The sequence below is a fragment of the Mus musculus genome, chromosome 15, assembly GCF_000001635.26.
Source record: "Mus musculus strain C57BL/6J chromosome 15, GRCm38.p6 C57BL/6J".
Taxonomy (NCBI): Eukaryota; Metazoa; Chordata; class Mammalia; order Rodentia; family Muridae; genus Mus; species Mus musculus.
In genome coordinates this window covers 83,297,571-83,518,857 of record NC_000081.6, presented here as the reverse complement: position 1 = coordinate 83,518,857, position 221,287 = coordinate 83,297,571, and the positions used below count along the sequence as shown (strand labels likewise).

General features: G+C 48.1%; 3 protein-coding genes, 3 long non-coding RNA genes, 1 other non-coding gene and 1 pseudogene across 27 annotated transcripts; 7 read left to right on the top strand and 1 right to left on the bottom strand.

Moving 5' to 3' along the window:
• The first annotated feature begins 383 nt into the window (after positions 1-383).
• On the top strand, positions 384-35,801 carry Ttll1 (tubulin tyrosine ligase-like 1). Of its 4 annotated transcripts, XM_006521078.4 has the most exons (13): positions 7,937-8,124; positions 9,062-9,205; positions 12,531-12,578; positions 13,215-13,375; positions 13,492-13,608; positions 16,569-16,777; positions 18,756-18,936; positions 20,572-20,706; positions 21,430-21,538; positions 22,443-22,586; positions 26,229-26,315; positions 29,226-29,389; positions 34,545-35,801. In XM_006521078.4, the coding sequence occupies exons 5-13, from the start codon at positions 13,496-13,498 to the stop codon at positions 34,672-34,674; spliced, it is 1,272 nt and encodes a 423-aa protein (XP_006521141.1). In that variant the 5' UTR covers positions 7,937-8,124; positions 9,062-9,205; positions 12,531-12,578; positions 13,215-13,375; positions 13,492-13,495; the 3' UTR covers positions 34,675-35,801. The 4 variants fall into 4 exon arrangements, with proteins under 4 accessions (NP_001344882.1, XP_030104466.1, XP_006521141.1 ...); NM_001357953.1 differs by lacking the exons at positions 7,937-8,124; positions 9,062-9,205 and adding an exon at positions 384-533 and having other exon boundaries at positions 34,545-35,089; NM_178869.4 differs by lacking the exon at positions 9,062-9,205 and having other exon boundaries at positions 7,951-8,124; positions 34,545-35,089.
• Positions 35,802-40,808: 5,007 nt separating this feature from the next.
• Gm52181 lies at positions 40,809-43,388 on the top strand. Its single transcript, XR_003951513.1, has 3 exons — positions 40,809-40,959; positions 42,926-43,075; positions 43,187-43,388. It is a non-coding gene; the product is annotated as a predicted gene, 52181 (long non-coding RNA).
• A 10,859-nt stretch (positions 43,389-54,247) lies between these two features.
• Positions 54,248-143,251, top strand: Pacsin2 (protein kinase C and casein kinase substrate in neurons 2). Of its 14 annotated transcripts, XM_011245633.3 has the most exons (13): positions 54,261-54,399; positions 65,893-65,991; positions 116,859-116,991; positions 126,201-126,357; positions 128,200-128,435; positions 130,188-130,343; positions 132,021-132,196; positions 133,751-133,871; positions 135,230-135,235; positions 136,975-137,096; positions 139,052-139,174; positions 139,663-139,859; positions 141,128-142,736. In XM_011245633.3, the coding sequence occupies exons 3-13, from the start codon at positions 116,932-116,934 to the stop codon at positions 141,238-141,240; spliced, it is 1,467 nt and encodes a 488-aa protein (XP_011243935.1). In that variant the 5' UTR covers positions 54,261-54,399; positions 65,893-65,991; positions 116,859-116,931; the 3' UTR covers positions 141,241-142,736. The 14 variants fall into 14 exon arrangements, with proteins under 14 accessions (XP_030104425.1, NP_001345570.1, NP_001152981.1 ...); XM_030248565.1 differs by lacking the exon at positions 135,230-135,235 and having other exon boundaries at positions 54,248-54,399; NM_001358641.1 differs by lacking the exon at positions 65,893-65,991 and having other exon boundaries at positions 54,252-54,399; positions 141,128-143,251.
• Gm5417 (predicted gene 5417) lies at positions 112,694-113,801 on the top strand (annotated as a pseudogene).
• Positions 126,356-133,179, bottom strand: Gm41368. Of its 2 annotated transcripts, XR_875509.2 has the most exons (4): positions 131,928-133,179; positions 127,784-127,880; positions 127,116-127,236; positions 126,356-126,717 (listed from the first exon to the last, which is right to left on the bottom strand). It is a non-coding gene; the product is annotated as a predicted gene, 41368 (long non-coding RNA). The 2 variants fall into 2 exon arrangements; XR_003951512.1 differs by lacking the exons at positions 126,356-126,717; positions 127,116-127,236 and having other exon boundaries at positions 127,769-127,880; positions 131,928-133,174.
• Positions 143,252-151,560: 8,309 nt separating the features above from the next.
• On the top strand, positions 151,561-165,011 carry 1700001L05Rik (RIKEN cDNA 1700001L05 gene). The gene is made up of 4 exons (NR_027980.1): positions 151,561-151,868; positions 153,348-153,829; positions 154,930-155,038; positions 159,908-165,011. It is a non-coding gene; the product is annotated as an RIKEN cDNA 1700001L05 gene (long non-coding RNA).
• Positions 165,012-168,482: 3,471 nt separating this feature from the next.
• On the top strand, positions 168,483-219,119 carry Arfgap3 (ADP-ribosylation factor GTPase activating protein 3). 4 transcript variants are annotated; one of them, XM_006521254.4, is made up of 16 exons: positions 168,483-168,777; positions 175,718-175,836; positions 182,132-182,204; positions 184,249-184,380; positions 186,089-186,172; positions 188,252-188,339; positions 191,194-191,253; positions 194,705-194,754; positions 196,145-196,284; positions 204,390-204,518; positions 205,246-205,389; positions 208,477-208,608; positions 210,682-210,805; positions 211,887-211,977; positions 215,634-215,755; positions 218,156-219,119. In XM_006521254.4, exons 1-16 carry the CDS (start codon positions 168,709-168,711, stop codon positions 218,171-218,173), a joined length of 1,575 nt encoding a protein of 524 aa, XP_006521317.2. In that variant the 5' UTR covers positions 168,483-168,708; the 3' UTR covers positions 218,174-219,119. The 4 variants fall into 4 exon arrangements, with proteins under 4 accessions (XP_006521317.2, NP_001344686.1, NP_079721.2 ...); NM_001357757.1 differs by having other exon boundaries at positions 168,611-168,777; positions 194,708-194,754; positions 218,156-219,118; NM_025445.4 differs by having other exon boundaries at positions 168,611-168,777; positions 194,708-194,754; positions 208,474-208,608; positions 218,156-219,118.
• On the top strand, positions 177,000-177,055 carry Gm51290 (predicted gene, 51290). Its single transcript, NR_162786.1, has one exon. It is a non-coding gene; the product is annotated as a predicted gene, 51290 (primary transcript).
• Positions 219,120-221,287: the final 2,168 nt, after the last annotated feature.

Below are 221,287 nucleotides of genomic sequence, written 5' to 3'. Positions count from 1 at the left end.
GATTTTACAGCGCTTTCCAGGTTGAAATGTCCTCTTGGTCCCTCAGCCCCACCTCTACAGGGTCTGTAAGCTGCTGGTGCAGAACTGGGAGGCGAAGATGAGATCTGTGTTTGCGCTCATGCCTCAAGTAGCTGGACCCTGCCAGTTTTGTTCCCAGAGACTGGTTCCCCACCTGCCAGCCTCCGGGTCAGGACCACTGTAGCATTCTGAGTCTCTCTGGCTGCCTCCGGGCAAGGGTCACTTCTGGATTCCAGCCTATCCTAGGAGAGTGTCCCCACTCGGGAATTTTCAAGTGCTTCTTTCTACACACTGTCCTGAAGCGAGCCTCCGCATCTCACCTCCGCTGTAAGTCTCATCCACGGGACAAGGCTTATTGAATACCTTCCAGGAGACAGCGGGGCAAGGCCTGGAAGTGCCATGCAGTCTTTCCTCTTCACAAGGCCTGCCCTGGGACGCAAACACAGAAGCCCCCGCCACAGAGGGACTTCTCTGGAGCCGATTATACTAAATGCTTCCACTAGGTGGTGCTAAAGGTAAATGATTGGGAATGGAAAAGGCACTGGGCCCTGGAGGCGCATGGGGGTGGGGAGTTAAGAAACCCAGGGCACCAGCCCATGCTGAAGGTCAGGGCAGAAGGTTCTGTAGCAGAAATGAGCAGACCTCAGAGCTTCAATTCCAGGCTCTTCTGTTTAGAAGAAGTACACGTTTTCACAACATCCTCTACTTTGGTTTTTTCTAAAAGATGTATTTATTTTGATTTTTATGTATATGGATTTCTTGTCTGCACGGAGATGTGTGCACTACGCCCATGCAATGCCCGAAGGGGGCATTTGATCCCCTAGAACTGAACTTACAGAGGGTTGTGAGTTGCCACGTGGGCGCTGGGAACTGAGCTCCCATCCTTTGTCTGCAAGAGCAGTAAAGACTCATAGCTGCTGAGCCGTTTCTCCTGCCCGACTTCACAGCCTTCTTATTGGTGAAAATAAAACTGTAATCGTGACTGAATACAGAATGTGGGGCATACAGAATTACAGTGAGGCAAATGGACAACCCCACCACCACCACTGCTTTCCTGAGATTAAGCCCAATACCTTGTTTGTACACACTAAGCATGTGTTGTATGATAAAGTTTTTGGGCAGATGCTATACACAAGAGGGAGCCTCTAACAGACCAAAGTATGGATACCATGAAAATCCAACTTGGTGAACCATGAGAATCACTGGGGTTACTTATAGGAACAGAAATGACTCAAAGACAGCCATGTCACCAAAGCCCACCCAGCATGGGAGACAGCTCACAAAGCTGGGAACCTGGAGACACCACACAGCCTGCAGGCAGCTCAGCAGGCTGGAGAATGTCCTTTCCAGGTGCCTCAGTTGGTTTAAATCTCTTCCAGGTGGCTCAGCTGGTTTCTGCTTCTTCTAGGCACCTGCTCTGGTCTCAGAATGTTTGCAGCTTAGCTTCCCTATTTGGAGGGGGAACTCTCAGCTTTTATTGCTTGCTTTGTTGGGGAGGGGCCTAGTGAATCCTGTCGGTTTCAGGGACTACCTAAAGCTTGTTTTGAGTTGTTTACCTTCCTGTTTAAGGAAACTGTTAACTGATAAGAGCATGTTTTCTGCTGCTGGGCTACAACGCAGTTCAAGACTGAAGTTCTTTTTACAGAAGCCTGCTGGTCAGTTTTGAATCAACTTTTTCCACAGCCTAAAACCACCTAACAGGAAAGAGTCCCATGGAAGAATCCTCTACACCAGCTTGGCCTGTGAGTTTATTAGTGGAGGTCTGTCTTAATGTTAACCTATGTAAAAAGACCTAGCCCAGGCCGGTCCTGGTGGTTCATAACATTAATTCTAGCACTCAGGAGGCAGAGACAGGCAGATCTCTGTGAATTTGACACCAGCCTAGTCTACAAAGTGAGTCCAGGGCAGCTAGAACTATGCTACATAGGGAAACCACATTTCAAACAACAACAAAAGCAAAAACAAAAAACAAACAAACAAACCAAAAAAAACCTAGCCCACTGTGGGCAGCACCATTCCCTTGGCAGGGTCCTCAGCTAGGTAAGACTGGAAACAGCTAGATAAGAGTGGAAGAGGTTAAAAACCCACTTTCCCCTCAGCTGACAGGAGATATGATATGACTTGTCTTCTGCTGTGGATTCCCTAATGAAGGACCATAACGGGGAATTAATTATAAGCTAAATAAGCTCTTTCTTGCCCTAAGCAGCCTTTGGTCAAGGTATTTTTTATCACAGCAACAGAAATGAATCTAGACCAGAAAGGAAGGGGGCTGAAAGACCAGTCAGGAGCTGATCCGATGCAATCACACCAGGATCTTTATTCGACTAGCTTGGGCTCAGCCCACCATTAACTTGCAGCACGGTTTTGGTGGAGAAGAGTTCCGGACACTTATCAGGGCAAGGATTTATAGAACGTGGCAAGTAAGGGCAATATGGCAAGCTTCTAATTGGGGGGTGGGGGTGGGGGCAGGAAGTGCTACTATGTCCTTTAACATAATTGGCTGGTGCTGGAGTCAAACCATGAACTTAACTTCTGCTTCACTCTGCAGTGGTGGCTGTTAGGCAGGGAGCAGGCTTGTTGGGGATTAACCTAGAAACACTGGATTTGTTGGGGCAGACTAACCTGGAGACGTAGCTTGTCGGGGTTAGCCTAGAAACTGGAGCTCAGGGTTTTTTTTGGGGGGGGGGAGTAACTTGGAAACTAATACTAGATACAGGCTTTGAGTTCCAAACTTAGGTCAAGATCTCTGAAATGGAGTCTGAACTTAAAAGAGTTGGTCTCTCACCTTTATCAATAAACTGACTGCAAACTATAAGAGCCAGGTCTGAGCCATGCAAAGCAGGTGACAGGCAGGCTTTGGCAGGTGGCCTGACCCTGTCTAGGGTGGTCATTAAACTCACTGCTCTTTTTGGTTTCTTTGTTTTTTGTTTTTTTTTTGTTTTTTAAAGACAGGGTTTTACTCTTTAGACCAAGCTGGCTCAGAGAGCTGCCTGCCTCTGCCTCCCAAGTGCTAGGATTAGAGGTGTGTGCCACCACCACCTAGCATCTTGTTCAATTCTTTTGCTGAGTTTCGTGCCTGTCTCAAAAGTTGTGGGTTGCAATCCCTTGGGGGAAAAAAAGGACCCTTTCACAGGGGTCGCAAAGCAGATATCCTGCATATCAGATATTTACATTGCTATTCATAACAGTAGCAACATTGCAGTTATCAAGTAGCAACACAAATAATTGTATGGTTGGAGCTCACCATGACATGAGGAACTGTATTAAAGGGTCACAGCATTAGGAAGGTTGAGAAGCACTGCCTTAAAGCACTAGATGGGCTACTAACCTCTCTGATGGCTTCTGCCGACATCAGACATGCTCATTGCTCACACCCTCAGGAGACCATTTCAGCAAGTGACTTGCCACCTACCTGCCTTCCCATGGCCCCTTCCACACTGGGGCGGGGCTAATTCCAAGGGCTTACATGGAAGCCTCACTTTTCTTTTGAGTGTTTGTATTCGCTTTTTAATTGGGACTTCCACACTCATCCGCTTTTGGATCTTCCAAGAATTTCTCAGTGTTTTTGTTTGTTGGGAACGTTGTCTGGCTTTCTAGTCGTGGGACAGACTTAAAAGCAGATGGCCACTTGGGCAGAAAGCCAAATCCAAAAGTAGATCCCTCCTGGATTAAGACTAGGTCCTTGGTTTAGACATCTTAACAGTAAGAGAGAGCCTTGTTCTTCAAAATGGCTTTAAAAGTCTGAGGAACAATTCAGATCATTTTTAAAAATCAGATAGATTTAGCCAAGTATAATGGTGCATGCCTTTAGTCCTATCAGATCTGATAAAGATGCTGCTCCTTCCTAAAGGGAGAGATTGTTTCATTCTTTAAATAACGTTTTATTATTTATTTAATTAAAATGTATATGGATAAGTGTTCCATCTTCACATCCATTTGTGTATCTCATGCATACCTGGAGCTTACAGAGGCATCAGAAGAGGGCATCAGAACCAGATGATGGTGAGATGCTGTGTGGGTGCAGGGAGTCAAACCTGGGTCCACTAGAAGAGAAGCCAGCGCTCTTCACCACTGAGTGGTCTCTCTAGCCGAGTGGTTCTTAACCTTCCTAATGCTGTGGTCCTTTAATACAGTTCCTCATGCTGTGGTGACCCCTAATCATAAAATTATTTTCATAATTGCAATTTTGCTGCTGTTATGAATCATATGTCAATACCTGTGTTTTCTGATGGTCTTAGGAGACTCCTGTGAAAGGGCCATTGGACCCTCACGGGGTTGCAACCCACAGATTGAGAACCGCTGTTCTAGCCCCTTGGTTTTTGTTTTGTTTTGTTTTGTTTTGTTTTGCTGAGGCAGGATCTCACCATGTAGGCCTGGGTGTGCTAGACCTCACTACATAAGGGCTTACAATTTTAAGAGCTCAGCCTGCATTTATTACCTGAGTGCTGGGGTTAAAAGCTTGGGCCACCATGCCCAGCAAGGAAGGAATTTTCAGATGTCTATCCGAGGGGCCAGTGAGATGGCTCAGGAGGTAGAAGAGGTTGGTACTGAGACTGACAGCCTAAGTTTGATCCCCAGGACTTCTGATCTCTATGTCTAGCTGTAGCACCATGCACTCACACACCCCACACCATAAATAAACTAATAGCTTAGCTGGTAAAGTGCTCGCTGGGCTACCAGGAGGAGTGAGTTCTACCACAGACCCTATACAGAATAGAGCATCTCCGGACGACCCTTAATACAGTCCCTCATGTTGTGGTGACCCACAACCATAAGATTATTTTGATCTGACTTCATAAATGTAACTTTGCTACTGCTTTGAATCTTAATGGACATATTTGATATGTAGAACCCCCCCCCCCAAAAAAAAAAAGCAGTCACGATACACAAGTTGAGGACATCTGCTTTCAGGAAACCTGGAAATTTTGAGAAAGGCACAGAACTCAGCAAAAGAATTGAACAAGAGCAGTGATTGCAAGCTGGGCAGTGGTGGCTCACACTTTAGTCCCAGCACTAGGGAGGCAAAGGCAAGCAGATCTCTGACTTCAAGGCCAGCCTGGTCTATAGAGTTCCAGGACAGCCAGAGCTACACCAGGAAAACCTGTGTTGAAAAACAAAAAAAGAGAAAGAAAAACAGGGCATAGTGACATGTGTTTGTAATCCCACAGTTGGGGGACAGAGAATGTCTTGGGGTTTTATTGCTGTGAAGAGACACTGTGACCAAGGCAACTCTTATAAAGGCCAACATTTAATTAGGGCTGGCTGACAGTTTCAGAGGTTCAGTCCATTATCATCATGGCGGGAAACATGGCAGCATGCAGGCAGACATGATGCTGGAGGAGCTGAGAGCTCGACATCTTGATCCAAAGGCAACCAGAAGAGACTGTTGTCCGTAGGCAGCCAGAAGACACAGGGAACAGCTTCTCAGCGGAGGCATTGCAGCTCCCACGGCAGGGTCTCCCCAGCTGAGCTCAGGAACTCAGGAGCCTCAGCCCCGATCCTTCTCTTCGCTTTTTCTCTTCTCTTCATTGCTTCTTTTCTTGGCTTCTTCTGAGGAGTCACACCAGGTAGAAAATCTCATGAGATTTATTGCAGAGTCCAGGGTGTGGAGGGAGAGAAATCCAGGGATGGCTGCCCTCTGCTTCTGGGCACAGACAGTAGGGAACCAGTGCTTATATAGGATTTCAGGGGGAGAGGGGAGGGAACGGAGCTTCTCAGGACAGATTTCTAGAGTGCGGATTGGTGGAATTTCAAGTCCTGAGCTTGAGGGAGCTCAACGATTGGTGTGTTTTCCTGCTGGGGATTAGTGGCTTTTTTTTTTCCACCCCCATTTCTCTCCCTTGGCCCATGGGTTAGGGTGGGAAGTCCTTCCTGGCTGCAACTGGCTTTTGCTGGGGTGCCATCTCTACGGGGATGCTGGGGAGGGGTGGAGGCTGGAGAAGAGGTGCTGCCACTGTGGACAGCTCCTGTGGAACAGCTTCTGCCTGCTGTGGTGTTTCAAGAAAGCTGTAGGCTGATGCAGGGAAGAAGGGGTTGCCACCGGGGACAGCTCCTCATGCTGGCAGTAGGCTGAGGCAGGAAAAGTGTATCAGTTGGATGGCACCTGAAGGGTGCAGAGAAGGCGGTTCGTCACCGTGGACAGCTCCTGCAGCTCCCCGGACAGCAGCAGGCTGAGGAGATGTTGTGGTGTCACCATTTTGATAGGAGACGTCATTTTGGACAGCTCCTGTGGGACAGTGTACAGTGGCAGCCGTGGGAGGAGCCTGTTGCTGCTTTGAAGATTTTTGTGCCTCGGAGGCTTTTGTGGTGCTCCGCTCAGGAACTACACAGCCTGTGTCTCAGGAAAGACACCTGAAATGGCCTCTGGTCCCCACACACACACACACGCACACACAGAGACACAGCAGCTCAGCACACATAAAACATACTGTCTGAGTCGGTCGTGGTGGCTCACGCCTTTAATCCCAGCACTTGGGAGGCAGAGGCAGGCGGATTTCTGAGTTCGAGGCCAGCCTGGTCTACAGAGTAAGTTCCAGGACAGCCAGGGCTACACAGAGAAACCCTGTCTCAAACAAACAAACAAAACAAAACAAAAAACAAACAAACAAAACAAAACATACCGTCTGGACAAATGCTTCAAATCCTTTGGGAGGGCCCCTTGTTGTCACTACATGCCGAATGAAATGTTCACATTACATTACAACTTCAGAAACACGAGTTAATCGTCATCTCTGATTTCTGGATGGCAAAGTGGAGTGTCAGTAGGAGACAATGGCTAACCCTGCCCCGCACCTGCTTGGCCTCCAGATGCCTAGCTCAGTCTGTCATCTTGTATCCTGTCTTTTTTTTTTTTTTTTTTGGACTTAATTTTCATTTTTAAATTTTATTCGTGTGTGTGTGTGTGTGTGTGTGTGTATGTTTAGCCTACACATATTTCAATGCACCATATGCGCAGTTAACAGAAGGTTGTGAGCCACTATGTGGGTGCTGGGTATTGCCCTTCTTTGGAAGAGAAGTCAGTGCTCTTAACTGCCAAGCCATCTCTCCAGTCCTATTTTTATGTTTTTATCATGCGTGTGTGCACGAATGTTTTTTACATGTGTGCAGGGGCCCATGGAGGCCATTGGCTTCCGGTTTCTGATCCCGAGTTGGAGTTACATGCAGGTGGTTGTGGGGAGCCTGGCATGGGTGCTGGGAACTGAACGTGGGTCCTATGCAATAACACAGCACGTTTTTTTAAACCTCTGAGCCAATTTCCAGATTCTTTTTTTTTTTGGTTTGTTGGTTTTTTTTTTTTTGGTTTGTTTTTTGTTTTTGTTTTTCGAGACAGGGTTTCTCTGTGTAGCCCTGGCTGTCCCGGAACTCACTCTGTAGACCAGGCTGGCTTCGAACTCAGAAATCCGCCTGCTTCTGCCTCCCAAGTGCTGGGATTAAAGGCATGCGCCACCACTACCCGGCTTCACTAATTTCTTAATAACATTTATTGTGTGTGGGCGTGGGGAGGGGGTGCGTTCAACATGGCACACGAGTGGAGATCAAAAGACTACTTGTAGGTATCTGTTCTCTCCATCCATCACATATGTAGGTCCCGGGAGTCGAACTGAGCTGATAAGGCTTGGCTGCAAGCACCTTTATCCGCTGGCCCTGGCCCTTACAACTCTCATTTCTGGCCCTGAAGGGTGCGCGGATAGGATACCTTGCGCTTTCTAGCCTCTAAGCGGTGGATAGATAACTCGCAGAAAAATACCGAGGCAGGAAAGAAGGTGTCACAACCATGGACAGAAAAAATAATCAGGAAGCAGTAGCGCCAGCGGTTTTCGCGTTCTCGGTTGCTAGGACACCTCTCCGGAAGTGGAGTGAGCAAGGCGGACTGGTTGCAGTAGAGAGGACGGGCGGGCGGGGTCTTGTGCGCCGTGGGCGTGGCCGCGCGTGGAGATTGCGCACGCGCAGGCGGGCTTGCCCGTGAAGGATCCGGGCGGTTTAGCTTCTGCTACCCAGTCCGTGTCTCCGCTGCTCAACGTCGTTTTCTCTGTTGATATCCTGGGACTTGCCTTGTGCCTTCAACTGCTGTAATTGCATCATTATCTTTCTTACCGGCTATTCTAGGTAGGCTTTCAGTGCATCCACAGCCTGTATTGTTTGAGGTGGCATCTGTTGGGGGAGGTTGGGGGGCGCCGCACCTGTACGGGGAGCTCAAGGCTGCTCTACTTGCTCCTCTGCAAGACTGCACCGACCCGAGATGTTGCCCTCTTTGTTAGGAGGGGGATCTGGGAGTTGTGGTCCTCTGTGGAGCCCGGGCGGGGTGGGGTGGGGGGGGGGTGTTGCAGGGACTGCGTCCTCAACTGGACGCAGGAAGTATAGCCTTGCAAACCAAGTTGGTCTTGGTAAAACAGGCTTTGTTTGGGAAACACTTAATGAGCATAAAACAGTGATGTCATATGGCGGCACAAAAAGAGAAGCCCTGCTGTGCTGTCAATGAATGGGAGATACTAGTAGACAGCCACTTTAGGTCATGGCACTGTCTACCTACAGTGGTGTGGAGAGGAGTGGAGGTCATGGATGTGCAGTATTATATACTATTTTCTTTATTTAAATAGTCTTCATTATTTAATTTTTAATTATGTGTATATGTTTGTGTCTCAGTGCGCGGGGGTGGGGGTGGGGGTGCACGTGAGTGTAAGTGCTGGTGGAAGCCAGAAGAGGGCGTATGGGAGCTCCTTGGAGCTGGAATTATATACAGAAGGTTGTGTGCTGAGTGCTGAGGACCAAACTTATGTCCTCCGCAAGAGCAGGACTGGGTCTTACAGCTGAGCCATCTCTCCAGCCATTTAGGTCTTATTTTCTTAGAGATAGCTTCCCCCCGCCCCTTTCATTGAAAGCTTGTTGGAAAAGAATATAGATACTGGGAATCCTGGTGTCGTCGTGACGTCACTGACCCTGATTTGTAAAAATGTCAAAGTGTGGGAAGCAGGGACCTTGCTTTCTGAGGCTGGACACAGAAGGGTGATGAGACTCTGGTGAGTTCTCATCTTGCTGTTCCTAGGAAGGCTGCCTTGACTCCTGTCTGCGGCTGTGATCACAGCAGAGGTTGAAGCTCTTTGGAGTACTCCAACAAGCAAGTGTTCTGAGCTGCCCATCTTCCCCCGAGTCGCATTCTGCATGTTCCTAGGAAGCCAGGTCTTTATAGGTGATTGTTGCTGGTTTCTCCACCATGGAGGGCTGGGCTTCCTCTCATTCACTGACTGGCTTGAGTAGCACTTATCTGCTCCTCCACAGAGGGAATTTATTTGGGGGTTTCATGTAGCTCCGGGCTGGCCTGGAATTCCCTATGTAGCTGAGGATGACCTTAGATTTTTGATCCCCTTGCCTCTGTTTCCCAAGCACTGGGATTGCAAGCCAGTGCCACCATGCAGGACTCCACTTATTTTTTATCATTATGTATATGTGGACACACTTGTACTACGTATGGCCCATGGATGTCAGACGATAACGTTGTAGATTTGGTTCCCACCTTTATGTGCCTTCCAGGAATCAAACTCTGGGCACCAAACTTGCAAGACAACCCCTTTTACCTGCTTAACCATCTTGCCAACCTATTTTATTTTAATTTTTTTTTAGTTGTTGTTGTTTTTAAGATAGGGTCTCTCTGTGGAGTCCTAGAGCTCACTAGGTAGACCATGCTGTCCTGGAACTCATGGAGATCTGCCTGCCTCTGCCTCCCCAGTGCTGGGAGTAGAGACCTGGTGCCACCAGGCCTGGCACAATTCATCAGGTACTTACTAAGTACCTGCTGCTGCCAGACACTGTTTGGGGGCTGGGGATTCAGCAGGAGGTATGGTATGGGGATAGTCCTGTGCTGACGTGTCTGAGTTGAGACATACATGAAGTGGACAAATGGATTTCAACGCTGAGCGTGTGTAAGCATCATCTGACAGCTCCCTGGGTCCTCCAAAGCATCTGAGTTAGAACATCACTGGTGGGGGAAGGCAAGACCCAATCTTACTTCCGCCTCTGTCTCCCCTCTTCCTCCCTGGCTTCCCCTTTCCCTTTCCTCTTCCTGTGCTGGGGATGAATCCCCTGGCCTCCTGTAAGTCAGGCAAGTGGTCTACCAATCAGCCACACCCCACTCTCAAAAGGCCATTTTTCTAACCAGTTCCATGAGATGCTATGATGCTGGTAATGGCCCATGGGCCAGCCACACCATGAGTAAGAGCCAAACTAAGCCAACACACAATATGTGTGCCAGAGAGAGTAACTCCCCATATCCATGGTTTCACCTTCCATGATTTCAGTTCAGAAGATTCTAGAAATAAACAGTTCATTCTTTTAAAAATAATGGGTGTTTTTGCTTACACATGGCTTGTATGGCAGGTGCTGGCAGTGCATGTGGAGGCCAGAACAGGTCAGATTCTCTGATACAGAGTTACAGTTTTAAGCTGCAGTGTGGGCACAAGAGTTTCCAGTGCTCTTAACCACTGAGCCATCTCTCCAGCCCCAAGAAATTAATGGCTACTGTGTTGTAAGTGGTCCATCCTTGTGATTACTTTTCGGAAGTATTAACCTCCAGCTGCCTTGTCCTGCCTGAAACAGTAATTCTTCTTCCTCTTGAATTCTCAGGGTGCTTTTTACCCACAGTGGGCCCCAAAGTGTAGGACTGACAATCCTGGCTGTTTGGAAAGAGCTTTCCTTAAGTGGAGATGTACAAGCTTGTCACAGGCGCAAGGATGGGAAGAAATGCAGTTTATGTAGACTTTCAGGCATCAAGCAAGGTCTTGGAGTGCTTCCTCTGTGGACAGCAGGGGACTGCTGTAAAGCATGGCACTGTCTGGAGAATTGAAGATGGGCTGTCAGGAAAAGCTACTGTTGGGAGTGGCCAGATCTGCGGAAAGAACACAGGCTCTAGACATTCAGTTTGGTAGATAGGGGATGGAAGAAAGTAGGAGCTGGAGAGAGGCAGAAGTAAGGGCTGTTGGGAGACATGGGCTCCGAGGTGATGGCGCAAATAGGAGGTGGTGGCACAGGTAGGGCCGGGCTGGCCTTGCAGGTCCTGAACAGACTACTGGTTTTACCATTGGTACTGTGACCCAGGAGCTGGTAGCTTCACCTGATGCAGATGTCCAAGAACCAGCTGGGTCACACTGGGACGGCCATCAGGCCGGTGTGTTTGTCTAGCAGAGCTATATCGAACCCTGTATGGACATAGGGGATTTTCTGGGACACAGCTGATAACCTGATTTGTCTCCTTCAGGATCACACCTAAGCTTTGTCACAGTGTTGTATTTATTATTGTTTATTTTAAAATTTATTTATGCATTTTTTAAATGTGTGGGTAGTCTGTCTGCATGTATAAGAAGAGAGCTTCTTTGTAGATGCTAGGATTTGAACTCAGGACCTCTGGAAGAACAGCCAGTGCTCTTAACTGCTGAGCCATCTCACTGTCATTGTGTTGTTAAGGCAGCTTGTCCTATGTGTCTGTCATGGTATCTGGGGCTGGATTGTTGCAGTCAGCTCTCTGCTGTGCCAAGTGACTGTCATTGCTGAACAGGTAGTTTAAAAGCTAGGCTGTGAATGGCTACTGGAAATCTTGTTTTCCCTCTTGTGAAGGCTGTACCCAGTCAACTGGGGTAGGTGGGTGGCATATTGTCTTCTATAAATGTTCAGTAGAGTGACTGAGCATTGGTCACCTCAGATGGCTAAGTTTTAAGAATTTATTTTTATTACTTGTGCATATGTGTGTGCCTCTGTGAGTGTATGGATATATGTGTGTACAGTGACCATAGAGGTTCTTTCTTTTTTGTTTTTGTTTTTGTTTTGTTTTGAGATAGGATTTTATGTATAGCCCTGGCTGTCCTGGAATTCACTATGTAGACCAGGCCAGTCTCAAACTCATTGTGCCCTATTTGCCTCTGCTTCTCTCCTCTCCTCTCCTCTCCTCTCCTCTCCTCTCCTCTCCTCTCCTCTCCTCTCCTCTCCTCTCAATTTCTCTCTCTCTTTCTTTCTTTCTTTCTTTCTTTCTTTCTTTCTTTCTTTCTTTCTTTCTTTCTTTCTTTCTTTCTTTTTTGGTTTTTTGAGACATGGTTTCTCTGTAAACCCTGGCTGTCCTGGAACTCACTCTGTAGACCAGGCTGGCCTTGAACTCAGAAATCTGCCTGCCTCTGCCTCCCAAGTGCTGGGATTAAAGGTGTGCGCTACCACTGCCTGGCCTGCCTCTGCTTCTTAAATACTGGGGTTGAAGGCACCTGAATGTATTTTCTCTATAGCCCTGACTAGCCTGGACCTGACAGAGACCAGGCTAACCTCAAACTTAAAGGGACTTCCTGCCTCTGCCTGCTATGTGTTAGGAGGACATGTGACCTGCCTTGACTGGCTACTCCAAAAACCTTATGGTTTAGGAGCCTGTTCTGTGTACATTTGTTAACCAAGACGCCATCCCTGGGCATCTATTTAGCTGGTCAAGATTTGCTCCAAAATTGTGTCACTTGTCAGTTCTGTGTTGCTTGTGTTTTTGTCAGTGACGCCAAGAGACTCTGAGCGCTCCAGGAGCTGCGGAAGGACCTATGGTAAGTGCTAGCACTCCCATGGCGGGCGGGGACAGAGAATGTGTGGCTATGAGGAGGAGGCATGAGTGGCCAGCCTAGGCTCAGGCTCCTTCTCAGCAGGATGAGGACGGGCGCGTATGCCACACCAACAGGCATTCTGTGAGTGGTCATGCCCATACGTATAAAGTAAAAATAAGTAAAATCTTACGGTGTTTTTTTTAAGCACGATTAGAACGAGATAGGTAGCTGGGCAGTGGTGGCGCACGCCTTTAATCCCAGCACTTGGGAGACAGAGGCAGGCAGATCTCTATGAGTTCAAGACCAGCCTGGTCTACAGATTGAGTTCTAGGACAGCCAAGGCTACACAGAGAGACCCTGTCCTAAAGGAAAAAACAAACAAACAAATCAAACCGGCAGAAAGAATGAGAGAGGTAAAGAAAGATAAGCAGACAGGCAATGATTGACAGGGATGAAGATGCCCAGACTAGGATGTGCAAGCGATTGCAACGTTATCAGAGATCAGTCCAGGGTCCAACCTTCCCCACCTGCTTCCCTTCTGTTCTTTTAGCCCTCGTGCCTCTTCTGTGGTTCCTGATACAGGCGCCACTGGATGCTCGTGGTGACTGTTATTAACCCATTTATCATTGGTTGACATAGGGACTGGGCATTTATGGAATGCTGGAGGCCTGTCTGCACGTGGAGTGTTGACCAGTGTCCCTGATCCTCCGCCATACTAGATGCCTGAAGTGTCTCTTCTTTCCCCATACATGGTGACCTCCTGACGTCTCTAGACATTACCAGCAATTGTGGGGTAGAGGGTGAGTGTATGATGTTTACTTTGCATGGTGATTAGGGGATGCCTTTGGTTTGGGGGAGGTGTGTGGCGTTGGCCGATGGTGACGTTCCCGAGTGTAAGGACAGGGGTCTCTTCCAGGATCATGGCGGGAAGGGTGAAGTGGGTCACTGACATTGAGAAGTCGGTACTAATCAACAACTTCGAGAAGAGAGGGTGGATCCAAGTGACAGAAAATGAAGACTGGAATTTTTACTGGTAAGAGGACAAAGTTGTGCTTTGTGTTTTCCAAATAGATCGTCAGTTTGAGCCTGTTGAGGCATCTCCACCTTTTATGCCTCTGTGTAAATAACCTGAGCTCAGGGCTGGAGGGATGGCTCAGTGGTTAAGAGCACTGGCTGCTCTTGCAGAGGTCCTGAGTTCAATTCCCAGCAACCACATGGTGGCTCACAACCATCTGTAATGGGATCTGATGCCCTCTTCTGGTGTGTCTGAAGACGGTGACAGTGTATTCACCTATATAAAATAGGTTTAAAAAATTGTTTTTAAAAAAGAATAAGCTGAGCTCAGTGCTTGGAACCAGTTAACTAAGGAGCCTCCAAAGTGTTGGCGGGGCCAGGGACCAGTGACAGGTCGGTCTCTAAGAGCCAGGGTGATGGAAGAGGCTTGTGGCTGGGAGCTCCTTCACAGTTCGTCACCTGAAGCTTCGTTCATCAGGACCAGGTTATCAGGCTTGGCCTAAACTTCATTTAGGCTTTCCCCTGAGATGTGTTTGCAGATCTTCTTTTCTCTTGGTCAACTGTCTAGTGTCTTTGTTTCTTGCTCTTTGGCTGGCATTGCAAAAGCCGGAGTCGAGTTAGCTCGCTCTTGCCATCTCCGTCTCTCTTTGTCTCTGCTTATGAGTCAGATGCGATCTCTCTCAGCTACTGCTCCAGCACCATTTCCTGCCTGCCTGCCTGCCTGCCTGCCTGCCTGCCTGCCTCCCAGCATGCCTGCCTGCCTGCCTGCCTGCCTCCCAGCATGCCTGCCTGCCTGCCTGCCTGCCTGCCTGCCTGCCTGCCTGCCTGCCTGCCTCCCAGCATGCCTGCCTGCCTGCCTGCCTCCCAGCATGCCTGCCTGCCTGCCTGCCTGCCTGCCTGCCTGCCTGCCTGCCTGCCTCCCAGCATGCCTGCCTGCCTGCCTGCCTGCCTCCCAGCATGCCTGCCTGCCTGCCTGCCTGCCTGCCTGCCTGCCTGCCTCCCAGCATGCCTGCCTGCCTGCCTGCCTGCCTGCCTGCCTGCCTGCCTGCCTGCCTGCCTGCCTCCCAGCATGCCTGCCTGCCTGCCTGCCTGCCTCCCAGCATGCCTGCCTGCCTGCCTGCCTGCCTGCCTGCCTGCCTGCCTGCCTGCAGCACTGCTGTCTGCCACGATGGCTCTACACTCTAACCCTCTGGGACCCTGAGCCCCTCAAATGCTTCGTTTTATAAATCGCCATGGTCACCATGTTTTGTTACAGAGATAGAAAAGTGAGGCACCTCTTCCCACTGAGCTCTGAAAGGGAGGGCTGGCCTGGGCAGTGACTTGAGGTGGGGCTGGCAGGTGACAGGTCATTCATTAGACCCACAGTACCAATGGAGGGCACCAAGTGCCTGCCTTGTTCAGGTAAGGAGTGTTTTGGAGCTCTTTTTATCTTACCTTTTGGGGAGAAGGCATTAGGGATCATACTATTTTTGCCCAGCCTTACATTCAACTTCTGGGTTCATCCAGTTCTGTTGTAGCCTCCAGGTAGCCAAGACTGCCGTGTGCACTATCACAAAGGGCTTTAGAGGTTTTTTTTTTTTTTTTTTTTTTTTTTTTTGAAAGACAGGGTCTCACTACGCAGCTGCTGGAATTAAAGGCATACACCATGTTACCTGGTGTGTGTGTGTGTTCATGTGTATCTGTGTTCGGGTTTCCATATGTCTGTGTGAGTGCATGTGGCAGCCATAAATTAATATGCGGGGTCTTTCTCTATCGCTCTCTACCTTGGCTTTTGAGGCAGAGTCTCTCACTGAAGCTGGAGTTCACGGATTCAGACTATCTGAACTATTGCGCACACTGCAGGGACCCGCCTCTCTCTGCCGCCTCGGTGCTAGCTCACAGATGTGTGCTGCCACACCTGGCTCTTATCTGGATGCTGAGGACCCAGGCTCTCGTGATTTTCACATGAGTGCCCATATATCTCCATATGCACAAACATACAAATACACTTAAGGGTTTTTAAAATTAAATAAAGAGGAGCCCTTAACTGCTAGAAAATGTTAAATGTTGATATTTTGGGCAAAGGGGAACCCTGTCTGGAAATTTCTTACAAAGAAGCCCAAACTGTGGGGAGAGAGATGGGGTCAGGTCCCATGTTGTCATCTAGGGAAGCCGAGCCCTGAGATTCAATGGTTCTGTGTGGCTGACCTGTCCCATGATAGGACATTTCAAAAGGCCCTCCGTTTGGGTCATCGTGGAGTAGGTAGCCTGGACAGTTATTTAAGCTTGCTCTGTGGGGTGGGGGCAGCTTTGAGGAGGACAGAGGGAGGCCTGTGGCAGGCTGCCTTGTTTTGCTATTCAGAAGTTCCTTCATCAGTTCCAGCCACCCTTCCTTCCTTCCTTTGTATATCTGCCCTGTCCCTCAGTGATGATGGACAACACTGCGGTTGATGGGGACAGTGGCTTCACTATAGAATCAGAAGGCACCCATCTTATGTGGGGCATAGGCACATCCACGTTTAGATGCTTTTTCTGAATCTGGGTACGTTGTTAGCTTCTGAGAGGGACTGCCCAGCCTTACCTATCAGCTGTGTTAACAGTCATCCTGACGGGATTGCAACAATGGCCCAGCCATTAAGAGCTCTTCCAGAGAACCTGGGTTGGAGTCCCAGCACCCAGATGGCTGCTCACAACTACCTGAAACCCCAGTTCCAGGGGGTCCAGTGCTCCTTCATACCTCAGTGCACGCAGCACGGGCATCCAGGAGCCTGGCATCAGCCAGTGAGCAGTGAATGGGCTCTACCTGGGACCTGACACAAGTGTCAAGGCACAGGGTCAAAGCTACCCTGTCCTTCAGCCTGGCCCGTCATCACCGAGTGCACATAACATGCTGCTGCCATGGAGTACACTGGTAACCAATAAGGGCTCCAGGGAGACTGGCAAGACCGAGTACCGGAGCGCGCTCAGACACAGCTTCTGTCCCTTCTGTGCCTGATTCAGGATGAGCGTGCAAACCATTCGCAACGTGTTCAGCGTAGAAACTGGGTACCGGCTGTCAGACGACCAGATCGTCAACCATTTCCCCAACCACTACGAGCTGACCCGCAAGGACCTGATGGTGAAGAACATTAAGAGATACAGGAAGGAGCTGGAGAAGGAAGGAAGTCCCTTGGCGGAGAAAGACGAGAATGGAAAATACCTCTATCTGGGTTGGTGCCTTCCCGCCCCCTTCTGCGCCCTAGCGCCCCCACCCGGCCCCAGGTCCTAAGCATCCTAGGGAAGAAACTGTATTTCAGCTTACAATTCTTGGGTCACAGGCCATCATTGAGGGATGTCAGGGCGGGAACTCAAGGTAGGAGCTGAAGCAGAGGCCATGGAGGAGCGCCGCTTACTGGCTCATTATCTGTCGATTCCTCAACCTGCTTTCTCTCTCTCTCTCTCTCTCTCTCTCTCTCTCTCTCTTCAAGAAAGGTTTTTTTTTGTGTGACCCTGGCTATCCTAGGACTTCGAACTCATAGAGATCTGCCCGCCTCTGCCTCTCAAATGCTGAGATTAAAGACAGGCACCACCAGGTCAGGCTTCAACCTGCTTTCTTTCAGTACCACCTGCAGAGAAATGGCCCCGCCCACTGTGGGCGGGGCCTTCTCATGTCAATCATTATTCAATACGTCCCCCTGGCCAATCTGATAGAGGCATTTTCTCCTTTCTTTCTTTCTTTCTTTCTTTCTTTCTTTCTTTCTTTCTTTCTTTCTTTCTTTCTTTCTTTCTTTCTTTCTTTCTTTCTTTCTTTCTTCCTTCCTTCCTTCCTTCCTTCCTTCCTTCCTTTCTTTCTTTCTTTCTTTTTGGTTTTTCGAGACAGGGTTTCTCTGTGTAGCCTTAGCTGCCCTGGAACTCACTCTGTAGACCAGGCTGGCCTCGAACTCAGAAATTCGCTTGCCTCTGCCTCCCGAGTGCTGGGATTAAAGGCATGTGCCACCACTGCTTTTTCTTTGAGGCATTTTCTCTTTTTTTCTTTTCTTTTTCTTTTTCTTTTTTAAAGGAATTTTTTATTAATTTTATTATATGAGTACACTGTAGCTGTCTTCATGAATACCAGAAGAGGACATCGGATCCCATTACAGATGGTTGTGAGCCACCATGTGGATGCTGGGAATTGAACTCGTGACTTCTGTAAGGGCAGTCGGTACTCTTAACCGCTGAGCCATCTCTCCAGCCCCAGGCATTTTCTTAAGATTTGTTCTTCCCAGACACGTCTAGGTTTGTGTTGAGTTGATAAAAGCCAACCAGCACGTTGAGTTATCATTTCAGGAGCTCGGAGGGATTGGTGGCTGGCTTTGCCGGGTGAGTGGGTTGGAGCAGGTTCTGTGGCCGTCTGCTTTGCCTGTGATGTCTCCAGGTGGGCAGGCAGGACTGAGCTTGGTTCAGACTCTGAGTCTCTGTTCCTATGGGGTTGTTTAGAGAGAAACGTAGAATGGACAAAGGTGTGCCCAGTGCTACCACTCTCTTGAGCCATACCCAGGGATGGTGAGTGTCCCTGGTATACCTAGAGATCAAAACAATGTGCTTGGCGGTTCAGGATCCCAAACAAGATCAGAACGAAAAAATGGTTTGGTTTTGTTTTGTTTTTTGAGATTTTATTTTTATTTTATGTGTATAGCTGTTTTGTCTGATTGTTAACATCTGTGTACCACCTGTATGCAGTACCCAGGTAGACCAGAAGAGGGAGGCATTGGGCCGACCTGGAACTGGAGTCAGATAGTTGTGAGCTGCTGCAGTGTGGGTGCTGGGACTAGAAACTGGGTCCCAAGCAAGAGAAGCCAAGAGTTCTTAATTACTGAGCCATCTTTCCAAGTCCTGGGCAGAATTTTATCACCAACTTCTCTGGTCTCAGTTTCCCAACCTGCTAAGTGGGACTGATAGCTGCCTAGCAGGCAGCTTACTCGGGGTTTAGGTGATGTATGTCTGCAGAGTTCTGTGCACACAGCTCAACAGGGTCCCTTCTTAGTACACACAGGGATAGGACAGCAGGAGCCCCGTGGTGTAGGTTCAGGGTTGAGAGGACAGTGTGCTGATGAGCCCTGGACCATGGTGATGTTTTCCTGCCCCTGGGCCCCAGGTGGGCAGCCACTTATGGCAATGGGTGTCTTTACTTCAGACTTCTTATGGCAATGGGTGTCTTTACTTCAGACTTTGTCCCCGTCACCTACATGCTCCCCGCCGACTACAACCTGTTTGTGGAAGAGTTCCGGAAGAGCCCGTCCAGCACCTGGATCATGAAGCCATGTGGCAAAGCACAGGGAAAAGGCATCTTCCTCATCAATAAGCTTTCGCAGATCAAAAAGTGGTCCCGGGACAGCAAGACGTCCTCGTGAGTTGAGAACACCCCACCCCCACTCCCCTTGAACTGCGGCCTCGGTCATGGGCTGGCCAGCCCCTGCCCGCTTTTCCAGCCATGTACTCGTTCTGTGGCACCCTGGCAGGGCTCGTGTGGTTGAAGACATATAATTAAGCACAGATTTCCCCTCTGTAAGCCATGGGGCATGTGGTACAGGTCATGAGCCGTGGCTTAGTAGGCCATTGGGTTCCCAAACTGCTTGAGGCAGGCACAGGTGTGGCAGTGAGGCACTTGCTTCTGAGCTGGGGGGGGGGGGGGCTCTCATTTCTGTGGCTGAGGGATCTGAGATCACCGGCAGCACCCGATAGAACTGGTCACCAGGGTGAAGCTTGGGGAGAGTAGCAGTGGCCTGAGGGGGGTGGGGGTCGGGGAGGCACCTGAGCGGACCACAGGTTGGTTGCAGGTGGTGTCGAGTTCTTCCTGTGTTAGCAGCTCCCTTCGGCCTCTGAAGAGTCAGTCCTTAGCCATTTGGCAGCACCTGGAGCAGGGCCTTGGCGTGATCCTTTCACAGAAGTGATGACTCACCCTCAGGAGTGCCCAGAGTATAGAGCTTCCTCTTGTATTAGAGCGTGTCAGCTGTGTATGGATGTCTGACTTCAGTGGCTGTCTTAGTTTGATTTCTGTTGCTGTGATAAAACAACTCCTAAAAGAAGGGGTTGATTTTTAAATCTCAGTTCCGGGTTACATTCCACCACAGGAAAGTGAAGGAGGCAGGAACCTGAAACATTCATCTCCACAGTCAAGAGCAGAGAGGATTAATATGCACATGCCCTACGGCTTACTTGTGCTCAATAGCTTTCTTCAGGATCCCTGGCGTAGGGAATGGTACTGCTCACAGTAGGCTGTCTTTTCACATAATTGAGATTGTCCCCCATAGCGGGCTGGAGAGGTGACTCCGTGGTTAAGAGCACTTGCCATTCTTGCAGAGGACCTGGATTCAGTTCCCAGAACCAATACGGCTAATAACTGTACGGAAATAACTAGTTCCGGGACATCCAATACCTCTTCTGACCTGTGCTGCCTGCACACAGTGTACAGACAGACAAAAAGACATTCCCCACAGCTATGCCCACAGGTCAACCCAGTGTAGAGAGTGCCTCAGTGAGACTTGTCCCAGATGACTCTAGGTTTTGTGAATCTAATGATTAAAGCTAACAGGCGACTGGAGAGATGGCTCAACAGTTAAGAGCAATTGACTGTTCTTCCAGAGGCCCTGGGTTCAAATTCCAGCACCTGCGTGGCAGTTCACAACTGTCTGTAACTCCCAAGATCTGACACCCTCACAGACATACATGCAGGCAGAACACCAATGCACGTAAAATAAAAACAAATAAATTTTAAAGGGAGGAACACTGGCTGCTTTTCTAGAGGACCAGGTTTGATTCTCAGCCACAAGATAAGTTACAACTGTCCAGTCCCTCTAGGGGCACTACCTGTGTGTGTGGTGACAGGACATACATCCAGACAAAACACCTATACAATTAATAATTTAAGGAGGAAACTAGCCATCACAGCGGCCAGCAAGCTGTCACCTCTTTCCTTCCCAAGCTGTTCCTTTAATCCCGTGATCTTTTACAATCTAATTGTGACTTTCTCTGATGTCCGTAGGTTTGTGTCGCAGTCCACAAAAGAAGCGTACGTGATCTCAGTCTATATCAATAATCCGTTGCTCATCGGTGGAAGGAAGTTTGACCTTCGTCTGTATGTCCTGGTGTCCACGTACCGCCCGCTGCGCTGCTACATGTAAGGATCACACTCTGCTTCCGTGGGGCTCACATCATAATGGTGTCATGAATGACTCAGTGACATGGGGGACTCACAGCACCTGGCTCAGGGAGGGTATCAGACGGGTGGCTTCTGTGTAAAAGCAGTTGGCCTAGACACTACCGGACATCTTACAAATAAGAGGACCACTCTTCTGGGCATTTGAAGCAAGTGGGGTGTGGTGTGCACACCTGTAATCCCAACACTCGGGAAGTAAAGATGAGATGGTTGAGCGTTCAAGGTTAACCTGAGCTACGTAGTGAAACCCAAAGCATTGGAAGCTAACATCCACTCTTCTGTTGAGTGGACTGAGACGCCCCAGAAGAGGGCATCCCATCTCATTGCAGATGGTTGTGAGCCACCATGTGGTTGCTGGGATTTGAACTCATGACCTCTGGAAGAGCAGTCAATGCTCTTAACCGCTAAGCCATCTCTCTAGCCCGACTGGTGCATTTTCAGTTTTTCTTTTTCTTTTTTTTTATTTAGTTTTGTTTTTGTTTTGAGACAAGGTTTCTCTGTGTAGTCCTGGCTCTCCTAGAACTTGCTCTTTAGACTAGGCTGGCCTCACACCCAAAGATCTGCCTGCCTCTGCCCTACCTCCCACATCTCGGTGCTGGGATTAAAGATGTGCGCCCCCTGCTGCCTGGCAGCAGGTAGATTTGCTTTGCCCTCTCCAGTGACTCAGTGTGCCTTCTCTTCAAGGTACAAGCTTGGGTTCTGCCGCTTCTGCACAGTGAAGTACACCCCTAGTACCAGTGAGCTCGACAACATGTTTGTCCACCTTACCAACGTGGCCATCCAGAAGCATGGGGTGAGTGTCCCCTCTCTGTGCGTCAGGAGGTCGCCTGGCCTCATGGGATTCTCTCTCATGTTTATTTGCAAGAGGGGAGCAGGCGAGTTCTGGGAGAGCCATCCCACGACCCAGTGGCCCGAGGTCCAGAAGCAACTCAGAGTAGCAGAGGTGGCTGTCCCAGGCGCATTACCTAAATTACTTACTTAGGGTAGAGAAACATTGTTTGCATTGAACTCAGGACCTCTGGAAGAGCAGTCAGTGCTCTTAACCAATGAGCCATCTCTCCAGCACCCCTCCCCCTTTTATTTATTTATTTATTTATTTATTTATTTATTTATTGAAGTGGGTGGTTTATTTTGTTTTCCTTGATTTTTAGATAAAGTCTTGCCTTGGCTGTCGTGGAACTTGCTGTGTGTGTAGACCAGGCTGGCCTGCAACTCACAGAGATCTGCCTGCCTCTGCCTCCAGAGTGCTGGGATTAAAGGAGTTGCTACAATGCCCCGCTGTCTTTTTTTATTTGTTTGTTTATTATTTATTTATTTATTTATTTATTTATTTTTGAGATTGAATCTTGCCAAGTAGACCAGGCTATCCTCCTGTCTCAGCCTCTCAAGTGCTAGAAATATTAGCATACACATTTCTCTTAGTTAGGGTTACCACTGCTGTGATAACACCGGGACAAAAGCATTTGCCTAGAGCAGCTTCTGGGGAGGGGAGAAGCGAGCGCCCCGGTAGCACTTTGCAGTGTGGGCTGAGTGTACACAGTCCCTTATGAGACCAGTGGAAGTGTGTAACAATGTGGTGGATGGCACAGACGCCCCTGGGCAGGGATCCCTTCTGTTCATACCCAGGAGGCATTTAAGGGCAAGTGGCTGGGTTCCTCCAGGCAGAGTCCTGAAAGCCATGTACCCTCCCTCACCAGGAGGACTACAACCACATCCACGGTGGCAAGTGGACTGTCAACAACCTGCGTCTCTACCTGGAGAGCACCCGAGGCCGAGAGGTGACCAGCAAGCTGTTTGATGAAATCCACTGGATCATCGTGCAGTCTCTCAAGGCCGTGGCGGTGAGTGACAAAGGGGCGGGGCGGGGCAGGCGGGCCCTGGAAACCCAATGGGAAGCCCTGGGCTAACCAGCAGCTCTCCAAAAGTGCTCCACAGCTCAGAGTGCTTCTGGTCTCATCCTTGCCCATGCGTCAGCCAGGGGCTGAGACAGTTTTAGGAAGGGATTGGGGCCGGTTTCGGGGCAGCGCTGCCCAGGTGGGCGTGGTCAGCCTCTGATAGGGCCACGGACCTTGACGCCTCTGCAGGAGTATAGCGTCTTATTGACGTCATCTCCCTCTTTTTTTTTTTTTTTAATTCTCTCCATCCTGGCTTCCCTTTCCCCTTCCAAGCTCCTCCAAGCACCCGCCCCATCTCCCCTAGATCGGCTGCTCCTCTGTTTCCCTTCAGAAAAGAACAGGCCTCCTAGGGATATCTACATAACAAGATACAGTAAGATTAAGCACAAACCCTCATATCGGGGCTAGACGAGACAACCCAGGAGGAAAAGGGTCCCAAGAGCATGTGAGAATCAGAGACACCCCCACTCCTGCTGTTAGAAGGCCCACAAAAAACACCAAGATAACAGCCATGCCTTAATCACAGAGGACCTAGTGCTAGTGTGATTGCTGCTTCAATCTCTGAAGCCCCTGTAAGCCCTGCTTAGTTAATTCTGTGGGGACATCATCTCTTTTTCTTTCCTTTCTTCCTTACTTTGAGACATGGTCTCACTGGGTAGCCGTGGTTGCCCTGGAGCTTGTTATATTAGACCAGGCTGGCCAGGAGTGCTCTATGTAGACCAGGATGGCCTGGAGTATGTTGTGTAGACCAGGGTGGTCTGGAGCTCACAGATAATCTGCCTGCCTCTGCCTCTCCACCATCAATCAGCCTTCCTTGGTGGTTATTTTGGCATGAGCATCAGCCAACCCTGGTGGGGGAGGAGAGTTTCAGCAGCGTTCATTTCAGGCAGCTTAATATTGCTGTGTCATGGTTGAGAATAGCCTCCTCCTTTGTTCCTAACCTGGTCTTTAATTTGTTCACTGGTTTGTAGTTTCTAGGCAGGTGTACTGCTAATTTTGAGCGAAAGGTAGGAATAGATATTGCTGTGCTGGTCCCTCCCTGTTTTCAGGACTTGGCAGATGGTGTCTCTGTGGTGTCTTTGTTTCTCCATATAACTCACAAGAAAATGGGGGATTTTGACCCCAGAGGAAAAGTCTCCTGACCCATAGCCAGTCTCCTTGTCTCCCATCCCCCCTACCATCAGGAACAGGAAGTCATCCACAGCTGAGGTCACTTGCAGGACCCAGAGTTCCTCAGTTCTCCCTCTGAATGTAGAGGGATTTTAATCCAGCAATCTGGCTGCTCTGGCAAGGGGTCACATCCAGAGCCCTAGGCCTGTGTGATCCGGCTGGAATGCAGAGAAGCCTTTCAGTATATACCTTTAAGGTAAAATTAGTTTGTAAAAGGAAGCAGCTGTGTTTGAAACTGCTGTCTAACTGAGGGGCAGACAAAGTGACGAATCAGAGAAGTATTTTGACAGAATGACTCAGGGATGGGGTACACCTGTTTCATGTCATTTTAAAAAACACACTCCCGCCTCTTCAGGGAGCTGCCACGCTGCCAGCCCCTCCCAGCTCCCTTTCGTTCCACCCAGCTTTGCTCCTGTCGGATGCAACTAGCTCTCACCAGGCTTCTTTGTCTACCTGCCTTTGCTCCAGGAGGGGTAACGTTCGTTACCAGCCCACTCAAGAGACCCTTGAATCCTCCGATAAAAGACACACAGACAGTTTTATGACTTTAGAACTTGCCTGCTAGGCACAATTGCTGAGCACAGATAACTCCCACCTGGTAAGGCCTGTTCTTGCCAATTTATTATCTCCATTTCTCCTCCTGCACTAATCTTAGGGGCTTGTTCCACCTAGTCCTTGCCAAACATCTTTGGCGACCTGCCCTTAGTGGAGGCCCCAGGCCCTAGCTCTCCTTGAGGCCGTACATGATTGCAGCATCCTTCCTCCTCCAAAGCATGGCAGAAACACCTCCTCTCTCCTTTCCTTGTCTCCTTTTCCTCTTGGAACCCCCCAGAAAGTCCCACCTATACCTTCAGCCCAGCAATTGGCTCCTGACCTTCTTTATTGACAAATCAAGACCCAATTAGGGAACTAGACCTTATGTATCAGAACCTCTCCTTGTATACACCCAAGAGTGACACAGGAAAGAGAAGCTGTGTAAGAGCAGTGCCATGAGTGAGTCAGCCAGGAGTCAGTGCCTTGAGTGCAGCCGAGCCAAGCTGAGTTTGTTCATTTGTGATCCAGTTCAGTTCAGAGGAGTTCAGATCAGATCAGATCAGATCAGATCAGTGCAGTTCAGTTGAACGCTCAGTCAGGAGCAGAGCAGTTGAGTCAGAGCTGTTCAGTTCCTAGAGTTCAGAGGCAGTCTTTCCAAGCAGAGCAGAACCGGAGAGAAGCCAGTCTGAATCAACTCGGGAGAGCTGTTTGAGCCAGAACAGCTGAGTTGAACCAGCCAGCCAGAGTTCAGAAAGAGCTAGAAAGAGTGAGTTTATTCAGCAGTCAGCCTCTGAGATGACAGTTACATCTGGTAAATAAAAACTACATTTACATCTGAGGGCAGCGTGGTCTAAACAGCTACTGAGCTGGCTGGTCCTTGACAGACCTACCCACTTATGTGGGACCTGAGGACACAAGGCCTGGGGACGTGGGATAGTGCTGTGAGAGATGGAAAATTCCCAGGCTACCCATCTTCCTCCTTGAGAAGAGCCACCTTGTGCACAGTTGCCTCACAGAAGGGCTTTTCTCCTGGCCCCCTGCAGTCTGGCACCCACTCTTAGGTTCTTTGGGTGGTGACTCCCAAGCTTTTGAAGAAGGTGTTTTTGTTTAGTTTTAACTATGCGTAGGTGTATGTGTCTGCCTGTGGTCGTGCACATGAGTGCAGGTGCCCACAGAGGCTGGAAGCATTGGGGCCCTGATGCTGGAGATGGTTGTGAGGTATCTGACATGGGTTCCAAGAGCTGAACTAGGGTCCTCTGGAAGAGCAGGAAATGCTCTTAACAGCTAAGCCATCTCTCCAGCTCCCAACACCTGTCCCTTGTTCAGTACGCAGGGAAAGGTTATTGAAGGTGTATTTAGGTGAATTGAAATTACAAGGGAAATCCAGAAATAGAAAGGAAATAGGCTTACTCTTCTTATTTGGTTTATAATCTGGTTTGAACCTGGTTGCACAGGGCTGGGAGGCATAGGGGGTAGCCTGCTGGTGTGTGTGCACATGTGTATGTATATATGTATGTGTGTGCAAATGAGTGTATATGCACGCACTTGTGTGTATGTGTGTGCACATGTGTATGTGTGCAAATTTGTGTACATGCACACACTTGTGTGTGTGCACATATGTGTGTGTGCAAATGTGTGTATGTGCACACACGTGTTTGTATGTGTGTGTGTTTGTGTGTGTGCATGCATATGTGTGTATATGTGTGTGCATATGTGTGTGTTCGAGTGTGTGCATGCATATGTGTGCATGGATGTATATGTGTGTGTGCAAGTGTGTGTGTGTATGTGCATGCACGCTCAAGTGTGTAACAGGAAGCCCACAGTGTGGGAGGGTCCCTCTGGTCTCTAAGGATGTGGTTTTATAACCTATTGGTCACTCCGCAGCCAGTGATGAACAACGACAAACACTGCTTTGAATGCTACGGCTACGACATCATCATCGATGACAAGCTGAAGCCCTGGCTGATCGAGGTAACGCACAGCCCTGACACCTTGGCCAGCAGTGCCACAGGAAAAGAGGACATTCTCATTGCTCTCCCGCATGTGTTAAGGCATGATTTGGAAGTGAGTCCGTCTGCCCTTTGAAGCAGAGAGGGTGTAGTGGTGGCTGACCTAGAAATGAGAAGATATACACCATACAGCAGGGCTTTTCCCTGGCCGCAGCCACAGCGTCATTTCTCAGAACTGATCAAATACCTGACCTTCCCCAAAACAAAACAAACAAACAAACAAACAAACAAAAACAACTCCAGGGAGGAAGGCTTTATTTGGTTTGAGGCTACAATTCTTCATGGTGGGGAAAGCCTTGGGTATGGGTGAGGCAGCTGAGCACATCTGTCAGAGCTGAAGCCGAGCAAGGCGGATACTGATCCTCAACAGGCTTCTTTCTTCCTTCAGCTCAGTGCCCCAGCCTGTGGGATGATGTCACTCACGATCAGGGTGTGTCTTCCCTCCTAAGTTAGACTTCTCTGGAAACACTCCCAGAGTTACCCTGAGATACCGCTGGACTGTCTCCGATCCCACTAGCAGTTTAAATAATGACACAACTACTCCTAATGTAGTTTAAAGATTAGGCCTTTTGTGGGGGAGGGTGTGGGAGACTTTTGGGATAGCATTGGAAATGTAATTGAGGAAAATACGTAATAAAAAAAAAAGATTAGGCCTTTTGGTATGGCTGCATCCCAGCTGCAAAAAAAAAAAATTGATTTATTTATTTTGTGTATGTGAATACACTGTAGCTGTCTTCAGGCACACCAAAAGAGGGGGTCAGATTCCGTTACAGATGGTTTGTGAGCCACCATGTGGTTGCTGGGAATTGAACTCAGGACCTCTGGAAGAGCAGTCAGTGCTCTTAACCACTGAGCCATCTCTCCAGCCCTCCCAGCTACCGTCTGAACTTAACTGACTATTCCTACCTGTGACCCGCCACCTGTTCTTTACCTACTAGTAAAAACTAGTACTAGTACTAGTTCTTTACCTGCCTGTCCTGCTCCAATTGGGTCTGTTCCCTTCCCTTCTGCTATCAGCTTTTCTCCCCTGCATCACTCTCTGCCAGGAAGTTCCACCCTCTCACTTCCTGCCCCAGCCGATTACAACCAATCATTCAGATCGCCTTTAGGTAGGTGAAGAAGGAAAACATTTACAAAGTAGAAAGCCTGGTGGATGGGCCTAGAAGTGACAGAACCATAATCCTGCCAGCACTCAGCTCTCTGCGGTACAGAATCCACAACTGAAAATACAGAGGCACGCCTTCAAACGGATCGAGGAAGGTCACCCCAGCCCTGAGGAGGCTCCTAGGTCTCCGCAAATCCCATCAGGTTGATGAAGATTAACTGTCGTGGCCTTTTCAGAGAGGTGGGCATCGGTGCCCTTGTCTGAGGCCGTGGACAAGGAACCTCTGGTCCCTCAACAAACCAAGGATGGGAGATGACCTGAGCGTGCCCGAACCTCCATCCTGGGTGTCTGTCACTCTGGTCACCTGCCCTCTCAACAGTCCATTTGGAGGTACACAGCTCGGGCCCTTCAGTCACACAAGCCAGGAAGCCTAGGATTCTTGTAAGAGCCCAGGGTGGAACATGGCCCCCGCAGGGAAAGTCAGAGGAGCCTCCGTATGGAGTTTGTGGTCATCAACTTATCAAGAGCAAGCATCTCCATAATGGAAGCCTGCTGACGCTGCTGGAGTCGGGGCGTGGAGGGAGATGTAATATTTCCCTCCCTCCACCCTTCCTCTCTTCCTTTCTTTCTTTTGAGAACTGGTCTTGAACTCATGATCCTCCTGCACTGGCCTCCCAGGGCGCCAGAGTTAGAGGTGGTGGCTTCCTGCATCTTAAACACAGTGACTTTAGTGGCAGCCACACTTTCCTTGATGAACTAAGATCCTAATTTTAGCTATTCTCTCTCTCTCTCTCTGTTCTTGCTCCACTCTCTCTCTCCTCTCTCTCTCTCTCTCTCTCTCTCTCTCTCTCTCACACACACACACACACACACACACATACACACACACATATACTCTCACACTCACACACATATAACTCTGGAGAGAAAAGGATTTGATTGGCATACAGGTCTGTCATCCAGAGAAGCCAAGGCAGGAACTGGAGCAGAGACCATGGAAAAACGCTGCTGGTTGGTTTGCCCAACACTTTTTCTTGTACAGCCTAGGCCCACCTCCCAGGGATTACACCACCCGCCATGTGCTGGGCTCGTCTATATAAATAAGCCATGAAGACTTCACAGGGCCAACAAGATGGCTCAGTGGTATGAAGGCACTTGCTGCCAAGCCTGACAGCCCAAGTTTGATCTCTAGGATCCACGTGGTGGAAGTGCAGCATGGGCTCCCACAGGTCATCCACTGACCTCCGCATGTGCGCTGTAACACGTGTGTGCTCACACACATGCACACGAATCACACACAAAAATAAACAAATGCATAGGGGGCTGGAGAGACAACTCAGAGGTTAAGAGCGCTAACTGTTCTTCCAGAGGTCCTGAGTTCAATTCCCAGCAACCACATGGTGGCTCACAACCATCTGTAATGAGATCTGATGCCCTCTTCTGGTGTGTCTGAAGACAGCAACAGTGTACTCATATACGTATAATAAATAAATATTTAATAAATAAATAAAAGAATATAAAGAATACGCCTCACAGACATGCCCACAGGCCAGTCTGATCTAAGCAGTTTCTCTACTAGGCAACTCTAGGGTTACATCAGGTTGACAGCTAACTGTGACCTTGTACATGAGGTGCTTGGCAGGTGTGAGGTGTCTGTGTTAACTGACGACAAGCGCCTTGACGCGTGCGACCCACGCTGGCTCCCCGTGCCTCTCATTCCACAGAAGGAAGCGCCACAGCGAAGGGCATGTGTTTTTCTTCTTGTAGGTCAACGCGTCCCCGTCTCTCACATCCAGCACCGCCAACGATCGAATCCTTAAGTACAACCTGATTAACGACACCCTCAACATTGCGGTCCCCAACGGCGAGATTCCCGACTGCAAGTGGAACAAGTCTCCCCCCAAGGAAGTACTTGGCAACTATGAGATCCTGTAAGTCTGCGTGTGGGTTCCGCAGAGGCCCTGCGTTCTAGACTGAGGCATGGTGAGGTACCCTCAGGATATCGGGGGTGGGGGGGTGGGGGGCTCACTTAGGCAGCGTATCTGTTTGTTGATGCTGAGAGGGATAGCTGTTGAGGAGACAGAAAAGTGGTTTGGGTCTGTTCCATGTAGTCAATACTTCCTTGCCGAGTGCTGGACGGGGAGTGGCCCTCACTGCTTGTCACCTGTGCAGGCTGCTGAGGTGCTAGGAGCAGGGTGCACACAGTGTGGGGCTCACACCCTAAATCTACCTCTGTAGCTCTGTGGGCCACAGTCTGAACAGCTCAGGAAGCCCGTAAAGAAAGAGTGATTCCCAGGGCTCACCTCTCATCTGTGCCTGGGGCTCACCTCTCATCTGTGGCTGGTACTGTAGACACTCCAGCCCATTTCTTTACCCTGTACCTCGTGAGCTAAGTACTGGCTTGGCTCTGTCTTACAGACTGGAAACAAATGGACCTGTTGGGAGTGCCAGTGCTTGTGTATACGGGGTTGGGGAGGGGGCGGAGTGTAAATAAAGTAACAGTGATCAGGACTGACTGAAGCATAGTCATCCATACCTTGTGAAGCTAGGTGGCCATTAAGATTGGCCTAAAGCCAGGCAGTGGTGGCGCACGCCTTTAATCCCAGCACTCTGAAGACAGAGGCAGACGGATTTCTGAGTTTGAGGCAAGCCTGGTCTACAGAGTGAGTTCAGGACAGCCAGGGCTACACAGAGAAACCCTGTCTCAAAAAAAAAAAAACAAAAAAACAAAAAACCAAAAAACAAAAAACGCAACCTCCACTGCCTCTGCATGCACATGAACACTTTTTGTTTGTTTGGGTTTGGTTTTAGAGACTTACTAAAGAGTCTTACTAGAGAGTCTTACTATGTAGATCAGGCTGTCCTTGAACCCCCAGAAATCCACCTGCCCCTGCCTCTGCCTCTCAAGTGCTGGGATTAAAGGTGTGCACCACATCTCCTGGTCCTACACGTAAGCATTTAATTTAAAAAGTTTAAAGGCGAGGGGACGTGTAGTGAACTGCACTCTTGCACACAGGTCCGGGTGCACCACTGGTGGGAGGATCTGAGCACAGGCCTGCACTGTGGAGCTCCTGCGTAGCCACCTCCCCACCTCTCTGTGTACAGTTGCAGAAGCTGGGGTGGAGGGGCACAGGGAAGGCTCAGACATGACATGGGTGGAACTCCCAGAGAGCTCGGGGCCTTAGAGGGTGGTAGTTGTGAGCCCCAAAAGTAACCAGTCAGTGACTGATTATCCTCTGGAGGTCGGCAGCCTGGGGTGGGGACAATAGTGGCATTATTATTGGAAGGAAGTAGAGGTGGGAGCTATTTTCACTTTGTTTTCAAGCCGAACAGAGTCACACAGGGGTGTGTGTGTGTGTGTGTGTGTGTGTGTGTGTGTTCCTCCTCCGCATTCATCCAGATCCTGCCCCTCCCCACTTTGAGCTGGTACCAGGACAACCCTGAGGCTGACAGGCAGGGTGACTCCACCCTCAGTCTGTGCTGCAGACACAGTATAAGCCAGAGTATGATAGCATACGGATGGCCCATGGAGCCAAAGTTGCCCCATAGGAGAAGCTTTAGTCCTTGAGGGAGCTCTGCACAGCTTTATTGTATTGGAGGGACTGGCTACAAATACACCTCCATGCTGAGGCATGTCTATGTGGTGACACAGTTGTGACAGTCCATGCCAGTGCTGAGCACAGCCTCAGCCGAGAGGAGAGCTGTCAGCACTTAAACCCTGGCACTCCCTGTGCGTCAGGCCGTAGGCACCATTCAGAGAATGTTCCCCCACTAGAGGAGGCCCTAACGCAGACCCCACACCACCCACAGAGTCTGGCTCTGGACTAGAAGCAAGAGACATTCAGCTCCCGCAGCAGAGTAAAGCATTCTGGTACTTGTTTGCTTAGTGCAAATGTCTGCATATAACTCAGGCAACACAGCGGCAAACGATTACCTAAGGATCTCTAGCTGTCCTGGAACTTGTTCTGTAAACCAGGCTGGCCTTTAACATAGAGCTCCACCTGCCTCTGCCTCCCAAGTGCTGGGATTAAAGGTGTGTGCCACTGTGCCCGGCTAGAAAACACTTTAAGATGACCAGAAAGAAGCCAGGCATAATGGTGAATACCTTTAATCCCACCACTCTGGAGATAGAGGCTGGCAGATCTCTAATGAGTTCAAGGCCAACCTGGTCTACCCAGCAAGTTACATGGCAGGCAGGGCTACCAGAAGAAGGGCTGGCAAGATGGCTCAGCAGGTAAAGGGACTTGCTGCCAATTTTGACAATGTAAGTTTGATCCCTGGGGCCTACATGGTAGACTTCCTCAGCCTGCCTTCTGACCTTCTGACCTATACCTTGGCACATGTGTGCCTTCAATCAACCAATGGGTCAGTGCAATTAAAAAAAAATTAGGGGTCAGTGCTGGGGGCCAGCTCCGACAGGGTCAGGCACTAAGGTGGGACATAGCATCAGATGATGGCCAAAGGTTGATGACCTCTGGCCTTTATCTTTCTCTGACTGTTCTGGGGTCCAGAAGCTGATGACTTCTAGCATTTCACAGAGAAGGGAAAATGAAAGAAGGAAGGAAGGAAGTCAGGCCCCCCCCACAAACACACACACACACACACACACACACTGGCCAGTTCCAACTACCTGATTCATCAATATCACAAGTGTACATGAATACTTATATCCATACACGTATACCTACATATGTATGTATGTACATACATATAGACAGACAGACACATATACATCTGGTGAATGGAGCCCCAACAGCCACACATTTTTTTCTCTCAGCCTTTGTATAGCTTCTTAGGCAAAAGTTCTTATAAAATTACCTCACAGATAAAATGTTACAGAGAAATGTTACACAGGGAGTTACAGAAGGATGTTGATAGTAAGTTCAAAGCAGCGCTTCACTCTGTAAGCTCATTATGAGTTCAAAGCAACAGTTTCACATGACCTGGCTTTATCATAGTGCACACTTGTGGCCTCATCCTGACCTAGAATGAATGCTTTTCCTTGATCACATTTCTTGTCTTAGTGCACTTTATAAAGCTCATTGTATTCCCTATTATGCAGGGAATTTACTTAATATTCTATGAGAAGGGGGCACATTTCTATCCTTGATTCTAACTTTAATCTTTCTAGCAAAGCAACTAAAACCATCTCCTAAAACTTTCTTCCTAAAATTATTTGAATCACATCAGGTGCTATGTTTTATAAAAAGAAAGATACAGGAAGGAATATGTTTGGTGTAGGAGTGATATGATGTGGGGAAGGGGTTGCCTCTGTGGGCCCATGCTGAGGCATCCCTTCCCCATGAGGGACTAGTCACATGAACGGTATAGTATCGAATAGAGTTTATTCAGGGCATGGGGAGGGAGTTAAGAGCTTAGAGAGAGGTTTTGGAGGCTGGCCATGAGCATGTGGAGGGGGGTGGGGAGCAGAATGGGGAGGGGGGGTGAGGAGTGGGAGCAAGAGCCAGAGAATGAGGAAGGCACACTTGGCTGTTCCCCTAGACTAAATGCCAACATCAGGAATTCTATAAAGTCATTAATTCATGAAAGTTCATCTTCATGTTGATCTGAAGTTTGCCCAAGAGGGTGGGCTAATCACCCAGGAAGTAATCACATCGGGCTCTAGGCCGTGAGGGTCTCCCGGTGTCCACTCACACGAGGCCACATAAACGGGGACTATGGCAGTGACTAACATGAGAAAGCACATCAACAGCAAGAAGCAACCCTGAGACAGTCTCTGGGGCCGTGCTTCAGCAGAGCACACCCATTGCAGCCAAGCAAGATGGCAGGGGCCGTCTCCTGGGAGCGCACTTGCCCACTGCTGCTCTTCCTGCATGGCGTCTGCCAGGCCAGCATGTGGGCTCAGCAAGTAAAGGTGACTCCCACCAAACCTGGTGGCCTAAGCTCTGTCCCCAGGACCCACATGGTAGAAGGAGAAAGCTGACCCCTGCAAGTTGTTCTTTGACTTCCATATAACGAACAAACCTCGCCCCAGTAAAAAAATACGCTGAGGTTCAAAACATACTTAAGTGCCCAGAAATGCACTTCTCACAGCTCAGTGACTTGGCTTAGGAATCAGGAGGCCTGATGTTAACCCCGTCTCTGCATACCTGAGCTTGGGGCAGAGTGGAAGGAAGCCGTGGAGAGGAGAGGCAGTTCCCTTTGCAGGATCTATTCCTGGTAGCAAGAGCTGCAGGACACAGGACTATATCTGGTTCTTCAGACGTGAGGTCCAAGGTGTTCCTCAGCACCGCCTCAGGCTGAGTACAGCCATCAGGCCCTTTTCTGCCATCCACTAACACTGGGTTCCCTGTCTGAAATGGGGTTAGCCCTACCCCACAGGGTGTGTGAAGTGTTTGCAGGCAAGAGCTGTCTCCCTGACCACCCTCCTGGGCTGGCTGACTAGTTTCTCCTTTTTTTTTTTTTTAGGATTTATCATATATAATATATCATATATATTTTTTATTTTTTATTTTTTATTTTTTATATATATTTTTTATTATCATATATAATATACATATAATATCATATATAATATATCATATATAATATACATATTATATATGATTATTATCATATATAATATACATATTATATATGATAATAAAAAATAAATCCTAAAAAAAAAATATGAACGTCTGTAGCTGACTTCAGACGTTCCAGAAGAGAGCATTAGATCTCATTACGGGTGGTTGTGAGCCACCATGTGGTTGCTGAGATTTGAACTCAGGACCTTTGGAAGAGCAGTCAGTGCTCTTACCCACTGAGCCATCTCCCCAGCCCCCAGGCTGACTAGTTTCTCATTCACTACTCTCCCAAGACCAGTGCCAAATCCTGCCCGGAGCCCGTTAAAATGGCGTCTGTCTAGGATGGGCGGACTGTCTACAGTGACCGTTTAGCTGGGTTTCTCTCGAAGGCTCCGTGGTCTCATGTGACATGTGGGCTGGAGAGGGAAGCGGGATGCCAGAATCTGGAGCTAGGTGGCTCCTTCTAGTGACGTGTTTGTTCTGCAGCAGCCCAGTGGCCACTGTGTCACTGCCGCCCCTGAACAAGGCCTCCCAGTGATTCTCCAGTGATCTGTTTCAGGTATGACGAGGAGCTGGCCCAGGGTGACGGGGCTGAACGAGAGCTTAGAAACCGCCCAGGCCAGCCAGTGGGGCCCAGAGCAGGCCGCTCGAGAGACTCAGGAAGAAGTGTCCTCACAACCTGGAAGTGACCAGCAGCGAGAAGAAGGACCCCAGCTTGGACCTTCCCACAGTCGCTCCACCCAGTCCCTGCTAAACACCCGTTTTGGAATTTCAGTTTTCCAGAGTGCTTTCCTGAGCAGGCCTTGTAAATAAAGACTCAATGCAAGGTGGAGGAGTCCACATCACTGGGGCTCAAGCACTTGCAAGTGCACACATGCACACACACACACACACACGCACGCACGCACGCACGCACACATGCACACACAAAAACAACAGCTTCGGTATGTGATGGAACTTCCTTTTTTAAAGATTTATTATTTTTGAGATAGGTACCTCTGGATGGCCTGGAACTTGCCATGTAGACCAGGCTGGCCTAGAACTCACAGAGATCTACCTGCCTCTGCCTCCCAAGTGCTGGGATTAAAGGTGTGTGCCACCACATCTGACTTTATCTTATTATTTGTGTGTGTGTCCCATGTGTGTGACCCAAGGAAACCAGGAGGGGGCACCAGATTACCCAGAGCTGGGGTTACAGGCTCGTCAAAGTAGGGTTGGGAACTAAAACCTCTGTCTGCGAGAGCAGTGTCTGTAAATGTGAGTCATCTCTCCAGCCCCTGATGAAGCTGCTGCTGCAGCTTCTATTCCTCCTCCCTCCTCCTCCTCCCCTCCCCTCCTCCTCCCCCTCCCTTTCCCTCCTCCTTTTCCTCTCCTCTTCTTCCTCCTCCCCTCCCTTCCTCTTCCCCCTTCCTCCTCTTCCTCCTCCTCATTCTTCTTCCTTCTCCTCTTCTTCTGTTTCTCTCTGTGTCTGTCTCTCTCTCTCTCTCTCTCTCTCTCTCTCTCTCTGTCTTTCTGTCTGTCTGTCTATCTATCTACCTACCTATCTATCTATCTATCTATTTTGGTTTTTCAAGACAGGGTTTCTCTGTATAGCCCTGGCTGAACTGGAACTCACTCTGTAGACCAGGCTGGCCTTGAACTCAAAGATCCACCTGCCTCTGCCTCCCGAGTGCTGGGATGAAAGGCGTGCGCCCCCACTGCCTAGCCATGATGCAACTCCTTAAAATGTGTTCATATTCATTCAACGTTGCATTTTTAAAAGGGTTAAACAACCATGATGTGTTTCAAAAAGATGAAATGTCATGTGTTTCCTGGAGTCACTTTGTTTCGTTCCCTCTGGCGTTGTCAGAGCAGACAGGCGTTTATCTTTACAAGGCCCCTGCTGCTGTGCTCCTGGGGACCAGTGTCTGTCACTTTGGTTTGGAGATGAGGCTGGTCCAGTGAAGCAGGTACAGATCCCAAGGGGAGGTTGCTGTGACTCAGGCTTTGTAGGCACTGCTGGCTGGCAGCCTGCAGCAGTTCACAAGGAACTCCCTGGACACCAGGGGCTCAGAAAAGTATGTGGGGACCAGCTGCCACCTACATAAGCCCTGCTTGAAAATGGGGAAGTGTTTGTTTTGTTTTTTAAGTCTTTCGAGACAGGGTTTCTCTATGTAGCCATGGCTATCCTGGAACTTGCTGTGTAGACCAAGCTGATCTGCTGGGATTAAAGGTATGCACCACCACCACCCAGCACAAGTGGGATTCTCTGACAGTCACACCTGACACCACCCTAGCCCTAGCCCCATCCCCAGCCGCCCTAGCTCTAGCCCCAGCCGCCCTAGCTCTAGCCCCAGCCCCAGCCTCCCTAGCCCTAGCCCCAGCCCCAGCCCCAGCTGCCCTAGCCCCAGCCCTGTCCCCTGTGTCTAGCTGTGCAGGACAAGAGTAGATTTCACCTTATGTGAATCCTTGTCTCCATACCCAATATGCATGCTTTTATCATGTCGCTGCTAGTAAAGGAAAGGTCCTCCTGGTGTGCCTGGTGCCGTGTCAGAGGAGAGGCACAGTCATGCAGCGGGTTCAATCAGGATCTGCAAAGGCTGCAGTTGGGGCAGGCAATTTTCCTGTGTGACTTTCCAGTTAGGCAGGACACTGTACCGTGGGCCACTTAGGTGCTGTGTGTTGGTGACTGGACACAGACCTGTGCTTATTAGCTGTGATCTGGGTGGTCCCATTGGCTCACAGGACTTTGGTTTCTTACAGTATAAAATTAGAGATTCTGGTGTGGTGACTGTTGGGTCCCAAAGAAACTCAGGACAAATGACTAACTGTGGTTCCTGTTAGCACACCAAAGCACACACACCGGGTGGTCAGGCTCACTTAATACCTGTGGCTCCTCTCAGCTCTTCTCACCCAACCCCTACCCTAAACCTCTCCAACCCAGGGGCTTCACTCCACCCCCACCCCCTCCCCCACTCCCTCCCAGCTTCTCTTTCCTATATAACCCTGCCATTAAGCCAAACACTGTCCTTGTCCTCTTGGTCCCCCGCCCCCAACAAACACACGCATCTCTCCTCTTCCTCTCTCAGTTGTCCCCCGCCCCTCGTGGCCCCGTTCAGTCTACCGGCCAAGTTCAGTCCACTACTTTCTCTCCTTGCTCTGGACTCTCTCTCCCTCTGGCTGTGCTCACCCCTTCTCATCAACCACATCTCGGAATGGCCATGTCCTCATTTGCATTCGGTGACATGTGGCTGGAATTCCACGGTTAGGAGGTTAGGGCAGGATAATTGGCATGTGTTCAAAGTCAGCCTGAGCTACACAAGGTCAAGGCCAACCTGAGCTACATGGCTAGACCCCGTCTCAGACTCCCAACTGCAGAATGGGGGTTAGCTGTATTTTCCTCAGAAGGAACAAGGGGCACACGCAGGCTATAACTGGTTCATGTCACTCATTCCTGTGGTTTGGCTCCAATGTGCCCTGCTCCTGAGACAGTGAGTTGCATGGCTCATGGCCCCACCTCTGCCCTACCCGTGAATGGGTAGATGACGCCCACTAAGCTTTGGCAGTTCTAGACCTATGTGGTCCTTACAGTCTGGAGGTCTGGAAGAGGGGGAGGTCCCGGGTCATGCAGGCTGACCCGTGGAAGGATGGAGGATGCTCCACCATTTTGAATAAGCAATAGGTGATTTGTTGGTGACTCGGTGGCTAGTGTGTGTGAGACCGTGCTGAATAGATATGTGTAAGAGGCAAACTGTTGTGGTGATATATTCTCCGGCAGATGTTTCCTCTGCAAACTTCCAGAACACACGCCAGGAGGAAGCCCATGGTGTCAGAACAGGTCATGAGGAACCATTAGCTGGGAAACAGTACTGCTTACTGTCCAGCCCAGGGCTCAAGTGCTCACCCTCTTTGGGACTGTCCCGGATGACAGTCTGTTACTTTCCCCTTATAATGGGTGGGTCCCAAGATCTGGATGAGTGTCTGATTATTTGCATGACTTCTGACATTTGTGAACTATTCCAGGATTAATCTACTGTCTACCTGCTTCCCCATCAGCAAGGTGCTTGAGCTGTGGCCCCTAGACCCTGAGATAGCCCCCTCACTCTGCCTCCCTCCTCTGGTACCTGAGTCTCTGTAACCATTTGTCTTGGGACTACACGGGTCTAACAGGCTTTTTCTACAACGTGACTCTGCCACAGTCCTGTTCTTGGGCCAGTCCTTGGCTTGGCGCTCTGGTCTAGGCTCCTGCCTGGCTGGTTCCCTGCACGGTGTCGGCAACCTCAGACTCACCCACCTCTTCTGTGCCTGGGCTGTGGGCCGTCCTTCCCCCAATAAACCAGCACGCTGTCTCTGGACGATACATTTGCCTCCGTGTCAGGCCATGGGGTGGGGGTGGGGCATTAAGCTGGTCTTCTGCAGAGCAGGAATGTCCTGCCATAGGGACCCTGGCCCAGCACCTAGGTGTTCCTTGTGGTACTTAACATGAGCTGTGTCAACCAAGTGCTCTGGGACCTCTCAGGATCTGCTGTGAGGTGACAGAGCCCCAGTTTTCCCATTTCTCTCTTGGGAACCTTTCCCTGTGGGAAAAATACTTTTTTGTTTTGTTTTGTTTTTTGTATGAGTCTTCCTAGCCTCAAATGTATCTACAATGCTTTGAAGTTAAAAACAGCATTCGCCCAGGTCACATTCTATTTTATGGAATAAAGTGTTTTCTAACTTCGGTGGTTTGAATATGCTTGGCCCATGAGATGTGGCACTATTAGGAGGTGTGGCCTTGCTGGAATAGGTGTGGTCTCCTAGGAAGAATTGTCTCACTATGTAGCTGGGCTGAGAGTTCCTAGTGCTCAAGTCCTGCCCTGTGCAGAAGAGTCAGTCTCCTGGATGCCTTCAGGTCGAAATGTGCAACTCTCAGCTCCTCCTCCATCACCATGTCTGCCTGGATGCGGCCACGCCTCCTACCATGATGATAATGGACTGAACCTCTGAGCCTGTAAACCAGCCTCAGTTAAAGGTTGTCCTTTATAAGAGTTGCCTTGGTCATGGTGTCTCTTCATAGCAATGAAACCCTAACTAAGACCTGAACCCTAGATGTAAAATAAAACCAATTTAAGATCTTACAAGAAGCCGGGCAGTGGTGGCCCACGCCTTTAATGCCAGCACTTGGGAGGCAGAGGCAGGTGGATTTCTGAGTTTGAGGCCAGCCTGGTCTACAGAGTGGTTTTTCGAGACAGGGCTTCTCTGTAAAGCCCTGGCTGTCCTGGAACTCACTTTGTAGACTAGGCTAGACTTGAACTGAGAGTCACCTGCTTCTGCCTCTGCCTCTGCCTCTGCCTCTGCCTCTGCCTTTCCAGTGCTGGAATTAAAGGCATATGCCACCATCCCTAGCTTGCAAACACTTTAAATATCTTTAACCTGGGCCAGAGTCTGGTTCTTCAACACACTCATTTCTTAACAACAACAACAACAACAACAACAACCCCTCTTGTCCTCAACATGGGGCCTTGGAAGGAGGGTCTTTGCAGACATAATTAGCTTAAAACCTACTGACAGATTAGAAGAAGATACCACACGTGAAGAAGGCCATGCAGAGTCAGGCAGAACCTGAAGCGATGCTGCCATAGGCCAAAGGATGCTGGAGTTTCTGTTGCCCTGGAAATAAAGACAGGTTTAGAGGGGATGGTGTCCTGTAGACATCAGGTTTTGGGTCCCAAGTCTCCTCCTGAACCATCAAAATATATTCCTGGGTTTTTAGCCCCTGTGTTTATAGTCATCGGTTCCGGCAGAAGGCAAAGAGAGGGCTCCGGAGACTATGTCCCTGACTTAGTAGCTGCTTAATGACAGTGGGCGTGGCTGTTCTAGTTTGTCCATGTGCCCTCAGGCTTAATCCCCTCCCCTCTCCCCCCTCCCATCATGGACACACACACACACCCCTCTGAATTCCAGGTGCTATGTTTTCTTAATTTTTATCACACTAATGCTGTCCCTTCAATTACCCTGTCCCCAGACTTCTATCTCCATGCCCCATCTCTCCCCATCCCCCCAGCCCTACCCTTTCCCTTCTGAGCAGCACACCAGAGGCAGGGCAGGCCCCTCCTCCTGGGACACCTGGTGGCAGGCACTCTTGCAGTTTGTCAGCAGAAGCTGGGGACACTGATCTCTTCAGGGGGACAGAGGGGTCATGGCAGAGATAGCAGGCTCCTTCTTCCCTGAGGGACCGCTCTTGCTGTGATCATGAACTTGAGGCTGAAAACAAGCTGTTAGCTGACCCATCTCACCCAGAACTTCAAAGCCCGTTCCCAATGTGGTGAGTCACATTGCTGGGCTGTCTAGCCCGCTGGGCATCTTGTTCCAGGGGTGCCCCACAGAATCTCAACATCTGTCTGACTCTCTCATACACATATACATATCGAGGAACTAAGTTTTCTTGATTTTTTTCCTACCTTAAAACTGTCCCTTCTCTCACCCTGTCCTGTCCTGTCCTGTCCTGTCCTGTCCTGTCCTGTCCTATAGCTGTACTGTTCAAGCTTTGTTCTAGACCTCAGACCCTAGCAGCCTGGAACTGCCACAAACAACGTCAGGTGATGGAGTGAGGGGAAAGTACAAGGGTTCATGGGACACCATGGGCTACTCCAGACAGAGCAAGCACGGGTGGGAGGCTCCTGGCCTCTGATATTGTTCTCCCTGGGACTTTGGTTACCACAGGAAGAACACCCCTCCACTATCCTTTGATTCTTTGTTGTTGTTGTTTTTTAAGCTGTATTTTTATGTGTATGGGTGTTTTACATGCATGTATGTGTACCAGGTTCATGCATTACCTGCATAGGCCAGAAGAGGGGCATTGGATTCCCTGGGACCAGAATTATAGCCAGTTGTGAGCCACCATATTGATGCTGGAATCTGGACCTGCGAACTGTCCTGGGTCCTCTGGAAGTGTCTCCAGTGCTCTTAACAGCTGAGCCAAGCCTTCAGCTCCTAATCCAATAATTCTAAAGCAGGTAACTGTGTGGCCATCATCCAACCCTTGGCTTGCCCACTGTTCTAGTCTAGCAGACTTACTAGTCAGGTCGCCAGCCTCTTTCCTGGGCTCCCACACTGCAGGCAAGGTTGCAACAGCCCATCTGAGCCACCTGCCGCCGCCACCTGCTTTCTCGGAGCTTTCCGGTGGCTACCCAAGCCCACAGTGGGTCCCTCCTTGTACTGAGACATCCTGGTTCCAATCTGCGAGTTCTTACTGCTGTCAGCCATGAACCCACTGCCCAGCAATCTCCTTAGGAAGAACAGGAGAAAACAAGACCCTTTAATGGTCCAACCTGGGAAGGTGGGGTTTGGACGCTGCTGGGTTTTAGGAGAGGTTGAATCCCTCCCCAGGTTGGCAGAAGCCTTGCCTGATCTCAGCTTACAGGTAGGCAGATTTCTCCAGTCTGCACTTCAGGGACTGGGAGGGGTGCACGAACATCGAGGAAGCCAGCCCTGGGCACTGTGCCACCCTCCATAGAGAGGCAGGGTCCCACAGATGCCAGTGTCAGTGGAAAGGGCTGTGGTACAGTTAATGGCTTTGCAAATGGCACTTCTCAAGGCTTTAAGGGCACGGAGTTAAAAATACAGCCATCTTGAGAGACACATCAGGTGCGTGGCCTGGGAGGCCAGATTCATTCTTTACCGGACAGAGGGGACAGGCCCAGAGGATGATGGGGACTTCTGGCAGGTCACAAAGCTCCTGGAGGGCAGAAGCTGCTGTGGAAGTTTACCATGTGACTTTCTGATCGGCTCTAGGCATTAGGATGCTTCCATGTAGGAAAAACAGAGATGGAGGCCAGAGTGTGACAGAAAGGAAACACCTGGTCACAGCTATGGGACAATAGCCAGGGGGTGAGCATGGAGACTGGAAAAGCTGATGACTCTCCAGATATGTGCGAGCCTGGGGACACAAAGACTCATGGGAAGATTTTAGTGCTAACTGCTCAGTGGCAGGACCAGGCATCTAGGGCCCTGGACCCTTCCCTTACTGTGTGACTGCGAACTAGTTACTAAACCTCTCTGAGCTTTAGCCTCCTTGTCTGCCAGGAAGTTCAACTGTGCCCTCTTATCTCCCGTGGCTGAGGAAAGGAAGATACTGGTTAAAAATTCTAGAACAGCGTTTGTGAACATTGCTGCGGTGGCGTATGTGTGTGTGTGCACACTGTGTGTGTGTTGTTTGAATTCACTTTATTTTTGGTGTGTACATGTGGACGTGCTCACGCCAAGTGGCTTGTGTGGAGGTTGGAGGACTACCCTTGGGAGGGAGTCCGTTCTCTCCTTTCACTGGTGGGTTCCAGGAACTGAACTCAGCGTGTCAGGCTTGGCCATGAGATTTTCCTGCTGAGCAATCTCAGCAGTCCCTGCTTGGTTTTATTTTTTGAGAGAGGGTCTCTCACTGGGACCTGGAGCTCAATACTTAGGCTAGACTGGCCAGCACCCCCCTGCCCTGACCCTACCCCTGGATCTGCCTGTCTTCACCTTCCCAGGACTGCGATTATAAGCATATGTCACCATGCCCAGCTTTTATTCATTTATTCTTTTTTTTTCCATGTGAGTTTAGTGGTTCAAACCCAGGCCGTATGCTTACTTGGCGAGTACTACACTGATCTCGCTAAGTCCTCAGACCCTGCTATTTTATTTTATTTTTCTGTGCCTTTCAAGACCCTGGTGCGCATCCTCCTAGACTTCCCCGGACATCTTTGGACAAGACAGTCAGACCATAGCCAGAGCAGCAGGGATGAGGGTGCTCCATCCGTTTGGATACAGGCTGTCTGGGGTGGCTTCTGGATGGAGCTGGTTTCCAGACTGTGCTCCGCATAACAGTGAATGGACAGAAACAGTGCAGGAGGGTGGAGAATAACTTGGGGGTCACTTCACAAAGGCGATGAGGGGCAGGTGATGAAAGATGCCTGGTTGAAGAATTCAGACCCTTTTTTTTTGTAGGCACTAGGCAGCCATTGGATGTTTTTGAGGAGTGAGAGCTGGTTCTTCGGTCCTGATGATGCTCCTCAGGGAAGGTAGCCAGGAGCTGAAGGTTTGAGAAGGGAGTTCCACCCAGGGACTGACTTGTACGGAGAGGTCATTTGCTCACAGGTATAACATAAAACTGTTTCAAGGTAACAACCTAATGACTGGGGGGGGGGGGCGGGGGGGGCGGGGGGGGGAAGTTAACCAGCTGTTCCAGTTTCTGTATCTTCTACTAAGGAGAAGTCAGAAACGGTCAGTGACTAGAATGGAGGTCTACACTGAGTGTGGCAGATGGTGCCTGCTTGTGATCCCGCCACCCCACAAGTGAGAACAGGAAGTTCAAGGTCACTCGTCCTTCTCTCCATCGAATGTTTGAACAAAACAGTCCATAGGAATCTGGGCTTATAGGACTTCTCCAGTGAGCAGAAGGGCAGGGCTTGGAGGGTTTTTTTTTTTTTTTGGGGGGGGGTTATTTTGTTTGTTTGTTTGTTGTTGTTCTTTGGGGGTTTTGTTGTTGTTTTTGCTTCCATTTTTCCAACTAGGACACAAGGCTCATTCACTGCTCAGCCTGGCTATGGACAAGCAGCCAGGTCTTTGCTTTCAAGACTCTGGGGTCAGCTGGGCCATGGTGGCGCTCGCCTTTAATCCCAGCACTTGGGAGGCAGAGGCAGGCGGATTTCTGAGTTCGAGGCCAGCCTGGTTTACAAAGTGAGTTCCAGGACAGCCAGGGCTACACAGAGAAAAAAAAAAAAAAGACTCTGGGGTCAAGTGGACAGGTGAGAAAGGAACAGCTCAGAGGAAAGAGGGTAGGGAGGTGCTGGTGCCTGCTGCTGAGGGCTCAAGGGAGTGACACTGTGTGGGGTGGTCTAGAAGGGCTGGCTGGTGGGTGCAGGTGACTCCTCCCGGACTGGAAAGGGCACGTGCTCCAAAGGGTCAGAATGCCTCGGGGATCTCCCAGGCTGAGCTGCTAGAGTCTGGCCCACTTCCATAGGAAGGCTGCAGAGCTGTGGCTGGGGCCCTAGCTGCCCAGTACCTCCCGTGGTCCTCATACGGACCATCAGCGTCTCCTTGTGTTTCTCCATTCCCATGGATGCCAGATAAGTTTCTTTCATCTTGCAGGCTGGCATATCATTGACATCATTCAGGGACGTCAAACCAGTAACTCAAACGGGAAACTGGAGGCAGGAGCTGATGCAGAGGTCGTCAGTGAGTGCTGTGTAGTAGACTGGCTTGTTCATGATGCCTTGCTCACCCTGCTTGCTTATAAAACCCAGAGCTACCAGCCCAGCGGTGGCCCCGCCCACAATGGGCTGGGCCTTCCCCCATTGCCAGCACATTTGATAAATGTGACTTTCTGGAGGAATCTCTGCCACCTTTATGCTTTTCATGCCAACCTGGATTCTCTGAGCCTGTTTCCTTGGGGAGGGTCTGTGACATGAGAGTGACAGTTATTCCAGCCTGCCATTTGGGTAGGAGCAGTGGCTGAACCTGAACACTTGGACCTGGGCCCAGAGTTTGTTGCCTCGGAGCTATTCTTAGCAGAGAATATGACACACCTGTTGGTAGGAGCTGCTCTTTCCCTTCCCAGTGTCCCCTGGGCAGACCCTGCCCAAGGCCCTTAGCTAATAAAGAACAGCCGGTGTGGTGGAGCCAAGGGAGGGTGTGTCCTGTGCTGGGAGAGCCCTGGGCTGGGTGATGGCTGAGTCATAGCCATAAAGCTGGGGGTGTGTCCCGTCCCAGTGACACCAGACACCCACATCCGGCCAGGAGGTGGTTGTGTCTCCTGCCTCACCTCCAAAGGAGCTCAAACAGAAAGGCTTTGAGAGCCACAAGAAGCCGGGAGGCAAGTGGAAATTTTTGCCCAGCAGCAGCCGGGCTTAGAAGCATCAACCCACAGCCCACACCGTAGCCTGGCTGGTCACTTGGACTGGAGTGGCGTTCCCAGTTGCAGATAGACTTGTAGCAACCCTCTACCATGTTCCAGTCACTCCTTGATCCCCTGCCTCAAGGCCGCAGCCCACCCACATCACCTTCCTGGAGTGTTCGTCTCTTCCCCTTCAGAATCCTCCTCTGCCCTGAGACCCAATTAAAACACACCTTGCTGCTGAGGCTGAGGCCTGTCACTGTCAAGATACCATTGCCATAGTCCCTATCCATCCTGGCCATTTCAATCACACCAGTACCCAAGCCAGACTTGTCTTTCTGTCACGTTGCCCTCTTGCCACATAAACCATCAGTCTCCCCCTACTCAAGCTGAGGACTGTCACTGTATTATTATTTTTTATTGTTGTATGTGTGTGTGTGTGTGTGTGTGTGTGAGAGAGAGAGAGAGAGAGAGAGAGAAAGAGAGAGAGAGACCATGTACACTAGACTGTGTGTGGTCAGAGGACAACTTTCAATGTTAGTTCTTTGGCTTCCTGAGACCAAATTCAGGTTGCCAAAGCTTGCACAATGTCTTAAGGGTTCTATTGCTGCGATGAAACACCATGACCAAAAGGAAGTTACAGAGGAAAGGATGTGGAGGAAAGGAATATGGCTCATACTTCCACCTCACTGGTCATCACTGAAGGAAGTCAGGACAGAACTCAAACAGGCCAGGAACCTGGAGGTACAAGATGAGGCAGGGACCATGGAGGGGTGCTGCTTACTGGCTTGCTCAGCCTGCTTTCTTTTTTTTCTCTTTTCTTTCTTTCTTTCTTTCTTTCTTTCTTTCTTTCTTTCTTTCTTTCTTTCTTTCTTTCTTTTTTTTTTCCTGAGACAGGGTTTCTCTGTATAGCCCTGGCTGTCCTGGAACTCACTTTGTAGACCAGGCTGGCCTCGAACTCAGAAATCTGCCTGCCTCTGCCTCCCAAGTGCTGGGATTAAAGGCATGCACCACCACCGCCCAGCTCAGCCTGCTTTCTTAAGGCACCCAGGACCCACCATCCTGAGGATGGCCCCACCTACTATGGGCTGGGCCCTCCCCCATCGATCACTAATTAAGAAAATGCCTTACAACTGGATCTTATGGAGGCCTTTTTTCAATGGAGGTTCCCTCCCCTCATATGACTTTAGCATGTGTCAGATTGATATAAAACTAGGTAGCACACACAGTAGCCTTTACCCACTGGGCCGTCTTGCTGGTCCACCTTAGGATTTTTGGTTTTGGTTGGTTGGTTTTTGGGGATTTTGTTTGTTTGGTTTTGGCTTTGAGACAGGCTCTTACATAGTTCAAAGTAGTTTTGAACTTACTATGTGGCTAAGGGTGACTTTGGACTCCTATTGTGCCTGCTTTTATCTCCTAAGTGTTAGGACTGATTAGAGGAATGCACTGCCTCATGCCTGTGTTTTAATTCTCAATTTTACTTTAAAAACTGTTTCTGAAAAAAAAAAAAAAGTTCTTCCTATGTAGCCCAGGCTTTGCTGAGACCCATGATCCTCCTGCCTCTGCCTCCCCAGTGCTGGGATTATAGTTGTGAACACAGAGTGAAGATTTTTAGGGTAGTTGCAGGACTCTGTAGGATAAGGGTAGGCCCAGGAATTGGTCAAACCCCATGGAAAACAACACAGAGCATAACCCCTACTGTGTGCTGTGAACTTCAGTTAGTAGCGATATACTAGTGTTGATCAGTCATTTGTAACAACTGTGCCCACACTGACTTACGATCTAAGTGAGAGATGGTGGCGAGAGGGGCAGAGGGGAGGAGTGAGTGCAGACATGAGGAAAATCACCTCTGTGCCCACCGACCTGAGATCTCAGTGATGGATGCTGGTGATGGAGATCAGAGGAGAGGAGTGCAGGCCTTCTTCCCTCCCCAAAGGCCTCAGCCATCGCAGGTATGCAAGAGCTTTAGTTGAATCCCCATCATGGAATTCTTAGGGGCTATGCAACCCGGTCACAAGCAACATGAACAGACAGTTCCCAAAGGATCATTTGGATGGCTGTGCTGGGGCAGGAGACTTTGGTCATGCTTAGCAATGGGATAGGAGGCTCTTAGAGAGTAGGGCAGAGCTGGCTAAGTTCAGCCTCCCTTTTGTGGGGCTTGGATAAGGAATGTCAGTTGCGTTGTGGGAATTTCTGACTGTGGGGGCTGTCGTGTTAGTGCCTGGTTCCCAGGCGGTCCTTGGCAGGGTCTGGCACTGGGTAGTTAGCTGTCTGGGCACACTGCTGGAATGCTCTGACCTGTGATTAGCCAGGCCAGGCTTGGCTCTCTCTGCTGCCCACATGATACTCCCATCAGCCTTAATGAGTGCACGTGCTGCAATCTGAAACTGGAGCCAGGGCTGGAACCAGTTGCACAGAAAATAGAAGTGTCACAACAGGAAGGGTGCGTCCAGTCTGCCAAGGGACAGCTGGGTTCGGGGATGGGGGTGGGGGGGAGTTGGCCTGCTCCTCTGTCCACCCCAACCCCCGGCCACCTGGGAGCTTCTGAGATCCATATGCCTAGAGGAAGAAGGCTGAGATCACCTTGCTGGATTTGGGCCCTTCTGGCCTCCCTAGCCTTGGCCTTACCCTGGAAGGATGATCTTGTGTTACCACTCCAACCACACACATTCCCATTACTGACTGACCTTCAGGCACCTTCCCAATTCTGCTTATCTCTGAGGACCTACTCTGGGGTCTCTCAGGACCTGATGTGCCCTGCTCAGGTGTCTCTTTCCCGCCCGGCTCCTATCTTCTTTCCTGCTGCCCCATCTAGCAGGGGATGTTGGGAGGTGAGGTTGTGTAGCAAGGAACCTACCTACCCTGTGTCTGTTGAATTTAGTTCCAAGGGGAGAGGGGAAAGAACATTGGAGAAATTGAGAGGTGGAGGCAAGTTTGAAAGGGGTCCCTGACTACTGGCTGGAGGACCTGGCGCAGCTCTCCTGACTTCCCCAGGCCTGACTGCCTCAGCTTGGTAGGACCATAGGTCCCCTCTGTCACCTTTGCACTTTGTGGCTCTGGATTCCAAATGTTCAACATATCATCCTCTGGCCACTCTCTGTCCCTGACTGCCCAATAGTGGCATTTGGGGCATGAAATCTTATTCTGTGCTTTGTTTTCTTTTTTTCTAATAAATTTATTTTTATGCGTGTGTTTTGCTCACCCCACCGGTGTGCAGGTGCATCGAGTAAGATGCCTGATGCCTTTGGAGGTCGGAAGAGGATGTTGGATTCCCGTGAACTGAGTTACGAATGGTTATAAGCCACTGTGTGGATGCTGGGAAGCCAGCCCAGGACTCCTACAAAAGCACCAGGTGCTCTTAACCACTGAGTGACATTCACTGCACACAGGCCTCGGGAGGAAGAGAGAAACCCACCATCATGTGATTATGAGCATACTGGGTGGGACACAGCTCTAGGTCACGTGATTGAAACCCATGGGTATCTCCCATCCTCCTTGGGCCCGCTATCCTTGTTGGCAGCATCTTCTCCTTGTTCTCTTCTTTCCCCTTTCTTTCCTCCCCCTCCCCACCCCCTGCTTTGAGGTAGGTTTCATGTACCCCAGGCTGGCCTTACCTTAAACTTGGTATTTATCCAAGGATACTCTTGAACTTGTGATCCTCCTGCTTCTGCCTTCTAAATGCTGGGGTTACAGGAGTGGGGGACCACGCCTGGCGTCTGTGGTTCTGAGGACTGAACTTGGGCTTTGTGTGTACTAGGCAAACAGTCTACTGACTGAGCCACACCCTCAGCCCCCATTAAAAAGAATCTTTCTGTGTTGTGTGTATGTGGGATATGTGTGTGCATGTATGTGTGAGTATGTCTGTGGTATGTGTATGTATATGTATCTGTGATGTGTGTGTGTGTGTGTGTGTGTGTGTGTGTGTGTAGTGTGTTTCCCAGGCTAGCTGGCCTGAGCACCTCTAGGCACTCTCTTGTGTCTGCCTCCCATGTCCCTCTAGGAGCACTGGGATTGCAGATGCTCTTCTATGTCCAGCTTGTTCTGGGAAACCAAACTGAGGTCTGCAGGTGGATGGGGCAACACACTTTACTCCTGAGCCATCTCCCTGACCCAGGTCCATTATCTCCGGCAGATCCCGAGGGAAACAGAAGTGGGTGCCACAGTCAAGCATTCATGAATGCAGAGTTGCCTAAACTTGGACTGGAGTTGGCCTCACCTGCTTGCTGCCCCCACAGGGCTGTCTGAGATAGAATGTGGGTGCTAAGTAGTCCCAGCTAGGGTGGAGGCTCCCCCAAGGGAGATGACGTGAGGGTCAGAAGGGAACCTGGGCGGGTCATCTGAGAATGTGGATGACAGGGCAGGACAGGCACGCTGGAGGAAGAGGACATGGATGGCATCTGTCTGTGGTGACAGACAGCAGCAGACAGGTGGTGCTGGCTGAGCCAGGCCAGTTCTGTCCACTCTTAGGAAGAAAGGGAGGCGGGGACCTCAGCTGCTTGTTTCTCCCCACCCCTTCCATTCTATTCAGGCCAGGAGGCAGCTCTGAGGCATAGATGCATCCTGGCATGGGCTGGCACCCAGCGCTGGTGGAGCAAGCCTTCACTGCCTGGTGCTCATGACACTAAACACTTCCCATATAGGCAGAACTGCTTTCTACAGCCATTCCGAGGGAGGGCCAGCTATCCTCATTCTCCAATCAGACAAGCCTGCAGAGGCTGAGGAGTGACAGGCAGGCTTGCCCAGTCTTCTGACTTAGAGAAATGATGGGGGAGGCTTTGAAATTCACCTTTGTCCCAGAATGTCCGCTAAACTCTTGGGCCATGGGCTTACTGGGCATTTTTCTCTTACTCTCTTCTTCCCCGTTCCTGCCTTCCTTCTCTAGGGTATCTCTAAGGTACCATCTCTAAGGTATCGTTATAAAATATATGGGAGATGGAAGAGTAGATAGGAGAGTGCACACCTGGCCTTCCTCCAGTTGCTATTGCCATGGCAACAGTTACTTGGAGGTGCCTGACAAAGGACCACAGCCTCCACCTGGGGGGTTGAAAACAATGATGCTTAAAATCAGAGCTCTGGCAGGGGTGGTTGATAAGGAGCTACACAGGAGAAGGAGGGTGTCCTGCCAACACAGATTCCTTTCTGAATCCCAAGTGTCATTTTACAACTTGCAGGCTCCATAGCCCATGGTCCAAAGAGCATCTTTGATTGCAGTGAAAGAATGTGAGAATGTTCCAAACTTTTATAAGTGTGTGTGTGTGTGTGTGTGTGTGTGTGTGTGTGTGTGTGCCCTTAGAGGCCAGAAGATAGAGCAGGATAGTTGCAGTGCAAGCCTTTAATTCCAGGACTCAGGAGGCAGAGGCAGGCAGATCTCTGTGAGTTTGAAGCCAGCCTGATCTACAGATAGAGTTCCTGGACAACCAAGGCTACACAGGGAAGCTCTGTCTGAAAGCCAAACAAAGCAGAACATTTTAAGATAGGGTCATGTGAGCCGGGCATGGTGGCTCACGCCTTTAATCCCAGCACTTGGGAGGCAGAGGCAGGCAGATTTCTGAGTTTGAGGCCAGCCTGGTCTACAGAGTGAGTTCCAGGACAGCCAGGGCTAGACAGAGAAACCCTGTCTTGAAAAAAAAAAAAAAAGATAGGGTCATGTGTAGATCAAGTGGCTTTCTTCATCCTCCTGCCTCTGCCTCCCAAATACAGGAAATTAGGCTTGCACTACCGCATATGACTGCTGTTGTGTGGAGTTAGAGTCTGGCTGAGTTCAGGGTGGTTTTGAACTCTTGTTCCTCCTGCCTCTACCTGAGTGGTTGGTCAGGTTAAGGTGCGCACCACCATGGCCAGCTCCACGGGGAACTTATTTTTGTAACTTTCATCAAATCAAGTCTGGGCCTTATTGGGTCTTCATTCAAATTTCACTTGGTCCAACTTGGCACAAATGGTAGTCCTGTGCTACAGACCTTCCACATGGGTTTTCCACTTAGTAGAAGTTAGAGTTTCCACCAGGATCTATGCCCTGAAGTAGTGGGAGGCAGGAGAAACAGTAGAAATGTAGGACAGACACACCTGTAAGACTTTTTGCAATCCCAGCTCCTGGGAGATTGAGGCAGGAGAATCAGGAGTTCAAGGTCACCCTTGGCTATCTGGTGAGTCCTGGCCAGTTCAGGCAGCTACGGACAGTTTGCCTTAGTTGTCTGTCAGAAGGCAGTGAGATGTCTCAGCAAATAAAAGTGCTTACTCTCTAGTCTGATGACCTGAGTTTGATCCCTGGGCCCTACAAGGTGGAAGGAGTGGACTTTCTCCAGTGGGTTGGCCTCTGACCTTTCTCACATGTCCTGTGCAGTGAATACACACAAACAGATAATTGGTTTAAAAAAAAAAACAACAACCAATTGAGGATTGTATGTAAGTGGACTGACATGGCTTCATCAAGTGCTGGCCACACCCTCTTAGGGATACTCCATTCATAGGTTGTGCAGTGTCCCTCCATCTTAGGGTCCATGAGGGTGAATGCAGGCAGCACGTGAGAGTGGAGTGCTGTACCTGCCTGTCTTTATCTATGAGTCTATGTGCACAGGCCAAAGAATAAAGCATTTAAGCAGGCAAGGGCGGGGTGGCAGCTTCCTAATCGGTGACACATTCATTCCACGCATTTGGCAGCAGTTCGCTTCATTCCTAGGTAGATCCAGGAATGTGTTCTTCTGGCCCCAACAGTTAACGTTTTTTGGTGTCTCCAAACTTAATGACTCGTTTGGATGGTGCCGGAAATGGATCCCAGGGTCTTGTGAAGTGAGCCATACCCTCCAATTGTGTGTGTGTGTGTGTGTGTGTGTGTGTGTGTGTGTGTGTGTGTGTGTTTAGTGCATGTACAGAGGCCATGAGATTAACTTTGGGTATCTTCCTCTATGACTGTCCCAAGTTATTTATTTATTTATTTATTTATTTATTTATTTATTTGAGACAGAGTCTTTCAATGAACCTGGAACTTTTCCTGTCAGTTAGGCTGCCTGGCTAGAAACTCCCCCCAGCATTTGCATTATACATGCATGCTACTCTAGCTTTTTACCCGGTTTCTGGGAATCGGAACTCGGGTCTTCATGTTGGTGCCATAAGTACTTTACCCACAGAACCGTCTCTCCTGCATGCTAATCCCAACTGAGAAATGAAAGCTTAGTGGAGCTTGGTAGTGCAAGCCTTTCACTTCCAGCACATAGGAGGTAGGTCTCTTGTGAGTTTGAAGCCAGCCTGGTCTGTAGTGAGACCCTGCCTCAAACAAAATAAATAAGGAAAATAAATACAAGTGGAAGCAGTTTCATCGACGAGAGAGACCCTGAGACAAGGTCAGCAGCCACTGGCCACCCTGAGAGCCCGGCAGGCTCACTAGTCCTGGTCTTTCCTGGACTTCTGTTTTAAAGTGGAGAAAATCAAGCCCCAAAGAAGGGAAGGAACTTGCAGGGTGGAGTGGCCATTTGCTGCCAAGCAACCCTCCCTACCATATCTCCTCGATTCTTGCATGCCTGAAGTGCTCCAGTGGAGAGGAACCCCTTTCTTTCTCCCTGTAGAGCTCATTGCTTTCTGGGAGGTCTTTGCTCTCTGTCATATTCTATCCACCTTGGGACAGTAAAAATGTCACTGTGTTTGATATTGTTGCCCCTTGTCTTTGCTAGGTTCACCGAACACTTGCCAGCTGCTCCCCCCCACCTTGTATTCTTTTGTTTTGTTTTGTTGAGACAGAGTCTGGATATGTAGCCTTGGCTGTCCTGAATCTCACTATGCAAACCAGGCTGGACTTGAACTCACAGAGCTCTGCCAGCCTCTGCCTCCTGAGAGCTGGGATTAAAGGCATGTACCACCATGCCTGGCTATCTCTACTTCTAGACATTGGAATTACTGAGATGATTTTTTTTTTCTTGAAGGAGTCACAGACATCATTGTTAAAAGGGTATTTTACAGGCAATACAGCTAGCCTCTGGGTAATTAAATAAATACATAAATAAATACATATTGAAAATGTTGGTCACTGTAAGGATATGAGTGGGGGAGGTTATTTTATATTTTCTGGGTGGGGGAGGGGCAAGGTCTCATATAGCTTAGGCTGACCTGAACTCTCTATGCAGTTGAGGATGACTGTGAATTCCTGATCTTTCTGCCTCTACCTCCTAAATGCTGAGATTACAGGCAGGTACCACTATGTCCAGCCTGAAAACTGGACTTCCTGTGTAGCTGGGGATGACCTTGAACTCCTGACCCTCCTGTTCTACCTTCCAAGTGCTACCTACTACATCTGCCTTTTCTGTTTTGTTTTGTTTGCAGGGAGGTTGAGGCAGGGTCTTACTATATATTCCAGGCTGACCTTACCTTTTTTTCTTTCTTTCTTCCAATTACTCGGTTGCGTAGGCTGCCTGGAGCTCTCAGCCATTCTCCTGTATCCGCCTCTTGAGTACTGGGATTACAGACACTAGCCACTGTCTGCCACCATTTACTCTTTACTCCATACAGTTCCCAGAAAGTTACCTGCTGTCAGTTTCTCAGACCCTCACCCACGCATCGCTTACTGTCCTCCTGGCCGGGACTGTGTGAGGTAGTGCTCAGCGAGGTATTAGCCGTTTTGGCTCATTATTTCTCTTTGCTCATAGGGCCAACCTCCTATCTGGCAGCGCTATGTGAGAAGCAGAAAGTCTGTATATTGTCTGGTGCTCTGATGGCCATATCGGCATCCTCTGGAGGGAAGTCTCTCCACCCCACTTCCTCTTCTTTTTTGTGTTTTTGGTTAGCCTGTAACACACTATGTAGACCACAGTGGCCATGAACGCAGAGATCCACCTGCCTCTGCCTCCTGAGTGCTGGGATTAAACGCGTGCGCCACCATCCCTGGCTTGGAGGAAACTTTCTTTAAAAAAAAAAAAAAATTGTGTGTATGAGTGTTAGCATGTCTGTACCTCGTGCGTGCCTGGTACCAACAAAGGCCAGAAGAGGGCGTCAGACAGATAACCCTCCAACTGGAATTTCAGATCAGGGTAAGCCTCTACGTACTAGGTACTTGGAATGGAATCCGGGTCCTCTAGAAAAGTAGCAATTTCTCCAGATCCGAGGAAACTTTCTCAAAGTCCACCTTATCTGAATTATAGATCAGGGACCGCAGTTGTTCTGGGTGCTAGGGAAACCACAAAACTCTGGCCCACTTTAAAAAAAAGTCCTTTAGTCCCGGTCCTTTGGGCGTCTCCCAGGGAGTGACCCGTGTTGGCCTCTCAGCGGCTTAAGTAGTAGCTCCTCGTTTGACTGACAGGAAAGGCCGCTAATGCTAGCCCAAGGTAGTTCCTTTAGCTTCTGGGGGGGCGTGCCGCCTCCGCTTTAGACTATCCAATCTGGAGCGCCGCTGGGCCGAAGGGCGGGGTCTGGATGCAGGCAACCAATAGGGCGAGCACAGCGGGCGCGGCGGGGGCGGCGCGGTCGCGGCTGGCGGCAGAAGCGGCTGCGGCGGGTCTGGGCAGGGCCGGGGAGCTCGGTTGGAGCGGAACGGGAAGGGGTCGGAGTCGCAGCCCGGCCGGGGCGGCGTGCTCAGTGGGACCCGAGGCGAACGGCGGCCGAGGTGAGGGGTGCGCCGCGACGGTTGGGACACGGGTCGGTGGCCGCGCCTACCCCTGTCAGGCCGCGCTGGGGCCGAGCGCGCGGGGCCGCGCCGCTCGAAACTTCTAGTCCGCGCGCGGGGGGCCACGCGCCGGCGGGCGGAGCCCGGGAGGCCCGAAGGGCGGCCGGAGCGGACGAGTCCCACGCGGACGCACTCATGGGGCGCTTTGCAGACTCTTGCCTTCCATTTCCGTCCTCCCCACACTCTGTGACCGCCGTGGTGAGAGCCAAGCCTGACCGGTGAACACGAACTAGGGGTGTGAGGCGAGACAGGAAAGGCTGCATGCTGTCCTTTTTGACTTTCATAGTTTTCGAGACTCAGTGGATCCGAATCGTCAATTCCCTCCTACCTCCCGTGGGGGCTCTAGAGCCGCGTTCTCTTCTCTTCCCAAAGACCCCAGGCTTGCGGACCCCCTCTGAGAAGGTCCACTTTTCTTTTTTTCCAGGAGTGGATCCAGAGGAGCTGGCTAGGGATCTCAAGGCCTTAGAGGTTAGACCTGGAAGTAGACACGCCCCAGGGGTGCTGCGTTCTTGTTGGCCCCTTGAGGGAAGATAGTTTTGGTCCGGGCTGTGTGCACCATCCCTGGCCCTTGTCGGCTTCCCTTGACCGCAGCTGTCCTTAGGTTTAGTGATGAAGGGGGAGTAGGTTGCTGACAGTCTCCAGGGCTACTCATTAGCGGTTTAGCAAAAACACTTCTGCACTGTCCTGATGTAAATCTATTTAATCCCGAGTTGTGGACGTGAGCTCACACCTTCCTACCCCCTGCAGGTTTTCCACTTTGCTTAAGTTCTGGTCTTGCACCTCTGGGATTGTCAGCTTGGAGCCCCTGGTGAAGGGATCAGCCAGGTGAACTGGGTTCTGTGTTAGCCTCCCTCTTCCGTCCCTGGGCGCTCAGATTCACTTTTCCACAGAAGTCCGGATTTGAGAGTTAGCGTAGTTGGGGGTTCTCCTGACTTTCCTGGAACACTCTAGTCTGTGCATTTACACTGAACTGTAGAGTTTGGCAGTCTCCTTGGTGAAGCTATGCTACTTTAGCCGTGAGGCCACTACATGAAAAACTTGTGTGATGTGTGCAGTTTAGAGGCTTTAAAGAAACTGATCATTGGGCTGATGGATATTTATTACTTGGGAAAGTAGCTGAGCACAGAGGAGTAGCTGACTGATTAGATCTGCTCTCTCTGTGCAGGATTTTTAAAGACTCATTGGACTAGAAATGGTATTTTAGTTCATGCTGTTTGGGGAGCTAGGGTTTGTTATTTCCAACCATAATAATTAGTGTAAAAGTGTGTGTATGTAAGAAACACATCTAAGTTTCCATGTTGTCTGGTAGAGAGAGGTGCCATTGGCTTTTCCGTAGTCCTCAGTGCCAGTACAGGTTTCTAATGGCCAGGCATTTCTAGGGGGAAGATAGGGGGTTGCCCTTAGTTTTAAGGGGTTTGTTTTGGACGCAGGGTCTCACTGAGTAGGCCAGGTTGGCTTGGACTTTTCAGAGATCTGCCTGCCCCTGCCTCTTGAGGGCTGAGATTGAAGGTGTATTACACCGTACCTGGCCACCCTTAATCTTTTTATTCTTTTCTTTTACCTGAAAGTCCATGCTGATGGGTTAAGGCCTGATTCTTAGGCTTCCTGGTTCTGAAAGGGGGGGGGTCATCACTCGGTTGTTACGGATGTTATGGACTATCAAATAACAGTAATAAAATTGCTAACTGTTGTGGCATCGTGTGAAGCATACGTGAGTGCTCTATGGCCAGCTTCACCTGAAACCAACCGCTCAGCTGACTCTGGCCTGCCTTATCTACCATCCCATTGTACCTGGCTTCCTGGAAGCCACCCTTTAGATTATGTAGGTAATAATCATGTTCACATGGGCCGAAGTGCCTGCTCAGTTTTTTTCCAGTTGGGAGCTACAGCTGCATACCTGAAGGCAGCAGAGGGAGGCAGGGCTGAGGTATGCAGTCGATTTGTATACTAGGGGCAGAGTCCTTTAAGGCCTCTGCACACCCTCCTCACACCTGAAAGTAGACCCGATGTCTAAATGGGCCTGAACTTGTCCCCGATGGATCTCAACGGTGGCTGGTGGTCTTTGGAATGGCTCTTTGGGGATTTATTTCCTCCCCCTGCCCCCGAATTTTAATATCCAGATGGCTGTGCTGTCTGCTGACTAGAGGCCATCTTAACAAGGACAGGTCTCCCGGGGCTGGGAGATGCTCAGTCAGTGAAGCACCTGATGTGCAAACCTAAGGACCTGCGCTTGAACCCCCAGCAAAAAATAAGGTGAGGACGGGGCATGGCTCAGTGGCTAAGAGCTGTAAGATCCTTACAGAGGATCTGGGTTTGAGTCACAGCACCCACGTGGTACCACAACCACCTGTAACTGCAGTCTCAGGGGATCCTGTGTCCTCTGCTAACCTCTGAGGCACCAGGCATGTTTGTACACGGTGCACTTACATACATACATACAGGCAAATGGCCATGGCATAAAATTAAGAACTCTAATGCAAAATAAAGTGGACAGTCATCAAACTCTGTCCTGCACTTGCACACAGGTGCACACACAGAGTAGTTCTCCCACTGTGCACTTGCCTGTAATTCTACCCTTTGGGAGGCTGAGACAGGGAAATCTCTGGTCTGAGGCCAGTTTGGACTGCCCAAAACACTCAAATCCTATAAATGTTCTCCTCTGAAAAAGGTTACAGAAAAAAACAAAAGGGAACTAGAGGTGGCTCACCAGTTAAGAGCACTAGTTAGACCTGAGTTCAATCCCAGCACCTACATGGTAGCTCACAGCTGCCCATTATACCAGATCCTGGGGATCCCATACACACATGGTGTACAGACACACGTGTAGGCAGAATACCCATTCACATAAAATAAAAAATAAAGGTTAAAAAACACCTAAACAAACAAACAAGGTCTTCATACTCAGGACAGAAGGGTGTTTAGGGATTCAAATTCCAGAGGACAAACAGTCCTTGTGTGGACAAACACTTCTAGAAGGACATTCCAGGATAGTTACGATGCCAACAACGCATCCACCACCAAGGAAGCAGAACCGAATGGAAAAAAACCCATGCTGGCATCCAGAAGCCCAAGTGCTGGACCCAGGATGGATGGACATCTGAGGTCATGGACTCTCACAAAGTAATGGTCAGGCCTGACACCACTTTCTTTGTCACAGCCCTGTCAATGTTTGAGTGCAAAATGAGATAAAAATCCTTCAAAATGTGTGTCTTCCGTGTACATAAGTCAGCATTATTAATAGCTCCAGGATGACAAGGAAAATAGGATTACAGATTCTCTGAGGTGAGAGGCAGCTTAGGAAGGCTGTGCTCACCATGCCACCACCAGGTCAGGAGGGGCTGCTTAGGGCTGGAGTGTCACACTTCTCACCTGGGATGCTGGCCCCAGCCCGTTCACATGTTCACATGTGTGCTTCCTTTCCTGGGGTAGGGGTATCTCACGGCTGTTCTCAGAATTTCAAAGGTTAGAAGTGTCTAAGCCTCTCTTACAAATATGAAATTGGAGATCCTGAGATCTGTGTATCCTAGCCTCTTAGTGGTGGGAAAGCTACAAAGAGCCCTAGACCCCATCCATCTCCCCTCAGGTATTCCAGGGAGTGAAATTACATTAAAGCCAAATGTAATGGCTCAAGCCTGTAATGTCAGCACTTGAAGGGCTGAGGCAGGAGGATTGCCTTGATTCTGAGGTCCAGGACAGGCCACACAGTTGCAGGTAAAGTCCTGCCTCAGTGTTCCAGCAAGGCTGTTTTGTCCTCAGTGGCTGAGGTCTCTGTCCGCTGAGTTAGCACTATGACCGCTGCTCTATTTCCTTGGCTAATCGAGTTCAGTGCTTAGATTAAAAAAAATGTCTATTTTTAAGCTTGAAATTTTTAAAATGAGCTTAGTAGTAGACTGCTTGCCTAGTGTGCAGCACATGAAGGGGAGGGAAGCTGGGGAGAAGCAGGTAAAGAGAAAAAGCAGGGGTTGGCAGAATGACTCAGAAGGTAAAGGTGCCTGCCATCAAGCCTGACAGCCTGAGGTCAATCCCCAGAACCCACAGAGAGAAGGAGAAAACTGATGACAGCTGACTCTTCCAGTGGTCCTCTGACTGCCACATGCACTAAGTAAATGTAGTAAAATATAGTCTCTTTATTAAAAGTACAAGTTCTTATTTTTTAAGTGAAAATTAAAAATCTGGACAACAGGTGGTGATGGTACACACCTTCAATCCCAAAACTCAGGAGGCAGAGGCAGGTGGATCACTGAGTTCGAGGCCAGCCTGGTCTATAGAGTGAGTTCCAGGACAGCCAGGGCTACACAGAGAAACCCTGTGTGGTAGGGGGAGAAGAATATCTGGACAGAGAGAAATGACTCAACAGGTAAAGGCACTTGCTGCCAAGCCTGACAGTCTGAGTTCCATCCCTGTTAGCCCCATGGTGGGAAGGAAAGAAAGAGCTCTGGTAAGTTGTCCTCTAATGCTCTAATGTATACATGCACACCACAGCATGCATGCACACACACACACACACACACACACACACACACACACACAGCATGCATGCACACACACACACACACACAAAATCTAAATGAAGTTTCCTTTAAAAAATATAGTCCCTGTGTTCTGGGTTTGGTAGTTATCTTTCAGGTACCTACCTAGTAACAACAGAGATGCTAAAAAGAAAAGAGTGTCTGGTTGTGCAGAATAGTTAGAGAACTATCCTTTGTTAAGACAGGACTCATAGCTCAAAGCCGGCCTCAGACCAGAGATTTCCCTGTCTCAGCCTCCCAAAGGGTAGAATTACAGGCAAGTGCACAGTGGGAGAACTACTCTGTGTGTGCACCTGTGTGCAAGTGCAGGACAGAGTTTGATGACTGTCCACTTTATTTTGCATTAGAGTTCTTAATTTTATGCCATGGCCATTTGCCTGTATGTATGTATGTAAGTGCACCATGTACAAACATGCCTGGTGCCTCAGAGGTTAGCAGAGGACACAGGATCCCCTGAGACTGCAGTTACAGGTGGTTGTGGTACCACGTGGGTGCTGTGACTCAAACCCAGATCCTCTGTAAGGATCTTACAGCTCTTAGCCACTGAGCCATGCCCCGTCCTCACCTTATTTTTTGCTGGGGGTTCAAGCGCAGGTCCTTAGGTTTGCACATCAGGTGCTTCACTGACTGAGCATCTCCCAGCCCCGGGAGACCTGTCCTTGTTAAGATGGCCTCTAGTCAGCAGACAGCACAGCCATCTGGATATTAAAATTCGGGGGCAGGGGGAGGGAAATAAATCCCCAAAGAGCCATCCCAAAGACCACCAGCCACCGTTGAGATCCATCGGGGACAAGTTCAGGCCCATTTAGACATCGGGTCTACTTTCAGGTGTGAGGAGGGTGTGCAGAGGCCTTAAAGGACTCTGCCCCTAGTATACAAATCGACTGCATACCTCAGCCCTGCCTCCCTCTGCCTTTGATTTCCAGGCCTTGTAGTGATTAATGGTTGTAAGTCATGCCTAGCATGAGTGCTGGGAACTGAATGTGAGCCACGTGGAAAGGCAGTGTTAAAGTATCTCTTTGCTGTTTGTTTTTTAATTTTTGGTCTTTTGAGAGAGGGTCTCTATGTAGCCCTGGATGTCTTGGAAGTCAGTGTGTTGAGTACTGGGATTAAAGGTGTGTGTTACCATGTCCACGTTCAGCTATTTCTTTTTGGTGTGTGTGTGTGTGTGTGTGTGTGTGTGTAATTTCCTGCAGGTGTGCATTTGTCGGGGGTCTGAGAACTCTTTTTTTTTTTTTTTTTTTGGTTTTTCGAAACAGGGTTTCTCTGTATAGCCCTGGCTGTCTTGGAACTCACTCTGTAGACCTGGAACTCAGAAATCTGCCTGCCTCTGCCTCCCAAGTGCTGGGAGTAAAGGCATGCACCACCACTGCCCGGCTCTGAGAACAACTCTTAAGAACCTGTATTTTTCTGCGACTTAATGGGATTCAGGGATCAAATTAGATAGTCAGGCCTGCATTGAGTACTTTTATGCTGAGCCATCTTAATAGTTTTGTTTGTTTTAAAAAATATTTTATGTGTGAGCGTTTTGCCTGAATGTATATGTGCACCATATGTTTGACTATTGGCCAAGGAGGTCAGAATTGCAGACAGTTGTGAACTGCTTGGTGGGTGAAGTTGTGGGTGCTGGGAATTGAACCTGGGTCCTCTGAAAGAGTCGTAGGGTCTCTTAACCATTGAACCTCTCAGTCCTTCCTGTTTTAGAAAGAATGTAGCTGTCAGGCTTTGAACTCATCTTTCTGCCTTAATGTTTTTGGAGTTTAGATTTTAGGGGTTTTACTTGGCATCTCTCCTTTGGCTGAGAACATTTGGAATATATCTTAATTGTCTGGGACATCTGTGGGCAAAGGGGAAAATGCGTTGAAACGGGGAGCACTCTGGCTACTGTTTATGGAGATTCTAGTGCCTGCTTCGCTCACAGCTCTATTACAAGGTTAAAGTCTTGTGTTCTATAGAAGCAGCTGGGGCAGAATGGATCTAGAAGCTACTGTCTCACAGTGGCAGTACTAGGTAGATCTGGGTCCAGGTGCAGAGACACAGAGGAGGGCTGGTTTGGCTGCTCTTAGCATGCTGCAGAACTTAACTCCAGGGAGGTGGCCTTTGCTACATGTGAGCTTTGGAGTCATCAAGAATGTGGTGATAGCTGGGTGGTGTTGGCATACACATTTAATCCTAGCACTTGGGAGATAGAAGCCAAAGGAGTTTTCTAAGTTCAAGGTCTACAGAGTGAGTTCCAGGACAGCTAGGGCTACACAGAGAAACCCTGTCTCGAAAAAAAAAAAAAAGGAGGGTGCAGGTGGTGTGTGTAGCAAGTGGGGGCTATGGAGGAGAGGGAAGGGGAGATTGGTGGGCACCTTCAGAATATGATGAGCTTCAAGGTTGGGGTCTAGACTTTCCTCTGGAGAATGAATTCAGTGGGGGACATTCCAAGGTATGAGCAGGACAATTTTGGCAGGAGTAGGATGTGGATGGGAGAGGTGTGATCTGGTTGCTCCTTTTCACAGAAGTCATCAGTGTCCTCCAAGGCTTGAAGATTGCCGTGGCCTGTTCCTAGCAGTAGCTTAATTTTGCAAGACAGGGGGCTTCCAGGGAAGGCTGGCCTCAGTCATTGATTCAGCTCCATGGTCTAGAAGTTCACTTATGCTGGGGTGTGGGGGTATTGTCATATAGCCTGTGTCCTGTTTTTGTTTTATTTGGCTTATTCTCACAAGTCTGTATGGCTAGTAGGCTAGGTCTGCAGATGAGAAAGGCAATACTGCAACAACAGACCAGAGGTCAGAGGTGTGGGTTTGGAGCCAGACCGCCCTGGGTTTAGGTCCCGGGTGTATCACCAGGTGATTGCATATCCACGCCTGGTCCCATGGGTTAGCATTTCTAACACTAGATGTTATTCATTTATTTTTATTTTATGTACATTGGTGTTTTGCCTTCATGTATGTCTGTGTGAGGATGTTAGATCCATTGGAACTAGAGTTACAAACAATTGTGAGCTGCTGTGTGGGTGCTGGGAACTGAATCAGGATCCTTTGGAAGAGCAGCCAGTGTTCTTAACCACTGAGCCATCTCTCCAGCCAAAGACTAGACATCTTATTTTGAACTGCTGTAACCATGCTCTAGGCATCTGCTTATAAAGAACAGAAATCTTATTTCTCAAAAGTTCTGGAGTCTGGAAGCCATAGGTAAGGCTGCAGTAGTGTTGGGCTCTCTTCTGGGTTACAGATCCAACTGATTATATTCTTACACAGCTGAACGAGGGTAAGATAGCTCTCTGAGTTCCTTCTTAAGAAAGGGCACTAATCTCATTCTTTGGGGGCTTCAAACCCATGACTTAGCTTCCTGAGGCTCCACCTCCTAATATGATATTAATGCTAGTATTTGAGGATGGGAATTTGGAGTGGGTCCCTTTGTCTGGATTGAGCTCAGTCCATAGGACTTAGTCATTTTGTTTCACACAGCATAATAATTAGGTGAACTTGTAAATTTAGCAAAACCCTAAAACACTCATCCTGGTTTTTATTTTATCCATTTCTTTCAAAAGTCACAAATGTATTCTTTCCTTAGGCACAGTACTTATTAGGCTCCACTGTGGTGATTCAGGGTCACGGGGATGCTATTAGGGGTCACCAGTTTGGGTGAGGCTTCAAGCCCTTTGTGGAATCTTATGACCCTGGTAAGACAGATGTCCTCTTTATTTTATGTACATTGGCCTGCATGTATGTCTGTGTGAGGATGTTAGATCCACTGGAACTAGAGTTACAAACAGTTGTGAGCTGCCATGTGGGTGCTGGGAACTGAAGGCTTTATTTACCTCTCTTTCCTTTGTGGGGATGAGACTAAGAATCTGTGCATCCTCACTGTGGGTGGAGGGAGGCACATACCTTTGATCCCAGCACTTGGGAGGCAGAGGCAGCCTGGTCTACAGAGGGAGTTTCAGGGTAGCCAGAGCTACACACAGAAACAATGTCTTGAAACAATAAACATACAAAAGAATGGTTGCATCCTGCCTGTGTGTAAAGGAAGCCACGCCCTGCCTCCTGTTCTTGAGCTTAATGTGATGCCCATGCCTGTCTCTGTGGTTGAGGAAAGGTTGCTGTGCCAGCATCTAGTGCTCAGAGCGGGACCGGAGGATGTGATGGAGGACTGCTGCATTGGTGATGGCAGAGGATTTGAGAAGATAAAGGATCGAGCTGTGTGCATAGGGATCCAGGGGAAATAGGGTTAAACTTACACCGAGCAGTGGTAGCTCAAACTATAGAGTTAGGGGGTTGGATCTACGCCCTTACCCTTACAGAGGTTTGTTTGTTCATTTTTTTGAGACAAGAGTTTCTCTATATAGTCCTGGCTGTCCTGGAACTCACTCTGTAGACCAGGCTGGCCTCGAACTCAGAAATCCGCCTGCCTCTGCCTCCCAAGTGCTGGGATTAAAGGCGTGCACCACCCACCACTGCCCTGCTCAGAGTTATTTATTTTTTTAAAGTTTATTTTATGTATATGAGTACACTGTGGCTGTCTTCAGACACACCAGAACAGGGCATCAGATCCCATTACAGATGGTTGTGAGCCACCACGTGGTTGCTGGAAATTGAACTTAGGACCTCTGGAAGAGCAGTCCTGAGCCACCTTTCCAGCCCCAGAGTTAATTTTTAAGTTCTAGTTGGTGTTATAATTAAGGCACGTGTGTATTGCTGTAACTTGGCTGTGCAGGTATTTGCAGTTGACCATGGTCTTTCCTGTAGCTTTCATTTCGTTTTCAGAGCAGCTGTGTTGTTTTCCTTTGTTCATGGTTCAGAAGAAAGAGAAAAAGATGTAGAATTGGAAGTGTCAGAGGCTTTCCAGAGGCCACTGATGGAGACCTCACGTGAGGGGTAGGCAGGCACAAGGCCTGCAGCATAGTCTATGGTATCTAGAATCAGCTGTGACTAGTTTTCTAAGTTGTCTCTTGAATGAAATCAAATTTTATTATTTTAAAATGATGCTCAAATTGTAGTTTGTGAACACTTTCATACTTCAAACTATGTGTTTCATTATATCAAATTATGCTGTCTCTAACTGAGTGTACCAAGATCGTGAATTGTGGTCAGGCTCTCTTCCCACGCAGACCTTCAAGCCCGCTATTAGTGGATTTTATAGCTCGACGATTTGTTGAAGCTGGCTTGCCTGGGCACCAGTTAGCTTGAATGTGATGATGTTTTTAATTAAGTACTCGTGACCTCAGTACCAGCAAATATGTTATCAGATAAGGAGGCTGGTCATGTGCCATGGGAAGATTGGCATGGATGGTGGTGGAACCAGTGGTCATGGGGTGCACTGTGTTCTGGATTTTCTGAGGGATCATGGGCATTTACATTTCTGCTCATTGAGTTCTTATAACCAGTTGGTGTTAACTCCACTTTGTCCAGGAGTAATCAAGGTCACAGAAATGACCTTCAGAGGGTTGCTGTCCGAGTTGACCCTGAAGCCCACACCAGTGGCCCTTTATCTTGCCATCTTGAGAAAGTAGATTCTGAGTCACTTGCTCTTAATTTTAAAAAAAGATCTTTAAAATTCCCTTTCCTTTTCTGTTTCTGAGGAACACATAAATGGGCAAGTTATGTGTCTCTTGTTTAAGGTAGAAGCCGCGTTCACAACTAACCCAATTATGAGAATTGAACATTTGCAGTTTATAGAGCAGGGAGTTTATAAGTGTTGGAAGGGAGCTGGCAAAAGCTGCCAGGCTGGAGTGTGGTCAGACGGACTAGGTCACCCTCATGCTTCTCTTCCAGTTGATGAGGTCAGAGGGTGGAGGAACAGGGCTCTCAGTTCCAGAGGCCTGGTGGGTGCTGTTGCTCCCATCCTCCAGTGTCCTTGAAGAGGCAGCTGAGGGAGACTCACTTTGTTGCCTTGTGGCAGTTAGTGAGGATTGTTAGGGTAGGTCCCTGAGAGCAGCTGCTCTGATTGCTTTGTTCTGTAGACACAGGGTTTCACTGAGTAGCTCTGGGTAGCCTCAGATCCTGCTGCTTAGCCCCCAAACGCTGGGTTGGCCGGCCGTGCCGTCACCCCTTGCTCAGATAGATGGGTTTTAAGCTTGTGCTAATGACCAGTTTTGTGCCATATGATTTAATATTAAAAAATTATATTTCCCACCTCAATGTGTTTATGGTGCGTGCGTGTGTGTCATGTGGAGATCAGAGGGCAACTTGCAAAAAACAGTTTTTGTTTATTTGTTTATTACATGTTGGTCCTAGGTCTCAAATTTCTGTTTTCAGGCTTGAGAACAAGTGACCTTACCTGCTAATCCTCTTAGAATCTTGGGAACAAGCGCCCTTTCCTGCTGTACCATCTAGAATGTAGAATTTAAATGGCCCATGTCTTTGTGTGTGTGTGTGGTGGGGGGGATTTTTTCCTATGTCACCATGTCTGACCTAAATGTCCTCATTCTGTATTTCTGTTGAAGTTCCTTCTTCCTTTTCAGGCGTTGATCAGCCCTAGGGTCTGCCAAGCTACATACACCCCCAGCCCCTTAAATGATGTCCAGGGTTACCTTGGTGACTGTCTGAGATTGAAACATTTCTTGGTGCTGGGCATGTTAGGTTATTTCCACTGTTTTTCTAATTAGATAAATTTGTACTTGAGTTTTCTCTTCTCCTTCCCCTCCTCCCTCCCTTCCCCTCCCTCCCCTTCCCATCCCTCTCTGAGGAGAAATTCCCACAAATGGCTTTAAAGCTTGAACACACTTTAGAGGGTTTTGAAACTTGTTTGAATTCTTGTTAAGTCTGATTTCTAGTATTTTAGATAAAAGAAAACTCTGGGGAATTCTTCCTAAACTGTCTCTTGGTCTTTGGAAGTTATCAGTATCCGAGAGAGACTCTCATGAGGCTTTCTTGAGTCCCATTCCCTTCCTAACCTGAGTGGATGCTCCTTGCAGGGATGCTATTCCTTCATGAGGAAGAACAAGTCCTTACCTCACTCCGGATACAGCTCCTGCAGAGCAAGCTCAGGCCTTGGGTTCAGTTTCCAGCACCTGGTAGGGCGGGGAGAGTGTGGAGGGAGGGAGGGAGGGAGGGAGGGAGGGAGGGAGCGATCAATCAAGCAAGCAAGCAAGTGTGAAAAAGAGTACTTGAGCCATCCTGCTGCCCCTTCTACTTGTTACTAGAGACTTGAGTAAATGGTCCTCTTCCCCAAGGCTGTATGTAAGTTGTCAGGCTGCTCAGAACCACAGTAGCTGACAGGGTTTGTCCTGGTTTGCTTTCCACGTTTGCAGTGTGTAAATTAGGAAGGACTGTGCAAGGCTGTTGGCATTGGGATCGTTCAAAGATCATGGTAGCCTGAGGTCAAGTGAGCCTTTGGACTTTGCCTCAGTGGGTTGGGGTTGCAGTTCTCATAGAATCTTCGGCTTCTCTTCACTGCTGTTATAGACAGGCACTCTACTATTGTTATATAACTCATTCTGTCCCTTCCCATTGGCTGCCTGACCTTCTCACCTTTTACTGCCCTATAGAAGACTGAGCAGAGTCCTGTTTTCTTGGTTGCTCATTTCTCAGGGTTTGCAAAGGACAAGGTGTGTGTTTGCGCACGTGCACGTGCAGACTCATGAATGGATAGGATGGTGTCTGGTGGTACCGGGGTCATGGCCAGGCTAGCCCACCTCTGCTCTTACCTTGCACACTTGCTGTGTCTCCCACATCTATCCCTCCCCTAGAAGCTCTTTCCCCTTCACTTATCTTGCCTCACCATGGGCAAAGCTCGGATTCTTAGTTCCTCTTCTACGAAAAGCTGGTTCACAGCTGAACCAAAGCAGAAGACTTTACTCCACATGGAGGTAGAAATAAGAGGAAACCATCTCAGACAGCACAGGAGCATAAGAGGCATTTTGTTCCCTGACACAAGCTGGGTTTAGTGCCAGCACTCTGGGATTAGCCTGACGGTTGGCTCTGCTAGGCACTAGGAGCTTCCTGCTTCCCTTCCCCACCCCTGTTTATTCTGTCAATAAGACCAAATTTTAGAGTAATGGTTGGCTGTGTACTTGGCAGCCTGTGTTTTTATCACAAGTGTGGAAATTGTACTTTGGCTTCGTTTCTGCAGATGCCTAAACATGTCTGAGTCATTGTTGCCTTAGCAACTGGCTGAACTTTGCTTGTGTGTGGCAAAGGCTCCTGCAGGAGCTGGGTGGGAGATTTTCAGCCAGACTGGATGGCCAGTGCCAAGCCCCGATGGCGGGCGCTCCCTGTGGCTCTCTGCACAGTTCATTTTATTTCCTTGAGAAATCCCTGCTCAGATGTCCCAGCTCATCAGGATAGCATGGCATGGGACAGGCCTGACCCAGTCCTACATTAGCTCCTGTCCCGGGCTTTGCTCTGCACTGGGGCCCAGCTTCTGCTGTTCCATCAAGTTGCTTATGTTTCTTACACCTGGGCCTAAAGGCTGGCTCTGCAAAGGAACAGGGCCAGAAGGTGCACCTGACTATGTAATAGGGACATGAATGTGATGAGGTCGCAGGAATCTACCGTTTGTAGTCGCTGTGGAATTACCGTTTATTATCTTGTCTTTAAAGTCTTTTTGTTATTGTTTTGTTTTTGGCATTTACTTATTTGTGCATGTGTGTGGGTAGAGGTGTGCCATGACTCACATGTGGACATCACAGGGCAGCCTGCAGGAGTTGGTCCTTGCTTGGGTCTTAAGTCATCAGGGTTGGCAGCAAGAGCCTTTACCTGCCGAGCACCTTTGATAGCCCTTTGAAGATCTTCTTGCTTTTGTAAGTGTAGATCTGAAGTTGCTTGGTGGAAGCAGGAGCTGAGAGCTATTTATCACCTCTCTCTGGCTCACCTAGCCCACCTTCCCTGAAGAACTTCTTGTGTTCATTTCCAGAATCACTGGTTTGGACCTGAGCGGCTCTGTCTTCTACTTCTGCTGGGAACATCCAGGTTCATGACATTTAGAAATAATTTAAAATAGCATGTGTTCTATCTTATGAGTGTGGAGGAACTTCTCATAACCCTGCCTTCCAAAAGCTTCATAGTTGCTGTGTGACTGGCTGCAGAGAGTATAAACTTAGCCTACTAGGGACTGTAGGGATTCCCTTTTAGGAATGGAGTTTGCAGATTGCCAGTCCTGACAGGATCTGCAGAGGCCGCAGACCTTACTCTCCACCTGCTCAGTCTGCTGCTGGAGGCCGAGTTTTCAAGGCGCTAACAGCTGGCTCTGCGTTTGGATCTTGCTATAGAGGGTGCTTTGGGTGTAGGCGTGTGTGGCACCTCCTGAGGATGCTCGGCTCTTAGATTGCTCTGACTTTGCCTTGGCTCTGCTGTTTGTTCTGGGATCGACTTTTTACTTGTATATTGTGTTCGTGTGTGTGTGTGTGTGTGTGTGTGTGTGTGTGTGTGTGTACGCGCGCACGCGCGCCTGTGTGAGTTTATATGCATGGCATTTGTGCAAGTGCCCAAGGAGGCCAGAAGAGGGCTGTGGGCCTCCTGGAACTGGAGTAAGAGGCAGTTGTGAGCTGCCTGATTGTGGATACTGCAAACCAAACCCAGATCCTCTTCAAGAACAGTCAGCTCTCTTAACTGCTAAGTCACCTCTCCCCATTTCACCTTTAAAAGTGGGCAACTGTTGCATGATCGGGTAAACGGCTGTTGTACCACATTTCATGCACCACTGCCTGTGTGTGATTCCACAGTGGAGCACACAGGGGGAGGGAGGTTCTGACTCTGTATTGTAATGGCTCCCAGTGGCCAAGTGACTACCAAGACTTTGGCCCCTCAGGACTGTGCCCAACAGTTACAGGTTGTATCAGCTGTGTCCAGCCCTTGGCTGTGGGCTGTATGTGGCATGTGGGTGAGGATAACTGAATAATATAGCCCAACACATAAAATTATATATTTAAAGCATTATGAATTTAAATAAATAAACATGGCAGCTTCCATAGTAGTTTCTGCCCTTCAGAGGCTGTGTTACCTGCAAAAGAAGTTCCTGTTATTCTCTGGGCCTGTCCGCTCTGTCCAGTGTAGGATGAATCTGTGAGGGTTGACGTGATAAGCTACTTCTACACAACTCAAACCAAATTCAAGTATATATAGGCAAGCTTATTGGGAAGTCGCTCTTAGGCAGTGTGGTAGTTTGAATATGCTTGGCTGATGGGAAGTGGCACTGTTAGGAAGTGTGGTCTTGTTGAAGGAAGTGTGCACTGTGTTGGTGGGCTTTAAGGTTTCCTATGTTCAAGCTCCACCAGTGCAGAAGAAAGAGTGTCCCCTCTTGGTTGCCTCCGGATCAAGATGTAGAACTCTCAGCTCCTTCTCCAGCACCATGTCTGCCTGGATACTTTCATGCTTCCCACTATGATGATAACTAAACCTCTGAGACTGTAAGGCCACCCCAGTTAAATGTTTGCCTTTATAAGAGTTTCGTGGGTGTGGTGGTGCACGCCTTTAATCCCAGCACTCGGGAGGCAGAGGCAGGCGGATTTCTGAGTTCGAGGCCAGAGGCCAGCCTGGTCTACAAAGTGAGTTCCAGGACAGCCAGGGATATACAGAGAAACCCTGTCTCGAAAAACCAAAAAAAAAAAAAAAAAAAAAAAAAGAGTTTCGTGGGTCATGGTGTCTCTTCAAAGCAGTAGAACCCTAAAACAGGATGGTTTATTGGTCCCAAGAAAGGGGCCAGGGAAGTTGTCTTGGGGTGGGGGTGGGGCAGGGGAAAGGGAAGAGAAAGAAAGAGTGTGAGCAAGAAGGGAAAGAAAAAATGTAGGGGGGGAGGGAGGGAGGAGGAAAGAGAGGGAAGGGAGGGAGGGGTAGGTAGGTAGGTCTGGGGGAGGGTATGCCAGCCATGCCCTGTAACAGGTAGGGACAGAGGGATGCTGGAGAACCTAGAGGCCAGGTCCACTTTGGTATGTTAAATATGCACCACGGCTGTTTGTCCCGGATCTGAATCCCAGCATGAAGTTTGTTCATGAACCATGTGATTTACCTCTTAAGCTAGCTGTATTTTTGTTTAATTCCGTGCCCTTAAAGCTTTGAGAAAGTGTCATTTGCAAAGTCACTAAGTGTACCACACCCCTGTCCACTGACGCTGTGTCTGTGGGTATCTACCTCACTATGGAGGGTGGCACTGTGCCCAGGGCTGGCTGCTTTGAGATCTCCTCCCTGGCTGTTCATGAAGTGCAGACTGGAGAAATCTGCCTACCTGTCAGATCAGGCAAGGCTTCTGCCAACCTGGGGAGGGATTCAACCTCTCCTAAAACCCAGCAGCGTCCAAACCCCACCTTCCCAGGTTGGACCATTAAAGGGTCTTGTTTTCTCCTGTTCTTCCTAAGGGATCGCTTTAGACTAGAGTGGTCCTCATGTTTCAGGCTCCCAAGTGCTGGGGTTGCGGGTGTGACCATCACACCGTCCCCGACTTGCCTTTCACTGTTGTCTGTTTCACTGTCCATTCACTGATGTCACAGTCATTTTCAGGTCAGTGTTTGCTGAGGCCGACGTGCCAGATCCCCTTCTTTTCTTTGTCCAGTGTGTTCATCCTCAGGACAAATGAAGAAGCTGAGGATAGGCAAAGTGCCAAGCCTCCTCTCTGGAAGTGTTGTAATGAGGAGTTGTCATATCAAAGGGAGAATGTGTGAGCCATGATCCAGTCCTCTGTGAGGTGGACTTCAGCACTTGATGATGCCTGTACACCTGTTTGCTGTTTACAGACTTGCATAGTCTCTTCTTGTGGACGGTGTAGTATCCCTTTCTTGGCTGCAGGGCTTTGGCCACACACTGGCTTTTCTCCAGGGTTGTTTTCTTGTTGTGACTGGGTAACTTTCTGGAAGCTGTTTTTAAAATCATCTCTCCTCTGTGAAGGATGGAAGTGGGTAACAGTGTTCACAACCGTGACTCAGCCCCAGATATAACAGTCATTCTGACTGGAAGTTTGCAAGCTGTTACCCTGCTGGCATCCGCAGCTGCGAGTTCTTTAAATATTTGCATTTTGTCACTGCTCAGCTCTTGCCTTCTGCCGGGGAGGGAAGTCTCTGTCCTATGGTCCATGTGGCCATTTCTGAGGCTGCCTCTCCAGGAGGAATTGGTGGTTACCCAGGTGAGCTTGCAAGGTGTGAGCTGTGCATTTCTGACCAGGGTCCTGGAAAGTGACCATAAACTGAGTCCTCACCAGTGTGGAAATGATGGTGGATTCTTCAGTGCGCCGTGGAAGGGTTCTGTGTGAGTGAAAGTGGAAACCAGTGGTTTGTTTTTCCTCTCTTCCTTCCTCCTTTCCTTTCATTTCCCCCTCTCTCTCCCTTCCCCCTTCTCCCCTCCCCTCCCTTTCTTGAAATCCCAGTTGGAGTAGAGTGTAAGGAGGGAGGGCAGTGTAGGGTCTGGATAGTACCTAGAGTGCTGCTCACAGTCACCAAAATATTTATAAACAAACACCCAGAGGTAGCTGTATTACTTGTAAACGTTTTTTAGTGATGTTTGTGACTCTATAAAAAAAAATCTGAGTAATTGCATTGTTTGGAATAAGTAGAGACAGCTGGGCATGGTGGCATAGGTCTGTAATTCCAGCTCTCAGGAGGCAGAGGTAGGCGGATCTCTGGTCTGCAAAGGGAGTTCTAGGACAGCCAGGGCTGTTACAGAAATACAGTCTTGAAAAACTGAAAAAGAAAGAGAGAGAGAGAGAGAGAGAGAGCGAGCCTTTTGTCAGTGGCGGTAGAGCAAGCAGTGTTCTTTTTATTGTTGTTGCTTGTTTGTTGAGATTGGTCTCACTCAATTCAGGCTGGCCTGGAACTTGTGTAGCTGAGGATGACCTTGAACTCCCCGAGTGCTGGGATTACAGGTGAGTGGCTGGCTTGTGAAGAGTGTTGTTATTTGACAGTGTAAAAGGTTAGGGCTTTGTGGTGTTCCCCCAGATTTCAAACACCGAGCAATAATAACTAACGCACTGTACTCTGCTGCCTTTCGAGTGGAGAGCTTGATAATGTTTGGCATGTGCAGACACTGTTGCCGTCGTTCCCACCAGTCAGTAGCTCTCCTCTGCCGTTCTGTAGCCCTCCACTTACCACTTCCCTCTTCCACCTCCAGGTAGGAAGCCATTGTCCTGTCTGCTTGCCTTAAAATGTAGACACTTAGGACTTGATGAAGAGGATGTTTGCAGGTTTGTGTATCTTAGGCTAAGTTTCAGATGTAAAATCTTTGCTTAATTCAGGGTCATGAACATTTTGTCCAGGTCTTACAGGTCTGGGTTTTACAGCTGGGCTGTGATCCATTTGAGCCACTTGTGTTTATGGTGGGAGATGTATAGAAGGCCTGTGTCCCTGAAACAAGAGCTAGTTGTTTCAGGACCATTTACTAAAGTGTTCTCTGAATTTTAAGGGAAATTTTTCTCATTGGTCTGGGACTTGTGGTTCTGGGCATTTGGGTGTCTTTGTGTTCTTGGCTGCTTTTTATTTCCTGTGCTTCATGTAATGTCTTTAGCCCCTGATGGCAGGGCCCTGTCATAGGGTAGCAAGTTATAAAGGGGAGGGTGATGCTTGACCAGATGTACATGGGCTTTCTCCCTACTCAGGTTTGCACAGAGCCCTGGACACAGAGGCTTTATGGACATCCTTGTTGGTGGCTCCTGGGTAGTGTCTCATTTCCAGAGGTGAGCCAGCACAGAGAAGTGAGGGTACAATAAACCTTCTGTGTCTGGGTAGGTGGGATGGCTCCTAGGCTGGGGATGTGGCTGTGTGGAGGCTACCTTGGGTAGGAGGGGCCTAATAGTGGGGTGAGTGAACCTGGCTCCTCCATGCTCTGACTATTCTTGGCCAGCTACATGCCTGTGTAAGTAGCGGTGTTTGTTCTTAGTCAAAGAGAGGTCTGGACAGTCTCTAGGCTTGCCATTCCCAGGAAGTGGAATGTTTGCTCTGCTTTGGGCCTGGGTGGGATGCTGTGGTCTTTCTAATGCCACCGTCTGCCCTATAGGGGTTCTCCACTTTGCTCCAAGTACCCAGCCAGCTTCATATGAGCCTCTGAGCAGATGACAAGGAAACTGAGGCTCGGAGGAGCCCACATGTCGGGAGCCCTTGGGCTGTGTGTTTGCCTATTAAAGCCTGAAGGACTGGTTGGCTTGCTATTCTTGCACTCCTCTTCTTAAAAGAGTGGTTCCTAGGCCATCCCAGTCTTCATTGTCAGCAGTGGAGAAGAGAAGGGTCAGAGGATTGAAAGTACAGCTCTTCAGTGGCTCTTGGTAGCCCTCACAATAAAGCCCAGCCTTGTAGAATGGCCTCTGCCTACCTAATGTCTCTGCACATTCCTGCGTTTCTTCCTCCAAGATTCCCCTGCCCCCCACCTTCAGTCTTTGTCCTCACTTCGCCTTCCTCTCCAGGACTGCCTGCCATTCTAGTTAGTGTACTGCTCCTCATTTCCCAGAGGATTTGCTGAGGATGCTCTGTCTTTTTAAAATGGAGCCCAGGCGTTAGCTTTGCAGTGGTATAAGCGGATGGTTATGGAATCTACAAAGGGGCCTGGTGAGGACCTGCGGCTTGGGGATCATTTCTCTGTGTGCGGAGGGGCTGTCTAGGTTGCACTGGGCTTACTGCTTTTTTTTTTTTTTTTTTTTAAGATGAGAATTATACTGACTGTCCTTTCTCTTTCTTTCTTCCTCCCACTTCCCTCTCCCCTTCTCTCTTCTTTCCTATTACTGAGGTGGGGTCCCACTGTGTTATAGAATCTGGGATGTGGGATGGCATTAGAACTATGTAGACTAGGCTGGTCTCACACTTGGGACGGTTCTCTGGCTTCTGCCTCTGGCATACCGGAATTACAGGGATGAGCCACTCACCCAGCTCCTTGGTTGTCTATTTTTAGATCATGGATGTTTAAGCTTATATATGTTCTTCCCCTCCACCCCCCCCCCCGGATAAAAAATTCGTATCTCTAACACAAACGTATATTTTATTTTTGTGTGAGTGCAGAAATGCACGTGCCCCAGTTTGTCTGTGGCAGTTAGACAACTCTTGGGGGTTGGTTCTCTCCTGCTACCTTGTGGGATGTGGGAATTGAACTCCTGTAGTTAGCGATTCGATTCCTATAGTAGTACCTCCAAATGTGTCTGCTGTGGGAGTTTGGACAGTAAGTTCAAAGACTCATTTGAGTTCTTGCAGTGTTTCTTTGGAATGCAGGGGTTGGGCCACTGTTGATTAGAATGGCTCAAGGCTGGTGTCTCTGAAGTCAGTGCTTCCGCTCCGAGTGGCTTAGGAACATTGCTGCCTTCGCTGGTCTGTAGGCCTGCAGCTGCCTGGCTTAGCTCTTGTTCGGCTGTAGTTCAGGGAGGGTGCGGGGAGGATTCCTGGCTTGCATACCTGAGGCACATTCCTACAGGCTCTTGGGGTTCTGACCTTTGAACCAGATTGTTTCAGTCACTGTGTAGTATCTTCTTTTAGTTAACTAGGAACAGGATTGAGCAATCTCATTTGATTGCCTGGTGTTTCACGGAGCTAAGGGATGTAGGGATGTAGAAGAGGAAAGGGGACACAGGCGGGGTAGAGGGGCATAAAAGGTTGGGGTACATGAACATGAGTTCAGGTTTATCTCATTGTCAACTTCTGTTTCCAGTCCAGCTTACCAGTTCAGTCTGAGTGTGCCTCTTCAGCAAGTGCCCTGTGCGTGAGAGCTTTCTGGGGCATTTGGCAGTGGTAGACAGGGAAAGGTGCTTGGGAGGACCTCCATCGGGTTGTCCTCTGTCTCTATACATGTAGCTCCCAAAGAAATAGACAGTCAGACAAACAAATACATGTAAAGAAGAAAAGAGAGACATTCCAGTGCCCTCTATTCTCCCTAGCACACCCAAGTTTTTTGCTCTCTTCCATGTTCTTTGGAAGTGGGTATTTAAAATACAATTCTTAGAGGCCTTATGGTGTGACTACTGGTCTGAACACGATGGTGTGGGTCAGTGGGGTAGTGGTTGTTGGAAGGAAAGTGGGCTATTTTGAGTTATTTGTAATGAAGTCCTGGAGGGAAAAGCCAGCTGCTGTGTTGAGGGGTGTTGTCTAGATACCTGAGGCAGAGCTCTTCCTATGGGACCCTGAGCAGCCTGGATGTATGTATGTAGCCGTGCATATTTAGGCTCCAATTCTTACTGCAATTCTATATGGTCAGGGTTGTGATTGTACATAGAGGGCCAGAGAGGTTGTCAGTGCCTGCCCGGGGCCTGGAGACACAGCTCAGCAGTTAAGATCCTTGACGCTCTTCCAGAGCACCCACGCTTGGTTCCCAGCACCCACAGCAGACAGCTTCTCTGGAAGATCCAGTCCTTCCTTTGGCCTCTAGAGACACCTGCACACACAAGGCAGAGAAACACACATGAATACATAAATAAAAAGAAATCTTTCAACTTACATGTCTAGTAAGTGACTGAGTCAAGATTTGAACTTGGATTACTCTCAGTATGCAGAGTCAGAATCCCATCTCTCTCCAGAGTTGTGAACTAAGCATTGGGTGTGGCAGCCTTGTGGGCCATAAAGGAGAGATTCTTTTAGTCAGGGCTTTCATGGAGCAACTTTAGTATCTGAATGTATATAGAGCTGCACACTTATTTATAAAACTCACAGAAGCGGTCTGTGTCTTAGTTGTCTGGGCTATGGGAATCTGGAGATTTCTAAGCAGAAGAATGGGGTGGTATCTGACTTGAGCCTCAGGAAGGTTTTCCTAGGATGTATAGGCGAGAATAGAGATGGAATGCAGAGACAAATGCCTATGTTCTGCCTTCTGCCTCTTCTTAGGGTCTTTGCACATGTGCTTCTCAGCTCCTAGAATGTTCTTCACCTGGCTGGTTCTTGTCATTCTTCAGGCCAGTGTGTCTTACCTCAGGGGCCATCCTGTTGTACATGGTTTTTGTGTTTCTCGATTTTCCACTGGGCAGTCCACATCCTGTAAGCAGGGACTGTCTATTGCTGTTCTGATCTCTGGACGTTGTGGCCTGGAAAAGTCCTCTGAGTTCATGGTGGGGATGGGCAGCCCAGGTGTGAGGGCTGTCCTTGCAGTGGACTGCAAGGAGTGCGAGCCAGGGGACGTTGGTCATTTTGGTGTGTTTAATGTCATTTGACTGGATTAATGTTGCCTTTGGCTCATGGGTGCCATGTGGCTGTTTCAGTTGAGTGACTACTACTTTCTCCCAACCAGATGGGATGTGTGCAAGGTGGCAGCCACTTTTAACAGCAGAATTGCTTGCCTGGGCTTGGGTCCTTTTCCTCTTATGTTGGGCAAGTTCTTCTTGGCAGCGTCATTTCCCTCTTTCATAATCTCTAGAGTACTTCTGGTCTTCCTTTTTTCTTGTTTCCCTTTGTCTAATGCTTATCCTTCTGTAGTCATTCAAAAGGGAATCCAACTAGAGGTTGCCTGCCTTGAGACTATATGGCAAGGGATTGTTGACCTTGAAAGCTTTCTAGTCTGAGTAGATGTGTATGTTGGGGGTGGTGTGGGGGAGTGGTAGTGGGTGGTGATGGTCACGGAAGGGTGGGAGGGTTGGGCCAGGTGGAGTGTGTGGCACAGGACCAAGGCTCAGGCAAGGTGACTTTGATGTGTCCTTTGCATAGTGCACTTGTGGTATGAGAGTGAAGCCAGGTAGCCAGTAGCTTTAGAAGAGATATCAGGCCTGTAGTCAGCAAGGGAGTGGGCAGTAAGGTGGGTCACTTCAGGTGGTGCAGTCAGTGTGTGGAGTCTGAGATGAGAATGTGTGTGTGCATGCGTGTGTGTGTGTGTGTGTGTGTGTGTGTGATTGTTCTACTTTATCATTCTCTGCTTTACTCTTTCCAGACAAGGTCTCTTACTGACCTTGGAGCTCACTGTTTTTCTACTAGCCTGTCTAGTCATCTAGCCCCAGCCACCTTCCTGTTGCCACCTGTCTTCCCCATCTTCTATACCACTGTCTATGTGTGCATTTATTTGTGGGAATTTACACTAACAAAACTGTCACAGGCTGAGGTTTAGGGACAATGTGGAGATATTTTTGTTCCATATGGTCTGTAGGCTAAGGGGATTCGGCCAATAGGAATTTTCATGCCTCACAGACAATGCCCACAATTAAATACCTATACTACACATATGTTAAGCAAATGCCTTAAGTCAGTGGTTCTCAACCTGTGTGGGTCAAGACTCCTTTTACAGGGGGCACCTAAGACCATCAGAAAACAGATATTTATGACATGTTATGATTCATAACAGTAACAAAATTATAGTTATGAAATAGCAACAAAAATAATTGTGTGGTTAGGGGTCACCGTGATGTGAGGAACTGTATTGAAGTGTCTCAGCATTAGGATCGTTGAGAGGGCCACTGCCTTAAATGAATGCATGGATTCCAGCAGGAAGAATCACAGACTTCATAGTGAAGAAGGCTTTGGCCAGGGCCATTGATACCTATGTGTAGTTGACTGTCTTATGTCTAACCTAATATCACTTACATGCTGCTGTCCTTGGCCATTGGACAATGGCAAGAGCATTTCAGATGCTTTGGAATTTTTTTGTATTTCAGTTATTTGTAGAGGCCAGTGGTCTATGTGTAGGGGGACTGGTCAAGAGGGTTGAAATCTACTTTGCCAGAATACTGTAAACTGTAAGGGTTTTGTGGTCTAAGGATGTCAGAGCATAAAGCCAATCCTTGGAAGACACTGGGTGTGGTGGCCTTATAGATTCAGGAAACTTGAAAAGGAGCTAGGCAGGGACTGTTGTTTCCAAGGGGCAGGAGATTCCCTAAAGCCCAACTGAGATGCCATTGCCAGGGGGAAAGTGGAACTGGTCCTGGGGATGGCGCTGCATTTGGGAATGTCATAAAGCAGAACGGGAGACAGAACCAACGAGGTTCAGGCTGTTCAGGATACTGACCACCTTTGTGTGAGTCTCAGGTGAGTCCACTAGAACTTCAGGCCAGAAACACAGCACATCGTCCTTAGGAATGCCACAGACGTAGCCAGGCTGCATTCCTGAACTTACTGTCAGTTCATACATAGAAACCTCCCTGAGCTCTGCCCCGTGTGGGTGGCTGAATTCAGGGCAGAGGAATGTCATTGCCTGGAGCCAGGAGCACTGCTTTGCTGTCAGCAGGACAAAGTAGATTCTTAGCTCAGCAACAAACTTGATGTGGCCCCTATGTCCTTTTTTTGTTGCATGTCAACAAAGGCTGTTTGCAGTGTTTTTCATTGGATTTCTTAGTTACAAGTTGCTACCTTTGTTACTATATGTTCATGCCAGATAAAACAAAAGATAAACATGGAGGTGGTAATGATAATAATAAGCCTCAGACTCAATTCAGGTCAAGCCAAGCTGACTGCTTGGTGTGGCAGAGCCGTGGGTGTCTTTCTCTAGGTTCTCACAGCTTACCCGCCTTAAAGAGGAAGCTTCAGTGGGCATCACTCTGAAACTCAGTGGCTCCACTTCCCTTGAGTTTACATGTTTATCTCAGTTTAAGATCTCAAGAACAGAGATCTACTACATGTGTTCATGCAAACAACCGTAGTTAAATTCAGTGAGGAATGGAATGAATGAATTGGATGAATGAGTGAAGAGACTTGAAAGTAGGTTGTCTTCTGATCTCCACAGAAGGGAGTGGATGTTCTCAAAATGAGAGAGGGAAGGAAGGCCTAAGACTTAGAGGGCTGCGGGATGACCAGACTGTCAGATTGGCCTGAAAGCCATGGGGTGGGAGTGGGGAGCTGGGCTGGGGGTCCCAACGCCCCTCTGCTTTTGAGTCTGCATTTGCTAAACAGAGTTTTTCCTTGTGTCTGTCTTGTGACATTTCTGTCACCTGTCTCTAGTTTAGAAATGTCTTGTTTAATACAACTTAAAACTCATCTAAAAGAAGAGAGATGGGCATGTAAGTTGGATTTATTTAGTTTATCGTTCAGATGTATGTGGCCCTGTGGATAGACCCAGAGGCTTGTGTGAGCTAGGCAAGCACACTTACTACTGAGCTGTATCTGTAGCTCTGGTTAGCTAAATTTGGAGGTGAATCCGTGAGGCCAGCCACCCAGCTTGAGAAGGAAACCATTGTGTAGACTTAGGGAAGCTGCTGCATCCTGCTAGGGATAAGTGTGCTCTAGAGCCTTCATCATTCTCTTCATTTCCTTCAAAGAATACTATCTATTTAAGCATATATCTGTATTTAATGTTTCTATATGCTTTATAAAGCAGGACTCATAACTATCTTTTGCATGAATTTGTATTAATGCTCTATGTAGAAATAGAGCTAATAGTGCATGCGTGCGTGCGTGCATGCACTGTGCCCCGTGCGCTGTGGCCTCTGAGACTGACGAGAATGAAGAGTGCTGTTGTAGGCATGGGGTGGAACATTAGGAACCGGTTGGGGATGCAGGGAACTTGGAGCCTTGACAGCTCCTGCAAACTTGACCCCATGCTTTGGAAGCTACCCACTGTCATTCTCATTAATTACTAGTCACTTGTAGATGTTGACCCCTTTGTATGGTCATGAGCTTACAGAGGGATCTCCTTCTTTGCAAAGTCCTTACTTACTTTGATATTTCATAGACTGTTTTCCTTTGATGTCTGGAGAAACTGTGGCCATGGTCAGCACTAACCATCCTGAGTCTGTCAGTCTTACTAGTTCTGTCCATCCTGTGAAGTAAGACTTACTTATTCATGAAAATCTCCTCCTCACACCTACCACATGGAATTCCTTCATGCTTTTGGAATTAAGGAACCATTGTCCAATGCAGTGGCCACATGTAAGTTGAGTGCTGGTCTAGAGTGCTTCAGCCTTTTGGTTTAGTTGAGGGTTTTAACTTTCCCTAGGTATAAAAGTAATTCAGGAGGCTTTTCTATTGCCCCCTTTATCTTCCAAATAAGTAACATGGAGACCTGGTATTTCTTACTAAAAGCTTCAGGCTCTAAAGGGAGAGGGATAGGTGAGCTAGTCTAACCCGTGTCCCATTACCTGCCATCTTGGTCTTGCCCTGGCTTCCTTTATCCATATCCTCATGGAGACTCCTCTGCACACCTGACACCCTCTCTGTCCCTCTCCAGGCATGGCAGTCCCGCCTTATTTCTCCTGCCCAGCTAATAGATTGATCAGTTCTTTATTGATCAATCTGAAGGTGATAGAGAACAATATTTTACAAAATACTGATTCAGGACATGCTTCCTAATAATGACAATACCAAAATCTGGACTGCACCCTGTACATCTCCTGGTGCAGAAGCCAAGTACTCAGATACATGGTGCACCAAGCATTCCCCAGCACCTAGGTTTATGCTTCTTCCAGAAGGGATCACAAAACCTCACACTTGGCTTTTTGGAGTAAACGGTGTGGAATGACCTTGTTCTTTCTCAGCAAAGTGTAACACAGTCAGGGAGCTAGCTCTGGAGCAGGGGTTTCAGAATGGCAGGCTTCAGCTGTGGCAAGTTGTCATCCAGCACTGGGAATATTGTAAAAGCCTGTGGGTGGACATTGGCCGGTGGGCTTTGAAATGCAGTGGTCCTAGCCTCTCTGCACAGTAACAAGGTTGACATATGACTTAGCCTCCATGTTGTCTGTCCAGTTAGAGGACTCAGAAAGGAAGCTCTCTCTCTCTCTCTCCCTCTCTCTCTCTCTCTCTCTTTCTTATTTTTCTTTTTTATTTATATGAGTACACTGCATTGGATTCCATTATAGATGGTTGTGAGCCACCATGTGGGACTTGAACTCAGGACCTTTAGCAGAGTAGTCAGTGCTCTTAACCACTGACTCTCCAGCCATCTTTCCAGCCCTGTTTCTCCTTTCTAAAACCAATAAATGCACTTAGTAAAATAGAAATGCAGGTGTTCAGAAGAAAATCACATTAGTACCTCAACATATATTTTCTCCATCTTTATAAGTCACTGATAAATTATTTTCTACAGCGAAATAAGCCAATTAAAAAATTAAAAATAAAAATTTAATAAAATGCAAAAATTAAAAGCCAGATTAGAGTATTTTAAAGGTAGGTTTATTGGGAAGCAGCTCTCAGGTGAGTTCACTGGTCCCAAGGAAGGAGACCAGGGAAGTTGCCATTGAGAGGGAGACAGAGGGGAGGGGAAGAGAAATAGAGAAAGGGAGAGGAGAGAGACCAAAATGTCTGGATTATATAGGAAAGAGCTTCTGGGGGAGAGAAAGCCTAACCCATGGGCTGGAAAGGTCAGGGTAGAGAGTGATGATGCCAGATAAGGGCTAGTGGATGCTGGGAGAATCCAGATGCCAGGTACAGTCCATTATGGTATGTAGACTATGCACCTCAGCCTCTTGCCTGAGACCCAACAGTCAGACATGCAGACACATGTCACAATAGTCACAAGTTATTTCATGTTATTAGTATGTATGTGTGCACCAACCATACTGCCTGTGTGGAAGTCAGAGGACAGCTAGCAGGAGTGGATTCTCCCCTGTCATGTGGATCCTAGGAATTCAACTCAGGTCAGCAGGCTGGGCAGCAAGTGCTCTTACCTGCCAAGCCTACACTCCAGCCCAGGGTGTCTTTCGCAGTAAGATCTCTTGAAGATGAAATATTGGGAGGTAACAGGCCTTCTTCTTTTTAAAAATGTTCTTAATGGGTGAAATAAAGGTGGCTATTTTTCTTGCCTTCAATAAAAGGCACTTTCTGATTAAGTCAGGAGCTCCTGCCTCCCTTGGAGGTGACTGCTGAAGGTGATCACCTTAGGGGTTCACTTTTCTAGGGAGTTGTTCACCTTCTTCATTCCCTGGTCTAGCTTGGCTCCCTGCTTAGAACCCTAGACACAGTGCTCGTCACTCTGTGTGGTTCTCTGGGTATTTGTCCATCTACCCTACCAGACTTGAAGGTGCTTAAGAACAGGCATAGTGAACTACTTCTACTTAGCCTGTAGCTTTCCATACGTACAGGGTCAGGTGGAATGTTAGATCTCCATCACTGAGACAGTATAATTTCGAAGTCAATAGGCTTTAGAATCAACCTAAATAACACACTTGTGGGCATGTATTTGAGGGGATTTCTGGATTGGATTATTGAGGCAGGAAGACCCGCTTTAACTGTGGGTGGCACTGTCCTGTGGGCTGTAGTTCTGGACTGAATAAAAGATAAGCTGAGCACTAGCATTCAACTCTGCCTCCTCACAGGTATGCAGTGTGCGAGCTGTCTCATGTGGACGTGATCCGTTCTTAAGTTGCCTTTGTTAGGCACTTTGTTTCAGCACTGAGAAAAGTAACTCGTACAATCACCATAACAACCAAGGACTGGGAAGAGGGAAGGGTTATATTGATGGACAAGTTTGGAGATTTCATGCACAGTTGGTTGCCGTAGCGTCTAGGCTTGTGTTGGGGCAGCACCTCGTGGTGCTGTATGGTAGAGTTGTGTGGAGCGTAAGACACTTGGTAGCTGGGATTCAAGAGAGAGGCCATGGTCCCTCAGTTCCTTTGAGGACATGCTCCCTTCTACAAGTCCTTAGTAGTGACACAGTGAGTCACAGTAGTGACACACTCTTTACAACATGGTCTTGGGGAGACACTTGACAGCCAAACTGTAGCAGATGGTGAAGTTAAATATTAGTAAATGGATGAAAATCATAACAATAAAGCATTCACATAACCTACTTTGACTCCTAAACATGTCCCCAGACTCGCTGAACCTTGCTCTGCATCTGTGTTTTGAACATCAGAGTTCCTCCTTGGACTGCGTTCCATCTTCAGTATATCGCCCCAGAAAACATGTAAACTATTCCCAGGTCATAGGTAGTGTGACATCTTAGTCTCCAAAAGGACATTTTTTACCGCCTGCCACATGTTGGGTTAGAAATGCAGGTGTTGGGCTAAAATGATAGCTCAGCTGGCAGAATCCTTCCATTGCAAACTGAGAATCTGAATTTGATCCCAGAACACTTGGGGAAAACCTGGATGTGGTGCACATGCTTGTAATCTCATTGCTGATGGGGCAGAGCCAGGCAGGCCTCCAGGGGGGACTGACCCTCTAGCCTCGTCTCCTAGACAAACTCCAGGCCAGTGAGAGACGCTGTCTCAAAAAAATAAAAAGGAGATGTCAGATATGGCAGCACACGGCTTTAGTCCCAGCTCTCAGGGGGGAGAGGCAGATGGATTTTTGTGAGTTCGAGGCCAGCCTGATCTGAATAGAGAGAGCCTAACCAGCCAGAATGCCAGTGAGAGGCCTTGTCTCAAAAGAAATAGATGGCACCCGATTGCCTCAAACATTCGTGCACACATACATGCATTTGAATATGTGTGCATGTACACACACAAGAGCCCACAGGTATCAATTCTCTTGATGGCGTTGGGGGTTTTACAAGCTGTATAGTGAGGGGAAAACCGTTCTACCACATTGGTGCTTTAGTTGGGCTTTCAGCTTTAATTAGCTTGGTGTTGCTGCTTCCTTTTTCTATTTTTTTTCTTCCCTCTCCTTCTCCATGATTGGACAACTGCCAGAAAAGCAAAGAAGCTTATGTAAGAGATTTTACCTTTTTTTAAAAAAACTTTGCCAAAGATAGTTCAGCTTTGTGCTGGTGCATTTTCTTATAGAGGCTGTTAGAAATTTGGCATAGATGTGGGAGGAACAGAGCCAGATGACTCATTTACATCTTGGTTCCTAAAAAATAGGCAAGACTAACATTAGGATTGAAATTAGCAACTACCCTCCTCTCTCTAAATGATCTACCACCACTTGACTTTACTTAGTAGTAAGTTTGTTTCTGAAATTGAATATTTACTTGGTATTTGTGACAGCGGAGAGAAGCTTAGTGATGCTGGCTGGTTGGAGCCGTTGGTAGAGTCAGTGACCTTAAAGTTTGAGTCTCGATAAAATATACTTAGGCTAGAATGGTAGGGAGTTTAGTCTTTGACTTTGGTACCTTGCGGTGCAGTTCATGGTCTGTAGTGTACTGCAGAAGTGGCAGTCACTGAGCTTTGTTCCCCTGGGATGGCAGAAGCCGTGCAGGAGCCCAAGAAGAGTCTTGTGCTTTCCAGACTTACACTGTTAGGAGTCTGTTCTCTGTTCTCTGCAGAAAGGCAGATACCAGTGTCAGGGCAGGGACCCCAAGTTCATGTCCAGCTTGGTCAGTGTGGCTACGTTATGTTTCAACAACAGAAACTACCCTTGAAAACCACAGATGAGTGTTTGCTGGGCTGTCACTGGAGGCTGGGGAGGTGTTTTGTCAGTGTCACTCAGTTGTATGCAAACCAGCATCTTGTAAAGGGAAAGAAGGGAGGAGGAGAAGCAGCAGCAGATGGGGAGGAGAGACGAGACCATGGGTCCTAGTCCTAGGCCAGCAGTTCTCAACCTTCCTAGTGCTGTGGCCCTTTAATAGCTCCTCATGCTGTGGTGAACCCCAACCTTAAAATTATTTTCATTGCTACTTCATTTTGCTACTGTTATAAACCATAATGTAAATATATTTTGGAGATTCATCCAAGGGGTCATGAACCACAGGTTGAGAACCACTGTTGTAGGAAAACTGGATCCTAGTGGCTCTGCTGGAGCAGCTGGCTTGATCTTTCTGCAGATGTGGAGGTTGGAATGCTAACGAATGGCCCTGTAGTTAGAGGGCCCTTGCAGGACTTCCACCACCAGCCCAGCTGAGCCATCAGGCTTTGTGTTTCTCAGTTCAGGGACCCAGATATATGGGAAGCCTGAGCCTGTTGAGGCTGGGCTGTCAGGTACCCTTCCCTCCCTTCCCCTTCTGCCACTGAGGTCTGGTGATGACTTCTGTTGATGTGGTCTTTTCTGATCTCTCTGTTAAGAGATTTCCAGCACAAGATTAAAGAAAGATCTCCAACTGGTTTGTACAAGTCTGGCTGACTTTTGAGTGCCATGCCCAAGTGAACAGTGACATCAGAGAACCTGATAAATGACTGACTGTTTATGTTCATCATTTTCCCTCCAAGTGTATTGTTTTGTCAGTCACATAAGTTAACTTTACTCTGTTCTTCCTCTTGGTTCATATTTTAAGGTAGAAACTGTCCTAAAGTGATCCCTTTTCAGCCACTGCCACTTAAACAGCATCCTAGCTGGCTGTGTGGAAGGGGTAGGACTTGTGGGAGGGAAACAGGGGGAGACAGTTTCCTGGTTGGAACTTAGGTAGCTGGGCTTACGCAGCAAGCACCTTTACCTGCTGAGCCATCTCGTATATAATTTTAAACAACCTTTATTGGCAAATAATATGTGTATAAAAAGATGTCCAGACATGACTGTGTGTGGGGTTTTCACATATACAGTATATATATGATTAGTTCAAGAAACAGAAAAGAGGCCTGGATGTGGGTCTGTAGTGTAATGACACAGTGCTGTATGAGAGAGCCTAGGTTCCGTCTCAAGTACTGAAGGAAAAAAACAAACAGAACCAGAAACCCAGAAGCTCCCTGGCTCCTCCTGCTCCTTCCCACTTCCCTGTCCTCATCCCAACAGTTGGGTGGGGCTTTCCCCTTGCTCACTCTTGGGGGCTCATGGCTATGTATTCTTGTGCACACACTATACCCAAAATGTTAGCATTGTTTTTCCTTTTACTTTCAGTTCTTTGTTATAGAAGAAGTGGGGTGGCTTTTTCTTTTTAATCTTGAATATTTGTGAGCCCTCCTCCTTAGCGGACAGTTGCTCCATACCTGTCCCCGTCCTGTCTTCTGTGTCAGGCTTCCCCTTGTCTTTCTCTAACTAGCTGCTCTGCTCTGTGTTGGAGAGTGCAGCCTAAGAGTAGAGTGTGGCTGTAGGAACACCAAGATTAGCCCACCCACAGAGGCAAACTTGGGGAGCATTGGCCACTTTACAGCTGCCCCAAGACCCCAAGCATGTCCTTTTCTGTCCTAAGTAGAAAGATCCTAAAGACAAGGCTGAGTCTGTCATGTAAGCTGGTGAGCACACCCTGGTTTGAGAGGAGCACTTGAATGTGTTACCAGACCTCTTTGGCTTTCCATGGGAATACTCAGATTGATTCCTGGGTCACTTTCTGAAAGGAAAGCTGTTGTGTCATGGGCCAGGCACGCCGGAGCCAGCAGCAGTCAGAACCTGGAGCTTGGTACTGTGAATGCAGCAGTGTAAGGAGTGACCTTATCTCAGCAGCCAACAGGAAATGATGAAATGTGCTGGGAGACTTCAGCTGGGAGAGGGAGGTCAGACCTACCAGCAGGGTCGGAAGGAGGCAGGTGCTCAGCAGATCTGCAAAGTTAGGCTGCTGCAGCCAGCGGCTGACAGAGAAACGTGAGTGTGCTTTAAGGAAGACCTTCTGAAAGTCGAATTTCTGCACTTTGTTTTTTCTTGTTCGCGTGATTGCCAGCAGTCTCACCTTGTAAGTAAGCGCACCTAGTTTGAGAGGTTCTTGACGGAAGTGTTCAGCCAAGTTCCACATTAACCAGCATGGAATGTTTTGTCCTGAGAAAATGACTGCAAGTGCTTGCTTGATTCTCCTCTGCTAGATTTTGACCTGAACAAAAAATGACTACTTGTGCTTTTATAATCTTTGACTCTGGCTTGGAACGTGTACACGGTTCCTTTCCCAGTGTGTGACTGCGAGCTGCTGCAGCATGGTTTCTGTGGCTTGCGTTCCTCTAGAGGAGTGGTTCTAACTGCCTAGCTAGCTGAGTTACCTGGGTTAACCATTCCTTACTAGAGGCCTTTTATTTCCTCACTTTCAGACGGTGTGCTTATTATTTATGATGTTTCCTTTCTTAAAAGCCAGAGCTAATCTATAGACACAGAGAGAACAGCCAGCAAATGAGCTTTTCCAGTGGACTGTACTTGCTGGGGGGGGGGGGGGCACTCCCCGAATTAGCATTCTGCTCACTTGTGGCCTGAGTCAGCTCTTTCCTTGGTTCTCTTCTCAGACCCTGTGCCCTATCCCCAGCACTAAAAACTTAATGTCTTTACTGGATAGCAAACATTCTGTTTTAAAAACTGAGCAGCCTCATATACATTTTAAGTTATTTCTTATCTCAGAAGTCATATTCTGGAACTGAAAATTTACCACTCCCTCCTCCCTTATTTTTGTAGTACTGTAAGTGCAACTTAAAGCTTAAAAAGGCAAAAACAAGCCGGGTGTGGTGGCACATGCCTTTAATCCCAGCACTCGGGAGGCAGAGGCAGGTGGATTTCTGAGTTTGAGGCCAGCCTGGTCTACAAAGTGAGTTCCAGGACAGCCAGGGCTATACAGAGAAACCCTGTCTCGAAAAAACAAAATAAAAAAAGGCAAAAACATACCCACCCACCTATCCACCTCCACCTACCTCCTGATTAAGAGACCATCCCTACGTGACACACTTTTACCGGGTTACCTATGCCATGAACATTGAACCAGGCAGTGACCTGGTGTGGTCCTTGTAAATGTTCTGCTGGTGTGGGCTGTGCCACCACTCAGACTCGCTTGCTTGTTAGAGCGTCACTGCTATGATTTGCATATGTATCTAGCACTTTTTGGGTCATGGGAAACTTTCTCAGTATATAATGCGTGACTTTGAGACCTTAATCAGGCCCACCAGTTTTAGTTTTGCTCTTGTAGCTATGAGTGACTCTTTCATCAAACGTTCTGGATCATGGAAAATTCTATTGAATATTCTTTAAATGCCGCATTTGTAAAAATATCAAAGAGGTTTCAACGACTTCAAGCCAAAGCATGCCTTGCAGGTGAGCGCTCCGCCAGTCAGTAAGAATAGCATTCTTTGTTGTTCCTTTTTTAAAATGTGACTCTTCACCCACATGCTAAGGTATTTTTGTGGCTTAGTTTTAAAGGTAGGGACTTCGTATTTTGATTTAGAGTGCTCTTGGAGTGGTTCCATTTTGATAAAGGAATCAAGACTGAGAAGGGCAGTGACTCGTTCAAGGTCACACAGCTTGTTAGCTGAGTCGCAAAGCCAAGATTCCTGCTTTCTAGGTCATTATTTCTGGTAGGCAGCTTTCTCAACATTCTACCTTAGATGGTCTCCTTTTCTCTGATCAAGTTCAAGGCGGGAATGCTCTCTTCCTGAACTACAACCCTGGGCCCAAGAGTTCATTTTCTTTTTTTTTTTTTTTCTTTCCAAACACTCAGCTTTTATTAAATAACAATTTTTGCTGAGTACTATTTGGCATAGATGCATAATGAATAAAGTAGATTAATATAGAGTATAATGTATAATGAGGTCATTGTCAGTACAAAGGGCATTGGCAGTTCTGCCTCTGAGAGATACTTTTTCTGGAAAATAAAGAGGTCTCTATTTCGTGGTTTTTCCTGCCTCTCTCCTAAATTAGGTCCCAGCTGAGTGAGCCCCATTCTGTGTCCCAGCCGAGTGAGCCCCATTCTGTGTCCCAGCCGAGTGAGCCCCATTCTTGTGTCCCAGCCGAGAGTGAGCCCCATTCTTGTGTCCCAGCCGAGTGAGCCCCATTCTGTGTCGTCTGTACAGGACACTGCCAGGCCTATTATGACCACATCCAGTACAAGAGATGGACAAGCACTTCGTTCTTCTTTGAAAGAGGAAACATGACAGGAAAACCCAGAACACAAGCTTCTTTTTCTTAGTATTTGTGTGTTTCAGTTCCTGCATGGGAATACTGACAGCTTTTAAGTTTTGAGACAGGTTTTGCAACATGAGACTTTTTAAAAATTATAATGTAAGTAAAGAAATGGTTTAATGAATGAAATGGAATGTACTCACAGCTCTTCAGAATCTTTAAACTTAGTCTCTTGGAGTAGAGCAGTGCTTAGCACGTGCAGCCTTGGACTCAGTCTGTAGCATCCAACCTTCACAAAGTTCTCTGCTTAAAACTGAATTTAAGTCCTCCTGAAACTCGGATATAAGCAGAGACTGGCTGAGAACTTTGCATGACTGTCTGTCCATCCACCTTGGTTTGGCTCTCTGCCACTGTCCAAAGCCTACTTAGAACCTTGGGGGAGGTTTATAGATAGTATGTGTTTTTATTTCCTAAAATATTTGGAGTATAATCCTTAAAAATTTATGAAACAGGCAAGGTGTGGTACACACCTTTAATACCAGCACTCAGGAGACAGAGGCAGAGGCAGGTGGATCTCTGTGAAGTCCAGGCCAGCCTGGTCTACATACTGAGTTCAGAGCAGCCAGGGCTACACAATGAGGTTTGTATAAATTAAGACTATGCCTGCTCCATGGTATGGTTAGGAGGAAGGCTTTTACTGTAGATCGGAGAGAGAAAACAGCCAGAGGCATCTGAAAGAGTCCAGAGCAGAGAGAGGAAGCAGTAGACTGAGCATGGCCAGGGCTGTCGGTGAGAGATGGGATATAGCAGGGGAGAGAATGGAGAAAACATAGTGAGAGAAGCAGGAGGGGAAAGAGAGAGAGGGAGGGAGGGAGGGGGAGAGGGAGGGAGATATCTCACAAGAGAGAGTGCACACAAGAGAGCAAAGGGGGTGGGACATAGCCAGGATAGCAGGGTTATAAGGAGAATGAGTAGTTGGGAGAGGGGGAGGAGGTGAGAAGGGCTAGGACTGACTTTGAAATGTGTAGCAGGTATGTGTGATGCCAGCATATGCTGTGATGGTCCTGTCGCCATGTGTCTCTTTCTCCAGAAGTAAGGCAAGTAACTTCTTGTGGTAGAGGGGAACCAGCTTCAGAATTTCTGAGGAATGCTGGCCTTTGTCTAACTCCCAGAAGTCCTCCACAGTTCAGGCTGAGCTCATTTCTGGATAGTTGGACTGCCCTTAGAGTTTGGGGAATTGGAGTTTTCTTTGGACCTGACCAGACCATGATTAAATAATAAACAAAATTTCTGAAATACATACACCCCAGGAAAATGGGTGTTATTTTTAATAAATATCTCATTTGTGCTTAAAATTGAATTTATGCTTAAAATTGAGTTTAGTAAAAGTATACCTACTATGATCTGTAAGGGCCAAGAATGAAGTGAGCTCCATCAGTGAGATGGTCACGCCGCACGGCAGAGATGGGACTCCCCTGCCACTGTAACGGGCACCTTTTGTTAGCATTCCTGAAAGAGTTATTACTTCTGATTGTGACCCTGATGGTAACACCTGGGCCTAAAGCCCTGCCCCACCTCAGTGATGTTGTTTCTCAATGTTTTAGACTCACTCTTATATTTTCATTATTTTTTTCAATTTATTGTTTCTCATCTCTCTCCCTCCCTCCCTCCCTCCTTTCTGTATGCCAGTGCTTTGCCTGTATGATGAATATCTGCGTACCACATGCATGCTTGGTATCCTCAGAGGCCAGAGGAAGGCATGGGATCCCCTGATACTAGAGTTAGAGATGATTGTGAGGGAGTTGTCATGTGAGTGCTAAGAATTGAACCTGGGTCCTCTGCAAGAGCAGACAATGCTCTTAATGTTTGAAAATATCTCTTCAGCCCCTCTTGTAGTTCTAGTATGTGCTTTGTATAGAATATTTCATCTGGCTTCCTTTTCCTAATAATGTAATTATCATCTCTTGCTGGAGTCAGCTAGTACTATTTAACACACATTGATTCTTCTTGTTCCAGGTTCTGCCCATTTGGTCTCCTATATTAAGCCAAAGCTGTGAGGGGTGGGTCTGAGGCTCCTGCAGTGCTGGTCATGTTGAGGGCAGATGCACAGCCTCAGAATTGCTGCTAGCTCAGAAATCAAGGAGAATTTGTGTTCCTGACATTTAGGCCTTCTGCACTTTTATGCTTGTTTGGGGCCTTTCTTCAGACTCAGTTCCAGTGACAGCCTAAGAGAAGAAACTTACTAGTTATCTAGTGATCTCAGGCTTCAGCACTAGTCTTTCTTCCTTCCTTCCTTCCCTCCTTCCCGCCCCCCCCCCACCCCCCCAGCTGAGGACCGAACCCAGGGCCTTGCAAGTACTGTACCACTGAGCTAAATCCCTAACCCCGAGACTTGCTTCTCAAATAGTAACAGGAAGGGCAAAAGTCAGTGATGTGGACAAAAGAGTGAGTGAGCGAAGAAGTTGCAGTGTTCCTCGTTTTGTAGAGATTTGAGGGTGGGATGTGTGTGCCTGTGCATGCTGGGAAATAAACTCAGGCATGTTAGGCAACTGCTGTACCACTGAGTTACTACACAACCCTTTAAAAACATTAGGGAGTTTTTGCCGGAAGCAGAGGCAGATGGAGTTCTGTGACTTCAAGGCCAGCATGGTCTATATACTATTAAGTTGTTTCAGGTCAGCCAAGGATACAGTCTCTCAAAAAAAAAAAAAAAAAAAAAAAAGGCGTGGCTGGAGAGAGAGAGGGCCAAGCAGTTCAGAGCATTTGGCTGCTCTTCCAGAGAACCTGACTTTGGTTCTAAGCCCTCAACAGCCTATTGGGATCTGACCCCCTCTTCTGGCCTCTGGAAGTAACTCCATCACCCAAACATATGAATGCCTGCATGTATGTATGTGCATCATGTGTGTGCCTTGTGAAAACAGGGGCAAGGTGATAGCATCACCCTTGGAGCTGAAATTATAGAGGGTTATAAGCTTCCATGCGGATGCTGGGATCTCATTTGAACCAGCTGCATTGCTGTATTGAAGAGTGGGTAAGTGCCATGTTGGATGGCCTAAGTTCTGAATCTGGAGACTGTCCAGGGGACTGTGCTTCCAGTCTAGAGCATCCATCCCCACAATATGGCAAAGGCCCCGAGTCCTCGTTAGTGTACCAACTAAGGCTCTTCGGTTTGCTGGCCCTTCTTTTGTCTCTAATTTATGCTTTGCTTACACTGGTTTCAGATTATTGCTTGATAAATGAGTTTTCTGTTGTTCCAAACTACAATTTTGTTGTTTTTAAACTAAAATCAGTATCAAGTTAGAACCAACCTACTTCCCTCCTTCTCTCCTTCCCTCTCTCCCTCCTTCCCTTTGTCTCTGTCTCTCCCTTTCACACTGTGTCTGTGTCCCTCCCTTCCTCTTGCAGTTTCCAGTTGTTGGGAATACCATCTGTAAACTGGCGCAGTGCTCTTCTCTGGGGTAGAGTGCTATGGGCTCCAGCTGGTGTGTACAGATGAGCAAAGTGGGTTCTTGAAAAAGTGGCATCATAGTTGAATGCAGGCAATGCCTACACAACACTTGAAAACCAATCTTCCTGTGGTTTGTGTAGCATTTTTAGCTTCAAAGGTGTGTGGCTAGAGAAGTATTTGAACAGTTCCTTTCTGAGTACAACTTCTGAAAGGTGTGGCATTGCCATGATTTTGTGTCATTTTCTAGCATTCTTGTGGAGGTGGGCTTTGAATATATATATTGGGGGTGAGTGGGAGGAGGGATTCATGGTAGGTAGATAGGACATAAGTTACTTGAGGACTCAGGCTGGTCTGACCCATGTACATTGTTATTTGTAAATAAGAGCCCCCTCCCCATCAAGCCAGCCTACTGTGCTGTACAACTTTTGTTGTCTTGGAGTTTCCTTCCTGGGATGCTCACTCCTCTAACCTGTGGCTTCCTGCCTTGAGCACCCTGTCTGTGTCCCTTTGCCACAGCCCTTTCTTCATTGGAAGAGGTTGTTCACTGTGTTGGAGAAAGTCCTTTTTGTGATTGTAAGTCCTGTAAGAACAGAGCACCTCAGTGCTGGGGACCTGGCCAGAGGCATGGTCACCCAGCTGCTACTGCTCAGGAAGGCAGAAAACACCCCACCCCATCCCACCCCCAAGCAGAAAGCTGCCGGTTCCACACAGCCTCCAGAGAAGATTGGATTCCATTTTTCAGATGAACATTGTCTCACATCTCAGAAATATTTTGCCTGATGTGATCAGAGCAGCAGAAGGCATGGTCTTGTGAGGAATCAAAGTCACAGATTTCAGAGTCCTTGCCTGGTCATGTGCTGTGGCATTATCGCTCTCTTGCTGTTTCTAATTTTCTGCTCAATGACTGTCACCTCTGAGGCAGGACTGCAGTTCCTAGAGGCATCTGCTTTGTCAGAGTTTTCTGTGGGGAAAGGCCTCTGAAACTGCTGCCTGTGCACAGGAAAAGCATCCACTCCTCTGTGGACATAGGACCACAGAGGCCCTTTGTGTGACAGGAAGTCCTGCTTCTAGGGGGGGCTGACAGGAGCTCGAGGGCTGACCTGGGCCTCGTTGACGCATGTGTGGTTACCAATGCCCTGCGTCTAGCTGTGCTTGGGAGCTTGCTTCAGCATTGTCTGCTCCAATCAGACAGCTCGCTCTCTGTCTCTGTCTCTGTCTCTGTCTCTGTCTCTCTCTGTCTCTGTCTCTCTGTCTCTGTCTCTCTCTCTGTCTCTCTCTCTCTCTCTCTCTCTCTCTCTCCTTCATCCTCTTGGTGAACGCCCCCATTTTCTGTCCTTCCGAACAAAGGACAGCCTCCTCTGTATTTTTTTCCAACTTTGGCCAGAAGAGTCCTTCTGACTCATCTGGATCTATGTGACTTTTCTGGGAGTTGAAGTGCAGCTCTTGAATGGAAGCTGAACAGGCAGCACCCCTGACTGGGAGTCTTCAGGGAGTGTTTGGTGTGGCTTGACAATGGCCTGTGGCAGTGCCTCTCAGAGGCGAGAGCAGAGGAGATGGAGCCACAGGTGACGAACAGAATATCTGAAACAGCAGCACCCTGGTTGCCATCCCAGATCTCTGCTGCTTTGTGACATGCCCCTCCGTGTATCTGCAGCCATCTGTCACTTGTTCGAGACTGTTGATTCTGATGTTAAGATACCCTAAAGTGAGAGGCAAGCCAAGGCAGAGCTGAGCTGATGTATCCTGTGTGCTCTCTAGCTCTGACCCTCAGCAGACATACATACATGAACACTGGTGTGTTACATGGTAAAAGGATTTTTTTTTTTAAACCACTCCCAACTCCCAAGGTAGGGTTTCTCTGTGTAACAACTCTTGACTGTCCTGGAACTTGCTTTGTAGACTAAACTGGCCTCAAACTCACAGGCATCTACTTTCTCTGCATCCAGAGTGCTGGGATTAAAGGTATGTGCCACCACACCTAGCTGAAAGGATTCTTTTCTAATAGAAAGATTAATTTCTATTTCCATGTATATTAAGTATGTCATGTATGCTAGGGCCCCTAAAGCTGGAGTTAAAGGCAATTGCAAGACACTTAATTGCAACCCAAACTGAGGTCCTTTAGGAGAGCAGCAGGTACTCTTAACCCCTGAGCCATCTATCAAGCTCTGCCAAAATAATTTTTTTAAAGATTTATTTATTATATGTAAGTACACTGTAGCTGTCCTCTGATACTTCAGAAGAGGGCATCGGATTTCATTGCGGATGGTTGTGAGCCACCATGTGGTTGCTGGGATTTGAACTTGGGACCTTCGGAAGAACAGTCGGCACTCTTAACCACTGAGCCATCTTGCCAGCCCCCAAAATAATTTTTTAAAAGATTATTTTATGTGCATAAGTATATGTTCACCATTGTATGCTTGGGGCACACACTCAGAAGAGTGTGTTAGGTCCTCTGGAACTGGAGTCTTTCTATGATGATAAGCTACCTCGGAATTATTGAACCTGGGCCCTTTGCAAGGGCAACACATTCTCTTAACCTCAGAGCCCTCTCTAGCCTGCTGGAAAAGGGATTCTAATACTATTGGAATAGCACTTTGTCACCTTTTGGCAACCAATTTTGCACATTGTCACATAACTGTGTGCATGTGGTAGTAAACCAGTGAGCAGTTCTTTAGGCCTAAAGCAAGTCTTTGTTGAATGTGGCTACCTGGGTTGCTTATATTTGGGGTAGAAAACCTCAGTCAAGCATATTCCACTAAAGCTAAGAAAATATGGTGTTGAGAGTTTGGTGCCTCTAGATCAGAAATACTTTCCCATATTTCAAATGAGAATATCAGAAACTGTACAAACTGTTATCATCTAGCCTACCCCACCCTGTGCAGAAGTGTCAACAAGGTGTGGGCATGGGAAGAGGAGTTTCTGGCACGAGCAGCCTAGGTGTGGGGACCATTTCCTGATGATGCTCAAACAACCCACGGTCTGGAACAGACTGGGAAAGCAGAGTTTGCAGGGATGCGGCATCTAGAAGGCAGTTGGTTGTGTTGGTTTGAGCCCAAGAGCAGATGTGGGGCAAAGGGTGGAAGGCAGTTTGATGTGTGGGAACGAGGGCTTGATGTGTAGGAATGAGGAAATTTGCTCAGGTTGGGGAGAAGGGAGGTGGGGAGAGGAGGGGGTTGGAGGGAATGGTTTGCAGGGTTGGGATTGGCCAGCACACAGAGGAAAGTCTCTTGGGAGGAAGGCAGTTCTCCAGTGCTGCCAGTAGGTGATAAAAACCAAAGCAAGAGGCTAGCAGTTGGATTGGTAGCTTCTCTAGGCAGATGATAAGAGACTGGCAGTCCTCCTGTGCCCTGTGCCTGGGGGTGAAGATGTGAGTGACAGTGGCTAGCCCAGGACTTACTGAGAAGGAAGGTAATGTAAATGCTGGTGGTAGGTTCAGGACCACAGTGTGGAGTACTTGAGGAGGGTCTGTCTGGTGAAAACATTTTCACATCGTATCCCTTAGAATTTATGGTGACTCTTCCTCATGAATGTGAACATTAATTTAAAAGAAGAAAACCTGGTTTCTTCTTGGACAGAAGCAGGCTCTCTGACTATCTCCCCCCAGCTGAATTGACTTGGTGGTTTATTGATTCAGACATGTAGTTACTTGGACATGTAAGTGTGTCCCTCATGCCACGCCCTGGGAACAAGGATGAGGATGCACAGCCCTTGCCCCAAATATCAGATCTCTGTGCCGTTCCGTGTATATATCCAGTTTGGAATGTAAACCCCTTTCCTGCCTGTCCATTATGGTGGCTGTGTGTCTGTCCTGTCAATTCACCATTGTTTTCTTAGCTTTGGGGCATTTGACTTGTCTTCAGTTTTTGTTGTTATAAATATTACTGGGATGAACATTCTGTTCAAGCTATTTTTTCCTTTGCGTTTATTTGCTTGGGGCGTATTCCCCAGAGTGGGACTAGAGTCAGAGGTTGATAACTCTTATCGGCCTTGTTATGTATTTCTAGATTCTTTTCCATATGCCTTTTTTGGCAGTGTAGGAGTATATTCCTGTTTCCCCTAGCTCCATCCCAAGAGGTTATTGGCCTGTTTTAAGGAAGCACTGCTCCTTCCTCCCATAATCCATTGTGTTCCATCTGTCTAGGTTATGCCTCACTAGTAAGCAAAGCGAGTGTTCAGGGATTGCGCACGACAAAAATGTTGGCCTTTCCTACCACCCCCACTTTCCCCAACGTTCCTGTGTGGTGACTGGGTGTGTGTAGTCCTGTACACAGTGATAACCCTGGGGCCAGGCTGATCTAAGAGACTCTGTTCCCTACAGCCAACCATTGAAGCCTCCTCAGTGGGGGACACAGCAGAAAGGACAGTTAGGACTTCACCTCCGCTTTCTACTCATGTGGCTGGGACAGCTCATTGAAAGGAAGCACACAGGATGGGCTCTTGGCTTAGCAGTGTCCGTGAGGTCGTCTGCTTCTGCCTCTGCTCCAGCTCTCGAACACTGCCGCTGCCAGTGAGAAGTGGTGCACTTGGTTGTCAAAAGGGCTGTGGGAAGGTGTTTTTTGGTATGATCCAGCAGTTCCTAGGTCTGCGCTAGAGAGATGAAGGCGTGTACAGGGCTAAGCAGAGACCTGTGTACACGTGTGCAGTGCAGGACTAACTTGGTGGTCATAAACACGTTGGGTTATGTTCATACAACTGAGTGCTATTTAGCATTAAGGAGTGAAACACTGATGGACTACAGCGCTTCTGAACTTGAGAGCATGCGCAGTGGAGGAAGCAAGAATACATCCTGTATGAGTCCTTTAATGTGAATTGTAAAGGGAGGCCAACCTGAGACAAGAGCTAATTCAGTGATTGTTAGGGTAGAGATAGAGGTGACTGCTCAGGGCTGCGGGATGTGTTTTGTGTAATGGAAATGTAAAAATTGACTGGTGATGCTGGCACAACTTGGTGAACTTTATAGAAATTCCTTTGTCCGCTTTAAATGGGTTGAGTATGTGAAAATGCATAAGTTGTGTCTTTGAAACACTGTTCTATTTTCAATAGTTAGGCCTTCTGCCCAACTCCAACCCTCTGCTAAATAAGTCCCTTCCTTGGTGCCCCATCCATGGGTCCTGGAGATTGAAGCTAGGGTCTCAGCTAGGCAGTCATTGTACTGGTGAGCTCTGTCCCTATCTGACTTTTGTCTCTGCTGGACAGATGTGTATCCATTTATATACATAGATTCATTTGTATATCTAGAACTCCAGTCGGTGATTCCCTGTTGTTTTCAGCTTGTACTCACCCTGGCTGATGGGAGAGGGATTGATGGCACTAGGTAATAGGTAGAAAGCCCACTCACAAGCATTGCTGTGCATGAGTCAAACCTCCTTCTTCTTTTTTTTTTAATTAGGTATTTTCCTCGTTTACATTTCCAATGCTATCCCAAAACTCCCCCATACCCACCCCACAATCCCCTACCCACCCACTCCCCCTTTTTGGCCCTGGCGTTCCCCTGTACTGGGGCATATAAAGTTTGCAAGTCCAATGGGCCTCTCTTTCCAGTGAAAAAAAGGCCATCTTTTGATACATATGCAGCTAGAGACAAGAGCTCCGGGGTACTGGTTAGTTCATATTATTGTTCCACCTATAGGATTGCAGTTCCCTTTAGCTCCTTGGGTACTTTCTCTAGCTCCTCCATTGGGGGCCCTGTGATCCATCCAATAGCTGACTGTGAGATTCCACTTCTGTGTTTGCTAGGCCCAGGCATATTCTCACAAGAGATAGCTATATCAGGGTCCTTTCAGCAAAATCTTGCTAGTGTATGCAATAGTGTCAGCGTTTGGAAGCTGACTATGGGATGGATCCCTGGACATGGCAATCACTAGGTGGTCCATCATTTCGTCACAGCTCCAAATTTTGTCTCTGTAACTCCTTCCATGGGTGTTTTGTTCCCATTTCTAAGAAGGGGCAAAGTGTCCACACTTTGGTCTTCGTTCTTCTTGAGTTTCATGCGTTTAGCAAATTGTATCTTATATCTTGGGTATCCTAAGTTTCTGGGCTAATATCAGTGAGTACATATTGTGTGAGTTCCTTTGTGATCACTCAGGATGATACCCTCCAGGTCCATCCATTTGCCTAGGAATTTCATAAATTCATTCTTTTTAATAGCTGAGTAGTACTCCATTGTGTAAATGTACCACATTTCTTGCGCGTGCCGGACTCGACCAGCAAGAACGACGCTGCAACAGGATCCTTCACAGGATCCTTCTGCACACGTTTATTGGGAGAGCTTGATTGTAGAGGCGAAGAGACCCCGAGCCCAGAACTGGTGCTGCTTTTATAGGCCTAGGAGAGGCGTGTCTTACACCCGGATTGGTTATGTACTATGCCTCATTTGGATGTTCCTCATCTGATTGGCTACTCTCTCTCAGTACCTCACATAGCCTCATTATCATACCTCATTTGCATGTCTCACATCTGATTGGTTACTCTCTCTCAGTACCTTACAGAACCTCATTATCATGCCCGGGCCAGACAGTGTCTTTGCAAAAAACTTTACTGCATATGTACACATTGGTTGTTTGTCCAAACTTATGCGTGGTGGCCAGCAGTAGTCAGTGCCACTCTGCAACGGCACATGTGGCTTCCCACACACATTTTCTGTATCCATTCCTCTGTTGAGGGGCATCTGGGTTCTTTCCAGCTTCTGGCTATTATAAATAAGGCTGCTATGAACATAGTGGAGCATGTGTCCTTCTTACCGGTTGGGACATCTGGATATATGCCCAGGAGAGGTATTGCGGGATCCTCTGGTAGTACTATGTCCAATTTTCTGAGGAACCGCCAGACTGATTTCCAGAGTGGTTATACAAGCTTGCAATCCCACCAACAATGGAGGAGTGTTCCTCTTTCTCCACATCCTCGCCAGCACCTCCTTCTTTTAAAAAAAAATTACCTTTGTTTTGGTGCTAAGTAGCTTCCTGTAGTGGTCTCTCAGAAGTCTGCTAGATGCTCAGGTCACTCAGGCAGGCACTCAGGAAACATTACTGAGTGATAGGGAGAATGGTGTGAGTCCTCTCTACAAAAGCCAGTGATAGTAACCTTCCATTTATATGGAGGGAGCCAGGCAGGACAGGGCATATTTCTCCCTCATGTAGGAGGAAAGAGCCTGAGGCTAGTTGGAAAGTGGCTTACATAAGAGTTTCTTAGGCTTGTGATAGCACAGTGAAGCCCTCAAGCCCAGGTTTCGTGATTCTAGTCCCTCTCAACCTTGAGAACAAAAGCAGTTGGGTATTTCTCATGAAAGCACCATCTAGGGTGCATTACCCACTTCCTCATGGGGGCAGCTCTTTAGGAACTGTGGGCATCTGTGGAGATAGTCTACTTACCCAGCCTTAACTGGGTCTCCTCTTCTCGTTTTTCTTCCAATCTTTAGGTTCCTTCTGTGTGTTTTCTTACATTACTGTTGGCATTCTTGTGTGAATATCAGATTTTAAAATGTGTTATGTTGTTCTTTTACAAACATTTTAACCCTGTAGAGTATCAGCTAGTATTTGGGTCTAGGAAATCTTGAGCTGAGGGTCCATGTTACCTTCCTAGGGCACTTGCCAGACTCAGGTATAGGAAACATTGCCATGAGATCAGCCTTAGACACAACCCTGACCTTCTTCCCATTACATAGGAAGAATGCCTTTTGGGGTTGGGCTACATGTTGTGAGCCCCAGACCTTCACTGTTAACATCCTGTGGGTGGGCTGGTGGCTGACAACTGGCCTGAGACCTTCTGATTTTGAACTTCTTCCTACCTCTGTGACACTTCCTCTGTGTCCTGAGACAGACATTACCCTAGAGCAGAGCAGCTGAAGATGACCAAAACACCCGGTCCTTAGCTTGTTGTCCTTGTGCTATTAGGATACGAAAGACACCAGGGGCAAAACAAGTTATTACATGAATCTACAACCTTTTGAATTGCTATCTCACAACTTATCACCCCCTGGGACTTCTGTCTCCTGCCTTGTTCCATTTCCTGCATCCTGGGTGGTTTGGGTCCTGCACAGATAAGCAGGGCAAAGCCAGTTTTTCTTCATGGGGCTCCAGGAGTTGAAGACAGGCTGCAGGATAGCTGGGCAGGTGCAACCCAGAGGTGATGCCAACTGTGACAGGCTGTTAGGAGGAGGGAGCTGAGCCTGAAGGACCTGGCAGAGCAGGACCATTAGTGTTTCTGCACTCTCTACTTGGTGTGAGCCTTGGCACATAGCACAGTCTGGCAGAAGGAGCTTTGCTGAGGCCCTCTGAAGCCTGCTGCACAGAGAGCAGCAGCTGTCCTGTGATGCCTGCTTTTCCTGTAAGAATCAGGAAAAGGAAGGTCATGTCTGTCATTGGCAGTGGTTCCAAAGGTGTGAGGCTTTAGCAAGTACTTTGTGCTTCAAGCTTTCCTTTTGGGCTTCAGAACCATCTTCATTTTCACTGTCAACCTCGATATTCTCTAATCATGTCTGCTCCTTTCTGACAGGAAACAGTTTAGAAACTAATCTTCCCAGAGCTATCTCAATTATTTGCCTGGTTTCAAAATCACTATTCTGTTCAGTTTAAATGCCATCAGTTCTTAGTGTTGATGTGAGACAAGCATTTAGCAAAATGAAGTAATTTATTTTCTGCATGTGTATGGATTGAGGTAGGTGAACTGAGTGAGGAGGCTGCTGCGTGGGTGTGGCTTTGTTTTGAAGGTGTTGGGAAGGTTGAAGAAGTGCAGGATTGCCTGAGATGAGCCAGACACGCCTATGTGACTGGTCTCTAAGGGGTGCTGGACCTTCTTGTTGCTTGGTTCTGCGGATTGAGGGGGTGTCTTGCCTTGGGATGGCTCTTCATGCTGGCATGGCTCCCACCTTCACTAGGATGGTAGAGAAGGGATTGACCCTCACACCAGGCCTTGCAGGGTGAATCAGAGTTGACCATAAAGAGCAGTCTGGGACAGCAGTGTGTCACCTTGGTGGTTGGTTGTTCACATAGGCTGAGGCCACTAAGGGTTTTCTGTCATTGAGAGCAGTTAGTGTGAAGATGAAGGATGCGTGCATGGCCAAGAAGCGGTCATTCTGGCAGCGAGCACATGAGTGAGAGCCTTCAAGGTCTCACCTTGTGGCTGAGTCTGGGCTGTCTGTCAGATGCGCTGCCGTGGGTATCAGTGTCACACACTCAGCCCTGGTTCTGCTTTAGAATTTCTTCTTTGTTGAAGTACTTTGCATGAATGTTCGTCTCTGTACTCCTAACTCTAAACATGTAAGATCTTACTCATCTAGTAAAATTAGAGCTCAGGGCTTCTCTTTACCCTGTCTTGTTTCCCGGCTAGGGAAAAAGCCTGGGAGACGAGTCTGTTAAGGAGCGTTGTCCTCTCAGCAGCGAGGACAGTGAGTCACTGCAGCTCTTTGCTGGTATTTTGGTGCCAGTTTATTTTTGAACAGTTCTGTGCAAGCAGAGTCTCCTCGTGGTTCTGTTACTAAGGCTCCATAATATTTCCGTAGGGCTTTGTGCTCATGCTTGCATATGCTTCTGACTGCTCTGTGTGGGCTGAGTCCCCTGGTCAGGGTCGGCAGCACTGTTTCTCCAGCTGCAACAGCAATTTTCTCTCAGTGGGAAGAGTCTGTTGTTGCAGCACTTACAAATGTTGGGAAGGAGCTGGTCTGGGACAGATGCTGCAGCGGCTCAGGGATGGTAGACCTCCAGTCCCTCCTCCGACTTGAGCCCTTGCTCCAGCTTTCCTGGTTGAGGGCACAGGCAGGCAGGTTGGCTTGGGAGATGTTGGTGCTGTGTGCCTAGCAGGCCCTTGGTTCTTGAGAACCTAAAACATGAGCCATTTTTTTTCTCTTGTACTTTGTTTAGAAACAACCTCACATTGTAGTCCAGGCTGACCTGGAACTCATCACTTAGTAGCTGAGGCTAGACTTGAGCTTGTAAGCACTTGTAGAAATCTTCCCCCGCCTCTTGAGTGTTGGATTGCTGGTATGAGCCACAATGCCTGTTTTAGTTATTCTTGTTAGCCATTTATCTTTGGACTTAATCAAGGTCTTAAAGAGCCTGTGTGCTAATCCTGGCATTCTGACCACATTTACTTTGCTTTCTGGTCCATGAATTAGGGGCTTTTCTATAAGGTTCTTTTCTGCACTCCAGCTTTTTTTTTTTTTTTTTTTACATTGGAAAAGATGTCAAATTATCTTTATTTGTAGATGATAAGATAATAAGATAAGAACATAAGTGTTCTTTCTTTTCATAAAGGAAATACTACTATAAGTTAAATCAGATATTGACCCTCATACACTAATAGCAGAATGCTTAAATACCCCACTCTTGACAATAAATAGGTCATCCAGACACAAACCCAAAATACTAGAGCTAACTGATATACCTAACATATATTTACAGAATATTTTACTTAAACACAAAAGAATATACCTTTCTCTCAGTACCTGACTAAACTTTCTCCCAAACTGACTACATACTCAGGTATAAAGCAAGTTTCAGTAAACATAAGAAAATTAAATAATGTCCTGCATCTTATCTAGCCACCGTGGACCAATATTAGATATCACCAATAACAGAAAGCTTACAAGTTCATAGAAACTGAACAAAGTTCTACTGAATGTAAAATTGGTCAAGACAGAAATTACGAAAGAAATGAATACACAACATACCTAAAGTCATGGGACATAAAGAACATTGTTCTAAGTACTAAGTGGCAAATTAAAAAAAGGGGGGGGGTGTCTCATACTAGTAACTTCAAAGCACACCTCAGAGCTTTAGAAAAAAAAGTATCACACTGCAAATGAGCAGATCAAAATAAATAAGCCTAGGACTGAGATCAGCAAAATAGAAACAATAAGAAAACATATTTAAAGAAAACATGTGTCAAGATTTGACAATTAGTAAGATCGACAAAATTTTTTTTTTTTTAAAGATTTATTTATTTATTATATGTAAGTACACTGTAGCTGTCTTCAGACACTCCAGAAGAGGGAGTCAGATCTTGTTACGGATGGTTGTGAGCCACCATGTGGTTGCTGGGATTTGAACTCTGGACCTTCGGAAGAGCAGTCGGGTGCTCTAACCCACTGAGCCATCTCACCAGCCCGACAAAATTTTTTTAAAGTTAATTAAAAGCTGAACAGAGATCTAAATTAACAACATTAGAATTAAATAGGGGGGTTAACAGCAGAGACCAAAGAAATCCAGAAGAATCAAGGACAGACTTAAAAACCTGTACTCTGCCAAATTGAAAAAATGTAAAAGAAATAGATAACTGTCTTCATAATATGACTTATCAAAGTTAAATCAAGATCAGATAAATAATTTATTCATATGTATAACCCCTAGAAAAATAAAAGGTGCACTCCAGCTTTTAAAGAAAGTGTGTTTCCTAGATGGTTTAAATATAGTCCAGGAGGACTGTCCATGGAAAGACAGAGCTCACGTGCATCTCAAAGTCTTGTACTTTAGAGGTCACTAGTTCAGAGGTAGCGCATGACGTCATCTCACACTAGGATCTGAGCAGATGCTTGGTTCTGAAGGGAAGCTGTGCTGGCTGCATGTTTTCAGTTCTGCTGTGCATGTGCGTGATGACATGGAAGCCTGGAAGTAGATCGGTAGCTGACAGTTCCACACAGGCCCAGCTCCTCTTGGTGCACAGGCAACCCTCTTTAAGAACAAGAGCAGCGTAACAAGGAGGCCTTCTGTGTGTCGGGTGCTCCGGCTGTGGGGAGTTCTGTGACTTAGTGCCTGGACCACCAGACCATTATAGAAGAATTGCTCCTCCCCTCTTCAGGACATTTTTGGTTAGTAATCTAAGTTATTAGTCTTTTTCCTTTCCTGTGTACTATAAGACATGTTAGTTTGTGGCCTTCATGAATGAAGTTGAGAGAATCAGTGCACAGAGACCTGTTGGTGTCACACACAGCTTGAGCCCTGGCAGATACACCTTCAAACCCTCCTTCCCCGTCTGAGTCAAACCCAGTGATTTGTGCCTACTCCTGCCTCTCCTGGGAGAATGCAGCCTGGTTTTGAGACTCAGTTCTGCCACTTCCTGGGTAACTGGAGCCATGATAAACAGCACCACCTCTTTCTTCATCTTTCGAAGCCTTATGGAGCTGTTTGGGAGTGGGTATGCCCTCGCACTGGGGCTCCTGCTCAGTAACTATTAACTGCTGCTGTTTCTGTTAATCAGCAAAGGCAAGACCTTCACCCCACACCAGCTTTACTCTGCTTTTTACCATTAGTCCACACAGGACTTAGTACAAGGCTGCGATCCAGTGTCAGCAGCAGCGTGAGCAATTTCAGTGATATGAATAGGTTTGGGAAGCACAGACTATGTCTTGATATACAGTAAGATCCTGGAAAAGAGGCAGGCTAGCCCTGGGGAAGATGCACACACAGGCAGTTGATGCTAAAGTCCAATGAAATGGGAATGTCTTAGCAGCCTTGAAGAATATGCACTCTAGCCTCTGATCTATGGTAGTTTCCTCATAACTCCTTTCTGGTGAGGCTCCCCTTGAAGCCATCGAGAGTTTAATTCTATTCCCCTTTTCCTTCCTTTTTGTTGTTTTAAGACAGGGTTTCTCTGTGTAGCCCCTGGCTGTCCTGGAACTTATTCTGTAGCCCAGGCTGGCCTGGAATGCAGAGATCCTTCTGCATGCTGAGATCCACGTCATGAGCTCCCACATCTGAATGACTAATTCTATCCTCAAATGATAATTGTGAACCCCTAAAAAGACAAGGGACTTGATTAAAGTCCCACAGATGCATTGAAGGCAAGTTTTTAATGAATCTTCAAATTTTGACCCTGGGACCACTTTGTAAAAAGTGACTTTTGGCTGGAGAGATGGCTCAGGCGTCAAGAGTGCTCCTTGTTCTTCTAGAGGACCCAGGGCCAGTTTAGCACCCATGGTCACCAGCTGTACCTTTAGCTGTTGGGGATCTGATCTCCTCTTCTGTCCTCTGAGGACAACACTGGCATACATGTAGCATGCATTCACACAGATGCATAATAAAAATGTGAAAATGTTTTTGCATTTTTGACTCATGAAACATTGTGATAATTTTGTTTGTTTTTGTTTTGTTGGGTATTTACAGCTTTACAGTGTTTTGTTTTTATGTGTATGGGTGTTTTGCTTGCATGTATGCCTGGACACCATGTGTGTACAGTGCCCAGGAAGGCTAGAAGGTGGCATCGGACCCCCTGAAGCTGGACTTACAGACAGTTGTGAGTTGCCATGTTGTTGCATGGTAGTGCACACTTGTAACCCCAGCACTTGACAAGCTAAGGCATGAGGCTGTTGAGGTTGAGGCCAGCATGGGTTATATAAGTGCATCCCAGACTAGCCTGAAGTAGAGTGAGACTTTGTGTCACAGATGTAAACCTGACATTTGAGACAAGGAAGTGATCACTTTGAGAATCACTCTCATTGACCTAGTCAAGTGTGTTTGGTCATTTGTGGACACGTCACGAAAGTACTCTTGCAGCTCTGTTCTAAAGATGGTTCATACGTAAAATTTTATGACATTTCCCTAAAGTTTCTTACAAAAACAAAATTAACCTGATTACTGTATAATATGAACAGCGAAATGAGACATTTACAAAAGTGTTTTGAGTGTTTGCTTGTGTGTGTGTGTGTGTATGTATACCACATGTGTGCAGGTGCCCACAGAGGCCAGGAACAGGCATTGGGTTCCATGAATTAGGGTTAGAGACAGTTTCGAGTCAGGATGTTGTGCTGGGAACTGAACCTGGGTCTCACAAGAGGAGCCAGTGCTCTTGACAGATGAGCTGTCATCTCTCCAGCTCCTAAAACATGGCAACTCTTGAGGCTTGCCTGTGTGCTCTTGCTTTCATACGAGTTACTCCATTTCCTTTTTGCCCATTCTTTCTCATCTAGGATATCACAAGTTATCACCTGCTCTGGTATTCTCAGCCTACTAAATAACACTAACAGTGAATCAATCACAGGGCTGTAAACAGGCAGTGAAAAGCTCCAGGGGCTGCAAGAGATGACAGCATTTAGGTGATCTTTCTCCTGCTCTAACCTGCCCTGTTAATGCAAGTGGAGGATGTTACTCAGGAGCTTGCCCTTTAAACTGGGTCTGAGAGGTTTGCCAGAAATCTGGAATGCTGAAGCCAGAGCACCTGGTGAAGTAACAGGATGGAAATGGGAAGCTGCAAAGCGGGGACTGCCCCAGTCTTGGTGCTGACTGTGACCTGAAGGGCGAGGATGTGGTGGAGTCAAGCCAGGACCACAGCGTGATGCTGTTTGAGAAGGTCGAAGGGAGCCTTGCTGATCTGTACAGTAGAGGAAAGCAGACTAAGGTGGCTAGGTGAAGGTGGTTCGAATGGCCAAGTGCTGAGAATGGAGGGCCCAAGCGGGTGTGACTGTTCATGCTAACTAACCAAGGACTGACATTTAGAATTAAAGCCCCATGACCACGTGGAAGCTGGTCCCTAAGTGGGAGGTCCATGTGTGGGAGTGGGGTACCTTCACTGGGGTACTTTGGGAAGGGATGATCTTTCTCACCCTTCCTGATGCTCTCTCCCTTACCCTCTGTCCCTCCTGTGGAAAGAAGGGCCCTGAATGTTGAGTGAAACACCTGTCCTTTTCTGAGTTGTTTTCTGGTTGGTTGGTTGGTTGGTTGGTTGTTTTTTTGTTTTGTTCTTGTTTTTTGAGACAGGATTTCTCTTTGTAGCCTTGTGTGTCCTGGAACTCTGTAGACACCAGACTGGCCTCAAACTCACAGAGAACTGCCTACCTGTGCCTCCTGAGAACTGGGATAAAAGGCATGTACCACCACCGCCTGGCTTTAATTGGGGTTTTTAAGAGGGTTTATTTTCAGAAAAATGGTTCTGTGTCCTCACGGAGCTCCTAAAGTTGCTTGCCTCTTACCAGCCCACTCTGTAGTTTGATGGGCTGGCCTGTGTCATCCATGGTTTAAAATCCTTCTCTAGGCAACTTAGTTTTCAGGCAGTATTTTCCAAGGCAACTACATCTTCAGAGAAATTCTTAGAAGAATTAAAAACTATACTCCTCCTCTAAACTCTCATTGTTTAGACTGGCAAGTGCTCTGGCAGGTGGGGGACCAAGTGTTGGGTCTCAGGCCGCTCCACTTTAGCAGCAGCCTCTAGAATCCAGCATCTTTTGATGGTCAGTTTCCCCGCTCATTGTTGAGGGCTCCACACCGCGTTCCAGAGAGAGAAGTCACTTTATTTGCTGATCTCTATCACTTCCTTTAAGGAATGTTCCCTTTTCCAGATGAAGTCATTGGAAGCAAAATAGGTTGTGCCAGGTAGCTGAGTTGAAACACATGTTTCTTCTTAACCAATGGTGTGAGGCCATGTGTTAGCTCAGGCCTGAACCAGGTGGTTTGTGTGCTCAAGAGATGCAGGACCCCTGTCCTTCTTCCTAAGGGACTGAGTGGACACACACTGAAGCTGGCAGCAGAGGGCCTCAGCTGGGCTGGAGGGTGCCTGTGTGGTTGGAGGGAGCAGAGCCTGAGCTTTTCATTGTTGTTGAGCCGCTGAACCCACTTGTGATGAATATGGTAGTGCTGGGCTCTCTTTCAGCCTTTAGAAGGACTTGAAGAAAAGAACATAGAATAAAATGGGAAGGGGACAGGTGTATTGATAAAGTAATTTTAGCCACTGGAGTTAAAACCTCTTCAAATAGTTTCCTTCTGTGGATCTCATCTCCCTGATTCAAAGTCACTCAGACTTCAGCCCCCCCCCCTAAAATGTCTGACAAGTTTTAGCAGAGTGAGGTATCCAAAGAAACGTGGATGCTACAGAGAAGGCCGTGAAGAAAAGAGGGCAGTGATACAGACCCACGCCCTCGGAGTTCCCATTTGTGGTGTGGTGGTGTAGCCTTTAATCCTAACACTCAGGAAGCAGAGGTAGATGGAACTCTGTGAGTTTGAGGCTAACCTAATCTACAGAGTTTCAGGAGAGCTAGGGCTATGTAGAGAGACCCTGTTGATAGGCAGGCAGGCAGACAGACAGACAAAATACAAAAAGGTGTTAGACATTGAAAGTGGTTTTGAGTGGGAGTTTGAGGCTAGGATACTGCCTGCCTCACCCAGGTCTGTAGTGCAGGAAGGGCATGGCAGACAGGAGGCGTGAACTGGCTGTACCTACAGTGCAGTGGCAGTAGAGTACCCACTTGGTCAGAGCTGTGTGCTCTGGGGGTGGGGTGGGAGGGCGAGGCTTGGGGACTGACAGTTTGGTGGGAAGCGAGCAGAGCTGGAGCTGTGGAGGCCATGGAGGGGCATGCATGGTCACTGGGCTGATTTCTCTCGAAGCTGGGAGGCTTGTCCTGGGATGTGGCCATGTGGGACCACCCTTCATCCCAACATGGCATCATTCAGGAAACAAAATGTCTTTGCCGGTTTGGTATTTCTTTCAAAAGCATTCTGTGTGGTTGGATGACATTTCAAATAGCTCAGGAGGCTGTTAACAGTAGAGTCTCCCCATGCCAGGGGCACATGTGACTGAGTGAGGACTGTGTAGCCATGAGCTTTGAGAGGTCACAGTTGCTGCCGTCCAGCAGGACACGTATGATGCTGCCCCGCAGCTGCCTGTGTTCCATCTCTGCACAGCCCTTGTCCTGGCTGCCTGGTGCCCCATGCTTCAAGTGTATTTCCTCTTCTCCTTTTAAGTCTCTTCTCATCTTTCTTTCCTTTCTCAGACAGGAGTTTACTGTTGGGAAAGCTGACCTTGTCGGTTCTACTTCCTCAGCCTCCCTGGTGCCAGACTCACGCCTCTGAGTCACTTCTCCCCGCTACAGTATCAGCATTTGATGGACACCAAAGTAGCTCTGAGTTTTCAGGGTTGTTTTTTTTTTTTCTGAACAGTCCCACAGTGAACTCTTAGCTCTCCTGGCTGAGCTTATCCATAGGGTAAACTTGCAGCTGAAACAGGTCCCAGGATAGATGGTAACTTCTCACATTGAGGTTGGATAATGTGCAGAGCTAAGGACAGATACAAAATATACAAGCTTGGGCTTTGTTTTTTTTTTTTTTAAGATTTACTTTTAATTATGTGAGTGTATGTGTGAGTGAAAGGGGACATGTGTATGAGGCACAGGTGCCCAAAGAGGCCAGACACATCGGATTCCCCTGGAGCTAGGTGTTCAGATGGTTGTGAGCTGTCTGACGTGGATCCTGGGAACCAAACTGGCATCACCTGCAAGAGCAGTAAATGCTCTTAAGTGCCCCATGCTTGGTTTTAAATAGCATGTCTTACTGCGTGGTTTTAGTTCTGAAAAGCTAAGTGCAGAGGTCCAGTCCAAGTTACTGTGCATCCTGTAGGTGAGATCCCATTGGTCCCTCTGCAGCTTTTGGTGCTGACCTCCCTGAGCCTAGTACATAGCAGGCCCGTCACTCTCCTGTCCCTTTACTGAGAGGTACCTGTCCCTACTTCCCGTCTTTTGGAGTCTTCTGAGGACATACTTGATCTCACCAAGTCCCTGTCCCTCACACTTCTTTCCCTAGCACCTATATTTCCTCTGTCCTAGAATTTAGCACACTGTGTGGCTCTGTCACTTAGCTGCATGGCAGGGTATCCTAGGGAGAATATCAACTCCAGGAGGACAGAGACTGTTAGCAGTTTAGGACAGTTGCTAGTATGTGGGAGATGTTTGTGGAATGAATGACTAACTGTGTACACTTATTTAAAGACTGCTGGCTGCCCACCTCACCCTGGGGCTGCACAGTGACTCGGAAGAGGCAGACATTTCCTAGGGACTGAAGAATATTCTGTGCAGGTAATGAGTAAGAAAGAAGCTTGTGTACCCATGGGACAGAAAGTGGCCTGGGAAGGCCGTGTGTGTACCACTGCTGCCCTCTGCGGCTAGTGCTTGGCAGGGATTTCAGAGGAGAGCTTCCTCTCATCTTTCAGGGAAGACAGGCAAGCACAGTTCTCGGACCCCCGTGCTTTCTGCAGTAGCCTGTAGGCCTCAGGAAGGCCTCTTGGTTTTTCCTCTGGAATGAACTAAAGGGATTAAAGTGAAGCTAGACGTCTTATGTAACACATCCTTTGTGTACCTGATACCTGTTATCAGGCCTGAAATGGTAGGAGGAGGTTATGCCAGCCTCCAGCTGGGGCCAAGGGCAGCTGTGGCCTCATCTGTTAACCTCTAAGCTTCTGCATGCTGGCAAAAGACTGGCTCTGGGACACGTGTGACATTGTACAGCTAGAAAAGTCACTAGAAGTAGGAACCTAGGCACTCTTGCCACATTCTTGCTCCTGGATTCCTAAGGAGTGCCTCTTAAACAGGATTGCTTAATAACTGTCTAAGGAGGGCTTACTGTGTGCTGGCCTTAGGGTCTCACACTGTGGCTCAGATGGCCTAGGGCATGTTCTGCAACCCAGGCGGCCTTGAACCCAGCAGTCCTTTTGCCTCTTGAGCTTCCTAAGTGCTGAGATGTCAGGCATTGGCCACCAATGTGGCTTTTTTAATTAGTTTCTTGCTGGCAGGTTATATGTTTATTGTACCATCAACTGGACTGGATTTAGAATCACCTAGGAAACATACGTCTAGTCAAGTCTGTGAGGGCGTATCCAGGTTTAGCCGAGAAGGGAAGGCCTACTCTAAATGTGGGCAGTACGTCCAATGGGTGTGGGTCCTAGGCTAAATAAAAAGGAGGAAGTTAGTTGAGTCCCATCTCTGCTCTCCGGGCTATGAATGCAGTGTGACCAGCTGACTCAGACTGGGGTATCTCCATCACTGATGGATTGTGTCATCAAACCATGAGCTCAAACCCTTCATACCTCAAGCTGGCTTTGTCAGTGGCCTATGCTGTCCTTGCCACTTATGTAACTGGGATGTTGAGGCCTCTAGGAAGAGCTGGGCTGAGGCACTGTCCATTGTCTCATGCGTGATGGGCAGCTCACTGAGTGCCTGCAGAAGCCCTGCATGCCTCTAAGAGGTCCATAAGGGAGGAGCCTTTAGCTGGGAGTCCTGTGCGCCCAAGTCACTCGCTCAGCTGCTGGAACTTGTATTGAAGCTCTTGATGTGTAGTGTGTGCCCTCTTCCTCCCGCTGACGGGATGGAGATCCCTGGCTTCTCATCCCTCGGCAGCAGCACGGGGAGTCCTCGGAACCCAGAACACTGCTCAAGCTTTAGAGCTTAGTTCCTTTAGGAAGGAGTCACTGTCTGAGTGTGAACCAGAGTGTGAACTCACAAACCATATGCTAGACCCAGTCCGTTTTTAACAAAGAGCGGTGATAGCTTTTTGTGCTTTTGTGCTTTTCTGGAGTTCTTTAGTAACTGTTATCTCCAATGCACTCCTGAACCTAGACCTGCAGTCTACCACTCAGCCACACCTTAAAGCCCACTTGAGCCCCTTAGTGCCACAGAGGAGGGCTGTGAGTCATGAGGAGGGCGCCTGCTTTCCCACCACAGTCAGCAGGGAAGCCCCAGAGCCACAGCTTCTGCTTCTGAAGGAGTGGCCTTCAGGCCTGCAGCACACTGAGTCTGAGGAGGGTGGTGGACATTCAGCGGGCATTGTGGAGTGACTGTGTTAGGGTTTTGTTTTTCTCTTTCTCTTCCCCGACCCCTCCTGCTACTGTGACAGATGTCTGAGAAAACAGTGTACTGGGAGTAAAGGCTTGGTTTGGCTCATGGTTTCCATCCTGCTCATCTCCATAGGGGCAGCGAACCAGAGAGAGAGAAAGGGCCAGAACATGTTCCCAGTGACCTCCTTCCTCCAAGTGATGTCATCATGTTCTCAGTCTTAGAGCAAAAGCAGTTTGGGGAATTAATGTGTTGATGTCACCAGAGTCCTCTGACTGATTGGAACACCAGCTGAGTAGCAGACCTTCAGCACAGCTCTGGAGGATACGGTGCTATATCCAACCAGCAGGTGCTGGAACAGTGGTTTGAATCCTGGATACTTAGTTGCCTGCATGTAAAGTGACATTAGGAGCACATGTGTGTAGAGGTTTTGAGGATCAAGAAACTTGCTGCATAGGCTTAGCATAGACTACCTGTTGGTTCTAAGAGGTGTGCAGAACACGGCAGCTCCATATTCTTACCACGTACTTCTACGTAGAACAAAAGACTTATATACCTGGCTAAAGCAGGCTTGCTGAATTTGATACAAACATGGCTGCCTCTAGAATAAGAGCCTTCTGTGGGAGCATAATTTAGCCATTGCTTAGTAACTAAATACATATGTGACATCATCAGGCAGCTGTTCTAGTTACTTCCTTGATAATCTTTGACTATCAATCTATGGAGTTAAGTGTGGCTCTTTTGGGGTGCCACTTACCTGTCCTTGTTGATAGCTGGTTCTCATCCATAAGGGATGGCTCTCGTATTAGTATCCCTATTAGAAGAGACAGAGTTTGGACAAGAGAGGATTTTGATCTGGAAGCCCTTTTGGAGTATGGTTATGTCCTGTGCCTGGTCCTCTTACCTTAGAGCTGTTTCTCTGTAGCTATAGGTGTTCTTAGTTATATATCACTATGCATCCTGGTGCTCCTGGAACTCACTATGTAGACTGGGTTGGAGCTAAATTCACAGAGGTTGTCCTCTACCTCCTGGGTACTAGGATTAAAGGGTATGTCACCATGCCAGGCTGAGTGCTTACATCTTGAAGATCCACAACTAGAAGCACAGAGAGAACACTGGGAGTCAAAGAAGTCTTTTGAAACCTCAGAGCTCCCCACCAGTGGCAGATCTTTTCCAACAATGGCACACCTAGCCCTTCCCAAACAGTTCCACACTGGGAACCAAGTGTTGAAATGTGAGCTTATAGAGGGGAGGCTGTTCAACTTTAAACCACCACAGTTTTTCTTGTCTTGAATAAATATGTAGCTTATTTGTGTAAGTAAATTTATCTTGTATAAATATAAAACGGGGCGGCGGAGGCGGTGGCGGCAGCGGCGGCGGCTGGGTCGGGCCCCGACGGGCGGCGGCGTCTGAGGTGGAGGCGGAGGGAGGCGGCGGCGGCGGCGGAGGGGGGAAGATGGCGGCGCCCGTCCTGCTGAGAGTGTCGGTGCCGCGTTGGGAACGGGTGGCCCGGTATGCAGTGTGCGCCGCCGGGATCCTGCTCTCCATCTACGCCTACCACGTGGAGCGGGAGAAGGAGAGGGACCCGGAGCACCGGGCCCTCTGCGACCTGGGGCCCTGGGTGAAGTGCTCCGCCGCCCTGGCCTCCAGATGGGGTCGAGGATTTGGTCTTTTGGGTTCCATTTTTGGAAAAGATGGTGTATTAAACCAGCCAAACAGTGTCTTTGGACTTATATTTTATATACTACAGTTATTACTTGGCATGACAGCCAGCGCAGTTGCAGCTCTGGTCCTCATGACCTCCTCCATTGTGTCTGTGGTGGGCTCTTTGTACCTGGCCTACATTCTGTACTTTGTGCTGAAAGAGTTTTGCATCATCTGCGTCACCACATATGTGCTGAACTTCCTCCTCCTCATCATCAACTACAAACGACTAGTTTATTTGAATGAGGCCTGGAAGCGACAGCTGCAGCCTAAGGAAGACTGACGGCCAGCGGGTCTCCACCCAACCGTCTCAAACACTTCTTTCATTAAGTTTATTTTGCAAGGTGTTTTGTTTTTTGTTTTTTGTTTTTTAATTCACAACAGACACTTTCCCTCAGAATCTTAAACTGATTTTTTAAAATATTGTAAATTAGAAGGGGCCCTAGCTATTTCCTGTGTCGGTCTTCATTTTAAATCTGGATACAAAAAAGGATACACCGAGCCAATCAAAGACAAGCTTTAACTTTACCTTGAAGATGTTTCTGAGATAATAAAATGTAGCCCTAGCCCCCAGTCCTCAACTAAAGTGAGCAGCCATTGCTAGTAATTCTTTAATGTGTATAAATTCAATTTCAGGTATAACAAATGTGATCATGAACATGAAAATATTTTAGAATAGATACTGTATTAAATATTGCCATGTTTACAATATGTAATATGTTTTTAGCCGATGGATTTAAACCTGTAGATTCAATTAGAGTCCATTTGTGTGATATTTGTAAATAAAGGTAGAAACATTGGGAAAAAAAAAATAAATAAATATAAAACGTCCTTAGTTTTTTTTTTTTATATGTATTGTTTTGCCTACATGTATATTTCTGTGCACCACATGCATGCCTGGTACTTTTGGAGGCCAGAAGAGGATATTGGATCCTCTGGACCTGGAGTTACAGACAGCCACCATGTGGGTGCTGGGAGTCAAACCCAGGTCCTCTTGAACAGCCAGGTCTCTTAACCTTCTCTCCAGCTGAGACATCTCTCCAGCTCACATCCTTAGATTTTGGTTGTGATTGTCACTAATTACCTGTTTTATTTAGCTTACAGCACCAAAGGGCAAAGCATTTCTTCTGTTTGCATTTGATTAGTAGTCCTTTATTTAGTTCCCATTCTAGCCCAGGCTAGAACTAAGATTACTATTTATGTACTTACATTTTGACCAGGGTCTTACTATGTTGCCTAGGGTAACCTTGAACCTCTGGATCCAAGGAATCTTTGCTTTAAGTTTCCTGAGAAGCTTGGGGTTAGGCGTACGGTACTACATGCAGCTATATTTAAGAAAATTAAGGTATAGCCCATGGGCTGTTTGTATCCCTGACACTGGCCTGTTCCTGAGACTTAGAATTATATTTATTGGATGGATGGATGGATGGATGGATGGATGGATGGATGGATGGATGGGTGGGTGGATGGAGAGACCTGCCTACAGTAGTTGCAAATGAATGAGAGTCACCAACAGTGGTTGGTGTGGTAGGCCCTTCCTGCATAAGATGACTCCTGATGCTTCAGGTTCTCGTTCCTTCTCCTCTTCCTCCTGACCTGCTTTGCCTAGTTGTGGCTGGTGATTCACTTGGGCCTAGGAGTTGCGCTGAGTCATCCTGCCATATTGAATCAGCAGTGCTGATCACATCTGGTCTATGAAAGGACTCAGACTTTCAGAGCTACAGGATGCCCCTGTGTGATTGATCCTGAAGTCTAAGTGCTGATTCTGTCACATTGCCAGTTACAGATTTCCTGAGATGCGATTCTTTGTCTTGATCCACTTCCACCACCAGATAGACAGGAAGCAGACTCTGTTGTTTGATGAAACTAAAGAAACAGGCTGGAAGGTTGTATTTGGAGATACACAGGACTATGGCTAGCTGCTCTGGAAGAATGGATGGGGTTTGGGGGACTCTGGTACAGCAGTGAAGACTAGCTAAGACAAAGAATGAGGGAGAGAAACTCCAGCAAACAACTTTGGAACAATGTGACCTCTTCATGGAAAGAATTCACAAGTGACTCAGGTGTCTTATCATATATGTATCATTCCTGGATAAGAAAAGTAAAACTGAAAAACACACACCACAGATGTAAGAGAACAAAGGTGAATGACATCAGCAAAAAGGACTCCTCAGAAGGTCACAGGAGAGCACTAGCTACAGTAAGAGAATCTGATGATAGACTCCGCTGCTACTATGTGGGGCCAGAGTGATGGCAGAGGGTGGGAGTTTGGTACTCATGTATGTACATTCCTTCTCTCCTCCCTCTTCCCCTTCCCCCTTTTTTTTGAGACAGGGTTTCTCTGTATTGCCTTGGCTGTCCTCAAACTCACTCTATAGACCAGATTGGCCTGAAATTCAGAGATCCTTTGCCTCCCGAGAGCTGGGATGTGTTATCACTGCCTGGAAAAAAAAACCGAAATATTTTTAAAAGATTAAAAGTTGATGAAGACAATCCTGGGGTAACACCTACAGTTTACACCAGGCCTCGGAGAGAGAATCACTAGTCAGACCCGCAGGAAGCTACTGTTCAGTCCACCAGGAGGCCGCTTCAGCTTGAGGGCACAGCACCCTGCTGGGAGCCTTTGTTCATCACCCTGCTCCTGAGCTAGACAAACTCCTTCCCCTTTCTCTCCCTGATCTAATGAAGCCTGTGATGACTGCCGCCTCACAGGGACCATCAGTTAGGACTACACTGAGTGCATTCCTGAGGAACATGGAAAGCTCCTGGCAGCAGGTGGCCACCAGTTCCCTCCCTGAATAAGAGAAGCTGACAGGCCCAGAACCAATAACTAACAAAACCCCAGGTCTAGAACCTAGTGTTTCTCATCTTTGGGCAGTTTGCAGGGTGGACACTTTTGTTGTGTCAGGTAATCTTTAATTGTCATTGCTAACTGTATTTATTAGTCAGGGCTCTCAAAAAGGGATAGAGTGAACACATACACACGTACACATACACGTACACACTTTATTAGTGTAGCTTATAGGCTGTGGCCCAGCTAGCTAATCCGACAATAGTGTCTCCCTACAAAGAGTCCAAGAATCCAGTAGTTGTTTGGTCCATGAGTCTAGATGTCTCAGCTGGTCTTTAGTATACGCCAGAATCCCAAAGTAGGCTCTGTTACCAGTGAGGGAGTGGACTGGTCAGCAAGAGCAAGAAGGCAGAGAGCAACAGCTTCCTCCTTCCATGTCCTTAGTGTAGCCTGCCCTTAGATGATGTGGGGTGTTCTGTTTCAAATGATTTAATCAAGAAAATAATCTCTCCAGGGGTGGTTGTACACACCTTTAGTCCCAATGCTCAGGAAGCAGAGGCAGACGGATGGATCTCTGAATTTAAGGCCAGCCTGGTCTACAAGATGAGCTCTAGAACGGCCAGGGCTACTACACAAAGAAATCTTGTCTCGGGGAGGAAAAAAAAAAAGGAAAAGGAAAACAAATTCCTCACAGGTGCACCCAGCCCCTTGAATTTCAGTTAATTCTAGATGACAACAAGACTAGCCATGGCACCAGCTTCATGCCAGGTGAGTGAAGCTCCCTCAGCCTTATTTGACTATGGCTGGCTCTCAGAAGAGCTGCTGTGGTGGCTCTGTACACTGGTGACAGTGAAGTCACAGTGGACACATAGAGACCTAGAGCTCTGCAGTCTCCGGGTACTTGGGAGCCTTGGTGAACTGACACTCAGTGGCAGGGCAGGGAAGAAAAGCTGGGCCTGATGCCTGGAGAGACCAGTATGCTGAGGATGGTGCCATGTATGCAATAAAGACACCGTGCCTTCTGTCCTAGACTGTGAAGACTACAGCTGTTTATTTTCCTTTCCCAGGTCTGTCTGCAGGTTTTACACATCTGACCCCTGAACTGGAGTGTCTGCTGCCACCCCCTCGTCCTCTGCAGAAATGTCTGTCACCTACGATGACTCTGTGGGAGTGGAAGTGTCCAGCGACAGCTTCTGGGAGGTAACGCCTCCCCTTCTGATGCATGCAGATCCAAGGTTGCTGGCATCCGGTGTACCTTTGTGGTGTTGGTACAGCCGGGAGGAGAGGAACGTAACTCAGAATCGGCTGGGCACCTGCCGTCAGATGGGTTGTGGAAGAGACTAGGGCACTGGGTCTTAGGGAGTGCTGGGATGTTTTAATCTTCAGTAGAGGTGGGGGCTCACTCACCCGGATTGTCTGATCTCCCAGGCCAAGGGGTGTTTATTAACGGAATTGATGGTTTGTACTCTAATGTTCTTGGTTGTGCTCTTTCTTGGGTGTCTAGCCCAATGGGCAACAACACACAGTGGCATCCCGGCTCAGTCTCACAGACAGCTTTTACATGAGTGGCCATGATATGACATTTTGTAGAGTGCAGGCAAGCTACCAGAGGACTGTACAAAGGGCCTGGATCTTGATAGAGCATCTGCCTGCCTGCAGCCTGTATCCTGGGAACTCCCTTCCTGATGAAATTATCTTGTGACTAGCTTTGTTTTTAGAAGTTATTCTCCCTCACCCCACTTATTTTTCCTGTCTACTAAAGAAAAGCCGGTTGGTGGTAGTGGCACTAGGAATGGAACCCTGCACCTCCTGCATGCCAGGCAGGAGTCCTGACACTTGAGTTTTGACTCCAGCCATGAAAGTAAACTCTTAACCATATTTTACCCTCATGGAAAGAACTCTGCAACTTTGTTTCCATTCTGGGCCGCATGGGACAGAGTGAGGAGGACTGAGCTTGAAGCCAGATGGCGTGCCAGCTTTGACCCCAGCTATGCACTGACAGCTATGTGACCTTGGGCACTTGCCTACTTTCCCTGAGCATCAGCGTCTTTATAACAGAGGGCTAATACTGGCCCCAAGAGAGGCTGCAAGATGAGCTGGAATGGGGTCTTCAGCACAGTGTGGATGCCTTCTGACACAGGAGGCTCCAGGGGAGGAGAAGGGGAGTGTGCAGTCCAGGTGTTTGCTGAGTTACCGTGTCTGAAAAACTGTCACCTGCTGTTACAGGAAACCTAGTGATCAGGTTTGAAAAGATAGCAGAGCGTCAGACTTCACTAGCACTTTTCTGTCCTGGGTTCCAAGCGAGAAGGCTGTGATTGTTTAAATACATCTTTCCCTTCTTATATCATGTATTCTGCTTTTTTAGAATTAGGATCCAACAATTAAGAGTTTAGGGGTTCCACATTACTCATTTTTAAGGTTGTCAGTTTGAATAATTGAGTAAAGATTGATAATTTGGTTATCTTTAAGTTTGTTCACTGGTGTTTGCACTTTTAAACAATCAGAGGACAAGGGATTCCTCTACCGGGCAACAAACCCCATTTCCTTTCTTCCCTTTGCTGAGCAGTAAACCCCATTTCCTTCCCTCTCCTTTGCTGAACAGTAAATTGCTTTCTTCTCTTTGCTGAGTGGTGAGCCCCATTTTCTTGCCCTTCCTCTGACAACCAGTTCCAGGAACAGAGGATGGCAGAATTGTGGGGCTGGAACTGCACATCTGGATTTGGGATGGGGGAACCAGGCTTTGTGGAGAGCCATGCTGGCACAGAGGCTGCCTGCTGTACAGCAGTTGCTGCTCCAGCAAATGCGTAAGTTCAGCCACGGGCCATCTTAGGGCGCTGCAGGTTAAGGAGAGAGCATCATCCCATGCAGACAGGAGGCCCAGTGAGGTGTGATGCAAGCTGGTGGGTCCTGGGAACACCTACCCATGTGCCACAAGAAAGTTCCCTGTGAGATCATCAGGACCCTGTAGAAATGAGAATGAGAGAGCACCATCTGACCCCTGAAAAGCTAGACATGGGTGTGAAGTCTCCAGGTACCCCTTAGTTTGGTTTCTTAAAACACAAGTGCTACCAAGTTAGAAACCCAAAGATCAGTAGAGGATGGGAGCAAAAGAAGCAGAGGGCTCATTCCTGTTGGAAGGGTCAGAGTAGGGGTTTGATGGTCATAGGAAGTTGCTGAGATGGAGGCCCTGCACTTCAGCAGAGGTTCCCCTGAAGGTGTGAATACAATGTTGCATCTGTGATAGGGAGTGGGTGCTACAGGTTGTAGTCTTGGGAAGAAAGACTAGACTATTCTGCAGTCCTTCAAGCCTTACTGAGATACTGTGGGCTTGTGATAAAATAGTCAAGCCCTGGATGTCGCCAAAGATTTTGTAGGCTGCAGCAAGGGGTCAGCAAAGCCCTCCTCCTGGCTTGTGCTCTCATTTGCCTTCTTGCAGTATGGAAGCTGAGGAGTGGGTTGCTCCTCATGGATGTGCTGGCTAGTTTTATGTCACCTAGACACAAGCTAAAATCATCGGAGAGGGGGAATCTTAAGAATCCTTAAGAATGCCTCCATAAGATTGGGCTGTATGTATTTTCTTGCACACTGAGCTTCTAAATGAGAAGTGTGGTATACCATGCCCAGAGGTCAGACCACTGAACTCTGCAGTAGCATGAGTAGCCAGTAGCCGGCTTGTGGATGGAGGAGTCCGCACTCTTCACATCTCCTTTACTGTGTTTCTTCCTGGTGGTCTGAGTACTCACTATCTGATCTGAGTGATGTGCTAAGCAATCACAGTCATACATAGGCTTCCTCTCTATAAGTGGCTCACGTTTAATAAAGCCCATGCTGTCCCCTGAAACCATCTCTGGAGAGCTTATCTCTGCACCTTTTACTGACCCATGGTCATTGCTGTCTTTGAGGAGATGCCCTGGAAACAAAAGCAGTTTGGGAGACATGAGTACATAGGGTAACGGGATCCCCTGGTTTAAAAAGCAAAACTGGGCGCAGAATGGTTAATTTGGCTTTGGGTCAAAGAGCAACTCAAATGCAGGTGGTAAAGTGCCTGCTAAAAGAGAAAGGAATTAAAGTACACATGCCTGAGTAGAGAAGTTTTGGTCTGAGATCCTACAGATAAATCTTTGGTTTCCTGTAGTTTTGATTTAGAGCTTTGAATAATGCATTGAGGAAAAAAAGAAGATCCGGCTTCCTTGCCTGAACCTTTCTAGCCTATTATTACAGCCGTAATTGGGTGCCTGGGGGAGGGCTGCAGTAAAGCACTGTAGACTTTCCGAGATAAAGATAAGGTCAGTGATTAAAAACAACTAAGAAGAAATCAAGATGGCACTAGTAGGAATTTTTGCCACAAAAGAGGACACTTGCAGCAAGAAGTCCTCGGCACTCTTCCTTATATCCTTCCTTGAGTGCACTGCTTGAACGCTGTAGCCTAAAAAAAAGTGACGAATCTCAGCTGCCACATTTAGATCCTTTTTCATGGCTTTGTGCTAGTCATGATGATTGCTGGCCAAATGAGCAACCCAAAGTCTCTCCTTTTCCAGTGAAATTAAATTCTACCCAGCAAAGACATTTAGACATTATCCGCATGACCTTGAAATATTCAGCAGTTTCGGGCCGTAGTGAGAATTTTATTTTCTTTAAAAAACACAGAAATACTATCTATATTTTCACTTTAATCCCAGGTGTAGGATGTGGGGCTGCTTCAGACTGTCTGCAGCACCTGACTGTGGTTTCCCTCATTCTCTACCAGAGGAGTGATGCCAGCTGCAGATTGTTTCTGATTGTGTGACTATGGAATTCTGGGGACTTTTTTCAGAAGATATATAAATGCTAGGGCCCAAATTGGGGTTGCTGGTTGGTTGCTATTGGTCACAGTTTGTTAAGTAGTCATGCACAAAGAAGAAACAACAAGAAGAAATTAGATATCCTGACAGCAAAGATCAAACTTGCCTCTAGGAACTCGACATCCCTAATCATCAGGAAGTAGTCTAAAGATAACATCACCCCCTTTCCCCTCTATTCTTTTTTTCCCTTCTCTCAAGTAATGGATGATTGGATCCTGGCATGTCAAAAAATAGGGACTCAGACATACACAGCCATTGTTGTTGCAGAAGCTCTTGCGGCAGCCCTAAAGTCTAATTAGGAGTCACTTCCTGAGCCCATAAAAATTCATTTGAAAACCGATGAACTTGTTTGGTGGAGCAGTGGCCTTTAAAGAGCAACTGCAGCGTGTTCAGGAATTAGAAGACCAGAAACACCTGAGACATACTCCCTATTTTTGTCATTCAAAAAAAAAAAAAAAAAAAAGTAAAGGAAAGTGGAAAGTATTATAAGACTTAACAGTCATTAATTTACAGCAATCATTCTTTGTTTCAAGCTAGTATTTTTGGCTTTCCAGGAAGACTGGATAATCACTACCCTCCAGGGAAGCCCATTTAAGTTTTAAGACAAATCACCAGAAAGAGCTTTTTTCCTGTTAGTTCAAACCCTATACCTGGCCCGGATATAATATTCACTGATGCCAGTTCCCATGGAGGAATGGCTTACATAGTACTCCCTACCTAAGAGTTTAAATTTTGAATCACTCTAGGGAGAGCTCTACAACATTTAGAGTTGAAAATTACACTCAAAGCCATAAAAGACAGTCTTCAGCCTCTTAACTTGTGACAGTTGTTTACTGTGCTCATCTGATTCCTCGATTACCTGCTGCTTTCCTAAAGACTAAAATTGTGTCTTCCTTTGATTTTCATACCTTAGCTTTGCAAGCTGTATTGCAACAGCACAAGATTCTATCTTTATATGGACTATCAGAGCCCATCATTCTCTTCCAAGAATGCTAAATAAAGGAAACGCTCTTGCTGCTGAACCGTCTCAGCTTTTAGTGGCCTTCCTGGGGTAGGATGCAGTGAGCGCACGGTTGCTTTCAGGAGTCTGCACAGTCCTTAAGCACCATTTTTTCCCCCTGCTCTAACTCCTCCAAACAGAACAGATTTTTTTTGCTTGGCTCTAATGTCTGTGCCCCATTTCTCCTTTTAGGACCTTTAGCAGGGTCAATCCCCAGGGGCATTGTGGCAAATGGATGTCATGCATATCCCCTTGTTCAGTCAGCATGAATGTTCCTGTCATGGTAGACACTTCAGTCTCCTTATGGCCACACCGATGGTGGGGGAGAAGATCTCTGGGAGCATTGCTCACTAGAGTGCTCTGTGAGGGCAGGAGGGACCCTGCTCACCTCTCCTTCAGCTTTAAACAGTTTTGTCGCCAATGAAAATGCATACATTAATGACATTTCTTATAATCCCAAGGCCAAACAGTAATGGAGTGTGCGCACAAACAACCCAGAGAGCAGATTGGCAGAGGGGGGAGGTGTGGATCTGAATAAGGCTCGCCCTTAACATCGTATTAACATGACATTACTTACTTTAAATTAATAATAAAAAAAAAGACAAGGGAATTTTAAATACTACAGCTCATAAACACTGGGCACTGAGTCAGGACCTGCAAGGTTAGCTTTGGTGACCTGGAAAGGCATAATAACAGGAAAATGCCAATCACAAGCGCCACTACTTACCATTGGGAGAGGTTTCCCTGGTGTTTTTCCAGAAAACGGACTGCAGCCCACCTCTACTCCCTCCCGGCTCACAGACCCCGGACAGCGGGGAGCAGCAGTAAAGCAGATGAAACCGAGCAGCCACAAGTCGGCAGCAGGCACCTACCTACCCTGCTCATGTGTTCCCTCACTTCACTGACTCTAATGCCGGGGCTGAAAATGATTAGGTATTGGTACCTAAGCCTCTCTTGTTAGCAGAGGTGGAGGGCAAAGGACCTTGTCCTCAGCTGTTTGTTAATGGCTCCAACAAGATAAAATTCTAAAAATTGGAATGATACTACTCCCATACCCAGATACCCTCTTTGCTTTCATAATTCTTATAATCTATTTACCTATGTTATTATCTCTTTAGTTGTAATGTATCGGTTGGCATAGTCCACTCATTGACTTGGAAGCTCTGTTCTTAGGAAAGCAGAATGATATGGAGGTCAGAACTGTAGGAGAAAATTCAGTCATGACCAGGCAACCAGTCTTTTTGGCACATTGCGCTTCTAAGTAAGAAGTGTGGCACACTGAGCATGCCCTAGAAGTCAGACCCCTGAGTTCTGAAGTAGCATGAGTAGCTGCTAGCTTATCTCTGTGTCCTTACTGATCATACGCATTGCTGTCTTGTCACAGGGTACCCCAGTAACGATGGCATTTTCTTAATTGGTGATTGATGGAGGATGGCCTAGCCCATTGAGAATGGTGCCATCCATGGGCAGGTGGTCCTGGGTGCTGTAAGAAAGCAGGCTGAGCAAGCCGTGGAGAGCACGGTGCTGCTTCCTGGCGTCTGCATCAGCTCCTGACTCCAGGCTCCTGTTTGAGTTCCTGTCCTAACTGCTTTAGATTCTGAACTGTGAAGTGGAACTGGGAGTGGAATAAACTCTTTCCTCCCCACGTTGTTTTGGTCATGGTGTTTCATCACAGCAATGGTGACCTTAAGAAAATAGAATTGCCATCTGCCAACATGCTTATTCTTCTGGACTGTTGATAGGAAGGCTTCCAGGGTTGAGAACTTTGTGAATAAAAGGCTCTAGGCTACTTCAGTATCTATGATGGGAAGAATCCTAGCAACTTCTCAGCCTTCTCTCTTTTCAAGTGGAATGAGAATCCAGATGTAGCTACCATCCAGATTAGACTCTGAGATGACGTTATGGGTGCCCAGTCTATGGGCATGGAGGACAGAGGGTAATGACACTGTTTTGTGTGTAGCCGATGTCCACTGGCTTGAATTGCAGTATAGACGTCAGAGGAGTGGTGCAGTGCATGGTTTATGCTGTGTGGATCCTGCCCTCCTGCCCCAAGCCTTCCAGGAGCCCGAGGTCCTTCACTCTTACCTCACGTCTGCAGGCCAGCTCTGACTACCTGAGAAGTGTTCCTTTCCAAAACTATGTTATTCGCCTGGCCATGAAGTCCCATCAGGCTAATGTAGTGACACTGACGCCACTCTGCCTTACATAGCCCTTGGCACACAGGAGATGTTTATTAAATATTTGTGGGTGGCAAGAAGGAGTTGCCAGAATGTCAGATGCTGAGAATTAGGAATGCCTCACTGTCTACTTGGAGCTGGCTGGCTAGTGTCAGAGGCGGACACAGCTCATTTCAAGATTCCAGAACCATTGCAGGGCCTCTGGAGTTCACCTAAGCTGCTTCTCCCTCCTTCCCTGGGTGGACAAGATGAAGAACTAGCCAGAAAAGAACTTAGATCCATATCATGCAACTTCTGAGATGTGCAGCTGGTGGGAGGAGCCCAGGCTGCAGTGTGAACCTCTCGGACACATAAGTGCTCTGTGTTCACCCCACCCCCCAGCTCCAGAGTCAGAAACGCCGAGGAGAGACCGGTCTACACCACATGCTTTGTGTTATTCCTCGGGAATGTGGTGGAAGAAAGAGGCCCAAGAGAACCTAGGGGCTTGAACACAAAGTCAGAGGGCCTTTTAGTTAGTTACTGTCACCACCTGCAGAGCTGTAATTTAAGCGCACACCCCCAAAGCCTGTTGGTCCGTCATTCCTTGCGTCTTCCAAGCCAGCAGAGAAGGTGCTGCAGCTTGTAGACATCCTCTGCCAGTATTGGGTCAGACATTTGAGTTCCAGAACATGGACTTGCCTGGAGGGACGTTGCCAGCCTTCTGCTGACAGATGCTTTCCTCTTCCAGGGATGAGAGGGAGCAGGTGTGGTTCTTGAGCCTTCATTATGAGTGTAAAGTGTCAAGTTGTCTTAGTAGCTTACAGATGTGGGCTTCCTGGGATGACACTGCACTGGGATACAGTGGAGACAGGCATGGGCACTGGCCCTGCTCTGCAGCCCCTTATCCTCCCTGATTGACCCAGAGGAGCCTATGGGTCATGGTTGGTCATAACTCTTCATAAGATGGGAACACTAATATTCCCACCCAGTAACAGTGCATGAGGTGGTATGTCACAATGGGACTGTCACTCCCTACCTGGCAAAACACAAATATTGTGATGCAGCTTACAGTGATAGGATGTGTGACACTTGTGGCTAAGAGAGTCTAGTCCAGCTAAGGACCAAGACCAGCGTGCCTGAGAATCTGTGGCTATGGGTTCTCTGTTGGCAAGGGTTCATGCGACCCCTAGCTCGAGCATTTGCCAGGACTCAGGTTGGAGGAATAAGTTCCGGCAGCGGAGGGGTGCAGGTGATGCCAGTGCTGGCAGTTGGACTCCCCAGAGTCTGAGTGGCCAGAGAGGTGCCTATGGGGACGACTGGCTGAGCCATTTCTCAAGCAAGGTACAGTGGGCCAGGCAGTGCAGGTCCCGCTCTGCACCTCTCTCTCTCCCGATCCTGCTCATTCACCTCCCTGCAGTGGTACAGATTTTATTGTCGTGTTTCCGAAGCTGTTTATCCCTGCTTCATGTATAAGCATTTGCGATTTATATAAACAGTTTCTAGTTTGTGGTGAGGCTACTCTGACCCACACATCTGCCTTCTAGTCCGTTACTGTGCCACCCATCCCTGTTTTTCTCCAGGGAATAGTCTCCTGTCTGCTTGGGACACAGGTTATTAGCCTGAAACCAAATTGTTGGTTGGACCAAAGGTTCAGGTGTATGGGTTCCTAATGACTTCAGTACCTCCTGGTTGTTGAGAACAGTCTTGTCTTCCACTATTTTATCCAGTAAGAGCCTTCGTCCTGCTCTGCCCTGAGCTTGAGATTTTTCTCTCTGCGGTGTGCTAGCCTATGGTGTAAAGAGCTCCCCGGGTGCTCCATTGTGTTTTTGCGTTCCTTTTCCCATCTACCCTTGCAGTAGCCCTGTCTTTCTCACCATGGTGGTTAGGACTTAGTAGAAGATTTTAAAATTAAGCCCCTTGCAGATTTTCAAAAAAATGTGTGTGTATTGGTGTTTGTGTGTGTGTTGGTAGGTAGATAGATATGTAGGTAAGCAGGTAGGCTTGTGTACTGTAGTATAGGTGCCCACAGGGGCCAAACGGGATCCTCCTGGAGCTGTAGCTAGTCAATTGTGAGCCACCTAACATAAGAGCTGAGAACTGAACTTGGTCTTCTGGAAAGAGCTCCTGACAGCTGATCTGTCTCTCCAGCACCCCCTGTTGATTTTAGACATAATAGTTAGGAGACAGTGGTTATAGTGTGCAGTTGTTCAGGATGTCTGTTTCTGAACAGAAATCTGTTTGGTGGGATGGCAGGTGTGCACTCAGGTAGCTCTGACATGTGGAATGCCACCTGACCTTGCAGACTTGTGGCTCTGCCGCATATAGCAGCAACAGACAGGCTAGCCATGCTGGAGGGTCTAGCCCGTGGACGCCATGCTGAGCCCTGCCTCTCAGCATAGCTCTGTCTCACAGGTTGGGAACTACAAACGGACTGTGAAGCGGATTGACGATGGCCACCGCCTGTGTGGTGACCTCATGAACTGTCTGCATGAGCGGGCACGCATCGAGAAGGCGTATGCACAGCAGCTCACTGAGTGGGCCCGACGCTGGAGGCAGCTGGTAGAGAAGGGTAAGTAAGCCCAGGCATGGCACCAGCTACCCACTTGCCAGGGACCCTTGAGTTACTCACAAGTGGGCCAGGAGTGCATCTTGCAGCTCCTGGGGCTGTGGGGTGTTTGTTTGTTTGTTTAGTTGGGTTTCTGTGGTTTGGGTTTTTGGTTTTTTTGTGGAGGAAGGCAGCACAGTGCCTGTCACCTGGTAAGCACAGGCTGCATGAGCTTCTGTCCCCTTTCCTTGATGACACCAAACTGCCAGTGGCAAAGATCCCTGGTCTCCTGTTGCAGTGCTCCTTTGTCATCCACAGGAGAGTGACAGCTACTGAGGGCCTGAGGATGCCGTAGGATGACCATTTCCTCAGCAGAAAGGAAGTCTGTTGTACAGGAGGAAAGAGAGGAGAGAGAAACTGCACAGGCCCACATAGTCTGGATGTGTGGGGACACTGTCAGTTCATTCCCTTCTAGTTCTAATTCCCCAAGGCTCAGGAGAAACACTCTCAATCAGGACTGTCACTTTGGATAAGGGGTCTGGATAGGAAGGAGAAGAACAAAGCCAACAGAGAACCAGGTGGAAACCAGCTGGGCCATTGAATACTCACAGAAACCTGCAGTCTTTGTTCCCATGACAGAGAGGAGTGGGGCTTGGGCCAGCAGAAAATTGACTCTTTGGGTCTTCCCTAACACCCCTGGGACTACAAAATGTCCTCTGTTCCTTTTCCATTGACACTCCTCTGGGCCCACTGCTCATGGGAGTGAATAAAGGTAAGCTCACCTTGAGAGAGGTCACTCAGTCATGGAGTGTCGTTGGAGCAAGCAAATTCTTGGTTGAGAGGTGGGTCATTCACTTCAGAGCGTTCTCCCTTTTCTGGCTATCTTTAAACAAACTGAGATCTCTAAATGGAGGAAGCATTTTTTTTTTAAGATTTGGAGGGAGCAGGGAAGCTGGCTTAGGTGGCAAGCATCTGCCATGCAAATAGCCTGGTCACCAACTCCTTACTACATAAAAGTCGGGCTGGGGAAACTGCTCAGTGCTTAAAAGCGCTGGTTGCTCTTTCAGAGGATGGGATTTTGTCACCAGCACATGGCAGCTCAAAACCACCTGCAATTCCAGGGGAGCCAGTATCCTCTTCTAGCCTTCACGGATGCCAGATATGCGCACAGTGCATGCATGCATATAAATGCGTGCACACACACACACACACACGTTTAAAATAAAAATAAATCTCTTTAAAAAGCCAAGCACAGGCCGGGTGTGGTGGCGCATGCTTTTAATCCCAGCACTCGGGAGGCAGAGGCAGGCGGATTTCTGAGTTCGAGGCCAGCCTGGTCTACAGAGTGAGTTCCAGGACAGCCAGGGCTATACAGAGAAACCCTGTCTTGAAAAAAAAAAACAACAAACAAACAAACAAACAAACAAAAGCCAAGCACAGCATTGCAAACCTGTAATCTCAGTTCAATGAAACAGAGACTAGAGGATCCTGAGCAGTTGCTGGCCAACCTGTGTAGCTGAATCCATGAACTTCAGGTTTCATGTGATCTGTATGTAAAAAGAGAGGTGATTAAGGAAGATTAACATGAGCCTTGGCCTCCACAGAAAATGTGTATGCACATCACATGTACATTCATTCACACATGTGCATGGAAAAATATGCATATTAGGTGTACATGCTCTCACATGAACACATTCCACACATGTACATGGACACCCATATGCATGTACACACACACAAGGGCTCAAAGGCTTTAGAAAAACCATTGTCTGCAGCCCGGGTTGCTTCCAGGTAGACAGCTGTGAGGGTCACAGGTAATCCTGCTGCTGGCAGAAGGTAAGTTAACACACTTTTCTCCTGTGACAGGACCACAGTATGGGACCGTGGAGAAGGCCTGGATAGCTGTCATGTCTGAAGCAGAGAGGGTGAGTGAACTGCACCTGGAAGTGAAGGCATCACTGATGAATGAAGACTTTGAGAAGATCAAGAACTGGCAGAAGGAAGCCTTTCACAAGCAGATGATGGGAGGCTTCAAGGAGACCAAAGAAGCAGAGGATGGCTTTCGGAAGGCCCAGAAGCCCTGGGCCAAGAAGCTGAAAGAGGTACCCCCCTCCCTCCCTCCGCCTTCTTACTGACCCTAGTGTGTGTGTCTCTCAGGGAGGCTTCTCCACTGACAGGCCTCCTTCCTGCACTTGGCCCAGGAGAGCAGAGCTGGTAGAGAACAGGCCATCCCTGGGCCCGAAACCCTGCTTTCTGTGCTTTCTCTACATTGAATCCATACCAGCCCATACATCTCTCTGCAGCCTGGGGAATTGTCTGTTTCAGAGATGGAGACCTTTGGACTAATATAAAGGATTAGTTCAAAAATCATCTTTTTCCTTAGGTGGCTTTTCTCCCAAATTAGCATACAACACAGACACCACTATTCAAAACTCGTTAAGTCCCATGTAGCCTTGACTGGTGGAAGTCATGGGCCACTCTGGCCTCAGCATGCTCACCTCATCCTGTGTGTGGCGTGACCCCCACCTTTCACTGGGATGCCACCCGTCCACCTTTCCAGGAGGAGCTCTGCCTTCCTCAGAGTCATCTGTGTGTGTGTATGCCGCCATCTTTGCTTGCTCTCCCTTTCTCTGTCTTCCTTTTCCCACCTCTCCTTTCACTTTGCCTGCCCTGAGCCTTCATAAGTGAAACTGTCTTCCCTCCCTGCGTCCTCCCTGCACACTTCTTTCTCCTAGAGTGAAATCTATGGCTTGGGTCAAATGAGATGTCACTGTTAAGTATGCATATATCTCTGAGGGAGGAAGGGCAGGACAGCCATGGGGAAGAGGGGAGAGGGTGTAAAGTAGCCGTTAGCCCCAGGGAGCCAGGCACCGCTGCTGATACTTGGAAGGGCTGAGCTAGGATTAGCATCTAAACCAATGTTTCTCAACCTGAGGGTTGTGACCCCTTTGGGGTTTGATTAACCTTTTCACAGGAGACACCTAAGACCATCGGAAAACATAGATATTTACTTTGCAATTCATAACAGCAGCAAAATTATAGTTAAGAAGTAACCAGCAAAAATAATTTTATGGTTGGGGTCACCACAGCATGAGGAACTGTATTAAAGGGTTGCAGCATTGGGAAAGTTGAGAATCCCTGATGTAAGTGCTTGACTTTGGAGACCAGTTTAGACAATGTATCATGCTTTGTCACACAAGTCCTTGGGAATTGTAACCTAATCCCTAGCAGCCTGCCTTTTACTCATGGGCGAGATCATCCCCACCCCAGCCTCTCTGTTTGTTTGTTTGTCTGTCTGTTTGTTTGAGACAGGGCTTCTCTGAGTAACAGCCTTTGCTGTCCTGGAACTCTCTAAACCAGGCTGTACTACTACACCTTTCAAGGTTTTTTCGGTTTCTGTTTAATTTGGTTTTGGTTTTGGTTTTGGTTTTGGTTTTTTGGAGCATCCATGTCTTGGCTGTCCTGACATGCTTTTCCTTAGGTGTTTACACCTCTGTCTTTCACTCCAAGCACTCTCAGGGGTCTTTTCCCTACCATTCTCTATAGAATTCTGTTCTTGCGCTTCTGGTGTTACCATTATATCTCAACTTGCTTTCCTCCATAGCACACAGCCCCTTCTAATTTACTCTAACATTTAATCAATCATGCCTGCATTTGGCCACCTAATTCAAATCCACAAATGAAGTCCTGGGCTGATGGCTGTCCTGTGTCCTCAGTGCCTAGAACCACATGTGGATAGAGATTTACACAGTGAGAGGCCTTGCCAGTTGTTCCAGGGATGAAGCAGAGACATTTGTGTAAGTCTGAAGGTCTGAACTTGCAACCCGCTACACTGAGAAAGTACTCTCCTGTAGGTGGAAGCGGCAAAGAAGGCGCACCACACAGCGTGCAAAGAGGAGAAGCTGGCCATCTCCCGGGAAGCCAACAGCAAGGCAGATCCATCCCTCAACCCTGAGCAGCTGAAGAAACTGCAAGACAAGATAGAAAAATGCAAACAGGACGTTCTAAAGGTAAACGGGTCTGGGGGTCCTGGGAGCCCTTCTGCTCTGCTGGGAGGAGAGTGCTTCGATGAGATGACACGAACATGGCTTCGTCAGAACACTTTATAATCTGATATGTCCCACTAGTTAGTATAGGATGGTCCCAGGATCACAAGAAGTAAATACTAATTGGAATCTTGTCATTTACAAGTTCCTGGGGGCTGGGCTTCTCTGCTCCCCTTTGCCACTGCTCTATAAGTGATGGCCCAGGGCCCACCTCCCTGCCTATGGTCTGTCCAGCCTGCGTCTACAGGAGCAGATGGAGTGAGATCACAGCAGGCTGGGTCCCCACAGGACTTAAGGCTGGCAGGTACAAGGGCTGGGCTGGTTGTGTGGTGGCATTCCTGCCTTATGAATAAGGAGCCAAGGTCATGGAGGATAAGTAACAGGCTGCTCTGTAATGTGAGAGCAGCGATTCTGACTCCAGAGTCTGCTCCTTGCACTGCCATTTTTTCTCCACCATACATACCTAGCAAGGGGAAATACCATCTCCATAAGGGTCTCTGGCACCAGTAGCCCCCAACCCAGTTGGGGTCAGGAACTGGGGAGCTCTGAAAACAGCCTCAGATGAGGGATCTGGGCCTCCGTGCTAGATAGCAGTGGGTACTTGAGTTCATGAAGCATAAGGCCTTGGGAACACCAGAAGGCATTGCTAGAACCGCAGGAATCTGCTGCCCACGAAGGTGCTTAGAGAAAAGATAGAGGACACCAAGGACCAAGCAGAGTCATCACTATTCAGAAAACCCCAATGGCTTATCAGAGATGCTGTGCCCCTGACGTAAACCTCCTCTCTGATGAATACTGAAAGAGACATTTCTGGTCTAGCCAGGAAGAGAGTCTGTGAGCAAGAGCTGGTGCTAGCTTGCTGCCTCTCCAGCATTCTAGGCATTCACAGATCATTCAGGTTCTGAGGTCACTGGACGACCACCCAAGAAGGGGAAGTCAGCACTACAAGTTTCTGCCTCCCTGACACACAGGATACAGCCTCAATAATTTAGTCAAGCTAGAAGTGGGGGAATCCAGTAAGTCGAACATATAGAAAGGGGCCTCTGAGCCTGAGTCCTGGGTTAGATGGAGTACATTTGGTGCCCCAGTGTGAGAAGACAGAAATTGTTCTAGTGGCCAGAGTACCTTCCCTGGAAGAATATGCGTGTATGCATGTGTTCCTGTACGCAGAGTTAAAAGTAGTTTCCAACATACCATAACTCTCTTTTTAGTTCTCAGGGCACTCAGGTAGTCGGTTCTTTTTCTTGTATAGAATACCTGAGAAACAGCTAGGAATAGAAAAGCCTATCTTGCTTCAGTTTCAGAGACTTCAGGTAGAGCTGCTTAGGCTCTGTTGTTATAGACGCTCAAGTTAGAGCACCATGACAGTGGGAGCATGTGGTAGAGAAGACGGAAACAGACAGGGAGGAAGGATTCAAGAGACATGATCTCTGAGACCTACTTCCTCAAACTGGGCCCTGCCTTAATAATCCATCCAGTATGAGTTTTGTTAGAGCCCTTATAAGCCAATCAGTAGCCCATCTGAATACTGGGGTGACCGTCTCTTACCTCTGTCTATGGGGGAGGAGAGAGCCACACGGCCTATGCAGTAAACAAAAGTGAGATGGAAACAAACGTCTGTCTGTGGCATTGTCAACCCAGACCAAGGACAAGTATGAGAAGTCCCTGAAGGAGCTTGATCAGACCACACCCCAGTACATGGAGAACATGGAGCAGGTGTTCGAGCAGTGCCAGCAGTTTGAAGAGAAGCGCCTGCGCTTCTTCCGGGAGGTTCTGCTGGAGGTTCAGAAGCACTTGGATCTGTCCAATGTGGCTAGGTAAGTTCCCCCAGCAAAAGCCAGCAGTGTCAGTCACAGGAGCCTGGTGTCAATAGACTAAGGTAATGCCTAGCTGCAGCGCAGTCATGGAAGGCTTGAGCAGGGCGGGCAGGGTGGGCTCGATGCTCTCAGCTCCAAATGGGTCTGGCACTGTCTCTCTCCTCTGGTGCCACAGCCAGCCCTGGCCAGACCCAGCACTCTAGAAATCCATCTGGGCTGATGCAGCACCACCCAGGCCGCATGTCTTCTGCACCCAGAACAGTGCTTGGTAGACCTCTTCATGAAGCCTTCTCATCCCTGCTGCCTGATTGACCTTGACAGTTTGGTGGCTGAAGGTCCTGGGAAGACCAGAACAGTGAGACAGTGTGCCTACATCAGGAGGGACCCAGAGAGCAATCCATGTCCTACATCCATCTGGGAGAACCCTTGAGAAATGAATGTCAGGTCAAAGCTTGCTGTCAGTAGAAAATGGCATGTCCCTTGTCTCTTTAAGATGATGGAAGCAGCCACCGCAAGATGTTCTGTTGTCATTCATTTCATCTCTGTGACAGTCTGGAGAGTAGACAGCATTGTCCTTGTCATGCTGATGAAGAAACTGAGGAGGGTTGGGACTGTGCTCTGCTCTTCTCTGAGTGAGACAGCCTCTACTCCATTTGTACTTGGCCTGTAACAAAGGCCAGAATCAGTACAATTTGTCTCTATGATCTGAGCCACCCATGGGGAGGGTGACACATGTGTAGTCACCAATAGGGCTGTTGTAACAGAATCTGGGTGTCAGCAGGGAAGCTCATCACTCAGTTCTAGAAGACAGAAGTCATAAACCAAGGTGTGGCCACACTCCCCATGAAGGCTCCAGGCAGATCCTTCCTGCCGGGGTCCTCAGCTTCCTGGACATCTGGTCACTGGGCCACTCTACTGACCCTGCTTTAAGTTGTTCACCTCTATAAGGCTGCTTCAGCAGAGCTCACATCCTTCAGCTGTTGTATTTGGAGAACACAGTTCCATCCTTAAATATGTCCAAGTATGTCCACATAGCAGAGAAGGAAACAGAGGCTCAAAAAAGAGCCACCTACAGAGAGAATAAGTGAGATACCAGGTCCAGCCAAGACCCATGTTCTTGGCCCCAGGCGGCTGAGCTAGGTCTTGTACTTCTGCCCTCCTCCCATCACACTGCCTTCCACATGGGGAGGAAACCCTCCAGCCCCTGAGAGAAATGGAGGGGGCACCCTGACATTCTGCTCTAATGGCTTCTTCCTCAACATGACCTGATTCCGTGGGACTGCACAGCTCTACCCACACAGCACAACATGATCTGACGACAATGCAGGCGAGTGTCAGTGTGCCTCCTGTTTGTTGGTGGTCCCAGGTTCTAGAGGATGGTTGTCTGCATCTGTGCATGTGATGGCCAGGAAATGGTGTTCTTCATCTATGGGAAACAGACATGTGCAGGCTCCAAAGACGATCATGCAGGCTCCAGGGGCTGCTGTGCCGTTGCTTTGAGGAATGGTGGCTGACCCTGTCTTTTATAGAGCTGTCATTCTGTCTCTGATTTAGCTATAAAACCATTTACCGGGAGCTGGAGCAGAGCATCAAAGCAGCAGATGCGGTAGAGGACCTGAGGTGGTTCCGGGCTAACCATGGGCCAGGCATGGCTATGAACTGGCCACAGTTTGAGGTAAGGAGGCTGTGTGCCTACAACTCTGTTCACCTACGATTGGGAACTGAGACCTCTGCCCCTCTACTTGAGCTACAAATGTTGTTCTCACTCCCTGCTTTGTATATTTAATTGTCCTGACGGGTGTCTAGTGTCCCAGGCACTGTATCTAAATGCCTTCAGCTACCGTCACTTAGCATTGGTATTCCCTTCTTGCCCTAGACCAAAACCAAAAAAACAAAACCCCAAAAGCCAAATTGTGTTTATCCCACCGTACAGGGTGTCCCAGAAATGAAGTGGCCTTCAGTCTCCAGGCCTTCTATTGGGCCCCAGTGGGGCCGGTATCAATGAGCTGCTTTTCTTCACCATTTTCTGGGTGCTTTTTCCTGCCTTGGGCTGTAAATATTCAGATTTGTGGGCTGTGCAGTGTCTTTATGCTAAAATCTAAGGGCCTTGGGATCTTGAGGTTAGGGCTTGCTCGCCAGGCTCACCCAGTTCCCTGACTGCGATGTAGAAGGTAGTGGCCAAGAGTACCACCAGCCTTGTTCCCTGAACATAGGCATTCTGTGCTCCTCATTCACTGGGTGTGCTATGAGCCCCCACCCTGTAAATGCTGAGAAGAGTCCTCCAAGCCAGACAGATGCCTCCAGCAAGGCCTTATGGCTTTTCTGGCCTGACAGTAAACAGAGCCTGGGCTGCATCTGACCTTACGCTGTAGCAGCTATGGGACTGGAGCAAGCAGGTATCCCTTGTGTGGCTTAGTTTTTTCCATGTTAAAGTATGAATAGCAACCCAGAGTTATTGCAGGGCATCAGCTGATCAATGCTGGGTTATCACACAGACCTGGGCTCCGCACAAGTTCCACAGTTCCTACTGCTGCATCAGTCCTCACTCCACATTATGTTCTCTGGAAATTCCTGATTTCTCTAACTGGCAGGAGCTCCATATACCCATCAGGAGTCTGCGGAACAGGGGGGACCCCAGGAGACACTGGGGTCCAGGGCCCTTCCTAGTGGAAGGGGCCATAGAGGAAATGGTCCTTGCCTTGGCACAGCATACTGGGAAGGAGGATCCTGAGTGCCATCTTAGGATAGCTTGGCTTCAGCTTCCAACCTGCATGCTACCTAGTGTGGCTCAGGGCACCATGTGCATGATACTCTGCTGCCTCCTTCAGAGCGCCTGCTATACCAACAAGGGGAACTGTGGAAAAGCCTGGCCAGGGCTCTCCCTCCAGGAAGTCACGGAGTCTGTGGGCTCCTCTCTGTGGGCCCCTGGCTGGGAAGCAGCCCTCCTATGTTCCCTGTGTTCACATTGATAGCTGTTACCAGGTTGTGTCTGACTTTCTCTAATGAAGTTGTTTTCATTTTTCATGCCACAAGGATGAAGTAAGTTCCTATTTTGTGACTAACTCATGGATCACCAAGCTTCCTTCTGCATGTAGACAGCCCACTCAGTCCCCTGTCTGTACTGCCCCCAGTTCTGTCGCAGAGAGATTGACATTAGCCCTTCCTTCCAAAGTTCCTGGTGCTGATCCCACCAATCCCCAAGAGCTGCCCTGTTAAGAGTCCATCTATATTTAGAGGTCCTCTGGGGAACTTGAGGTTCCAACTGAGTCTTAGCCCACTTATTTCCATCAGCACAGTCATTAATAGACGTGATGACTTGGGCTGAGATCCACGGCCCAAGACTGTAGAGAGCTCAGTTTTTCTTGGCCTCTCTATTTTCTCATCTGACAAGTCAAAAGCTAGGCTTAATGCCAATCTACGATGACTTGTTACCCCGATATTTTGTAAGAGGGAACACAGCTGTGCCCCAGGTGCATTAGATTTAAATTAAATTTGTGTTTGTAAGGGAGGATGGAGGGAGAGGAGAGAGGGAGTGTGAAGTCAGAAGACAGCTCTGTAGAGCTGGTACTGTTCTTCCATCTTTACATGGGGTCTGGGGCTTGAACTCAGGTTGTCTCCCGTTTGAGGAGTGTGCTTTTACCTGACTAGTCATCTTATTGATTATAATAATATTTGTTTGATAAATGGAGATTTAAGGTAAGAACTCATTAAGGATAACACATGGTATTTTCCTGGAAAATCAAGACCTAGCACTTTCCAACTATGTACTTCAACAGTTGATGACAGCTTCTTGTTGGGAAAACAGAAACCCTTTGAGGACATTGTTGTAATAAATCTCCAACCCCAAAAATCCCTTGTAAAGAACACACAACTCAGCTGCATGCCTAAGTCGGGCAGATGTACCACTACACTGCTCTGTTCCCAGCTACGAGATCCCTTGCTACTGTGGCTTCTCCAGCCAGCACTTGGGAAGCAGAGGCAGAGGCAGTCTCAGCCAGGCTTCCCACAGGACTGGACTGGCTTAAGACCACAAGAGCCAATGCTGGCACAAGGAGGATGGACCTTAAGAGCCATGGTTGAGCAAGCAATGGGATTAGAAGGCTCTCCAGGACTGTAATAAAAGACTGTAAGTGGGCTGGAGAGATGGCTCAGCGGCTAAGAGTACCGACTGCTCTTCCTAGAGGTCCTGAGTTCAGTTCCCAGCAACCACATGGTGGCTCACAACCATCTATAGTGAGATCTGGTGCCCTCTTCTGATGTGTCTGAACACAGCTACAATATACTCATATACATTAAATAAATTTTTTTTAAAGTCAGGATATAAAGAAAAATAAATGTCCTTTGACCAAAACAAGTTATTTATAAAACAGAAACAAACAAAAAGACAGTAAGCATCATCAGCCATGATGCAGTGTTTCTGGGATGGGAGCTGAGGAGATGGATGTGTGGTTTGTGTGTTGTTGAGAGTAGAACCCATGACCTTATGAATGCTAGGTAGACACTCTACTACTGAACTATATCCCCAGCCCTCAGACCTAGTTCTGTTGTCACCAATATGTCCTATAAAGTCTGCTGTTTTGGGTTATATGGGTGCCAACCACCATAACCTTTAGGTCTAAGAGGCAGCTTGAAGTTTGCTGGGAAACCGGAGAGCAGGGGCCACAAGGCTAAGTGTTGCAATGGCACCGGGTGGGTGGGGCTGGCTGAGCAGGTGTTTTGGACCACTGTGGTTCCCCAGAAATGAACTTCCCATTTCCTTCCGGTGGCGCCTTGCCCAGGAGTGGTCTGCAGATCTGAATCGAACTCTCAGCCGGAGAGAGAAGAAGAAGGCTGTTGACGGTGTCACCCTAACAGGGATCAACCAGACAGGTGACCAGTCTGGACAGAACAAGCCTGGCAGGTGAGCCTCAGTCACAGCTTCAGTGGAAACGGACTATCTTCTCAGAGATGAGAACATCTGCAGGGCCTGGGATGCCATCCGCCTGGGCATTTGGATGATTCCCAAATATTCTAGGGACTCCGTGAGCTCTGGGTGGGTGGAGCCCATCTCTCTATTCTCTTTCTGCTCATGCTGGAGCTCCTGAAAAATGCAGAGAAGAAGCCTTTTGCACATCGTGCCTGACCTGGTAAGGGAGGTGCTGGTGTTAGCTGCTTGTGTTCATTCCTATGGGGCAGCCCTGGGTAGACACAGCCGATAGAGACATATTAGTGAGATCATCCAATGGGGACTTCTTTGTGCAGGTGCCAGGACAGTGGGGGATGGTCAGATGTCCCCTTACTTAGTGTTAGTTATTTCTGAGTAAGCTGGGAGTGTAACTCAGCAGCAGATCAACATTTGCCTGGCAAGTCAAGGCCCTGGGTTCAGGCCCAGCACTCTGAACAGAGCACCCCTTGTCTTCAAGACTCTGACTTCATGGTCTAAAAAAGCTTGTGGATAAAACAAATACCAACTATGGTCATTAGAACATTCTGGAAAGTGTATGCTGTAGAGGCCTCCATGCTTAGATAATGGTCACCTTAGCTCAGGTTCTAGTGACATGCTTATGGCCCAGGCACTAAGCCCCTACCATCCCTGGCTTCCCAGTCACACAAAGCTGGTCCTGCTCAGCTACTATGCTTTAGAGGCTCTGCAGAAAGCTGTGTTGAGACCCCAACCTCAGAACCAAGTGGTCCTCCTGCTGTGCTTAAGCCTAGAGATTGGATGGAAGGAACTGGGACTCCGGAGGTCCTGTGGACTAGTAACCAGTTAACTAGTAACTAGTTAGCCAGAGAGAGTGTACCAGTTCAATACTCAGCACCAAGACCCTCCAAAGTCATCGAGAATGGGGAGCTTAGGAGTGCAGAGGGTCTGCTAGTGTAAAACACACTGCCTATCCATGAACAGCCAGGCAGGGTCGCCCTGGCATCTGAGGGGTTTCCCATCCTCACCTGCTTGGCTCTGGGGTGGTAGCTGCTCAGTTTAAGGATGCTGCTGGCCAAAGCCATGGCCACTGATGTAGGTGGCAGTTGTTGCTGAGAGAGCCCAGTGGTCCTCAACCTTCCTAATGTTGTGATTCATTAATACAGTTCCTCATGGTGTGATGGTCCCAACCATGAAATTATTTTCATTGCTTCTTCATAACTGTAATTTTGCTACTTTTATGAATCATAATGAAAATATCTGTGTTTTCTAATAGTCTTAAGCAACCCTTGTGAAAGAATCATTTGACACACGTACAAAGGGGTCATTACCCACAGATTGAGTACTGCTGGCCTTGGGTGACTCTTTCTTATGCTCTTCTTGTGGTGGCTCCCTGACAGTAGTGTTCTGCACCCGGCAGCCCCTCATCCCTCTCCATAGGACCCCGTGTTAACACTGGTGTGGGAGGAAATTGGCAAAGTTACAAGAATGATTTGACTCCAGAGCACTAGAGGACCCTTCTGTGCAGCAAGCTTTAGTTCTGAATGCGGAAACCCCAGCACCAGGAGCTGGCCAGTGACCTATTTAGTAGTTAGAAGGGTCACCACAGAGCTGGGGAGTACCCTGCTCCATAGATACAGTCTTCCTGTGGCTGCTGCTTCCCATCCATCTGTCTCACTGGCTAAGCCTTGTGTGGAAATGAGGGGCTAGGGGACTGGAGAACCCTGAAACAGGAAGTACTTGTGCACGTGTGCTGAACAGTTAACTTAGAGTTGATCAAGGTGTATTGACTTGTCGACATATAGCCACATGTCTGACTAAAATAATCTTCCATCAACACCCTTCTCCTCTCATCGGAAGAGGAGCCGCTATAACCCTAGAGATACTGTCTTCCTCAGCAGGGCCTTTAGTGGGCCCCCAGCTGTGGTCCCTGAAAGCTCTCTTTCTCCCCATAGCAACCTTAGTGTCCCGAGCAACCCCGCCCAGTCCACGCAGTTACAGTCCAGCTACAACCCCTTCGAGGACGAGGACGACACGGGCAGCAGCATCAGTGAGAAGGAGGACATTAAGGCCAAAAAGTTGGTGAACACACACTTCTCTCTGGCTTCCACCTCGCTCTCTGTGTCTCCTCTCTCTATCCAGGGGTCTCTTGGGGTCTCACTCCTCAGCACTTCAGCAATGCATGGGTCCTGCAGGACCTGGGCACATTCCAGACCTGGTGGGACAGTGTCGGGCCTCTCCACGTCTCTGGGAGGGCACAGCTAACACTCTTCAGTTGCTTTTTCTCTCTGCCCTGTGTTAACCCTTTAAGGCCTGAGCAGCAGCACTACAGGAAGGCAGGCAGGCAGTATAAACCAGGGACCTGCAGGCGTGGGTACAGCTCTATCTGCAGGCACTACTCTGGGATATTCGTAGCCTGCAGCTTCTCTTGAGAGCTCAGGATGAGTGTGGATGGCATGAAGGCTCTGAGGGGCCTGGCTGCACCTGCCTGTGGGGCAAGAACTCTGGGTGGGGACCATTCTCTGTCAGTCATATGCTAAGAGCCTCATGTCACCCCCTGTTGCAGTGTCAGCAGCTATGAGAAGACTCAGACTTACCCCACTGACTGGTCTGATGATGAGTCTAACAACCCTTTCTCCTCCACGGATGCCAACGGGGATTCGAACCCATTTGATGAGGACACGACCTCAGGAACAGAAGTGCGAGTTCGGGCCCTCTATGACTATGAGGGGCAGGAACATGATGAGCTGAGCTTCAAGGCTGGTAGGTAACCTCTCTAAATCCCCTCCTGGGAATCAAGGCCAGCCTGCTGAGGGAACTTGTCTTTTGTTTTTGAAGTCAAGTTCTTGCTGGTTCCATGTGAGAGTCTTCACTTCAGCACCTTTCCCGTACCAGGTTTTGCATGTCCTGATCCTGTCCCAGCCAGGAAGATGGCAGTGTGCTGTTCATGTTAGGGCCTGGTGAAAGCCAGCTCTGTCCATCCCTGACTTGTGCTTTGTTAGCCAGTGCCCTTCCTTCACTGTCGGTCACCCACTGTTAGTACCTTTGTAGGCATCCCATGTGCTGTCAGTTACATTAAGAGCTCTGTGTTCTCATGCTTACTCATCAGCCTGTCTCTCTAACACAGTAGTCAATATCGCAGCCACCAAGCCATGTAGCTGCAATATTTCTGGGTTGCCTCAATGTCAGCTCTTTGTCTCTGCTCCCCTAGTCATAAGCATCTCACCAGAAGCCGTGCTTACAGTTTAGCCTGTCACTAGAAGCAAGATTATAAGAACAGTAATGACTAGTGTGTCCTTCAAAGGCTTTGGGGGCTAGTTAGGGTGCCATCACTGGTCCCAAACTCTGGCCTTCCTCTTGGCTGTTTAGCTTGGGTGTCTCATGTGCCTACTAACTTTCTTGTTCATCCTCTTCAGTGCTGCAGACTTCAATGTGCTAATCTTTTTAGACCTGCCCTCTGTCTTCACTGTGAACCAAGGCCATTTCCACCAGGGCCCTTTCCCTTCCTGCCTGCAGAGTGAGCTCCTGTGTTGTGACTCTCTGCTCCTCATATGTTAGCATCTGCTGGTCTCCTTGTCTGCAGATAGAAGTGTCTAGTGAGCAGATATGTTGGCCCCGGTCTCTGCCAGGCCAGTAGTGGCTCAAAGTCCCAGAAACACCTTGAGCCACCGCACAGAATGAAAACATGGGGCATGTTGCCGAGCAGAGCAGCCTAGGACACATGGGGTAGGCACAAGGCTTGAACCTGGAACGGTTCTAGCCTGGACTGCTGCTTGCTCCAGGGTTGCTCTGAGGGCTGCCATCTTCAGATCACAGTGACCTCTGTGTCAGAAGCTTTGAATACAAATTAGTAGTGAATATCCAGGGTCCTGCCTTACCTTCAGGAGGACGCCTGTCCCTCTGCCCTGGAGACCTTCTGTGGATCCTTCTAGAAGCATGTTTCATATCCACATGGGATTTGTATGCACAGATGACTTGCTGTGGTCAGTGTTGCCCCCTGTCACTAAGGCCACCCTCTTTTTGTCTTGCAGGGGATGAACTGACCAAGATAGAGGATGAAGATGAACAGGGTTGGTGCAAGGGACGTTTAGACAGCGGCCAGGTTGGCCTATACCCAGCCAACTATGTCGAGGCTATCCAGTGACAGCCCATGGGCAGGCTGGCGGAGAGACGGAAATGGGCAGTTCAGGAGCTCCGTTAGCCTTGGCCTGGGCAGTGACACCTCTAGTGCCCCCAGCAGCCATGTAGGCATCCACTCCACCTGCAAAAGACGATGGCTCTGTTGTTCTTGGCTTCCTGGTGTGCTTTGAAGGCAGATGAGCTGGTGATTTCATTGGGCACTTGGCCCTTTTCCAAGCACATCTGGGCAGATATAGACACAGGAAGATAGGGTCCAACAGCGAGAGCCAGGCCCCTCCCCACCCCCACCAGCTCTCTCTATCATGGATCTGCACCTTCTCGCCCTTGTCTCTCCTGAGTCATGACGGGTCATACTGATTCTTGTTCCACTGATGATTTTCTCTGATGAGGTCCTATCTGCAAGGTCAATGAGCAGACTTACATGCCATCTTCTGAGTAAAGAGTTTGAGGTTTTAATTTAAAGGCAATGTACAGCTATACTTTTTTATATGCTCTTCCAGTCAGTTAAATTATGGCCTACACTGATCTGAGATGTTCTCCACGTGAGCTGTCTTCATTTCTCTGTGCTATGTCCAGATGTGGGGTTGCTGCAGCCGGGGTTCTATGGCAAGTGCCAGTTGCAGGGCTAACCTTGTGCAACGTTCCCCAACACTTCCACATACAGAAATTATTTTCACTCTATCCCTGCTTCAGTTTTTGCAGATTAACAGTTCTATTAGTGATTTGGAAAGTTAACAGTAAGAAGACTAACTTTTCAAAACAGTTGCATCTGTAGATTAAGATGCTTTACATTAGACCGTTGTGTCTCGATGTATATCTGTATATATTATTTGATAATCAGAAAATCTATAGAGTTCACCCACTGTTGAATGAGAGCTGGTGGCTTCTGACAGCAGATCTGGTCAACTGCTTGAAGCCCATGGCATTGAAGCACAGGCACGGCTGGTTAACGGTGCCCACCCAGTTAGGATGTGGCTCTGGCCTCTGAGTGGAGCTGCTGGGAAGACTGATTCTCATTGGCCTGGGCTCCAAGCTCATGACCGAGCACTGGAAAAGCTCCTAGGACTTGGTAGTAATCGTAGACTTCACAGTCCCTGTGTCACTCACTGGAGAGCTAGAGGGAGGGGTTCGACACCCTCCACCACACACACACACACACACACACACACACACACAAGTTCCTCCAGTTGCCCTTGTCCTCAGGTGCAGTGGGACTGTTGTGAGCCCCAGGGATGGGCACAAAGAGGACTTTTATTTTGTTAGCTCGGACAGTGCAGTGGTGCACATCAGCAACTTGTATTTCTTCGGTGTTTGGCACGAGCACTGTCTCGCTGTGGCTGTGTGTCATGAGAACTTACCAGCAGAAATCCTTGTTCCTAAGCTACAGAATGACCAAAAGCTGTCAAGTCCTTAATGTTTAGAAACTCCTTAAAATGTATAGTATTTTAGAACAACAACAACAAAACTCAATAAACAGTTGATCTTGTGTGTTTGACAGTCCCTTTGCCTTGCATCCACCCTCATGTTCACACAGCTGATAGACCTGTCTCCTTGGGGGTGTACCAGCTTTGAAACTGGGCAAGATCCAGTTCATAGGATCCCTTCTCGGGACCATGTCTCAGTTCCTGCACCAGAGGCTGGGGACTTGGGGCACCTTGGGCATCCCTGAGGAGGGCATCCCTGGTGCCACCCTCTCTCCCCTGACCAACAACCGCTCCTCCCCAAACCTGCGTGTGTTGACCTTTATGTGCCACTGTTCTGTTTTCTCAAGCTGATGATCTCTGGGTGTAATGTGATCAATGCAGGTCCCAGCTGGTCCTGCTCGCACAAAGAACCTCCAAGGATCTTGCCTCCTATTGGGATCAGCTAAGGAGATAAAGCCAGTGCGGTAGCCCTGACCAGTCCCGGTGAACGGACTGCTGCTGCTGCTGCTGCTGCTGCTGCTGCTGCTGCTGCTGCTGCTGCTGCTGCTGCTGCTGCTCTTCAACACTAGTAAAGCTTCTCTCTGGCCTTCCTGCAGTGTCACTTTGCTCAGCAGAAGCAGAGCCTGAGTCTTTGTCCTTTACTCTCTTTGTGTGTCCTCTTTGGGTCCTTTGGGTGTCCTCTGCCCTGCCAGTTTCTGAGCAGTACTTGAGCCTTACCCGCAGGCCACCCGTTGTCTGGGTGGGCGGGCACTGGCTTCTGCCTCTATCTGCTCCAAGCAGCAGAGAGAAAACAAAGTGGGAGAAGGCAGAGGCAGATCTGCCCTCAGCTGACAAGCTGAAAAGTGGGGATATATCTTGAATACCACAGTAAGACTGGGTGTAGGCTGGGGCACCAGGCCAGGTCCTCTTAACACTCCTCTGGCCTGCCGCTGGGTGGCAGGCTGGAGTTAATAGAAAAAAAGGTTTTAGAAGCTGGGCAGGTCAGTGATTTGCCTGGGGCTCTCTGAGCAGACCATAGTCAAAACCCAGCTCTCCTTGCTGTCCTGGGGGCTAGAAGTAGGATGAAATGACCACTCCTGCACGGTCCTTTCTCAACATCTCTATTCAAATAAGGAAGCTTGAGGGTCCTGTACAGCCCTTTTGTTATCTCCTACCCTTCCCTGGAGGTTAAATACAGGAAGCTCACTGTGCACAGTGGCCTCAGTTTTCATAGGAGGATGGGGGTAGGGCACCATAAAACACTACAAGTCCTTGTGGTTATGATCACCTAGGCTGGGGCCAGGACCCTCTGCAGCCTTTGGCTGCTTTTTCTATATCACCCAGCTTGGGATTCCCAGGTTCTCTTGGCCTCCCAAAGCTCCTGCACAGGATCAAAGCTGTTACCACTAGGGCCCCTGAGCTGACTCTAGTGACCAAGCCAGTCAGTCACCAGGGTCTAAGGGAGAGAGTGAGGATTAAAGAAAGAAAAGACAATTAGACAACATTATAATATATGACTCCAACAAGTGCTAAGGCTGAAACAAGTTTAGTTTTTTCCAGTCTGCTTTTATATCATTCTGAGTACATCAAAGAATATGGTCAGTCCTGCCAGGCGTGGTGGCGCATGCCTTTAATCCCAGCACTTGGGAGGCAGAGGCAGGTGGATTTCTGAGTTCGAGGCCAGCCTGGTCGACAAAGTGAGTTCCAGGACAGCCAGAGCTATACAGAGAAACCCTGTCTCGGACCCCCCCCCCCCAAAAAAAAAAAAGATGGTCAGTCCTAAGGCATAAACAAAGTAGTGAAGGAACAAACAAGGCATAAGCAGTTAAGGAACAAAGGTCCCAAGTATTCAGGGTCTTAAGGCTATCAAGATACAATGAACACATTCCTCAGCTGTATTTATCTTGAGCCTACTTCCTTGTCCTAGCCTGATGTCAAATTCTTATCTGAGCCTACTCCTTTGTTCTGGCCCCAATGTAAATACTCTTGCCAAATTCCTAGAAGCCTCCCAAGTGCTCTCTACACTTTAGGTGGAATATTGTGAGCCCCAGACTATACCTGGACAGGAGCTCTAAACCCTGCTCATCTGCACTGTAATGTAAACATGGGGTCTGGCTCTGCTACAGCCCAAGCTCAGACACTGGCCAGAGGTCTATGCAGATGGACGACTTTGCTATCCAAGCCAACCTGCCTCTGCTTGGCTTGGCCTAGCCTTCTCTGAGGAGCCTGTGGGTCTGGGCCATGCAAATGGGTCAGGTTGTTAAGGCAAGCCTGAAGGGGGACTGCTTATACTTCATCTGGATGGGAATAAGGAAGATTTATAAAGGATATTGTAGGCACCATACTAACTCCCTCATGGTTCAGAGGGAAGAGGGAAATTGAGGCCAGATGAGGGGAAGGCAGGACTTGCCAGCAGACATAGCAAGCAGCTAGCAACATATATAAATCAGGTTGCCTCTCCTGGTGGGCAAGAGCTTCATTCATCCACCAGATAGTCAAACACACATAAGCATTTACTGAGTACCTACTGTGTGCTAGATTCCCAACAGCCCAAACCAAATAGAACCAGTTTGTACCCTTGGGAAGGTACCATATCAATCCTTCATGGGGACGAGAATGTCTGGTCGTGTGTGTGGATTCTGGAAGGTTCCAGATAAGAAGACAGGTAGGTGCTCCCAGTCTAGTACTAGATCGGTGAGGCAAAGCACTCCCTGGTTCTTAAACTTTTCCCCAATCCCAGTACAGAGCATCCAGAGTCCTCCTTCCCTCCCTCTCCTCGCTGGACTGCAGAGGACAACACCTCAACACTAGCAAATACCCGAGCCTCATTACTGCAAAGTGAGATCAATTAGGATGACTGTGGGGTGTCTAGGATGTCCAGAAACCAAGAGTCCCAGCAAGGCAGACTCTCTGGGTCATAGCTGTTCTTTGAGCGACCTGCTGTGCCACCACCATCTCTCTCCATGGGCCAAACACTCTCCCCTTTGCCCTCCTGTACAGGATCTTGCCCTGAGTTTTCAAGACAGGATTTCTCCACCCTCTCCATCCATTGTCCAGATACCTTCAGGAGACACAGACCCCTGTCTGGGTGAGGGGTACCCATATAAATGGGTGGCCAGTGACTTCTCAGTCTCACTCACCTGTGAGGTCCTCCAGTAGGAAGAGGCAGAAGGACACTGGGGCCAGGACGAACCAGATCCAAATTTTCCGCAGTTGGAAGAACTAGAGACACAATGGAGACAGCTTGATCAGGCCAAGCTCTGTGTGGCTCAGCCTGTGGGTGAAGTACCAGACTCAAGGCAAGAACAGCACCACTGCAGGATAAATGTCTCTGATACTTGTTTGTTGAAATCTTCCCTACCACAATGATGGAGATTCAGAAGAGGATATTGGCAGAGGTGATTGATTAATGGGGATGAAGTCCAGAGGGTAGGATGTTAACCTTGGGTCTCCGCATGCACTTGCATACACATATACAAATTATGGAGGCCCGAGGGGTCCTGTTCATTTCTCCCACCTGGGAGGACACAGCACCGTCTAGGAAGAAGCTGAGACCTGCTGTCAGGTGTAATAGGATCCTGCCCCCAAGCTTGGATCCCCTTGTGTGACCCCAGTCACCTGAGCCCTTGAAGAAAGCTCTTGAGTTCCCTGAGCCTGGCTTTGCTCATCTCTAAAACAGGGCATTCGGAGTAGACATCTGTCTCACTCTGTATGAGTCCCTGTCCTGAACTTTTTAACCTCTGACTTGTTTAATCCTCATGGCAACCCAGTGCACTTGGTAGTGTCACCTTTCTTTTATAGATGAGGAAACTGAGTCACAGAAGCAACTTGATGGAAATGGAAAAGCCACTATGGAAGACTTCAGATGCAGGCATAATGGCCCAGGTTCCTTCAAGCTAGACTATGTTGTTGGCCTGGGAGCACTTGCCTCAGAGGACACAGCACTGGGCCCCTTGCCTGTACCCACTGGTGCCCCTGCCACTTAGCACCAGGTGTGGTGGTGCATACCTTTAATCTTGGGAAGCAGAGACAGGGCGATCTCTCTGAGTTGGAGGCCAGCCTGACATACATGGTGAATTCTAGGTACATACTGAGACCCTGTTTGGGGGGAAAAAGTCACCCAGCTGATCCTCTCCATAGCCAGTCAGGAATACAACTGTCCCCTTGATGCTACCAACACCAGTCAAAGGGCAGAACTCATCTTCTGTTTCCCCATCTTCCTAGTCAACTAGGTTAGATCCTCCGTTCTGGGAATCACGACTGTTTTTATACACAGTCTGTCTAGCTTACACTAGCTTCATCCTCACAAACAATCCTCCACCCTCAGCCTCCTGAGTGTTAGGACCACAGGCATGAGCTCCCATGCCTGGCTTGTACTGATCTCTCTAGTTTTTCCATTTCCAGAAAGTCTTACGACTAGGATCATACAAATGGTAGCCTTAGGGCCGGAGCATAGCTCAGTGATTGAGAGAGCTGGAGCTCAGATCTCCAGAATTCCCAAAACAAGCCAGAAAAGGTAGTTCTTGCCTGGGAAGGTAGACACAGAATCTGTACTTGACACAGGCTGGAGTTATCACAGAGAAAGGAGTTCTAGGTGAGGAAATGCCTCCATGAGATCTAGCTGTGGGGCATTTTCTCAATTAGTGATCAAGAGTGGGAGGGCCCATTGTGGAAGGTGCCATCCCTGGGCTGGTAGCCTTGGGTTTTATAAGCAAGCTGAGCAAGCCAGGGGAACAAGCCAGTAAGTAACATCCCTCCATGGTCTCTGCATCAGCTCCTGCTTCCTGACCTGTCTGAGTCCCAGTCCTAACTTCCTTTGGTGATGAACAACAATCTGGAAGTGTTGGCTGAATAAGCCCTTCCCCCTCCCTCCCCCCCAACTTGCTTCTTGGTCATGGTGTTTGTGCAGGAAAAGAAACCCTGACTAAGACAGAATCCTCAGAGCAAGATAGGAACTAGCTCGATAGACTAGCTGTATCAAAAAGCCCTGGGTTTGGGGCTGGAGATGGTTCAGCACTGACTGCTCTTCCAGAGGACCTGGGTTCAATTCCCAGCACCCATATAGCAGCTCTGACACCCTCACACATGCAGGCAAAACAGCAATCCAGAAGGAAAAAAAAAAAGAAAGCCCTGTGTTTGATTGAGGGACTCTGCCCCAAATAATAAGGTGAAGGGCAGTTGAAGATTCCCAGTATTAACCTTGGGTCTCCACATGAACTTGCATATACATACCCACCTGCATGTGTGCATGCACACACGTGTATACCACATATACATTAAAAGAGAAAATTGGTCTTTTTTCCACATGATTCTTTTGAGATTCATTCGTGGAGGGTTTTTTTTCCTTTAAGATTTATTTAATGTATATGAGTACACTGTAGCTGTGCAGATGATTGTGAGCCTTCATGTTGATGCTGGGAATTGAACTCAGGACCTCTACTTGTTCCAGCCCCACTCTCTCTGGTCCAAAGATTTATTTATTATATGTAAGCATGCTGTAGCTGTCTTTAAACATACCAGAAGAGGGCGTCAGATCTCACTACAGGATGGTTGTGAGCCACCATGTTGATGGGATTTGAACTCAGGACCTTTGGAAGGGCAGTCAGTGCTCTTACCCACTGAGCCATCTCACCAGTCCTCATTCTTGGAGTTTTATGTGCTAGTGTTTTGTTCCTTATGGGTAGTTTCCATTGAAAAGCGCACTGGGATTCATTTATCCAATAGCAGAATATTCTAGTATTTGAGGATAATAAATACATCTGCTATATAAGCTCATTAGTACAGAAATTTGGGAGCCTTAAAAGATGGTTCTGTGGATAAAGCATTTGCTATGCAGGCATGAAGACCTGAGTTCGGATCCCTGATACTTATATGAATGCTGGACGGGCATCGCAGCCTGCCTGTAGCCTCAGTACTCAGAAGATGAGGACAGCAGATCCCTGGAACAAGCTGGCTAGCTAGAGTAGCCATATTGGTGGGCTCTGGGCTCAAGTGACAGGCCCTGCCTAAGGGGATAAGGTTGAGAGTTGTGATAGCTTAAGCTACCTTGTGTTCAGGATTTTGTATCAATGCTTCATGCCAATTTTTACCTCAAATTACAAATATTATAGTAATGAAACTATTCTATATTTCATTAAGAGGTAATGGTATTAACATCTACCATTTTTTATAATCCAGCGACCTATCACTAAATTTACATTTTTTTTTTTTTAAGAAACGGGGTTTCTCTGTCCCTGGCTGTCCTGGAACTCACCCTGTATAGACCAGGCTGTCCTCAAACTCAGAGATCTGCCTGCCTCTGCCTCCCAAGTGGTGGGATTAAAGGCACGCACCACCACTGCATGGAAAAACACAATTTTTTTTAGTGTCTTGAGTGTGCAGAGCCTGAGAGTCCAGAGAATGACAGAATGAGATGAAGCTGCTGCTGATTGAGTGGGCTTTCACCAGATGTGTCTGACCTACACACAAGCTAATGTGTTCTCTTTCAACGCCAGTCACTGGTGGTGGCTTCCAGAGGCAAGGGACAAAGACAGTCTGTGACTGTCTAGGCACATTTAGTTTTCCTTCTGATGGCATCTGGACAAAGTGTAGTCCTGGCTTATAAATACACATTCCCTGCTACTGCCCCAAGTCCTCCAAGACTGAATCACTGGACAGACTGAGCGAGTCTTAACATTTCTGGAAGGCCTTTGGAGGACTTCGTTGGAAATTGCTCTCCAGCACTAAACCTTTATATGTGTTGCTAAACTCTGTTTTTGGGTGTGACACAGACCATTGCTTGTCTAAGTCACTTGTGAAGGGGAAAGGGGACTCAGCAATCCCACGAGGCTGTGCACAACCAACGCCATGTGTGGCCAACAGAGTAGCCTATCAGACCTCTCTGACTTTTCCAGGCCCATTAAGCCCTGTCCCTTCCAGAAGCTAGAGTAGCTAGTGATTCCTGGGGGTGGGAGCTTTCCTTCAGTGCTACCCATAATTGCTCGTTCATCCCCCTCCCCCCACCACCAGTGCCTGGAAAAATGACCCTGATTAAAGTCATTGGTTTGGTCTGCTGGATTTGAGTCGAACTGTGGTTGTGGCTAGTTGTCACAGTTGCCAGTGGTGCCCTACCTACGGTAAAGAGAGAATAAAATGTGTTTCTAGAAAAGTTAACAAGGGGACTGGAGAGATGGCTCAACAGTTAAGAGCACTGACTGCTCTTCTGAAGATCCTGAGCTGAAATCCCAGCAACCACATGGTGGTTCACAACCATCCACAATGAGATCTGGTGCCCTCTTCTGGAGTGTCTGAAGACAGCTACAGTGTACTTACATATAATAAATAAATCTTAAAAAAAAAAAAAAAAAAAGCTAGGCGTGGTGGCGCACACCTTTCATCCCAGCACTCGGGAGGCAGAGGCAGGCAGATTTCTGAGTTCGAGGCCAGCCTGGTCTACAAAGTGAGTTCCAGGACAGCCAGGGCTACACAGAGAAACCCTGTCTTGGAAAAAGAAAGAAAGAAGGAAAGAAAGAAAGAAAGAAAGAAAGAAAGAAAGAAAGAAAGAAAGAAAGAAAGAAAGAAAGAAAGAAGAAAAGAATAGAAAAGAAAAAATAAAAGAGAAGAGAAAAGAAAAGAAAAAAGAAAAGAGTTAACAAAACAGTGCAGAGGCGCAAAGGGCACCCCTGGAGAAGAAAATGCTGAAAGCCAGGGAGCTGGCAAGCAGCCAGCTGAACTTGACTCTCAAACCTCTTCTTCTACAGCTGCACCCTACCTGAGGCCAGGTTCTCCAGCTACCCCACACCCTTCTAAAAGAGGCACCTGCTTGGAGTTTCAGCCTTCCAGCTACCCCACACCCTTCTAAAAGAGGCACCTGCTTGGAGTTTCAGCCTTCCAGTTACTGGTGTCCTGTAAGCTTGGGGTGGAGCCCAGGTGCTAGCTAAGCTCGTGGGGTGCTGGAAAGATGGCTCATTACTTAAGATAGTCTAAGGCTCTTCCAGAGGGTCACCAGCTCCAGGACTCTCAGATGACCACAAGCATATACACAGATATTCATAGTTAATATCTCATTGGACATATCAGCCACATTCCAGAGAAGCCCCCTCCCCCTTGCTCAGGAGTAGCTGTGATTCCTGGGCTTCCAAGTCCCAGGATACCCTTCCATCCGAGCAGAAACACGGTGGTGATGCATGTCTGTCCTTCCAACACTCGGTTTATGGAGGCAGAAGGATCAAAAAGTCAGCTTCATCCTCAACTACATGAGTTCGATGCTAAATTGGATTACATACGACCCCCATCTCTCTCTCTCTCTCTCTCTCCATATATATATATGTGTGTGTGTATGTTTATGTATATGTATATATGATTTTTATTTCCTGTTACTGTGCTTTGCCTGTATTTATGTATATCTGTACCACGAGCCTATAGTGCCTATTGCCTGTGTGTGGAGGCCAGAAGAGGGTGTGAAGTCCCCCTCCAACTGAGGTTGTCAATGTTGACAATCCAACTTTGGGTCCTCTTGAAGAACACTCAGCGCTCTTAATTACTGAGCGGTCTCTCCAGTAACCAAAACCAAAATTTTCTACAAAAAATAATAACAATAATAATAATAATTTTCTACCACAGATTCAGGGTTTGGCTTTAGCGGAGAATAAAACAGGACCAGTGACAGTACAGCGTGAGGGTAAAGTCCTGCTTTGGCCACCCCTTCGCTTTCTGTAGAGGCGCAGGCGCACCTGAGCACTTGGCGTCTGCGCACGTGAGGGCAGTGAGGGCAGTAAGGGCGGGAACAGAACGAGCGGCACGTGGGCGACGAGCAGGAGGCGGGGCTTGAGGGGGCAGGGCCAGAGCGGCCTGCGCGAGAGGCAGAAGAAGAGTGGCTGGGGCGCTGGGTGTGGGCGGGGCTGGGGGGCGGGGCGTTGGGGGCGGAGCTTACTTCCACGCGCTGTGAGCGCGCGCCCACGGCAGTTGGTCTCTGAGGCGGCGGCGGTAACAGTTAATCTCAGGAGGTCCTGCTCGGTCCGGGCGCCATGCCTCTGGATCGTCAGGTGGCCATGGGGAACCTTGGCAATCAGGACATACTGGCCATCTTCTACCGCCTGCGCTTCGTGCTTAGCAACCACATAGAGGCCGCCTGGCGAGCCCGGAACCCGGCAATGGACGTGGGAGGAGGAGGAGAAGGCGCCCGGTTGGTCAACGGTCGTATTCGCCCACGCGGGTTCTGAGTGACTTGGAGCACTGCTCGCCCTCGCCCGTGAGTAACCCGTCACTGGTGCTCCGTACACGTCCAGTACCCTCACGGGTCTCGCCGAGTTGTAGAGACTTCTGTCTCGCCGAGTTGTAGAGACTTCTGTGAAATCGCGCTTTGGGCTGTGGTTCGTGTCCCCCAGGGGTTTTTTGGGGTTTGGTGGCGTCTCCCCAGGAAAAGTTAACAGCACCTCACTTAACTGGCACGCCTGGTCGCGTCCCCCTCTAGCTGTTGAGCTAGTGCCGCACCCTTGTCACTTTTCTCCACAGGACTCTCCGAGGGTCCTCGAATCATGATTATTTAGAAGTGACCCGCTGGCCTTAAACTACCAATCTTCCGGCCTCAGCCTCTCAAGTGCTGGGATTTTTGGTGTGTGCCACCATGCTGTTTCCATGGAGCTTCCCCTTATTTATTTATTTATTTATTTATTTATTTATTTATTTGAGACATTTTGTCTGTGTAACCCTAACTGTCCCGGATCTCACTGTATAGACCAGGCTGGTCTTGGAACTCAAAGCGCTCTGCCTGGCTCTGTGTGCCACCACCACCCAGTTTACCATAGTGCCTTTTATAACCTAATCTTGAAAATTGTATGTTGTCTTTTTTCCACATTTTACTGGTCACATAGACTACCTTGGTAAAAGAGATTGCACAAAAGGTGGAGGATGATTGGGCAAATGGTCAGTGCAGAGAAGAATCATACCCAAGGGTCTGTCCTGTGAGCTACAGCCACTGCCCAGTGCATTGTAAGGGACAGTGTACCCGCTGGGTACCATCCTGGTCAGCATTCATTTATGTGTTAGGTTTCTTACTGAAGGTTTAGAGGCAAGTAGAGTAGGATATAGCTTACAGACCTAAGTTCTCTTCACTGCACATTACATATACAATAGAGTGTTGCTAATACAGTAATTATATTGATAACTCTCCCTAGGCCCCATGAGTAAGCCCTCATCAGTGCAAAGCCACAGCCTCAAACATGCTAAGCAAGTACCTGACCACAGAGGGCTTATATTACAATTTAAAAATTTTTTATTTTAGGTGTGTTAGGTGGTTTGCCTGCATGTATATCTGTGTGCCTGGTGCTCATGGAGGCCAGAAGAGGGCATCACATTCCTTGGAACTGGAGTTTGATGATTGCCACTACTGAGAACCACTACTGAGAACAGCCAGTGTGATTAACAGCTAAACCATCTCCCAGCCCCAATATTATTACAGATATTTGAAGTTCTATAAAATTGGGCTGGAGGGATGACTCAGAAGTTAAGAGCACTGGTTGCTCCAAGCACCAACATGGCAGCTCACAACCGTGTATAACTCCAATTGTAGGGGATCCCTAACCTTCTTCTGGTCTCCATAGGCACCAAGTACATATAGGGTGCCCAGACATATATGCAGGTAAAAAACTCATATATTAAAAAATGAAAATTAAGGTTCTAAAATCCTAGATAACACTTGTTTTCATGTTGCTTTATTGTTTTGCAGCAGAATGCCTGGCATAGGATATGACTGTCAATATTTAGCTCAACAAGAAGACATGGCATTTACACACAAAAGGAAGACATGATTCATTGGTTTTAAGTAAATACAACATAATGCATCCTAAAAGTGCCTGGACTCTAGGGCTGACTGATGGAGGACCCACCATGACCCATTAATCCCCTAATAATTAACACATGGAATGGGGTACCAGTGATGAAAAATGACCACAATTAACTCCCTTTCAAGACTCATTCCCAGATATCTGATCCGACCAAAACTGGGATCTCTGGGTCCTTAATTAACAGTGAAACATCCTCTCATTCTCTTGGTTCTGCTTCTGTTGAGAGGCCCTGCTTAAATCACTTTCTTCAGCTCGTTGAAAGCAGCAGGACAAAAAAGCACTGCTACTACCACAAAGGAAGCTGGGCCACTTACCTTTGAAGATGGCTTGCACACCTCATCTTTAAGTCTTTCCCTAAGAATGGATGGTGAGTCACACCTATCATTTCTGCACTTGGAAGGGGGAGGCAGGAGGAAGTTCAAGTCTAGTTTAGGAGAAATAAGTTTCAGGTTGGCCTGAGTTACAGTGTGAGACATTATTTCAGACAAAGAAAAACTCCTTTAAGAGTTGACGGTGTCTGTAAAAGACGGTGTCTGTGTAAAAGATCTCAGACACTGTATGTAATAGCTAAGCTCCTTAAACTATATCAGGATGCACCCCATTGTGAGGAAGAAGGGAGGTGACACTGGCCGTGGTCATCCTGTAATCATCTAACTGATTATTGGGTGTCTGTGTTCTTGAGGTCAGGCAGAATGCCCTCAACTATGTTGCATATACACCATGCAGTATTTTCTGGCACCCTAACAGAGATGTCAAAACTTTGTTAAAGGCAGCAGATTCCATCCAATTTGTGATATTTACAAAGTCCCACAGGCTGGCAGAGTCCATGCCTAATTTCTCTGTGTCAGCTGCTTAGAAGATTCTAGCAAAATCTAGCCAAGAGATGAAATGGGGAACGCCTTCAGAGGCCAGCTGCTGTCAAAATAGCTCCAGAGATAGTCACTTGTCTGCACGATCTACTTGTATTTGTCCTTCACCACAAGTTAGGGCTTGTGCAGGGAATTAGCTGATAGCATTCTCCAGATTGCTAGTTTAGAGAAACAGTACACCCTGCTCTTTAGAGATGCAGATAATATAGTCTATAATGCCTTTTTACTGCTGGTTTATCAGCCATTGCCTGCTTGTTAACTAGTCGTGCCTGCTGTGGAAGCTTGACTTGCCTGTTCAGAGAGACAGGCATCTTGGAGATGGCAACAGTGATGCCTGGAATCAGAAAGTCATTGGTGAATGACAACAGCCTGTTCCAGCATGGTGGCACAGGGGAAAACAGGCAGAGAATGGGAGGAAGGCTACACCTAGCTTAGCCTGCTGCCACAGTACCAAACAAATAGGTTTGCTTCCTAATTATCAGAATTTAAAGTGTGGGTGTTAGACAACTGCTAAGCTAAGTGTGTACTGTGCTGTATAATATAATAGGACCTGCTAATAGAATTTAATTATTATCAGTATGTAACATTTTTCTTCCAGGTGTGTTTTGACTGCAGTGCTAAAAGTCAGAGCTGAGCAAATATAACCTACAGAATATTTCTTTTCATCAGTTGCTTGGAGTCACATAGTGGTCACTAAAGTTTTACCTGTAAGTCTTTCCCTGACTTTTGACAGCAAGTAAAGTGACAGATTAATTGCAGTCCAGGAGGATTTAGCTCTTGCATCATTATCATTGGGACTGGAAAGATGGCTTTGATTAACAGTGCATAGTGCTCTTCATGAAGACCTAAGATAAGTTTCAGCACTTACACCAGGCAATACACAACCATGTGTACCGCAATCCCCAGGAGCATCCAGTGCCTGTTTTTTTTTTGGCCTCCATGGGCACCTGAGTACATAACCATCTGTGCACACATATACATATATCTTCAAAAAAAAAGGCAGATCTTAAAAAATCTTTTATTACCTGATAACCCAAGGAAGTGAGCCATCTTCTTCTCCGGCCTCTGTGGAGATCTTGTGGAAGAAATCAAGCTCTGGTGTTGAAGACAAAGTCAGATGGGAGGTCTCAAAGCAACAGTTCCTTTTCCTCCCAGGCCTTCTAAGAAATTAAAGTACACACTGTGCACACACAAGGTTGAGAGTTCACATGAAGGGTGGAGTCCTCCTCATCCAGATGTGGTACCCAGCATCCTCCCCATTGGCACTAGCAGGGCAAAGCCTGAGCAGATGAGTTGGTCCAGCTTTTGCTGGTGATGTCACATGTTTGTATAGGAAGGCCTTTCTTCCCTCTTTACCCTGGCCACTCCAGTGAGGAAATGTCCTTCCTCTTCCCACACTGTGGGCTCCAGAGAGAGGTGCAGCCCCACAGTGGGAGGGAGGGAAAAAGCCTCTGAAGTGAAGTGAAGAGAAATAATGACTAGGCAGAGGGGTGGAGTCAGACCAGAGGCCCATCAGGGTGTGCCCAGCTGCCTGACCCTTGTCAGGGTACCTTCTGCAGGTCATCTCAGGGACTCAGGCCTCTGTTGGTGCCACTTCCTCCAGCAGCTGGCCTGTGTCCCTGCTCCTCTTCTGGGAAAGAACTGTGGCAATGATTTCTTGTCATTGTTGTTAACTTAAGGAACATTGTCACACTGTGATTACCATAAGGTAGCGTTTGTCCCTGTGAAAAAACCAATAGAGATACTTTTTACATAGCAGCATAGAAGTGAACAATAATTACAGCATAATTTTCTTTTTAATAACTAAAACTTTTGTCACATCATTTTGGGAGCATTTTTGTTGTTTCTTATTCTTTTTCTTTTTTCCCTATCTACATAGCCCTATCTGTTCTGGAATTCAATATGTAGTCCAGACTGCCTTCCTGGTGCTGGGACAAAGGTGTGTGTGGTCAAACCTGGCTGTTTCGTTTTGTGTTTTGTTTTTTAGTAGTCTGTAAAGGCATGATAGGATAATAGCCATATAACTCAATAGATAATTATCAAGAAAGAGGCACAGTTTTGTATATTCTCCTTGTTTAAGAATATCAGTCATCCTATTTTATCTGAGACTATGGTCCCAGAATATTTGGAATATGTTGCATGCCCTTGTCTCTTTTTAAAATGTTGACAGACTTAGTTGCTGGGGCAAATTTATTTGTCCAGTTTCCTTCCTGTGGTAATGTTCATGATATGTGGTTACCATCAAGTATTTGTTGTCACACCACATGTTTTATGTGGCACAAGTCAAAATGTCCTTTTGAGTCAAATCCCCCTTTTCTTATCCTCTCATCTAGAAATTGGTGTTTTGGTATTTCAGTGATTGTAAAAGTATCTGTTTTAGGTAGATTTTCAAAAGGTGAATTTGTTGGATGAAGTGTGTGTTTATTTTTGTCATTGCTGTGGACCAAATCTCTAACAAAGACAGTTTAAGGAGAGGCTCACAGTTTCAGTGGGTTTGATGAATAGTCACTTGGTCTACATGCTTGAGCAGACTGTCATAGTGGCAAGGACAATGTGGTAGAAGCTTTCAACCCTTGTTGACAGAGGAGATAAAAGGGAATGAGCACTGGAGTGACCTGTGCAGGTCCCCTATAACAGGATACTGTCTGTGTTCAGGTCAACCTTTATATATGCCTTGGAGCCTCCAGAAACCTCTCTCTTCCTTGGCTCAATCAGAAGGGTCAGCTACAAAGGCCGCTGTGCCAGGGACCCATTTCAGTTTGAAACCTGGGGGTAAATGGCGTAGAGCAGAGAGATTTTGGTACTGTGTGGATGGTGAGCTGTGGGTTGTCTAGGGACAGAATCATCCCTCTAGTTCCCTTGATGACCACAGTGACATAGCAGGGTTGAGTGAGGTGCTTTGGCACCAGAGGTGAAGCAAACACACTCTGAAAGCCAGCATATCTGTGCCATAGAGTGCTTTTACTGCTTCCAAATTATTCATTAGCCATTAGAACTTGCATATTGTGAATTATGGAAGAGTGCTGCTGTTTCTATTAAGCAAGGGGGACATATCCTTGCATGGTGTTCGTAGTGTTCTTTCCAGACTGAAAATGATGCATTATTGTAGTAGTGCATTCAGAATAATGAGAACGACTGCCTTGCTGAGCCCCATGGTGTCCAAATGACTTTTGGTGGGGGATGTGACAGACAGCAGGGCAATGTGCTGTTAGGGGCTTTGACAGGAACTGCAGGGGTGCGTTCAGAGGGGAGGAAGATGCAGGGTGAGGGCCAGCATGAAGGAAAAGCTCGTGGAGAAGAAGGGCCCAGAAATCAAAGCCCATGCCGGGTGAAGGTCGGTGGCAGGGAAAGCTGCTGGGTCCTGGCATGAGACTGATGCCTGGGCAGACTGGCTGGCGTAGAGTGTTGTCTGTGAGTGACTGGGGACCCCCCATAGGGTACCAGAGCAGAGAGTCCCTTGTGAGTGAATGAGGAGTAGGGAAGACCCCATGTGTGGACTGCTCAGGGCACCTATGCAGGTATATTTTCTCTAGGGTAGTTGAAAGGTATCTGATGCCTCCTACATTCCAGAATAAGATCTTAGCTTATACAAATGGAGAATTTTCCTTAGAGTGATGTTAAACTTGTACACTTCTGTACTAGAACTCAGAATAGTGTTAGAGCCTCCTCTGTACCCTTCAAGGGCCTCCCAGGCCCTCTTAGACTTTTGCCTCCTTCAGAGCAGGTCTGTGGGTTTCTGGGCGCAAGGCAGCTTTTTGAACCAGTTTGTAAGCCTTGTGATCAGGGACAGGAACTCTCACCTGCCCTCTACCCCATAGTTCTGACCCCTATAAAGTACTTGCTCAGTAACTTGTAAATTTGCCAATCAGCTGGTCTAGTTCCTTTCCTGGGGCCTTAAAGATAAATTCCTGATGCATGTGACAATCAGCAGTCACTCAGACCTATATAACCCTGCTTTGATTTTATGTCCTATTTCTTAGTGGTTCTGGTTTCTAGTCTCTTCTGGTTTCTAGTCTCTTGTTTTTCAGTTAGAGCCAAGGCTTAGGTGCTGATACACTAACCTGAAAAGGAGAATTTGGTGTGTTTCTAGCTAAAATTAGCCAGAGATGCTTCAAATACCATATTTTCTTTCTTGGGTAGAAGAGAATTGTGTAACAGACATGTTAGTGTCCTTGCCAGAGAAGACAGCCATATTTAGCTATTCTCCTTCCCATCATGCTTCTTGTGAAATCCCCTATTTTCGACAAGCGTTGGGCTCATCCCACTCTATTTGTTGTGGGGTTTGGCCAGAAAAGAATGTATTTGTTCTTAGCACTCTCACCACGGTTCCTGACCCAGTTCTTCCAGTTTTGGTATGGTCTCCTGTCTGTCTTTGGCTCTCTGCCCTTCTGGTCCTGAGACCCTTCATAATATAGAGCCTGGTTTTGCCTTGCTCTCTGTCTGCTTTACTCTCCGAGTAAAGTTATTTAGGACCTCTGCATTCTCGCACCACCCTTCCTTGCCTAAACCCTAAGCTGTGAGGGCTGGCTCTGCCTCTCTCCTCAAATGGAGACACTTCTCCCTGGGCTCTCTTTCCATCACAAACTGTCCTGACACTGATATCACTGTTCTTGTCTCTGACCTATCCTGGCAAACCATGCTGCAACTTCTTGGGGAGTCTTTTTCTCGTCAAATAGGATGGAGTGCTGGCATTGAGTGATGTTCTCTGAGTAATGCTTTGTTTAATGACGCTTAGCTAACAAAGAGGAAAACAAACCAAAGGTTCACCCTCTCTTAAGGGATACTTTTAGACCATACTGCAAGAGACTAGAGAAAGGCCCAGTGATTAGTGGTCTGTAGCTTTGTATCCAACTCCAGGAAGTCAGTGATTGCCATTTTTATCATTCATATTAAACATGCTGACCTGAGAAGAGATTGGCAACCAGAAGCTCCTGGGAGAATCTGTAACAATACTAGAAAAAAATGCAGTCTATGACTTGAGGAAGAGGAAGATGTGTATTGTCCATATAGGCCAGGTCATGTTAAATAAGCATCCTCCATTCTTAGGGGCTCAGCATACAGTAGCTTATCCCTGTGCCTACCAAGTCAGTTTTGGGTACATGTGACTGTCTAGCGCAGCGGTTCTCAACCTGTGGGCTGTGATCCCCACAGGGTCACATATCAGATATCTACTTTATAACTCATAACTGTAATTTTACTGTAACAACAAAATAATTGTATAGTTTGGGGTCACCCCATTATGAGGAACTGTATTAAAGGTCTGCAGCATTAGGAAGGTTGAGAAGCACTGCTCTGGAAATCCAGTCTTCTGTGTAGCACTCCAATTCCAGACCAGTGGAGTTTTAGTCACATAGAAAGCACTCTTGCTTCCTTTCAGCCCAAAGGAGATGATGGGTTGGGTTGAAGACCTTGGAAATGACACCTCCTATCTGATCCTGTTTACTGCTTATTTCATGTGCATGTGTTTATCCTCAGCACATGACTGGAGAGGCATGTGCACCATACCCAGAAACAGAAGACCTTGACAGTAGCAACAATAAACATCCCACCATCACTGTTCCTTCCTCTTCCTACAGGTACGTCAATGACCCCATGAAGTTAAGAGACAGTTATTTTCATAGCTGGGATGATAGTGCCAACTGCTACTAGAAAGAGGATGAGACACTTAGACCACTGTGACAAAGCACAAGCTCTTCAGGCAAATGTAAGCTACAGGACCAGGAAGCCAGAACTACAGACTGAAGTGCCTTCTGCACCCTCCTTTCCAGCATTCAGTTCACATGCAGAGTGGCTGGCCGGTGATGTGTGCAGTATGTAGAAAGGCAGGTAGGGCCAGGACATAAGTGAGCCACACTTGGTCTGCTACTGCCTGGCCTACAGCCAAGCAGGGCTGGGCAGGAGCCATCAGGAGCTTTGATGCTCTGCTCCAGCTTTCAGATGGAAAAGGAAGTGGATTGCTCTCTGGGTCCCTCCTGATGTAGGCACACTGTCTCACTGTTCTGGTCTCCCCAGGACCTTCAGCCACCAAACTGTCAAGGTCAATCAGGCAGCAGGGATGAGAAGGCTTCATGAAGAGGTCTACCAAGCACTGTTCTGGGTGCAGAAGACATGCGGCCTGGGCGGTGCTGCATCAGCCCAGATGGATTTCTAGAGTGCTGGGTCTGGCCAGGGCTGGCTGTGGCACCAGAAGAGAGAGACAGTGCCAGACCCATTTGGAGCTGAGAGCATCGAGCCCACCCTGCCCGCCCTGCTCAAGCCTTCCATGGCTGTGTTGTGAATGTGGTATGAAAAACTCTGAAAAGGCCCAGGTGCTTCTCCAAACTGCTGGACCATTTGGACACCTGCTCCACACTGAGATGTGTTCTAACGAAGTTCTTCTAGGACTTCTCATAGTTTTCCTCATTCTAGGTTAAAATTGGCACATAACAGGTTTGTTCCCATCTTCTCCTGTTCACCACACATGCCCTGTAATTTTTCTTTCCTCCCTAGGTTTCAAATGTGGGAGCAAGAGTTTTCAGAGCCTACGTTCGCCATGTTCAGGTCCAGTCCCTGTGCTTCTCCATGGCCCATCATTCTCCCTGTGTCTGCTCTGCCTCTCACTGGATAGATGTAGGTGAGAGATGTGCACCCCAGTACTCACTGTTTTGGGTCCCAAGTATACATCTACATTGATGGCAAAGCTATGAGCGTAGCTGCCCCTTCCTCATTCACCACATGCCTGTGTTCATTTTGTCATTGGTGAGCACTGTGCTGTGCAACCTTCTAGCCTAGATCTGGCCCCAGCATCCTGAAGCATATGAGGCACCTTAGAGAAAAGGTCTAAATGGGCCTTATAAGAAAATGAGAATACTTTCTGTTGCATTGTGTTTTGAGTCTTAAGTTACAGGCACAAAGCTGCATGAATTAAACATTCCTAAAGTCTGTCTACTCAGCCTCTTACACTAGTCTGTCCACAGGAAAGGCATTGAAATAAAAGGAAAGATGAAGAGCAATACAGTCCAGCTTAAGTCTCTGATGTGATGTATTAAATCCCTAGGATGTGGTGAAAGTGAACGCTGACAGGTATCCTTAGGCTCAGAGACCACAACCACCCAGACTTGAGTACTTTGTCCCCCTACCATTGCTTTCCTGCTTCTAGACAGTTTTGTTTGGTGACGAGTTTCTTGGGAGTAAGGGGCAGCTGACTTCTAGTGGGAACACCAATTATAGGACTTTCCATGTAAGTCTCTAACAGTTGATGGGTCTTTAGGATGCATGTGAGAAGCACTGCTGTGGCAGGTACCATGCCAATGTTCAGCCTGTGATTAACCTTCAGAGTGTCCATTAGCATGTAGCCACTTCAGTGTTCAATCTACAGCCTCTCCGGTGGAGGTACATTAGACCCGCTCTTCCTTGGCCTCTCTGGAGCTGGCCGGCTTTTCTTGTTTGTACAGTGTACAGTGCACTCTTCTGCTTCTACCTACAAGTAGAGTGAGTGTGAGTGGCCATGCTGCTGAAAGTGGCCTTCATGCAGAAGACTTCCATTTTCAGATTTTTGTTCTGAGGACTTTGGGCTTTCTGAAAGCTCTGAGCTATTTCATTTCCTCAAAACCTCCCATAGCTGGGTTAAATGCTTTTATTGCTGCCTCCTGTGTTGATGTGTGTACTGTCAAGATTTGGAAGCAGATATAAAATGTGAGTACACTCTCACTACAAGTAGTCATCAGAAAAAGACCTCCTTTGGTCATTCTTCACAGCTCATTTCTTCCTGGTTTATACTATAATGTTGCTTTTGAATAGTTTCCTTGCTACTTAGCAAAAAGCTAAGGACCTCACTTGCCGAGTAACTGTCCATCTGCCAGACCTTCCTTGAGTGGCTTGTCTGCCTCTTGTTGCTTTACCGGGCTAGTTGCTCCCATGCTCACCCTGTGTTGCCAGACAGCAAGCTTTCCTGCTTTTGTTACCAACAGAGACAAGTCAACAGCCTGGAGATTCTCTGTGTACAACTCCAGGCCAAGTACTGACAGAGACTACCTGGTAGATTTAGAGAGTGATACAGACTTAACAAAACGCAGCTCTGAGGGTACAGGGAGAGCTTCCCATAGTTGGTGGCATTGAACTAAAGCCTTTTGTTTGCGTGTTGTCATATACAAGCATATCGCTCCTTTCCAGTTAGCCCACTTACTGAGTGCCCGTCTTTTGCCAGGCAGCATGCTTATGTCTCAACTTTCGAGTATTGCCAGTTCCCTAGCAAGTAGGAATAACTGTCCCCATTTCACAGATGAGGAAACTGAAGCTTAGGGTAGTCACAGCATCTGAAGAAGTCCTACATCTCAGTAGCTGGGCTGAGCTTTTTGTATAATCCTGGTAGGGACAGTCTGAATGTCAAAAGCTGATTCTTAACCTGCTTTGTCAAGAGTATGTTGAGTATTGACTGCCATTTTTCCCCCTCACATTTAGGATGCAAATCAAAATACCCAGAGACCATCCTTTCAGCTGTGGACTTTATAGGCACAGGCATTAACACTGAAGGTCCCCTGGGAAAGAAAGGGGCTCTGTTCTCATCTTTTTTTTTCTTTCGTGGTCTTTACCAGGTTAGCTTTTTGTTTTGTTTTGCCTTTTTTTTTTTTTTAATCGTTTTAACTGTTTGCTTGGCTAACCATTGAGTATTTCTCTCTGCTTGTTCTTAATCTGAAGCAGCAGTTCGGAGCTGCTAACAAGAAGAAAGCTACACGCTGCCATTTGTGATTGGTATCTGCATGAGCAAAAGACCCCCCCCCCCCAAGCAATTGCTGACATCTTTGATGGCCACCAAGGGAACTTAGAGGGCCTGAAGTAGAGGATCAGCCCTGGTGATGGTTCATGTAAATCTGCTTGTGTGGTTGCCTGAATCTTAGCTGCTTTGTCAGCCATTTCTAGTAGACTGGCTCTTGATGGTTTGTGCTGTGCACCCCTGCCCACCATAATGCAATCTTCTCTGCTTGTCTGCCTTGGGGACAGTTGATATAATCTGCCTTTGTAGTTCAGCCTTAACTTCTATGTTACTCATATCCAGTAGGTTCTCTTTTGACAATTTGCAGTGTGCACCCCTGCCCACCATAATGCAACCCTCTCTGCTTCTCTGCCCTGTATTCTGGTCTGGTCACTCACTGACTGTCATGAGATATGATGGCCCCCGCTAGATCTTCTCTTGGGACTGTAGACTGGTTGCAGCACTGTAACAGGCTTTAGGCTTTGTCTTTGGTTCAGAAATGCATTTGTTTGAGACTGCTGACTAGTTACGAAATTCCAGTAGACTCTGACTTCAGAAAATTTCATTTGAGCTGGTCTGGTGGCTCGTGTCTAAAATCCTAGCACTCAGGAGGCTGAAGTATTAGCATTGTCATGTTGCAGTCAACCTGAGCTAACATAGTTCCAGACCAGCTTGGGCTACAAAGCGACATCCTGTCTCCAAAAATATAATGAAAAGTTGGGGGTGTGGAAGAGGAAGAGACCATGGATAGGGCAGATACTCGCACCTGTATTGTGCCTTGTCCATTTCTGAAATCCTCTGGGATCTATGTTCATTTCTGATACTCGGAATTTGGCACAGCTCTGCTTTGTGAGCACCTATAATTCTAGTTCTCACACCCATGGTACCTATGCCTGGTACCATTAGCACTTCAGGAATGCCATAAAGAGCATCTCTGAGGGCCCTGAGGTTCCAGCTGCCTCTCATGTTAACAAGTTACATCCTTTTCAGGCTCCTAGTTAAAGAGTAGGCCTGGAAATCACCCCATGGGCATCTGAGTGTTAATTAAGGGTCATTCATATTCAAGAGGTTCAAGAAAATGACTTGCTGCAATGCATAAATATGAATTAGATTAGAAGAACAGTTGGCTGGACATTGGGATTTGAGTTACTAGTTAAAACTATGTGTAAAAGGAAAAAGACTCTTATCTAATCTTTTGTGAAATTATTCCAGACCCTCATCTGAGACTCCCAACTAAGCCCCTGGGCCTACAGACCCTGTGATCCAGACAGCTGAGGGAAGGACTAGACCCTGGGCAGAAGAAAGAAAGGATAGATAAAAGCCAGTACCTTGTGGCAACCACCTCAGGGTAATTCAAAAATGCCCCCAAAATTGATCTAACAAGAACCAGGGCACCTTTCTCAGAACTAGTGTATATTTGGCCAAAAGGAAGGGTACTAGGAACATGACTGCTTTGTAAAGGGCCAGCCAGACAGCAGCCCCAGCCCCAGTGTGGCTGTGGTCTCCAGATAGGTAGTAGTAGCCTCTGGATCAAGGAAGCCCAGGGACTTGAATGTCATCAGTGGAACTTTGTGTGACACTTCCGGTAGGTGGTCATGGTTATCACATTTGGGTATGAAATATCACCCCAAAGCACTGATAGGTTGAAGGTTCCTCAGCAAGTGCTACTGTTGAAGAATTATTGTATCATAAGGGTGATGACATCAGAGGTTTAATCCACTGATTATTTCATAGTTTGACAGTTAGCTCATCGGGCCTATTTGTAGGATGTGGGACACTGAAAGACTGTATCTTGCCCTCAACCCAGTCTCCATTCTATCATGAGGGAAGCACTCTTCTTTGCCAAGTGTTTCTTTCTGTGGTGTTCAGTTTTGCCTCAGGCCTACAGCCATAAGGCCAAAGAACCACGGAACAAAGCCATGAGCCAAAATAAATCTTTATTCATTTCAGTTGTCTCAAATGTTTGTCACAACAGTGGATACCACACACATTACGGGTAATGGTTTTTTGTATGTTTGTATGTATGTATGTATGGATGGATGGATGGATGGAAAAGTGAATATTATATATCTACATGCATACTGTGTGCTCACAATATTGTATACATTGTACAACATTGAGTTTGAAATAAACACTTGTTTATCAAAGAAACTGTTGTGAAGTAAGCTCACCAGAAACTACCACACCCACACTTTGTTGTTTTACGTTTTTTGGAGTTTTTGTTTGTTTGGGTTCAGTTTGGCTTTTTTGTTGTTGTTTTGTTGTTGTTGTTGTTTTTCTTTTTGAGATAGGAATTCTCTGTGTAGCCCTGGCTGTCCTGAAATTCACTCTGTAGACCAGGCTGGCCTCAAACTCACAGAGATCCTCCAACCTCTGCCTCCTGAGTGGTGGAACTAAAGGTGTGCCCCACCACACCTGAATTCTCTCAGGCTGTTTTTTGAATGGTTGTGGGGCAATGAGTTGACATTGAGTTTTTATTATTTGCCAACACACATCCAATTGTTGTACCACTATCCAGTGAGTCATCTTGGAGCCTTCAGAAAAAGAAACCAAACTGCCATGCTCAATCTTTACTCATTTCATTACATGCTTAACTGACTTCTTATGGTCAACTCCTATGGCAGGCCACCACCTCTCCAGTGTTCTGCCCACGGTGTAAAGCTATGGCCCAGTTTCCTACATTCAGCTTACTTGGTTACCTAGCAACCTCTTAAATAGGCTCAAGGGAAGCTATGCTTTTGGAGATTATCATTTTCTTTTTATTGCACCAGGAATGATGTTCCAGTGTTTTGAGGTTTTTGTTTTTTTTTTTTTAAGTTTAAAATTTGTGTGTGTGCGTGTGTGTGTGTGTGTGTGTGTGTGTGTGTGTGTGTGTGCGTGCATGCATGCATGCACATGTATTTGTGTACCAGTGAAAGTGTCTCAGGAGTCCAGAAAAGGGTGTTGGATCCCCTAAAGCTAGAGTCTTCTGGGGTGCTGTGAACTGAACTCCAGTCCTTTGTGAGAGCAATACCACTGAGTCATCTCTCTACTGCCAAAGCTGGGATTAGTCTTAATTGGATGAAATTTACCAACTGGAGCTTTCTGCTCATTTTTTAATAACATTTTTTTCTTTAAAAAAATTTTTTTATTTCATGTGCCTTGGTGTTTTGCCTGCATGTATGTATATGTCTGTGTGAGGGTGTTATATCCTCTGGTGCTGGACTTAGACAGTTGTGAGCTGCTGAGAGTTTAACCTGAGTCCTCTCTTCAGCCCTCTGTTCAGTTCTGGGAAGAATTCAACTGAAGGAAACAATTTCAGCAGAAGTTTACTGAGCAACGTAGTCAAAGCAAGCTCTCCAGACAGACTGAAGTGGGCTGTGCTGCTGTGGGTATAGGCACAATGGCTTCCATTGGAGTTTTTTAAGCATTTTATAAATATGTATGAGGTTTGTGGCATATGCATCAGATATGATCCTTTTTCCTTTTCAAGTCAAAGTGAATGTGAAAGTGCCTTTTAAGGCATTTTCCCCATGAAACTTGCAAAGCCGACAGATAAGGGTTGGAGGGTATCAGAGCTACAACCTAAACATTCAGTGAGGCTGGCCGAGTCACAGATGGAGACCCTTCAACAGCACCGTGTGTACAGCTGGCAAAGTGGCCTGGTGCTTTAGTTTCTGATCCTGATACTTCCTTGGATCCATCACATTTCAATCCCAGCCTAAACAGCAGACAGGGTGGGGGTCAGGGTTTCCTTAAAAAAAATTATCTAGGGTCTTATGTACTTCAGGCCTGCCTTAAATTCACTATGTAACCAAAGATGACCTTGAATTCCTGAGCCTCCTGCTTCTACTTCCCAAATCCAGAGATTAGAAAGGTTACATCACTATACCAGTATAGCTGTTTTCCTAACTCCTATGAACTATCCATATATATATATATATTTTTTTTTGAACGAAGATAGGAAGATCATTCAAATGGTGAGGGTTGTCTGCAGCAGCAACATGCTGTTCCTAAAGACTGCACATTTCCTAACCTTGGAAAAGGCCCAGCTCTGGGTTGATGAATACACAGCCTGAGGCATCTACCAGGCCTGAGATGGCAAACATGGCACTGGCGGGCCTTGCCTTTCCTCTTTTTTTCTCCTTGCTAAGAACCGTTAGATTACATTCCTAAAGCTAGCCACCAAGGTTTGTTACGCTATTTGTCCACTTCCTGAGGCTAACATACTAAGGTCCAGCTATCAAAATCCACCCCCTACCTTGGTTCACCTAATTAGCATGCCCCATAAAATAAACTTATCCTAAAGGGGTTTCTTCTTTTACCTTTATGAACTGCCATTTGCCAATACGCCAAGGCTGTCTCTTCTCTATCCAGAAGCAGTCCTTTGTCCCTCTGGAGCAAATAACCCGTCCCCCTCTCCCTCCTTTTCACTTCTTCCTCTTGCTCTATCTCCTGTCTTTGTCTCTTATTCCCTGCCCTTTTGTCACTCTGCTGAGAACTTTGTGTGTCTTGTGCCAGTTCCTGTCCTTGTACAGCCTATATGAGGTCCCAACTTGACACCAAGACCGTTTTCAGAACATCCCTGAAGCTGCAGTGCTGCTCTGGTCAACATATTTCATCTCCAACTCCTTCATACAGGTGAATGCTAGGAAGTGCCTACAGCAGCCCTGCTGGGAAGCAACCAGTTGAACTGGGACAGAAGCTGGGGCTTAGCACTTGATACCAAAACCTGTTTTTCTTCTATTATGCTCTACCTAAGGTCATGTTTGCCAGCTGCTCCACCCTGACCGCTGTAAAAGAGGCACCTGCTCCCAAGCTCAAACCTTCCAGCTACTAATATTATCCAAGGTTTAACTGGAGCCCCAAGCACTAAACACAGACTTGTTTCTGGTCTTTCTAGACTTCTCAGTTCTGACCCTGATAGAACTTGTTGCCTACAGGCAAGCACTCTCTCTCCGTGAACAGAACAGACTTTATAATTACAAGATTATCAAGCCAGTATGGCTTGGTGCAGACCTGTAATCTGAGCAGCAAGACGCTAAAACAGGAATATCTCCAGTTCAAGTCCAGCCTTGGACTACACAGTGTGCTCTAGGCCAGCCTGGGTTTCCCAGATGGGAGAGAGAAAAATGGGACAGCAGTTTCCTGTAGGTTATCACTCAGGGCTTGACTTTAGCTGAGAAAGAGTACAAACACACACTACTACTATGCAGGATCCATGAGGATGAGACCTGCTGGCTCTCCCATCCTGAGGGATAGGTGTGAGACTGGCCACGGGCCGGCAACGGTATGCTGGTGAGTCCGGTGGGTAAGCCCGATGCTCCCTGCGCAAAGCCTGGGGTTCCTATCCCACACTGCAGGACCCTAACTAACGCTGAGATCTGGGGAAGGTTTGCGGAGGGGTGGGAGTTGTCCGAGCGTCCGCGCATGCGCCTGCCGCGCCCGACTTCGAAATTGGAACCCGGAGAAACCAGTGGCGCCGAGGGACCTCACCGAGTGAAGGAGAACGGCGCGTGCGCCCGCTTGTGGGCGGAGCCTGGGCGCGGCAGGGGCGGGGCTTGTCGTCACGCGCAGCCCCGCCCCTCGGTCTCCGGGAGGCGGCAACCGCTACTCCTTGTCTCTTCCCGGTTGTCGGGGACTGCTTCACCTCAGTTCTCAGTGACTATGGGGGACCCCAGCAAGCAGGACATCCTGGCCATCTTCAAGCGCCTGCGCTCGGTGCCCACTAACAAGGTAACGGCCGCAGGCGGGCTTGGGACCCCGCGGCCCGCCGGACCCCGGTGTGGCCGCGGCCGTGGGAGGAGCCGCCCGGCCTGTGACACGTCGCACTGTGGGCCTGGCAGCCGCCGCTCCCCAACCTTCGTCAGCAAGGGGAGGAAAAGGGGGCGCCCACCAGGGGCTTAGCGCCTGGGGCACAGGGACATGGGCATCCGGAGGATGTCCAGGACTAAAAGGCAGAGAGCCTGGGGTCACAGGACTGGGGCATGGACATCTGGGATGTCTAGCATCCTAGGGCAGAGCGTCTGGGGTCACAGGGGGGGCTGGGACATGGACAGTTGGGGTGTCCGCCACCAGAGGCCAGAACACCTGGGGATAGACAGAAGACTGGGGCATGGACATCTGGAACAGGAGACCAGTGCATTTCATGGCAGAGAGAGGACTGGGGTATGGACCTCTAGGAGTGTCCAGGTTACCCAGACGCCAGACTACCTGGGGGCTTAGAGAGAAGGCTAGTTCATAGCATCTAGGGGTGTCTAGGGGTCTGGAGAACAGAGCACCTTGACCCAGAAGCACAGACATGGTAGGGTGGAGGAAACAGATGTTGGAAGTGTGTAGCTGGGCTCTGAGAAGGCTGGTGAGGCAGAGTTCACTCCTTCTGGCCTCTGTGAACAAAGGTAAAAATCCCAGCCACCTAGACCCAGGGGTCAGAACTCTAAGTGGTGCTAAGTTCTGGGAAAGAAGGGCTTCTCCCCCCACCATGGACCTTGTCTTGAGTGTTCTTCAGGGCTGGGGACCTGTTGGATTTTTGTCACCATTGTCCTTCGGTGGCAGCCTGTTTCCCAGTCCAGTAGAGCTAAGGTTCTCTTCCCTGGTTGCCAGCTCTCTGGGTTCCTGAGGAAGCTCACTAAAACTCACGTTCATCCCTCTGTAGGTTGAGGTCTGTCCCTACAATTTTTTTCTTCCCCTTATGTGACCCCCCCCACACACACACACACACAGACCCCACCCCCAACCACTGGGCCTCATAACTTTTAGCATGTGGCTGGCAGTGTTGTTTTGATACACAGGGTTAAGGTGTCTACTTCCTTAGGATGACGGAGTAGGGTGGAACCCGAGGAGTGCAAAGGGCTGTCGTGTCACTGTGGACTCTCCCCACCCCTCTCCAAGTTCCATCTGGTTGCCACCTTCACCTCTGAGGAACCATCTGTTAATGGGCACAGCCGTGATTACAGAGTCCTGCATGGCTGGCATAGAAAGTTCCAACATGTCACAAAATTCAGGCTTTTTTTTTTTTTAATGTCTTGATGGTGGAAGGGAGCCCTAGGTTTTTATAGCCTTATGATGAAGGAAATGGTTAAATGGGGGTGATAATGTCAGGTGGGTATAAGGAAGAAGAGCTGGCTTCCAGCCACTGCATTGTCCAGTGTCTGTCACTTGCTGGTTTCTTGTTTTTTGTTTATTTTTTTCAGATTTAGATTGATCTGTGTGTAGCAAGGACTTGCTTCTTACCACACAAGGTTGGATCTCCAGCTGGCAGGCTGGGAAAGTGCGTATGCTGCCACTTTCTCTGAGTTGCACGCCAGTGTGTATTCCCTTCGAATGTATCAAAAAGGCCACTGCTAAATAACAAAACAAAAAAGCAAGAAGCAACAACAAAAAAAAGGAAGACACTCCTTTTACATCAGAAGTCCCTGTCATCAATACCAGCAGACACTTTTAAGGAGCCCACGTGGGCTTGCTTGTGTATTAAAATGTTAGTTGAGTACAGTAGCACATGGTGCGACCCCAGCACTTGGGAGGTGAAAGCAAGAAGAACAAGAGTTCAAGGGCAGCCTCCGCTACAGAGCAAGTTCTAAGCCAGCCTTAGACTACATTAGACTACTTCTCCAAAAAAAAAAAAAAAAAAAGTAAAATTATTGTCCAGCTGGCCATGAGAGTACATACCTAGAGTCCCAGCCCTTGGGAAACTGAGGCGGTTGGATTTCCAATAGTTAAAGGCCAGCTTGAGGTACGTAGTGGTTTTTTGATTAGTATGTGTTACAAAGCAACACAAAATGCCTCAAAATGTAAACACCCAGACACACACGAAAGCCTGGTCAGACACTAAACCACATGAATGCAGCCCTCCCCCTTTTTTCATTTTATTCTGAAGAGCACACCTATAGAAACTTTATGTTCTATAATATGATATTTTTTAAATTATTGATTTTAAATATATGAGTCCTCTGTCTCTGTCTTCAGACACATCAGAAGAGAACATTAGACCCCATTACAGATGGTTGTGAGCCACCATGTGGTTGCTGGGATTTGAACTCAGGACCTCTGGAAGAGCAGTCAGTGCTCTTAACCACCGAGTCATCTCTCCTGTGATATGATTTCTAAAGCAAGATTCCAAAGTAGCTTCTGGTCATGTCTCATGGCACTGGCTTTCCTTTATGGTTGTGGCTTGAAGCCATTGCTGACTGGATGGATTTGACGTGAAAAGTGATGAAACTAGTTTCTGGTTTTGTGAGATGGGGTTTCTCTGTGTATCCCTAGATGTCCTGGAATCCACTCTGTAGACCAGGCTAGCCTCAAACTCACAGAGATTTGCCTGCTGCTGCCTCTGCTTCCGCAGTGATGGGATTAAAGCTGTGCCCCACCACGCCCTGCTGGTGAAAACTAGTTCTAATGACTAGAAGGACTGGGCAACAATAAGCTCCATCATTCTAGTGTAGTGCTGGGGTTTGAACCTAGGACCTGTGTACTCTAAACAGGCACTTTGCCATTGAGCAATACCTTCAGTTCGTTCTTCCTTCCTTTTTTCGTTTTTTCTTTTCTTTCTTTTCTTTTCCTTTCTCTTCTTTTCCTTTCTCTTCTCTTCTCTTCTCTTCTTTTCTTTTCTTTTCTTTTCCTTTCTTTTCTTTTTGAGACAGGTTTTGCCTATGTAGCCCAGGCCAGCTTTGAACTCACTATGTAACCCTAGGCTGGCCTTGAATTTTGCAATCCTTGCCACAGCTTTCTGAATGACAAAATTATGAGATGAGGATGGCTTCAAGCCACCCAGTCATCATGCCTAGCTTAACAGCACTCTTAAACTGCTTGAGTTGAGGCAGGAGGATTGCCAAATTCAAGGCTAGACCATATAACAATGTTCTTTCACAAATGAAAATTAAAAACAACAACAACAACAAAATAAGTACACTATGTAAAGACTCATCTGGGGTTGTAAGGACGTGCCCTCTAAGTAAACTTTTTGCTCTGATAGGGCTGGAAGCATGATACCTGCTTCACACTTAATTCCAGCACCTGAAAGGAAAGGCAAGGAGGGTTGGGATGTCAGATTTACCCACAGCTACAGAACAAGTGTGACCCAGGCTGAGTTGCAGGAGACCCTGTCTAAACAGGGGGAGAGATTGTAAAAAAAAAGGGGGGGGCCTCAAAAATACGTTGTCAGAAAAGCAACAGGAAGGCAGCTAGGTTTCCTTTTATCTGGAATCCACTGTCCGTTCCCTTGGATCTAACGATGGTCTGCTTGGATGAAAGGTCTCGGCTCGCAGGCTGGTTTCTGTACTGGACTGCTCCTCGGGTCAGTCAGCACCTGTTGGTTCCGGTGCTGTGTAAAGCTCTGCAGACTTTTACGCTGGAGGTAGAGACACAGCACGTGCCTTCAGGGAGCCTGCAGTAGGGGTGGAAAATGGAAGGGACAGGGCTGGAGAGACAGATGAGCAGTGAAGAGCGTGTGCTGCCTTTGCAAAGGACCCGAGTGAGTTCCCAGCACCGACGGCAGGTGGCTCACTGCCACTTGTAATCCCCGTTCCAGGGACCGTGCCTCTGGACTCAGGGCAGCTGCCATACCCACACATACCCACATGATTAGAAAATATATATATATAGTAGATGGGGATGCTGGAAAGATGGCTCAGTGGTTAAGAGAACTTATGTCTCCAACACAGGGCCTGTTTTTGGTTCCTGGTACCCACGTGATTATGCAGAACCACTCAAAACCATCCATTAACTCCAGCTCCTGAGGACCCAATGCCCTCTGCTGGTGCAGACACCAGACACACATGTGGTGTACAGATACACGTATAGGCAAAACACTTAATTTCATTTTTAAAAGTAGATGAAGAACTTTGTGATACTGTGCTAACACGGGGGGAGACATCTGCTTCCTACGTTTCTCATTTTCGTTCTGTTCTGAAATAAGGTTTCAGGTATCCCAGGCTGGCCTCCCATGCTCTGTGTAGCTAAAGACAACCTTGAACTCCTGATCCCCTTAACTCCACTGCCCAGGCATGCCCCACCATTCCATTCCGAGAGATTTCCCAGGTGTCACAGTCACTGAGGCTGCTGAGGTGATAAACCCTTTCCTTCAGGTTTTTGTGAAGGCTTTGTGTAGTGTTAGCTGCCATTTCCGTAAGAAAGTTCTCATTATCGGGCTAAACGCTGTCAGCTAAAAGCTGTTGCTTTTCCCCTTCTACGAACTGAATTCTCCTTAGAAAACCATATTTTTTGTTTGGGATCACCTATCAAAGCAGAGCAGACCCCATTTCGTGTCTCCCTTCCCCTGTAGTTCAGCTTGCCTGCCCTAGACTGTGCACAGCAAACTCCTGCCTCCTCGCCTCTTCCACAGGGCCTGCATAGGACACCTTGTTTGATATGCTAACCTAAAGCCATAAGATCACATAATGAGTTGTCTCTCCCACTAGACCAGCGAGTGCCAAGGGGCAGCCGTTTGTACCAGGGCCCGCACAGGATAGAAAGTGCATGTTAAAGTCAGGTGAGCAGCACTGTCCCCTCCAGGAAGCTCCTGACTTCCAGAGCTGGTGCCCAAGCACTGTTTGGTGTCTGTGTCCGTCTCTCCCCACACAGTGGCCAGCACGTGGCCTGGCAGAGACTGGGTCTCAGTATGCACTGCTGGATTCTATGATGGCATCCATGCCTTTGTACCTTGGCTCCTGTCATAGTGTCTGACACGTAGCAGGCAGGCAGAGAACACCACAGTGAGTCACTGGCCAGCTGCTCTACATACCCGATGTCACTCCACACCCACTGTCGCCGATCAGCCTGAGCCCGGCTGGTGGTGGTTTTTAGTAGTTTTTCCTTTCCCAAGGTCAGAAGCAGCTCTTTCCTCAGGGTACTTTTACTTTATAAACTGTATCTAGAGTGAGCTGGGTTCTGAAAAAGAGACAATTTTCCTGCTTGTAAGAATTTTGTGATTGCTATCCTGACTTGAATTAACATGATGTCTGTGGAAGGCACTATGTATGCATGGATTTATTTTGGGTGTACAGGCTCACATGAGTACCATGGTGTGTGTGCATTCCATGGCCTGCTTGAGTGGGTCAGAGGACAACTTAAGGGATTCATTTCTTCCATTATGTAAGATCCAAGGATTGAACTCGGGTCATCAAAGCTTGGCCACAGCACCTTTACCCACTGAGCCCTCTGGGTGGCCCAGCAAGTGTTTTCTCTCATCATTGTTGAAGGAAGGGTCTGCTGACAGTTTTTGAGCTGGCAATAATTGGTGTATTGTTGTTAGCTTGGCTTACAAAGGTTTGCTAAGTGCTTAGGAGCAGGGAATATGGGATCAAGGTCCGTGGGAGCTAAATACCCAGAGCTGTTCAGCCAGCATTAAGCACCTGTGCTAACAGAGAGAGCAGGTTACAGGAAAGGCCTAGCCCTGCAGGAGCTCTCGGTGCCTGCAGAGCAGAGGGCCACTGCTGAGGTGACTTGTGATTCTAATTGTTCTCAAAGTGTCGTGTTTCAGAGAGGAACACTGGACTAGCCCTCCAAACTTAGCGTCTACACCCATGTGGGTTCAGAGATTAGGAGTGGAGAGTGACTTAGCTGGCTGGGTGTGTCCTGTCTGTGACACAGCAACGGTCATTTGAGCAGTGTGGTGTGGTCAGGCCTCCGATCTCCACAGGCGGTTCAGCTAGGGCCTTAGCACTTGAGCCTCTGCCCAGGGCTATCTGAGTCTCCTGGAGAAACCTTAGCTGGTTTCTCCCAAGAGGTAGTGACCCAGGGGCAACGAGGCCGTGGTGTCTTAGCCTAATCACAAAAGTAGTCTACAAAGTGAATTCCAGGCCAGCCAGGGCTATACAGAGAAACCCTGTCTCAAAAAACAAAAACAAAAAACAAAACAAAACAAAAAGTAGTGGGTGAGTCCTGCCGCCTCCTTCTATAAGGCACCTTGGTAAAGTGAGGCAGAGATTGTGTGAGGACGTGACTATTAAGAGGTGAGGGATGACGGGGCATCTGACAGACAAGACTCACACCCAGGAGCCTGCCATGTAGGATACAGCCACTGCCCAGGTGATGGTGTGGGACTGTGTCCCAGCAGAGCCTCGTTCCTCACAGGCATGAATTTATATGGCAAGGGTCCCTACTGAGTCTTCAAAGACAGCAGCGTTTGGCCTGGATCTATAGTCTTTTTACTCTAATTATCGTAGTTATAGATCATTATTATAATGAAAGAAACTTAAGAATTTTGAAAACCTAGGTGGAATCCTTTCTTTTACTCTGTGTGTGTCCATGTGGATGTGTGGGCACACGTGTGCTGGGATATAAATGTGTGGGCACACGTGTGTGTGGAGGCCAGAAGACAATCTCAGCTGTCATTCCTCAGATGCCATCTACCTTGTTTCTCTGAGGCAGGTTCTCTCACAGGCTTGGAACTTGGCAAGCAGATCATCTACCTGTCTCTGCCCACTATGTGATATGCAGCCACAGCCAGCTATCCTCTCCCCCTCCCCCAGGGGCCCTAGGAACCGGCCACAGGTCTTCATGCCTGCAAGACCAGCACTTTGTGGCCTGAGAGTTTCCTGAGCCTCTGGGTGACACACTGGCTTAAAAGTGTGACAGCTGAGCCACCTTCATATCAGCCTTGTACTCTTGCCTCCTGGGTGAGTCCCCTGCTAATGCCAGTTAGTCCTCAACCAGTTCTAATGACTGTTTGTTCTTTCAGGTGTGTTTTGACTGTGGTGCCAAAAATCCCAGCTGGGCCAGCATAAGCTATGGGGTGTTTCTCTGCATTGACTGCTCTGGATCACACCGGTCGCTCGGGGTTCACTTGAGTTTTATTCGGTAAGTGAACTCTCTCCACTGGCTGGTTGGTACCTGGATGTCTCCCTAGGAGTAATGCAAAGGAGAACAGGTTAGTTTGGCTCTCAGTTTGAGGGTGCAGTCCACCATAGCAGCAGGAGTGACCTGACTGCCCCTATAGCTTCCAAGTCGGGGGCAGATCTGAATGCTGCTGTTCAGCTCAATTTCCCAGCCTGGGGATGACGCAGCCCACGTTCACGGTGGGTCTTCCCCAGTTAAACCTGCCCGGAAACTCCCTAACAGGCACACTCCATGTTTGCTTTCCCATGTGGTGCGGAAGCCAGTCAAACTGGCAGTGAAAATAAACCACCCATGGGCTTGGAGACAGGCTGCTGCTCCAGAGGTGCTGAGTTCAGTGCACAGCACTCACATGGCTGCTCACAACCATTTATACCTGCATCCCTCCTGTGCCGTGCCGATGCTCATGCAGACAGCACTCATACCCATAGAATATATGAATGATTAAAGAGAAAGGGAAGAAAGTTAACCAGGAATGTCCCTGTCTCCCCCTGTCATTGATGTTGACTTGACATCAGTAAAATGACACGTAACCATAATCTGGGGGTCGGGGGTTAACTCTTGCATCATCTAGTGACGTGGGAAAACAGGCCATTTTTTTTCTCGGGCCTCTGTGGAGATCTTGTGGAAGAAATCAAGCTCTGGTGTTGAAGACAAAGTCAGATGGGAGGTCTCAAAGCAACAGTTCCTTTTCCTCCCAGGCCTTCTAAGAAATTAAAGTACACACTGTGCACACACAAGGTTGAGAGTTCACATGAAGGGTGGAGTCCTCCTCATCCAGATGTGGTACCCAGCATCCTCCTCCAGCTCCCATTCCCACTGGCACTAGCAGGGCAAAGCCTGAGCGGATGAGTTGGTCCAGCTTTTGCTGGTGATGTCACATGTTTGTATAGGAAGGCCTTTCTTCCCTCTTTACCCTGGCCACTCCAGTGAGGAAATGTCCTTCCTCTTCCCACACTGTGGGCTCCAGAGAGAGGTGCAGCCCCACAGTGGGAGGGAGGGAAAAAGCCTCTGAAGTGAAGTGAAGAGAAATAATGACTAGGCAGAGGGCTGGAGTTAGACCAGAGGCCCAGCAGGATCTGCCCAGCTGCCTGAGCCTTGTCAGGGCACCTTCTGCAGGTCATCTCAGGGACTCAGGCCTCTGTTGGTGCCACTTCCTCCAGCAGCTGGCCTGTGTCCCTGCTCCTCTTCTGGGAAAGAACTGTGGCAATGATTTCTTGTCATTGTTGTTAACTTAAGGAACATTGTCACAATGTGACTACCACAATGTGACAATGCTACTAAAGTAGCATTTATCCCTGTATGAAAAAACCAATAAAGATGAGACTTTTTACATATCAGCAGAGAAACTATACAGTGATGGCTATAACATCTTCTGTCTTTAATTTTTTTAAATCTGTGTGAGTATCTGTGGGTGGGTAGGGGTGTGTGTGTGTGTGTGTGTGTGTGTGGTAGGTGTGTGCATGTATGTATGTGGTTGTCTATGGAGGCCAGCAGACACCCTCCAATCTTCTAGGGCTGAAGTTACAGGCAAGTGTGTGTCACGTGTGTTCTGGGAACAGAACTCAGTTCCTCTTCAAGAGCAATAAGCATCCAGAGCCACCAGCCCACCTGAGGGCATGGTGTAGCTGGCTGGCTAACTGCATAGGTAATTACTAAGAAAAGGGAATTGCTTTGAGTATTATTGCTTGTTTCAAAATTTCAGTCATCTTCCTTTGTCTGAGATTCTGGTTCCAGAATGTTTGGAGTGTGCCATCGCATACTTGTTGTGTTTTTGGCTGTTGTTGTTATTATTATTATTATTATTATTATTATTATTATTATTATTATTTTGGCTTTTCAAGACATCATTTCTCCATGTAGCCCTGGCTCTCCTGGAACTCACTCTGTAGACCAGGCTGGCTTCAAACCCACAGAGATCTGCCTGCCTCTGCATCCCGAGTACTTGGGATTAAAGGCATACACCGACACCACCCAGTTTATGATTTGCCTATTTTAATACTTTCATGTTCTAGTTTTCAATCTGTTCCTGTGATAAAACATATATCCAAAAGCAACTTAAGGAGAGTTCATTTTGGCTCAGGATTCTAAAGGGAGAATCCATAATGGTTTAAAAAAAAAATCGCAGCAGGAAATGAGGTCAGCCTGACAGCCAGAAAGCAGAGAGAGATTAGGAAGAGGGGCAAGGTTCTCAGAATTTAAAGCCTCTCTGACTGACATCCTCCAGCAAGGCTCCACCTCCTGAGGTGCCATACCCTTCCAGAGAGATCCACCAGCTGGGACCTAAGCCTTCACGGCTCGCAGGAGGCTGCGGTCACTGACCCAAGCCTTCACGGCGTGTATGGATAGAGTTTGGATGCTTGCTGTTTTGCACTGGCTTGACTTTGCACTTAGCTCACTCTTACCATCCATTCCTCCATAACCCTTTCCTTGCTGAGACTGAATAACGCTCTAGGGATCTATAAACACTGATTTGCTTGTCTGTCCAACCATGGGTAGACACTTGAATTGCTCCCACATGGTAGCCATGGAAATAAAGCTGCCCTGAGCATGTGTATACACTTGTCACTTTGAGAACTGTCCTGAGCCCCTTGAGGACAGCACTCGGAAGTGCTGTCAACAACTCAGGTGATAACTATATTTCTCCTCTTGTGAGGAAGCCCCTCCTTGTCCAGAATGACTCGGCCACCATACATCCCGCCATTTCTGCTTATCTTCATCGGCACTCAGCATCTTCCTCCTCCTCTTCCTCTCCTCCTCTTCCTCCCCTCCTCTTCCTTTCCTCCTCTTCCTCTCCTCCTCTTCCTGGTCCTTACCCTCCTGCTCCTGCTCTTCTTTTCTTTTCTGTAGTGCTGAAGACTACACCAGGGGCCTCGGGCATGCTGCATGGGTATTCTGCTGCTGAGCCAGACCCTTAGCCAAGACTCACTCCCTCCCTCCCTCCCTCCCTCCCTCCTTCCCTCCCTCCCTCCCTCCCTCCCTCCTTCCCTCCCTCCCTCCCTCCCTCCCTCCCCACCCTCTCGCACCAGCCATTGGGTGTGAGGTAGTTTCTCCTTTTATTTCTGGTATGAATTTCCCAGTGGTTAGCGCTCAGCATCTTCTCATGCACGATGGACGTCTGTGTTCCTGCACCCTGGTTTGGATTGAGTTGTTTGTTATATTGAGCTTTCAGAGTTCTTTATGTTTGCCATATATTGATCCCTTATAATAGATACAATTTGAAAATATTTCCTCCCATCTGATGGATGTATCGATTTTCTTTTCTTTCTTTTTCTTTCTTTCTTTCTTTCTTTCTTTCTTTCTTTCTTTCTTTCTGTCTGTCTGTCTGTCTCCCTCTTTCTTTCTTTCTTTCTTTCTTTCTTTCTTTCTTTCTTTCTTTCTTTCCTAATGGCTGTATCAGTACTCTTTCTTTCTGTCTGTCTGTCTGTCTTTCAAGACAGGGTTTCCTTGTGTAACCCTGGCTTTCCTGGAACTCGCTCTGTAGACCAGACTGGCCTCAAACTTAAAAATCTTCCTGTCTCTGCCACCTGCGTGCTGGGATTAAAGGGGTGAGCCACCACCATCATCACCACCTCCTGGCTCTGTTTGTTGATACACTTGTCTTTCCTGACATCCTGTTAGTGTATGCCTTTTGGATCCTTGCCGAGGCGCACACATCAAACCCACTGCTGGAGGTTTTCATCCTGTTCTTTCCAAGGGTTTTATGGTTTCAAATACCACATTTATGTCTTTGACCCTTTTGAGTTTTGTTTTTGTTACTTAGATAGGGTCTCACCATGTAGTGCTGGATGTCCTGGAACTTGCCATGTAGACTAGGCTGTCCTTAAACTCACAGAGATTCACTTGTCCCTGCCTCCCAAGTGCTGGGACTAAAGGTCTATGCCACCACGCCCAGTTTGAGTTAATTTTTGTTTGTGGTTATAACTAAGTGAATAACTTCATAGCGGGGGGGGGGGGGCGGGGGAGCAGATGAACTGAGGACCGTGTATGTATGAACGCCACATTAATGGATGCTAGGCAGTTGACCTGGTAGAATGTGCGCTACAGGGAAGTGAATGCCCAGCCTCTCAGTACTTTTATTTTGAGACAGGTTCTCACACATTGCCTGGGCTGGCCTTAAACTCACTCTGTGGTCCACACTGGCCGTGAACTTGTAATCTTCCATCCTCTGCCTCCTAAGATTATAGATGTGAGCCGCCTGCACCACCACCCCTCCCCCCAGCTTCCAGACTTACTTTTGAGAATGTTTTTCCCAGATTGGTCACGAGCTGTTCATACACAGTGCCACACCCTGTCCAGAGTATAGAAAGACCGGACATGAGGCCACCCACAGCTGCCCCTCCTCTGCCTGTGCTGTTCTGTCCTATGATCACCTCTGAGGCATGTGCCCATGCACAGAGTTCCAGGAAACCAGGTAGGAAGAGGACTGGCCTGGAACCTGGACAGCGAGATCTGTTGGGCCTGTGCAGGTTCAAGCTTGCACCTTTTAAAAGTCAGATAAATGTATGAGTCACATGCTTATGGAAGATTCAAAAAATAACAAGTAAAGAACACTGAGCCAAAGGCAGCTGCCAAGGCTGTGGGCGGGAGAAAGTCCAGGGCACTCACTGCTGAGTTAAGGCTAGCCTGGTCTACATAGTGAAGTCCAGGCTAGCCAGGACTACAGAAAGACAAAATCAGACAAACAAGCCATCCCAAGCCTGACACAGTGGCACATGAAAGGAACCCCAGCCCTGGGGAGTCTAAGAGTAACCTAATTGACCTCAAAAGACCCAGAAAAACACAAACACCCACAGTGAAAAAGTTTCAGCAGCCCCAAGTATGCAAATGAGAGACGGAAGCTCCTGCACTGGCCCCTCCCTTCTTTCTCTCACTACCTCTGCCAGCCACACACATGCACACACAGACAGCTGTAGCTCTCACATGTGAACACTGGGAACAGTGTGCCATGGATGATATAGTTAACCAAGGGCAGGTTTTGTTTTTAGGTTGAATTTCATGTTAGTGATTTTTACAAAGGACAAAGTAATTTCTAAACCGTCTTTGGTTGGTAGTCAATGAAGCAAATTAGGAGTGTGAGTACAGACAAACCAGACGTGATGCCTAGGCCAGGACCCGGGCAGAGCTGTTCACAGGGGCGCTCAGACTCAGCCAGGTGACTGACCGCTCAAGGGATTAAAAAAGAGCCTGAGCAGGGCCTGCGTCTCCATCTCCTCGCCTCAGCGGTTAACAAGAGCACTTTTTTTTTCCCTCAGCACTCGGCTTTCATAGGACTCTGCCAAGCAGCAGCTCTTCCTGTGGCAGTGGGTACTGCCTAAGGCTTCTGCCTGCTGGGGTGGGCGTACATAGGCCTTTACCACCTTTGTCTTGGGGGGTCTAGGGCTCCGCAGGAATCCCTGGCAGCTCAGTTTAAGAGCCCTGCCTAACCGGAGCTGGAGAGGTGACTCCAGTTTTAGTTAAGAGCACTTGCTCCTCTTGTAGAAGACCCAGGTTCAGCTCCCAGCAGTCCCGTCAGATGGCGACGCACCCGTGACCCCATCCATAGGCATATATGTGACAGATGCAACATACATGTACATAATAAAAATAAATGTTAAAGAAAAAGAGAAGAGGATGGAAAGATAGCTCAGTGATGAAAAGTATTGGCTATTCTTCCAGAGAACCCAGGTTTGGTTCCCAGCATGCATGTGGAGTCTCATAACTGTGTGTAGCTCTAGGTGTAGACCAGGTATACACATGGTGCACAGACACACATGTGGGTAAGGCAAACACATAGCAGCCATAGTGCTCACCCTGGGCTCCTGTCTTACCCCTTGGGGGCACTGAAACAGGGTTATAGGGAAATCTGTCAAGGCTCTGCCCCTGCCTGTGTGGGTTACAGGGGTAACAGGTGCACAGCACCAGGCCTGGCCACACAGAACTCCCCAAATCCCACAGTGCAAGGAAATGTTTCTTGTTTTTGTTTGTTTGTTTTTGTTTTCATATTTTTGGATTTATCTATTTATTATGTATGCAGCTTTCTTGCTGCATGTATGTCTGCAGGCCAGAAGAGGGCATCAGATCCCCTTAAAGATGATTGTAAGCCACCATGTGGTTGCTGGGAATTGAACTCAGGACAACCTCTAGAAGAGCAGTCAGCCATCTTAACTACTTAACTACTGAGCCATCTCTCCAGCCCTGAGGGAACATTTTGGAAGTTTAGCAGTTTGATGCCAGAGATGGAGAGTTTCACATCTTGTAACCTTTGTGTTCCTCTCAGGTCCACAGAGCTGGATTCAAACTGGTCGTGGTTCCAGCTTCGATGCATGCAAGTTGGAGGGAACTCAAATGCTGTAAGTCCCCCGGACTTGCCCTTCCCTCTGCTGGTAGACCAGAAACCTTTCCAGTGGAGCCAGTGTGTGTGTGTCTTCTGGGGCAGGGGCACGACAGGGTTCGTTTTCTTCAGTGCTGTAGCCAGAGGATCATTGTTCAGGCTCCAATAAATAGCCCCACCCCATGCTTCTGCCAGCATCCCTAACTGAACTCAGTGGGTCACACAAAAAGGCAAGGCCAACAGAAGACATGAAAGAAGAAGGGGACTTGTTGGGACAGGCGGTGACAGGAGAGCGAGAGGGTAAAAAGGAGCAGAGCATGTCAGACACAGGGACAGAGTTGTCAAAGAAGAGAACGGTCTAGCCAGAAACATCTTTTGAGACACTGATGTCCCATTTGTTTCCAAATGATACCAACTGGTGTCTGGGGTCCTTTCTGAGGTGCAATTGAACCAAATGCAAGAAATCATATGTGGTCCCATGTGGTGGCCACACCTGATACAGGAATCCCTGACACCCAGCAAGCAGGAACAAGGAGGATCTTTGTGAGTTTGAGGCCAGCCTGGTCTACATAAGGAGTTCCAGGCTAGCCAGGACTATATGGTGAGATGCTAGAAAGAAAAGAAACTACATTAGTATATATCTCAAAAATTATGTCTAGGCTTAAATATTTAAAATCATAATCTTTTTTAAAGACTTATTTATTTATTATATGTAAGTACACTGTAACTGTCTTCAGACACCCCAGAAGGAGGGCATCAGATCTCATTACAGATGGTTGTGAGCCACCATGTGATTGCTGGGATTTGAACTCAGGACCTTTGAAAGAGCAGACAGTGCTCTTAACCGCTGAGCCATCTCTCCAGCCCTAAAATCAAAATCTTAAGTCTAAAATATTGACTTCCAAAAATGTAAAATTGCCTTAGATCAGAATTTCTCAACTGTTTTTATTATTCCTAAGCAAAAAGAAGATAGTAGAGTATTTCAAAGTTATGTTGGGTTCTGTATTTCCTAATGAGAAAAATTAAGAACTAAGAAACATGATCCTGTAGCCAGGTCATGGAGGCACATGCCTTTAATCCCAGCACTCGGGAGGCAGAAGCAGGTGGATCTCTGAGTTCAAGGCCAGCCTGGTCTATAGAGTGAGCCCCATGACAGCCAGGGCTATACAGAGAAACCCTGACGTTCCCCACCCACCACCCCAAAAAAGTAAGAAAGAAAGAGAGAAAGAGGAGGGAAGAAAGAAGAAGAACTCTAATTCTGAGTTGAGGCACTCTGTGGAGGGCGTGGCCATCAGAGAAATGAAAAGTTGTCATGTTTATTCTCTAAGACACCATGTTTGTCCTGCCTGGCTTTCCTTTTGTGACTGTGCATCCCTGGTTGGTCTGAGCTCACAGGCATACATAGTGAGACCCTGCCCATCACCGAGCCCACAGAGGTGGTTCGAAAAGCAATGGGCTCGTTCTCCTATCTAGTCTTGTGTCTGGTTTTATCAAAAGATTAACATTAGGACCTGAGATGATTCAGCTTGCTGTCGAGCCAGATGACCTAGCCTCTATACCTGGAACCCACTTTCTGGAAGGAGACACTAGAGTCCCCCAAGTTGTCACATGACCTCCACATGTACTCCCCCCAACAATCCATTCATCCATTGATCAATCCATAACTGTTCAATATGAAAATATTGTCACTATATTGGAAGGGATCCTCCTTTTCAGTTCTTTATGACATTTATCTCTTAGCGTGTATGTGCTCTCATGCTCCTGCACCTGCCCTGGTTCGTGTGTAGAGGTCAAAGGACAACTTGCCAGAGCTGAATCTCTCTTCCCGAGAGTCTCAGGGATTGAACTCAGGCTGTCAGGGTTTGCAGCAGGCGTCTGTACCTACTGAGCCATCTCTCTGGCCCACGATCCTCTCTCGAAAGGGAAGTTTACTTTAGACCTTCTATGCTGTCTAGTTAGCTTCATTTTCCCTTGACTTTCTAAGCCCCTCTTTCAGAAGCAGGTCAACCATGAGGTCAGAGGTCTTGTGGTATTTCTGTTAATTTGCCTGCTTTCCTCTGTAGTCTTCCTTCTTCCACCAACATGGGTGTGCCACCAAGGACACCAACGCCAAGTACAACAGCCGTGCGGCTCAGCTCTACAGGGAGAAGATCAAGACTCTGGCCACCCAGGCCACCCGCAGACACGGCACCGATGTGAGTTCTTTAGGTGAAGTTCACTTGGTAAAGTGTTTTGTAATTTCTCTGAAGTCTCCTGCAAGGAGCCCAGGGTATGGTGGGCCCTCGTGATGAGAAGGGCTCTGCTTTGTCAATTCACATGTGACCCAGACCAGCAGGTTATTCTTCAATGACAGGGTCCAAAGTGGTAATGGCGGAAAGATAAAGAAGCTAGGGAAGCTGGGGGTTAGGTGATGCTGCACAAGCTGTGTCTTAGGCCGGGCAAGTTTACTAAGCACAGCATCTCCTGTACAAACTGCAGCACAGCATCTCCTACACAGACTGCAGGGCAAATGTGACAGCTCAGCAGAAGGCTACCACACAGTGGAGCAAAATCAGCAGGAAGCCAGTCAAGCGATGCTGCACAAAGGGAACACAGGGTGTCTCAAGTGTGTCACCGCCTGAGCTCACAGCAGCCTGGGAATCGATGACCACAGCCCTTTAGGGGGCAAGAGTTGCGTTTCCAAGAGCTGAAGTCATAGGTCCTCTAAGACTCTGGCCCCAGGCTGTCACTGAGTGATCCAGATTTTAGAAAAGGAACATTCCTTGTCCAGATCAGCCTATCCCTCAGCACGCTGGGACACTGAGGGTCACTGCTGGGGACTTTAGGTTCCTTCCAGTCTCCCTCACACAGGCCATGTCTCCATTAACTGACCAGTGCATAGCTCTGCTTAGTGTGTTTGGAGTTAAAGATGCCTCGTTTTAATGAGATGAGCTGGCTGACACACAGTGACATCCCAGCAGGGATGGCATCTCAGGAGGCAGAAGAAGGAGGAATCCAAGCTTGAGCCCAGCCTGGGCTCAAAGACCCCATCTCAGGAGACAAAAATAAGCAGAGAAGGTGACTCACAGCTAGGGTCCTGGCCACTCAGAAGGAAGGGGCAGAGAGAGCACTTCAGTTGTGAGGCCTGTCTGACCTACATAGTGAGTTCTAGGCTAGTCAGGGCCTTGGAAATAATCAATAAAAGGATAACCTCATTCAATGGACCTAAGCCCAGTGATAGAATGCTTGTTGCCTGGTATGAGAAAGACACGGGGCTTGAACTTCATGCATGCTGCAGAAGAATTAGTGCATTAACTGCCAGCCTTGTTTCATGTGCATTGGATGTGCTTCCTGGTGACTACACACAGTCAGGGCTGAGAGAGGAGGTATCACAGCCCTCGGGGGCCTAGGAGCCCTAGACAGCTGCTCAGCCCTCTTCCTGGGACCATGCTCTCCATGGAAACCACCAGGAGAATAAAAAAGTATGCCAGTGAGCGAGGCACGTGCCCTGAGAGGGACAGGAGAGCTGCTCGTTTGTGAGCTCAGGACAGCGTGCCTGACTCAACCTCGCCCAGTAGCGCACTGTTCTCATAGCTGGTTCTTGCTGCGTGTCTAAAGAAGGACTGAGAACCTCAGGAGTGCTGTGTTGAGGTCACAAGTGACTTCAGTGTGGAAAGAAAATCGAGTCTGAAATCCAGGCGGGGCCAGATCATGGTGATTTAGAATCTGCACTTACATCTTAACCTCCTAGGGGTGTGGAATTTTCTGGAATGATCCCTTCTTCCAACGGTGTGCTCAGGGCCCTGTACGGACACTCTCCAGTGTTGTGTGTGAGGGACTAGCCGCAGGTCGGCTGCAAGCTCTAGAGGGGAGTGAGGAGAGGAGGCAAACTCCCTGCTAAGCTCAGCTTTGTTTTCCTTCCAGCTGTGGCTGGACAGCTGTGCGGCTCCACCTGTGTCCCCTCCTCCAAAGGAGGAAGATTTTTTTGCTTCTCACGCCTCTCTGGAGGTAAGTTTGCCGCCTTGTTCTCAAGGTTTATTTTAAATTATGTGCATGTATGTGTATGAGGGGCAGTGTGTGCATGTGGATGTGGTACCCATGGAGTCCAAAAGAGGGCATCAGATCCCCAGGAGCTGGAGTTACAGGCAGTTGTGAGCAGCCCCACCTAGGTACTCTGCAAGAGCATTTCAAGCTCTCAGCCACTGAGCAGTCTCTCCAGCCCTGCTTCAATTAATTGTACAGTGCACTTGCTTATTCTAAAAGTTATAACAAGTGTAAGATACAGGCTAGGCTTAGGTTTGAGAGTCTAAGATGAACCCATGAGTATCTTGAGTCATCACTGTAGTGTGTGCAGACAGAAGACAGACTCTAGACAGAAGTGCATCAGGACACACATGTCACCCAGCCTCCCCGCACCCCAACCCCAAGAATACAGAGATAGTGACAACCTAGCTCAGCAAGCACTTCTAGCACCTGGCCTGGCTTTCTAAAGACTTATGTGTTTATGTGTCTGTGTGTGCGTGTGTACAGTGTGTGCGTGCTTGGTGCCTGCAGAAGCCAGCAGAGGACATCACATCCCCTGGAGCTGGAGTTCCAAGTAGTCATGAGCTGTGCCTGGTGTGGATGTTGGAACCAAACCTGAGTCCTCTGTAGGGGCAACCAGTACTGCTAACCACTGAGTCGTCTCTCTCCAGCCCCTAAGATGCTGGTTTCTAATTCCCGTCTTCTAGCAGAGGAGCCAGGACTACCTGTAGAAAACAGCCACTGAGGTTTCTGGGCCACATGTGCAGACCATCTGGAACTAGAAACTAGAATCTAGTTCTAGCTAGAACTAGGAAGTGAGGTGCGGGGAGAGAACGGGCCAGCTGTGTCCACAGGACTCAGGCAGTTCTCAGGGCCTCCCACTGGTCAGAGCTGGGCAGCCTGAACCACAGCCTCAGTGCTGGGCTACCACCCAGGGGGTCAGTGACCTCTCTTGAGAACAGAGTGGATGGGGGCAGGGCCGGTCTTTCTCACAGATCCTAAAGTGTGTGTGGGAGTCCTTAGGAAGTGGAGCTCAGCTGGCAGGTCCTACAGGGGGGTACTTCCCAAGACCAGAAAGGAAGGGAACTGGCCCACATTACCTTACCAGGGTCAGGGGACTGTCTCCAGTGTCGAGTCCCATTGGCACAGGCAAGGAAAGAACCAGCAGGCGGCTACAAAGCACTGGACAGCGCCCTTCAAAAGTTTCAAGGCCATGAGAAATGGTCGCAAGCTACAGGGGCAGGTGAGCTCCTCGCCCCAGAGTCCCCAAACCTTGAAGGGAGGAAGGTTGGAGCCCTGCAGAGCCCTGCATGCCGAGGGGAGCTGCATCTGTAACAGTTTCCCACTCTGACAGGTGTGCAAGGCATTTTAATGCCAGAGGAGGCTGGGTGCATAGAAATGTTCTGTGTGGACTAGACCAGTTTTCCATAAATTGAAATTATTCCAGCTGTGTGTGGCAGTGCACACCTTTAAGCCCAGCACTAAGGAAGCAAAAGCAAACAGAACTCTGTAGGCTTGGGGCCAGCGTAGTCTATAAAGTGAGTTTGAGGCTGGCTGGCCAGGGCTACATAAGCAAGATCGTATCTCAAAACAACAACAACAATTCCAAGATTTATTCCCTAGAAGGGAGGAGCCTGGGAATGTAGTTCAGTTGGTCACATACTGGCTAGAACAAGCATGGGGACCTGGGTTCTATCCCCACCCCAACACTGCATACACTAGGTCTTGGTCATCTGTAATCCAATCTGTAGTCATTGGGCAGGTAAAAGGAGAAAAAGCAGAAGTTCAGGGTCATCTTCTGCCACAATACCAAGTTCTAGGCCAGTCTGAGGTTCATGAGACTGTCTCAAAACAAATAAAAAAGGGTGAGAGAGAGAGAGAGAGAGAGAGGGAGAGAGGGAGAGAGAGAGAGAGTGTGTGTGAATATTGAGGCGGGGCTGAGGACAGATACCCATGCTCAGAAGAGGCCCTGCACTGCTAACATCCTCCCACCCCCATGCTGGTTTGCCTTAGTGGGGAGTCCTTGCTTTCCTGCCAGCTAATGGCTTCTCTCACCTGCTGCAGGTCAGTGGTGCTATGCAGGCATCCGCACAGCCAGAGTCAGCCTCTTCAACACCGTGGGGCTTGGAAACCACTCCAGAAAAACATGAAGGTAAGTCTGTGGAGTAACTCTAGAGCAATGTCCTGTGGTCTCCTGGTCAAGATGAAACTGCTGTAGTTACCATAGAAACCTGTTGTGTTAGCCCATGGACTCAGGAGGCTTTCTAGAAGGCCCCCACTAAGGTGTTAACTAGAGGACAGCTGGATTACTAGTTTCTGCCGGGCATGGTGGCGCACGCCTTTAATCCCAGCACTTGGGAGGCAGAGGCAGGCTGATTTCTGAGTTCGAGGCCAGCCTGGTCTACAAAGTGAGTTGCAGGACAGGCTGGTCTACACAGAGAAACCCTGTCTCGAAAAAACAAAAACAAAACAAAACTAGTTTCTGCTTCAATGATCTAGTACCGAAGTGTGGACTTTTATAACTGGAAAACAAGATTTCAGGATTCTTTTCCAAATCTAGTTGTGTTTGTTTGGTTGGTTGGTTGTTTTGTTGTTTTTGTTTTGTTTTACGCATTGTCTCCTTGTGTAGCCCTAACTGGCCTAGAACTCTCTATGTAGACCAGGCTGGCCGTGAATTTGCAGAGCTCCATTTGCCTGTGCCTTAGCAATGCTGAGATTAAAGGCATTGCACTCCCATGCCTGGTAATATTTCAGTTTTAAAAGTAATAAATATTTCACAGTTAATAAGTCACACATACTTATTATATGTATTGTAGAACTGTATTTATTTATTGGTTTTTGAGGCAGAGTCTCACGTAGCCCAGACTGTCCGGAAATTCACGAGGTTGCTGAGGATAGCTGAACTCTTGATCCTCCCCGCTCTGCCTCCTGAGTGCTTAGGTTACAGGTGTGCCCTGCCACACCCGGCTGTGCATCTATTGTAAATATGTTGTCAATCACATATGCATTAGAAATGACCTAAGTGGTGTGCATAGCTGCCCCTTCTGTTTTAAAACTGAGTATCTTTTATAGGCCGAAATGTTTTAGTAAATTAACAATAAAATGTACTTTGACAGCCAAGCAGTGAACTTGGGATGTGGAAAACAGGAAGGACACACGCTGGCTTGTGGAGGCTCAGTACCAGCCCTTGGCTTGGGGACACAGTTAGTGTCTGCAATGACTTGAAGTCAGTGCTGTCTGTCATGGGAAGGGTGTTAGGAGAGAGCGGCTCCAGAGGCCTCAGTGCAGATCTCTGTTTCCTGGGAGAGCAGTGGACAGTCGGTGGCTGCTTTTCATCCATGGCTTACAACCTGTGGGTTTCTTTTTCGCATCCTGTGATTGAGCCACCTTGGAGGAAGGCAGGAGTCCACCTGGCATCTTCCCCCATTCCCATCATGCCTTCTCTCCTGGAGATGCAGCTCCAGGTGCTGCCATTGGCCACGCCCAGCACAGCTGTACTTTGTCTCTGGCCTAGCACAGTATGCCTTGTTCTGGAGATAATGTGGGTTGCATGTGACATGTGTCCCCGTGGAGGGGAGTATGTTGTCCATGTGCCCTTAGTAAAACAGTGCCTCACTGTAAACTGAGTCCAGAGTGGTGGCACATGTCTTCTGTCTCAGCACTTCGGTAAAGGCAGGAAGATCAGGGTTTAGTGCCATCCTTGGCTACATAGGGAGTTCAAGGCTGGCCCAAGCTATATGAAACTCTGTCCAAAACAATTACAAAACAGGACAGTGAATGGTATTATTGAAAGAAAAAAAAACCACCTGTCTCAAAAAACAAAACCAAGAACAAAGCAAAATATAAACCATGATATTTAAAAAAAAAAACCCACTAAATTTCATTCTATAAAACCAATGTTTTAAAAATGCATTTGCATTTAGTAGCTCACTCGCTCTTGCTCTCTCTCTCTCTCTCTCTCTCTCTCTCTCTCTCTGGACCCCTATCGCTCAGGTTTTCTCACGCATGCTCTATTGCTGAGGATGAGTGTGGACTTCTGGTGTCCTGCTTCCACCTCCTGGGGCTGCAGCTGCAGGAGGACACCAGCACAGAGTGCTTACAGCACTTCTAAGTCAAATTGCTTATGACAAGGCTCATGGGGAGGGAGGTGACAGAGCCAGGGGTCTAGTTGGATAGGGGAATGACTGCCATGCTTTGCAGCATCTTAACATGCTTAAAGCTGTTAGCATTGATTGCCTAATAGCAGAGATCTTTCAGATATGTCTCCCAGAGAGAGGTGGCGGTGTTTGATATGATACATGACCACTGCACACTGTACACATGTGTTGAAGTATTACAGTTTGTCTCATAAGTACATATTATTCTGTCAACCTAAAAGAAAAATGTATTTTAAAAGTGAACATGGGGGGCTAGAGAGATGGCTCAGAGGTTAAGAGCACTGACTGTTCTTCCAAAGGTCCTGAGTTCAAATCCCAGCAACCACATGGTGGTTCACAACCTGATGCCCTCTTCTGGTGTGTCTGAAGACAGACAGCTACAGTATACTTAGATATAATAAATAAATCTTAAAAAAAAAGTGAACATGGTGGCACACACCTTTAATCCTAGCATTCAGGAGGCAGGCATATCTGTTAAGTTTGAGGCCAGCCTGGTTTACAGAGTGAGTTCTAGGACAGCGAGGGCTACACAGAGAAACCCTGACTCAAAAAACAAACAAAACAAAATAATAAGGTCCACATGGTGGCTCACACCTTTAATCCCAGCACTCTGAGCTCAGGCAGCCTGGTTTCCCTGGTAATTATGTCTTACTGATGCTGAGGAGTGGGGTTGTAGCTCAGTGAGAGCACCGGCTTGGCATGTGCACCATAAACAGCTGTAATGATGGACTAGACCATGGAGCTGCACAGCACGGGGACTGACCTGGTAAGGTGGAAACACAGAAGCCATGTGGAAGAGGATTTGCCAAGAGTGTTTTCTACATTAACATCAGCATTTCACACTTTCAGGTGGGCCAGGACAAGGGCCAAGCGTGGAAGGTCTGAACACCCCTGGAAAGGCTGCACCAGGTAATATGCTCAGGGCCCTGGGTCCATCTTTGATTCTGCATCTGTCTCAGTTCCTAAAGTGGTCCAACTTCCTGATAGAACCCGTTCCTGAGTTTTACCAGGCAAAGCTGCTTTTCCATGTAGCCACATCAACGGAAAATAACTAAACCTTCTGGTTATTTTCATCAGACTTGTCAGACTCCTCAGAGTTGGGAAACAGATGCAGAAGGAGTCTAAAGCAGAGCAATGGAGATAGAGTTCCCTGTGGGCATCCTCCCACCTGACTTCACACCTGGGCATCCTTCACACCTGACTTCACACCTGGGCATTCTTCACATCTGGGCATTCTTCACACCTGGGCATCCTTCACACCTGACTTCACACCTGGGCATCCGTCACACCTGACTTCACACATGGGGATCCTTCACAGCTGACGTCACACCTGGGCATTCTTCACACCTGGCCATCCTTCACACCTGACTTCACATCTGGGCATTCTTCAAACCTGGTCATTTTCACACCTGGCCATCCTTCACAACTGATTTCCCGAGCTAGTATATCCTCAGGGCTACAGTGGGGGATTTACATGCTTTTTCCCCAACCATAGAGGTGCGTGCCTCTGTGTGTGTGTGTGTGTGTGTGTGTGTGTGTGTGTGTGTATGTACACACATGTGTATTGGAGTGGAACCAGGGCTTTATGTATACTAAGCAAGGGCTCTACCGCTGAGCTCTACCCCCAGCCCAAGGTTTTATTCTTTCCAGGCCACTAAAACATAATTCTAAAACCAGGATGTATAACTGTTGACTGAAAATGATGCAGAAAGTGACAATTTAAAGAAGCTCTACACAGTGTGTATTTCTGTGACATTTTACAAATGTTGATAAGAAGGTCTTGGTGGAAAAGAGGTGGCTACTGAACGACAGGATGCTTCCTGTGTTTCAGAGGCTGATGGCAAGGTCTGTGCATTAGTCAGTAAGCACAGTGTAGCCCATGAGTTAGTGCCACGCAGTGCTGGGCTGCGATTTTAAGGAGCTGATTATACCTCAGTGGTTGAGCTCCTGCCTGTGCTGCAGCTGGCATTGATTGCCAGTGCCACAGAGCAGTGGTGGTGGTCATGACAATGAAGGGGTAAGGATATAATGGAGGAGGAGGAGGAGGAGGAGGAAGTGGAGAAAGATGAGGAGGGGGCTGGTGAGATGGCTCAGTGGGTAAGAGCACCCGACTGCTCTTCCGAAGGTCCAGAGTTCAAATCCCAGCAACCACATGGTGGCTCACAACCATCCACAACAAGATCTGACTCCCTCTTCTGGAGTGTCTGAAGACAGCTACAGTGTACTTACATATATTAATAAAATAAATCTTAAAAAAAAAAAAAAAAGAAAGATGAGGAGGAGATGGTGGCGGTGGCGGTGATGGTGGTGGTGGCCGTGGTGGTGTATGCAAGGGGTGCAGTAAAGAATGGCCATGAGTGCTCCACGGTTTGGTTAAGGGAAAGGTCTTATAAATAAGAACAAGAGAACACCCGAGACATCTGGAAGAGTCCAGAACAGCGTGGAAAAGAAACAGACTGGACATGGCCAGAGCTATCTGCAAGAAAAGGGAGACTCATGCACAGGGGGAGAGCAAAAGGCAAGAAAACCAGAGCCAGTCAGTGTATTGAGCCTGGGGTGGGGATAATACAGACGCAGGAGTCAGAGGGGAGATGGGGTAGAGGCTCAGAAATGTCTAACAGGTACTTGAGGAACTGAGGGAGCCTGGAGGCCCTACCTGGGCTTTCATATGCAGACACAGGTATATGTCAGTGGATGGGCCATGTGTCCCTTCTGCCAGAAGTAAGGAAAATGACTCCTTTTGGCATATGGGGATTAGTTTTATGCTGGCTTTTATCTGAACTCCAAAAATCCTGTAGTCCCATTTGAGCTCCTTTCTAGACATATGAACAGCCTGAGATCTTGAGACCTAACAGTGGTGGGGGAGGTGGTGGAGGTGGTGGTGATGGTGATGGTAGTGATGGTGGTGATAATGGTGATGGAGGTGGTGGTGACAGTGATGATGAAGATGACAATAAGAATGTGTGACAATAATTTGGTGACAGAGCACTTGCCTAACATGTATAAGGCCCTGTGATCTAACCCTAGCAACAAAAACACACACAAAGAAACTTAGAACCATGAACATAGTCCAGCAGTAGTGTGCTTGCTTATTATATTAGTATTTCTTAGGTTCTGGGTTCAGTCCCCAGCACCAAAATCTTTTTTTAAAGAAAGAATCAAAGACAAACAAGACACAGTTGTTACCTGGTCATTGGGGCATTGGAGTAGAAGAAAGGTTCTTGTCAGGAGTGGGACTTGTCACATCCTGGCACACACAGCACAGCCCTGGGATCCCTACTGTCCACAGACACTGTAGTCACCTCGTCAACTTTGTAAGGCTGTATAGAGGAATGGAACTGTCCACACTGGGGCCAGGGAGCTGTGGTATTTAATCAGGGTAGGTGTGATCTGAAGATTGAAGCTGGTAGGGTGCCAGGCTATCAATGTCACCCCCTGGCAGTCTCCATCTGGGAGCAAATGACAGAGGTTGCCAGAAACTGTCACTGAATGTAGCTGGAACCACAGCTGGACAGAGCTTAGATGGCATGTGGTGTGACAGTGCTTCCTGTGGCCGCACAGGGAGAGCAAACGGGGCTCAAGATGGGAGTAGAAACCAAGAGGTCACAAGCAGCAGAAAAGGGATCCAAAGAAACCACAGTAACAGGGCCAGAGAGATGGCACAGTGGGGAAGAGCACTGACTGCTCTTGCAGAGGACCCGAGTTCAGTTCCCAGGCTGAGCGCTCACAACCATCTGTGAGCCTGCTCTCAGACGGTCTGATGCCTCCCTCTGGCCCTTGTCAGTACCAAGCACACAGATGTACACAGGTTTGCATGCAGCCAGATGCCCCCTCTGCCGAGCAGTCCAGTAAGCATTGGAGGGCTGGACCCAGGCCCGCGCCCCTTCTCACCTGGTGGCAGCCATGCTTGAAGTTTTTGATGCATATAATTGAATAGGAGAGATGATTCCTTTTTAAAAAATATTGTATTGCATTTGATTTATCTGTGGAGGGATACGTATCCTGGCATGTGTGGAGGTCAGAGGACAGCTTGCGGGAGCCCACCACATGGGTCCCTGGGATCAAAGTCAGGTGACCAGGCTTGGCAGCAAGCCCCTCTCCTCCTGAACTATCTCACAGAAGAGCGTTTTTAAACTGCTGTGGAGAAGCGCCTCCCGGGAGCTCAGACTCCAGTGTGGTGTTGAGCAGAGAAGGCTGCTGTGACTCGGGGTGCAGCATGGCTTTTACCCCGACACTGCTGACAACGCCCCAGCCTGAGAACACGCAGACCTCAAACAAACAAGGCACATTTATACCACTCACTCCAGCAGGGGAGCCACTTATGGTTTCTACAGATCTGACTTGAATTTTTTTTTTTTAGCAGAGGTTTCATCGATTATAAAAAAGAAGCCAAATCAAGCAAAAAAAGGAGTAAGTATCATGTTATATAAAAACACACAGGAGTTTGGCTCTTGAACTAGAAATGTGCTTTCTCCTGTGTTTTTTTTTTAAATTAGGTATTTTCCTCGTTTACATTTTCAATGCTATCCCAAAGGTCCCCCATACCCCCCCCAATCCCCTACCCACCCACTCCCCCTTTTTGGCCCTGGCGTTCCCCTGTACTGGGGCATATAAAGTTTGCAAGTCCAATGGGCCTCTCTTTGCATGTGATGGCCGACTAGGCCATCTTTTGATACATATGCAGCTAAAGACAAGCGCTCCCGAGTACTGGTTAGTTCATAATGTTGTTGGTTTTTTTTAAAACTGGAGTAGATTCATTGTATATGGTACTGACTTTCATTAGCCAGAGTGGTGGTGGCGCACACCTTTGGTCCCCGTGCTTGGGAGTCAGAGAGAGCCAGGGCTACACAGTGAGACGCTGTCTGAAAAATAAAACAATTGAGAACATTACTCTCATTTATTTTGAGCCATATATAATTAATGGCTTTTTTCATTCAATGAGATTAGTTAAATTATAATTAGTATTTTATAGAATGTATGTGTCTTAGTCAGGGTTTCTATTGCCACAATGAAACACCATGACCAAAAAGCAAGTTGGGGAGGAAAGGGTTTATTCAGCTTACACTTCCATATTTCTGGTAGTATTGAAGGAAGTCAGGACAGGGACTCAAACACAGCGGGAACCCAGAGGCAGGAACTGATGCAGAGGCCATGGAGGAGCAAGTGTTGCTTACCAGCTTGCTTCCCCTGGCCTGCTCAGCCTGCTTTCTTAGAGAATTCCAGGACTTCCAGGCCAGGGGTGGCCCCACCCAGAATGGGCTGGGCCCTCCCCTATTGATCAGTAATTGAGAAAATGCCTACCAGCTGGATCTCATAGAGGCATTTCCTCAACTGAGACTCTTTCTTCTCTGATGACTCTTAACTTGTGTCAAGTTGACACAAAACCAGCCAATCCAGCATATTTCACCTTGTTTTCTCCTGCTTGTGATTCTGAAGGCCATCGGTGCGTGTGAGCATCAGAGAGAGTGGATTTATGAATCATTTTCCATTAAGGCAGTGCTCTGCACTGTCATTCCTGGGGGCAGGGCTTGGGGTGGAGGCACCCTCACTTTCCCACACTGTCCCTCACCCACTCCAGCCACACCTCACTAGGTGGTCCTGGCTAACTCCTTGAGTCAGTGACCTCCACGGGCCTCATTCTTTCTCCTCTGTACTGTGCTAAGGACACTGCCAGCCTCGAAGAGCAGAGAGGACTAAATGCTTGTCACAGGCCAGGCAGCTCACACGGACCTCAGAGTACATAGCTGCAGGTACAGCTCTTAACTGCCCAAGATAGAATCAAATCTTATTTATCTTTCAGCTTGGAGCCAAAAAAGGAAGCTTGGGAGCCCAGAAACTGACAAATACATCCTTCACTGAGATCGAAAAGCAAGCTCAGGCTGTGGATAAGAGGAAGGAGCAGGAAGACCTTGCCAGGGGTGCCCCAAAGGAGGAGTCTATGTAAGCGACATTTGCTTTCTCTAACACACCTTAGCAGGGAGAGCTGTCTATGCCTTGACTTGGTTTGTTTTCCAAATACCTTGAATTTTTGGTGAGTGTGCTATACAGGGTGTAGTTTCATGAGAATTTGTGTCATACAGGCATGTGTGTTGGAAAGGACAGGACTGGTGGCTCTGGGGAACAGCAGTGGTCCTTGGGGGAGCCATGGGCAGGAAGAGCAGATGGGACATAATGTCAGGGAAATGCCACTTCTGACCCAGGAAGACAACTGTAACAGAAAAGACAGGCTAGTGCAGTGTTCCCCTCCAGAGCCACCCCAACAGTCAGGTACTGAGGTGGGGTGCAGAAGGCAGACCAGAGGCTGATGTCCTGGCCATTAACTCTCTCTTGCTATTCTGGGGCCAAAAGCTGATGTCTTGAGGCGGTTACCTCCTGAGACCACTGCGAGGCATTGAGAAGCAGACACTTAGTTACCTGGGCTCTTTTCTCTTTGACTCATGGGAGAGCGCTGACCAGGTGAGAGGCCTGGAGCTCCTTAACTCTTAGTGAGCCAGAGAGAAAGAAAAGAAAGAGACCTAGCGAGATAGCTCAGCAGTTAGGAGCACTGACTGCTCTTCCAGAGGTCCTGAGTTCAATTCCCAGCCACTACATGGTGACTCATAATCATCTGTAATGGGATCTGGTGTGTTTGAAGACAGCTACGATGTACTCATATACATTAAATAAATGATATTTAGCCGAGCGTGGTGGCGCACACCTTTAATCCCAGCACTTGGGAGGCAGAAGCAGATGGATTTCTGAGTTCGAGGCCAGCCTGGTCTACAAAGTGAGTTCCAGGACAGCCAGGGCTATACAGAGAAACCTTGTCTCAAAAACAACAAAAAAACAACATCAACAAAAAAAAAAAAAAAAAAAAAGAAAAGAAAAGAAAAAGAAAAAAAAAAAAAAAGAAAAGACAAAAGAAAGTGGGTAGGTAAGTCAGGCACACACACAGACACAGGCACACTGGATGAAGCAGGAAAAGGGCTACACTGCTAACTTTATTGTTGTCCTTAGTTTTTATACCTTCTCAAGATAATTGATCACATGGTTTTCTAAGCACTTTTAAATTCCATAAGTTCATAGTAAGTATAAAGCAATAGTTTGCTGGGCATGGTGGCTCACACCTTTAATCCCAGCACTTGGGAGGCAGAGGCAGGCGGATTTCTGAGTTCGAGGCCAGTCTGGTCTCAAAGTGAGTTCCAGGACAGCCAGGGCTACACAGAGAAACCTGTCTCGAAAAAAACAAAAAACAAAGAAAACCACAATAGTTCATGTCATAGATCAATAAGGTTTAGGGAGTTACAGCAGAATTTTTACATGTCTTTCCATTATGACTAGCACTTGACTGAACATTCCTTATTGTCTTGCTCCATAAGTTCATTATAAGTTTAAAGCAATAGTTTTTGTCACAAGTTAGCACAGTTTTGTCAAGAGACAAGTCATTTCGAAGTTTTATAGAGATAAACTAGTCAGTCTTTTATTTTCTGCCCTTGCACCTACAATAGATTGCCCATTCCCAGCTCATGACCTTTAGTTACCAGACAGTGGCCTCATTCCTGACCTAGGAGGGATGTTTTCCTTGATCATAAATCTGTTCCAAGCCCGTTTTCTTCCCCTAGTGCAATTAGCCCATGGCATATGAGGGTTTACAGAGCTCTTCTTGGAGCTTTTATTCTATAGGGGGCTTGAGATTACTTGTATCAATTTAGGAGTTCTATAAAATCATTATCAGGAATTATGAAATCATCAATTCGTCTGCACAGCATTACTACATGAAACTACATCTGCATGTTGATCTGTAGGAAATTTGTCCAACAGGGTGAGCTGATGCCCAGGCTATATAATTGTGGTAACAAAGGCATCTCAGCACTGAGAAGCAATCCTGGGGTGAAGTCTCTGGGGAACCTGCATCTCAGAGCACACCCATTGCAGCCATGCAAAATGGTGGGTCATCTCCAGGAAACTCACTTGCTTGCCATAGCCTTTCCTAGATGGCTTTTGTCACAACTCCTTTGGGAGTTTCACGGGGATCGCTTAAGATCATTATAGAACATAGATATTTACATTGCAATTCATAACAGTAGCAAAATTACAGTTATGAAGTAGCAACAAAAATAATTTTAAAGTTCGGGGGTCACTGTAACATGAAGAACTGTATGAAAGGTAGCAGTGTTGGGAAGGCTGAGAACCACTGGGCTAGTGGCACAGTGTGTACCTAGCATGCAGAAGGGCTCACACAGAGAGACTGTCAGGGATGCTAGTAGAACACAAGTGATTGCAACATTATTAGTAGCAATGGGAAAGCAATGAGGCTCAGGCAGTAACTCAGTTGGAGAGCATCGCAGCATGAGCCCCGATGGGCAGAGTAAAGGAGCCTCAATGTTGTCTCCTGGTGACTAAGGACCTGGTGGGTCCTCACAGTGCAATTTGATGGAGCTATGAAAAGAATGAATACATGGCTGGACTTGGAAAGTTTATGCAAAGAAGCCACACACAAAAGTGCATAGGGTATGATTCTCCCCACAGGAAACATTCATCAAGATTACAGAGGTAGAGGCTGATGGGGCAGATGGTATTGCCAAAGCAGAGGGAAAGACAGCAGGACCTTGTGGGGTTTTTTTGTTTGTTTACTTTTTAAAAATTTATTTATTTGTATGTGCATACACACACATACTTAGAGTCACTGCATGTGTGGAGGTCAAAGGACATGCAGGAGTAGATTTTCTGTCTATCGTTTGGGACCCAGGGATCAACTCAGGCTGTCATACTCAGCAGCCTCTTTCCCTTTTATCCAGGGAGCTGCGCTGGACCATCTTCTGTGCACTGTTTTTCTGTAAACTACCTCCCATGGAATCCTGTCTCTGTGTAGACTATCTTCCGAAGAGTCTTGTTTCTGTGTAGACGGTCTTCCATAGAGTCTTGTTTTTGTATAGACTGTCTTCTTTGGATTCTTGTCTCTGTGTGGACTGTCTTCTGTGGAATCTTCTTTCTGTGTAGACTGTCTTTTATGGAGTCTTGTTTCTGTGTGGACTGTCTTCCCTGGAGTCTTGTTTCTGTGTAGACGGTCTTCCCTGGAGTCTTGTTTCTGTGTAGACTGTCTTCCATGGAGTCTTGCTTGTGTGTAGACTGTCTTCCATGGAGTCTTCTTTCTGTATAGACTGTCTTCTGAAGAGTCTTGTTTCTGTGTAGACTGTCTTCCATAGAGTCTTGTTTGTGTGTGGACTGTCTTCCCTGGAGTCCTGTTTCTGTGTAGGCTGTTTTCCATGGCGTCCTGTTTCTGTGTAGACTGTCTTCCATGGAGTCTTGCTTGTGTGTAGCCTGTCTTCCATGGAGTCCTGATTCTGTGTAGGCTGTTTTCCATGGCATCTTGTTTCTGTGTAGACTGTCTTCCATGGAGTCTTGTTTCTGTGTGGATTGTCTTCCCTGGAGTCTTGTTTCTGTATAGACTGTCTTCTGAAGAGTCTTGTTTCTGTATAGACTGTCTTCCATGGAGTCTCGTTTTTGTGAAGACTACCTTCTGTGAAGTCTTGTTTCTGTGTGGAATGTCTTTTGTGGAGTCCCGTTTTTGTGTGGACTGTCTTTTGTGGAGTCTTACTTCTGTGTGGACTGTTTTCCGTGGTGACTCATTTCTATATGGACTGTCTCCTGAAGAGTCTTCTCTCTGTGAGGACCACCTTCTGTGATGTTCTGGTTTTGTGTGGACTGTCTTCTGTGATGTCCTGTGTCTGTGGGGACTGTCTTCTGTGATGTCCTGTGTTTGTGTGGACTGTTTTCTGTGGTGTTCTGTTTGTGTGTGAACTAATTTTTGTGGTAATTGTTTCTGTGTAGGACATTTTCTGTGGAGTCTTGTTTCTGTGTGGACTATCTTCTGTGGAGTCTTATTTCTGTGTGGACTAGTGTCTGTAGAGTCTTCTTTCTTTGTGAACTGTCTTCTGTGATGTTCTACTTTTGTGTGGACTGTCTTCTGTGGTGATTGTTTCTGTGTGGAGTATCTTCTATAGAGTCCTGGTTTCATGTGGACTCTCTTCTGTGGAGTCTTGTTTCTGTAGGGACTGTTTTCTGTGCTGTTTGTGTCAATGTAGATTGTCTCCTGTGATGTTCTGCTTCTGTGTAGACTGTCTTCCCTAGAGCTTTGTTTCTGTGAGGACTGTTTCCTGGGATGTTTTGTTTCTGTGTAGACTATCTTCTGAGGAGTCTTGTTTTTATATGGACTGTCTTTCATGGGGTCTTGTTTCTGTGAAGACTGTCTTCTGTGGAGTCTTGTTTCTATGTAAACTGTCTTCCAGGGAGTCTCATTTTTATGTGGACTGTTTTCTGTGGTGTCTTGTTTTTGTGTGGACCGTCTTCTGTGGAGTCTTGTTTCTGTGTGGACTATCTTCTGTGGAGTCTTATTTCTGTGTGGACTAGTGTCTGTAGAGTCTTCTTTCTGTGTGGACCATCTTTTTTGATATCCTGTTTTTGTGTGGACTGTCTTCTGTAGTGATTGTTTCTGTGTGGAGTATCTTCTATAGAGTCTTGGTTTTATGTATACTGTCTTCTGTGGAGTCTTGTTTCTGAATAGACTGTCTTCTATGCTGCTTGTTCCCGTGTGGATTGACCCCTGTGATGTTCTGTTTCTGTGTGGACTGTCTTCCCTGGAGTCTTGTTTCTGTGTGGACGGCCTCCTGTAAAATCGTATTTCTGTGTGGAGTGTCTTCCATGGAATCTTGCTTTTGTGTGGAGTGTCTTCCATGGAATCTTGCTTTTGTGTGGACTGTCTTCCATGGAGCCTTGTTGGTGTGTGGAATGTCTCCTGTAAAACCTTGTTTCTGTATGGAGTGTCTCCTGTGGTGTCTTCTTTCTGTGTGGATTGTCTTATATGATATTTTGGTTTTGTGTGAACTATCTTCTGTGGTGATTGTTTCTGTGTGGAGTATCTTCTATGGAGTCTTGGTTTTATGTAGACTGTCTTCTGCAGAGTCTTGTTTCTGTATGGACTGTCTTCTCCACTGCTTGTTTCTGTGTGGACTGTCTCCTGTGATGTTTTGTTCCTGTGTGGAGTGTCCTCTATGAAGTCTTGTTTCTCTGTGAACTGTCTTCTATGTTGCTTGTTTCTGTGTGGGCTGTCTCCTGTAATGTCCTGTTTCTGTGTGGGCTGTCTTCTGGAATGTCCTGTTTCTCTGTGGACTTTCTTTTGTGGTGATTGTTTCTGTGTGGAGTATCTTCTGTAAAGACTGTTTCTGTATGGACTGTCCTCCCTAGAGTCTTGGTTCTGTGAGGACTGTCTTCTGTGGAGTCTTGGTTCTGTGTAGACCATCTTTGGCGATGTCCTGTTTCTGTGTGAACTATCTTCTGTGGTGCTTGTTTCTGTGTAGTCTGTCTCCTGTGATGTTTTGTTTCTGTGTGGACTGTCTTCAGTGGTGTCCTGTTTCTGTGTGGACTGTCTCCTGTGGAATCTTGTTTCTTTGTAGACTCTCTTCCATAGAGTCTTGTTTCTACATGGATTGTCTTCTGAGCGTCTCTTGTCTTCATGTGTTTTTTATCTGCTTTAGCTGGAATTGTAGTCCGATGTATAATGAGGGAAATAACCCTATTTTGTGAGGTTCGTTCAAGGTTCAACTTAGATGACATTTATTGAAATTCTGACAACAGTACCTGGAGCACAGTAGGCGTTCAATCAGTGTGACCAGCACACAGTGGGTGCTTGGCCAGTGTAACTTGTTCCCATTAGTGCTAATGATGGTTTGCTGAGTGAAACTTAGAGGGTAAGCCCAGATGGTTCAAAGTTGTTATTTCCCTGTTCAGCTCTCAGAACACCAGGGGCAGCACTAACCTGTGTAGACAGACTTTCTCTATCATAGGAACAGAGAATTGACTTGAATTTCTCTCTTTTCATTGGTTTCTGACCTGGACAGAGGCAGGTTAGCTTGGCTGTTGGAAAGCCTGTGCTGCTGGGGCTTGAGGTAAAGTCAGAAGCCTGGTGCCAACAAGAGCCTTGAGAAGCGCCCACGCCCTCCTTTGTGTGGTCAGGTGGTTGGAGAGGCAGGACACAGGGAGAGTAGCATGGGATGCTGGCTACACCCACCTTCCATGTGCCATTAGGATTCACTGAAAACACATTGATACAAGGGCTTGGCTTGTAGCTTGTGGGTAGAGGCTTTGCCAGCCATGCAGGAAGCCTCTGGGAAAGAGTGATTTACTTGGGAACCCAATTGGCAACTTTGTTGCCTTTCTCCAGGACGTCATGTGATTGACCACCGTCAGTGCTGTACAGCGCTGTACTGTCTCACCCCTTGGAGCAAGTGAGGGTGCTGTTCTGGAAGCTGAGGTTTCTAGTGATTATGAAGTTACAGTTGAGGGGTCATTGGAGCAGGCGGCAGGCCCGGCACTGTCACACTGCAAAGCTAAAGGCCTTGGCAGTGCCTCATCCTGGCTGGCTACGCTGCCTGCTTCTGAGCATCTGACAGCCCAACCTTAACAGAGAGGAGAGCATCCCTGAGAGCCAGGACAGTCCCATGTCAGGAGTACTAAGAGGACCTCACCATGGTCTTCATAGCTCTTCTGTTGTCTCCAGAGGGTCTGGTGCCACAGTTTGATCAGGTAGTGATGCTAAAGACACCTGATGTTTCACCGTTGGTTTGCTAAGGAAAACGATACTAAGAGAGTTAAAGAAAAAAGACACCTGCCGGGTCAGAGCTAACCCAAGAAATCCCATGTCTTGTTACAAGAAGCAAAGATCAAAACCAGCTATAGTTTCCCGAGAAAGACATTGTCTTCCCTGCTACGCCACAGGAGTCACCTTTGCCTCAGGTTCTAACAGGGCCTTTTTGGTGAGGGGTCCTGGCACTGTCCAGGGCTTTGGGAAGCAGATGGTAGGTGGATTGTCACTTCCCACGGCAGTGGCATCACTTGCTGCATACCGCTGTTCCTGCTGCTGCAGGCAGAGCAAGGGCAGTGTGCACACACCTTCCAAATAAGAGTACAGCTGGCAGTGCTCACACTATGGCGGGCTGGTGGGATGGCTCAGCAGGTTAAGGTGCTTGCTGTGCAGGCTGATAACCTGAGTCCAATCCCCAGGAGAGAGGTGACTCCACAAGTTGTCTTCTGATCTATAACACACAGAGAGAGACAGAGACAGATACACACACTCACACACATACACACCATGACATATATATACCCCCAACTGCACCCCCCCCAGAACATGTGTACACACAATAATAATAAAATAGTTGGGTTTCTCTGTGTAGCCCTGGCTGTCCTGGAACTCACTCTCTAGACCAAACTCAGAGATCTACCTCCTGTGTGCTGGGATTCAAGGTGTGTGCCACCATGCCCAGCCTAATAAATGTTTCCTTTTTTCAGTGTTTTTAGATTTGTTTGTTTATGAATGCTCTGTCTGCATGTACACCTGCGAGCCAGAAGAGGGCATCAGATCCCATTACAAATGGTTATAAACCACCATGTGGTTGCTGGAAATTGAATTCAGGACCTCTGGAAGAGCAGTCAGTGCTCTTAACCACTGAGCCATCTCTCTAGCACCTAATAAATGGTTTTAAAGCTAAAGACCTTGGCTGGATAGGTAGTGACTATCCATTTAAATGCTCTCAGAAGTGTGATACATAAAGACACCTACAGGAAATTATTTGAAATGCAACTAATGATTATATGTTTATGAAATCAACTTTAGATATAGTTTCATTTTTTAATTAAAAAGAATTAATTGGATGTATGCTGTCTATCTATATGTGGGAGTTTGCGTGTTCTTGCAGAGGTGCCTTCCAAGGTCAAAAGAGGGCACCTGGAGGTGGAGTTATCGGTGGTAGCTCCCATATGTTCTTCTTAAACAACACGGATAAGGAGGACTATCCTCCTGCACTGGTGTGTCCCAGGGAAGTGTCCTCTGATGTCAGGCTGAGGGAGGACCCTGTGGGGAGGTAAGAGAGACCTGAGCTTGTGTTTGAGAGACTGGAAAGCCCTTGTCTGGAGCTGAAGCAGGAGTTACAGTCTCCAGACTGCCTGTGATTTCAATGCAAGGCCACAGTGTTTGAAGCTGGGCTAAAAGGGTGTGCTTTCCCCGGCAGTGTTTCGTCCTTGCGACTGGCCTACAAGGATCTGGAAATCAGCAGGAAGAAAGATGAAAGACTGAACCTGAGTGGCCAGAAGAAGGTGGAAGCCGAGCGGCTGGGCATGGGCTTTGGAAGCTGCAGGAGGTAGGGTCTGCAGGGCCCGGGGCAGTCTGCTCACAGTGAAGGGTCGGCCCCGGGGCTCATTTCCTCAGTACTCTCCACTTCCTCGCCATTTGCTTTGCTGAGCTATTTAGTACAGTATGGCGAAGGCTGGAGCTTCATGGGTGCAGCGTGCACCAAGCCCTGGGCTGGAGACCAAGGCTGGGGATCCACTCAAGGCCATTCTGCGCCCAAGGGTGCTTGTTGCCTCAAAACAACCAATCAATAGGGAATGGGTTGAAGCTTAGTGGCTTGTCCCTCAAATCCTAGCTCTCAGGAGGCAGAGGCAGGAAGATCAGGAACTTTAAGGCCAGCCTAGGCTATATAGCAAGGCTAACCTAGGCTATATGAGACAGGGTTTTGTGTGTGTGTGTGTGTGTGTGTGTGTGTGTGTGTGTATGCGCGCACAAGTGCGTGTGTGGTGGTGACAAGTGGCACACATGGTTCTTGGAGAGAATAAAATAGGTGTGAGTCTCCATGAAGTGTGCACCGGATTGTTCGCCACGGGCACACTCTTTGCATGCGGCTATCTTCCTGGCAGCCCAGCCCTCACAATGGCTTCCAGTTTCCAAAGTTCAAACTGAGCTCCCAGCCCTCCTGGTCTTCTTGTGTTTGTTCAGAGTGTGCTCAAAAGATCCTTTCATTTGGTAGGACGGAAAGCCTTTAGGAAGCCAGTGATGTAATAATTCCTGTTTTACTCTGTCCTTTCAAGTGGCATCTCCCACTCGGTGACTTCAGACATGCAGACCATTGAGCAGGAGTCGCCCACACTGGCAAAGCCGAGGAGGAAGTACCAGGAGGACCCAGAGGACTCGTACTTCAGCTCCAGCTCCAAGTGGTCTGAGCAGAGCAGCAGGTATGGGGGTGTTAAAGATCGGCCTTGGGAGCCAGGACAGACCGGTGCCTGGCACCATCTGAGAGCTCTGGCTGACAAGCGTCTGTGTGCTGCCGGAACAAAGGCTGGGGAAACAGTGTAGGGAGCCATGCTTACAGCTAGGAAAATGTTTGTTGATACAGTTAAAAACTGAGGTCTAAAATTAGAGATAGGCAAGGTGTGCTGTGTACTGTGAGAAGTGAAGAGGTCTGTCTCCAGGGCAAGGGCTGGAGTACGCCCCGACCCTCAGCAGCTTCTGTGGTAGAACACTGGCTTCTGGAAGCTGCCATCAAATCCAGTATGAATGGCATTTGTATATGAGTCTATTCATGAAAGCCATGACTGTTCTGAGGGGAACCCATGGAACTAGGACAGCCTGGTCCTGTCCTTTTGTGTCTACAGTCTGCTGGGGCAAAACCTGTGACTGGCATAAGGCTGATTGCAGTTGAGGACAAGTGTCAACTTGAATAGAGTCGTGTTGTCAGGGTCACCCAGAAGCTGACTTTACAGGAAATTGGGATGGTTTTGGCATAGCATGTAGGAACAGAAAGCTGGAGCCCGGGTTGAGTGCCGGCCATGCCACATAGGAACCACATAGCAATGACCAACAGTCACTAAAGTGCTCCATGCTGCAGCTTCCTTGTCTAAGTGAAGAGTCCTGGTGGTGCCTGCCTTTTGGGATCCATAGGGAGAACTGAGGCACCGCAGAGTACAATGCTCTTCTGCTGTCCGGCTTCTCCTGTAGCTTGTGAACTCAGCCAGGCATGTGGCTCTGTGATTGGGCAGCTGGGCGGTGCATTAACAATTCAGGACCCTTTCACAGCCAGAGTTGGTGAGGATAGGACACCTCTATCAGTAACCGTGCTGCCACAGTCACACAGCCATCCTGGTGTCACAGGGCCAGCAGACACGGATTGGGTAGGTAGAATCGTCATAGGTTATGGTATCTATCATCAACTGTGAAAGGGTTCACTTTCCTATCCAGGCTCCTGTGCACTGCACAGACAGCTCTTTCCCTGATTTTAAGCACAGCTCAAAGTTACTTGAGTCTCAATATTTTAGAAAGATAGCTGACGGATCCATGGCTCCTTGTTGGCCTGGCCAGAGGCTGCCTGCCCCTCTCTAACCTGCCTATGCCTCAGCAGCATACATGGCTCTGTCTATACAGTGCCAGCTGAGAAAAAGGAAGTACATCTCATGGAGGAGAAATTCAAGTTTGTGATCGGACCTGGAAACCACACATCAGATCCTTTCACGTTTGGTTTTAACGAGGGCAGGACTGGGGCTGAAGAACCTCGCCTCTCCCCACCTCTTGGTGACTTCCCTGCTCCGTAGTGATGCCTGTAGAGGGTGGTGTAGAGAGCCAGTTCTGTGCTTGGATAGCAGGGCTGGTGAGAGAAAGGGTTCTGGGTACGGTCTCCAGCTGAGTGGAACATTTCCCATCACCACAATCTCAGGTCACAGAGGAAGGAACTCGAGCGGGGCCTTGGAGCCTTCAGAAACATCTTGACTCATTTAAAAGGGTCAGTGCCAAAGGCTTAAAAGCCTCTGTGCCAGGGTCAGCTCCTCAGTGTGAAACCTGAGGGCAAATGGTGTTCAGATGGAGAACAGGGAGACTTTGATGCTGGGTGGGTGGTGAGCTGGGCTGAAGGGCACTGGAGTGACCTGTGCAGGTCCCCTATAACAGGATACTGTCTGTGTTCAGGGTCAACCTTTATATATGCCTTGGAGCCTCCAGAAACCTCTCTCTTCCTTGGCTCGATCAGAAGGGTCAGCCACAAAGGCCGCTGTGCCAGGGACCCATTTCAGTTTGAAACCTGGGGGTAAATGGCGTAGAGCAGAGAGATTTTGGTGCCGTGTGGATGGTGAGCTGTGGGTTGTCTAGGGACAGAATCATCCCTCTAGTTCCCTTGATGACCACAGTGACATAGCAGGGTTGAGTGAGGTGCTTTGGCACCAGAGGTGAAGCAAACACACTCTGAAAGCCAGCATATCTGTGCCATAGAGTGCTTTTACTGCTTCCAAATTATTCATCAGCCATTAGAACTTGCATATTGTGAATTATGAAAGAGTGCTGCTGTTTCTATTAAGCAAGGGGGACATATCCTTGCATGGTGTTCGTAGTGTTCTTTCCAGACTGAAAATGATGCATTATTGTAGTAGTGCATTCAGAATAATGAGAACGACTGCCTTGCTGAGCCCCATGGAGTCCAAATGGCTTTTGGTGGGGGATGTGACAGACAGCAGGGCAATGTGCTGTTAGGGGCTTTGACAGGAACTGCAGGGGTGCGTTCAGAGGGGAGGAAGATGCAGGGTGAGGGCCAGCATGAAGGAAAAGCTCGTGGAGAAGAAGGGCCCAGAAATCAAAGCCCATGCTGGGTGAAGGTCAGTGGCGGGGAGAGCTGCTGGGTCCTGGCATGAGACTGATGCCTGGGCAGACTGGCTGGCGTAGAGCGTTGTCTGTGAGTGACTGGGGACCCCCCATAGGGTACCAGAGCAGAGAGTCCCTTGTGAGTGAATGAGGAGTAGGGAAGACCCCATGTGTGGACTGCTCAGGACAAGTGGCATCTTCTTTTGCAATTTAAAGGAGCCCCAGTGCTCTCTCTGCAGGCCAGATGGTTTTCTTACTCAGGTAGGTGGGGAACATTCCTGCCCTGGCATTGTGCTGATCTCCTCGACACTAAGCCCAAGAGTTTCACTGTTGACAAGAACCTGACTATCTCAGCCCCTCCCTATCTGAGGGACCAACCAACCTCCTCTTAGCTATGCCACAGGGCATCGCAACTGACCAAGGGGACGGAGGTCTCAGCAGCCTGAGGCTGCAGCAGAGGAAGGCTGTCCCTCTTCCCTGAAGCCTTCAGTGGGGTTGACTGCACCCCAGCTGCTGAGAAGACCTTAAAGGAATGCCTCGTGTCAGCTCATGTTCATTGGCCAACCTAGTGTCTGTCACAGCTGCCCTTCAGCACATGACTGGGCAAGGAAGCTAGGTCCCCCATACCCAGAAGCAAGAGACCCCAATAGGGACGGCATCCATAAGTGCTCCCGTCACTGTTCCTCCCTCTCCAGCAGGTACTTTGACGACCCCATGGAGTTAAGAAGCAGCTCCTTCTCTAGCTGGGATGATGGTGCCGATTCCTACTGGAAGAAAGACAGCAGCAGAGACCCCGAGCCTGCCATGAGAAGCACCGGCTCTTCAGACAGGTGGGAGCTGCAGGCTGGGGAGCTAGGTGACTCCATCCTAGGACCAGTGGGCGATCCCTGTGACATGCGTGTCCTGTGCTCCTTTAGGACATGACTGCATTGGGAGCACATGTCAGAAACACCTGTGGCTGTTAGAAAGTTCCCTAGGGGTTCTCAGTCCGTGGGTCAGTGAGCAGCATCATGGATGAGTCACCTTCCCCCATTTGAAGGGCCTCCTTTCCTAGGAAACAGCTCTGTGGTCTGGTCTTTGTTTCTGGGCATATATGTATAATATACACATGTGGGCCAGGGAGCTGTGTCTGTGTGTGTGATCCTGGGCATATATGTATAATATACACATGCGGGCCAGGGAGCTGTGTCTGTGTGTGTGGTCCTGGGCATATATGTATAATATACACATGTGGGTCAGGGAGCTGTGTCTGTATGTGTGGTCCTGGGCATATATGTATAATATATACATGTGGGCCAGGGAGCTGTGTCTGTGTGTGTGGTCCTGGGCATATATGTATAATATATACATGTGGGTCAGGGAGTTGCGTCTGTATGTGTGGTCCTGGGCATATATGTATAATATATACATGTGGGCCAGGGAGCTGTGTCTGTGTGTGTGATCCTGGGCATATATGTATAATATACACATGTGGGCCAGGGAGCTGTGTTTGTGTGTGTGGTCCTGGGCATATATGTATAATATAAACATGTGGGCCAGGGAGCTGTGTCTGTGTGTGTGGTCCTGGGCATATATATATAATACATGTGGGCCAGGGAGCTGTGTCTGTGTGTGTGGTCCTGGGCATATATGTATAATACATGTGGGCCAGGGAGCTGTGTCTGTGTGTGTGGTCCTGGGCATATATGTATAATATATACATGTGAGCCAGGGAGCTGTGTCTGTGTGTGTGGTCCTGGTGATATACATATAATATATACATGTGGGCCAGGGAGCTGTGTCTGTGTGTGTGGTCCTGGGCATATATATATATATATAAAATACATGTGGGCCAGGGAGCTGTGTCTGTGTGTGTGGTCCTGGTGATATATATACATGTGGGCCAGGGAGCTGTGTCTGTGTGTGTGGTCCTGGGCATATATATATAATACATGTGGGCCAGGGAGCTGTGTCTGTGTGTGTGGTCCTGGGCATATATGTATAATATATACATGTGGGGCCAGGGAGCTGTGTCTGTGTGTGTGGTCCTGGGCATATATGTATAATATATACATGTGGGGCCAGGGAGCTGTGTCTGTGTGTGTGGTCCTGGTGATATATGTATGGAGATGTGTATACCTGCATATGTATGTGTGGGGCTAGGAATATGTGGGCGTGGGTGTATATGTGGGGGACTGATATCTGGAGGCCAGAGGGTGTGGTGGATAAAACCCAGCACCTGATGCCTGCTTGCCAACCACACTGTACTGAACTACACTTGTGCCCTCTTCAATTTAATTTTATGCTTTATTTTGAGGCAGTGTTTCACAGAGTTGCCCAGGCTAGCCTCAAAATTGGCATCCTCTTGCCTCTGCCTCAGATTACAGCTCATGCCACCACATCAGCACTGATTCAGTTCTCATAATTTCAACTAACATATGGCCGAGTAGTGACCATCAAGAACAAGGCACAGGGCATTCTGTCGCCCCCAAGTTCCTTGCTCTGTCTTCAGCCACAGGCCACTGCCCATTTGGTTTTTGATTGTCCTGTGCAGGAAGACGCTGTGTGGACTATTCATCCCATTACTGCCTTTGCCCATCTGGCTCTGAACTCTGTCACCTGACTGCAGAGACTCAGGTTGGGGTGGCCCCCACAGCTCACCTGCTGAAGAGCTTCCCCTACAGTTGATGGCAGGAAGCCATCATTTATTGTCCACACAAGGGACTTTACACATGGAACCTGAGGTTGCCCCATAACTGGGATGTCCTGTGAGCCCATGCAGTTTATACACTGTGTGATAGACTTGTCCTTGTGCACTCACACAGTGTAGTAAGTGTTTTCTAACATAGCTGAGATGCAGGACTCCATACTAGTGGAGGTGTGAACTGAGTTTGCTTCACCACAGCTTGCTGTGTTTTCTGTAGGCCCAGTGCTCGCCGGAAGCCAGAATATGAGCCCATTGGCAGCACAGATGAAGCCCAGAAGAAGTTTGGCAACGTCAAGGCCATCTCTTCAGACATGTACTTTGGAATTCAAGCCCAGACAGATGTAAGGGCACAGAGAGCTCCTACAGTGACCATGAGAACCAGGAAGGAAGCTTCGCTGTGGGGACCATGTGAGAACAGGCTGCTGAGAGAGAAGGGACCTGGCCGGAGACTCCTAGGCCTGCCTGAGGCACCCGAGAGACTGAGTCAGGGACCCCGGCTCATTGCTGTCCTACCTCTCTAGAGAGAACAGCATCAGCCAGTGGCTTTTGAGTTAACTTAGGAGGTTTTTATGTGGCAGCAGTTGCTTTTCATCAGCTTAGCCACAGTGAAATGCAGCCTGGATGTGTTGTGGGCAGATGCTGCGTTGCCCAGCTGTCCTGTCTCAGGAGTCTGGCTAAGCTGAAGCTAAGCCCTCTTCCTTTTCCTCCAGTGCTCAAATGCAGGGAGTGGTAGCTGGGGTGGGGATCTGAACTCTGACTGCTCATTTGTTCCCTGGGGTGCTGGTTTGTCTCAGAGCAGAGGCCTCATGGCCAAAGGGATCCCTCCAACACTTATCTTAAAACTGATGGGCTGAAGGGCAGCTCTTGGAAGAGTACTTGCCTAACATACCGAAAGCAAGTGTGGGGTTCCAATACCACCCCACACCCACCCACACACACATACACACATATATACACACACATACACACATATATACACACATACACACATGCACACACACGCACATACACACATATACATGCATACACACACACATGCACATACACACATATACATGCATACACATGCACACATATACACATACATACACACACATATACATGCATACACACATACACATATACACATATATACATACACATATACACCCACACACATACACCCTTGAAGCCATTCAAATTGATGTGCTAAGTGGTGTGGGCATTTCTAAGGAATAGCTGAGAGCAGAGTGTCAACTCTGGCTGCCCCTCATACTGATCATAATGACAGTGATGTGGGATGTTGCCCCACCCACCTGTGACCTCCATCATCTCCAGGCCCTGGCTTGGGGTGACTGGGAGGTGGAGAACCAAGGGAACAAGCCCACCCCCATCTCTCTTCAGCAGTTCTTGGAGTCTGACTCTGCCTCTATTTCTGCCTAGTTTGAAACCCGGGCGCGGCTGGAGAGGCTCTCCACCAGCTCCTCCATAAGCTCTGCAGACCTTTTTGATGAGCAGAGGAAGCAGACTGCAGGTGAGGCTCACCAGGGCTCCAGGGCATCCCCAGCCCCAGCGCGTGCATCCCCATAGGACCTTCCCTTCCCAAGATTCCACACCCTAGTACCCTAAGCCTTGTCCCTATGTGAGCAATGAGAGCTGAGGTGTCCCCTGAGACGGAAGTCATGACATTTATGCCACAGTGCCCCTGTCATTTGGCAACTTAGTATCAAGATCATTGTTCATAGAGGTGGCAGGGGTTCCTGTGACCTGTGAGATGCCAGCCACTGGCTAGTTGGCCTCTGTCTCTTTCCTGTGGAATGGTTGACCTGAGATACTGTGTACGGTATCAGTCCTGGAGTGAGCCCCAGGAGCCACCTCACAGGCCCTGAGCCCTCAGGATGCACAGGTGGGAAGGAGCGAGTAACTCCGAAAAAGACTCGGTACAGCTTGGGAATTGACAGGTGGAGAGGAAGGGCCTGGCTGCACTGCCTGCTACATCTCTGCATGGGGCGTCTGGTCATCCCCGGGCTGGAGTCCACCCAGGAGCTCAGAGTAGGCCCTTCACTGCCTGGACAGAGCTGTGCCTTCTGCATTGACCTCTGTACCCCCTATCCCGGAAGGCCTACATGAACACCGCGCACAGCCCACCAGGCCACAGGGCGAGCATGAAATGGCAGCAGCCTCTGAGGTCGTTTCAGGAAAAGAACTAAGAGGAAGAGATCTCAGGCGCCAGCGTTGCAGGCTGAGTGCTCTCTGTACGCTGGATTGCACACTTCACAACCTGACTGGCTTTGGTGTGCAGAAGGCCTGAGCATTTGTGTAGGGTAACCATCCTGGTGGCCACACCGTCTCTCAGACATGTGGATCAGACATGTGTATTGGATGCCGCTTCCACAGAGGAGGAGTAGGGTAGTCTCGACTCTCTGGAACTTTCTGTGTGGAGGTTTGGGCCTTAGATACAGCAGCACTAACCAGCTTCCTGGGCCTAAGCCAGGAGAACCATTCTAGGCTGGTGTGTGCTGGCAAAGTGGCTGGCAGGTAGGCAACAGTGTTCAGAGAGACAGGAGGGCCAGCTGGCTGCGCTGGTGCCTGACAGGGCAGAGGCTGCTGTTCTTGGTCAGTCACTGCCCGGTGAAGCTTTAGCTAGGGCCACCCTGACTCCTGGCTTCAGTCTGACCCTCACATCATAGCCTTCTGTCGGGCCAGCTTCCTGCTGGGATGTGACCCTGGCACAAAGGCGCTCCGCCTCCTCAAGGTCTCCCAGCAGAGCGCCTGCCCTGGCAGTGCCGGAGCCAGTCAGACAGCTCAGTCCCAAGGCCAAGGCTGTTGAAGTCTCTGAATGCTTTTCTAATGAATTTCCTGGAACATTTACTCCAAAACATTATTGTTATAAAAACAAAGCGAAACAAAACAAAAAGAAGAAGAAAAAAAAAAAAAACGAGAGAGCTCTTTGAAGGGAACACACCCTTCTGCCCTGCATGTTGTTACAGAGCTCAGGCCAGCTCAGACTTCCTCCTGCCCCAACCACAGAACAAAGGTCCACTGAACTCTGACCCTGGGCCCATAGCAACTCAGTATTGTGAGGTACTCCCTAGGGCGCCAGGCCACCCCTGACTCTGGCGACTATGGCTAGCTGTCTGCCTTGAGCAGAACTTGCCCCTCTACTGAGCCCAGGTAGGTGGGACTGTTGTGGCTGCCTGCCTGAACCCCCCTTACCCCGCCTCCGAGCTGCTGGATGGCCTTACAGAGGACTACTCATTCTATAGACCAGGCCGGCCTCGAACTCGGAGATCTGCCTGCTAAGGATGCCTCATTTGGCATGCATGCACAGCTGCAAAGAGCCTATGCTAGTGTTGGAAGCAGGTCTGTGTGGCCTCATTCCCATCACTCTCGGGTCAGATCAAGCAGGCTGGGGTTCATGGCCCATGTGTGCTTCCTGGGAAGTAGATGCTCTATGAGGCGTGCTAGACATCGTGCATGGTACTCAGGGCTGGTGTCTGCCAGAGAAGGTTGAAAGACTGAGTGGGGAGCTCGGAGATCATCAGAGCCACCAGCGCAGCAGGGCCAGAGAGTGTGTGGGCTGTGGACTGGGCCCTGTGTGGGAAGGATAGAGTGCTCAGGGCCCCAGATGCGAGAGTAGGGGAAAGAGTGACAGCCATGTTAGGGAAAGGCTATTTCCCACTTCCCCGCTTATCCCTTGGTGCTTTTAGCATGTAAGAGTGTGTTGTATGTATGTGTATATGTGTGTGTGCGCGTACCTGTGCACGTGGAGGACAGAGACTGGTGGGAATCTTCCCCCTTCACTCTCCACTCTCCATTCTTTAAGGCAGGTCTCTTAATTGAACCCAGAGCTCACAGATCGGACTAGTCTAACTGGCAGGTTGCTCTGGGAGATCTGCAGTCTCCTCCCTTCAATCTGGAATTACAGGTGGGCTGCCACGCCCATCATGGGCTATGATCCGAACCCCTCCTCACACTTGATGAGTTCTTTATCCAGAGAGCCATCTCCCCAACTGCCCTCCCCCTGCCCAGTGTCTCTTTCAAGGACAGATTGTTCCAGTGTACCGTAAGCTATGGCCCCACATCCTGAACCACCCTCTTGCTGAGCTGCCTCCGTGCAAAGTTGGCTCAGGGGCCAGGCGTGCAGCCTGTGTGAGCATGTGGGCATGCGGGCCTGCAGCTCCAGGCTCAGCGTGTTCTTAGACCTTTGCCTGCAAGCTCCTTACCCACGCTCTCAGGTGGCAGCACCCTGAGGGCCAGATTCTAGCTCACTCACTGACCTATGATTTTAGCACATCAGAGGCTGCGGTGCCTGTCTCAGACAAGTACCTGCCAGTGTTTTGAACCCTGTGACATTCGCCATTTGTAAAGCCATAGGCTTTTCTCTTGATTGGCCTCACTTCTGAGAATTTGGCTCATAATGTTAAAGAAGATCCATGTCTCCCCTGGAAGGGGAGGGGCAGCCCTGAGTGCTGGATTGTTGCCCAGGCTCCTTGTCTGCAAGCCCCTCCCATGGTTCCAGGCCTTTCTGATTGTTTGCTCTCTGTCATTTCCTCATCTTGGCTGCCCCCATGCCCCCCTCTTCTCTGGAAGTTCAACCCATGTGCTAGAGCCCTGTCCTTGGTCCGATGTCCTGTCCTTGTGCCCAGTCATCAGCTTTCAGCCTGGCTCCTTTGACCTCCCTAGTTCTCCCCTCTGGCTGCCCTGAGCCTGTGTGCACACCTCAGGCCTTTACGTGCTTGTGCCTCACTCAACGTCAGGAGTAAGGCACCTGGTGACCTGACTACAACAGTTCTTTCATGGGGAGCACCCATCTTCTCTTTCTGTGCCCTTGGCACTTGACAGAGCCCTTGCATGTGTCTGTTGAATGAATGAGTGAATGTACAGAGAATGAATGGAGCCTGCCTGCTGCCCTTCCCAATACCTCCAGTAACCCATGGCCAGTGTTGGACATGGTGATATGCCTGATTCCAGTTTGAGCCTTTAGAGTCACTGGACAGAGTCCCTTGTTCCCCTTGCTGTGGTGGCTGAAGGAACTGTGTGTTGTGACCAATACTTGCCACTGCCCTACTGCAAGGTCCCTCTCTCTGGACACAACTGATGCCTGGAAGGAGGCAAGAGAGTAGGGTGGGTTCACTGGGCTGCACATGTCCTTAGAAGAGGGGCAAGCTGACATCTTTCTGTGTGCAGGAAACTACAACCTTTCCAATGTGCTGCCCAATGCCCCAGACATGGCGCAGTTCAAGCAAGGTGTGCGCTCCGTTGCTGGAAAACTTTCCGTCTTCGCCAATGGGGTCATGACGTCCATTCAGGTGAGTGAGGCAATGCTGGAGCTCCTGGGGTCCTGGAGCTGCCGCTGGGAGCTCGGGAGCTGTGCTGCAGAGCGGACCAGGCATCATGAAAGCCTGGCACGGTGAAGTACACTGTAATATTGTCTATAATCACAGCCACTGGGGGCTGAGGCAGGAAGATCATGAGTTCAAGGCTTGTCTGGGCTGAGACCCTGCCTCAGGACAGTGCTTTCTTGTTTGTTTGTTTGTTTGTTTGTTTGTTTGTTTGTTTTGAGACAGGGTTTCTCTGTGTAGCCCTGGCTGTCCTGGAACTCACTCTGTAGACCAGGCTGGCCTCAAACTCAGAAATACACCTGCCTCTGCCTCCCAAGTGCTGGGATTAAAGGCGTGCACCACCAACACCTGACAGTGTTTTTCTAAGTTCCTACTGGAGTTCGTATATTTCTGGAGAATTCTGTTTTAAAAAATTTAGATTCATTTATTTTGTTTTATTGATATGAGTGTTTTTGCCTGCATGTGTGTACATATGTATGCATGCCTGGCCTCACAGAAGGGATTAAGTCCCCAGAACTGTAGTTATAGGTGGTGGTGAGCTGCCATGTGGGTGCTGGGAATTGAAGCCAGGTCTCCTGCAAGAGCAATAAGTGCTCAAAACTACAAAGCCATCTCTCGGCTCCACAGAAGATGCGGACACCACCCACTACCTCCCTGTTCTGGGAGAACCCTTGTAGCATTCTGCTGTCTTGTTTTACCCCCCAACCCCCAGTCAGGGTCTCTCTGTGTAATCTTGGCTGACCTGTAGCTTACTATGTAGAGATTCCATGGCTCTGCCTCCTGAGTGCTGTGATTAAAGGCATGCAGCACCGTGCCCAGCATTTTCTTTGAAGCAGGGTCTCACTATGCATCCTAGCTGGTTTGGAACTGGCTTTGTGACAGGTTAACCCATCACTCACAGAGCTCTTTGCCCTCCTGGGTACTGGGATTCCAGGTGTGTGCACCGCCATTCCTGGCTGCATAGATTTTTTTTTAAATGAATAGGGAGTTCTATTCTGTGACTGCCTGTTCTTTTTGTCAGTGACATGTTCTAGGCGACTCTGGAATTCTCCAGAAGCCATTTTCTGTGGAGTGGAAATGTGCCCATGGAAGCTGCTTGTTCCCCCCAGTGGAACTGCACTGCACTCTGATCTCCAAGCTTTATTTATTAGTGTGTACTCCTCGTACATGGTCCTGGTCACCGAAGGACATTTCATGATGTATAGAACTGACTTGATGCATAGCTCTTCCACACCTCTGCCCTTCACCCCCACCCCTTACTGCCTTAGACAGTTTCTCTTCTGCTTTACACTGTATACACAGACATCTGTTTTTGGTTTGGTTTGGTTTGGTTTGGTTTTTTAAGACAGGGTTTCTCTGTGTAGCCCTGGCTGTCCTGGAACTCACTCTGGAGAACAGGCTGGCCTCGAACTCAGAAATCTGCCTGCCTCTGCCTCCCAAGTACTGGGATTTGGGATTAAAGGCATGTGCCATCAACTGCTCAGCCACATCTTTTTATGTATCTGTAGAAATACTTGTCTTTCTGTGTTAGACTTAATTCAGTTCATATACAAGAAGGGGAAGCCTGTTTATGACAAGGAGGCTGTCTCAGATTGTATGAACAGCTTGCTTCGGGAATCTTCTTGGTTGTGTAAAGTCATTTTAGACGCATTCTATTAGGATGAAATGTGACCCTGAGGTGTTGACTGAATTGACATTGCAACTTATGGGTCCATGGAGGCTTCTAGTCTGCAGACCAACCCTGCTGTGGCCTTGTTGGGAATGCGAGGGAGAAGAAAACCTAAAACTGCAGAGGCTGGGAGCTCTCCTCCCTCCCTTCTTCCTCCCTCTTCTCTCCTCCCTCCTCCCTCCCTTAAGGGCCTGTTGGCTGGAAGGTAGTATTCCTGTTTTGTGGGTGTGGCCTTCCTGTATTTAAGAATCATCCTGCTTGTGTCTCCATTTATAAATGAAGAAGCAGAGGCAGCCATTGAACCTCTGCTAAATGAGCAGGGACTTCAGACAGATCCCTCAGGATCCCATCACACGTGCTCCCTGGACAGCTCAGGACATGGCCCCAGGCTCCGGCCTGGGCCCCTGCTTTGCAATCCTTAGTCCAGCCTGGGAGCCCTAGGCCTTGGGCACCCCTCACAAGTTGTAATCCTGGCAGCTCTCACAAGGTGTGATCCCGGGCAGGTCTCCAGGCCCCACTTGCCCTCCTAGCCATGGAGAGGCTGAGGCAGTGCTGGCACCACACAGCTGCTCTTTATGCAGAGTCTGTGGCCAGTGCCAAGAGCCAGGTGTCCCTCATCAACAGCAATCGCACGCTGTGTGCATGGCAGGACACAGATGCAGTGTATCGGTAGTAAATGTTGGTCTGGTTCTCTCTAGGATCGCTACGGTTCTTAATCCTGGTGCCAGGCTGTCCAACCTGGTAAAACTCCACTTCAGATGGACCTGAGACCACATCTGGCTGCGCCAATGCCCCAGCTGCTTTGTGGGCAGGCTCTACTAGTTGGCGAGGCACCTGCACATTTCTGAGTGTCCATGTTTCCTTTGAGACATCCCCATTTCTATGTAGGTGGGATTTTGCTTTCATTTCTGATTTAAATTAGCTCCTTGTGTCCTTGCTTTATCTTTGGGGCATCTTTAGTTCCAAGAACTGGAAGCCAGAGCTGCAGGCTCCTCCCACCTCTCTCCAGGCTGGTGTTGACTGGGCCCGGAAATCAATCCCCAGCACTTACTTCTCACTGCAAAGGAGCAAAACAACAAAAACAGCAAGACCAGAAGTGCCCAGCCCCTTGCTGACAGATTGCTTCGTGTGTGTCCCCACACAACACACACTTAAAGCCATCTGTCACTCTGTAAGTTATTTTGTACATTCTCTACTCTTAAAAGTGTCCCCCAGTCAGTTCCTTTAACAGACCTGAGCTTCTATGATGCCAAGGGCGTTCACTGCGACCTGGGAGTAAACAGGGTGTCGCTGCCCTGTGAGAGGAAGATGGGGCCACCCCAGGGCTCCCAATGCACTCGGAAGTCAGCAGTACCAGGAGCTCAGGCTGAGAAGGACAGCAGTGCGGCTTCAGGACGAAGCTCAGCCAGGGAGAGGGCGATTATAATTGGGTAGTTTTGTTAATATTTTTTTATCTTGTCCTTGATATTCCAAAAGTTACAGGATAGATGTAAATCAATAAAGTCATTTGGCTGTGTTTTAGACAGCTCCAGAATATATTGTTCAGCGCAGTAAAATATATTTGGAATTTGATGAACCAAAAATGTGATTTCAGATGACTATTTTGTGACTTTCTTAAAAGGTCTGATTTGTAGACTTCTAAATATAACACACAGCACAGCAGACGGTTGCCTGTGTTGTCATTCCTCAAGAGCCTTTGTATCACTGTACAGCGGGCACTGGGTGACTGCCGCTCCCACTCGCTGGTCACACCCATGGTACCTACAGGTGGGACTGACAGATGCCATCATCACAACACAGAGACTGGTGCCTCTGGGAGGGGAGGAGGCTCCTGTGACACTGGCAGCCAGCCTTCCCCAGCACACCGGAGCCGGCATGGCGGCACACACTGTAGCATCAATACTAACTTAGTAGCAGAGAGATCTGTCCAAACCCCATCCAGAGTGAGCCCTGTGTGCATCCCCATGTGCCCTGTGAGCACTATCTGGCAGATCCCACGCACCTGGACCTCTGCCCCAGTGTGCTGATCTCTCCCCAAGCCTGGCGCCTCCTTACTGGGCAGAAGCTTCAGGGTGTCTTAGCATGTCCAGATGTGTGTGCAGTGAGGACACAGGGCTGTGCAGCAGTCCACTCAGCTGATGGCCAGCACTGCCTGTCTGGAGTCCCTGTCTGTGATAGCTGAGGGGGTGGGAAGTGCAGTGAGAGGCTGTGGCTCAGCAGTGAAAACCCTTAGGTTCCATCACCATACCAACATTTATAAAGCTGGTTGGATTTAGAGTTCTTTTGTTTGTTTTGTTTCTCCATTATTTATTTACTTATTTTATTTACTTTATGTATGAGTGTTCTATCTGCCTGTACACCTGCATGCCAGAAGAGGGCATCAGATCCCATTACAGGTGGTTTTGAGCCACCTTGTGGTTGCTGGAAATTGAACTCAGGACTTCTGGAAGAGCAGCCAGTGCTCTTAGCTTCTGAGCTGTCTCTCCAGCCCTTTAAAGCTAGTTGTGGCCCACAACCATCCGTAATAAGATCTGACGCCCTCTTTTGGTGTGCCTGAAGACAGCTACAGTATACTTACTTATAATAAATAAATAAATCTTTAAAAAGAAAAGAAAAGAAAAAGGGCACTGACTGCTCTTCCAGAGGTCCTGAGTTCAGTTCCCAGCAGCCACATAGTGGCTCACAACCATCTGTAATGGGATCTGGTGCCCGTTTCTGGTGTGTCTGAAGATTGTTAAGGTGTGCTCCTATACAATAAATAAGTAATTCTTAAAAAAAAAAAATCTGAAGACAACTGAAGAGATGGCTCAGGGGTTAAGAAGACGGGTTCAATTCTGATCACCTACCTGGTAGCTACAGTTCCAAGAAAGCCAGCACCCTCTTCTGGCTTCCGTGGGCACTACATGCCCATGGTATCCACACATACATGCAGGCAAAACACAAACAGTAAATAAATAAATAAGAAAGAACGTGGCCCCGCAGCAGAGCGCTTGCCTATCATTCAAGGTCTAGAATAGACAGAGGAACCCCATGGCAGAAGCTGCTGGGAACCCGTCGAAGGCTGGGTCTGGGGCTGTGGGAGGTGTTTCTGAGAGCAGCCACTGTTGGGTGTGAAGCCCAGAGAGCCAGGTTACCTCTCCTGGAGCCTTTGTGCAGAGAGGGCTGGCAGAGAAGCCCTGGAGAGTGGCTTTGGCAAGCAGCATTTTCTCCAGAACTCTTGGTTAAGATGCAGTGTTTTAAAGTAACCCTGGGAGGGCTAGAGAGACGGCTCTGCTGTTAAGCGCTCTTGCTGCTCTTGGAGAGGGCCTGAGTTCTGTTCTCAGCACCCACATTAGTTGGCTGACAACTCCAACTGCAAAGCATTGCATGCCCCTTCTGCCTGCAACGTGTGCATTTCACACACACACCTCATTCATGCCTCGCACCTTTGAGGCCAGCCTGGTCTACATCAGTTCCGGGACAGCCACGACCACACAGAGAGGCCCCGTCCCAAAACAACACAGAGAAGTGAGTGCCAGCCAGTAAGGGGTCTGTCTCCCTGTGCACTTCAATTCCACTGAGATCCAAAGGAGTGCAAAAGGAGGGAGATGTCACCTAGGGTACAACTCTAGGGGACTGTGCCTCCAGTTCCAGGGACTCTGAGGCCCCCCCAGCTGGGGTGATGAAACTTAACAGGCACTGGGCAAGGCCCACTCACCCCCTGGAAGCTGGCAGAGCACCTTACACATGCACTTTTCTATATTTGCAGCCAAGCTGAAGTCAACCTCCTTACCATCTCTGTCAAAACCTACCTGCAACCCCAGGCTACCAGGACACTGTGCCTACGGTCT

Excerpts from the sequence above, each read along its gene's own strand:
- Ttll1 (XM_006521078.4), top strand. The coding sequence starts at position 13,496 with ATGGCGGGAAGGGTGAAGTGGGTCACTGACATTGAGAAGTCGGTACTA. Across the intron at positions 16,778-18,755 it reads TGGAAAATACCTCTATCTGG|ACTTTGTCCCCGTCACCTAC; the intron begins GTTGGTGCCTTC and ends TCTTTACTTCAG. Across the intron at positions 21,539-22,442 it reads TGGCCATCCAGAAGCATGGG|GAGGACTACAACCACATCCA; the intron begins GTGAGTGTCCCC and ends CTCCCTCACCAG.
- Pacsin2 (NM_001358641.1), top strand. The coding sequence starts at position 116,932 with ATGTCTGTCACCTACGATGACTCTGTGGGAGTGGAAGTGTCCAGCGAC. Across the intron at positions 116,992-126,200 it reads CCAGCGACAGCTTCTGGGAG|GTTGGGAACTACAAACGGAC; the intron begins GTAACGCCTCCC and ends TCTGTCTCACAG. Across the intron at positions 126,358-128,199 it reads GAGGCAGCTGGTAGAGAAGG|GACCACAGTATGGGACCGTG; the intron begins GTAAGTAAGCCC and ends CTCCTGTGACAG.
- Arfgap3 (NM_001357756.1), top strand. The coding sequence starts at position 168,709 with ATGGGGGACCCCAGCAAGCAGGACATCCTGGCCATCTTCAAGCGCCTG. Across the intron at positions 188,340-191,193 it reads CACTCCAGAAAAACATGAAG|GTGGGCCAGGACAAGGGCCA; the intron begins GTAAGTCTGTGG and ends TCACACTTTCAG. Across the intron at positions 191,254-194,704 it reads CCCTGGAAAGGCTGCACCAG|CAGAGGTTTCATCGATTATA; the intron begins GTAATATGCTCA and ends TTTTTTTTTTAG.